The sequence below is a fragment of the Pipistrellus kuhlii genome, unplaced genomic scaffold (genome assembly GCF_014108245.1).
Source record: "Pipistrellus kuhlii isolate mPipKuh1 unplaced genomic scaffold, mPipKuh1.p scaffold_m20_p_4, whole genome shotgun sequence".
Taxonomy (NCBI): Eukaryota; Metazoa; Chordata; class Mammalia; order Chiroptera; family Vespertilionidae; genus Pipistrellus; species Pipistrellus kuhlii.
In genome coordinates, this window is record NW_023425540.1 from 63861629 (window position 1) to 64149986 (window position 288358).

Below are 288358 nucleotides of genomic sequence, written 5' to 3' on the forward strand. Positions count from 1 at the left end.
AGGATATGACATTAGGATGTGCTTGAATAGTAGTAAAGTTCTATAAAAATGTAGCATGAATAAAAATAACAGAATAAAATTTATTTTATGAAAAAAATATCTCAACCACAATTCCTCCTGAAACACACATTCATATCCCCCCCCCCCCTCTCTCTAATGCCCTCTATACAGAAGGATCCAGGCATATAATCATATAATTGACAATAATTGCTAGAAAAGTTTAGAGTGGATCTTATTAAATTGTTTTCTATGAACTTCTTTAAGTTGAATAAGTACAGCTGGTATACTAAAAGAAGAGTTAAGGACAGGGAATGAGAGGGAAGAGGAAAGAGGGGGAAAAAGGAAAGAAACAGGAAGGAAGGAAGGAAGGAAGGAAGGAAGGAAGGAAGGAAGGAAGGAAGGAAGGAAGGAAGGAAGGAAGGAAAGAAGGAAGGAAGGAAGGGAGGGAGGGAGGAAAGAAAGAAGTTAGGAGACTTAGAAAGGGATAAATTCCATAGTCTAATACAGTGATTTTCAATCTTTTTCTTCTCATAACACATAAACTGATTACTAAAAATCTGCAGCATGCCAATACATATATATTTTTCCCCAATCTGACAAAAAATAGCTATCCTTTTATTCATTCACACAGATAGCTATTATTGTGTTGGCTATTGACATTTTTTTTTTAATTTGACAATCTAAGGGAAAAGAGATTAGGTAGTGCATGTTTTAAAAATTCTTGTTGCACACCAGAGTACCTCTTGTGCACACCAATTGAAAATTGCTGGTCTGACACAAAAGTTGGAATCTAAAATTAAACAGGTAAGATTTTGCACACTTTAATATTCTGATATTTAACCTCATCATTATGTAAGAGGGGAACATAGTATGCAGTGTTTCCAATTTTATTTGAAATTGAAACTGCTGTAACATACTTTGAGAAATGCTTTTGTGGAGAGATTTGCTTAATCAGTTCTGGAAAGCAGCCAAGTCCTGGCCACAGTGGAGGTAGCATGTTCCTGAATGCACAGAGAACATCAATCAAAACAAGCAAGGAAAGAATAACAGTGACTAAGATTTGTTCAGTAATTCACAGGTTATAAAACATATCCACACAAATATCTCTGATTTTCAATCTACTTTTGCAAAATAAGCAGTATATCTACACTTGCAGATAAAGAAGCAAATGGTGGTGGAGTTTCAGTGTCTGAGATCACAGAGCTCCTGGCAAAATGTGAGTTTCAAACCAAAGGTGTCTAACATCAAACCCACTGAGTCTCCACCATAGCCTGCTGCTTTATTGTTTAGAAAGAACAAGAGAGACAGTGCAGCACTTTGTACCAGTTCTTTAAAACCTCACCATAAGGAATATATACTTTTCCTTCCCTTAGATCCTAAAAACCACATGGTTAGTGATTTTTAAAAAAATATATATTTTATTGATTTTTATACAGAGAGGAAGGGAGAGAGATAGAGAGTTAGAAACATCGATGAGAGAGAAACATCGACCAGCTGCCTCTTGCACACCCCCTACTGGGGATATGCCCGCAACCAAGGTACATGCCCTTGACCAGAATCGAACCCGGGACCCTTCAGTCCCCAAGCTGACGTTCTATCCATTGAGCCAAACCGGTCCCAGCCACATGGTTAGTGATTTTTAAAAGGAACACACTAGGGGCCTTTGAGCTATCTGGACAGCTGATACGACTGGCATTTAATGGAATGAGGGATATAAATGTCTGTGCTTTGCGGAAAAGGGCTGAGTCATTTTCCAGTGTCCTGCTAAACTATTGGTTTAGCGAGTGCTAAGCACACTGAAATCCAGTCTAACAGGACTTTATACATATATGAAAAAGTATGTAAAATAATTAAGTGAAAAAGACATTATCTTGTAGTTTATTAAAACTGAGCACTCTTTCCTCTCATTCATAGCATTTACAAATACTTGTTAGGTTGAAAGTAATTTCAATGAATTAGAACAGTATTGGAAAAGCATCAAAACAGCTTGCAAGTATGTAAAGAGATATTAGAGAAACATTTAACACAATTAGAACCAAATATTATTAAAGTAATGGATATATCAAGGTTTTGATCACTTTTTATTATTGACAAGTGCTTAAAAATATTCCTGTCACCATTCTGTAACATATATTAAAATTTTGAAATCTAATGATAATAAATCTTGCAGTGAAAAGTTACATACTAATGTAGCAGTTACTTTTCTATCTTATTTTGATACTATCCTTGAAGTCTCCTATATAAAAATTCTAAGAGCCTCTAGCATTAATGCTTCCTTTTTCTAGTCCCTACTGTCTTTCAAAGGATATTATTGCCAAGAACTTTTGAAGTACTAGAGATTGACAATATGTCTGAAGATATAGGGGTCTTTTAAGGTAAGGACAGATGGGTTTTATTTTGCCTCATTATTATGCAATCCTTTCAAAATATTTAGTTTAGGGGCAGCTAATTTTGTCTTAACCTAACTGTACCCTTTGGGGTTCCATGTATGACCAAGTATCAGGAGATCTGATTCTGGTCATTTCTTGATTCTGTGACTTCTTACTAATCATGTAATCTCTCTGAACTTTTCAATATCAGTGAGATGAAAAGGTTTGGTTTATGTGGCTTTTAAGGTCATTTCCAGTCCCGAATTCTAAGATTTTCTAAACTCTTGCTATACTAGTAATTAGTGTTTTCCATTAGAGTGCAAGCATCTGCCTATTTTGTGATATTGATTATTTTTATACATGAACTTTTAGAATAAAACCTGATCTTTGAATAGTATACCATTCACATGCACACTTCATTTCTTGGGGGGAAGTAGTCAATGCCCATTGTATGCTGTATGATAGATGCATTTTGCTTATTTTAACCTTCAGTCCACCAAAATACATCATTACCATATTTAGCATGACTTTTAAGTATATTTCAAAACATGTTAGAATGAAAACTTCCCAAAAACATAAACTCAAAAGGTTTTTTGTTTCCTTTTTTGTACTCTGCAAAGACAGCGGCTTTCTCTCCAGTTCTCCTCTCTTCTCTTCTGGGCCCTCTGCAGAATCATCCTCACATCCATAGTTTTAGCATGTACTTCAAAACACTCCAGCCTCTACCTATTAGCCAGTACCAAAGCAGCTTCCACATTTTTAGGTATTTGTTATAGGAACAGCCCTTTTTTTTTTTTTTTTTTTTTTCAGTACCAAAAGCTATCTTAGAATTACCATAGTAGCCAGTAATCACATTTCTGCAAATATACCCAAAGGAAATGAAATAAGGTTCTCAGAGATATGTGTACTTTCGTGGTCACTGAGCCATTATTCACAAAAGCAAAGCTATGGAAACAAACTAAGTGTCCCTCAATGAATGAATGGGTCAAAGAAGATATACAGTACAGTAGAATATTATTCAATCATGATAAAGACAGAAATCCTAGCATTTGCATTAATTTGGTTGACACCTGAGGGCATTATGCCAAGTGAAATAAGTCAAACTGAGAAAGACAAATGTAGAATCTAAAAAAGCTAAACTCAAAGAAACAAAGTGTGGTGGTTAGCAGGTGTGAGTGGGGGGAAGGTGTTGGTCAAAGTGTATAAACTTACAGTTATAAGATAAACAAGTTTTGGAGATCTAAAATACAGCATGGAGATTTTAACTAATAATACTGTATTATATACTTAGAAGTTGCTAAGAGAGTAGATTTTAAAAGTTCTAAAAACAACAGAAAGTAATTTTGTAATGAGATGAAGGTGTTAGCTAACTCAATGGTGGCAATCGTTTTACAATGTATGCATCTAAGCAACATGTTATATACCTTAAACTTACAAGGTGTTATATGTCAGTTATATCGCAATAAAGCTGGAAAAACAAATCTTAGTTAGGTTGGGCTTTCATAAAAAAAAAATACTATAGACTTGATGGTTTAAATAAGTAAGATTTGTTTTTTTCACAGTTTTCTGCAGGTTAGGGAATCTAAAATCAAGGTGTTGGCCCATTCAATTTCTGGCCAGGATTCTCTTCCTGTCTTGCAAATGGCTACCTTTTCACAAAGACCTTACTTGGCCTTTTCTTGGTGTATGCTCATGAAAAGATCTCTCTCTCTCTCTCTCTCTCTCTCTCTCTCTCTCTCTCTCTCTCTCTCTCTCTCTCTCTCCCTCCCTCCCTCCCTCCCTCCTCCTCCCCTCCTTTTCCCTCTCCCTCTCCCCCTTCCTTTTCCCCTTCTTATATGGCCACTAATGCTGTTATGAAGCCCACCTTCATGAGGCATCGGCATTTGGTAAGAAAGAGGGGCAAAAAGTGGAAGGAGCATGCTGTTTAAATAGAGTAGTAGTTTCATTATGAACCTCAATTATTGTATGTATCAAGGTCCAGTAGCTCAGATTGGCAGTGTGACTAAATCTTTATATTTTAGCATCACACATAATTCTCTTCACTATTTTCATAGTTTGGTCATCCCATCCCAATTTTCAGATGGGGAACTGAAAGTGCATACTCTATCTAGGCATATACAGTGGGTAACATTGGTAGCCACCTTGCACTTAGCAGGGCATGGCTTTATATTTCTGAAGGTCTGAATTATAAGCAAAGGGAAGGGTATAAACTCTGCCAACTTCTCTTTCCTTTATGACTTTATTAAAGCAAATGTGGCTTCCTGAATAAGAACAGGGATCCCCAAGTATCTACTAAAATAATCAGACACATGAGTAATTGAATAGAACTTTCAGTTATCTTAGTGTACTGGGTTCTACTAAAACAGCAAGTTTTCCTTGGTTGCAGCTGAATCATCTTTCATGGAAAGAAGCTATTAGACTGTTAAACTATGTTTGTTTAATTCTCACCCAAGGGTTTTTTTTTTTTATTGACTTTTAGAGAGAGAAATATTGATGTGCAAGAGAAGCACCAATTGGTTGCCTCCACTATGCACCTCCTACAGGATGATGCTCAACTAACTGAGCCACCCAGCCATGGTCAATTGATTATGAGTCAAGAACACCTTTTTGGTCACATTAGTAGGAGTTCTTGAGTATTGCAAGTCTCAGGTTATCTCTTTATCTGGTCCATAGTTTGAAGCTCAGAGGTAGAATTAGATGACAGGCATAGGTTGCAGGTTTTCAGGATGAATGGAAACTCTTAAAAACTTATCTGAAAGAAAGTAATTATTTAAGTACCAGAGGCCCAATGCACAAAATTTGTGGAAGAGTAAGGCCTTCACAGCCATAGAAGCTGCCTTGATCCCGCAGCTGCAGCCTTGGCTTTGTCTGAAAGGTTGACTGGAAGGACATCTGGTCTAATTAGCATATTATGCTTTTATTATTATAGATTGCTTGCACATATGGCGCACTTTAGTAGCCCTGGGCTAGTGAGGTCTTTAGAGCTGGACCCCTGAGATGGGAATGGATGAGGGGGTTTGTGGTTCTTGGTATGTAAGGATAAGCTGCCAACTCTAAGGCTTGAATAAAGCTACATTTGTAAAGCAAAAACAATTACAAAATGTCTATCTATAAGTATGAGGGGGAAAATAATATATATAATCCAATCCAAAGGCAATCTGGTGGATGTCTATTGCTTTTATTTTCTCAGGGCCACATCTCTTTTGGAGGACAAGTAGGTCACAGGCGCAGGCAGCTCTTTCCAAGTTGAACCAGTCATTATGCTTTTCCACCACCAGTTATTGACCAAAGGAGAATCATTACTAATTTATATGGTGTCTTTCTTTATGTGAATTTGAAAATGATTTTGTTTCCTGAAGACACTTTACTTCCAGGTAGCAGAAAAATTATAATATACAGAGATTTTTGTTAAAATAACTCATTTTACTGCCACCTTCTGGAAAAGCAGGTAATTAAATTTGTTGACCCTTGAACAACTCTGGGGGTTTGGGGCACTGAGGCCCCTGGCAGTTATAAACCCACTTAAAACTTTTTGACTTGACAGAATTCTTTGATTCATCCAACCATGAATTGAAAACAGTATTTTCCATCTATGGATGGGAATATTCAGTGAGGAATTAAAAAAATACTGTTTTTGATCCATGGTTGATTAAATTTATAGATGTGAAACCCACAAATATGAAGGGCTTTAAATATGACCATAGGTGGACCTGCACAGTTCAAATCTATGTTGTTCAAGAGTCAACTGTATAAAATGTATGCATTTTCTGTAAGAATGGCACAGCTGAAATAGCAGCTTTGCAATGGACCCAGTCACAGTGATTGACTGAGGTGTATGGCCATGCCCTAAGTTAGACCTATCAAAGTTTCCTCCTGGGAGCTGGCTGTAATGATCTCTTTCTTTTCTAATTGCAAGATTTTGAAGATGTGAACTAGGGGCCAAGGTTAACCTTATGGAAAAACTGTGTAAGGTAAAGAAGCCAGTCCACCAAATGGTGATGGTATATAGAGACAGAAAGAAATAGTCCTAGAAATTCTGACTCCAATACTATTTGAAGATATTGCAATCCTAGCCTTCTATTGTTCAGCTGTGAGACAATTTCCTTTATTAATATAGGCAAAGTTTAGTTTCTGTCATATGGATAAAGGTTAAAAAAAAAAAAAAAACACCTCAAGTATATATTGACTTTGAAGGTCAGATAAAATAAATTGACTACAGTTGGAAAAGAGGGCAAGAGGGCAGTAATCTCACTTTATATTAGAGTCATGTGAAAAGTTATCTAATTGTTCCAGCTGAGAGTATTGCTAAAACTCATGGCATATCTATTTCATAGCGTAGATTTTTGCCTAGAGTCGTCATTTAAAAAGTAATTTTGAGGAGTCCCATATCCTTGTGCAGCATCCACATAAAATTCATAATAAATTAGGTTAATTTCTACTGTTAAAACTTTTATTTGTTGAATTAAGTTAATCTTAAAATACACAGAAATGGCAACACTTTATTGATTCATTTGTTTCCTTTCCAAGTATTTATTGAGCAGCTACCTTGCCATAAACACAGTTCTAATTACTCAGGATACTATAATGAGTATTTGTATTTAAACTTCTAGATCACTTTTTTGTTTTGTTTTTACCAATATGCATCTATCATAGGTAGCCATCATGCCAAAAGCAATTGCTACATAAAAAGGAGACATTCTCCAGACAAAATATATGAGTTAACATGGGATTCCAGCTCCCAATTGTGTTCCCTAGATGTGAAACATAATATAAAGTGATACAACTATTAATAGATGATCTTTAAGGCTTATTCTAGCTAAAATGAAATCTGAAGGTTTTTTTTTTAACTTACTGAACGTGGTCCATTTCCAGGAGTCTAGAAACTGGTTAAATTACAAATTGCAAACTCTATCCCAGACAAGCTGGATTACATACCCTAAGTGGTGCGGTCCAGCAATCTGTTTTAATAAGCTCTAATGTATACCAAAGTTTGAGAACCTCTGCCAGACCTACACAATATGTAAATAATCAGTGTATATGAGGATAAATTTTCTAATTTCCTCTTTGTTGCATTTCAACAACATTTTCTCTTTTAGGCTTTCATGTCCTTCTCTGCCATTCTCCACCCCCATCCTACAGTTAAAGCTATTTTGATCAGATAATGCTGTCATCCCCTCCCCTTTAAGTTTTCAAACAGATCTAATAACATCATTAACTTTTACAAACACAAATTAAGTTCACACAAAAGAAAAAGAAAGAAAACCAAGTCTCTGTTGAGAATGATACTATGCATGTCTACTTTTCTTGAGAACTGATGAGTGTTATTAGGGTGGTATATCAATAAGAGCCACTGCGAACAAAAATGGGACAAAATATTTTGGGAATACTGCTGAACTCTTTGTGAATTAAAAATCATGTCAGTGTCATAGCATTTCCTTGTGTAGGTTATTAGAGATCAATTGCAATATATATTACACACACACACACACACACACACACACACACACACAAGAATACTTTTAAATGCTTGTAACTAAAAAAAAGATATCAGATGATCTCCTATAATTATCCAAACTTTCCTATTGCAAAACTCAGAAAATGATGACTAAAGAAAGAATAAAATGCTAGGCACACAATCACTTCTATACGTAAGACCTTTCTTTTCTATTTAGAAATATTTGTTCTAAGTTAAGTGATATGGTTTGGATATGCATTCATTTGCAGCTATGTTTATGGGCAAATTCATCAGACAGTTTATTAGGTATCACTTTTATAAAACAAACATATATGCCTCCTTCCCTGTGGGATCCCTTAACATGACACGAGTGGTTCAAGGCCCACTCAGGGTCAGGTTTCTGGAGAAGGCCGCACACTAAAATGGAGACTGGAAAAGAGTTAATTTGGGAAAATGGGGGGCCAGGCAGGAGTCCACCTCTAGTGGGAAGACTACAACTAGGATCTGGTCCTGCTATCCCTTTTATTGAAGCTATGGGATACACCCATTACCCTTAAGCAGGTTTGGGAAACACCCATAGCCCTTAGGCAGGTAATAAGCAGATTATCATATCAGTAAGGATTTACATGATTACAAGATGGGGAAGTTGCCTCAGTTACTATTGTCTCAATTAGATAGGGAGTGGTTGGCTCTGAGGCTCTGACCTTTCAGAGCTTCAAGGTTGACTAGCCTTTTACATCTTTCTATTAATGAGACAATTATTGGTTTCCGGCAATTCCCCTCAATATTTTTAACTCTGTATATAAAATTTCCTCTTTTCTGAATATTTTACCCATGCTGCTTAATGCCTGGAAGATAGTGATAATACTGCTGCTGGGATCCTACTAGCTTTACAGTTTGCGTTTGGATGCCAATTTTAACTTTTCCTTTTCAGTTAATTCCATTCTGCATTTAGATATAGATATAGATAGATGATAGCCATTACTTAGGAGTAAATGGTAATGTGGGTGTGGATGGTATGTTTTAGAGAAATAAGTATAATTGGATTTTAAGCCAGAATAGTTTGGTTCATTAATAATAAATATTATAGGACAATAAACTTTTTTCAGTCTTTAGTGAATTCATAGTATCATGGAAATATTCTTATACTGTAAAATGGTTATTTTATCAGTGGGAAGGAAAACACCCATTTCCTCTTCTTCAATATTCTTCCCTGAAGTCATTCTATTTTGAGGTTTTGGAGTTTTCCTACTCACTTGCTTATTATTGAAAGTCAAATATTCAAATCTAGAGGAGCAGCACCTTCTCATCTCTCTCATATTATCTCCTATAATTTCTGACCATTCATCTTTATTCAGATGCAAAAAGTAAGAATATCATTAAAGATCAGGAATTTCCCGTGTGGGAGTTTGTAACCATGGTACAATTATTTCTACTGTTACATCTTTATCAAATGAAGAAGGACCTGCAGAGATAAAATAACTTAAAAATATTTTATCCCAACCTCAAAGAACTGAAGCATATTTTTCATTTAACACTTGTAATTACTTCTTCTCTTTTCTCCTCTCCAATTTGCTTACTGCACACTGGCTCTTTTATTCTTTCTTGATTGTAATTCCCTTCCAGCAGCCTCTGTTTTCCACCTTCTATTTCCACTGATTTTTTTTCAATGCTGTTATTCAACACCACTTCTAAGTTTCTATTTCTAATTTTGTTGTCTCCTTTTCTATTTCCTATTTCACATATGACTCCCAAAGATTGTGTCAAGATGAATAGTTCAGAACGAAGACAGTGACTGATTAGGAGGGGCTTAAGGAACTGAGAAGAGGAGAACAGTCAGGATTTTCTTCATGCAACAGAAGTGTGTTGGGTAGACCTGGCCTGTGAGAAGCAAGAAGCAGAAAGCCCTACTAAGACATGACCAGAATTCAAAACCTATTAAAATAACCATTTAGAGAAGTGTGCCCAGTCTGCCAGGTCAGTAGCTAATAACCCGTGGGTTTGCTACTAAGGAAATTAAAACTTAGGTAATGAAAATGGTAGCTACCTACTGAGAATGGAACTGAAGGCTTTCCATTAATTCCCCTCCCTGGGTCCTTTTGACAGAACCATCAGGAAGTTATTTCCTATTTATTTAATAGCAAGAGGTTTGAAATCGAGGGAGGGAAAGGAAAAGGGAAGAAAAGTCCCAGGCAAGCTCTTATTCAGCTCCTTCCAGAGGAGAACCAAACAGGGTACTTTTCTCCTCTGGCCAAAACATACCTCAGCATAGGTCATGAAAAGAGGAAGGACAGTTAAAAAAAAAACAAAAAAAAACAAAAAAAAAATAGAAAGAAAAAACAAAAACAAAAAAGGATCGCTGTCCCAGATAAGTACAGCCAAGATGACTCAGACTCAGAAATCCAGGGGATTTTTGGTGTGGGGACTTCAAATTAATAAACCCGCTGTTCGTCTTGCCCAATCCACAGGGTTGGGCAATCTCTTTCAAGAACCCTGCTGGACCTCATGATCCCAGGGGCTGAGCGGTGGCTCCTTATTTCTGCAGAAGCCAGAACACCTCTGTGGGATGCTGAGTCCCTCTGAGCATGACTGGAGGCCTTCGGGGCATACTTTGGTCCTGCATCAACACATAGGGTCGCTTTACTGACCCTGAATCCAACTCTTGACCCGAGGCATGCGACTTTCTGAATTGATCTGAAAGCCTGGTGGGTCTCCTGCTAGGGGTGGAGCAGAGGGAATCTAGTCTAGATGTGAGCAGACAGACAGACAGCAGGCTGCAGGGAGTAGGGCTTTTCAGGATCCAGACGAGGGGGTGGGCAAGGCAGGAACTTGTCTCCCGGCTCGCTGAGAGGCCCAGGGGTTCTGGGAGAGACCCCGGAGGGCAGCGCCGCCGCGGGGGCTGCAGCGGACAGGACAGCCGCGGGCGCCGCGGCCGGGGCATCCCCACGCGGGGCGGGGAGCGCGGGCGGCGGAGGGCGGAGGCGCAGGCGCGCTGCTCCCCGCCCGCAGCCCCGCGCCGAGCGCCGCGTCTCGGGGAGTTGATGGCAGCACCGTGGCGCGGCCACCGGGCTGAGCGCCGAGCGCAGCCTCCCGCCGCCGCCGCTCCGAGCGCGGCCAGGATGTGGGGGGACCGGGGCGGCAGCGCCAGGGACCGGGGCGCGCAGCAGCCTCCGCTCGCCCGCCTGCTCCGCTGAGCGGCCCCCGCGCGGCCCCGGAGAATGTCCTCCAAGCCCAAGGGGACCCCCTCCTCGTCCTCTCTCGCCGCCGAGGGGCCGCCGGCGGGCTCCAAGACCAAGGTGAAGGAACAGATCAAGATCATCGTGGAGGACCTGGAACTGGTCCTGGGCGACCTGAAGGACGTGGCCAAGGAACTCAAGGAGGTGAGAGGCGCCCGGGGTGGGGAGGAAGGGGGTTCGCTCCGCTTGGGGGGGTCCCCTTGGGGTGCCGGTCCGGTTTTCACTGGGGACCGCCCGCCCGGGTTTTTTAATTCCAAGGAAACTATTCGTGAGAAGCCTGCAAGACAGACTTTGTTTGCTTGCTCCGGCGACTTCTGGGAAGAGTTGCTGTACTTTTTTTGAAAAAAAAAAAAAAAATCAGGAGGAAATCAACTAGTGTTTTAATCGATGGACCTGGGATGGTGGGAGGGGTGCGCGCGCCTGTCTCCGTGTAATGTCGGGGGAGGGGGAGACGGGGGTGTGTCGACAGAGGGAGAAATGAGCAACCCGGCCCGGAGCGTGTGTGCGAGATGCTCCTCTCCTGCCCTCTTGCTCACTTGGGGTCCTTTGGCGAGTTGTCCCAGCCTGGCAGCCTCTCCAAACCGGGGATGAAGGGGGGCCGGGCTCCGGGCCCGGGGCCAGGCCGGGGAGGGCAGCCTGGGGGGAGCTGGGCTCCAGCTCTCCCCCCCCTGCCTGCTGAGCCGCGCTGGAAAGAAGGAACCCGGTGGCTGGCAGGAGAGCCCAGACTTGGGGGTGTGGAGGGGGTCTGGGACTTTCTCACTTTCGCAGTTTCGGAGAATGTCCCTCCTAGTAACTCCGGGCCTCTCCTCCACCCCCTTCCTTCTTTCTCCCACTTGGCATGGAACCTGGGGAGCTTGGCGCATCCGTGGTGTGTGTGTGTGTGTGTGTGTGTGTGTGGTGTGTGTGTGGTGTGTGTGTGTGTGTGTGTGTGTGTGAGGGTCTTGCCACTTGCTCTTGGGAACCATCCGGGACTGTTTGGTTCTTGCCCGCTGCTCCCATCTACTATTCCACTCCTGCCCTCCCACCTCCGGAGAGAAAGAAGCAGAAGCGGAGGCAGTATCTGGGCTGAGCTTCCTGGCTGAGGCTGCTGCTCCAGCCCGGGGCGCAGACTGGCTTCGGAGGGGTGGGTCTCAGGAGCCGGCTGGCAGCTGGTGGAGTCCAGAGCTGGTGGCAGAGCCCAAGCCCACTGTGCTGCTGCCTGCGAACGGGCGCCGGTGTGCTGCTGCTCCGTCTGGGAGTCTGCACCCCGCGGATGCTCCAGAGCTAAGGCTGTAACTTCTGAGGTGGTGGTGGTGGTGCAGGGGCGGGAAGGGAAAGGGTGGGGATTTTTAGTCTAGGTCCAAAATTGTAATCTTGCTTCTGAGACCCAGTGGGAGGAAACTGAAGGTTGTTTGGATGTCTGGCCTCTAGAGATTAACCTCCCCTGTCCAGCTTCCAACCCAAACGTGAGGAAAGAGTGCTCTCATCGCCCACCCCCACCCGCCCTTCCTCTCCCAGCCCCCCTTACCTCTATGACCAAATGCAAGTCTGTTAAAATGGCCCATTCATAGGCAGAGTTCTGTTTTGCCGCGGCACATGCCATTCCTGTAGGTGTTCCACAGACAGAACGTAATTCCTACTGCGGTCTTGGGAGTGGAGACTGATACAGCTGATAGATGTGAGGATAAAACTTGTTCATGTTTGCAGGGCTTCTCCAGGATCATTACTTCACAACTGGTTGACAGATGGCGAGTTGATGCATTGAAATTCAAGTCTAAAGATGCTGTTCATTTCTTTGTTATCCTTTCATTTGACATTTTTGGCAAGCTGTGTTTTCATCTGAAACATTATGGCGTTGTAAAAATGAACAAATTTGGGCATGTTCCCCTTGGCAGAATTGTGCTTTATAGTTGTTGAGGTTTCTAAGGGGGGAGGGGGGTGGCATGTGGGAAACCTACATCAGCACATAACATATTTACTGTCTTATGGAGGAGGTTGGGCTTAAGAGAAAGGTAGTCAATCAAATTCTGCATCTCCGGGCACATCCTTTCTTATGATGTGTCACTTCATTCCCTACTTGAGACAAAATAAATGACAAGATACTGCACATGGTCTTGGCGCTGTCTTGCCTCATTATTCTGTAAATATTGGGAGATCATGGAGAGCTATAGTGAAACTTTTAACCTCCCTAAGGCTCTTGGTTAGAATCACAAAGAACTAAATCAAGGAGTCGGTGAATATCTCTTCCTTTTATTCTTTCTGTGTTTTCATTTACTGGAGAATATTTAAGGGGGAAACAGGTAGTTTATAAAAGGAATGAAAAAGCACAGATAATGTGCAACCTAGAGATCAAATTTTGCTTGATGCTTTGGTAGTTTGATTGGCTGCCAGGGCCTGTTGGGGTAAAAGTCTCACCCCTGAGAGTGAAATTTATGAGTGATAAATGATGTGCAGTGATTGTTAATTATTTTTGTGAGGATGTCATCAGCCTAGGTCTGCAGATGGAATTGTATTATAGTATGGCTGAAACTGGAAACATTGGCTATTTATACAATATAATGATAGGTATTTTGAGAACAAAATATTTATAGAGCATATTTAACCTGTAACCTTTTGCAGTTGTCCAGCATTTATCTTTTAAAGATAACACGGCACATGTGACTGAAAATATCTTTGATGTAGTTTTTAACAGAGGAGTAACGAAAACTTTGTAAATTATAAAGTTTATTGGTCTCTATAGTTATGACTTATAAATATAAGTGTCACTATAAATTCATCAGTTGTTATTCTCAACATCCTGACAGTTTATCGTTGCCATTTATTAAATATAAACTCATATTTAGAATTCTAATTCCTTTATTGGCAAGGCTGTGCTTTTAGGCCTTGGTATATTTTGATACAAGTGAGCAGAGAACTCTTATTAAATTAAAACAGAAGTCAGAAATTAAAAAATTATTATGACTAGATCGCTATATCAATGAACATAAGATATTTGTTTTACTTTTCCGCTTTTTTATTCTATCTAAAATGTAACATATTTTTTAAATATTCTGCTTTCTATTTTTGCATACTAAACTCTTCAACAGTATTAGACTTTTGTTTCAGATTATTTTGAAATTGGTTTTCTTTTTTAGAAGTTTTCTGCACTTTATTTAACCTGAAAATTCAGCTATTATGGTTGATTTCAACATCATAGTAGCTTATTGCAATGCCAATAATCAGTAACAAAATTCCATTATTACTTTGGGTGTTTTTTATGACTGGTCATTTCAGAATTACTTAATCATTTATAATTAGATTATATATTGAAAGAAGAGGAACAGGATTTCTATAAAGTTTAAGATCAATTTTATTCTGTTCTCAGAATTTAGTGAAACCTCAAATAACTTGACTTTTCAGAAACAATAGGGTTGTATTGGTCTTTTGTACTACCGTGTTTCCCCGAAAATAAGACATCCTCCGAAAATAAGACCTACTTACAGGTTTCCTTCTGAGTGAAATATAAGGCATCCCTCGAAAATAAGCCTGCACCCCCTCCCAGGCTAAACATGAGAGATTTGGTCCACTGATTCTGAAAGAAATGGAGTCACATGAAATTTACCAGGAAATTCAGGAATTGGATTGTTATGATGATGTTCCAGAAGATGATGACATGATTGTCATTGAATAAATGAGTAAATTCTTGATACTGTAGGATTCACAATTTGTCTGGTTTGTGTTGACAACTAACGTACTACTGTACCATATATAGGTAATAAATTTCCTTTATTTTCATTTAACAATAAATGTGTACCATATTCTTCCTCATGGAAAGATAAGACATCCCCTGAAAATAAGACCTAGCGCATCTTTGGGAGCAAAAATTAATATAAGACACTGTCTTATTTTCCAGGAAACAGGGTATAATGGAAAGCCTTAATATAATTCAGGCTATTTATTCAGCAACTGCTATATGCTATATTATCTTTTAGTGTTACCAAGATGAATAAATTATAATTTCTAGTCTCAGTGTGCTCAAAAGATTAGTTTGTGATGCATTTATTATATCTTTAACATCAATAGCGTAAAAAGGCATTACTGCTTTTAGTGGCCACTCTCACCATGATCTAATAGGGGGAAGAAAGCAGAATTGAGAATAAGAGTGAGTATATGTAGATGAATAAACCATTACTTCCTATGTACTTAATAGTATGATAAGCCTTTGATGAAAAGAAGGTTTAATAAAAATGGTGAGATATGAATTTTAAGAAACTATTAATATTTATTCAGATTCCCATGATTAACACAAAAAGATCAATGCCATATACAAGAGATCCCAAGTGTTATAACTAAATACTGGATATTTTTATGAAGGATAAGTTCTTGGGGAAATGGAAGGTCAAAAAGAAAAATTTTGGATCTTCCTTCCTTTGAGATGTGGATAAGATTTGAAAAGAGAGAGAGGAGAAGGAATTTACAGGAAATAGAAATAGGATTGAATAGGGAGTTAATATAAGATTAATCCATGTTCCTTTTTTCTACACTGAAAAAAAAATAGTGGCAAAACTCTAGAGTTTTAGGGATAAAATTAACTATTGCTGGTTTTTAGATGTGGGATCATCCATTTTTAGAAATGTAGAAAACAGACCCATTGCTTTTTAAAAATAGTTCTCAAATAACCTGCATCTCTAGAAACCAATTTGGCCTGTTCTTTTATAAAGAACTCACTGGTGAACTGTTTTGCATCAAATGTTGGTGTTAATGTGGGATCACAGATCTCATTAGTTAGAGAGAAATTGAAATATGTAATAAACAGCCTTTGATTTGGAATCAAAATTCATTGCTGCTTTAGATGAATTCTATTTTAGTTTAAACTGATTATAACCTGGAAAATTTTTACAGTGTTTCAATTTATAATTTTAACTGACAAGGTTGCTCTGTGGGTTGAAGATATCTATAATAATAAAAGTGTAATATGCTAATTAGACCAGAGGTCCTTCTGGATGACCTTCCAGACAAAGCCAGGATTGCAAGGGCCAAGGCAGTCTGCCCTGGCTGTGAGGGAAGCCAGTGCCAGCAGCCAGGGGAATGAAGGCCTACTCTTGCAGGAATTTCACACATCGGGCCTCTAGTATATATATACACACACATGGCTAAACCTTGTGAGTAGACAGAAGTATCATGTAGGAACCGGAGAACCAGTTAAGATCAGTGCCCTGGGATCATTCATGGACTTCATGGGTGGAAAGGTATGTCTGCATTGTGGCTATGGATTGGAGAGCATCCATGATTTTTCATAAACAGAAGCAAATTAAACGTAAGTTTAATATTGAAAAGTTTTAAAACCCATAGGAAACAATAATATGCTAGAAAATAAAAAAAGGAAACTTTTTTCTTTAAAAAAGAAATTTAATTATTTATTTCATCAAGACTTTATTTATTTATTTAATTTTTCAGAGCAGTCCTAGGTTTGGAGCAAAATTGACATTTCACATGTATCCTCTATCCCCACTCATGTATAGCCTCTTTCATTATCAACATCTCCCACCAAGGGGTGCATTTGTTTATAGTTGATGAGCCTACATTGACATATTATTATCACCAAAGGCTGCAGTTTACTTTACGGTTCACCCTAGCTAGTCAGCATTCTGTGGGTGTGGACAAATGTATAATGACACGTTCCATCATTGCTGTGCTCCACCTATTCATCCCTCTCCCAACCTAACCCCCAAAGTGGTAATTTGTTTTAAGAACTTTTTTCCCCCTAATTTCAGAAGCAATACGGTATATCATAGAATTTTTATGGGGGGAGAGAATCTCAAAATTTTAAAGGTGAAATAAAAATTATCCTTAATGTTACACAGAAATAGATATGTTGAACACTTGACTGTATTTTCTTTGTGTTTTTTGTATGAATATTTTAACATAGATGAAATCATACAAAATTATGAAACTATACACAAGATTTCTCCTTTCTTGAATAGTATTATATCATAACCATTATGTAGATGTGCTATGTTACTTTATAGTCCCCATAATATTGGACATTCTATTTATTTCCAGTTTTTTATGGTTGTTAAATATCACACACACACACACACACACACACACACACACACACACACACAAACCCAAAACACTTTGGGCAATAAAAATGGCTAAGACAGATTTTACTTGATGTCTGATATTCTTCTAAATGCAATTTATTTATATTTAAATCTGGTAATCCTCAAAATAGACATATGAAAAGGTACTATTGGTATTTTGTTTTAGGAATCTATAAGGGAAGGGGAGTATGGGTGGGTGGGTGGGAAGAGATCAACTTGTATGCATATATTCCGAACCCCTGGACACAATCAGTAGTGATGAAGGCCTGGGGCAAGGTGCAGGTGAATTAGAGGGGTTAAATAGAGAAAAATAGGAGACATATGTAATACTTTCAACAACAGATTTTTTAAAAAAAGAAAGAAAATAGGCCAGAGATGTTAAGTCACATGCCCATGATCACATCATTGTAAGTAGAGAAGTGAGGTTTCAATGCCAGGCAATTTATTATGAGAGCCCAGGCATTTAATTACTACAGTGTTTATTATTAAGCTATTTTTGTTTTTGTTTTTTACATTTTATTAGAAGACAAAGGCATGAAAGTTTTAGTTTTCCATCCTTATTGCCAGTGTTTTCCAGGGAGTTTCACAAATATTTACTCCCAGTAAGAGTATATACAATATGTGGACATTGTTTCTTAAATTTCAAGAGAAGCTAATAAACTTTTTTAATTTAAATCTTGTTGTATAGCTTATTATTTCTTTGTGGAAATGGTTATTGTTTTTGTGGATTTCAGTCCATTTTAGGCACTAGTATTGAGGCAAAATTATTAGTGAGTTAATTAGACCTTGCAGTTTGCATCTTCCAAATAAATAGGTGATAACTTTTGACCTACTTAGTCTTAAACAAAAATACTACTGGAACAATTAGTTTTTTCATATTATGTCTGAGAAAAATAAAGGCACACCTAATGGATAGCTAGCATTGTACACAGTGTTTCAAGAGAATAAAGGAATTTGGGGAACTTTTCTTTCGTTATTATCAAATTGTTTTAGAAGGGAGGTGCTCTCTTTAAGTTTTCTGAGATGTTTAAGAATTCAACAGTTGTTTCACTTTCTCATATGACTGATAAATATAGAAGCTTGTCAAATTCTTTACCAAGTACAAAGTTACTGAGCTGGCTAATAGTGTCATAGGTATATTTATAATTAGATTTCTTATGTGATTTTGCTGTTTCTAAGCCACCCCTCCCTCATGTATTCTAAAATCCTGTTCTTTTTTTTCTAGTGTAATATGGATAGACATGGTTTTTATTATATTTAAAGTTAGTTCATTAATAAGAAATATTCAAAATTGAGGTTTCCCATAGGATCTAGGAAAACAAGTCACCAATATTCAGCTACAAGCAAGAACCAGAAAGTAGCATTAACTAAAATGAGAAAGTAGGTATATCTAAGTAATGTCCAAATTAAAGTGGCCTGTTAAATTATGAAAGACGTTGCCTTATATGGTATCGATAAAAGATTTTTGCCACCAGTCTGAAGCTAACAAGAAAACTCAACCTAGGGCATGATAAAAGGAGAACCTTCACTCAGGTAAGCAGTTTACAAACCTGTGAATTGCAGCACATGTCCAGAGGAAGCCAAAGGTGTGCTCTATCAGAAAAGAGGTGTTCATCTTTTATAGAGAAAATCCTTAGTCCCTGATTGGTCTGGATTTTTTTTTGTTGTTGTTTTATTTTGCAAACGAGGAATTAAAATTTGCACTGTCTGATTGGTCTAAATATCACTGTCCTGACTCATTGGAATGGCTAATTCTGATTGCTCATTATGGAGTGGCTCTGATTAGTCAGTAAAGATGCAAATGAAGAGGTAGTTACACAGTTCCTATTGGACAGGGAAAGTCTCCACCTATTGGTCAGAAGACAAGACCAGGCACTCCTCATTAAGGGTTGATGTATCGATAGATGCAGGAAAACTGCAGTTTGTAGCTTTTCCCTGAAATTCACACATGAGAGGCCTCTGTCAACAGTGGCTACTAGACTGGTTATGAATCTGGGCCCCCATTAACCTCAAGGAGTCCTTTGCAGATATATCCCTTCTTGAGGTTCATGATGGCATATGCTAGTTTTATTTTTGAAAATAAAAGGACATGAGGATTCTAAGGAATTAAGATTCCAGACTCTACTTAGATAAGAAATATGAACATTGTTAAGATAATTTATATTTATGATCATTGGTTTCCCTCCTCCTGCTTTGCAAATACTACTGCAGTTTGATGTTTGAGATAAGTTTACTTTTAGAATAATTAAAGTGAGTCAATTATATAGCTACGCCCATTGTGCTGTAATTACTATGGTGTTTGGTTCACTATAAAAAAAATTTTTAACTACAGATAAAATATGACATACTAGTCTAGAGAAAGCAAATTTGATGATTTTTTTTTTTTTTAAACAAGTTCTCTTCTCTGGTACTATAAGAAAACTAACAGACTGGTATTTATTTACCTCTTTCATAATATCAAATTTTATTCTAAGATTTCAAGCTGTATTCATGGGACAGAAAAATACCAGGTATATATATATATATATATATATATATATATATATATATATATATATGTGTGTGTGTGTGTGTGTGTGTGTGTGTGTGTGTGTGTGTGTGTGTATGTGTGTGTGTGTGTGAGAGAGAGAGAGAGAGAGAGAGAGAGAGAGAGAGAGAGAGAGAGAGAGAAATTAATTGTCTTCTAGCCACAGTGGTTCTTAATCTCTTCCCCTCCCAACCCCCTCACCCTCCCACTCCTTAACAGAGCCCTTTAACAGTTTATAAAATTGTAGGTATTTCTTCTGGAGCAAAAGCTCACACAAAAGTAAGTCTTTGCAGATATTCAGGACATCCAGGTGGAGTGGGTTAGAATGACTTCCAGCAGCCCGTGTAAAAATCTGAATACCATGTTTCCCCCAGTAAATCCTAAAGAGAGAGAGAAAGAAGTTTATGCCTGAGGAGTCTGGACCGAGGAGGCGCTGGCCATGTGGGAAAGCCATGCACTCACACTCAATTGTGCTCCTGCATGAAGGAGTTCCCATAGTCATCAGGTCAACCTACCGAAGTCAGGGCTCCAGGGACCCCAGGTTCCACTTTCCACCCAATTTTGGGCAGAACAGCAAAAGAGAGATAAAAAGAGGGAAACCAGGTTCAGAGTCACTCCAACAGTCTCCTGGGATGGGAGGGATTAGAATGACTATCCCCCAAGAGTCTATCTCCTGAGTCTTAAGATGGGCAGCCTCACTAATCACCTTTAACTGGCCAACAGGAGCCTAGTGGTTTTGCCTCCAGTGAAAGAGAGAGAGCAGAAAAGAGAGAGAGCGCCTGTTTTTGCCTGTTTTGCTAACCCAATACTCAGGTCTCCTACTGTTCCCTAGATCTAGGTGAATTTTTGTGGGACCTTCAAAGAAGAAACTGAAATGTGGTAGTTTGGTCTGAGTTTGTTGTCTGGAAAAAAAATCAAGGAATGAGTTCACGAACAAAAATATGGTTGTCACAAGCAAAGTTTATTGAGGGATAGAGGACTAGACTACTCCCTGCCGCAGGGGGGTATTGGTACCAAAGCAGGTACCACTTAATCTTCTTTGTCTAGAGGTAAGTATATGCTTTGCTGGCTTTTGATTTGTTCTTTCAAAGAATTCTGTGCAACATCCATTCATTTCAAGGCTCAAGTTCCCACCAACTAGAGGACCTGATTAGACTGCCTCTTTAGGTCCCAGGTGACAAACAGTGATATCACCTAGCCCTGGTCTAGTGTTTCCAGCCAGCCAGATTGCCTTGGCAACTCCCTCCAAGCTGGGTCTAGTTCTAGGTACTTCAGTTTGTCTCTGTGGTTCAATCAGTGGACTATGCTCTGCCCCTGTCTGCAATGCTCCACTTCACCCTCCCTCATGGTCCTATCCCTGACTGCCTAGTCCTCTTCCATATCCTCATCTCTTTACCATGTCCAAATCTATTCCCTCCCTCAAAACCTAATCTTTTTTAGTTTTTCCGAGGTCAGCTGATGATGTTCTCATCCTTCTCAACCTTGGAGTCATTATCAACTCCTCTTTCATGCATTATGCACAGTTTTCATCAGAAAGTTTGGTTGGCTGTACTGTATCTTCAAAATGTTTACCATAACTGATCATTTCTTATCTCCTCCACTGCTACCATCAGTAGCCAACATCCTCCCACTTGGATTCCTACGATAACCTCTTGTTCTCCTTCTTTCTTGCTTCCTTAAGCTTTATTTTTCATCTCAGGAATCAAGATAAAGCTATATCACATAACTCTGCTCACATCCTTGTAGCGGCTTCCCATTTCATTCAAAGTCAAAGTGCTAACAATGGTTATGAGGCCTCAAAACATTTTCCTTCCTACCCTGTTATCACTCACCCCTTCTTTCTTTCTACTTTATCTCCAGCCTGCACTAGGTTTTTCTGTCTCTTGAAAATTGTTCACCTTTCTTAACCAGTAGTCATTCTAAAATTTAATTTACTGGAAAATAACATATAAAAAGGGATATTGGCTACTGTTTAAATGAGTTTTAATCATTCCACGATGTCTGTAAGAAATATGTAAGCAGTTTGTTGCAAAGGTCCAATATTACATAAAATTCTCAATAACTAGGTAATAACACTATTTGGCTGCTTTTTCTTCTTTTTCTTTTATGCACTCCCTCTAGTGTTCAAAAGTATGAGGGCTTATAATTAGCTTATTCAGATACTAAAGAATAGATGTTAATGTAGAAATAGGACGTTCTTAACTTGATATTATTTTGTTTTCCTCAGGAGATTATATTGTCAAGTGGCTGAACTTTCCGTATATCATAAGAAAAATACATTCTCTTCTTATCTGTGGGATATGATCTTGCCTTTTTAAATGTATATTTTCAATCTGTTCACTTCAATCAGGAAGAATATTGGATATCTTGGACTTTTTTTTTTTAAGACTAAATCATATTGCAGATTTTTCTCTTAAATTTTATAACTGTAGTCTAGGTTTTAGTTGGGCAATTTGGATATGAACAGAAAGCTTCTCACATACTAAATGCTAAGTGAAAAATAAACCCACACCTATATTGACTAAAGGAATGACTTTGAAAATAGAAATTAAAATATTTAATTTATATCACTTTGCTTTAACATATCAGAACAGTATTTAATTACATCGGTTTCAAACTACCTTAAGAAATAACCAAGATATTTCTAGGAATAACAAATACTAGTATATAAGAGAGGGAAACATTATATGAGAGAAAAACATCGATCAGTTGACTCACAGCCTAGGTATGTGTCCTCACCAGGAATCGAACCTACAGCTCTTTGGTGCATGAGATGGCACTTCTACCAATCGAGCCATGTGGCCATGGCAATGCCATAAAAATTTTAAGCCACTTTAAAGCCTGATGTTTCAGTTGCTTATTATCAGATGAAGTAAAAAAAATAATAATAAAATAAAAGAAAAAGAAAAAAAGAATAAATTGTCTTCAATGACTTTCAAAGGCATTGTTTTCTAAACTCTACTTTCTGGAAGTACTTTGATATTATAATGATTAATGCATTTTTAAAATGGAATTCAGAATTCAGCATTCACCCTGTGCATTTTTTAGGGAGATTTATATTTAATACTTAAACCTTATTTATAACAGGCTATATTGTATGTCCTTGGGGAAACTTACATTTTAAAAAAATACAGAATGCTATGGCACAGCATGGCTGTTTGAGGTTGCTTCATTAATCACAGATAGTATGTACCAAAATGCTTGAGAGTTTAACATCTGCTTTCTGAAGTTCCTAATACTCATACATAAAATGTTTAATGAATTCCATTATTCAACAACAGACTCTTAGGTTACCTTAGTACTGATAAAGAATGCCAAGTTGGCCAATAACATGAATAGGCTTTTTTTTTTTTTTTTTTTTTTTTTTTTTGTGCTGGAGAAACAGTTATCAAGAAACTACCCAGATTCCTATTTATAATGCTTTTCTTTTTGTCACTCCACTAAAAGTGGTTGTATCTTATATATTGATAATTTTGTATTACCTAATATGGTGAATCTCTATTGTGTAAAATAGCTCCTTTTTAGAATTGAAATGTTTCTAACCATATTATGTTTTTATTGGTTTCTATCCTTGATTCTTCAGAAAAATTGATGCAGAAAAGGGATTCCAAGAATTCTTTGTAATTAAATAATGGAATTTCAAGAAAAAGGAATTTAATGAAACAATGCTAACACCTTAACAATGTTTCAGAGAGAAAAGGGCTATCACTGAATGAAAAATGTAATAATAAGTTTCCCATCTTCTCACTTTAAGAGAGGACACTATTTTTACAATATTTAGTGACTCTGAAGGTAGGCTGTTATTTACTAAGCTGATAGAAGAAGATGATTGCCTTAAATTGTGAGGAAAGTTAAACCAATTAAGAGTCTTTCAATCAGAAGCTTTAATCTATGCAATCATAACATAAAATTATCTTATTTCACTCTTCACTATATTAACAGTAAATGTATGAGGACTGATTAAATTCATATCTCAGAAGTTCTTCTCAAACCCACATTCTGTTGTACTCCTCAAGTTGGCATTGACTAAAGTACTATTTGACCATAAAGTACTCTTTGACCATAAAGTATTATTGGGATTATTTAGTTCCCTTTGATATTTGTTAATTTTCAAGTAAAACAGATACATTGCCAGCATCTTAAAATATATTCTTACAGAGTATAGGAGAGGTATTTAGGATACATGTATGTATTATAAAATACATGTTTGACATTTTTTTAAGGTAGAGAGCTAAAAAGAATGATGGATTATATTAATATATTTCTTATACATCATTGAAAGCATATTATCGATAATATTATCAGTACAGGAGGATAGTTTTGCAGTAGCTAGCTAGAAGCAAAAATTTAAAAGAAAATATTTTTGGCCAAAACCGGTTTGACTCAGTGGATACAGCATCGGCCTATAGACTGAAGGGTCCTGGGTTCGATTCCTGTCAAGGGCATGTACCTTGGTTGTGGGCACATTCCCAGTGGGGGGGTGTGCAGGAGGCAGCTGATGAATGTTTCTCTTTCATCAATGTTTCTGGATCTCATCTCTCTCCCTTCCTTTCTGTAAAAAACTCAATAAAATATATAAAAATAAATAAACAAACAAATAAATAAATAAATAGAAAATACTTTTGTAAATTTAAGGAAAAGTTCTTAAAAACGTTGCTTTAAGGTACAGTATTATAAAAAAAAAATTGCTTGGCCGGTGTAGCTCAGTGGTTGAGCATCAATGATTTCCAGGCTTGATACCCAGGAGAGGGTGTGCAGGAGGCAGCAGTTCAGTTATTCTCTCTCATTGTTGATGTTTCTCCCTCTCTCCCACTCTCCTTTCCTCTCTCTTAAATCAATAAAAATATAGAAAACATAATTTGATTAGTAGTAAAGAAAAATTTAATTGTACTATATTTATGGAATTAAGTGAAATTTGTTTCAATTTACCTAGTATTTTTAATAATATAATATTATTATATTATTTACCTAGTATTATTTTCCCTAATACATTTTGAAATTATTATACTCAAAAAGGTTTCCAATGCTAAAGAGAACCAAGAAATACCCAAATTTGATTTAGTATCCAGTTTGTCGTTTTAACAGAATTAACTAATGGTTCTTTTTTAATACTATGACTACTGTAACATTTTTTTCAGGAAACTTTTTTTTAATGGGCATATTCCCCCATGGGCTTGTTCTTCCTTACAGTCAGGGTGAATGCTCCATGATATAAGGGCCTTGCATGTCTTTTACATTACCAAGTTAGTTCAGAGCTGTGCCTATTAGGTAAGTAGCCAGCAAAGTATATTTAATGAAGACCTAGAAAAGGAAAATTTAACATTTGTTTCTTGATAAATATACTTAGCTGATAAAGAATAAATAAGGACCTAACTGGTTTGGCTCAGTGAGAGCATCAGCTTTGCGGACTAAAGGGTCCCAGGTTCAATTCTGGTCAAGGGCATGTGCCATCGTTTTCATGGCTAGGGTTCAGGACCTGAAGGAGAGGCAAACACACAAATGAAAATGCTCTACAAGAAATATGAATTTAGAAGGCATTGAGGGCCAGGTGGAGGAACCTCTTTCTTGAAGAGACACACCATCTTCTGGCAGGGTCCCCTATTCATTTACTTGAATACACATTTTCCCTTTAGCATTGCATACAGGCATATCAAAGGTAAAGTTTGGTAAACAGTAAAAGGATTATCAGGTTAGGGAATTGACTTGAACCATTGAGGCCACAGCAGGGCAATATTATGCTGATTTTCAGCTCTGCTGAATATCAAAGTTCATTGGCCTTTCAATGATTCTTTTTGCATTAAAGAATCTTTTGCCTCTGGCAGGCAGGCATATCCCCAGTAAAGGGTGTGCAGGAGGCAGATGACTGATGTTTCTTGATGTTTCTAACTCTCCATCCCTCTCCCTTCCTTTCTGTAAAAAATCAATAAAATATATTTTTTAAAAAAAAGATGAATAAGGAATTTTCAGTATTAGAACATCTATAATTTGTTTATATGAAGTCTCTATTTCAAAATTCAACTATTGTAACGGCTAAGGTGGGTTAGATTATACTGTAGTAATAAATAACCCTGAAATTTCAGTTATTTAACCCAACAAAGATTTTTCTTTCAGCATACTACACTCTACCATGCAAGTTGGAAGAAGCTCTGCTTCGAAGAGTTAGTTGCTCAGGATCCTAGGCCCCTTTGATACTGCTTTCTGAACACCTGATTTCTGGCAGGGGGTGGGTGGAGAAGGTGGGAAGAATACACTAATTCACACCTATACTTCTGTCTTTTTTTTTTTTTCCCCCCCAATATATTTTATTGATTTTTTTACAGAGAGGAAAGGGGAGAGCTAGAGAGCTAGAAATGTCGATGAGAGAGAAACATCAACCAGCTGCCTCTTGCACACCCCCTACTGGGGATGTGCCCGCAACCAATGTACATGCCCTTGACCGGAATCCAACCTGGGACCTTTCAGTCCGCAGACCGACGCTCTCCCGCTAAGCCAAACCAGCTTCGGCTACTTCTGTCTTTTAAGAGTGTGCAAATGCCACAGATTCGTTGTGCATGCAGAACTGTCTCTCTAACCAAAATGTGAGTGAAATGAATCCTTCTTAGAAGCCTGTGTAGCCCAGTATTGTCTTGACCACAACTTTACTCTTTCCAGAGTCTTATTTTTTCTGAGTAAGCGATATGGTATATTTGTTTAGTTGAATATGTCTCTCTCTCTCTCTCTCTCTCTCTCTCTCTCTCTTCCTCTCCCTCTCCTTCTCCCTCTCCCTCTCCCTCTCCCTCTCCTTCTCCCTCTCCCTCTCCCTCTCTCATAAATACAGAGGATTTGCCAAACTTAATAAATTTATTATTTCCCAAACTTACTGGAATAAGTATTCTGATTTTTGAAGACCATCTGTCAGAATCAGTATTTTAGAGAATATTCTTCTGGGTCAAATCAGAATGTGCCCTAAAAAGAAGAGACTCACATTAAGTAGAATCTTTAGCCTGTAATAAACTCATTGCTAAGTAGAATAATAATAATATAATAATAATAATAATATAATAATAATAATAATAATAATATAATAATAATATAATTTGTTTATCCTGAACACAAATTTCTGACCACCTCAGATATCAGGCCCATAGCAAAGGACTTGAAATTAAGAGAGAAACGAAATGTCTATATCTGACAAATGAATCTTAATTAATTTGTGAAAAGATTATGCACTAAAGCAAGTTGCTTATTTGATTCAATTCCAACTTGATCTTAGTTTGCACAAAATATTAACCATCTTAGCTTTCAGTCTATAGATTCCAAATTAGAATGGGTGGCAGATTTTCCCCCCCATTTCTAGTGATTTTCATACTGGCAGTAGTGTGAAATAAAATCATATAGCCCAACAGTAAGGACAAATCCAGAATGATTCAGGAAATACTTTGATTTTAAAAAGTGAAGCAAATGCATAAAACATTTTAAATTATTGTCAATTCAAGTATTGAAATTGAAAAAAAATGTTTCATTTCTTACATCTATAAGCTGCAGAAAAATGGGACTTTTATATACATTCTCTCTTCTCTCTACATAAATTAGAAGACAATGTTATAATTCTGTGTTGAATTTGTAGAATAAAATATGTCATATAAATTTTTATTCTTCATTCTCTCTCATAAGATGGTGAAATCATTATGAAGTATAAAGCCAAGTCTTTTAAGTAGTTGTTTGAAATTGCATGAATACATATATATTTTCTATAACTATATAATTCTTTGATTTAAAATGAGAGAAGGGATGTATATATATTTTTTCTTCCCTTAACATCAGGAAAAATAATTTTATACTAATTAAAATATAGTCGTTCCTCAGGTTATGTCAAAAATACATTCCTATGGCACAGTGTACATGATTTTCACCATAACTTGGAGCACCTACTCACTCACATGGAGCACATACACAGCAGTAATGAAGTAAAACAGTAAAAAAAATTTAAGAGAAAGATAACAATTCCTGACTTTTACTTGTGGTAAATAAATAATAAAAAATAAAAACATAAAGCACATATGTACATATTTCGGAATGATGGAACTTTTTTATTTTTTATAAATAAAAGGGAGATGGCGATATAACCACAAAATTATGTAATTTGAGTCTGACATAACCCAAGGACTGCCTGTAATATAATTGATAGTGTGACTTGAGTACAATATTTTCATATATATACTAGAGGCCGTGTGCATGAAATTCGTGAATGGAGGTGGGGTTCCTCAGCCTGGCCTGCACCCTTTCCAATCTGGGACTGTTCAGGGGATGTCTGAATGCTGGTTTAGGCCCAATTCCACAGGAGGGATGTCTAAACAGGTAGTCATACATCTATCTCAGAATCTGGGGTGACTGGCTCCTAACCACTTGCCTGCCTGCCTGTCTAATCACCCCTAACCCCTCTACCTGCCTGTCTGATTGCCCCTAACTGCCTCTGCTTGTCTGATCGCCCCTAACTGCCCTCCTCTGCCAGCCTGATCTTGCCCCTAACTACACTCCCCTGCCAGCCTGGTCGCTCCCAACTGCCCTCCCTGCTGGCCTGATCACCCCTAACTGCCTCTGCCTTGGCCCTCACCACCATGGCTTTGCCTGGAAGGAAGTTGAATGTCTAAAAGATGGCTGGTCAACCCCATCTAATTAGCATATTACCCTTTAAGTAGTATAGATAGATTATATAGGACAGGATTGAATGATGGGATGAAAAGTCTTTTTCAACAGGAGATTCTCTTGGCAGACAAAAACACATAATCCCTATATTTGGACTGATAGCCAGCCATATGCACTATACTGCCAAACTGGTCATTTAGAAATTGAATCACTTTCTTACACATTACACCAAACCTCTCCTCAGCCTCACCTTAGGTTCTGCCTTTTCAGTTCACCCAGAGTAGGTTCTGATTGGTCAGTTTCTATGCTAGTCAGCATCAAAAGCCCCACCTCCTAGGCAGCCATTGGTTCCTTGCAATGTACCCAGATTTAGTTATAATTTGTTGGTTTCTATGCCAGTCAGTGTCAAAAGCTCTGCCTTCTATGCAGCCATTGGCTTCTCGCAATTCACCTAGATTTGGTTCTGTGTGGTTGGCTTCTATGCCAGTTAGTATCTCCAGGCTTATCTTCAGGCCTGATCATAGAGGCAGGGCTGATCAGCAGCCACCCCAGGGAGAGAGAGGCTTGGCTGCTAGCAAGGCCCAGAGAGAGAAAGCTACTACTACTGTTGATCAGCCCTGTCTCTCTCTCAGCCTGGCGTTGAGTCGAGCCTTCGGTCATTTTGGATGTTACAACCCTGGCTCTTTATATATAGTTAATTTATCATAGTAATTTAAATGAACAATTATGCATTTCCACTAACTAATTTAGAGTAACAAAGACATATCCACTGTTACATTTTAGGATAAGTCTAAACCAGTTTAGAAGAGTAGATTTAAAAGCATTTTTCCTACATCTTATATTATAATGGAGTTGTTGTTTTTTTAAACTATTTGATAACATTTGTTTTTAAATTATTTTCTATATTTCCAGAAAAAGTATTAAGATAAATACTGATTATTCTGAGATTGAAACATTTTATTAGTGAAAAATTATGAAAGGACAATGCATATATAATTAGGTATACTTTTCATCATATGTTTTCTGGAGATACATTTGGGCTAATGGCAAATGCCAACATTAAGAAGATTATATATGTGCTTATAACACCTGCTGTTTGTACCTGGTATGAATTTTCGGAAGTTCTCTTAAATGAAAACAATGATGTATCATGCAAATTAGAGACCAACTACAGTGAAATTGTCCATCATGACTTAGTAGTGAGTCTTTGGCTGATGTTGATAAAAATTATCTCTAGATTTATTTTTTAACGCTTATCAACTGTCACATTGAGAATAGCATGAGAAGTTATATGAAAAGAGTCAAAAATGACTAGGACCTGTGATTAATTTTTTTGAAATCTGATAGCCCAAAAATGCATTAGAAATACTATACCATAATCATTTCATCTCCTTGTATATTCTGTATTAACTTAGACACAAGACCTAAGGTCATTCACTCTCTCTTCTTTATTTTTATTAATTTTCTTTTAACAACTGTCGAACAGTTTAAAGGAATGATTAACTTCCAAGATCATAAAGCACTGATCAGAAAATCCATTAGAAGCATCTGATTAATCAAAGAATTGAAATAACATAATTATCAGTACAAATAGTATTGCAAAATATGGACATGTTGTTAATAAATTATAATGCTCAATATCTTAATATCATTTTCTTCATATATGGAAAACACATGGTATTCCGTTTACTGAGGTTTTTTTGAGAGCTATTATTAGTTTTGTTTTCTTGTTTGTTTGATTTTTAATTAAAACAAAAAAGCTTTATCTATTGTGGTATAGACTGCTTCATACCTAAACTGTTACACCTTGTCTTGTTTTATCAAAGTCTTGTCTTATTTGATATAAATTGCTATTATTTTTTTAAATTTAAGCATTTCATTTTGAGAAAGTTATAAATTTGCATGCAGAGTAAGAAATTATACAGAGAGATCACATGTACTTTAATGCAGTTTGTTCCTTTGGAAAAAATATAGTGCAATATCAAACCAGGACATTGATATGTCAAGATACAGAATAGTTCTATCACCACAAGCATCTCTCATGCTGTCTTTTTATAGCCTCACCCAATTCCTTCTGTCCCCACCTCATCTCCTGCCAATCACTAATCTCTTTTCCATTTCTACAATTTTTCATTTGTATTATAATATAAAAGGAGTCAAACAATAAGCAATCCAATTGAAAAATGAACAAAATATTTGAACAGGCATTTCACCAAAAATGATATACACTTAGAAAAAGATCATATGAAAAAGATGCTCAACATCATTAACCACCAGGGAAATGTAGTTTCCTGTTGGGATTACCTTTTTTTTAGTTATCATAATTATCTGGAGATTGATCCAGGTTTTTATGTGTATTATTTGTCTCTTTTTATTGTTGATTAATATTTCATGCTGTAGGTGAACCATACCTTGTTTAACCACTTACCCATTGAAGGACATCTGGGATCTTTCCAGTTTGGAGCTGTTATAAAAAAATGTTATAAACATTTATGTACAAGGTTTTGTGTGAACATAAATTTTTATTACTCCAGGATAAATGCCCAAGAGTGCAATTGCCAGATTATGTGGCAGTTCCATTCCTAGTTTTATAAGCACTATCAAATGGTGTGCCAGAGTTGTTTTGTCATTTTTTGGTCTACCAGTAATGTGTGAATGGTCCCGTTTCTTAGTTTCTCTGCATCCCAACCAGCATTTGATGTTGTCACAACTTTCTGATATGTATGGAGTGATGTTTTATTGTGGTTTTATTTACTTTGCATTTCCCTGATGGCTAATGATGTTTAGCATCTTTTCATTTGCTCTTTTTGCTAAGTATACATAATCTTTGGTGAAACATTAGTTCATATCTTTTGGCCATTTTCAACTGGCTTACTTTATTTTTTCCTGATGAAATTTGAGATTCTTCCAATATTCTACATACTTTCGTGACATATATGCTTGCCAGTATATTCTCCTGGTCTGTAACTTCTCTTCACTTTCTTCACAGGGCCCTTCTTAGAGCAAAGGTTTTAAAATTTGATGAAGTTCAAATTATCTTTTTTTTTTTAATTTTTTTAATTTTAGGGTTCATGCTATTGGTGTCAAGTGTAAAAACTCTTTACCTACTCCTAAATCCTGAAGGTTTTATCTTATTTTTAAAAAATAAAATTTTATGTTTTACATTTAACTCTGTGATCCATCTTGAATTAACGTTTGTACAATATAAGGTCTGAGACTCAAGATAAGATTCATTGTTTTGCTTATGGATGTACACTTGCCCCAACATCGTTTATTGAAAAGGTTTTAGCTTTTACACCTTTGTAAAAAATCAGTTGGACATATTTATGTGGGACTATTTCTAGATTCACTTCTTTTGTACATATTCTTTCAAGGAAACTTAAAACATTTTTAAATTGATTTTCAGAGGGAAAAGAAGGGAAAGGGAGAGAGAGAACATGGATATGATGAAAGCAAAATATCCTTCTGCATGCCCCCTTTCAGGAATTGAGCCCACAATCTAGGCATGTGCTCTGCTCAGAAATCGAACCAGCAACCTTTTGGTGCATGGGATGATGCTCAGCCAGCTGAGCCATACTGGCTAGCAAGGGGGCATTTTTTATAAACAATATCTGCCTTATGTTTTTAAGGACTTTTATATTTAAGATGATATTTTCTTGTTGGCTCAGGTCTCATTTACAGAAAGGAATGGAACTATCCAAGTCAGAAAGTGTACAGAGAATGTGACCCATTAGTTCATAAAAGAAGAAAAATAAATGGCTAGTCTAAATATGAAAAATCACTGTGGAGGAGATGGGGGGTCAAAGCACTTTCAAAACAAAATGAATGTGTGAAATGGAGCACTCTTTCTGGAGGTCAGCTTGTCAATATATTTATCAGAAGCCATGCACTCTTTATCCCAGTCATTCTACTTTAAGGGTTCTGGGTAAATAGTTCTTTTACTCTAAGGAAATAACACAGAGGCACAGAAAATTTTTAATAAAAGAATCTGCACCAAAATATGCACATCAGTTTTCTGTTATACACTTTCTTTGTTTATTCTTAATTTTCTGTATAATTCTGTTCTTGTTTACTTTTTATGTTTAACAAGCAAAAGTTTCACTTCCCTAATTTGCGAAGAACTCCAGTCAATGTTATTTTCAAAAGTATATGTAAATTGGAATATTTAGTCCACTTCAAACCCATACAGTAGTCAGCTAAGGTTTAGTCTTATTGTCTTTGTTACTCTTTAGGCAGAAAATCCCTTTAATTCCCGTGTATGTGTGTGTGTGTGTGTGTGTGTGTGTGTGTGTGTGTCTGTGAATGGTAGAAAACAGAAACCATGATAGAAAGACAGCTGATAAGTCAAGATGTGTGCTTAAAATGCAAGGCCACCTGGTGTGGGAATGCAGTGGTCTGGGTTTAGATTCCAGCTCTTTTACAAACCCATTAATTCCTTTGGAAGGCAGTGTTCTTATTTAAAGTATAAGATGTTGCCACTTTTGTTGGTCAAAACAGTTTTATATTGGCAATCTTTCATTCGATGCAATAAAATGAGTAATGGATTCCACCCCCCCCCCCCAGCAACAATAATATATGTCTATTGTAGAGTTAATGCTGATTTAAACATATATAATATGTTTATTATATATAAATATATTTAAACATGTATAATATGTTTATTATATATGTTTAAATATATATAATTAATTAATATATATATATATTTTTTAATTCGAAAGATCTAGTTTTATGGGGCAAAGGAGCTTCTCTGGCCATTCAAGCATCTTCTCATATTAACTAGTGAAATGACTAGATTAGATGTTAGATATTTTCCTGGCTCAATATCCCATGTTATGTTGAAGCACAAAAATAAGATATTAGGAGGTCACTGGATTTAAAAAAGTTCATTGCTATACACTCAATTAATCTTCATTAAAGACTTCAAATTCTATCAAGAATTCTACAAAATTTAAGAATAAATTTAAAAATATCAGTATTGAGCATTTATGTAAATGTCAAAAAGTCTAAAAAGAATTTCAGACTCTAGGGACTGAAGTAGTTCATGGTTTTTGAAATGAGGGAAAAGGAGAAAAAAGACAGTTGTAGGAAACGATTTACTTAAAATAGTGTAAATTATAAGGATCTAAAAGTTTTTTAAATTATACTATTTAATTAATTTACATTTTCTAGGAAGTGACATAATTTGACATAAAATGATCTCATTTTAAGGATAGGAAAAAATAGTTTTCTGATAGACTATGAGTGCCATAACAGAAATAATAATAGATGCAGAATCATTGCAAGGTGAATCTGAAATATACTTGGTATGCTGCTAAAGTATGGTGAAAGAAGAGGGAATGGACATTCAGATGGTCTCATGAGCTGAGAACATTACTGTCACCCAAGTAAGTCTCACATTTCTTTGGGAAAAAAAAAAAATCTGTTTTGTTAAAATAATCCATCTGTTGGAGAGAGTGATATTTGGCAGAGGTTCAGGCCACTCCCTCTCTGCTTCCCTGCGCCCTAGCCTTGGTGCTGATTCTGATGGAGTAAACAAACAACCATGTTGCATCATCTCAACTTGGAACTCTGTTACTGGCAACACACCAGCATCAGTACAAGTGCATTGGAGTCTCACAGTATATCATCTCCTTGTGGAAACAAGCAAAAAGGGATGATAAGAATTTCTTTGAATTCCTCCCAGTCATTTCTTATACATGGTGTTGATAAGGTTCTGAAGAAATCCCAGGGATATAGCTAATCTTGAGACTGCCTGCTTTGAAGTAGCCTGCCAAGTACTAGGTTAACATTTCAGAAGGAATCTCTTGCTCTAGTCCTTGAGAAATACTTCCAGTTGCAAAAGAGAGAAGCAAGTCACTCTTCATAGGATTGACATAGGCAATGACATTTGGTTCGAAAAGGGCAGGGTCTTGGGAAGAAAATGATGGTGTGGTCAGTAAGGAAGAGCTCTTACAGGAACTCAGAAAATGACACCGGACTAGGTTCCTTGCTGTACAGCCCTGCAGGCCCCATCAACCACAGGAAGCACCTCTGAAGCCAAGACAGTGAAGAGGATGGCAATGCCTATAGAATTTTCATGCTGCTTCTTAGGCATATCAGATATAAGTTCCAGAGAGCAACACATTCTGGGATCACACGTGCTCTCACGTTAAAGCTTTCAGGGCCCATAGTCACAATTCTGAAAGCAAAGAAATTATCTGTATTTTCAAGGATTTGATCCCATTAACTCATAGGAACAGGGGGAAGTAGTTGATGATAGAAGGCAGGTGCACCTGTGCCTATTATTGGACTCTTTTATAGCAGCAGCTCCAGATTCTCAGGAATCCTAGCGTTATTTTTAGGTATAATTCTCTCTGTACACTTGGGATTTAATCTGGAGAATCAAGCTGTTTTCAACGGTTTTAAGGATAATGCGAAACAGAATTTCACCTGTTAATGTAATCCTCTTTCTCCCCTTCTGCTCTTTCTTCTCCCTTTCCAGACACTTCTCTGGCTACTGAAAAAGAGTTACAACACAAAGTATTTGAATGGGAAACTAAAGTCTAAAACATACTGATGAGGTTTTTAATAAACACATTCTAATCATTTGGTTATTAAAATGTTTCTGAGCAAATGGAATAGAAACAATGCAAACCATAGATAAGAACTCCAACAGGAAGTTCCTATTTTAAACATGTCTGATATTGCTTCTGCCTCCTGCTTGGGTAGGTGACAAATCACAGATTTCCCAAATGGGCTCCTTTGCATCCCACTTACTGATGGAGAGGGCTTGAGGCACTGAGGCTGAAATTTCAAAACATGGCTCTCAAAATTTGTTTGGAGATTATCCATCATAAGAATTATCAGAATATCCATTACTGGAGGGTGAAAGTTATATACATTTGGCAGTTGTGTACATGTCAATTATTTTAATAAAGAAAATGGTATGGGGTTTTCTAGTTGTTGTTTTTTGTTTTGTTTTTTTTTTAACAAGATATTGTTAGAGTAAAGGTTTAAACACTTTGAAACCTGCTATCTTTTCTCTTTAACAACATAAAAATTGTCTCTGAACTATTTGTCATATGTACTTTAAACTGATAAAATGTCTATTTTTTAAACTTACTACTTCTTTTTGAAATTTGTGTGTGTGTGTGTTTGTGTGTGTATGTGTGTGTGTGTGTATTAGAGGCCAGGTGTACGAAATCAATACAAGTTTGTATGTATGTCCGTCCCTCAGCCCAGCCTTCATACACTCCAATCTGGGACTCCTTGAGGGATGTCTGGCAATTGGACATCCCTCTCACAATCTAAGACTGCTGGCTCCCAACTGCTCTTCTGCCTGCCTGCCTGGTTGCCCCTAACTGCTTCTGTCTTCCAGCCTGATCACTCCCTAACCACCCCCCTGCCAGCCTGATTGATGCCTAACTGCTCCCCTGCTGGCCCGATTGCCTCTAACTGCTCTACCCTGCCGGCCCAGTCACCCAAACTGCCTTCCCTTGCTGACCTGGTTGTCCCCAACTGCCCTCCCCTGCAGGCCTGGTTCCCCCAAATGCCCTCCCCTCCAAGCCTGATCACCCCAAACTGCCATCCCTTACAGGCCTGGTCCCTCACAACTGCCCTCCCTTGCCAGCCATCTGTGGCAGCCATCTTTGATCACATGGGGGTCACCATCTTGTGTGCTGGAGTGATGGTCAATTTGCATATTACATTTTTATTAAATGTGATACATAAAATACATATTTTCTTTTTTCTGCATAAAACATATACTATTTTATAACTTTTCCTTATAAACTCTTATGACAAGGAATAAAATCTTCTTTGCCTTGAGAACTTGAAAATACTGCTTTCTCCAAAGCGATACTATAAAATCTGATGAAGAGCCCAGCCAGTGTGGCTCAGTGATTGAGCGTTAACCTATGAACCAGGAGGTCACAGTTCTACTCCCAGTCAGGGCACATGCCTGGGTTGCGAACTCAATCCCCAATGTGGGGTGTGGAGGAGGCAGGTGATCAATGATTCTCTGTCATTATTTATGTTCCCACCTCTCTCCTTTTCCCTTCTCTGAAAGCAATACAAAATATTTTTTAAAATGATGAAGAAACCGAGAAACATATATACTGTACAGAGGCTGGAGGGTATTTTCATATGAATTCCTTTGAATCACCACCTCTGTGTCCTTGTTTCAATTTGAAATTTTGATAAAAATTAGCTTTTAGACTTTAATTACAACTCCTTTTATCTTTATTCCATATAATAAGAAAAGGACAAATACAGTCTTATTTTAGAAAAAAAAATCTCTGCATATGAAAATTAAAGCACATTACATATATTTTATTAGATATTTCTAAAAAATTTAAAAATTTCCATCAGATATATAATCTGATGTTTAATGACTGCATATGTGGTATAAACTGACCTGGTTGTATCAGCACTATGTTTCAGTTACAAATGATAGAGCATCTTATTAAAGGAGGCTTTAACTTACAGTGGTGATTTTTCTTATGTAACATGTTCAAAGGTAGTCAATACAATTCTCACAGTAGATTCTCAGTATCATAAGCACTCCTGCATCTTCTGTATTTCTATTTCTCTGTGTTGTGCAGCATTTTCCTTATGGTGGCAAGATGGATGCTGCTCCTCCAATGTCACATCAGTCTCCAGGCAGAAAGAAGTGGGAGATAAAAGGCTAAGGAGCACTATGAAGGACTTGCCAGCTGCTAATTTCTTTAATAAAGTTTTCCCGCCAAAACCGGTTTAGCTCAGTGGATAGAGCATCAGCTTGTGGACTGAAAGGTCCCAGGTTCGATTCTGGTCAAGGGCATGGACATTGGTTGCAGGTACATCCCCAGTGCGGGTTGTAGAGGCAGCTGATGGATGTTTCTCTCTCATCAGTGTTTCTGGCTATCTGTCCCTCTCTCTTTTTCTCTATGAAAAATCAATAAAATATATTTTAAAAAAAAGTTTTCCCATATGTTTCCATCTCATTAAGATCAGCAAAGAGGCTGGAATGGGGAGCATTTTAGCTTTCTGGCCTCAATAGAAGACAAGGAACCTTTCATTGGCTTTGGGGGAGTAATTCAGGATTTGATATTTCATTTATTTGAACTTTTTGTGAGTGGTCATATCAGATTGAAGAAATACAAAGGAGAAATTCTTGATTTTTAACTCTAGCCAGGTAGCTACTCCATTTTCAATCTGATCATTGAATGACTTGTCTCAAAGGGTAAGCCTATTTTTACTTTTGAAACTATGGCCAGAAACCCTGAAGACACCAGATACAAAAAGACACCCTCTTCCTGTAGTATATCATAAATGCGCTTCTCTGAGACATATACCCTACATTTATAACCTTAAATATAAATATTTATAATCTCTAAGGCCTTTTTGTGTTGTATACACCTAATCTGCGAAAGCTAAAATGGACATTAAAATATTTCTATCAATATTTTGGTCACTGTTATTGTCTTGTTTTGCTTTATTTGACATATTTTAATTGAAATTGCCTTTTTTTCTTTGTAGCAACTATAAGCTCAAGTTTGTTTTAAGACATAACTTGAACTTTGAAGTTAGAGAGTTCTAGATTCCAATAATTTAAGATGTCTGACTTTAGTCTATTTGCTGAATGAGGAGCGTTGAGCTTTTGCTTTGTTTCTTCCTTTGTAAATGAGGACATGCCACCTCATGAATTATGGTTTTGCTTCTGTGAGAGAAACGTGAAGTGCCTAGTATAGAGCCTGTGTACAGCAAGGACTCCTTTCCTTTCCTTTTCTTTCTCTTTGCCCCAATCTTTTACCTGTTTCCAGCTCTTTCATAACTTTCATTTGGAGTTGGGAAGGTGAGTCATGGTGGGGAAAGGGAAGAGGCACAACATTTCACAGTGTCCCAACGTCATTCTGGGTATTACATATGGCAGTTTGAGCTTGGACATTTTAAGGGAAGCAGCCATTGCCAGTGACTCGGTTGGAGTGTCGTCCAGTGCATTGGGAGGTTGTGGGTCCGATTCCAGGTCAGGACACATACCTGGGATGAGGGTTGGATCCCCAGTTGGGGCACATACAGGAGGCAACCTATTTATGTTTCTCTCTCACATTTATTTTTTTTTTTCTCTCATCCTTCCTCTCTAAAATGAGTAAGCATATCCTTGGTTGAAGATTTTTTTTTAAAGAATAAATATAAACTGATTCTATTTTTTGGAGACTTTTAGAACTGTGTCCTGTTAGGTTTGTACACAGAAACCATTGGGCACAAGCAATGCATTCATAACAGTGGCGGGTGCTGCTGGTTGCCTACCCACAGAAGATTCCCTCTCCCTCCCTTCCTGTCAGAGTCCCATTTGCTTAAAGCACTCCTGTGCTCATTAAATACCTTCCCTTTTCAACTTCTCTTACTAAAGATGTGATGCAGTCAGCCCTGTAATATCTAAATATGTCACTGGTAGCACTTGCTTTTAGGAAAGCTTTTAAAACGGGCAGACGTAGCTGCACCTACTGTTTCTCCTTTTCCTTCCTTTCCTCTCCTCCCTGCTGTCTGGCATAGGGATAGACTGCCCAGAGACACTGCTGCCCTTCTGAGACCATGAGGATGAAACCCACACACTGAGATAGGTGGCATCTGTCCTTGATGAGTCAGCCCCAGACTGCCCTCAAACTCAGACTTTCTATTATATATTGTAAATCCCTGTGTGCTGTGAGAGTGTTATTTGGTGTGTTTTTTAATGTGCAGTTGAACACAATGTTTAACTGCTTATAATAACTTAAAGGAGAATGTGTGGAGAGTAATGACAATTTGCTCTCTTCAATTGCAGTCTGCTGCAATATGATAAAATCAGCTTCCTTCAGTCGCTTTAGAAATTACAGTAGAAAGGAAAGGCTTTAGAATAATGATATTATCCAACTCCATGTCATTAAATTCTTATATTTGTAGGCTCGGGCTTGTTTAAAATCTGCAGAATGGACTTATAGTATAAAACTTGTCTTTACTTAATGGTGCCTTATGTGGGTAGCATCCCTCTGCAAACACTTTACTTTTGTACTTTGGCTGTTTTTCTCATATACAGGAATCATCTTCAGTTTTAAAACATTAGTTTAGGGACAAGGCTGTTATATGATTATGAACTGATTTATTAATATGTGAATTTGTTAAATATATAAATGCTGCATATGAATAAGTTAAACCATAATGTCTTGAGAGGGACTAGACTTATCGTCTGAATTTAAATACTACAATGTGCTCTGCTTTATAACCTGTAATTGCAGTTGTGTTGGATGATGATGATACTTGGCTTAGTCAAATAAAATTTGTGACGTTGAGAATACATACTGATGGGCCTTGCTTTCTCTAAAAGAGGCTGTTGATTTTGAGTCTGTAGCCCTTTTTATGTTTATGTTAGTCATGAATCTAATAGTGATTTTCTAATTAGCTGGCAAAATGCAGTAGCTCAGTAAATTCTTGTCTTTTATGTTCACGTGTTTTGTGTTTCTAGTATTCATCTTGTAAATACTTTCACTCACATGGTTTATGAGAGCACAGGCCCGATGGTGTAACCATACATCTGCCAGCCAGATTTTCCCCTCGGCTTCCGCTGAGTTCTCTGCATCCATCTGTAGGGCTGTTTACAACCATATGCTTTTGGCACCACGTGAGACTAAAAGGACTGGCGGAGACTACCAGAAGATGGATGGCAAATCATCTGGGCCACTGAAATTTTTCTGTCTGGTGCAGTCACAGGCAGTAAAGCGTGCTGGTTGCCCAGGCTCTGCTTTCCTCAGAATGGGGATAGGGAACAATGGCTTTGGAATCACCTCCTTCAGGTCTTCTCTACCTATAGACAGGTTTTTTTTGCCATTCGTCATAGTTAAATGTAGTTGTCTCTAGATATGACTTTGGTGAAAAGAGGAGGCTTTCAATTTCAGCCTATTGATGGCCCTTGAATTTTTGCCAGAGATTTGCCCTATGGTATTTGAGCCAGAGAAAGAGGAAATTCATGTGAACTGAAGTTGTCAGGTAAGTATCAAGATGGGTAGCTCAGTTTTCATTTTACTTGTTCAATAAGGAACCTTTACTAACAGTGAGTGAATAACCTTCAAATTTGGAGTTTTGTATGAACATTGAGTAATATTTAATTCATAATGGCATGTCAGGACTTTTTTTTTTTTATAAGAATATCATAGCAGCTTGACATATTGGGCTCCTGGCATGATAGGAAGATGGGTTTTCTATTCATTATACTGCCTTCTACATGTCCATGTTTGGACCAGTGCATCAATACGGTTTTTACTAGCCAAAAAGAAAGTTTCAAAATGAGCCGATCCAGGAAGGGTTAAAATATTATTAGGGCAGAATGGCCAAAACTGGGTACATACACGTTTTATTCTAGCTGGGTTTGTTATTTAAATTGTTGTGTCATTAACTCACTCTGATTCTGTGTTTGTTTCTCAGCTGTTAAAGTAAGAGAATGGTTTATGTCTGCCTCCAAAGAGATGGCATTATGAGCAAAGTATTCATGATTGGCAGAACACTTTGTGTTCTCGGAGAGCCACTTAAATTTTAAATGATAGCATTCAGTGTGCTACATGGGAGCTTACTAATGTATGTTAGAATACAGTTCATAATGGAAAAGTGAGGAATGGATGGGTCTTGACAGTTGGAACTGCTCCTCAGTTGAAATTGCTAGGATGAAAAATTACTCTCTGGCATGCTTATCATTGTGCAACAGAGCCTGTTATCTTTGAGGAATTATTCTGCACTTTTTATCATTTGTAGGAAAGCATCATGTGTCATGAAATGCCATCTGTATCCATATATTGAATGTTAGATATGTTATGATGCTGCTAATTTTTTAACTCTCAGAAGTAGTCTTATACCTGGCAGATGTGGACAAAAAAAGGGGTCACCTACTAAACCTGACAGCTTCAGGGGAGGCCCACATGGCGGCCTCACAAACCCAGAGACCACAGTCGTCACTCAGGGCGGCCTGAACATAAAACTGCATCTTGGTGGGTAATCATGTCCGAGGCCTGCAGCTTCCTTGACAAAGGTCAGTCTTTACCTTTGAAAATGTCTACTGTCTTTGTGCATCTAACATAACTTACCTTTGAAACTTCAGAGTGATTTTCTTTTCCAAATCCCTCCAGAAATTACTGTGGGCACCAGGACAGTAGACGATAGAACTCCTCGATTGTCATCCTGTTCCCTGAATACCATCTCTTTGTGCTGTAAATCTTAACTGTCCTGTGCCCACCAAGGTAAACAAGTACATGTCTCTCCACTTTGCATTTTATCCAGTCTCAGAAATTTCCCTGTTTTGCTGTTTTTCCTGTCTCGTAACCTATCACCAGGGAATTTCATGTAACCCTCCTTATAGCTCCTTATTTGATGCTAATGTACAAACGAAACTGCAAAACTGCCATTCTTCAGAGCATTTTCTCAATTTGTTGAGATTTTGCTTCCTGGCCATTGTCATCATTTTGGCATAAATAAACTTTTGTATGACTTTCTTATGCTAGAGCTCCTTTTGTCAACCCAGATGAAGAAGACAGGATGCCTTGGGAGTTGATGAGGGGGGTGATTCAACAGCCACTTAGATAAATGAATTCTACTTAGCATGGTGCCCAGATTGCAATACCTAGAAGTTCCTGTGTGTCTTAAGGCCTGCGATTTTGATAGAGATTCAATACAAAGCTAGTGTGTCACGTATATGTGTGACGCAGAGAGGACAGTGAATGAGGAGGCCCAGACTGCGGTCCTGGCTCTGCCATATACGAGCCACGTGCCTTTAGTTATATCACCTGTGAAGTGTGTGGGTTGCTTCTTCTATCGTTGTTTGGAAGCACCACTATCATGTGGATGAGAGTGCAGGGCGATATTATGTGATAGGGTCTTAGTCAGCTTCACAGTTTCAGAAATCTGATTTATTGACATATTGATTATGAACCTGCCTCTTAGAAACCGGCATACAAGCTCCCAGAAACCAATGAATAAAATCAGGAAGCCAATATATTAATGTATAATGAGCAATAGGACTACCAAAGGGGCCATCATCTTTTGGCGAGCTGACTCTCAAAGCTGATTCTCTCTCCTAAGGCAAACTACTTGGGAGATCTGAATATAATTACAAGCCAGTGCAGGTTGCATGAAATCAGTTTAGAATCTAAGGTAACTTAATTCATGCAAATAGGTTTTACTTGTCCTTGGGATCAGAGAGAACACATCATTGGGTTAAAGCATTCCCTTCCTTGGACTGAGAATGTTCGTTTTTCTACATTTTTCTAAACTTGGGTTGCTCACTCTCCTTTGAGTTATACATTATTATTGATTTTAGTCACACTGTAGCCAGTTTTATTAGTATGGGAGCCATTTCTGGCTTTTCAAAATGACTAAACTTATCTCTCTCTGACTTATTAGGTAGTGGTTTTATAATTTAATTTACAGAGGAACATCTTATCTCTTATTTCTAAGTTCTTGGAATTTCTCACCATAGCTCTTAGGGTCATTCATTATTATTTTTAAAATATATATTTAATTATTTCAGAGATGAAGGGAGAGGGAGAGAGAGATAGAAACACCAGTGATGAGAGAGAACTATTGATTGGCTGCCTGCTGCATGCCCCCCACTGGGAATTGAGCCTGCAACACAGACATGTGCCATGACCTCCTGGCTCATAGGTCTATGTTCAACCATTGAGTCAGGCCAGCCGAGCTCATTCATAATTTAGAGAACTCAGATCTACCCTGTTTCCCCCAAAATAAGACAGTGTCTTATATTAATTTTTGCTCCCAAAGATGCATTAGGTCTTATTTTCAGGGGATGTCTTATTTTTCCATGAAGAAGAATACAGTACACATTTATTGTTAAATGAAAATAAAGGAAATTTATTACCTGTATACAGGTAGTACGGTAGTTGTCAACACAAACCAGCAAACTGTGAATCCTACAGTATCAAGAATTTACTCATTTATTCAATGACAATCATGTCATCATCTTCTGGAACATCATCATAACAATCCAATTCCTGAATTTCCTGGTGAATTTCTTGTGACTCCATTTTTCTCAGAATCAGTGGACCAAATCTCTCATGTTTAGCCTAGGGGGGCCTTATTTTCGGGAGATGCCTTATATTTCACTCAGAAGGAAACCTGTAAGTAGGTCTTATTTTCGGAGGATGTCTTATTTTCGGGGAAACACGGTAGCACATTTTCTACTCACTTAATGTATTTATTTGGGGACTTTTTGGTGTATTAGGAGCAGTTTGATTTTTCTGATTTCACTTTCATCCTATTGGGGGGTGGATCAAATTTCTTTGAAACGTTAGGCAGAAGAGGAGAAATAGCATCATCTTTTTTACATAGTTTAGTGTCAAGTAACAAGGCACACACACCCACCCAAAAATCTAGCACTGCTCCAGAAGTGTCATTTCTGTCAATGTAGGTTATCTTAGAACTAGAGATCCAGTGCACAATATTAGTGCACTGGTGCGGGGGAGTTCCCTCAGCCCGGCCTGCCCCCATTCGCAGTCTGGGAGCTCTGGTTGGGGCGGGGAGGATGTTCAACTGACAATGGCTTAGGAACGTTAAAGAAGTAGTGGATTTAAGCTGTCAGACAGACATCTTTAGCACTGCTGAAGAAGCTCTCCCTGGCGGGAGTGCACTGACCACCAGGGAGCAGCTCCTGCATTGAGCATCTGTTCCCTGGTGGTCAGTGCTCATCATAGAAACCAGTCATTCTGCTGTTCAGTCATTTTGCATATTACCCTTTTATTATATGGGATAATGAGGAAACTTGCTTCTTTATAGGTCTTTTAGGGAAATTACAGCCATTTTTTTTTTTTTTTTTTTTTTTTTTTTTTTAAAGAAAATTCTGGTGAAGAAAAATGGATGACAGGTGCTGGGCATGGCACCTTCTTTGGAAATTTCTTGGGTTAAACAACATCAAGGATACTCTCCCTATTGATGACTGTTTCTTGTTTTAATATTTATCAAGTCACTGATTTAAAAACCTAGATTAATAGTGTCTTGGTCAGTTTTTTGCATAATCTACACATGTGTGCAATGAATGCAGCATGCTTCTCATAGTAGATTTTAAGCAAATATGTCATAGGAAATTCACCATGGAAAGAGAAATACAGTGTGCCTTGTGTGAATGGGGGTTTTTGCAAAGATCCCACATTCATTGCCTTTATAGCTTTTATATAGTCTGAGATTATTTTGGTTTTATTCAGTCAGGAGGTATTTCTGTACATATTATGTTGATAAAATTTCTTTTTTCAAGGAGCTTTTGTTCAAGAGAGCCTGACCTAAAACACCTCTCAAATTTAAGTTGATGGTGTTTTTCTCCTTATTGAAGATTATCCAGCAAGTGATTTTCACTCTTCTGATAGGTTTCTTTTATTAGTACAGTTGCTTTCCTATATTGATCCTACATTACAGTTCAAGTCTGAGAATTTTTATCTTTGAAAGAAGCATATAGTCATCTCTTGGTAGTATCTCCAGGAGGGAAGTACATATACCAGTACATTGGCAATTATAAGGTATTTTCATTGCATTTCCAAACCATCTGATCACAACATTACTGTCTACAGAACAGAAATTCAGCTGAGCAAAGTAATGGCCTGCTTTTCTTTTTACGTATTTTTTTTCTTTCAAAATGTGGTTATTTCAGGCACTGATCAAAAAAGTAAAAAAGGAAATTGGCAAAATCTATTTAAATACTGTTTGGTTCGTTGCCATGGATTGTTGATATTCCATAGAAGTTGGACATGGCCAGGGAAGCTGGTGGCTTCAGAACCTGCTGCTCCATTTCCCAATTTAGCAATCTCCATATGGCTCAGATGGCGCCAACCAGCCGGCTGTGACAGGCAGGACCACTGAGTGGCCTATGGCATTTTAAATATCCTGCTGGGTCTGTATCATAACCAAGAACAATTTCTATTGTTAGCACCTTCTGTGAGAATTCCTCTCGAGATAAAAGCAGCCCAAAGAGAAAGCTTCCTTGGGGTTTCCCTGAGTCACAGAGAAAAACTGATGGAAAAAAATCTTTGGCAGCAGATGCTTTTACTGTGCTCTGCTGGAAAAGTCTGGGTGAAAACTATTACAGCAGAGAACACACTGAGGCTGGTTTGTGGGACTTATTAATCTTTAATTTATTTTATTAGCATTGCACAATCAATGCATGATCTGTTCATTGGCCTTTTAGAGGAATTGGAACATTACGGTTGAAGCAGAAACCTGCTCTGACATCCACCATGGTGTCAGTCTCCTGCTTCCTGCTCTCTCAAACACTCTTAAGATGTAAGATGGAAAAACATTGGTTTGTATCCTTTTAGACATCTTATAAATGCTTTTTTCATGTATTAGTGGATGCCCATAGAAAATAGATATGCAATAGTTTTCTTGGTTTATATGTAAAACTTAAATGGAGAGAAAAAAGACTTTGCTGTTGATGAAAAATAGCCTGGGAAATCTTCAGGGTTTTTAAAAAAATAGTAATTTCATATATTGTCTTTCTTTTAAAAAGTAGCTACAATTTTTTAAAATATATATATATATTTATGATTTTTAACAGAGAGAAAGGGAGAGAGATAAAGAGCCAGAAACGTCGATGAGAGAGAAACATCGACCAGCTGCCTCTTGCACACCCCCTACCAGGGATGTGCCCACAACCAATGCACATGCCCTTGACCGGAATCAAACCTGGGACCTTTCAATCCACAGACCAATGCTCTACCACTGAGCCAAACCGGCTTGGGCTTAAAAGTAGCTACAATTTTGAGAGATTGCTTTCTTTTAGAGAAGTCCTCCAGAATATGCATGGTTAATAATACTTTGTAGAGAACAGAAGAGTATTCCTAGGTGAAACGTATCTCTCAGTCATTCTTTATTTCCAAAGAGAAGGGCCCGAGGGAAGTAGTGCCTGAGCTGTCTTCTGGGAGGGTCTGGCATCCTCACTATCATCACTCTCTGTCCCAACCATCATGACTTTCTGCTTAACCTTCCAAGGTGTGACCTCTATGAGATCCACCAGACTTACTTAGCTCTGCAGTTCTGGGGTTCTCTTAATTAGCTTGCAACTGGAAGAGGGTGTCTTGGTCAGACAATGCTGTGTATTAATACAGTGAAGGAGGAGGGGCCATATTGAGCTGTAGAATCTGGAGTCAAATTACCTGGGTTGGACTCTTTCTTGTCTGCTCTTGGTTGTGTATGACCCATATGCGATATTAAAAAGCCTAGCTGTCTTTCTTTATATTAACTCTAGCAGAAGTTAATTCTGATTATTTCATTTATAAACTTAAATCACTTAGGAAATGATTTGCATTTTTTCACCTAAACATTCCCTTACACCAGCTGTAAAATAACAGCTGTTTGCTTTCTTTTGGTTTTGGTCTAATTTATTTTAAAGAGGAAAATGTGCCAGGTATTTCGCGGGGCCGTTAAGATTGAGAAGAATTGGATTCAGTGAAGCAAGAGGATATACTGACTGAGAGAGTAATACCCAGGAAAGTTTGTCTGAGGAACTGATATAGAAGCTGTTTTACAGATGGACTACTAGTAGCTGGGGCAAAACTTTTAAGGTTTTTTTGTTTTGTTTTTTAATTGATTTTTTTTTTTTTTTTGAGACAGAGGAAGTGAGTGAGAGAGGGAGGGGGGAAGAAACATTGATGTGAGAGAGAAACATTGATCAGTTACCTCCCATACTTACCCAGATGGAAGATCAAACAGCAACCTAGGTATGTGCCTGACTAGGATTCCAACCTGCAGCCTTTTGGTGTACAGAATGAAGCTCCAGTCTTCTGAGTCACTCACCAGGGCAAAACATTAAGTTTTGAGATAGGAAGAGCTTTGCACAGTTGAAGGACCAGGAAAAACATTACCTGCAGCAAAATAGTGATCTTGGGAAAGGATTATGTAAAATGGAGCCAGAGATGTTATAAAAGACTCTAAGGAGGCAGGAGCAATCTGGTAGTACTCACTATTGTATCTCCAGACTCCATTCTGCCAAATGAGTGAATGAATCAACAAACAAATGTATAATGAAGTAACCTACAAGAAATGGAGCTGCCAGTAGATTAGGAAGGATCTCCAGAGAGTTTAGTGTCATAGAAAGCAAAAGGAGAACATTTTTTAAAAATAGATAGGGGTATTCATTGCTGCTGAGAAGTGAAATAAGGTGCAGAGGAAAATACCCCAATGGTTTCAGGGCAGTGTGGTCACTAGTCACCGCAACAAGAGCACATTCATTGGGAAGTGGAATTGGTAGTCAGAATTGAGTAGGTTGTTTTGGACAGTAGTGGAGAACTTGGACACAGGATGTAATTCTTATTTAGAAGCTGCAGAGTCTTTTAAGAAAGATATGAGATACTAGAGTCTTTGAATGTTAAAGGGTATAGTCCAATGGCAAAAAAGAACACAGATGTAAGAGAGGGTGGCATATTAGGGGATTTAGCATGCTGAGAATTACTGGAAAATAAGACATTTTATATATATTTTTTAAACCCTTGATTATCTCATTTTCAGCCTTCCCTTTTTATATTGAAGAGACCACATCATTTTAGTTCTATGGGTACATTCCTAAGTGAATACCTCCTATTGTTCCCTGAATCTTTTCTAAGTAATCCTAAACACCATTATTATGAAAAAGCAGCTCCTCAGGTGATGGAGATTTGTCTGCAGGTGGCTTATTAGGACCTGTCTCTGTAAACACTTCTAAGGGAATAAGAGAAGCAGGATTAGGCGGGAGGAGGTGGGGAGAGTTGAATTGTGCTGTAGTTGCAACAGTGGGCTCAGCCAGTTCCAGCGAAGGCTCGGAAGTTGATATGTCTGATCTGAAGCAAAAGCCTTTGTACTCTGTACCAACCTGACATTAGGTACAGGGTGCCCCCAAGAGGGTGTGGTACTTTGGATGAGACAGCTCACTTGAGCTCAGGACTATTCCTGGAAGAGACTCTGCAATAACCTGGCATCTGGGAGTATTAGGCAATACTCCTGGCATCTGGGAGTATTAGGACTCTCTTCCAAAGGGGGGATGTAGGCAGCATCCAGGATTAAATTTATATTTATAATGAGGGGAAGGAGGAAAAAATGCAATGAATAAGAAATGAGTTTAAGGACAGAGGAAACAGGAGTGATAGGTCATTAAATGAATCTTCATTTTCTGTCTTCTAAGTATGTTAAGGTCTTCTCTAAAACATCTTGACGGAAATCATTCACTTGTCTTTGAATAATCAGAGAGAACATACATTTAGTGCAGCTTTCATCCTACAGATTTCTGGATTTATTATTGTTGTTATTGCTATTTAGCTCTAATGGAATATGTTTCTTTGTTTCTAATACATGTGCAACTGACCGGAATCACAGATTACCGTCTGCCTATCATTGTGGGACTAGTTTTTGTGGTACAATTGAGCCTGTTATTTGCTCTTTGACTTAATTTAGAATCATAGAGCATGAGCTCCATAGTGACTTCAATAATTTTCTTTTAAGTTATTCATTTATTTTTTTCTCAAAGCTTATATATTTCTAGAAAATAATGCATCTTATCATTACATTTATTTATGGTTTTGATCTAATTATTAATTCTATATTCTTGTCATAAAATACTAGAATTATTTAAGTGTAATTGCCTCTAGACTTGATATAGTTCAATGGAATAATTGTTAGAATATATAGTAGTAAGTACATTACTTAACAAAAAATGTTATTACAAACATGCTTTTATTAATAAGGTAAATGCTATTTTGATTTGCATATATGAATTTTGCCATCCCACAAATAAGTACAATATATTTCTTTGTATTTGGGAATATTATAGCTAAACACCATTTAACATTAATGTCAATGAATTTGGTTCTCTTTGTACTGTTTAACTTCTTATAAGTTTAATTTGTAGAATATTTATTGAACATAAAGTTCATTAATTGATATTTTGTAATTCAATATCTTTTTTTCAATTGAAATTTGTTTGATTTTTTTTCCTGAGGGCTTCATAATTCATTGCAGTTATTATACCCTACAGTCAGTGCTTTATCATGATTGAATTTATTTGCATTTAAAAATTAATGTAACCTATATTTCCTGGTGGAAATCACCCTCAGTGAACAGTTTCAGAGTGAGTGTGTATTATTTATGTATTCATTTATTCTTTTTAACTCAATTTGTGCCAAGCAAGATTTGAGGAAATAATAAAAACACTTCATTTTATAGGAGTGTACTAAAGAAGAAATAGATAATTAAAGCCAAGGGAAATATAAAGAAGTAATAACTGAAAACTAAAGAAAAGAGTATTATTAATATGTAGACATAAGGGTCAAAGAGGTTTCTAAACCTGAGCTTCTAGCTTGGCTCTGAGTTTCCCAGCAGCAAAACAGAAAGAGAAAAATGCTCAGTTATAGAGCATTCACTGTTAGAGAAAGTCAAAGCACTGTGTTCCCCTTACAGATGAGGAAACTGCAACAGGCACTTATATAACCTGCCCAGTTTCACATAACTAGTTTGAATTAGGATTACAGCACAGTTAGCTGACTTCTGTGTCCAAATTATTTATCCTTCTCGATGAAACAGTTTTCAATATCTGCCCCACAAAAATCACTACAGAAAACACAGTATCAGAATCCAGTTTGTTGTAGCTGAATTACTGTTCTGAAAAGGGATCTTAGTATATTTAATGATAATTAATAATGTGTTTTTGTTTATAGTTGCAGCTTAGTAAAGATATAACATTTCAATTGTACAAGCTATAAAATTAAACAAGGGCAAACAAATTTCGATGCTTTAGAAGAGCCATATCACATTTTATATCCAAACTGTGAGGATGAATATTTGAAAAGGCTGATGGTTAACTATTTTGACTTAAAAAATGGCAATTTGGGGGAAGGGGGTAGTGAGGGCCTGGGCACATGGGTTAGGGGAGGGGAGGGGAGTCCTGGGGGGGTAGGGGAAGGAGACATATATAGTACTATTTATTATATTTTAAACAATAAAAAATGACAATTCCATATGGTTTAACCTAATATTAAAAATAATACCTGAAAAATGTGATGATATAGAAATTCATTTGTCAGCAGCATCTTGTGGAGATTTCCTGTAATAAGTCCTCTAATTCTGCCTCATCAGTCAATAAGTCTTGAAATTATTTGGTTTTACTGCCTGCAGAAGGCAACTTGTCATGACAAATAACTCTTTCCTCTAAGACTGTGTCCTCATTTCTAATACAGACTTCTTGATATAAGAAAGTAAATGTATTACACATTCTTTGTATACTAAAATGTGATATATAAATGTGAAAGATCTCCATTATATATTTAAATATACTAACTCAGGTTGACTACAAACTCACCATACTGGTCTCCTTTTGCAAGCTTAATGAATCAAGCTAACAACTTGGCACTATTGTATCTCCTTGTTTCTTCCTGTTCACCCGTATATATCCAGTCTTAAACCAAATAAATTAAATACAAAATGTAACTCCACCATTTTCCACCCTTTTTATTCCCCCTTTTAATGTGTGCTCTCTTGTTGTAATTCAGAAATCTTTTTTATGCTAGCTTATTATATTCTTTCTGGAACATGGCTGATTATAAATAAATACATTTATTAAGTAGATGTTTTACATCAAACTGTTCAGTTCCACAGACCACTATGAATATGCAATTGTGACCTAATTCAAGAACACATTATTTTTCTTTAGCAGCAACATCAATATTGCATTATTTTTAGTAACTACTGGTTGGGAAATTCTGTTGTGAGGGCTGTTATCTTGCCAAATCTGCACCCACAAATAATTAATGTAGACAAAATGGACACACAGCAAGCAGTTATAGAACATGTCAGTGCTTAGAAGTCATTAGCACACTTTGAAAAATAAGCCCTGACGAGGACTCACTGTGCAGCTCAAATGGTCAAGTTGGCACAGTAGATGTTGAACATAATGTTCATTTATTTTTTTTTTAATGAGACAATAGATGAATTATTAGGTAATGATAAGCTTTGCTCCATGTTTAAAAAAAAAATCAAGTTTTTAAAAAGAAGAAACATTTTTGGATAAGCATTTCCCCATGTGATGACATAACAGACTAGAGGCCTGGTACACAAAATTTGTGCATGGTGGTGTGTGTCCCTCGGCCAGCCTGCACCCTCTCCAACCTGGGATCCTACCGGATTGGGCCTAAATGGGCAGTTGGACATCTCTCTCATAATCAGGACTGCTGGCTCCCAATTGCTTGCCTGTTTGCCTTCCTGATTGCCCCTAACCACTTCTGCCTGCCAGATTGATCACTCCCTAACCACTTCCCTGCCAGCCTGATTGATGCCTAACTGTTCCCCTGCCAGCCTGATTGCCTCTACTTGCTCTCCCTTGCAGGCCTGTCCCTCCCAACTGTCCTCCCCTGCTGGCCATCTTATGGCAGACATCTTGTATCCACATGGGGGCAACCATCTTGTGTGTTGGAATTACAGTCAATTTGCATTTTACTCTTTTATGATATAGGATAGAAGCCTGGTGCAGGGGTGGGGGCTGGCTGGTTTGCCCTGAAGGGTGTCCCTGATCAGGGTGGGGGTTCCCTTGGGGCATTAAGTGGCCTTGGTGAGTGGCCTGTGGTGGTTTGTAGGCTAGCCATACCTCTGGCAACCCACTTGGAGGCCCTGGTATCTGGGATTTATTTATCTTCTATAACTGAAACTTTGTAGCCTTGAGCCGAGGTCAGGACTGCCAGGAAGCTTGGCTTCTTTCATTGCTGGGGGCAACCCAAGCCTCCTGCTTGCTCTGTGGCCGCAGCCATCTTGGTTGGGCTAATTTGCATACTTGCTCCTGATTGGCTGGTGGGTGTGGCTTATGGGTGTAACAGAGATATGGTCAATTTGCATGTTTCTATTTTATTAGTGTAGATTAAGCTAAATCTGAAGAGGAATCTGACTTAATGCATTCTTGGCAGGTAAAGGGGCTAAAGGACAGTCAGATCCACTGTCTCAGACCTAATCTTTCCATTCTGAAAGAGAAAGGTACGAGTTGTGAATAAATGATATGTAATTCCCAGAGACTTTGTGGGCCTGGATAATGAAGGTCTCATCCTATGGTCAACCTCTTATTGCTAATGTGAGGCTTGAAAACTTCCCCCTTTGTACACCAGGTCCCAGTCAGAACTGCCTTTTCCATGGAAAATGTAGACCAGGCCACCTCTGCCCCTTGTTATTATTCCTGATTCCACTTACCGTACACAATTACTTTCAGATTTGTATGTCTTCCGAAAGCATTTATCTTATTTAATTATAATTATGTACCATGTATTTCCCATTTTGAACTTTGCAGTACATTCTGGGCCTTATATGTTTTTCCTTAGGTGAAAAATTCAGGAGCTACCATGAGTTATTCCAGCCCTCCTTCACATATTCATCTCAGAATGTACTTACTGAGTACCCTGTGTGTCCAGCCCAAGGTTGGGCACATCTCAGGAACTATAGCGACTACTACCTGTACCAATTCTGCTCTCCACCAGAGATTGATAGTCATAGAATAATATAGGATGTAAGTGCAATAGTTGCTTAAATCACATCCTTAAAATTTGGAACAAATCTGATTTTAATAAAATCGCAGCAAAGTAACAGATGAAATAATATGTATTAATTATTTTCTAAGGGTTTTTAAGAATTTCCAGACTATATTATGTTTTAAGTAACATCATAGGAGCAGGATTATCTCAACTATTTCAGATGAGCTATTGAAGAGTCAATAATGTGTTATCTGATTAGTCAATATCAGAATAATTTTATCATATTGGAGCACTACTCAGATAGTATTGTCCTCTAGATTGTATATAGTAAATGTATTGTAGAGCCCTAGGATCATGGGAATAGAATTGGAAGAAATTTTAGTAATCATACAAAAGGTAAGCAAATTTAAAAAATTATTGATTATATTAAAGGATGCCAATATCAGATTGTGAGTTAATGATTGAGGTGTATTGGCCATCTAATTTACCTATGGCTAAAACATTGCCTTTTCTGATCAGCTAATTTGTGTTTCCTGTAACTCTGTAGAAGTCTTCACCTTGATAGATAATGGTTCCCAGGTGAAAGTCTATATAGTTTAGGAAGATGCAGTAAGTCACCCCCCTCGCCCAGTTCTCTTGACCAAAGCTCCTAATTTCAGGAAAGCTAGTTAAGCTTTGATCTGGCCATTTTTACTTCTGCCTTAGATCTTTGCTTTTGTTCAGAGCTCCCTGCTGGACTTTGTGATTTTAACAAGAGCTGGGTACCTGTAGTTCACATTATCATTAGCACATAGCTTTTGCTACACTTCTAAATCTTCATTTCAGTGAAGCTAATTCTGATTTTTTTTGGGGGGGTAGGGCTAGGGGTGGGGAGGGTGGAGAGCAGAGTGAACAACAGTGAAGAATTGGTACCTTTACGACAAAGGGAAGCTATAGTAGTTAAAGGACATTTCAGGAGAGGGTGAACAGCAGTGGAAACAGTACTTTATTGTGGTTAAGAATAGGAAGTTGGGCTCAGAGTGAAAGTAATCCTTGCCACATACTAGCTCTGTGTCTTAGGTTAGCTGGTTAGCCTTTCTGAGCCTCCATTTCATCATCATTAAGCAGGAATGGTGCCTACTTCACAGAGTTTGTAAAGTTCATAAAGCCTAAGAGAAAGCATTAAATCAACGCTGGTATTGAAAGTAGCAAACCTGTTTTAGGAAGAAAATGAGGAATTGAGGAGTTATCAATTACAATATTTAGTTCAATGCATTATAATAAGCAGACAAACATGATGGGAGATTCTGTAGTTCTTGCCTTAAACTTCTGAGAAGGTTTTCTTCAACGTTTCATGTAACATCTCCAGTTGTGTTTCCTTAAAGCAGGGATTAGCAGCCCATTTTTTTGTAAAGGGCCAAAGGGCCGGATAGTAACTGTTTTATTTAGCCTCTGTGGGTTGAGAGCCAAAATCAAGACTATAATGCCTATATAACAAATACATTTCCACAAAATTTTATTGATGAAATTCAAAGTATAATAATTGAGTACACATTTTTGTAATACAAGTCTACTGGTAAGAAAAATTGAATTATTTTTTTTGAGTGGGAGAATAACATTTTCCTTAATCGTGGTTCAAAGTTACTCTTCCCTGTTATCAAATTGATTACTAACATTTGTCTGTAAAATCCACTCTTATCTTATGGGCTGTACAAAAACAGGTGGCCTTCTAAATTTGGCTCATAGACTTTTTAGGTTGCTGGCCCAGGTCTTAAAGGATTAAGGAAGAAAAAGAGCCTTGAGAGATTCTGATCAAATTAACATGTTTGTAAGTACTGTTTGAGTAGCCGCCAGCTAATTTTGACTCACCAAGTGAAAACTATAGCTGTAATGGTATTTGAACATATTTAGATGTAGAGTGCAACTGGAAACAAAATCTTGGGACTATGCCATGGTTTCTGAGCATCCTTTCTCTTTTTACATTGCCTGGACTTTCTGCTAAGAGATTAGACAGAGTTGTCTTATCTTCTTATGTGCATGTTCTCAGATGTTGGGGCCAGTGTCGCAGAAGGGAGAAGACGCACATCAAAGGCGGTGATGAGGGATGCTTGTTTCACTCCCTCTGTTAGAAGAACACAGGAGCCTGGGAGTGAAAACACAGAGTGGAAATTACCTTTTCCCTTTATTTATGCCCAATGTGGAAACATGATGAAGAAGTGAATGGAAATCCATAGATATTCCACAGAACCCTTTCTTAAATGATGGAAAGAAAATCCAAGTTAAGTTACTTAGTTAATACTATTTTAGATAATATTCAGTTAGGAAAAGTATACAGAAACCTTTATAGCGATAGGTGCCTAGCTCCACCTGCCACACCATAGTGAGCATCCTGCATGCCTGGGACTGGTAGCATGAGTATCTCGACCTGCTGCAGCTTTGGGGAATTCTAGACTTTAGGTATAATGGAAAGGGAATTTAAATATGACTCTATTAGGGGTAAAAACAATCTTTTTGTACTGCCAGCATTATGGATTATGGATTGCCAAGAGTAAATGGGTGAGGAGAGCCACTTGGAGTGGTAGAGTTGATCTGTCCTAAAATCTTCATTTGAATGCAATTGAATGATGATTGCTAGGCACATTATTTTGTAAGAATCAAAATGTCAACCATCTGTGGAAACTCTGCCATATTCTGGTGATAAAGTAGAAAGAGGAAAAAGCCTAGAGTTTCAGGGAGCCCATGGAAAAGAGAACATGGAAAAATTATGGTACCTCAGAGGAAGTACAAAAAATCCTTAAATCAGTTAGGAGTTTGGGTTTACTGAAAGCATCTGAGTTTCCATATGAGCCTTAGGGATCCATGGCAAAAATCCCATTCACTGCAGAGATCCAATGCAGAGGGGATGGGGGGTAGGGAGGGAGGAAGGAGTTCAAAGAGGATGTGTAGGGATGCCAGGTCCAGAGGTGACATACCAGTTCATTCCAAGAAGGGTGTGGCACCGGGTTCTTTGCTCAAAAATTTGAGTGGCAGGAAAGCATTGGAGACAAGCTGGGGCAGCTGTGTGGAGACTGATGACATGTCTTCCCTCTGACCTCCACATGCTGGGTGACAGTGCACATACTCATGAGCACTACAGGAAATGGAAACTGCATAGTTAGGGTTTCCAAAATATCCTGAATACTTCTGATGTTCTTCAGAGGTCAGCTAAAACTATGAGGCCTTATAGAAAGAAGTTAAGGTTAACCCTGTAACTGATTTATCTGGATGATAATATAGCTTGAATAGAAAATCATATTTTCACAATTTTGTTAAACAACTTTTTTTTTTATTATTTAAATGTTCTCTCCTCCCTGAAATGCAGACATAATCCAGCAGACACTAGTTCTTAATGTATCAATATATTAGAGCAGTGCACTCCATTGATGAGAAACCAATGTTCACTATAATTACTTTTCTCATTACAACATTTATTGAGAGTCTATTAAATGACAGATGCCGTGTTATAATTATATAGGTGAATTTGATAAGCATTCTGGACAAAAGAGTTTTAACAATTATGTTAGCTATGCCTTTATGGTCACTACTAAAGAAGAAAGACATAAAATTGTTGCAAAAAAGAGGTCGTAACTAGCTTAAAATTTCTGACAGTGTTTACTTTTAACAATGGCTTATTGCCAACCCAAATCATCTCTAAGGTTACCTGTGCACTGAAATAATATACAGTGAGATTTTATCAGATGCAGTCTTTTTATTAACAAAAGTATCTGTCCCTAAAAGAAAAATCTAAATTGTCTAAAATTGCAAGCACAATAAATATCCTTCTGGATTATGCAGCAAACTCTGGCAACCTTTATCCATTTGAGTTAAGCACAGCAATTCCTGCTGGGAATTCCCTATTACAAAGTGCATTGGCTTTTATGGTTTGAAAACTACTCCTATTCAAATCAGCTTCAGGAGGGTGAAATAGGACAGAGAAAACTTCTTAAACATCCTCTTAAAAATGATGGGGAGGAAAGGATAAACTTGAGTAAATGTGAGTTTCAAGATTTAAGAATAGGGTATTTTTTTTAACCCTTTTGTATTGTTTTGCCCTAAAATAGAATAATTGCCAATGGAGATAATTACCATGGAGATACATCTTTTAAGAACATATAACTAAATAAAGTCACCCAATTATAGTACTAGAAAATATTGAACACCATATTATAGATGTTATTTTTATATATTAACCTTTTTAAATTAAAATGATACCAATTGTGTACTGGGATGAAATGAGGAAATATATATATTGTGAATATTTGAATATTTGTTTCTCTTTTAATGAAGCGTACATTGCTTAAAATATTTTTTTTTTGGCAAACTAACAGACACTGACCATTTGGGGACTGTAGTTCTCAAGCAAAACGTGTTATCCCTGTATGTAAGCCTCACACACACATGCATGGTGGGAAAAACTGTGTTTACAGTTGTGACTATAAGAACAGTTTGTTCTTGTAGTATTATTTACTTATTATTGTATAATTTGTTTATATTATGTAAACCTACATTTGCTCACCCTGTGTTTTACTTAAATAGTGCATGTAAAGCAATTAGCAAAATGCCTGCCCCAGAGTAAGCCCTCAGTATTTGTGAATGATAATTCTCTGCTTGCCTGTTTTCCTTTTCCTTTGACTTTTCTTCTTTCTACCTTTTGTCCTTCCTGCACTTCCTTTCACTGTGTCTCACTGTGCTTACTGTTTTCTAGTTCCCTCTGTTTCTTAATTCCTTTCTCCTTCTTTTACTCCTCTTTTATCTTTTCTTACCATTTTCTGAATTAATGAAAAAAGAGGTTAAATGTGAAAGGAAAAACATTGGATTGTTGTTAAAATAACACCATGATAGCAAAATAAGGTACTGTCGCAAGGTCGAGTGGCATTTTTGTTTTGGATGAGGGGAGATGTAGGACAGTGGTCAGCAAACTGCGGCTCAGGAGCTGTGGTTTCCTGCTCTGTTGACTAATGAGTTTGCCAGCCACTGGTGTGGGAGATTATGGGAAGTAGGTATGGTAAAGGGATATTAGGGTGGAGTTTGGTAGGAGGCAAAAAAGAGCAACTTTCATGGAAAAGGACTTTGAATAATGAGAAAGAGTCTCCATGGAAACATTTCTGATGGAAGTTCCTGTTTTCTGATTGAAACCAGAGAGCTTCATGCAGTGGAAGGCGTTAGCAAACATTCTGTAGGAGGCTTTTAGTAGAGCACACTGGAATCTTGGAATGTTACCTACATCATTCCATACAGGACATAGCTTAGTGCAACAGAAACTAGAAACAGAAATAGACATACAGCAGCAGAAAAATTATCCTGTGAAATAAAGAGCTAATATGCAAATGGTTGTCACACCCTCACAGGCCATAAAGGCTCAGACTCTCAACACTGGGAAGAAAGGAATGGGGGACCAGCCAGGCACAAATGAGCTCATACAGGAGAAATGGGGACCAGTCAGGCACAAAAAAACTCATGAGAGAGGAATGGGGATGAGCCAGGAGGCAGCCTGGGAGAGGGACAAGCCGCTCGCCCTATGGTCCCAGGCACTAGCAGCTGTGCCTGCACTTGCCCACCCTGTGCTCCTGGACACCTGCAGCTGCAGCCCTGGTGAAGCGGCCTGCCCATAATCCCCTACAGCTTCAGCTAGCCTGGGAAAAACTGGCCTGGGTCCTTGGTGCCTGTGGCTGGCCAGAGGGAGGGAAGTCCAGGTCCTGGGTACTTGTGACTGACTGGAGGAGAGAATTTTGGGTCCTGGGTATGGGGCAAGGCAGAGGTGGTTAAAGGCAATCAGGCCAGCAGGGGAGCAGTTATGGGCAATCAGGCAGGCAGGCAGAGGTGGTTAGGGGTTATCAGGCAGGCAGGCAGAGGAGTTAGAGTTGATCAGGCAGACAGGCAGATGAGTGGTTAGGAGCCAGCAATCCTGGATTGTGAGAGACAGTCAGACATCCTCCATGAGGTCTCAGATTGGAAAGGGTGCAGACCAGGCTGAGGGAACCCCTCCCATGCACAAATTCCATGCACTGATTCTCTAGTTGAAATATAAAACATGCACTGACAGCCTCCTCCTTCTATCACATTCAACATTCTCCTTGCTCAGCTCAATATTCTCTGCAGTCCAATTACAATAGCTAGAATAGCGAGGAGGTTATTTTATTTTCCTGTTTAAAGGAAGGAAAACAATCAGGTCAGAACTTTACTTTCCATCCTTAGTGGTGGTAGTTTGATGGTAAAGTGTAGGTTGCCATATATATTTACAGTTTTACCATGGAGATAGTTGTTCAGAAGGAGTGGTTCAGACCTTTAAGAGAATAATTCTTGGGGGTTTCTTGGCTTCTTTCTTGTGCAAGGCCTTAGGGAATTTGTGTCATTGGGACCACCCAATGGGTTGTAACGAGTGAGATAAATGTCCAGAATAATGAGTAGAAGTCTACCGTGTTTCCCCGAAAATAAGACATCCTCTGAAAATAAGACCTAATTACAGGTTTCCTTCTGAGTAAAATATAAGGCATCCCCCCAAAAATAAGCCTCCCCCCCCCCCAGACTAAACATGATAGTTTTGGTCCACTGATTCTGAAAGAAATGGAGTCACAAGAAATTCACCAGGAAATTCAGGAATTGGATTGTTATGATGATGTTCCAGAAGATGATGACATGATTGTCATTGAATAAATGAGTAAATTCTTGATACTGTAGGATTCACAGTTTGTCTGGTTTGTGTTGACAACTACTGTACTATTGTACCATATACAGGTAATAAATTTCCTTTATTTTCATTTAACAATAAATGTGTACCGTATTCTTCTTCATGGAAAAATAAGACATCCCCTGAAAATAGGACCTAGCGCATCTTTGGGAGCAAAAATTAATATAAGACACTCTTATTTTCAGGGAAACAGGGTAGAAGAACATGCCTGGTGTTGAGCTTTCCATAACTAATACCAGTTACTCCCAAATATAGTAAATGGATCAGTGGACACATACTTTCTAGCACAGGGGTGGGGAAACTTTTTTCTGTCAAGGGACATCTGGATAGTTATAACATCATTCAAGGGCCATATAAAATTATCAGATCAAAAATTAGCCTGCTATATTTGGTCAAACATTTAATTAACTCACCCCTAATTCCCTGGTAGCTCCAGACCAAATGATTTCACAGATGTTATACATCCCATGGGCTGGACGCTTCCTACCCCTGCTAGCAGGTCTTTCCTATAAGGAAAATACAAAATACATATGGGAAAGATGCTTCAGTTTTTATATTTTCCTTTATAAATTAATTTGACTTTTTAAATTTCTGCCTTCTTGTTTATATCAGTCTTTATTTAGGCAGCTTGTGACATACTGCCACTGTTGAAATAATGCTTCAGAACTCTAAATTGTCAATCATTTGGTAGAGGAGAACCCAAAGGAAAACAAAAAAGGAGCAGTAACTCTTAAGCATAATGATAAATTACAAATATGTAATGTATGCATACATATTTAAATATGCAACTATGCTGAAAAACATAATTAATTTATTTAAGTGACTCTGCTGAGCCATTGTACAGTTAGTTGACAAGACAGTGATAAAAGAGTTGTTAACTAGCTTCTAATGAGTTGAAGACATCTACAGTCACTTGTTAATAGTGAATTAATTGGACAGTTCATTATTAAAAAAAAAATCCATTAGATGTTTCCCTTTTGTGTATGCTTGGGTACTCCTTTCTCATATTTTTAAAAATAAGCATGGATTTAATTTTATATCAACAGAGAAGTTGAGAATAAAATTTATATGGTGATTATATAACACTAGAGGCCTGGTGCACGAAATTCATGCACGGGAGCAAGGTGTCCCTCAGCCCAGCCTGTACCCCTCGAGAGATGTCCAACTGCTTATTTAGGCCCAGTCCCACCGGTATTGGGCCTAAATGAGCAGTCAGACATCCCTCTCACAATCTAGGACTGCTGGTTCCCAACTGCTCACCTGCCTGCCTTCCTGATTGCCCCTAACCACTTCTGCTGGCCAACCTGATCACCCCCTAACCACTCCCTTGCTAGCCTGATTGATTCCTAACTGCTCACCTGCCATCCTATTTGCCCCTAACTGCCCTCCACTGCAGGCCTGGTCACCCCTAACTGCCCTCCTCTGCAGGCTTGATCACCCCAACTGCCCTCCCTTGCTGGCCTGATCACCCACAACTACCCTCCCTTATAGGCCTGGTCTCTCCCAACTACCCCCCCCCCCCTTGCTGGCCATCTTGTGGTGGCCATCTTGTGTCCACATGGGGGCAGCCACCTTGTGTGTTGGAGTAATGGTCAATCTGCATATTACTCTTTTATTAGATAGGATAGAAGCCTGGTGCATGGATGGGCACTAGCTGGCTTGCCCTGAAGGGTGAACCAGATCAGGGTGGGCATTCCCTTGGGGCATGGGGTGGCCTGGGAGAGGAGCCTGTGGTGGTTTGCAGGGAGGCCATGCCTTTTGGCAACCCACATGGAGGCCCTGGAGTCTGGGGTTTATTTATCCTCTAAAACTGAAACTTTGTAGCCTGGAGTTGAGGCCTGGGCCAGCCATGGTGTGCGGAAAGCTTGACTGCCTCCATTGCTGGGGGCAATCCTAGCCTCCTGCTCTTTTCAGCTCTGTGGCTGCTGCCATTTCTGTTTGGATTTATGTAACTTCTATCATTGAAACTTTGTAGCCCTGAGTGGAGACCTAGGCTAACAAGGGCAGGCGGAAAGCTAGGCTTAATCCATTGCCGGGAAAACCCAAGCCTCCCTCCCGCTCTCTGTGGCCATAGCCATCTTGGTTGGGTTTACTTGCATATCTGCTCCTGTTTGGCTTGTGGGCATGGCTTGTGGACATGGCTTATTGGTGTAGTAGAGTTATGGTTATTTTGCATATTATTCTTTTATTATATAGGATGGCCTCCAAGTTACTAAATAATGTTGATTGGGATTCTGAGATGGTATTTTACCAAATCCCTTAATTCTGGGCAAGATTACATATGATTCTCACTATGTTCATCCAGATATGCCACTTTAGGTAAAAATAAATGTTGTTTGGAAATACTCTTATTACTTATATATTATTTCTTTGGAAAAATCTATCTACAGTTTTTTAGAAGCACATTTCTGGCTCCTTTATAGATATAATAAAAAGATTAGGAATTTGTCAAATCTCATGTCAGATTTGATAGGAATGCTAATAGTTCTAGTTCTCTCCAGTATTGACAGTTTTTATTATATATCTATATCCTGTAAGTCTTTGTGATTCAGTATAGATTGGTTAAAAACCTTATAATATGCAATATTGTATGCAAGAAATTTATAAGATATTTTATATATTCAATTTTATCTTTCAAGACTGTTGTTTTATTTTATAAGGACATGTATGCTTTTAGAACTAAGCTCTTTTTTTTATAAGCTCTTTTTTTTTATAAGAAACTGGTTTGGCTCAGTGGATAGAGCATTGGCCTGTGGACTGAAGGGTCCCAGGTTCAATTCCAGTCAAGGGCAAGTACCTTGGTTGCAGCTGATTGATGTTTCTAACTATCTATCCCTTTCTCTTCCTCTCTGTAAAATTTCAATAAAATATATTTTTTTAAAAAAGAATTAACTTTAATTTGTAAATAATTTTTAGGGGGAAAAAATCTAGATACTAGAGAAATGACAAAAAATAAATAAAAAACCCACATCAGAGCCCATTTTCCAGGAAAATAAGAGGTTATTATTAACATGTTATTCCATAAAACTTTCTATATAAAGGTAAAGGTATAGAATGAGCGGGTTGAGGTAATGTCTCCCTATACTTTCAGTATTTCCAGGTCATTCTGACTCAGAGCAGTGTCCCTTGAATCACCAGCAGATTGTTGCTATCCCCGTTGCTGTTTCATTTCTCCTTTATCTCTGGCTATCGACCTCAGAGGCCTAAAGAGAAGACAGTAGAGGAGTTTACCCAAGGGTTTACCACTCCTGTCAATTTGGAGTAATCTCTGGGCAGAAACCTTTACATATTTTCCCATTATCCATCTGAATTCAACTTTAATGCATCAAATTTAGTAATTTAAAAAATAACCTAATCATCCACAACCCTATTAAATTTGCTTTTATTTTCAACATAATTTTATTTACCAAATACTTATTGAATGCCTGTTATGTGCTAGACATTGTTATACAGTTTATATGTCAGTAAATGAAGGAGGCAAAGATTCTTTCTCTAGTGGAGCTTAAATTTTAAAAGAAGAAATGGACAGTAAACCATAGACATAATAAATTAGGAAGTTACATAACTTCTTGGAAAGTGGCAAATTCTGTGGAAAAAGAAAAAGTAGACTAGTGTAAGGCAGATCTGGAAAGCCAGGATGGAGGTAGAATGGGTTGCAATTTTGAGTAGGATGGTTTTGTGAAGGTATCATTTGAGCAAAGATTTCAAAGGGTGAAGGATTTGGCTGTATGACTATCTATGGGGAAAAAATTTTAGCTGGTAAAATCAACCAGGACAAAGTTTTCAAGATAGGACCATGCCTGGTATACTCAAGGGAGCATTTGTAGCTGGAACAGAGGGAAGCAAGGAAAGGCACTAGAGGATGAAGTCAAAAGACAATGAGAGCCTGGTGACTGAGTGTTGTAATCCTTGTAACAAATTTTGCTTTTCTCCAGAGTGAAAGAGTGGACCATTGTGGACTGTTTAGCAGAGGAGCAAATGATCTGAATTACATTTTCAAAGCATCATTCGTGTGTGTGTGTGTGTGTGAAGAAGAGTCTGTAGGATGGCATGGACAGAAAGAGAGAAAATTAGGAGGCTATCCAATAGTCCAGGTGACAGATGATCGTTTGAAGGGTTAGTCTGGAAAGGTATCCATGGAGATAGTAAGAAGTCACTGGATGATGGATATGTTTTGAAAATATAACTCACAAGGTTTTCTGACAGATTGGATGTGGGTTATAACAGCAGGAGAGAAGTTAAGGATGAATTTGGTTATTGTGACCTTCTTATTTGGAGTTTTCTCTGCTGAGATGAGGAGGGCTCTGGTGGGATGGAGTGGGGAGATATCAGGAGTTCAGTTTCTGACAGAAGGAGCTTGAGTTGCTTTTTAGAAATCCAGATAGAAATGTTCAATAAGCAGTTGGGTAAACTATTTAAGAGTTTGCAAGAGATCCAAACTGAAGAAATAAATGTGGGTGTTATTGGTGAACAGGTATTATTTAAACCCGGGAAATCATTAGGTAAGTGGGATAGAAAAGAGGATCAAGGGCTGAGTCAGAGGCATTCGGCAGTGGGAGAATGAGTGCCTGCCCCACACACATGTCTGTTGCTCCCATATTTCTGACTGTCTTTTTAAAAATCTTATATTTCACTCAGTTTAACTTACCCATTAAACTCAAATAGTTCTTCATTTTGAGTATATACATATTAGACATATAAATGTCCTATTCAAAGCACCCAATAGAGATGGTTAAGGTAGGCTCAAGTCCAACTGTTGTTGGCTATACTTCATTTAAAATATTGTGTTGTATCTTTTTTATATATAACATTTTATAGATGGTGTTATGTATCTGACCCTCTGTACTTAAAATTGTTTCTCAGATTTTTCTTTTCTCCCTACACTCATACAAGTGGTTTCATTATTTTTTCAGTGTATTTCTAAAGATTATCTCAAAATAGATATTTTTGAAGTGAAATAAGTGCATGCTTGTTGCCTTTATCTATTCAAATGTGAGTTTCAACTTGTCATGTTAGAAAGAAGAAAAACATAAATATTTAAGTCATATGAGTGTATATAGTATGAAAAATACTTGCATGAAAATTTTTATTTTAAAATGAAACAAAAATTTTATCAGAACTCTGTAAGGCATAATTATTTTTAAAAATATGTATTATGGAGAATAACAGATCTGCATCTAAATAATACAACAAATTGGATTATAATGAATTAAAAATGATTATCTGTATTCAATTTATCTTGTATTCATTTTACTTGTGTGTTTTGTGTGTGTATATATAGTATATCATTGTATATACATATATTAATAAGGTACACATATAAAATCTCTATAAGGGTATCAGTCTGTTGCTTTGTTCCTCTTCTCAAATTTAAAATGTCATAGCAGATATCTGCAGTAAGGTTTGCTTATTGAGTATCATCATGAAGAAAAAGCAATGTTTTATAAGATGGTTTTTTAAAGCTTTCTGTTTTGAAAGAACTTCAGTCACAGATAATTTGCACAACTTGTGCTCAGAATTCTTGTGGATCCAGATTCCCCAGCTGTTAACATTTTACAACACTTACTTTATTATTCTCTTCTTCTCACTCTGTAATATTTTTATGAAATCATTGAAACTAATTTGCATACATGGTACTCCTTTTTTCTAAATACTTTGTATATATTTCCTATAAAACAGGGTCATTTACTTATATAACTGTAATACAGTTATCAGGATCAAGAATTAACACACATGCAGAGCTATTATGTAGTTCTATAGACCTTTGTGAAATTTCACCATTGTCCCATGTGTAGTCATTAATCATAGGCCACTTACTTTTATTAAGTAGTCTACCTTATTGATAAAATACCACCTCAATCATTGCTGGTGTTTAGTTATAGAGTGGTGATAGTTGACATAAGCAAATGACCATGTGTTTGTGACCTTCCTGTGATAAGGAGAGTTATAACTGCTTAAATCTCCTTAGTCACCTATTGGCATAAATGTCAATGGTGCATTGTTCTCAAAATACTGGTTGTGCTCACCTGTTTTCTAGTGCCATATTATTGCACATATTATGTACTATTAAACACTGTTCTTTAAAAAGTTACTTTGTTTTTTTCAGTTAAATATCTGACACTATCTCATTCAAAGGATTCTACAAATAACATGTCCCCAATGTCCTCTCTTTTTTAAAACATGCCTGGAATAAGTATACATAACCAATGTTCAGATTAAATAAAACACGCATGAATAAATGGAGAGAAACATATTCTTGTAGAAAGGATGGCAATTTTGATGAGTGGGAAGAGGCATTGTATATGTTCCCATTTTAGTGGATCTCCCTCTGTCTTTATTGGTCACTAGCTATTGTCTGCTTCCTATCAATCAAGATATTCCCATCTTTTAAGTTTTATTTAGATTATTGGCTTTCAAGATGTGTTCCTTAGCATCATCTTGTGCTTTAAGGGGGAATTATTATTTAATTCAAATTTAACTTTAAAAAACAATGATTTAATAACCCTAAAATAATACACAGGTATTAAATAACAAATTTGAATACACTGAAGATCACCAGTATATTTAATCTATTTTACTAAATTGATTCTTTTTTTAAAATTTTTAAAATATATTTTATTGATTTTTTGACAAAGAGGAAGAGAGAGGGATAGAGAGTTAGAAACATCAATGAGAGAGAATCATCGATCAGCTGCCTCTTACACACCCCCTACTGGGGATGTGCCCGCAACCAAGGTACATGCCCTTGACCGGAATTGAACCCAGGACCTTTCAGTCCACATGCCAACGCTCTATCCACTGAGCCAAACCGGTTTTGGCTAAATTGATTCTTAAAATGATTTTTTTCCTACCATCTCTGGGTATATATTTGGCAATTCTAGAAAATGTGTTATTGACTAGACAGTTTAGAACATTAATTTTCTTAACAAATATTTAAAAATTTTTAACATCATGTCTAATTAATATGGTATACATGTTACATAACAAGTAAAACTCAGTGGATGCTTTAGCAAGTATTAGGTATATAAATATTACCCACCCTATCATAAAAATGCCATTTCCCATAATATTAATGTTTTTGGTCAAATTGAAAAGTCTCATCCACCTACATTGAGTGTTGTTAAGCAAAATGAGCTGAATTTGGCCAAGCAAGATCACATTTAAGTTTCCTAATGGCTCTTTATAGTTACTTGCAAGTGATTGCAGTTCAAGAACTGGCAATGGAATTGAAATAAAATGTGGAGTCAGCCTGAAATAAAGTATTTTTGAACTTTTAAATGATTTTTTAACCATAAAGTTACCAATATATCCTGGATTTTAAAAAATATATTTATATTTTTATTATTGATTTCAGAGAGGAAAGGAAAGGTAGAGATGAGAGAATCATTGATCAGCTGTCGCCTGCACAGCCCACACTGGGGATTGAGCCTGTAACCGGGGCATGTGCCCTGACCAGGAATCAACCACTGAGCCATGCCAGTGGGGCTACATCTTGGTTTTTTAATGAAAATGATATTTTTAATATATCATAATTAAAATAGACTTCAAAGCCTACCTTCTGCTAAATAAAGCAGATATACGTAGACTGAGCTGTCTGTTCATTGACTTTATCAACATGGAATATTTAATACTTAAGAAATGCAAGTAAGTTATTAATATTTAATTTCCAATTTGAATAAAAGTTCTACTACTCCTCTTTCAAGCTACCAGATTAGTTTCATTGGTTAATATTCTGAGATTTTAAGAGGAGTTTTTGAGAAACAGCAATATCAGCTATATTTTTTGTGTGAAATATAGCTCTGTAATCAAAATGAAATCCATAAGTAATTCATCTTTGGAAGCAGCAGTCACCTATCACACTCAATTGTAAAATTTTGTGTTGTTAAATCTGTTTCAATTCTGTTTATGGGGTATACATATTACAATTTTGAACTTATACACATTAATATATACTATTAAAATGCCACTTCTAGTGGAGACTTCCTGGGTTGAATAAAGGTTTCCACTGCTGAAAGTTTGATAACTGGTGGTTTGAATTCCTCAGAGAAAAAGAGATCTCTAGGGTGTTTTTGAAAACCGAACAGATCTTCAATATTGCATTAATGTGTTGCAAGTGCAGATAAAAAAGAAAGTTGTCCTTGCTTTCCAGACTTGTCTAAATACTCCAAAAAAATCTACTTCCTCTGAGATCTCAATCTTCTGAATGACCTCACTGTTCTCTTTTTTCCCGGTGGTTCCAGTGCGTTGGGAGCAGGTTGAGGTTGTACATCCTGCTCAGGGCCACTGCTGGGAGAAATTGTGTTGTGAGTCTGTTCCTTAGAGGAAGATTGTGAAAAAATGGGTGAAGGGAAATAGAAAGAAAGGAAATTGGTCTGGAGGGTAATGGCTACATCAGGAGCAGATGATTCCCAGGGCAGAAAAGGCAATTTGCTTTTTGTTTTTTATTTATGTACCTGGGCTCCTGAGCAAACAGGAAAGAGCAGCGCAGCGTGGCTTTTAGCATTTTGTGAAATTTCTGGCAGGCAGCTTTGAGGCTATTTCTACACTGTGAAGAGAACTGATGCAAGTTCTCATGAATATTTACTATCGGGGGGAAAAAAGATTTAAAAATTATGATGATAAAGCAAAGCGGCTATATTTGTTTTAACAGTATTTTTTCTGGCAGTTTCAAAATATTCTAAATCAGGATAATATATTTAAAATAATAATAACAAAAAAAACATGAAACAATAACCATATGCCACTTTAAAATAGGTTTTATTCTGAAATTTAAAGGAGTAATACTAAATAGTATTGTGAATAACCACTTAGGAGTAGTATGTATTAAATTCCCCCCCCCCCCCCCCAGCAAAGATTTAGCTATGTTTGTTGGAAAAAAGTGTGTAGAAGAGCATAATGAGGCATGAGGTTCTTGTATTATTCATTGATTAGTGAGTGTTTAAATGATCACTTTAGTATACTGCAATTTGGTGACTACTATTTAATAATAATTAATATATCAGTCTGAAAGTAGAAAAAACATCTCGAGTTTTTTATTTTTGCTATTTCTTATAAAGGTTATTGTGAAAGATATACAACTATTAGACTTTATTTAAAATGTTTTGGTTTTATAGTGAGTGGTTAATATGTATAGTGGGAAATATGACTGTGAGTCATTTTATAGTTTTTTATTCTTTTTATTTTAGGTTCTTTGTTTTTCCAAAATATTTTTTGGTTGAAATTTATGAATATCATTCCTACAGCAGAAATACCCTGGCATCTACTGAGGCTCCCGCCTGTGTAGAGCTGGCCATCTTGTTTCCTTTGATACCAGTTTCAGTTTTGGTGAACCTAAGGGTTTCATAATGTGATGGTTCATTGGACAGAGAAGACAGTAATGAAAGTGCTGTTTTCTAGAATGAGCTGAACACATTCCCAATCTGTATTTTTTGTTATTTGAGAACATACATCTTTAGGTCAGGACAGGCATTCTCAGCAGGACCATGCCATAGGCCCTTATGGAGCTTCTCTACCTGCACATACACATTAGCCAAGTTGATCTTTCTTGAATAAATTTGTGAAAATACCTCTTTCTTAATGTGCTTTAAAGGCTTAGGCTTGACTTAACTGGAAAATTCAGGCATTGTAGAGGATAACAACCAGCTTTCTGTCTCAGTCCTGTAAGACTCTGTGTGACCTGGCCCAGCCTCTCTACCAGGTGTACTGTGCATCAGGGCCCCATGGACAGCCAATGTTCTGATCACATGGGCCTATTTTCTGCTCCTTGAAAATGCCATTCCCCTTCCTGCCTTGGACCGTCTGTATCATTCACTCTCTTCCTCTCTCCTTTGGTCTTCCATAACCAACTCTCTTTGATCCTTTAGAACTCAGATTAAAGAAGTTAGCCTTCTACTGATCCCAGCGTACATGAACACCCCATTTGTTGTTGCTTTTTTGCTTTTTAAATAGTATATATTTCTTTGTAGCATTTATCATATTACATATATATAAATAAGTTATTAATTTCATGAATGGTGTTTAATCATCAGCCACCCCAGATAGAATGTATAGAACAGAGTCATGAACATAGAGGAAATGCATTAAATATTATTTAAACAAGTGTAGTCAGATATATATTTATAAATACATAGTTATTAATTTGCATATATTTTAAGGGATTATCTTGAGATCTTATAATTGATTTCTTCAGTATTTGAGGCAGGGCAGAGGTAGCACTGTCTAGCAAAAAATAACTGTTTTTTGGCAATCTGAATGATTTTCCCTACTCTGCATCATTTACACTGCTCAACAAAACACAGTGTTTTGTTCAGCTGTGTAACCCAAAACACACTTTAGACTGTGCATTCTACTTTCAAGAACTAGTGGAAAATAATTAAATAGTATCTTCTGTCACAGCAGGTATGGGGATTTAAAATGACTCTTTCATCTTAAAGAATTTTCTGTTTCTTAGAATTCAGGTGTTGAGATACCCTCATATCCACACCATTTTTTATAACAAACATGAGGCTTTGGTAATAATCATAGATCTAGAGATAGAAGTGTTCCTGCTGAGATAATTGAGGTCCCGTGACTTTCAGGACCCAGATGGGCTGTTTTGGAAATAGATGTGTTCAGCTGAAAGGCATTTCCCCCAGGAGTTCTTGGCCTCTCATGTTCTCTTGATTTTTCTCTAATTCAATAGACAGCCTGATTTTCCCCTTCGTTATTTTTTTATATATGCTCTTCAGTCTTCATTGAAACCAAAGATTGAAAATAGCAATATGTCTTTTTTGGGCCCCCCTTTTAAAATCAAATCATTGGTATTTCTTCCCTCTAAACAGTATCGCAAGGAACCTCTAAAGAGGATACCTCTTTATTAGTTAAAACTATTTTTTGTGTGTGTCTGTGTGTGTATGTGTGTTATATGTCTTAGTGAGGACTGTAATTCAATGTTAAAGCAACCTTTGGGCCTTGTTTTAGCCATGACCTTGTTGTAATCCTTGAGCCAGCTTGTTGCAAGGTTTTAAGTGCTGACAGTTATGCTGGAGTAGCTTTTTTATAAGGAATGTTTTCTTCAAAATAAATGTACTCTTTCCTGCTTTACTCCTAAGTAGTCTGGCCTTCTCGTTACATCTTGATTGATATTTTTTAATACTTTTAATAAACCTGTTTTAGAATAATATTAGATTTATAGAAAATTTGCAGAGGTAGTACAGAGAGTTTCCTTATACTCATCACTTAGTTTCCCCTGCTTTTAATATCTTTCATTACCATGATACATTTGTCAAAATTAGGAAATAAACATGGGTTGTTCATATTTTAAAATGTCTACTATGTGGTAATTTATCTATGCCAATCTATATTCTTTCAAGTGATATGTACTTGGATATTGTAGATAAATAAGAAAAACTGATGTGAATGAAATATGGTGTTGGTGAAAATAGAATGCAATAGTGGTTGCTAGTACTTTATTTCTATATTATTTCTTAGAATGGAATAGTGATTGCTAGTATTTTATGTCTATATTTTAAATAGATCATTTATATATAACACACATCACATTGGCTTTAGTATGCCTCAATAACATTTTTACTGCCTTTCATTTCTGAATATTTAACTAAAAAGAGCCATGTGTAATTGAAAGGACATCAAGTTCAGAGTGAGAATTTTTTTCTAATCTTGGGCTATTAATTTTGTGATCTTTGACATTTTACTCACTTTCTGTGATCTTAGTCTCCTCATCTGTGAAATGAAGAGTTGAGACAGGATCTCCAGGGAGTGTGCTGGCTTTGCACATGGATGATGTTGCAATTATTTCTTTCATGGTCATGTGCAGTCTCTTCTCAGTGTCTGTCAGGCTGTGGAATGGTCCAGGCCAAATCATGAGTTTCTATAACAATCCTTGGACCTCCCAGATCATTGTGGGAGCAGAGGTCAAGACCAGAAGTGACACACTCAAATGCCTGAATTTATCTGGCAGGTACAGATTGAGTAAAAAAGGAAGTAGGGTCCCTAATGATCTGGAGAACGCATACCCTTTGCTACACAGCTCCCAAGCAAGGACCATACCCCGGAGGAATGCCAGATCTTCTGACTTTTCAAAGGAAATTCCATAAACAGCATTTTATTTCAACACCTACAATTTTTAAATATTAGCAATTAGTTCAATTTAAAGTAAACAACTCTGTGGGCTAAATTAAATATTCAGTATAATTGGAACTTATCTGTTAGAAGCTGGTTTGTGATTTATGTTCTATTTTAGTGACTGTCAAACATGTTTGCCCATTACAACAGTAATAAATGCCTTTTCCATCACCACCTAGTATACACGTGTGTGAGTGTGTGAAAAAAAGAATCACTATCTAAATTTCTTTGTACTAACCTTAGTATCTCGTGCAAGGAAATATTTTAAATACATATTTGTCGAGTCTTTAAAATATAACTTTGTATTCTTGGTATTGAAAAAAATGGCATATGTTGGTAATGAATTGGGAGCCAAGGCAGGTCATGGTTAAAGTAGCTAAGAGGGGCATTGCCTAAGAGAAATTGATGTTGATATTGAACTAAAATAAATGCAGGCATGTTGAGAAAGGTATTAGCCACATGAGATGGGTTCCTTGGCTCACATCAGGGAAGATACTAGTGTATTTTATGACTTGGTCGAACAGGTTCTCTTGTTGTGCTAGTATCATCTCTTAGGTATTTAATAAATATTCGCATTTGATTGGATGAATGAGTATGGCCAAGAGCTCAACGCAGGTATCCAGAACATCTCATGGATTTACCCACTTATGTGGGACCAGAGAACGTTCTTGCCAGGGGATCCATAAACAAAAGTGAGTCTTAGGCATCCTCTCAGATTCCATGACATTTAGAGACTAAAAGCAGCTATGCAGTAGGTAGCACATGAACTTCTGAAATTTATACCAAATTAAAATCCAATTTGTGTTTTTCAGAAGCCTCCAGTGGCTCCTTTCATTGACATGGCTGGAAATGTTTTCAGTGGGGACCGATGAGAAACACTACTTGTCTCAGCCTCATTATATTGCCTCAAGTGACTGCACTGGGGACTGGAGGCTTTGCTCTTTCTATTGATAGTCACCAGGCATAGCATTAGTGTGACCTATAAAATTCAGAGGAATTATTCATAGAACCAAAAACAATTAGGCATATGTATTTTTTTAGGCAATGGTGTTTACATTGGTAATGTGGCTCAAGTCAGATGGAAAATGTAAGCATGTGGTGAAACAATATTTTTTCCCATTCAGAATCAATGTCTCTTATATAACATAAGATAAACTTGAAAATAAATATATTTTATGATTGCATGTGAGTTATTCCCATCATGTTCTACAAAATAGAGGCAGGGCTGTTGGATTTTTAAAATATATTTTTATTGATTTCAGAGAGGAATGGAGATGGAGAGAGAAACAGAAACATCAATGATGAGAGAATTATCAGCAATAGGCTACCCCCACCCTCACACCCCCACCAGGAATGAAACTGTGACAAACACACATATATCCCAGCTGCTCGATCACTGACTGACACACACTGGTCAGGCATAGATATAGGAATTTTTGTTTATCATTTCTTTTTTCTTCTTCTTTTTTTTAGTTAGAAATACTTTGGGCAAATTCTTGTCATTAAAATTAATATATATATTTTTTTAAATATATTTTTTATTGATTTTTTTACAGAGAGGAAGGGAGAGAGAGAGCTAGAAACATCGATGAGAGAGAAACACCAACCAACTGCCTCTTGCACACTCCCCACTGGGGATGTGCCCGCAACCAAGGTACATGCCCTTGACCGGAATCAAACCTGGGACCTTTCAGTCCGCAGACTGACGCTCTACCACTGAGCCTAACCGGTTTCGGCAAAATTAATATTCTTATACGTACACACAAAAAATCATGTTTCTTGATCTTGGGCCATTCTTGGGAAAATAAACTGAGCAAATTTCTTCTGCAACTTTCCAAGCTTAGACAAATTGTATTTTATATTAATATAAATTTTGCAGAAAACTCTTCAGGAAATTATCATTGTGACTATAGTTTTTATTTCCATAGCATATCATGCTCTGGGGAGTTTTTAGGACTCATTTCCTATTGCTTTTTAGAGCCCTCGATTGCATGTTGATGATGAAAGATTAAAATTCCAATGAGGAGTTCTGAGTTCTGAGCATGTCTCCTCAACTAACGAGCTTCATGATGTTGACTATTTCCAACCTTCTAGGATGGCGCAGTTCAGAGAAGGGAACAGATAACTCTGTACTCATCTACTTCTCTCATTTTATAGATAACCCAGAGATTTTAACTGGTTTGTCCAAGACAACTTTGTGATTTCCCTAAAAATACAATCCAGTTTTAGTGCTATTTCCACAACCCTCAGGTACCACAAAGAAAGGAAATAACAGATTGATAAGTGGCAAGTCATTTTCTTCCCTTCCGTGGAAAATAAAACATAATGTGAGGAACATACACAGATTACGATTCTTGCAAGATACATAGCTTTTTATTGAGCCATAGTCTGAGAACATTAAAAAGTGGCAGTGATGACCAACATATAGTGTCTATTTCCTAAAAATTGATCTTATCACACTCATTTAATGTTTTGGTAGAATTGCTAAGTGGTAAATTAGATACTCCTTCCTCTGTATCATAATGTGATTTTCATAAGGCACATTGCAGTGTCTCAGGATGTCTTTGTTATACAGGAGGAACCATCACCAACATAAGAAAAACCAATGCTTTGAATTATAGCTCACACTTTATAAAACACAATCATTCTGAATAATAATGCATGCAGGGTGTACTTTATATCCCCATGACTATTCTGTACCCACTAATTTGTATCTTTTAAAAAAAATTATTGTTGAAAGTACAGCACAGCATAGGAAACATAGTTAATAATATTACATTAACTATACATGGTGTTAGATAGTATGAGGTTTATCGGAATGATCACTTTGTAAATTATATAAATGTCCAACCACTGGGTTATGCACCTGAAATTACATTGTACCTCAACTCTAATTGAAAAGTAAATTATATATATATATATTATAATCTGAAAATACATGCAGGCATCTTCTTGGTTTTGTTGTAAAGGTGCTTTTTCTTTTTGCTCTTGTTATTAGTCACTTGGGTGCTTGTGGGTTTTGTTTTTTTTAAGATGAATATTATACTCCACTGTCTTTACAAGGTATTTGTAAGATCAACAGATCATCATTATGTTTTTGCTTCACATTCCTTTAGAAAGATTTTAAGACCACACACACAGCAGCAGGTGAATGTGGTTTTATGAAATGGAAACCTCTTATGTTTCAAGGCAATCAGTAACCACTTAATAACACAGATATAACAATTGTCCTTCATTCCTGCAGAGCTTCTGATTAATGTGTTATTTTTCTTAATTCTCTAAACCACATTCAATGAGCATGGTTTAATAATACCCTCAGTGACATTATATTATAACTTGGTATAATAATTATGAATAAAACAATCACACTCAAATCACATCAATTAAAAGTAGTCTTTCAGTAAATGTGATAGAATTGTTTAGCAAGTCACACAGTATAAATTCAATCAATATTCTGCTTTTCTACTTATTGAGTCTAACAAGCAATATTCTCTCTAGTAACATTCCAATAAGTTGCCTCTATTGCTTTGTCTCATTTAAACATTTTTTCCTTAAATTGGTTAAATTTTTAGAAGGAATACTAACTGAATCTGCAGATGACACATACATGAGAGGATAGAAAACATATTGAAGTTTAGAATCTCATTTTCAAATTAAGTTTGTTTAATGCTGTTTTTGGAAGGGACCAGGTGTGTAGGCAGAACTAGCAGATATGATTTTGTTGGTTCTCATTGTAAACTCCCATTTTGGGAGGCTTTATGCAAATAATCTCTATTCATTCTTTCCAAAGAGCGTTTATACATGTTTATTTGTAGCAAATTTAGAATTCTTAAGATCTTGGTAATATGACACTGTGGAGAGAAATTATATCCAAATTTAATAGAGAGGGATTTTAAATATTTAATTAATATTTTAAAATTTTAGTTATACAAATATAGAATGGGAAATATTTTTAAACCAAATTGAGTATTAGAGAACTGTATTGGCTCATTAATACTCAGTGAAGCCATGATCCAGTGGAATAGCAATATAGGACTTCAGGCACAAGGAGAAGTGATCATAGAATTCAGATTACCATTTGGCTCCAATCTGGGAGGTAATTCTGTTTCCTTAATGGGGGCAAGACTGGGTGGATAGGGATAGAAGAACTAGCATTTATGAGAAAGTACTGTTTGGTCCTGTGTTAGTTGTTTTACATATACTATCTCGTGTAAGCCCCACAGCAGACTAGATTTCGGCCTCCCCACCTCACTGCATCCAGAAAAACTTTACCGCTACCTATGTAATATGATAGTAACTTGAAGAATTGTGGGGGTTAGGTTGGGATTAGAGGGAAGGAATCTCATAGACACCTGTAATATTTTCCTCAGGAATTTCGTAAAGATTGTGAAACTAACACAAGGAAAGTAGCCAGATGCAGGAGAAACCAGGTGAGGCATGTTTTTTCTGACTTTAGAGTTTTGCTAATAGAAACTCACCACAGTGACACTGTAGGATGAAGCCAGATTCTTGCTAAGTCACTGCCTTTAAAAAGTGTATTTTTATTGATTTCAAAGAGGAAGGGAGAGATATAAACATCAATGATGAGAGAGAATCATTGGTCTGCTGCCTCCTGCACACCCCAAACTGGGAAATTAGCCCCCAGATGGGGAGCCACATTGCTAGGCATCACTGCCTTTTTATTATGTTAGTTTATATAATATCACCAGTTTTGGAGTTTTTATGCTAATAAACTCTGTTGATTCTTTCAAGGCAATCTTTGCAAATGTATAGCATTTATTGATAGATTGGTTGATAGTAAATTCAACATTTACAAGGTGATCCTCTTATTCATGGGGAAGTACTTAGCCTCCTTGCTCCAAAGAATTTCTCTGCTTCAGATTTCCCATATTCTGATGAGCCTTTTGATGTCAAAGGTGTCATATAAGATTTATTTGAAAAGAGTTGTTCACTGTTAAAAATAAGTCCATTTGGGGATACACCATATTGGGCCTTTATTAGTTCCAGCTGCCATAACAAAGTAATACAGACTGGGTGGCCTGGTTTCCATAGTTCTCCAGGCTGAGAAGTTCAAGATCAAGATGTTGGCAGATTTGGATCTTGGTGAGGACCCTTTTCCTGGCTTTCAACAGCCACAGTTTTGCTGTGCTGTCCTTGTCCTCCTGTGACAAAGATAAAGAACTCTGTTCTCTTTTCCTCTTCTTAGAAGGACACTGATCACATCATGATTTTATCTAAAATTACTTGCTTCTCAAAAGCTCCATTTCCAAATACTGTCACATTGGGTGTTAAGACTTCAACAAATGAATTATGTGGGGACAAATCTCCAGCACACAAACACTCATAATAGGACCTTCCTAATAAAATGAGTAACTTTCTGGTTTCTCCAAATTATATATGTAATTGCTGGATAATTGTTTAAAATTTGAATTTCTCAGTCATTTTTCCCCCTACATAGGACACCATGTTAAAATTGTTAGCTCTTGTTTCCATGACCAGGAATTATATGTCATCCAAGTAGTAATTTTTGAGTATAATCATCAAAATTTTCATTAATACCATTGTAAGACTCAAGAGTATTCTTAAATGGAAAATTCACCATTGAAATAGCATAAAATAGAACTGTGTCCTAGATCCCTCCTTTTCTGTCTCCTCCCATAGCATACAGAAAAGCATGTATTGGGAAGACCAAACATACTTGAGTAACATAACCCACCTGGAGTCCATATAGTTCCACGTTCAGCTATGTATATGTATATATCTACTTAATATATACATTTTTTATACTTTATTCTGCTTACAGGATTTTTTATTTGATTGTATCTGTGCTTTTTTTGCAAATTGTTTCACATTATCATTTCTAATAGAGTTAAATGAACATGCACTGAAATGGTAACTGCAGTCACCATACGTTATGCTACAAAGAACAAATATCTATTCAAGATAGTGATTTTATTTCCTTTGGATGTGTATGTACTCAGACGTCGAATTGTTGGATCAAATAGTAGTTTTGTTTTTAATTTTTGAGGACCCTACTCTTCACTAAGGCTGTACCAAGTTACATTTTCACAAACAGTGCACAAGGGTTCCCTTTTCTTTACATCCTTGCCACTTGTTATTTTTTGACTTTTTAAAAAAAACTTTTTGAAAAAATAAAAAATAAATAAATAAATAAAAATAAAAAAAACTTTTTGATAAGTATATGAAATTCTTTAACAAGTGATACTAAATGTCGTATTTTTCTTACAAATACCCCCCCCTCCCCCGCCAGCCTTGCTCACCCCCATCTGCCCCCACCCCGCTGGCCTGCTAACCCCTGCCTGCCTTCCCACCCTGCCCGGGCTCTGTGGTCAGTGATGTACCCAGGGAGGCCCTGGCACTCATCTGGGGCTCTGGGATCCAGAGCAGAGCAGAGGCAGGCGCTTCCCACCTGGCCTGGGCTCCACCACTAATCCCTGCCCACACAGAGGCCCTGCCTTCTCTGAAATCAATGCTGCACAGAGGTAGGCCCTGCCCACCGGACGGGGCCCTGCCTGCCTTGGAGGCTTGCCTAGGCTTTCCCAGCAAAGGCTTTGTCTAGAAGGAGGTCCGGAAGGTCATCTGTAAGGTCTCGCAGTCTAATTAGCATACTATCCTTTTATTAGTATAGATGTATAAAATTGTATTAGCTTGTTTTAGTAATCCACAATGGAAAGTTCCAGATGCACGCAATGTTATAAAGGGTTGTCACAATTTGAGGGGAGCTAGTGTACTGATGAGCCATTTCTATGTGTGTATTTTGTACTAGTGCAGAAATCCTAGCTCAGCTTTTCAGTTTCTTCATGTGTGATATATTAAACATTAACTGGGGGGAAAGGTCATTTAAGGAAATATTAAAGCTATCTATGACCTTGAAAAATAAAGTGGCAAATGGGTGTAATTATACATGCCATTGAGATGAAATGACATTTTGAGGTTCTGTGTTCTTTATGTGGGTAAACTAGCCCCATTAGACTAGTTAATCTGATTAATCTGTCCCCAAATTGGAAAAATATGTCCAAACAATTATTTCCTAATAGAACTTTTTTTTTTTTTTTTTTTTTTGCTATGTGTAATTAGATTCCTAGTTCATCAAAATATGATCTGGAAAGATCCTAGGTGTTTGAAATAAGCAGAACTCTTGACTCCCTTCTCTATCATTTCCTATATGTGAGTTCTCTGGCAAATCCTAGCTGAACACATTAAGTAAACATAAAATAATATTCACCACTGCAGGATTTGTGGGATGGAAGAAAGGAGAAGTATTTCCTGTGAGATAGCTTTATTAATTCTAAAGTGTATTACAATCCTTAGCAGTTATCTTCTCAAAACCAAGTACCTCTGAAATATTGTTCTATTTCATTCTTTAGAGTACTGGGCTTATTTTAAGTACAATTAGCTGTACAGTTGCATTACACATGGATTTTTTTCACAGTCTTTTGACATTCCAATTCATTCCGAATAGTTTTGCCCCCTGAATTTTGACGGAGTTGACTTATCCTTTCACTCACGGATCATGGCATCTACTGTGTTAAATGTATGTGCACGGCATGCTTGACAGGTGTGTGCCTTTCCGCCTGCCCTTTCCTGTGGATGATGCCTAAACTGTAGCTTGACTGACATGTGCTTTTGTATCCTGTTGAGGTTTACATATTTTCCTTTGGTGTTTATTTTCACCAAGCAGTGTAGGGTTTCTTGGCCTCACAGCTACTTAGTACAGTGCTTTTGCTGAGGTATGCTGTTGGCTGGTGGAAGGGTTTTTGATCACTGCCTTCAGAAAATGGTCATCTATATTATAAAAAGCCAGTGACCGTAATGCGGTAACGGCCAAATGACTGGTCACCAGGTGCATTGAGGTCACCAGGTGCATTGATGAGTCTTGCAGCACTGCAGGTCTAGACCCAGTGTGATTGCCCACACAATATCTACATATAAAAAATAAAGTAAGAAATGAAAACACCTGTTTTCAAATGGGTTACATTTTAAACAGTTTATAGATGTATATTCTATGCAATTAAAGTTTCAAAATGGCATTTACTTTATAGTAAGATTTTCTTCTCTATTTCCCTGACTCTACCTTCTCTTCCTGGGAAGCTATAATTGTTAGCAGTTTTTTGTTTTTTTTAAAGTAGCTTCCCCTACATATTCTAGAAGCAACTCTCTATGGATTCAATCAAAAAAAGCACTTTTACCCTAACTTGGCTAGTTTCAGTCTGATCTTTGATATATGTTACTCTTAAATTAGTAAAAATGTGATTTTCTTATATGCGGCACAAGGTTCTATCAATTGTTTTTTTGTGTGATTTTTTTCCCCCTGTTCCTAACACATATTCAGCTCCTGCATAATTTCTAAGTAAACAGCTTTTCAACAGTTTGTATTTGGTCTTTCATGCTTATCAGATCAGTGTGAGTTATGCTTCCTTGCTTCTCATATTTTACAAATTGATGTAGAAGTCTAAATCTATTGTCCTAAGCTGGATAACTCATATATCCCATTTAAGCCTGTAATGGTACTCCTGTGTCTACCGATTTGCAGTATTGGATTTTAACTCAAAATACTCAGTCTGTGTTTCTGGATTTCTTATTTTCTAAATACAATCTACTTAGCTAAGGCCCTGTTATGGACTTTACATTGTATAACACCACCAAAATTCCTATTTTGAAGCCCTAACCCCCAATGTGACAGGGTTTTGAGAGGCGAGGCCTTTGAAATGTAATGAAGTCATGAGGGCTGGGTTCTCACAATGAGGTTAGTGCCTTTATCAGAAGGAACCAGAGAGCTTGGTTTTTGTTTTTTTTTCTCCTGGTCTCTTCCATGTGAGGATATAATGCAAAGGTAACCTACCTGGCCATTTGAAAACCAGGAAGGTTTTCACCAGACACACAAGCTACTGGAACCTTGATCATGGACTTCTCATGCTCCAGAACTGTGAGAAATGAGTGTGTGTGTGTGTGTGTGTGTGTGTGTGTGTGTGTGTTGTTGTTGTTGTTGTTGTTGTCATCCAATCTATGGAATTTTGTTACAGAAGCCCAAACTGACTAAGTCAGATTCTGACAACCTGTTTATCTCTCATAGGACCTCTTACCTGATGGACGAGACCTTGCCTTGGTTTTTCCTTTAACTTTTGTGTCACTGTGCTTTTCCTGTCACATTTGTCTGGAATAGATAGAGTTCACAGAGCCCTATCAGTGGGAGGTTATCATTTAGACCATTCACTATCTTTTAGGAGAGAGTCATTGTGTAATAAATGATCTGTTACTTTGTCCTGGCCTGATCTTGTCCAGGTGAATTCCCTGTTCACTCATCTCTACTCAGTTTCAACAGGTCTATTTTAGGTGAGTCTGCCTAATATACATATGATAGTCTTGGGAGTTTAACATGGTTGCAAAGTATATTTCTTGTATGTATGACACAGCTTTACTTCAAATGAGTACACTGGGACCCTGCATTGTTTCTGTGGATAATGCATGAAAAAAATCTGCAGGACAAGTGATTGTAAGGTTTATGTTGTGAGGTAATTGCTTCTTTCTATATCAGACATCTTTTAGGATGCCTGGAGAATCCAGAAACATGATGCAGATGCAGCCAGGCAGTGTGCAGCAATAGCAGAGACTACAAATACCAATATATGAACCTAAGAAGCTAACTCTCAAAAACATATGTCTCTTGGTCATACCCAAGGAGATTCTGGATCAATAGGGCTGGGATAGAGCCCAAATAATCTATACCTTTAACAGCTCCTTATATGATAACTAGCAGGGAATTATTGTCCCAAAGAGCAAGTGATGAACTTTCTGTCATTGGTTATCATTGAGGATTTTTATGGAAAAATCTTTCTTGAAAGAAAGCAATGTAAAATCACCTAGGGGGAAAAATGACTCTTTAATGTTCTGTATAAAAAGAATATAAAGGACCAACTCCTATTCCTCCATTATCTACCACTTCATCAGGGGTACCAATTCTAAATAGAAAGTACTGTTGAATATTTGTTGATTTGTTTGTTGTTTGTGCTCTATAGAATGGCATATAGGCTATGGCATCTTCATTTTTTATAGAGAATAGAGTAATATAAAAGTGAGAATTACTTGCTCTTCAATAATAATAGATTCTACAACACCACAAACATTTTAAAAAGTGATGCTGATGCTTACTTGGCACACAGGTTTTAGATGTTAACTATGTGATATATAGGGTTAACTTATATCCCACATAGCCATCTGAGTAGAAGTTTTGTGAATTGAATTGAACCAATTTTAAGAAAAGTGTGAAATGTTTTTTTTTTTAGTGCTGTCATCACAGATTCCTGATAAACATGAGAACAGTATGACCAAACCCTCTGAAAGCTTTGATATTAGGTCCCCTCTCTGATACTTCAATTTGTGCATTTTTTATTTCTCACTTCAGGTCATATGAGATTCATTCATTTCACACAAATTTTGACAACCCCATTGTAGACATCTCTATCTTTACTATTCTGCTTTCAGTGGTTACTTATTTTTATAAAGGTTTTTATAAAGGTTCACAAATATTTGTTAGATATGCTAAGTAAGTTTTTCTGTTGTATATTCATAGAACACTATTTATTTATTTACTTACTTTAATACTCACCTGAGGATATATTTGTTTATTTTTAATTGATGTGTATTGTTTTACTTTAACAGTGATGAGGTTTTTGTTTTAGCACTGACTCTTTTGACTTGGAAACAAAGAAATGAGGGTGAGAAGTTGGCTATCACATGGAGAAAGCATGGACATGTGTTGCATATTATATTCATTTAAAAATTATTTACTATCTTAGAAGAGATGATAAAATAAAACTTATGGTTCCTGAACTCAGGAAGTATATAAGTTAGAAAAGAGGACAAGTGTACTACAGCACAACAAGAAAACGGCTGGGATATTAAAGTCTAAAAGAGCTGACAAGAACAGAATACTACCCCTGAAAGAGTGACAGAAAAGTGCCTGAGTATGATCAGGGAATGATTCATAAAAGAGATGACAACAAAGCTGCTTTTTGCAGTGTGAACAGGCATTTGCTAGATGGAAGGTAGAAAAGATAAATGTCAAGAGAGTGTTTAGAAACAAGGGACCTGGTTGGGAGCATCTGCGTAAAGGTTTTAAGGAAGAATTGGAGATAGACTTAAGGATACATTATGACTTACAAGAAAATGAATAGAAACTCTGGTTAAAAGGAAAAATAAATGGTAGAAGTTATTGGATCATGACAGCTTAAAATTCCATAATAGGAACTTTAGATATTTCGGTTTGGATATAAGGGTTATTAGGGCCTGAAGGTATGACCAAGATTTGTTTTTTCTGTTATTGTTTCTTGCATTCGCTCCATTTCCAGGTTAAAAGCCTTGCATCTTTCACTGTCAAATCTGGAAGATGGAAATGTCTCTTTGGTAAATGTCATAGAAGAGAAATAAAAGTATTTTCCCAGAATCTCATCTGAAGTGTTAAAAATGGAAAAGAAGTGAGCTTACCAAGGGAAAATTGGGGAATTTTTGGTGTATGAAAGGGAGCACAGAGGTTGAAAAGGCAATCACCAGATGTCCTGCATAGGTAGATATATTGTGTCATATGTAGGGATTGAGCATGCTTAAGTCGTCTTCAGTAGAAACATGGCCTGATATCAGGAGAAATGGGAAAGCATAACATTCAAATAACCTATGACCTGGACATCATGCTGCTAGGTGTTTTACCAGGGTGAGCTCTTGATCATGTACAGTAGAAGACATACACAATAATATTTATAGAGGTACTATGCACAGTAGCAAGTTTGAAAAACATCTAAATGCCAGTCATGCTCAGAGTGGAGGAATAATTTGTTGTATATTCAAAAACTAATAGTACAGGCAAAATGAATAAACTACTGATAGCAATATCCAATGTCATAGATACATCTTAGTAATAAATGGCTAAATGAAAAAAAAAAAGGATTCACAAAGATTGTAAACCTGATAGTACTTTGTAAATTTAAAAACAAATAACTTTTAAAAATAAGCATATATCTTTCTTAAAGTATAATGTGAATACAAAAGGTATGAGATAGAAAAGAAACAAACAAGTGAATAGTAATATAAATGTCTATGTTACATATTTTAAGAAGGTAAAGATTATAAGACAATAGAGTACATTGTTGTGGAAGGTTTGGATGTTATTTTATGTATGGTGATCATTGAAGTCTCTTACAAGATAACATTCAAGCAGTGAATGGAAGGACATGAAGGAGCTAGCCACGTGGATGACAAGGTGAGAAATTTGTTTGGAGTATAGGAAATAGCCTTTGCAAATGCAATGGTAAATGCAGTGGGAGTGTGGTTGGTGTGTTTCAGGAGGTCCAGTGAAGCTAGTATGGCTGAAGTGGAATGGGAACAAGAAAAAATGAGAACAACAGAAAGGTTCAGATCATGTAGGACAATCAAAGCTATTGGCTATATACCTCCATGAGATAGGAATTAACCACCATGAGGTAGGAATTCACTGGAAGGATTTGAGGGAAGGAATAATATTTATACATACATATATATATATATATATATATATATATATACACACACACACACACACACACACACACACACACACACACATTTTTTTTAAAAGTACTATGGCTCTTTTGTGGAGAAATAGGATATTTGGAAATAGGAAATCAGAGATAGAGTTTGAAGGCTATGAGGTCATTCAAGAGATGGATTATTATATCTTAGGAAAGGATGACTATTCTGGTTACCTATAAATTTGGAGCAAATGATCCCAAACTTTGTGGCTTAAAGAACAAATACTTTATTGCATATCACATTTTTTGTTGGTCAAGGATTCAGACAGGACTCTCAGCTGTACAGTTCTGCTTCATAAGGAAGGAACAATGGTCAGGCACAATAATGTTCATAGTAGCACTATTCACTGTAGCAAATTGAAAGTATTCAGCTGATAAATTATTTGGAGGATCCAAGATAGCTTCACATACATGCTTCATGCCTTGAAAAAGACATAAAGAAGACTGGGCTTAGTTGAATCCCTCTCCCTCCATATAGTCTCAGGGCCTCTGCACACGGTCTTTCCAGTGTGCTATTCAGACTTCTTACATAAAAGTTTACAACTCCAGGAACAAGAGTCCCAAGACACCAAAAGTGGTAGCTGCCAGTGTCTTAAGCCCTGGGTCTAGAAAGTGGCATACCATCACTTCTGTCATTCTATTTGTCAAAGCCGACACAGAGTCCACCCAAATTCCAGAGTAGGGGACTTAAACTTTACCTCTTTATGGGAGGTCTCTCAAAGAATTTGTGAACAGATATAGCCTGCCATAGACCAAGAAGTAGAGATTATGAGAAATAGTTCAATTCCACATAATTTTTAATGTTTAGCTTATAGGTTTGGCTAATGGATTAGAAATGCATTTGAGTAGAAAAGAATCAGTGATGGACCCATGATTTTTATCTAGATAGTTGAAGAATGGTGTTGCCTTTTACCAGGGAAGGGAAAATTGTGAGAAGAAAAATTAGAAGTTTCATTTTGTACATGTAAGTTTGAATTGTCTGTTTGACACCCAATTGGACATACCAAGTAGACAGTCAGATATATGACTCTGGAGTTCAGGAAGGAGATCTGAGTAGAGACTATATGCATAGGGGCTGTATTTAAATTAATGGGACTGGACGAGTTTCATTTGGGAAGAAGTGTAGTTGGAGAAGAAATCTAATTAATGAGCCTAGCAGTTATAGAAATGGGGAGAAACATGCAAAGCAGCCAAGAAAGGATAGGTTGTGAAGTAGGACCAAGGGAAAATGATACCTAAGAAACCTAGAACATCTAGTAGAGGGAGTAGGGAATGATCAGATTGATTAGACATGGCTGATTACATAGATGTAGACTGAAATTTGATTATTATTTTGACTACTTTTATAGGAGCTATTTTGTTTGCGTCATAGGAACAAAAACTTAAGGGAGTGGCTGCAAAAACATAAAACACTGATTTTGTCCCACATTAAGAAAACCAACCAAACAAAAAACATGAGTAGAATAAGTAGAGAAAGCTAGCATGGAAATATTCATAACACATTATTTAGTATGCCTCTTATCTGCTAACGTGAAATGCCTCAATTTTCAGTCTTGGCCTATATGTCTGAACAGAGGCATATGGGGGGCCCTGGGCTTTTGTATCAAATTAAGGGGAATTGCTAAAGCTAATGTCTGTGACTTTAAGTCTTTGATAAAGAATCCTGATTAATATTGCTTCTGTCTCTCTGTCACACTGTTACCTATCCAGGTTCCATCACTTTCAATTTAAATGCTTGTTTGGAAGTGTATTGTTACTATTATGTCAAAATGACAAGAGGAATAAATTCCAATTTCAACCTGTGAGGGAAATAATCACATTTTAAAGCCTTTGGGCTTATACTTCCCAGCTTGCCATAGTTCACTACATTATCTGTTGTCTTATTAATGTTTCCTGCCTTATCTCTAAAGACATTTGTGCTTGAGCTATTGATTTTATCATGGCAAGACTGCAACTTTGTCTTGGACTAATTTAGTAAAATTTTAGAGGAGCACAGTGAGCCTGGAGGACATTGACCCCACAAATAGGATACTGGAGTTCCAGACCTAGAACTCACTGGAGTGGAGAATTCCCTGCTACTCACTGGATGATATTGATGACAGTGATGTTACTGGTAGTAATATCATTTGCACACCATGCCTGTGAAAAAAGAGATGATTTGCTATATTAGTATATTAAACATAATATCTCATAGACTCTATAGATTGAGATAGGTCTTATTTTTTTTAAAAAAATATATTTTATTGATTTTGTATAGAGAGGAAGGGAGAGAGATACAGAGCTAGAAACATCGATGAGAGAGAGTCATCAATCAGCTGCCTCTTGCACCCCCCCCACTGGGGACATGTCCGCAACCAAGGTACATGCCCTTGACCGGAATCGAACCCAGGACCCTTCAATCCCCAAGCAGACGCTCTATCCGTTGAGCCAATCCGGTTTCGGCGAGATAGGTCTTATTATTTTTGCCATTTTACAGGTGAGGAATCTAGGCTTAATGGGTTGAGTAATGTATCTGGTGTCACACATGCTCTGTGCCATCAAGTAGGGAAATCCTGAAACGTCCTAAGATCAGGATTCAGTCCATCCTGCAATCTCTCTAATTCGGTTAAGATCCCAGTATTCTTTGGAGAAGAACCCAACACAGGCTTCTCTCCATTGCTGTCTACTCAGCAGTGCTTCAGTTGTCACCAGGCACTGCATTTGCTGACAGAATACTTTTCTGGGCAACTGCTTATATTCATACAAAAATTAAGAGAATTTCTAGAGGACGTGGATTTGAGAGAAGTTTGTTTTGTTGTTTTGGGGTTTGTTGTTGTTGTTGTTGTTAGTTTGTTTTGTTATTCCTCTTTTCTAATTCTAGTCCTCTCAGTTTCAACAAAGAAAAGTTCCAACTCCTCTCCGCTACTGAGTATTCAAACTGTCTCCTTTCTGAGAACTTGGATAGGACTATTCCTCACGGAAACCAGTAGTTTTGAGTTAAATTAGATCTTTCAAAAACACAATTATTTTCTGTGTATAAAACAAATCAAAACAAAACAAAACAATAGAAATTTCAAATGGCAATCCTTGAATTTCTCAAGTAGTAGTTTTCTGAAAGGGACAGTCTCAAATGTTAATGATGCTGTTGTGACAAAAGAAATTGTTAGCTTTATCAATTCTCAGATTTTTAATTATCCTCAGTTCTTTCATGAAGATATTGCATGCATCTTTTCAAATTAAACACTTTGATATTTATAATACTTTAATTTGAATATAAATGAGGAATACCAATATTTTACAGTTCTTTATAAATGAAGAATTTAGCACTGTTAGTTAGAAGAATGTGAAACCACTTCACTTGAGAACATTTATTGAGCACCTGTAATATGCCAATTGCTATTTTAGATGCTATGAGTAAAAGCTTTCTAACTTCTTATTCTCTTTGAACCCAGTAGCATTATGGAATTAGGAATATGGTGAGACTATAAGCATGAATTGGTACTCTGTAGGTAATAAACTTGTTCACAAAGCACTTTTAAAAAGTATACCGAGACATCGATATAATTTGCTATTTTGTGTTTGTGCAAAACTAAGCTAGGTTTGCTATTCAAAATGTCAGCAATAATGGAGAAATGATTTTTTTTTCCAGTAAATAATTCCATGCCAATAGAATATATAGACTGGAAATAGTAAACCCATTTTGAACCTTACTTCTTATCATTAAAAAATCAATTTTAGAATGATTGTAGCTCCAATAGTGAAAGATAAAACACTAGAGTATTTACTTTAAAAATAGAATACTTTTATGACCTGGTAATAGGTAAGATAATTTTTATAAATATGCAAATTGCTCTAACTGTAATGGAAAAATATCAATAGATTGAGCTAAATGAAAATAAACTGCTGTTTATAAAGAAAACATCATAAAAAGATTAAAAAAGCAAAACATGAACAGGAAGAATTTTAATATGTATATTTGAGAAAGGACTTGTTTTCAGAATATTCAACTAATTCCAACAAATCAATAATAATAATAATAATAATAAAGTAAAGACTACCCTGTACAAAAATGCACGAATGACTTGAATGGCTATTTTACAAAAGAGTGTATATAAATGACAAAACAAACAAATAAACAAAAACACACATACACAAAACAACAACAACAAAAACATTAAAGGCTACTCAGTTTAATTAATCAAAGAGAAATGCAAATTAAACTGACTATTTTTAAGCATTCACCAGAAAGGTTAAATGATAAAAGTAAAGACTATGGGATATTGATAAAGATGTAGAACAACTAGAACTCTCTTATAGTTTTGGGAGAAATAAGAATGATAGACATAAAACTATGTCTAGAGTCTACTAAAGTTGAACATAATACATACATTAAAATTCAGAAATTACACTTGTACATATATACCAAAGGAATATATGCTCACATATTTATTGTAAGACATGTAAAAGAATGTTCATAGAAGGATATTTAAAATAGCCCTAAAGTAAAAGTAACTCAATTTTACATTAATAGTAGAGTGGATATTCCTATGATTGAATGCTATATTTCAAAGAGAATAAAGGTATTGATAACAGTATAGATAAATCGTATGAATTTATATAAACATTTTATTCAGTATTTTGAGCAAAAGAAGCCAGAGACAGATAGTTCCAGCCAAAGTGGCTCAGTTGGTTGAATATAGTCTCATACACTGAAAGCTTCACAACAATGTTTTTCTCTCTAAGCATGTCCTTGGATGAAAATTAATAAAGAAAAACTTAAAAAGAAGCCAAGTACAAAATATTATTTTATTTATAAAATTAATCTGGGATCGGAAGAATCATGGTTATTTTTCTGTGGAGGTAATATCTGAGAGAAAAGTAAGAAGAGCTGTGGAGTGCTGTTCAGAGTCTATTATTTGAATTAAATACTTTGGGTAGTCTTCTATGTGCATGGTACACTACAATGAAATGTGCTTATAAAGATTAGAAATATAAAGGAAGGAAGAAGTATTTGCAGATAACATATTGCCCAGAATTAACTTCTTTAAAACAAAAAAGCTCAACTTTTTTAAAAAGTGGTGTTTTTTTTTTTCAATTACAGTTTACATACAATGATATTAAAACGTCTTTCTAATAGTAACAAAATGGCCACTTCCTTACACTGCTCTTCATCAGTGATTATTCTAAGTTGAGCAATAATTTGTTAATCATATTTGTTTGTATTTTGGGCTGAAAAAAAATCATAAAACTATTATTAAATTTGAAGAATAGTGTTTGTATGAGCTGAGACATTGATCTTTTCTTCCATCAAACTTGAACTGATGGATTTCTATCTGACAGCTCTTGGATTGGACCATACACCATTGCCCCCTGGTGCTGAGGCCTTTGGGCTGGCAGTGGAGCAACACTGTTAGCTCCCCTGGGTGTTCTCTTGACCACTGCAGATCTTGGAACTTTTTGTCTTCCATAATTACCTTAGCCAATTCCTTATAATCCATCTAGTTCTCTCTGTACATAAATCCTAAATGCTCTTTCTCTGACAATTACAGGCATCATTTGAAAAAGATTTTTGTGTGTGTGTGTGTGTTGTGTGTGTGTGTGTGTGTGTGTGTGTGTGTGTTTATGCTCACTGATTTTTTTTTTTTTTTTTACAAAGTATGGGTGAATTCCAGGAAATGATTCAACAAGAGTGCATAATTGCATATTCTTATGTGTTTACACTACTATGATTCACATATAACTAACATACAGCAATTTGTGCAGACAAAAGCAGTATGTGTTTCAAGGATATGCTTTGAAATTTTCACAAAGAAATCTAAACCGATAGATTTTTGTATTTTTATCTCAAATGTCCTTGTTTAAAGCCCTGAAGTTTCCATACTGAGGAGTTACTAGCATATGAAATCTCAGCTAGCAAAAGCTTTAAACTCTAAAAAATGTAGAAGCTCAAGAGAGACTGTTTTATAGAGGTTGGAGGATGACCTTGGCCCATTCATCCTCTCCATGGGCAGTAACTTGATTGGCACATCAATTTAGCTTTGAGGAAATAAAATAGAAGACAGGAAATAAAATAGAAGCAAAGAAATAATACCAATGCTTTCTTCAAGATAATTTTTAGTTGTGTGTATTTCTTGTTTTCTGAAACACTGACATCTTCCTCATATTTTCGGGAAACACCATTTCACGATCATTGCTTCCTGGAATTTTTTGTTGTTGTTAATTATCACAAGAGGATCCTTTTTCCATGGCCTTTTTTTTTTTTTTTTTTTTTTTTTTTTTTTTTTAAGAGAGGGAGAGGAAGGGAGGGGAGAGAGGGAGAGAAAGATCAAACATCCACGTGAGAGAGATGTATCAATTGGTTGCCTTGTGCATGTGCCCAGACCAGAGCTGCGGATCGGGATCGAACCTGCAACCCAGCTACATGCCTTTGACTGGAAATCAAACCTGAGACCACTCAATGCTCAGGCCAATGCTCCAACCAGGGCTGCTTCCTGGAACTTTTACAATCTATTTAACACAAGTTAGTGCAACATGGAAGAACAAACATAAAAAAGAACACTCACTTTTTCACAAAGTGAACACTGAGTTCAAACCACTGTATTTTGTATCATTCCTTAGCACACCTCCAGATTACTTAAGCTTTCATCATCATATGACTCAAATATACATGTCAAGCCTGATCTGGTTGTCAAAATCATCTGTTGACCTCTGTCCCTTTGAATACAGAGAGATTGCCAAATCTTTGTTATTTTATTATTATTATTATTATTATTATTATCATCATTATTATTATTATTTTGCCTTCTACCTCTTTAAATTAAGAGAAATGGCTTCAGTTTTCTTGGGAAAGAGACTGTTTACTGAACTTCTATCCTGTAGATTAAGTTCTAGTTTCTAAAATAATTTCTTGTTCTAGTTCTACTATCATAATTTGGCTTCCTAAATGTGCATGCATTTTATCAAAATTAATAAAAAGATGAGATATTGGGAAAGGATTATTTTTATAGTTTAATGACTACATTTTAAATTGTAGGTGTCCCTTGAATTTGAGGATGTTATATATCAATAAATAACTTAATGGTTTGATGTCCTGACCTCCTTCTCCATCTGCAGATAGTCATGTACAATGAGTATTAAGTAATTGGTTGGACACAAGGTGAGGCAAATCCTGCTAAAAAATGGCTGGAATACAGCTGTGAAGAGAACATGTAAATATAAAAATAATTATGGGTATACTTTGACTTTCTAGGCACTTATATTTTCAATTCTCATAGCAACCTTAAAAGCTATGTGCAATTATCATCCACATTTTACAGGTGGGAAACTGAAACATATATGAAAGGTAAATAATCAAGAGAAGAATGGACTTATTTTGGCTTCAGGAATATGTTATGTAGAAGGTTGGAGTGATTTGAGACTTTGTAGAATATCTGTGGATGTGTTTGGTGGTGGGTAACTTTGCAGTGTGGGCCATAGGTTTGAGGAGAGGTGGGAAGAGAGTTATAAGAGAGGAAACCAAGTGAACAAAGTGTGTTGGAGGAGTATTTTCATCAGTCAAATAAATTGAATGGAAGCAAGTGCTTTATATAGATCAATTAAAATAAATAGGTAAAGATTTACTTGTGAGGCAATAGGGAATAATAGGGATTATAGTATTGTGTATTTTCTGCCAAAGATAATTCACATTTATTAAAAACAAAAAAGAAATGCATCTAAAACAATAATCAATACTATGTTCTTCAAAATTTGTTGGAGAAATATAGTTGAAAACACAGATAAGGAAATGTGGAAGGTTTAAAAAATTACAATCTGGAGACTTTAGATAAACAGTTATGAATTTTTAGCATTACTTTCTGAATGAATTTCCTAATTCTTTTATAATGCCAATATTTGATATAGGAATATGAAGTTCAGACTGGTTAGTTCCATATACTCTGTCAATAAAAAAAAATTTTGACTGAGGAGTATGAGAAGTATCAGATGCCTTAAATCTAGTTGTAAATTGATATTTGTAATGCTAGGCAACCTGCCAAATATATTATGATTGATTGCTGCATAACATCATCCTAAAACTTGGTGGCTTAGCAATAATTACCTATTTTCTCTTATGGTTTCTATGGGTCTCAACTGGAAGACATGAATGTTGGAGGTCAGAATTACCTATAGTCTCATTCACTCACAGATTTGGTTGGTGGGGGGCAGCCATAAGAGTTTGGTTGGTGTGCCAACACGGGGCCTCTTCATATAGCCTGCATTCCTCACAACACGGCTGGGTTCCAAGAGCAAGTGTCTCAAATTAGAGGGTGAGCCAATCGGAGGTCATTCTGCTTTTTATCACCCAGCTTCAGATGTCAGGAAGCACTCCTTCCTTTACATGTTATTGATCAAGGAAGTTACAAGGGGCCACCAAGGTTAATAGGGTGGGGAACATAGATTTCTGTGGAGCATTGCCATTACATGTTAATAGACATGTGCAAGAATGGGTGCATTCTGTGTGTGTGTATGTGTGTGTGTGTTACTATATTATCATTCTTTAAAAATACAATCTGCCATTCCATCTGAGGGTTCTGAAAATTGCTACGGCCTGGCGACCAGGCAGAAAGCAGAGAGTCACATTTGTCTCAGGGAGCTCCTGGAGTTATTTTGTTAAGCATGGCAGGTGTTAGGCCATCTCACAAGGGGGGACTTTATTTTGTTTCTTTTAGCTGTGCATTTTTTGTAAGTATTTCCACTGGAGAAACTGGAAATTTTATTCCTGGAACATGACTGAAATCATCTAAAAATAAAACAGTTGTGTCAAAGATGAACTAACTGTCCAGAGTGGCATTACAATTGTTTGTAAATCTCATGAGATTTGGGCATGTTGAGCTGCCAAGGCTAAAATTAGTTGCCTGGCACAAATACAACTCTGGAGGTTGGTAGATGCTTTAGAATGATGTTATTTGTTGTTCAAATGAAAACTACCTCGTAAGTGCTGGGTGCTGACTGTTGCCCAGTGTCAGGGAGGGTCCTTAGACTCACCAACAGCAGCGGCTGTAATTGTTTAGGCATTTGACCCAAGATTTGTACCAAATAGTGCAGGGATCTGTTGGGAGATTCAAAGATTGTCCTGATTTTCTTTACTGGTTCAATTCCATACATGTTAAATATCTGCTGTGGGTTAAGCACTGTGCTATGATGAACATTCAGAGATGAGCATGGCCCCTTCTGTTCAGTAATGTATCTACCAAGAGGAAAAGACATGCAAATAAACCATTTCATGGGCAGGTGGGAGGTGCCCTGCTGAACAATAAATGAAAGGGGAGTCTTCAAGGCTGAGGGGAAAACATGGGGAAAAAATAGAAACTCAATGCCACCGGGGACTAATGTAAATTATAGAATAAAGTGGGCTGTGATAGGAGTTGAGGTTTTCGAGGGAAGTATTGTAGCATCCAGGACATAGAGAGTTTATTATTGAGCGACGTTACCTAAACCAGATAGATACAAGGCCTTCCCTTCCTTGAGTTCTGATTAGACTCTGGGTAAGCGATTTTTATAGGAGGGTGTCTAAATTATAAAATTTAAGGACCAGAAATAATCTTAGAGGTCATGAAGTAGCTATATAATTCTAGTTAATTGTAGGATAATAAATTGGCCCATGAAAGTGAAAGGATATCACAGATGATTAATAGAGGGAAAAGTTAATTGCTAACATTTTTCTTACTCTTATTCTTAAATTTTAAAAAGTATTTTATGACTGTTATTTGGAATTAGTTATACTACATTTATATTGCTTTTCTGTTCTATATGCAGTATCTAATTTGATGCTCAAGCAATTTATTTTCCATAGGCACAGGGTAGATTATCTGTATTTTAAAATGAAGTAAAGTGTATTTTGGATGAGTTGTGAATATTACATAATCAAAATCTATCAATTTGCACAACCAAAAGTAAGTAATTCTGACTTGTGACTTTAAATCACATGTTTAAAATTAAGGTCTTCCAAAATAGTACACATCTCTGTTTATTAAGAGCCTTCTATTTGGGAGGTCCTCTGGAAGCTCCTTGCATGCTTATCTTATTTAACCTTCCCTGTGATCCCCTGATATGGGTGGTGTGGTGTGCAGAAAGTAGGGCAAAGAGACACAAGGCCATTTCCACTGTGATCAGAGCAGAATGGGGCTCAAAGATATCCTATGAGAATCCAAGCCCCTGGCCTTTCTTCCTCATTAGATTGGCCCAGCTGTTGTTCTGTCTCTCAAAAGTATTCTCAAAAATAAAATAGCAGTGCATTTGCCCATTCCCCATCGGAAATGACAAGTTCAATTGTTCAAACAGTTTAAAAATCAATGGACTTGAAATGTTGAATAAGAACAAGACAGATATGTCAATTTCTCTGCTGTGCTTGATGGATATATATTTTCTTATTGAAGTGGGCCTAATGTTTTACTATTTAAATTTTAAGTCAATAGACATGCAGCACACATCACTGCATTGTAGTGTAAGAAAATTTTGCTGACTTAAGAGGATGAAAGGCAGGGTTTTCTTTTTGTTTAAAAAGAAAGCTTACTTTTTGTTTGACTTCTTTAATATTTCCATTCCATTAAGAATTTCAGCTGCCAAAACCTGATTGGCTCAGTGGATAGAGCATCGGCCGGCGGACTGAAAGGTCCCAGGTTTGATTCCAGTCAAGGGCATGTACCTTGGTTGTGGGCACATCCTCAGTGGGAGGTTTGCAAGAGGCAGCTGATCGATGATTCTCTTTCATCAATGTTTCTAACTCTCTATCCCTCTCTCTTTCTCTCTGTAAAAAAATCAATAAAATATTTTTAAAAAAAGAATTTCAGTTATATTACTCAACACTTCAAGATAGTGTTTCAAGTTAAGCATATAGATTTCAGGTCCTTGTTACCTTTACTTTTAGTTTTGAGATCTTTCAATTCCCTGTCATCTTGGAGTTCACACTTAGATAGGGAAAATATAAAAATATTTTATATTGATGTGTGCAAAATTATCTTAATATTGAAGAACATTATGCAGAGCACGTATATGAATTCATAGACTGTAAAATATTTCCATCTCCAAAAAAATACTTTGGTTCAATACATAATTCATAAATAAGTCTATATAGGGAGTGAAAAGCATTGGGTTTTCTTTGTTTCAAAAGTGATATGAAGAAATTTTCTGAAGTAGTATTTGTAAGTTAATATGCCTACGTTTAGTTGTTTTCTAAATTTTTTTTTTTAATTGATTGCAGAAAGGAAGGGAGAGAGAGATAGAAACATCAATGATGCAACCTGGGCATATGCCCTTGTCTGAAATCGAACCCTCGACCCATCAGTCCCTAGGCTGATGCTCTATCCACTGATCAAAACTGGCTAGGAGGATAGCTTTTTATTGTGAATTCTAGTAATTCATCATTAAATTATAGTATTGTACAAATTCTGACAATGAACTCTTAACCTGGGATTCAGATACTCATTGTTCTCCCTTATTTATTCTTTTTGAATAATAGAACAGAACAGCTCTGGCTGGGTGGCTTGTTTGGAAGTTATTCTCATATAACAAAAGGTTGTGTGGATTCTGTTTCCAGTCATGAAACATACCTAGGTTGTGGATTCCATCCCCAGTCAGGGTATGTATGGGAGACAACTGATCAATGTTCTTTCTCTCTCCTGTGTGTGTGTGTGTGTGTGTGTGTGTGTGTGTGTGTGTGTTTCTCCCGCTCTCACTAAAAATCAATAAACATATCCTTAGGTAAAGATAAATAATAATAATAATAATAATAATAATAATAATAGTACAATCAAGTCTTTCATCTCTCAGTATTTAACATAAGATCCTTAAGTTATTCATACTAAATACTAGTTCTAATAATGTTATTTTCTAGACAAAAACATTTCAGTGAACTTCCTGGATTATAATCTTATCTCTACCACTTCCTAGCAATGTGACTTTAAATTACTTAGCCTCTCTGGGCTTTCATTTTATCTTCTGTGAAATAAGGATAATAATAAAATCTGTTTTATAGGGTCATTATAAAGATTCACTGAGTAAGTTTTTGTTTTGATAAAGGATAAAAATTAAGTTCATTAGCCTTATTTTTAAGGCTCTTTACTATTTAATTTAATAACACTTTCCAAAATCTATATTCTGCTTTTAGAAAAAATGTAGACTCCAATTAACTTCTGAATATGCCTAACTTTTAGTGTTCCTTATTGCCTCCCACTTTCACACCCTGCAGTTCCCACTCCATTTAACTAGAACACGTCTACCTATGTTCTCCTTACCAGAATCCACTAATATTTGATGTCACCTAACCCAGCCCAAGGATAGTATCCATACATTTTCAAAGTATAGGAATGTCCAACACAATACAAACTCTATTGCCACTTCCCACAGGCTTAATCTGAGGCTAGAGTTTAAGGCAGTGATCCTTAGACTAACTAGCTAAAAGGCCACAAGTCAAAAGGGATTGGGTTCTGAATTTTCCTTCCAAGAAGGTAACTTAGAACTGAAAATGGTTTTCCCTAATATGTATGATAGTAATTACCTTCCTTATCTACTCAAAGCATTTCTATGATTCATAGACTCATATCTGATTTCTTACATGGTATCTTTCACTACTATTTTTAAATACTTTATTGAGATCTGATTGACATACAAAAAGCTGTTCCATATTAAATGTATACAACTTGACAAGTTTAAAGATCTGTATATATTTGTGCATAATCTATATCATTAGCATATCCATCGCCACCAAAAGTTTCCTCATGCTCTCTTTATTATTATTTTATTATTAAGAATGCTTAATATATCTACCCTTTAACTCATTGTTAAAATACTTGAGGCCTGGTGCACGAAAATTCTTGCTGTCAGTGGTGGTGGGGGTGATCCCTCAGCTGGGCCTGTGTCCTCTCACAGTCCGGAGGTCCTCAGGGGATGTCCTACTGGAGACGACCAGGGCCAGCCAATCAGGGATGGCACTGCCGCCCCATCACCCTGCCACTATGCTGCCTCACCTCCCTCTGCAGTAGGTGAAGACAGGGGATCAGGGGACTGCACTGCTCCCAGCACCCTGATGTTGCTGCCCAGCCTCCCTCTGTGGGAGGTGACTGGACAGGCCAATCAGGGGATGGTGCTGCCCCCTATCATTACACCTCCACCACCACTGGTTGCCACCCCCCATCACCATTCCCTCCCTCTGCCTGTTGGCACATGCCTTGGCTGGCGTGGTGCTGCCTGTTTGCCGCCCCACACCCCTGTGACCGACTGGTTGTTCTGCCACTTGGTCGATTTGCATATTACACTTTTATTATATAGGATGCTGGTACTCCCATGATCATTTCAGCTAGTGTTTTTGTTCCATATCTAAAACATGTTTTCTAGAAAACACTTGGCTGTAAGAATGTTTCCATCTCAACAGAAAATAAACAAATATAAGTGACAGTATCAAATACTCTATTACCTTAACAGGACCTCATTTTTCAATCTCTCCCCAACTTGATTCTTTAAGTACCTGCTGAGACTTTTGATTCTTTCCTTTTCACTCTTCTTCTATCTCTGAATGCCCCTGGCAATTTGTGCCTATTCTTGCTGCACCATCCAGTTCTCTGGTGTTCTCAAGTTATTTGTACACTTGCCTTGTCTTACTGAGACATAGTGAGAACTTTGAAAGGGTTTGCCTCATCCAGTTTTGGTCTTCCTGTGTTTCAAAATATTTTGTCAGTAGGAATTTTTTTCATAAATATTTTATTTTATACTTATTCTAATTATTGCTAATACTTTGTGCTCTTTCTACAATGACTGATTTAATCTTAATGACTTAGAGGATGTTACTGTTTTCAAAATAGCTAAAACTTTTGAAGTGTAGCTAATACATCTAGAATTCTTAGCATCTGAAATTGAGATTTGAACTGTTATTGGGGGACTTTGAAGACAGACATGTCCAGTTTCATATCATTATATGGCTTCTTCCAAATGTGTGGCCTCCCCAAGTTCTAGTTTCTGTGATTGTAAAATAGAGAAGGAAAAAATGTAAAATGGTTTGGTGAAGGTAGAATGAAACCTTGACTATGAATTCAAGAGCCTAGCTCATAATAAGCATTCAATAAAGTATCAGAATTATTACTATAAGTAAAACTAAGAATATGTATAAAATCTAAGACTATTTAAAACTATTCCAATACCAATTCAATGATAGTATTGTACGTTTTTATAGTCAGTCCTTGATTAGCAGAGAATATGTATGTGTTTTTATATATTCCTCTTCTTTCACCTGTCATACTCATTGTATTTAAAAGAAAATATAAATGTTTTTATAAATTAAGGTAGCCCCAGAATGATCTTTAAGAAACTGAAAATATGCCTCAGTGTCACAGTGTCCTTAGAACTCTCTATGCATTATAATTTATCTATACATTATAAAGAGTGAAAATGAATTTTATTTGGTTAATTTGATAAGTATCTGGAGACAGATTAATGAAAAAAGGAAATGTGTAATACACACACATTCAGAGGAAGATTATTCAGTCTTAAAAAAAGAACTCCTGTCATTTGTGATAACATGGATGAACCGGATGGTACTGTGGTTAGAGAAATAAGCCACAGAAAGAGACAGAGAAACACTATCAGGTATTATATGTGGGATCTAAAAGAATTTTCAGAATCACAGGTACAGAGAGTTGCCTGGTGGCTGGCAGGGGCAGGATGTGGAGGAAACAGAGACAAGCTGATAAAAGGAACAGACTGAGGAACACAGAGGGAAAATGGAGGTGGGGGAGGGGGAAAAGAGATTAACTGAGGTACTTATATGCATAAATACATAGCCCATGAACACAGAGGACAGTGAGGTGAAGGCCTGGGAGGGACAGGGCTGGGGAGGAGGGGTCAATGGGGGCAAAAAGGATATCTGCAATACTTTCAACAATAAAAGTAATTTTTTTAAAAAGATACAAACTTTCAGTTATAGGGTGAAGAAGTTCTCAGGATCGAATCTAATGTATAAAATGGTGACTAATTTTGTTAACACTTATTATATAATTGGTATTTGTAAAGAGAGAACTTAAATGTGCTCTCTCTCTCCCTTTCTCTCTCTCTCTCTCTCTCTCTCTCTCTCTCTCTCTCTCTCTCTCTCTCACACACACACACACACACACACACACACACACACACGAAGGTAAATGTGTGAGATGACAGTTGTTAATGAGCTCATTAGTATATGTATATCAAATTATCATGTTTTCATTATGTATATGTATATCAAATTATCATGTTTTTTACTTTAAGTATTAAAACTTTATCAATTATACCTAAATCAACATGAAAAAAATATACATTTCTTTAAAAGGAAGATTCCCTTTCTTTTGTTTCCCTTACCTGAGGCGATATATTAGGGAAAATATTGCTATGAGAAATGTCTGAGATTTTACTGCCTAGATTTTTCTTCTAGGATTTTTATAGTTTTGAGGCTAACATGTAATAATTTAATAATTTTGCGTTTATTCTTGTGAATGTTGTCAGAAGGTGGTCTAGTTTCATTTTTTGCAAGTATTTGTCCAATTTTCCCAACACTATTTATTGAATAGGCTATCTTTGCCACATTGTACAATATGTTTTGCCTCCTTTATCAAATATTAACTAACTATAATGTTCTGGGTTGTTTTCTGGGCTTTCTATTCTGTTCCATTGATCTATATGTCTGTATTTACACCAGAATCATGCTGTTTTGATGACTATGGCCTTGTAGTGTAGTTTGATATCAGGTAACCTGAGTCTTCTCACTTTGTTCTTCTTTCTCCAAATTGCCGTGGCTATTTGGGATCTCTTTGTCGTTTCCTGTAAATTTTTGGAATATTTATTTTAGTTCTGTGAAATACGCCATTGGAATCCTGATAGGAATTGCGTTAAATCTATAGATTGCTTTGGGTGGTATGGAAGGAAACTTGACTTGGAATGGTAAACACACAATACAATATAGAGATGATGTGTTATAGAATTGTATACACACACACACATATATATACACACACACACACACATATATATGTGTGTGTGTGTGTGTGTATATATATATATATATACACACACACACACACACATATATGTGTGTGTGTGTATATATATATGTGTGTGTGTGTGTGTGTATATATATATATATATATATATATATATATATATATATGAGGGGGGGTGTCCCTCAGCCCAGCCTGCACCCTCTTCAATCTGGAACCCCACAAGGGATGTCTGACCGACTGCCTGTTTAGGCCGGATTCCATTGGGATCGGGCCTAAACAGACAGTCGAACATCCCTCTCACAATCCAGGACTGCTGGCTCCCAACCACTTGCCTACCTGCCTGTCAAATTTCCCCTAACTGTTTCTGCCTGCCAGCCTTATCACCCTTATAACCATTCCTCTGCAAGCCTGATCAATGACTAACTGCTCCCCTGCCAGCCCAATTGCCCCTAACTGCCCTCCTCTGCCAGCTCGGTCGCCCCTAACTGCCCTCCCCTACTGGCCATCTTATGGTGGCCATCTTGTGATGGCCACTTGTGTCCACATGGGGGCAGCCATCTTTGACCACATGGGGTGGCCACCTTGTATGTTGGAGTGATGGTCAATTTGCATATTACCTCTTTATTATATATATCTGCAACATTCCCCAATAAATTCAATTTAACAAAATGGAGGATTTTTTTCATTGATTTAATAAGCTAGCTGTATTTTTTTCTTATTATATCCTAGAGGACTGATGCATGAAATTCATGCACTTGGAGGGATCCCTCAGCCAGGTCTGTGCTCTCTCATAGTCCAGGAGCCCTCAAGGATGTCCAACTGATGGCTTAGGCCTTAGCGTTGACAGGAGAGGAGAGGCTCCTGCCAGTGCCGCTGTGCTTGCCAGCCATGAACCCAGCTTCTGGCTGAGCAGCACTCCTCCTGTGGGAGTGCACTGACCACCAGGGGCCAGCTCCTGCACCATTCAGTCTATTTGCATATTACCCTTTTATCATATTACCCTTTTATCTTATATTTTATATAACCTCTTATAACTTTTATCATGTTTAATTTTTTCATTTATAACATAAAAGTCATGAACCACCATCTGATGGTTTTATTAAAAAATAGGTTAAGGGGGTGGTAACCATACCACCTCCTTAACCTATTTATTGTTGTCTTTCAGTATTTAGCCAAACAAACATTGAAAGCTGTGTTAAATAGTTTTCAAAATGTAGGAAATAATTTGAGGACCTAATTGGAAAGAAAGAGCCTTTTATCCTATCAGATTTGAGTGAGAAATGTTAACCATTAGTACATTCTCTTTTATAACTGCCTCATTATACTTGTAAATGGCGGTGCTTCCTTCAATTGCTTCAAGAAGGTATTTGAATCAGTAAAATGCCACCATGATTTATAACAACTTCCTTCATGTATCCAATTGTGAAATGTATATCTTGGTTTATCACTTTTTAAAGATAGAGTATCTCTTTTCACCTTAAAATGAGGAGTGAAAAGTACTTCTGTTTGTTTTTTTCACATACTATGCCCCACATGCAGTGGTATAATGTGAAATGTGATCATTTTTATCTCGTTAGCACTGAAAGGAAGGAGCTAAAAACAAATTGTTCTCATTGTTTTCACTCTGGAGATGACTATTTCGCTTCGGGATTTTCCTCATCCTACATAGGAATTTTAGTTTGGGACATTCAGCTGTTTGTGAGAGCTGTGCTAGGGTTCTGATGCTCTGGTAAGGACCCTGACTCTGCCTCACAGTCTGCTGTCACCTTCATGGTCAGTCTTTCTTTCAAAGTCACTTCACATAAGTAGCAATTTCCTACAGGTGCTTTCCCATTTTCCAACTCATATCAAGGGAGATTGTCTCTGTCTTTTTTAAATCATGCCCAAAAGCATTTTAAATTTTTTTTTTATTGTTTAAAGTATTAGATATAGTAGTATATATAGTACATATATATCCTTCCCCCCCCCCCCCCATTGACCTTCCCCCAGTCTACCCTAAGCCCTGTCACATGCCTTCATCTCCCTGTCCCCTGGGCTGGGCAGGGGTGCAGAGGATGGGCTGAGACCCGCCCCTGTGCCTACTGCAGCCTTTAGGCCCAGAGTTCCTTTCAAGGTGCAGGAACTTGTGCACTGGGGCCCTCGTGCTTTAAATAAAAATGCTGTACTTAATATGCTAGATGGGGTTCTTTGGTTTTTTTTAATTAGTTCTCTGGCCCACTTTTGTAACTGTATTTCTGCCTTTAAGCCCTTCCTACTGAGGAAGATTGAAGCCAGTACTAATATTCAGAATTTAGGCTAATTACATTACTATTCAATACAGAAGGTAGAAGTGAAAAGCAGTTAATGCAAAGCTATTCAGCTAATGTGAAAAACAAAGCAAAACAAACAAACAAACAAGCAAAAAAATGTAGACATGCATTTAAGGTGAAATTGTTTACTGCTTAATGGGCCAAATTTTAGGCACTTTAGTATTCAGAACAACTAGAATACTAATTAATGATATATTATTCTGAATAAAAGTATTTTCATCTATTAATTATAGGATTATTTCTATAAGGCCAAATTTTACTAACCTTTTTTTAATTATAAAATTGCATTTCTTTATAAAGTATATTATGATCATTATTAAGCCTTTCTAAACCTCTAGATGCTATTTCATCTCTTAATTCTTGCCATGATCCTTAGTTCTATGGTATGTTTGACCCATAGAAAACAAAATGGGTCATATTTCTGATGGATTTTTGGAAAGAGAACAGATCTTCCTTCCCATTATACTTCTTCTGTAATTATAAAGGTATGTAAAAAATAGAATCTCTCCTGCAGAACTCAGTATGCTGTGAAGAAAATTAATCCTTGAAACATCTTTTTTTATTTATTTATTTTTTAAAATATATTTTATTGATTTTTTTACAGAGAGGAAGAGAGAGGAATAGAGAGTTAGAAACATCAATGAGAGAGAATCCTCGATCAGCTGCCTCTTACATACCCCCTACTGGGGATGTGCCTGCAACCAAGGTACATGCCCTTGACCAGAATCGAACCTGGGACTTTCCAGTCTGCAGGCCCACGCTCTATCCACTGAGCCAAACCGGTTTCAGCCAATCCTTGAAACATCTTATAGTTAAAAGAGAGGTGACTAATAATCCTAGGAATTCCATAAATTCTAAAAATTATTTGCTTCTCTTCCATGAGAAAGAATATTCTTTGAGTTATACCAATTTGGGCTTCTTTTTTCAAATTATTTGTGGATCTTTGGCAGATTATTCTCTAAACAGATATAGTAGTAATGATGAGCCAATTATTCAAGCTTTAGACAATGAAAAGTTTCAAGTTTAAAATACAGAAATACATCTATGAAAATGTGTTCAAAGCCAAGTATATCTTATACTGTTATTCCATTTTTCCTCCTAGGTAAAATCTGAGTTACTCTAATATTTTTTAAAAAAATGCTTTATTTATAATAAGATATATTTGAGTAATGTGGATGTATATATTATTTTTGCAATTAAGATCGAAATAGTAAAAAAAAAAAATCATATTTATTATCTAGAAATCTCTACTCTATTGTCTTTCCCATTTTCCCATTTTCCTAGAGAATAGTTTAAACTTCAAAAAGCTAGTAGTTTGGATTCTGTTACCACTGTTACCTCAGTCCAAGAATTATATTTTTGCATTGAACTTAGATTTCTAAATGAGCAGCTGGTTTTTTTGGTTCTGAGGCCCATCCTTTTCTTTGCACAAATTCTAAAAATGAGGACATTTATCTTCAGGCAGTTCTGCTACATTCCAATCCCAGATGTGTGTGGCGCGTATCACAGGCTCATGTTAGCCCTTTGAACAACTATGCTTCAAAGGCAAATACAAAAGCAGTTTCTAACCATGTAATGGACAGATTTGGAGCGTGGTGGGGGGAGAGACGGAGGTTTTCACCATAGTTGTCCTTCTGTTTATCAGTTCTAGTTGAATAACTTCCCTTGCACTACAAAAGTTCAAAATTCAACAGCCTCAAAGTATTCTATTTTAAAGCTGTACTCTCCCTTTATTTAAACCATGAATGTCTGATGTGTCGATATGAATTTTTTAGCTATAAACTATTGTTTATACTTTAGAACTAACAAAACGTTAATACATATTTACTATTGGATTTTATTCTTTATATAAACAAGCTATTTTGCGTCCTAAAATGCTAATAGCTGCAGTTCTTTTTATTGAATTACTTGGTGAAGTGTGTATCTAATATTCTAAAAAATCTTGGAGTCCTTTCCAGTTTGAGTATTAGTGCAGATATTTGTTGAAATTGAGCGCTCAGGTATTAGGATCATATTTTGATCCTGAAAACTCGCATTTTTGTTTTACTGCAGAGATAGATTAGTTAAGAAGTCACTCTAACTCTACTATTTTCTGAAACAAATTTTTAATGGATAAACATGTGAGCATTGGGTGTACTTTGTGAAGATTATGGGTAAAACATCCAGTTAGCAGTTCAGCAAAAAATAAAAAGCATATACCGTAAGTCTGTTGTTTACACATGAATTTATACATGAAGCTTGGATATATGCATGTTGCCCCAGTATAAATAGAGTGAAGCAAAACTAGTAATTTTAAAACAAAGATCACATTTTGTTGTTTAACTGCTTGTGTCTTAAATATCATGGAATGCTTACTTTTAGTATTTTCTAAATGAGAAATACTACATTTTATGGTCAGATTTTATAATTGTTTGGTAGCACATGCGTTGAAATTAGTTCAAAATTCGAAGTGTAAATTTCTCCTTTTCTATTTTCTTTCTTTCTTGGAGTATAAATTTTTAATCTTAAATTGTCTTATGAAAGGTCAGACTTTGTATTTTTTCCAAGAATCCTGTAAGCATATTACTAAAATTTATGATTTAAATATCCCAAACATGTTTCCAAATAATTTACAAGCCCTAGCTGGTTAGGCTCAGTGGACAGAGCATTGGCCTGTGGACAGAAAGGTCCTGGGTTTGATTCTGGCCACGGGCATGTACCTTGGCTGCAGGCTCCTCCCCGCCCAGGCTCTGGTCTGGCTGCATGAAGGAGGCATCCAATCTATGTGTTTCTCTCACATCAGTGTTTCTCTCTGTCTTTCCTTCTCTCTTTCACTCTCCCTAAATGAATAAATAAATTAATTAATTAAATAAATAAATAAAAAATAAAAATAAAACTCAATGAAAAAATATCCTCAGGTGAGGATTAGTAATTTATAGGAAAGCTATTTAGATAATCTATTTTACCTTTCATTTGGGACAAAATAACTAAAGTATAACTCAAAATTTGAGTGTTTGATTTCATTCATATGATTGTTTTATAGGTCCAGTCCATTATATAATGAAATCTAGTTTTTAAAATGTATTGATGTGGTAGGCTTTTCTGGGGTTCTTTGTGTACTCAGCATAATAGTATGCTGATACTTGATAAACACTTTTCTTTAAAACCGTAAGACATCATTTAGTTTACCGTCCCTGAAAATTACACTAACCCTACAATTTATTTCTTTATACCCTGACACGTGATTCATTTAAGAAATCTGGACTGAGTCTGATAGCCAGCCCTCTGCTGCTTAGCCTGAGAGCTGTGCTTTAATTAAGTTTTTTTTTTCTTTAGCCAATAAAGAAATCTCCTTTGATTCTCAGATAGTGGTGTTATAAAGATGAATAAGAGGTTATCACTTCCCTGAAGAAACGTTAAGTGCAGCCAGTTGGATACTGATTAGAATTTGAATGGAGCTTTCCTTAGCAAAGCCCTTTCTCACCTGTGGATTCAATTGATGAATATTTGTAACTTGTGGGGTTCTGGGTGTATGTTTGATTCCTAAGTAAATCTGATGGCTTAATATAGAGACATGTTTTTCTCCAGAATTAGATTGTGACCCTGTGCATGTGACATGTTTTAGAGATGTATGTTGCTGACCACAGGGAAACATGATAATGTAGCAAGCTCAAGGTAAAACCCAGGATTCCTCAAAAACCTATTCAAAATCTGTGCTTATATCAGGGGCTTTTTTTTCTTCCTCTTCTTCTTTTGCATCTCATAGTTGTCAGGACAACTATGGGATTATCCCAACTGGGTGGGATTATCAAAACAGATTGTGGGCATTGATTAATTCTGCAAAGGCCAAAATATGAATGTGCATTTGTCAAGAGTTCAGGTTTGGTACTCTCTCCTCTATGAGATTCAGGTCATCTTCTGTCTTTTCCCCCATGGCTGCTTCCAAGTATAAAGTTTAGACATTTTCCTTCTGACATTCAGGGCAGGAATACTCTGGATACTTGAAACAGGGGTTAATGATTTGCTTCAAACATTTCCCAGCTAATTTTCAAACCCTTTCCACTTTGGGTTTAGCCGCGTCTGAGACTGTGTGTGATACACATGAGGGGAATGAAGGAAGGAGTTGTTCAGCTTGTTCTTGGCAGAGAAGTCCTGTTGCTGAATAAGATCACAAGTTTTGGCTGGAGTGGCTTGGTAATAGCTTTTTCCACTGTGCAAAGCCAGGCAATCTCTGCCAAACAGCAGAACAGAATCTATACTGTCAAAATGGAAAGAAAAAAAAAAAGTGGCGGCAATTACGAAGCTGGGGGGTTCTGGAGGCACACTTAGAATCTGGCATTTTCACTCCGCTGTGAGGAGGGAAGTGTAGCCACCAGCTAGAGCAGTGTGATCTGCTGCTGTGCTGCCTGGAGACCATGTGACACTGAGAGTGAGGACAGTGTATAGGTGCTGGGTTCAGAATCCTTTATTGTGGGTCCGATGAGAATCTCTACAGTGAAGGTTTTGACATGCATTGTTACTGCACTGCTCTTCAGTTTAGTAACCGGAATGATAGCAAACACTTAAGTGCTTTAAAGCGTGTTAAATCTTTCCCATGTATTAGCTCATTTAATTCTCACGTTAGCCCTGTGAAGTTAGTATGATTTTTTTTTTTTTAAACCTCCCTTTCAGAGACAAGGAAAGAGAGGCAATAGGGAAGTAAATACCTTGTTGTGTGTCACAAAGCCAGCACTTCTGCTCCTTTCTCAGTGTCTTGGCATGAAGAATAATATAGTAATGTTAACAGAAAAATCTTTATTTCCTTTCTTAAATCCTTATGGCTCTTTTTTAATGGCTTTTTGGGCAAATATTTTTTTAGGGGGAGGAAAGAACAGAGGTATGCATATTTCACCAGAAGTATTAATACAGATAACATAATTTTTTTTTTTTACCATTTCTTTGCTTTTCCATTCTAACAGTATAACTTTATGAATCTCAGATTTTTTGCCAATACCGCTAAGAGTATTTAATGTAGATCTAATGTGAAATGTGGTTGGGTACTTTGATTGCTCACCTTATTTTTTGCCTGTTCACTTTGTTAAGTGTTTGAACCATAAAATTTTTAATACTGGATAACAATTAAATAGTGCCTGCATAATGCTATTCATTGGAACATTTTTAAAATCATGGTTTTGCATTCAGACTTTACCATTCATTATTAATGAAAATGTTTCCCATGATGCACATGTCTGTAATAAAAGCGTGGGCAGGGATTCTTGGTGTTTTATTCCCTAAAACTAGAAGAGCTCCTGGCATGTAATTGGTGCTCAGTGAGTATTTGATGAATGAGCATTCATTATGACTGGGTGCATAATGAAATTAAACACCTTGAGCTTATTTATATGTACAATTTTGCTTTTCCTCTACTAAATAATCAGGGTTATTGTTGATGGAGAAAATTAGGAACAGCATGGGAAGCCATGGGAGCAGAGGAAATTGTACCCTTCCTCAGCCCCTGCTCAGGCTGGCACTTTTGGAGCTCCTTGAAGATGTCTTTCTCAGTCATCTGAGTATTCTTAGTACTGACAGCATAGTGATATAACCGTGAGGGAATGGTTGTGAAAACTAAATGACTTAAACTCCTGTCTTTTTATTAATACCTAGTTTTTAAAAATCTCGGTCATTGCAGAGTCTGGGGAAAATGTCACCAAAGGCTTAAGGCAAGAGTGAGGGGTTGCACATTTGGGGAGCAACCATCTAGCATCTCTGAATTGGATGCAGCAACCTCGACCCCATTGGGCTCAGAGGTTCTGTACTCACTGCCCTCTGGCACTTAGAGTTCTGACAGTATCAGTACCAAGAGATCACTTAGGCTCTGCTGTAACCAATTCTGCTGCTCAGTTAGGGCTAGTCTTTGGTTCACAAGACCTAGGGTATGTTTCTCTGAGGTTGGCTCAGCCCATTAGCACCTCATACAATAAGCTTAGGTTTCCTGAGGCCAGGCATCCCTTTATATATTTGAAGATACCTCTCTCATTTCAAGAGGCTATTCTACACCACCACTTTACTGAGGGCATTTCTATCCACTTTTGTGACATGGTTGACTGCTCTTCCCTTCCGGACTATTGTCCCTAAAGCCGGTGTGCTCATTTGTCTGTTAATGATCACTGGGCAGCAATACTGAAACAGTATTGATTAATGAGTAAGTGTTAATGTCAGGAAAGTTTCCAGTGATTTGCTTTAGCATTCTTTTCTCAGAAAGAACAGGTTCTCAGAGAAATTCTTGAAGACTTGGTTGATTGACTGATTTGTACTTCAGTTCTTAAGTTTTCATTCACAGTTTGTAGTTCTCAACATGCCTGCCCCCGACGTACGTGGTTCATATATTAACTCCTCTTCCACTCATGTGTTCCTCTCCATCAGCAGCCTATTCCGTCATACTGACTAATGTCCCACCCCCATTCGTAAGTTCCTGTACCTGTCTAGTTCAGTGTGTTTTGGAAAGTCTAAAGCAAATACAGCATTTTTAAAAGTTCTCTAATTTTTTTAACAGAAGCTCCATAACCTACTCCCACCTCCCCACATGATGAAACAGGGACACAGGCAGACAGTGACAACAGGACACCAGGAAATGCCAAGAAGGTCAGCCCCATCTTAACATGATGTTTGCAGGACTGTGGGCATCACACATCAGCATTTCTAAGAACCATGGGAGTCCAGTATATCATTTGTTGCTCAAAATACATACACAATTTTCTATTAACAATTAGAACTCTTTGAGTATTAAAGTTATTAAATAATGACCACAAGTAACATGATTAACAGTCAATCACACCATATAATTTGTGATCACATATAACTTGTCATATTTTCAGTCTGTCTTTTTCATAGAGGAAAATATGTTTAATAACCTCAATGAAATTCAGCAATGTTTTCTTTGTTTCTAAGACTCAAAAAATATTTTAAGAAGCATATATGGTGTTTTTTCAAATGGCAGGATTTTACTTCCAAGGTGCCAGTATTAATGAATTCATGAATATACATGTTTTCTATGAATAAAACCAGTTTACATTTTGATAATTTCTCTTTATTTATATTGACTATAAGAAACTAATAAATTTGGCCATTAAAAAACAATAAAAATGCATAAAATATGTTTGTTTAAAGTTAAATATTGAGTTAATGATCAGTTTTTCTTAAATACTGCTTTGTGGTACATAGAACTCATTCATAATTCAGGATAGTCTTGGCTACAACATATGTGACCATAAGAAGGATCATCACCTTTAATAGCTGGGAATTCCTAGTGAAGTGAAAACATGTACAGTCAAGGTCAACAGTGTTCTTTTGTTGCAATTTTCTATTTCCCACCATGAAAGGCTGCCAATAAGTGTTCACTGGTCCCAGTATTTTTCCATATATGAAAGAACGTAGCTTTGTTTCTCATTAAGCACTTATGCTTCTGGAGCTGTAATTTAATTTCAACACTTCTATAGATATAGGACTCTAGAAATTAGTTGTTTTAAACATGGATACTACATTTTCCACATCTAGGTGAAATCTGTACAATACCATGATAAGTAAACTATTTAATCTGAAGAGTGAATTTATTATACCTAAAAAATTATGTCTGGATAATGTCAAATATTGGAATATAGTGACACGTTTACAAGTGCTATTTTTCTTTATTTAGTTGTATCTTTATGTCCTGCCTCTGGAGATATTCTGTTTAAAATGAATTCTGCTAAATGGTATTATTCTTTGCAGTAGAGATAAACTTTCAATATTATCATACAGTGAATTCAATAATGTAATTAGTAAACAATTTCAAGTTAAGGAATTGTAGCAATTATACTGTTTTTTAATAGTTTGTTAGGAGCTATGAATTAAATCTTCATTTTAATACGACCTAATTGTAACTCAAGAAGAGAATGTTATTTGGAATTTAGCTACATTTATCCTCTATTTATATATTTATTGTCTAAAGTTTTACATTTGTCTCCTTTTCCCCTTGACCCCTGTCCCTCACCACCCTAGCCATTCCCACCCAGGCAAGCCCTTTCCACTCCAGTGTCTGTGTCCATTGGTTATGCTAATATGCATGCATACAAGTTCTTTGGCTGCTCTCTAACACCCCTCCCCTGCCATTTGTCTCTGGATCTATTCTTATTCATCAAATGATGTTGATCATTATATCCCACATATGAGTGAGATCATGTGATATTTATCTTTCTCCAAGTGGCTCATTTCACTTAGCATAATGCTCTCCAGTTCCATCCATGATTCTTAATAAAATTCTATTTTAACAGTAAATAAAATAGAAGCTAGAGCATTATGTAAATGGAAAAATATACTGAGAGGAAAGTAAGGATAAGTTGTTGACTAAGTCAGCATCAAGAGGTTAAAAAATCTCTATATTCATAGGTAAGGCCCATGAATAAATACATAGAATTATTTTCTAAATTTTCCTTTCTTTTTATATTGTGTGTATTGACCATGAAGCAAGCTATGATGTATCCAATATAAATTATGTGGTGAAGATCATGTGAGACCAGAAACTAATATTTCTCAGATTCAAATCCTAGCTCACATATTAATTTGCTTGTTATTATTTTGCAAGTCCCTATTCGATCTGAGATCCTAAGACCTTTAGCCGACTTAATTCCAGAGAATGCAGGACCTAATTTCCATGTATTCTGTTTGATATGACTTTTACAGAAAAGGCAGAGCCCTGTAGCCTTAGCATTTCCCCTGGAAAAAAATCTTGATAGTCTACAAACAGACAGTATCTTTCCTCCAGTTAAGTATTCTGCACCCTTCAGATTTCTGGTCTATTCATTAGACAATGACTGAAACTCTCAAACTCATTTATAATTTTTTCTAGAAAAAAAATTTAGGTCTAATATTTAACTGTTTCAACTGAGTTTGGTTGATTTAAAAAGGTGAATTCACTGTTTAAATAGTAATTAAATTAACCAGTAAAAATAGTATCAGATCTTCAATGTCTTTTTACAACATTTAATATTACTATTGAGTTTAACCATATTGCTAGTTCCTAAGGACAGAAAAAAATTCATAGGGCAATTGAATAGCAGTTTTCATTCAGAATGGTTTGTTATTATACTAGCATAATGACGAAAATTACAAATTGAAATGAAAAGGAGAAAAGAACATTCGGGGGACTTAAGAATCTCAGCAACAGGAACATTTCTCCTAAGTGTCCAATTTAGAATATAATAAAGCAGTCCTTTGATATCTTTATCATTTTTGTCAAACTGAAAAAGGACACTTTGAATCACTTTAGTAGATTACTTCATTCATTCACTCAACATCTGTTGACCATGCACTTTGTACTAGCACTCTGCTAGAAATAAGGAATGTAAAAATTAGTAAGTCACAGCTCTTCCCCTAATATGTTCAGCATCTATTAGAAGATGACGAAAATAAACAAGACTGGGTAGTTCGAGGTAAATCACACAAGATGCAAAATAATAAGTTTAGTTTATGAAATCACGATGAATAGTGACATAGAGAGAAGCTAAAATTAATGTGGCTCAGAAACTGAAATAAGTATTGATTAATAGTCATCAGAATTTTGAAGAAGGAATATACAACAAGTTGCAAAGCCATGGCAAAGTCTGCTGTTTTAGTTAGTGAAATAAAATGAAAATATGAGAAATATATATATCAGAACTTTGCAAGATTGTATAATGCCACAATAAAACAGTGACGGAAATTTATCTCAGATGTATTTATCATAAAGCATAATGTCGGATATGATAACAGGGAAGACTTATGGAGCATAGCAACAGCAAGCCAGTGGTTGCAACGGTGAAACAGGAAGATCAGTTTCATGGCTTGTTATGTTGTGATTCTACACAGATGTATGCAGTGGTCGATAACCTGCAAGAAGGTGTGCTTAGGAGATGGCCTTCCTTGATTTTGTTGTTCAATCAAAACATGGTACAAATTGTTTTAGAGAATTATTGTTTACATCCAACCTCAATCAGCTAGCAACTAGTTTTATGGTTTAAGTCAATGAACAGACTATACTAGTAATGATGTAGGTAAAAAAATGCCAGGCAGCACTACATTTTGGTTATTGTGAGAGTGTTATCTGTCAAGGTGCATAAAACAGCAAAATTTGCATTTTCCCTCTACTTCACTGGCCACTCCTCCTTAGTGCTTTTTGCTTAATCCCCTTGATTTCTCAACCTATAAATGTTTCTGGGTGCTTTCTCTCTCTCTCTCTCTGTCTGTCTCTCTCTCTTCTTTTCTCCCCATTCCTGCCTCATTCCCTTACCCCCTCAGCCTCTCCACTTTCTCTACCTCATTCCCCATTTGTGCTGATCTTATCTAGTTCTGTAGCTTTATATACCATGAATATGTGAGTTACTCACAAATTTAACTCTCCCTGACTTCTCCATGAATCCAGTCATTGTCTTCATTGGATATGTAATATGCATCTCAAACTAATTATGTCAAAATTAGGAATATATACCCGGGTCCACAACTCTCTTTCTTGTTTAGTTTCTTCAATGTCACTCCATCATCTAACCAGTTTTCTGGGACAACACTTGGTATCATTCTTGCTTCCTTCCTTTTACTCATTCCTCATGTTCAATCCTTCAAAAATTTTTGTTAAACATCCATCCAGAAGGTATCCTGAATCCTTTTTTTTTTTCTTCTGACTTGACTGCACCTGCTTTAGCTATCCTCATTGTATCATTAGACTGTGTTTACACAAATTCCTGAATAGATGCTGCTTCCTCCCTTGGCCCCCTGTAGTCCATTTTACTACTCAGAGCAGCAAAAGCAGGATTTTTTAAAATATAAAAGAACCAGCATCATCACACTTGGAAAACTTTTATGACTCTTCATTGCCTCTAGAGCTCCTTCTGCCTCCTTACCTTGGCTAGCTACCTTCTGATCAATCGCTGTGAACTCTTCTAACCCCAGAACTTAACTCCTATCAGTCTTGGGCCCCAGCTTCCCACTCTGCTTCTGGGCCTTTGCACTTAGTATACACAGGGCTGGATCCTTCTATTATTAAGTCTCAGTTCATATACTACCTTTTCAGAAGTGAAGTGCTTTTGCTCACACCTAGCCTGAGACTTAGTTGTCTGCATGTGTCTCTTTCACTCCCACTCACACACTTCATCTCTTGATGGACCACTGTCTCTCAGGGACTTATCTGTAGTTTTCTTCAGGACACATGCGACTCTGTGATACCTTAAGTGTTTGTTTTCTTCCTTCTTGATCGTGTTTCCTCCATGTCAAATACAAGTTCCTTCAGGATATGGGCCTCATCTCTCCTTTTCATTACCAAGCCTTCAGCATCTAGAAAAGTAACAGCACAGTAAGTATGTTTAGAGTGAAGGCAAAAGACTCTACAGGTCAATTTGTCCTTTTTCTATCTTCAGATACTCTAAGGAGATTATCAAAGGATAAAGAAGCTACAGATATCTGAAGAAAGGTCTTATTCACTGCTTTGGTATTGTTTAGAGAGAACAAAGCATGGAAAGTGCACATTTTTTAGAAGTTGAAATTCCATATGTTAGCAACTGTTTGCAGGATGTAAATCTAGTGCTTTTTTTTTTTTTGCCTTGTTTCTTTTTTTGCTTTTTAAAAGGCTATATGTCAAAATAGAATTTGATTTTCAGATCCTTAATGCACTTTGAAAAGTTTGCAGCAGGGAGAAAACAATACAAAAATGTGCACTGTTCACTTACAAACACATTTTATATCTTGGGATTAGGAATCAATGTATGAATAATTCTTCCATGGAAAAATGAAGGATAATATGAAATAGTGCTTTGACTGCAGATATATTTTATTATTTTCAGCTGTTTACAGAATATACTACCATTTGAAAATGTGCTGTCACTGGAGTTATTTTAGGATAGAGAAGAAGAAAAAGTTCCAGTCATCACACTTCTTAGTAAAGAGAAAAACAGACATATATTAGTGGAGAGGTTTTATAATCGCAAAAGTATTATATCAAGAGTTAACATAAAGAGACTATGGTGAACAGATCACATCTACCATTCCTAGATTTTCCTTCGTAGTTTTAATAATTATCTACTTTCTAATTTATTCCTGAGGATTCTGCATATGCGCGTGATATGATTGTTGGCACATGCTGGGCAGTGCTGTGATTATTGGAATATGGATTTGGATTTAGAATGCCTGAATTTGAAACACAGCTTTAAACCTCTTATTAAGTGTATACCCTGTGCACATTACTCTTCTTTTGCAAAATGACAATTAATAATAAATACTTGCCTTTAGGGGTTATTTTGAGCATTGAATGAGATAATCTATGTAGAACTCTTAATGTCTGGAGCATGATAAATGCCAAGTAATGTTAGTGAACATTACTTTAATATTATCTTTACACTTACCCATGTGATTATATCTTATTAACTGTCCTCTTGCCCATGACAGGCCTCAGAAATTGTATTAAAAGAAGGTTTCATCAGAAGATTAAGACATAACTGCATTAATTTGTTAAACACCTCTAGAGCAGTGTTTTCCAGTGCAGGTAAATAGTTGTTATATAGGAGAAAAGCCAATTCTTGTTCTCCTTCTTCTTCAACAGAAACATTGTTTTAATATTTTGAGAAAAACTACATTAAAAAGAGTTTTAGTCAGATGCCTATACATCAGAACTTTCCAGAGCCTTTAAAACATTAATGTAGAACTACATTTAATTTATCTGTAGGCTTTAAATCTTAAAAGTGTATATTTAAATGTTTGTGTAATTAAAAGGTTTCAAAATGTTAATATGCACCATGGTCTTTCAGGAAGAACATAAATTGTGCAATACTTTCCACAGTTGGGATTTGTGTTTTCCATAGAGGGTCTATTTTCTCAGTTCACAGGTAGTGAAAGGATGATTGTTAAGAAAGACAATGTTCTTATGTTTAGGTTAGGGATCCTTTCTTATAGTCAGATTTGGACATATGAAGAATCTTATCATAAACTTGAAAAACCTTGTTTAGTGCTAAATTTATAGAAATTGGATAAGGACATTTAAGATGGAACTGAAAGTAGGTTATAATTTCACCTTCTTCATTTTGCTCATCCTTGAAAGAAGCTTATTCTTGTGGCTTAAAGTTAATCAAGTAGTACAATTAAAGAAAATTAGTCTGTGTATAGAACAAACTGGTAATGCTTCTACTTTTCTTGCCTGAGAATATTTCCTACTTCTGTCAGGTGTTTCTTCTAGTAAAAGAGGTTGCAAAACATAGAGGTGCAAAATAAACACTGGAACTAGGTTGCCTGGTTTGGAAATCTGTACTTACTAGCTGTGTGACACTGGCCAAATTACTCAACCTATCTGGGCCCCAGTTATCTCATCTGAAATTGGAGGTAATAAATAAATACTAGGATTTGGATTTGATAGGATTGTTATGAAGATTAAATGAGTTGTTACTTTTGGATAAGAACAATTCCTGGCATATAATATACAATTTATATTTGTTAAATAAATAAATTGAGCTGGAGAAGCTATCATTGCCTTTTCTCTTTATTTTCTATTACTTTTCTCCTGCTATGTGGCTAGTCTCAGGTTCAGAGGATGTAATAACAAAAAGAGTAAGTGTTCATTGGTTGATAGAAATCTAATTCTACTACTTGTCTCTGAATGCAGTGGTGTTCTGTCTTGAAACAAAGAGTTAGTAAAGATTCTTTCTCAGCCAGTTTCTGTGGGATAAATGACCAGGCAAGAAAATTGGTATTTCTGCCCTCCATATAAAGCCATCTGGTGTTTCTGCTTGATTGTGTATTGTATTAAGCAAGAATAAGTGATACATCTATTAGTGGGGAAATAGACTCAGAAATCTTCTAAACTCTTATTTTAATAGTACCACTAATCTCTTAATTATTTCTACGATGATTTGGTCTACTATTATAATAGTTAATATCATCTAACTCTCAATCAAAATGTATAAAGGATTGTCATTACCCCCAATCTATAGTGAAAAAACAACAAGGAAATTAGTGACTTCCTAATTTAGGATTAGTTCTGGTTACTGGGAAACTGGTTTACAAAACCAAGGAACCCAACTCTAGCATCAGTACTCTTAACAATTCTACTTCCTACCTCTCTTCACCAAGAGACTTCAAAATAATAATAATGGAGCACCTGAAAAGTCTAAATTTATGGCTTGGTATCTCAGTGCCAATTTCCCCAAGTCTAAGCACTGAAGACATACATATACATACACACATAGTCATACACATATGTATATGCATGCATAATGCTACTGTAGACATTATAATCTATAATGCAGTATATACCCACATAACTGGATTATAATTATAATTGGTCCATAACAGCATCTTTCATAATAGTAAGAAATTAGAAACAATCCCAAATGTCCATCAGATAATATTTAGATAAATAAAATGTGAAATTTCTATGTAATAGAATATTATTAGGCAATAAAAAGTAACCAACTACTGACACATGCTACAGCATGCATGAACCTCAAACATATTATGCTAAGTAAAAAAACAAACAAATAAAAGACCACATGATATATGATCCTACTTATATGAAATGTTCATATGAAATGTTCATTAAAAGCAAATATACAGATTAAAAAAAAGTGGATTATTGGTGACCTGGAACTAGGGATTGTAATAGGGATTGATTGCAAATGAGCATGAAAGGTTTTTTTGTTTGCTTGTTTGTTTGTTTTTTGTGGTGATGGAAATGTCCTAAACCTGGATTTTGGCAACAGTTGCACAAATCTGTAAATTTACTAAAAATTATGTACTTAAACAGAATTGTGCACTTAAATGGGCAAATTTCATCATATGCAAATTTTACCTCAATAAATCTGTTAAAAAGCAAACAGACTGGATCGTAGTCCAGAGATTTAGTATCCTGGACCATTGTTTAGTGACAAAGATAAAGCAGGCTAAAAATCAAATTCATAAACGTATAATCCATATTAAATTTTATATTTTTCTGCCCTCTCTTCATAATCAGAATAACAGATAAAAAGTTGCCCTAACTGGTTTGGCTCAGTGTATAGAGCATTGGCCCACAGAAAGGTCCTGGATTTGATTTCGATTAAGGGCACATACCTTGGTTGCAGGCATATCCCCAATGGGGGGTGTGCAGAAGGCAGCTGATCAATGTTTCTCTCTTATTGATGTTTCTAATTCTCTATCCCTTTCTCTTCCTCTCTGTAAAAAACAAATAAAACAAACAAACAAATAACTATATATTTTTAAAAAAATAAAAAATCAGTTATACCTAGCGTGAAAAATAAATTGGCAATAAAATAGGCAGTTTTACTTATTTAGAATTTTGTACTGATATAATTTCACTTTGATATGATAAGCTGAGCATATGACTTTGGAAATACATTTATTTTCTCTACTTCATTTAAAGTTTGTCCCTAGATGAAGATGTTTAAATGAAAGTTGTATCATGGTATTAGATTTATATATGGAAGAATATCTGCAAAATGTAGTAGAAACTCACTACAGGTATTCTGGATATGTAATTATTATATCCCTTTATAACCAATAACCCAACTTCATTATGTTCTGTTCTTTAATTTTCCCTTATTTCTACTTTGGATGATATGCAGGGAATTCATTTATCACTTTTCCCATTTTAAAGATTAGGTAATAGAGGCATACAAAGATGAAGCTAAATCATGTAATTTTTTAAGTGGCTGAGGTGAGCTTACTACTCAGTTTTCCTGAATACTAGCCATATGTAACCCATAAGCCATTCTATTGTAATACTCTCTACTCATTGAAATAATAGATAACTAATAAGTGCTGACTGATTAAGTCTGTAGAGGCTTGATACATATACCTTGGTTCATAAGCAGTTTTGTTACTATCATAAGATTCTCTTAACATCATGTACTAAGTTGCACCTGCAGGTACCGATGTACTGTAATAGTCTTTATTGTGCATTATCAAGCCTCTTACATTGGACAGATGGAGAAAAGTATGATTCCATATGCATCATACCTATTTAAAAATAATGTTCCTGAATGCATCATTTTTCATTTCTAGACTTCAAGCTTTGTAAAAAAAAAAATAAAAATAAAAAATAGGGAAGTATAATAGGCTATTTAACTGTTTGCTGGCTTGCCATACATCCAAAGAAGAGAAGTACACTATTGCTTTCACAAAAGAGGGAATTGGCTCTGATGTACCTCCAAGTTATTCTTCTCTGGGAATATTCTGAATGGCACATTTCCTGATGCCTAAAAGCCTTAGATCCCAGTCCATTTCTTACGGACTCAACAACTTACTGTTCAAGCCACACTTGCCCAAAACTCACAGATCCATTCCCTCCCCCCCCCTTTTTTTTTTTAGCACCTTTCTTAAAGAAATAAAAGAACCGTTTGTGTGTTTTTCTGTTTGTTCTGTTTGATACATTATCTCTTGACCCATTCTTAGTACAGTTAGTGCTAAATTACATAGACTTCCCTTCTGTTGTCCTGGTTCAGCTGTGTATATTTCTTCTTTTAACAGCAACATGGATCCTATAATCATTTCTTCAACATTCCTGTTATCTTGTGAGTTTATGTTCTTTACTCATGAAGATGGATTGTTCCCTGGAAGGCTGAGCATCAAGCCTGAAAATGATGTTTTTTTATATGCAGTTGTCCTGTTTTCACTTCATGGTTGTTTTTTTCCATTCAGAAATGGACGCGCTGACAGCAAGGGAACAAAGATAGGTATCTTTTTCAGAAAGCAGTGTGCATGGGAACTATGTAAACATTTTTCTGGTTACGTTTATTTTGTTTCTAAGACAGTCATTTTTTTTGGATATAAGTGAGACTGAGTGGGGTAGACTTAATGTAAAGCACATGTATTGGCCAGTTTGCAGACACTTGTTAGAGCTCTCCACACATATGGTGCATAATGGATTCTGTTTCTGTTATGTGTTTTTGGCAGAGCCCACCACTGCACTTCTTAAAGTCTAGGAAACATGTAAGTTTATTGGAACTCTTTCTTCTCCTATGCTGTAAAGGGGAAAGGATTTAAAATGTGGGCAAGAGAGATTAGATTTCTCCAGGATAAAGCAGATTTTATCTTTTGTTGTATGAAATTTCATCTCTGTCTTTCCCATCCAACAGTAAACATCTTAAAGTCAGGAACCTCTGATTTTCATTGTTGAATTCCCCCAACTTGCTTATAATACAGGCTCTTTTTCTTCTTTTGTTTTTCACAGAGACTATATTCAACTTTTAACATGCATGCTTGATAGCTGAAAGTGCATATATCTAAAATGCAAATTTAACATGCAGAAAAGTATTTCTGGATGTCTCTTGACCAATAAGAGGATCTTAGAATGTTTTAATTCTGCTCACTACCGTACTGTTCAGTATTTTAGACTTATCTTGGTTTATATGCCTAAAGTAGTTAGGTACTGTTATACTTATTGTGTTATACTAGTAGTGCATATTTAGATTTCTTGCTATATTTCTCAGTTTATTTGCTCGCCATTGCTTCACACTCCTTTCTGACATAGTTTACATATTCCTAAATTATATCCTTTGTTTATTTAGCGACAAAGAGGCAGTAGAAGTCTCTTCAATTTTTCTTTGTAAAAGATTTATCCTTCATTTTAGATAATGAATTATTGGCCATAGTATTTCAGGCAAACAGTTACATCCACTCATCCTTTTAATAACATTAACCCATTGTCTTCTGGTTTCTTCTGTAGCAGTTGAGAAGTTTGACATCAGCTGTCAGCCTAACTTTCATTCTTTCACATTTAATGTCTTTTCTTTCTGTTTGCTTTCAAGGTCTTCTATATGCTTTAGTCATTGGCCATTTCATTATGATGACCTCGAACATGGATTTTTAAAAATCACTCTCATGTCTTATTTTTTTCCCTTTTATAAGAGGATTCATGTTTTCCCATCAATTCCAACAAATTTCTAGCCATTCTTTCTTTACTAGCCTACTGCCATTTTCCTTAATTTCATTCTCTTTCTCTGACTCTTTCTACTGAGAGCTTTTATTAAATGTTGTTCCTTCTTATTATATAATTTATATATCTTAACCACTTTAATATTTCAAAATTTTTATATTACTCGGCTCTATTTCCTCAGCTGTTTTTTAGTTCACTGTTTTCCTCTTTAACTGCATCTAATTTGATGTTTAACCTGATTATAAGTTTATTTGCACTTATACACAGTATCTTGTTCTATTTTTTAATGTATTCCATGAGTCACTTTAAAAATACTTATGTCACAGTTTAACCTACTTTTATTATCTTAAGTGCTTGGATTTTTATTTGCATTGTTTATTCTTCATGCTAAGTCTCAATCATAGTGGGTTATTTCCTTATATATTTTGTCACTTTTTAATTAAAGGTCATCTAAATCTTTAAATCTCTTAAGACCAAACTTGCCTCTACTTCTGCCAGGTACTATCACTAGCTCATTACTAGACAGACCTTTATGATTTCTATTCCTGGGGGTGCCACAATGTTCAGATTCTATAAATTTCAATTCCAAACTCAGGCAAAGTTTTTAAAAAGTTACTGGGGGGAAAGAATTTTATTTTTCCTGCATCCACAGTACAGAAAAATGCCTGTGTCTTATAATATATAATACACTTCTTACCTACTCCTTCACAAAGCTTACAGCTCCTCCAGGATTCTAATGGATGCAGGTGATACTATCTCATTGTCTGTGGTCTACTCGAGTGTCAAGTCCTAAACAATCGCCTTCCTCCCCAGCACAAAGTTTGCCTTTGCACCACCTCATGGGCTTACATTTCTATTTCTAGTACCTGGGCAGTCCCTTTCCTGTTTTTATCAAATCTAAAAATACATTTTAGAGAAGTCTCAGGTTTTCTATTCCATCTAGTCTGGTATATTGTGAGGAACAGTGTCCCATATTCCTTAGTTGCTTAGCTATATTTTATATAATATAAGCATTCAGGACTTACCAACTGATAAGCTGATTTTTAATGTTAGGAGTTGACTCTTATCATAAAGAAGCCAGTGACAATAGAATAAACTGATAGTAAAGATTTATTTAAAACATTAAACTTCAGAAGGAATTTACTGGACTCAAAATAGAGGCAACCTCATCTTTATAAAAGCTGATATTTTAAAGGTGATTCTACCAAGAGTCTTGATTATATATGCACATACATAATATAGACCTTAAGTTCTTGTTTTCTACTGAGCTTCAAAAGAAAGAGATAGGAAGAGAAGTAGTTTACCATTTAAGTATTGCTTTTCTCATAATTTTTTTCCTTAATAAAGGAATCCACTTCCTCTATCTTTATGCTTTTCTATTTTTCTGCTTTCAGTTCACTCTCTCCCACAAACTTTTAAAAAAGACCTCTCTTACAGAGAACTCTGATTTGACAGTGCTGTTGTGAGTTTGCTCTTAAAATGCATGCAGAGTAATGCATAAAGGTAAAAAAAAGTATTAATACTGTAATAATATGCCATCCTCCTTCTTAGTTATTTTAAGTAGTTTCGTCAATTCTTGAATTTCTCCTTCATTGTTGGCAGGCATCATACTAATCTTTAAAAAATTATCTATAGAAATGGCACCAAAGACATGTTATTTCACTAAGATCAGTCATGAAGTTGTAATATTGTGACATTTTAAAACAACTGTATGTATAAGCTAAGCAGTTAATTTGGTAATATTTAAGGATAATTTATGACACATATAGGCTAGAAGAATTTCAATCATTATCATCTATAATTTAATAGTACTGTAAACTAGGCACATTCCTGAGATTTTGCCATTTATTTATTCATTGAATTTTAACAAGTCTATGAAATTCTGTGATAATTCTGTCAAAGGAAAGGCACTCTGAAAGGTCCTGGTTCTTCTCAGAGTTATGTAGGTAGGAGATAATGAAGCTGAGATTTACAACCAGGTTCTTTGCAGTCTGGTTTTGCAATTTAGCTGTGAAATGCTTTTCTACACTGTCTTACTTCACATATACACACAGCAGCACACACATACAGCTTATTATGTGCTAATTACCTCTAAAATATCTCTTCTTCTATATGTCTACATAGCTCTCTATTTATCTGGTTAGGAAGAAAAGGGGCAAATATTTTTATTATTCTGTTTATAAATCCTGACCCCAAAATAAAAAGTTATCCAATTAATGATAAATACTCCAATCCCAATGAAAGATGTTATTTTAGAGGAATAGAGACACATGTTTCATTGAATTAAAGCCAAGATTTTTTATATGCAGCTAACTTTAAGGAATTCTGAAATCATTTTTGTTATGGAAAAGCAACAGATTTTATTTCTTCAGTATCTAGTGACCTAACTCAGCATCTGTGCCTTACACAAACTCAGAACAATCAAATGAATGACATTTATCATCAGCAAGTGACATTGTTTTGTGCTTAGCCATTTGATACATCATATTTATCTATTGACCAATAGAGACCCAGCACATGAATTTCATGCACAGGTATGGTCCCTAGGCCTGGCCTGCGATCAGGGCCCCTTCCCTGGCTGCCTGCAGCTGGCCCCATCCCCCCACTGCCACCCACCCCTGGTTTTCCATTTGCCCTGGGGCAATGGAGCCTGCCAGCAGGGGGGAGAGACCAAGTGTTTGGCCATTTCCACCCACTCACTGGCCCTATTCCTGCTGCCAGTTACCCTCTGTGTATAGAGTGACTGGCAGGGTGGGGGCCTTGGCTTGGCACAGCCCACGTCCCCTGTCACCCACCTCCAGTTCCCCATTTGCCATTAGGTGATGGGAGCCTGCTGGCTGGGGAAAGAGACTGAGAGGTGGTCAGTGCACCTCATAGTGACTGGTTGAGCGGCTGTTCTGGTCATTCCACCCTTAGGGTCAATTTGCATATCACCCTTTTATTATATAGGATATGAGATATTTAATTATTATTTTTGATCCAGTTAATCTATTTTTTATCATTTTAATATTATTTTAGTCTGTTAGTTGTTACTGCTTTTTAACTCAAATTTTAGAAACAAATAAAACTGAAAATAAAGTTCTGATGAATAGGAATAACATTTTGCTTCCTTTTGTAATATATCAGTGTATATATTACATTCTGTTTTCTTCTGTAGTTTGACAGATTAAGCTCAGTAAAAAATTCTATAAAATTGCTTTCTATATGTCCAAAATCCAAAGACCCAAAATGATAGTAGCTTTTCTGATTCCCCTACTTCTTCACCTTAAAATAGCATTACTGTTATTTAAAGTCAACTTTACTGACTTCAAATCAATGACATATAAATATTGCAAGGATTTTTGCATTTATGGCATTAATGCAAACATATTTGATACCAGATGGAAAGAGAAACGCAACACAGGCACACACAAAGGCTTTGTGAAGGCAGTTATTCTAGAGCTGCATAATAGCTTGGTCATCCACCAACAGCAGTTTAGAAGGCGGTAGAGTATCAGAAAAGACTGCGCTTTATTTATGCACTATCTAACTATGTACACATGGAGAGAGAACTGGAATTACATTTAGAATGGTTGCATGTGTCTGTGAATGGAGCACAAGGATGTGGGCCAAATGTAGAACATGAATTTTATTGCTGTTTTCTTCAGAGGACATTTGGCCAACCCTTTCATCCTTATTGAAAAGTAGTCATATAGTACTGTCAGATGACCTCACCACTCTCAAAACAAAGCAACTAAGGCAAAGAAGAACAAAGCCCAAGTCTTCTCCCCTGGCCCTCTGAGCCTCACCAGCACTACCACTGTTGGGCTTTGACCTGAAGATTGGGCTTGCGTATAGGGTGGGCAGTTTTCACTCTGCCATTCTGGAAATTGGCAGTCTATGAATTGGCTGTCAGTTGCTTGGCTGACTTCCTGCAGGAACTAGAGGCAGTAAGTGAGAGAAATATCCATTGCCTAATTTTTTTTTTTTTTTTTTTAAGAGGCCATTGTAAGACCAATGCCCTGGCAACTGGAGGAACAGAGTAAAGGTAGAGCTAGGGAAGGAGGAAAGAGGTCGTATCAAATAAGTAAACAAGGACAAATGGTGAAGGAGAAGAACCAAATTTCCACCTAGTGGAAAATTATGCTGATGCTGAGTAGGTTCTGACCTGTCTTCTCTGTATGCAGAAATATTTATGCATCCTCCTCACTTCATTCAACCATCAAATGCTTACTGAGAACTATGTGCCATGTAGTGTGTATCAGCTGAAGACTCAGCCATTGTACCCAAGACTTACAATCTCTCATCTGATGGAGCTAACCGATTAATGACTGCAACAAACAAAAGCCATAGTTATAATGCAGTTAGATAAGTGACAACAGAAATAATGTGAGTACTATGTAGTTTCTTAAAAATGCCTGGGGAAGGGAAGAAATGTTTTTCCTTGTCTTTTTTTTTTTTTTTTTTTTTTTTTTTTTTTTTAACAATTTCTCCAGACTTTCTAAGATAAAAGAGAACCCTATTTTCAGGGAATATTTTCATAGTTTCACACTGCCCTTTATCCCACCTGAAATGAGGAATAATCTCCTACAGGAGAACACCATCTATGACAATAGAGAGGAAGTTTAACACCATCCAGGCTTATCGACATCCATCCATCTGCTCTTGACTCTGTAGGAACACCTGGGTTTTTCTTCTGTTCTTGTTGACTTTCATTCCTTCAGACAAAAACAGCAAATATAAGTAAATGTCCTTGTTGTCTCTGAAAAATGTGCCAGGAACAAATCATCCACATGCAGCTTCACTCTCCATCACTGAACCAAGGAGAGCATTAACTTGAATCCGTAGGCATTTTCAATCCTAAGCTCAAGGCTGACAGCCTTTTTATATTGATCATATTTATCTGGTTGTCCCAGAACCTCAGACCCAATATGTTAAATGATGAATCATCTGTTCTCTACTGTTCTTGGCTCCATCCTTCAACTCCATTCCTCTTTAGATTGCCCACTCCTATACTCCAATCAGAAATGCCAATACCTTCCTTATTCTTTCTCTCCACCTCACCTTTCACATCTAATCAGTCACCAGTTCCTACTTGTTCTACCTTCCAAAATCTCTCTACTATTTATCTCTTCCTTTGTTCTTTAGTCCCTTCAGGTTGTTGTCATTTCTTACCTGAACAGTTGGAACAGCATCCTTGCTATTCAGTCTCAGCCCCATCAGTCACCAAATTATTCTTTAGATCTGAAAATTTGAACCTGTCATTTCCCTGTTAAAAATCTTCAACAGTGGCCTGTTTCCCATAACACTGTTTTTTAAACATGTGGGGTTTTGTTTTGTTTTTTTGTCAACAGAATATTCTTTTAATTATATTTTATGTAATATCTCAATTGCATGGAGTTGATTAGATGTGAAGTTCAATGAATGGGATGGGACAAAAGAAAGCCCTAATCTCAGAGACTCTTCCCAGTATGCCTCGCTAAGTGACCTAAGGTACCTCAGTGTATTTCCAGAGCAGAACAGAAAGCAGCTTGAAAATCATCTATCTATAGAAAAAAATTATAAGTTCCCTTGGGTTACCTACAAACCCTTAATTATCTACCTGTCTAGACTCATTTCCCACACTGTGCATCTTTACATGTAATTCTGCAACCACATTGAATTGTGGCTACTTCACAGACATGCTGAGTTCTAACATGACTCTCTGTCCCTAGACACTAATTCCTCTGTCTAAATTGTGACCCTCTTTGCCTGGATCGGTTTGACTCAGTGGATAGAGCGTCGGCCTGTGGTCTGAAAAGTCCCGGGTTCAATTCTGGTCAAGAGCATGTACCTTGGTTGCGGGCACATCCCCAGTGGGGGGTGTGCAAGAGGCAGCTGGTTGGTGTTTCTCTCTCATCGACGTTTCTAATTCTCTGTCCTTCTCAATTCCTCTCTGTGTAAAATCAATAAAATATATTTTAAAAATAAATAAATAAATAAATTGTGACCCTCTGACAAGAACTCCAAGAAACTGACTAGTCATCATCTGGCTCAATGAAGTGTCATGTTCTTTGTCACACTCCCACGTCTCACCTCTAGGCACACTAAACCTTTCCCTTTCTATGTGTTCCCACTGTGTTTTACCTTCATCTCTGTAGCATATTGCTTTGACAGCTGTTTCACTAAAATATCGAGGTTCGTGACTAGGTTTTCATTGTTGATTTATCACAACCTAGCATAGTCTTTCAGCCTCTAGTGGGTCATTAGTAAATATTTGTGACATGAATCAATACTGTAACTTGCTTCTTGAGTTATTATAACTAGAGTTAAATTAATTTAAAAAATAAACATACTATTAAAATAAAGCTATATTCTTTCATTTTTAAAACTTAATTAGAATTCAAGTATGTTTGTTGGTAATAAAGTGGTTGAACAAAATAAGACATATATAGGTAAACACAAAATAAGAACTTAAATTGTCATTTTAAATCTAATTAGGATCCATATTTTATATATGAAACTTTCTCTTTTGGCTTCTTTAGCTTATTAGTAGTAAATTCAAGGCATTTGAAGAGTTTGCCCAGTCTCCAGCTGGTGCAGAGTTTCTCTTCTCTATGTGATTTCACTGTGAACACAAGTCATTTAGATGCAATGATGTTGGGAAATGGAAGCATGGTTAAAAAAGATTCTCTGTTTTGGTCAAAATACTATAAATATTTAATAAAGTGAGTTATAAAGTATACATTTAGTGACTAATCTTTTTTAACATAAAAATTTATTTTGAACATTTTTATTGAGAACTTGATGAATATTACAGAATATGTCCCCAAGTGTAAAGTGGACCAGTTACCCCTTCCTGTAAGCTCAGAAGTGCCCTACCTCTTTTTTCAGAGAGGGCTTCAGAAAACCTGTATGAAGTGGTGGGTGAGGCAGTAACCTTGGAGCTAAACCATTTTAGCTGAGGCTCTAGAAATCCTTGGTTAGAACTTAGAGACCTGGGTTTCAAAATTGGACATTCTCTTATTAGCTACGTGAGTATTTGTGCCAATTATCTAACTTCTCTCATCTTCAATTCTATTTTTGGGGAACAGGAATGATAATAATGTCCTCCTAATTAGGACTCATTGAAACAATGTACTTAGTTCAAGTCCAGACACTTGAGTAAGCATTCAATAAATGGCTATTGTTTTTATTTGACTCCAATATAAGGAATATCAATCCCTTGGAAAGTGCTGATATTTATAGCAGAGCTGATGAGGAAAAAAGTCAAAAGGAAATACCTAAGTATGTTAAGAACAAGAAATTTGGAAAATGTCAAACATATTGTAATGAATGATGTTTAATTTTGCCCACATTTGTAGTAAGGTGCCTGATGGGATTAAAGATATATTGGGTAGACATATGGAGCAGGTTAATGCACACAAGGAGTGCAGTGTTTTCCAGAATATTTTAGAGGTAGCCATTGTATTTACACCTGTGTAACAGAAAATTGAATTACATATTTTCATTTACTCTTACCTCTTATGTCAAAATATTTCATAAATTTTTTGAGCTGAGAATTAGGCCTACCTCATTTTTTATGATGCATAGTCATATTCTTCATTTGACTTGGCATTTGGAAAGGCATTTTAGTTCCTGTATTTCTCAGATAGAACATTGTCATTGAAGGTATTTCATGTAGTAAAATAATGTTGCTGGTTTATATCCTTCAGTTGGTTTATATTGTGAGTTCACAAACCATAGGGGAATTTAAATAACTTGAAATGAGGCCTTGATAGAAAACCTTCTTATATGACTTTCATTTATAGCAAAGATTCATCTCAACCACCACCTATTCATCTAAAGCTGGCTGTTGATTAAAACCAAGTATTTATCCCTGTGGCTTTCTTCTGACTACGCCTGGCCAGCATTTGCATGTCTCATCATCTCTGGAGCATGCGGGCTATTTTCAATGTCTCCAACACTGGTACCTTTTCTGTTCTCTTTAAAATTGCAGATTACTTGGCTCTGTTTATAGCCTATTATGAAAACAACACATGGATCCTTTTTTTTCTTTTTCTGAAGGAAAGATTAATGGAAATTGAATAAATACTTACATATGAAAATTGAGATGAAATTAAAACATAAATACAAGAAGAATGAATTAGCAACGAGAAGACCAAGAAAAACTAACAACAAAAATGTAGATATCAGAAGTGGGCATTGAATGTTGTTTTGCTCTGTTGTCAGGGAATGTGGATTGAAGAAGTTGTAGTGAGAAAAAGACAATGATTATTCTGGGTTTCTACCTGGAGAACATATATTGGAACTGTGGAAAATGTCCTTTTGGGTAGGTTTCTAGGTAGTGGACCACTTATGATGCTGTACTTTGAGTAGCATAACTTGTTATTTACTACTATTTATTATTTTCTTTCAAAGAGTAGGTACAAAAGAGGGGAGAAGGATAATTTTACAGTGGAGAAAAATCACAAATGCTAACTGAAGCCATGTCATGCAGCTTAAGATTAACAGTGACAGTCATATTGATAGCGAATCCCCTGTATGTGATGTGGTAACAATGGCACTTTACTCCTGTAGTCTTTTTCTCCAAAACACATCTCCTCAGTCTAACCATGAGGAAAATATCAGACAAACCCCAGTTAAGTGACATTCCACAAAATACCTGACTAGTAATCCTCAGAACTGTCAAAGTAAAATAAATATATATGTACACAAAAAACAGGGCAAGTCTAACAACCAAGTCAGTCAAAGGAGACACGATGCTTATATATAATGTGATATCTTAGATGGGACCCTGCAATAGAAAAGAGACATTAGGGAAGACTCTGGAACTTTCAGGAAAACATAAGCTTTAGTGAACAACAATATATTAATATTGGTTCATTAATCATGACAAATGTGCTATACTAATTTAGTATTCTAAGAATAGGTAAAACTGAATGTGGTGTATATAATAATTCTCTTTACTGTTTTTATGAAAATTCAGTAAATCTAAAAATGTTTTTTAAAGAAGGTTTATTTAAGCCCTGGCCATTATGGCTCATTTGTTTAAATATAGACCCATGCATCAAAAGATTGCTGGTTCGATTCCATTCTGGACATATGTCCAGATTGTGGGCTTGATCCCCAGTAGGGGATACAGAGGAGACAGCCGATCAATGCCAGTGTTTCTCTCTCAACTCAATTAAAACATATTTTTTAAAATGTTATTTAAAATAAAACTGCAAATCTAACAATGTGGAAATATCCTATATCCTCATATTCAGCCAAAGGAGCTAGGTACAAGAGTGCATCTTGGATATGATTCCATTTTTATAAAATTCAAGAATAGGTAAAACTGAGTCATGCTATTGAAAAGTAAGGAAAATGGTTTCACTTGGGGGATGGAAATGACCAGATGGGACACAAAGGATCACTGGATGCTGGTGATATTCAGAGTCATGAGCTTGTGAGTTGGTCTCATAGGTGTGTTCAGCTTGAGAAAACTCATTGAGCCATACTCAGGATTCTTATATTTGTCTGTATATATGTTTACTTCAATAAGAAACACACACACACTGTGGGATTATTTGATTTTGCTTGGTGCATTGGATGACATAGATAATAAATGCTTATTTTTTAAACACTAAAGTGTATTTTATGGGAAATGATTTGAAGTAACATGAAAAGTAAGGAACAGTACATTATTAATTAATAACGGTAACGCATATGTTTTATATTATGAAATTCCAAAGTGACACCAGGATGGGTTAGGTATCTTTCCTGTGATCAGACACTTTTACTCCTATACTTCGTCATTTTATTGTAATTATAATCTTTAAATGATTATCTTTTGTAAAATATATATATTTTTTAATTTCAGAAAAAAGGGAGAGGGAGAGAAAGCGATAGAAACATCAGTGATGAGAGAGAATCATTGATTGGCTGCCTCCTGCATGCCCTACCCTGGGGATAGAGCCTGCAACCCGGGCATGTGCCCTAACTGGGAATCGAACCATGATCTCCTGTTCACAGGTTAACATTCAACCACTGAGACACTGTGGCCAGGCTAAAGCCTATCTTCTTCAAAAGAATAAGATCATGAAGCAGAGACATTTTATTATTCATCTTTTCTAGCCAGTGAATAGCATATGTTCTGACAGGTTATATGTGATCAGTAATTATGATTGGTAAAAATGATGCAAAGAATGAATACATGCATACTTTAATAAGAATATACTGAGTATCATTTACTGTCTGAGATGTGTTCACATATTATGTTTGACAATTCTCCCTCCTCATTCCTTTTATCTTTCTGATAATTCCTAGAAGGATATGCCTAGTTGATTGCACAAATTCTTACATCTTTTCCCCCTACTTTCCATTTCAGTCATTTTGTCCAACTTTCTTGAATTTTATATTCCAACCCTTTCACTAGAGTTTTAAATATGGTAATAAAATGTATATTATATGAGAACCATTTTTATTTTGATTATATATTTTATAAGATAATATTCCTTTCTAGTGGATATAGCATGTTCTCTCTACCTCTGAAGGTATTCTTAATAGTATTTGAGATTAACCTTTTCTCTCCATTATATTTCTTTTAAATTCTTTCTCCCTGTTTTTTCTTCCTAGGCCAGTGGGGGAAAAATATTAAGATTTTTCTTTAGTGCTAGGATTTTCCTGAAAATTTTTTGGAGTAACTGTTATGGCTCAAAAATATATTTTGTACAGGGTGTTGGTGGGGTGGGGGGACTAATTTTGTCTTCTAGTAAACCCATTGTCTAGTCTCCATGCAAAGGAACAGAGTTGAATAGAGGCAGGAGGAGAACATTTCAGACACAGGGGCCAGCTTATACTACTTACAGAGAGAAGGAAGAAGTAACATGACATACTCTGGGAAGTGGTTAGGTATACTAGTTGCAATGCAGAATGCAAGTGTAGGAGTGATAAAATATGAGGTTCAAAAGATAAAAAGAGACAGATCATGGAGGATGTTTTGAATTTATTTGGATTAGATTTAACTGAAGGTCTGATTCTTAAAGTAACAGGAGTTAAAGTGAGTTAGAAGTCTACTTTTTTCTCATATAAAGAAAGTAACAGTGTATTGTCAATGTGTAGCTTCCACATTCTGGTCTGGCCATGGGCTCAGCATTCCAACCAGCAGAAAGGAGGAAAAGGCAGTAGCTCACAAAACTCCTCCCTTAAGGATACTTTCTAGGAGTTGTACCCAATACATGCCTTGCATTGTTAATCATTACCTGGGAATATTTTTACAATTGATTTTTAGTCTGAGTGGAAGTGGGGAAGAGGAGGAGGAGGAGGGAGAGAGAGACAAAGAGAATGAGGAAGAGGAAGAGAAAGGGAGAGGAGAGGAGAGGAGAGGAGAGGAACATCAATGTGTGGGAGAGACATGTCGATTGGCCTCCTGTATTTGTCCCAAACAGGGCCAGGGTGCAAACCTGCAACCCAAGTATGTGCCCTTGACTAGAAATATGATAGAACCCATGTACTGACACTCTGAGCCACATTGACCAGAGCCCCTATAATCTACAAATCAGATAAATGGTTTATGGGTTGGTCCATTAAAATTTCATAATGTCAAACATAATTCAGTAAAATCATGCCCTATGATAATGCAAATTTGGATACTAGTGACTGAAGATTGGTTTTCATTCTCAACCCAACCTGCACTTTAAAAGAAAGTGGTAAAACCAGGAGGATGGATATGGAAGGAAGTGAGAGACCCTTCTTGGGGAGCCAGGCAAGTTGAGGTAAGTCTTCCTATGTTTAGTATTTGTCCTTCCCATCTCCTTGGGTAGAGAGGGGTGATCAGACAGGTGCCACCTAATCAGGCAATTCCTGAATTATTATAATTATCCAGGAAATCCCAACTTCTCTTAAAACTCAGCATTTTTCCCCTTCTGCAATTGAAGACATTGTGGACAGCTGCCACCAGGTGGAGCTAGATTCCAGTTGGGACTTGATAGATTGGGATTATACTTTCAGACCCATAGAATTCCAAACCTGCTAGCTGTTTAGACTTACCTGGTTCTTTTTATTATCCTTGCAATATCATTATCACCTTTTCCATGAGTCAGTCTTTTGGACCTTACTTGCCATATTATGACATGAATTTTCTCGTACTTTAATTTCTGCTGACTAAAAATCTGCAATTATACTCTCACTCAGCATCATGGCGGAAGTCCACTGAGTAGAGTTGAATTGTGTTGCTAATTCAAGGTGATATATTTGCTGGTCTTATGCCATATTTTTGTGCTTAATGTTTCATTATTAAACTACTTGGGAATTTATTTTATTCAGTCTATCTACATTTATCATATGTCTGTGAACAAAACACATCTCAGTGTTTTTTATAAAAATATTTGATTGAGGTTAATACTAAAATAACTCAATATTTTTATTCCTGAGGGTTTATGATGGGAAATGTCTGCATATACCTTTTGGTAGCCAAATGATTTTTTAACAAAAGAGCCTAGACTATTTGAATGAAGGTTACACATTGTTATTATATATGGAAGTGCCCCTCTCTTACTGGTGAAAATGAGTCCTTTTGTGGTGTCAAGAGAAAAGAATTTCAAACAGCACAGGCAATAAGAAATTTATATGCAATGGCAAGGTTTTATTTGGGGTCAGGGTAATTAACACACCCTGGGGACTGGGAAGTAGAGGGCGGGGTAGGCTCTAGAAGCAGCTGCCATGAGACTCCTGTTAACCCTCCATATATTTTCTAGGTTCCTGATAAAGAACACAGTGCCATTCAAACCATCCAACCCAACTTTCTGAATGTTCCTGGGCCTGAGTCCCAACCAACCCTTTTCCTGGATGTACTGAGGTTCTACACCCTCTATCCAATCTGATTACCTTTCTAGTTTTCCCCACGCTAGGCTATGCCCCTCTATGTTGTCACCCTGGCTCTCACTGGTTCATGCCCAAAAGTTCTGTGATGTCATCTGGTTTGTCCTATACAGGTGCCTAGCAGAGGAATTTCCCCTTCCCCTCCCTCTGGGAATTTGGTACCAGGCCAGAAGCAACCTCGGAGAGATTTTCATGTCCACTCTGAGGATTACGTCTCCCAGGTGTCAGCTCCCTGTAGTTTGTGAGTGAGTCTGCTTATGCTAATTTCCCAGCAAACTGGATGGAATGCTGTCCTGATACCTGCTTCAGCTTTCCAGGTTATTAAGCTTATTATTTGATTCCCTTTTGCTTCCTTCCTTATATTAATAACTAGTTATCTATGCAAATAGCTACACCATCACAAAAATCAAACTTACACATGCGTTTTCATTTGTTAAGTGTATAGGAGGGGTCAGTTGCTATATTGCTCACAGAGCTGTAAGGGTGAATTAGAAATGGCCTATAGATTATGGTATTTGAGGGAGACAAATGGTTAGCATTCCTCTTGGCAACTCAGGCTTTAAACCAATTGAGCAATTAAACTTCAGCGTAAACAGCTTGAAGCTAAAATATCACCTAAGTTACTGATGAAAGCCAGTTTGGAGAAAGACATTAAGATGTAGTGTTCTACCCCAGTCAGTTTATAGGGACTGTGGGATTGTCCATATACCTTCCCAACTCCATTTTCTATGGCATCACCTTGGTAGAAGTATTTACACCAGGGAAATTGGCAAGTGGCATATGTCAGGGCCTTTTTCTCCCCTGGAGAGCCAGTAATTAAACAATTAACAGTGTACCACTGTCTGAAGGCATGAATTATTCCAAGTACTTAATCCCAGGGTTACCCACTGAGCCCCACACAATGGAAGCAGGGGCTGCTCCCCTGCACCTGGGGCTGAACAGATGTGTGCTCTGCATACCGCTTACTCACAAGAGGAAGGAAAAGGAAGAGCTTTTCTCCTTTATATTCCAACTGGAGGCCCAGTGCATGAAATTTGTGCACAGATAGGGTCCCTAGGCCTGGCCGCCGAACAGGGCAATCGGGGCCCCTGCTGGCACCCGCCTTGCAGGACTGGTGCCTCCCACTTGCTGGCCCCGCCTCCCCCCACTGCCTTCAGTCATTTTCCTTTGAGGGGCAACTGGTGGGGCAATAAGGGGCTCCTGCAGGCATCTGCCTTGGCTGGCCTGGGACCTGTAGGCTGGAGGCAACTCCTGCATTGAGCATCTGCCTCCTGGTGGTCAGTGTGTGTCATAGCGACTGGTCATTCTGCTGTTTGGTCAATTTGCATATTAGGCTTTTATTATATAGAACTCCCTGAGGCAGAACTGAGGACATGAAGAACTAGCATTTGACGGGACCGAAAACATTAGATGTTTGCCCCTAACCCTTTGTTTTTGTACTTCTATCTATGGGACTTAACCATTAAGAATAAACTATTAAGGGGTCTGAATGTTCCTTATGGGGAGGAAGTTTTCATTTCATTAGGACAATCCTCTTTCTACTTTTATAAGGCTGCTATATCAGTACCAACATTTGTATCTTTCATAACCTCCTGGAAATAATGATCTCAATTATCTTTTGTGACCAGAAAGCTCTACCTAGTAGACACATACCAGAAAATGAAATATTAGTGATTTAAATTTTATTGATCTATATACAGCTTTAACTATAGAATTTTCTTGCATAGTTTTCCCTGCAACATTAAAACTACATTGTCTAATAAAAACTTTGTAATTTGATAAAAATAAGATACTCCAAGTAATACATAAGCATATGGAACTCCAATATGTGGATATAAAATTCATAAAGACTCCAACAGTAAAATGCCAAATTAGATGCCCCATCTTTACTTATAAATATACTCTTATTTTCCAATTATTAGAGGACAAAATTGTTTGATATTTGATCCTCTTTTAATCCAGGCATATAGACCACAATCAAATTTCTTACTCTTATGTATCTAAAAGTTCAAAAACATTCTAGTTCTTTCCAATTTCTTACTCTGCTCTCTCTGGTTAGATTCAAGAGCATAGACTCTCTCTCTCTCTTTCTCTCTCTCTCTCTCTCTCTCTCTCTCTCTCTCTCTCTCTCTCTCTCTCTCTGGAGAGGGAATAGTTCCTTTAGAGTCTCAAAAATTAGTTTAGTTTACTTTTAAAATTCCAAAGAATAAATAGGACACATATGATTATCATAAAAACTGGCCCCACAAAAGGGACATTCAAAAGTGACCCCATTTGATTCTAGAGCTTAAGTAATTAATGTTTGTCAAAGACCATGTTTCTTTTCCTTTTATTTCTTTTTTTTACTACAGTGTCAAAGAGATTTTTAGATTATTGAGAATTTCTGCTAGTTGTCTCTCCATTTGAAGGAAATGCTCTGATAATATTTTAATAATACATTTTTCTTCAGAATGTGTAGAGCTGCCCCCAAATAGTGATCTAATACTTTCATCACAATTTTTCCTGTCATCTTTTTGGCTGGTGAATTTTGATGTTTGTTCTATTCCTTGAGCATTTGGGTCTAAAAGAGACACAGTGAGAGCAGAAGAAAGCATAATTTCAGTCACATAGGTTTGGGAAAGGACCATTGGACCTATCTTTTGGTGTTAAAGAGATGACATTTATAACCAGGTCACCCACTTTCAGGCTGGTCAGTAGCACGACCTTCAGCTCAGAGTTGTAGCTCTTTTTACTGCATGCATCTGCCACGCATATTCTCAAGTCAAGTTGCTCTGACTCCTATCTTGGAATACTTCCTCAGCAATCTTGAGTGTGGAGCTCAGTAACAGATGAGTGCTTCATTACTAAGGAATCCTAAAATTCTGAAACTAGAATAAGGACAATATAAATACATTTGCCACGATAGGCAAAATAAGCATTTTACAGTAAACATACCAGCTTTTTATCTTCTGGACCCCAAACGTATATGTTGCAGTTATTTTTAAATTTGAAATCGTATTTCTTATGGACAGTTTTTGCTGTTATCAACACATTTTAAATAATATGCTAGTGGCAGCATATTCTGTAACGAATTTCTTTTCATTGACAGACATCGTTGCAAAGGAAGCTTCCCATAGTGCTCATTCTGTATGTTCGTTTTCTTATCAGAGAATCTGCTTTTTGATGACTTCACATGCTACACAACTAAAATGTTTAAAACTTCTACATGCTAAAGCAAGCTAATACATGCTTCAGGCTTTGCACTGATAAAACATTTTATATCTGAATGTTTTTAAGCATATAGAAAAGTACAGAAAATAGTAAGCACATAGGACCAATGGTCAAGATTTCATAAATATTCTTGTTTGCCTAGGAACTTCTTTTTCCTATTTAATCCAGACAGATATAGCAAAATCCTCCGAGTCTCTTGTCCCCAACCTAGTCTCCTCCTCCTTAACGGTGTTGCTAGACCTCATCCTCTCTTTGTGTGCTTTTGAACTTTTACTTCATAGGTGCTTATGACAATACTAGAGGTCCAATGCACGGATTCATGCACATTGAAAGGAAATTATTTAGAAGGTTGCTGGCAGGGTGGGACTGGGCCAGATGGGCCGGACACACCCTGGAGCCAACCTTCTGTGTCCCTCCCCTGATTGCCACACCTGGGGTGGTGCCAGAGCTCAAAGGGTGTCTGCAAAGTGAATCAATTCCCTCCAGCAGATGGGGCCCCTCGGCCTGGCCTGCGGGGATCGGGCCAAAACCAGCAGTCCAACATCCGCCGAGGGTTCTGGAGTGTGAGAGGGCACTCTGCAAAGTTGTTGTCTCTTGGCAGCTCCTGTGTTGAGTGTCTGCCCCCTGGTAGTCAGTGCACATCATACCTACCGGCCAGTTGGCCAGTCGCTTGCCATATGTGTGTGTGTATATATATATATATGTCAGTGTGTGTTTTTAGAACTTGCATAAATGGCATAATTTATAAATTTATTTTACATATGATACGATTTTATTGTGGAATGGTTATGAAATATCACAAGCAAAAAAAAATGGATTTGAAATCATTTTTCATGTTGGATATAATCCCTTGCTGTTAAGTATATTGTTAAATAAGTTTTGTTGCTTTTCTTTTTTATGTGTATACGTGTTTGTTTTTAAAGAAGTATTCAAGAGATTCTGTGATCTGTGTGTTCTTAGACACTTGGAAATTTCTGTCTGCTGTCTCTGTGCTTGGAGGATGATTTTTTAAATGCTCTGGTATGTGTTTCTCCTTCAGAATGTATACACTTGACCCTGGAATGTTGATTACATTTTGTCACTTCAGCTTTCCTGTCATTTTGGGGGTTGGTGAATTTTTACGTTTCCTATTTTCTTGGGGTATTTTAAACTTTAAAATTGTTGTATCTGTTGTCTTCATACTTGCACAGCAGCGTGGCTGGGAATCCTTAGCCACTCTCTTTCCATCAGAGCTTTGGTACATTGCTGTCCCAGTTTCTCTCTCTGAAGATTCTCTGGGAAAGTGCCTCCAGCCTGATTTCCTCCTGGGAAGTTTGTGTGTGTGTGTGTGTGTGTGTGTGTGTGTGTGTGTGTGTGTGTTTTGTTTTTTAGCTGTGGCCTGTCCATAGTCCATGCAAAAGGTCCAGAGAGGCCTGTGCAGTGCCTAGACAGCTTTATTTTGCCACTGGCTTCTGCCACCTGCCCCCCTGGTAGATTTTGTTTTATCCTGAAAAGAAATTGATTCCTTCCTAGAACTTAACCTGCACCTTGTGCCTGGAAGCCTACCCTTGAAATGCTGGATATTGGCAGTTGTGCACCAACAGATTTTACTCGACTATACTATGAATTAATTTTAAATGGCCCAAAACAGTTATTTCCTCCCTTCAGAGAAATTCGTCTTTTCAATACATTAATTTTCCTGTTGCATACTAATGGAGTCTATTTATCAGAAAAACCAATATTTCTTAGGATGTATATCAATATGGTATTTCCTCTGTATCCATTATTTCCTCTCTAATGTCTGCAGTCAATACTAGCACTCCAACCTGCCCTCCACTGGCCGCGAAGTGGGGCAAAGCAGCCGTGTCCACAGGAGTCTGTATTTCCCATCCAGATCAGACGACAGTACCCAAGTTCCAGGGATTCCCCAACCATCAGTCCAGGACTTGTAGTAGCTTCCTGTCCTGATCTTTCTTTCTGTGCACAGACCAGATCACTGGTACAGTTATTCTTAGACCCAGGGATTAGCCAAAGGTTGACTGTGAGCAGAGACAGTCCACAGAGCTTGGAAAGATGTGCTGGGGAATCTACATATGTACATGTGAGGCCCGTCAGGGTGAAGGAAGTCCAGGGTGGGAAACGGGTGGTGGGCCTGGAGCATGTCCTCCTTCACTGCCAGCTCCTGACATGGAATGCTGAGTTGTCCAAAAATTCTGAGTTTAAACCTGGCCTTTCAGGTCTTTTTATCAAAGTGTATCTTTTAAGGTAGAAGGATAGAAAATGTAAACAGTTTAACTATTTTAATAGCTTGAAGTTATGATTATTTAATATTTCAATATATGGTATTTTATCCTTACAGACAGGCCATCACTCTATCTTAATCATTTGGTTTCAGTCATGTCTACTCTCTGTCTTCCTGTTTGTGTTTTATCAGCTTAGTAATGATTGTATTTTAGAACTCATTTGTTTCTTTGATTCTTTAATTCCTCTTACACACACACACACACACACACACACACACACACGTATATATAATAATAATAATAATAATAATAGTAATTATTATTATTATTATTATTATTATTAAGTATTTCTATAGTACAAAACACTCAGGGAAAATTTTCTTCTATTTCTTCCAGACTGAGTTCTTCACCTATCGTTTCTTATCATTTCCCCCTTTGCCACAATAGTGCTCATAGTCACCATGCCATGTTGCTTAACTTGAACAGCTCTGCTTGGAACTGCTCTTGGGCCTCAAGCAGTATGGTGACTTTTCCTTATCACGTTCCCATCATGTCTAAGTCTGACTTATCTTCCCAGGCAAGCTGCAATATGAGGGTGAGCCCATTTCATGTTCTAGCCACAGTCTTACAGCTCGAAGGCCTGGGAGTGACGGGGAAGGGGTATGGATGGAGAGAAATGGTGACGTTACCTTCTCCGATTGTGGAACAGGTCAATGTTGTATTCCAGTTAAGTCTGCTGTTGCACTCAGGGGTTTACCATGAGCTTATGGGGAATTGTGTTTCTGTGTTGTATTATTCCTACAGGTGAGCGAGGCCCCAGAGCAGCTGCCTCCGTCACTCAGCCCTCACTTACTTTACGTAGTGCCGGACGTTCTCTGAGGCAGTCCTGCATGTTTTTTCCTATTTGACATACATGTGGTGAAAATGTGAGGACTTTCATTACTTTCCTAGAGCCATGCTGAGGCATGAAGGCCAGTGTAAAGATTTGTATTAAGTTGAGTTAAAACCCTATCTCTGGGATGGGCAAAGAAGTGAAAGGGAATTAAGAAGTTATAAAATAAGCCACCGGGATGTAATTAATGTGCAACACAAGAAATATAGTCATTATTGTAATAACTATGTACAGTGACAGATGGTAACTAGACTTATTGTGGTGATCTCTTTGTAAGGCGTATCAATGTTGAATCACTTTGTTGTATACCTGAAATGAATATAATGCATCCAGAGACGTGCAAGCATGGGACAGAGTGCAGAATCTCAGAGGGAAAGCAGGGGAGGGTGGGTGGGTGGAGGTAATCAAGACCTTGTATGCATGTATGCATAACCTATGGACACAGACAATAGGGTGCTGAAGGCTTGGGGCGGGGTGGGGGCAGGGAGAGTGGACTGAAGGGGGTCAATGGGGTGGGGGTGAGGGAAAGGGGGATGTAAGTAATGCTTTCAACATTAAAAATTATTTAAATTTAAAAAACATGAAGAAAAAAATAATTTTCAAAAAAATATTAAATTCCCAAGAACAACAACTCTTTTTCTTTGGCTAAGAGTATTTCAAATTTAAGACAATAGATAACACTACTTTGGTTTCTGTTACTAAATGTTTTTGCTATTTGTTATTTGTTGCTGAGGAAGGAGATTCTACTGTATTGAACTTACTATGACCTCACTCTTTATAAATAAAAGTAATGTAGACATTCTGCTAAAAAACTTTTAACAGTTGAAAAGTTGATATTTCATTCTTATTCAGTGCACACTTCCTACTGCTTTTGCTCTTCTTACCCAGAAACGTCTCTTTTGTCATAGTTTCCTAGAGAGACTATTTCTCATCATTCTGTCTTAAGTAAGTAGATGTTCTTTAGCTCATGTCAAAACACTTGACATTAAGGAAAATGAGATTACATATAAGAATTTAATTAGAAGATTATGTATTATCATTTTCAGTATTAAAATTTTATCCTACCTAAAATTTTTTTTGCCTTTCATATATATATTTCATATATATTTTAGAAAATTGCTTTATTAATCTACTGGTTTGAACTGTCAGCAATCAGCACTTTTTGCTAAATAATTCTTTAATAGTAGCTTATATTATAATAGAAAGTTCCTTAGTAACATTTTGACACCCTTGTGTTACTGCCTATTCTGAGGTGGGCTGTAAATCATTTCTGTTTATGAATAATAAATATTGAAGTTGTAAAATTGATTTACTTTTTAAAATAAATATATTTATGGATATGTCTGTTAATGTAGTGAATATATCAAGAAGTAGACAATTCCTTACCTGCCATAACATGTTCATGCCATAGGCCTGGAAAGAGACTATATGTACATATCTTCCTACATGTGATGAGGCCATAAAAGGTTGGGAAAAATGTTTTAAAAGACAAAACGTCTCTCCAGCGAGTAGGATGCCTTTTGTTAATTATTTGCTACAGAAAAGCTAATTCAGGTACTTTAATTTTGAGAAAGGTTTGTCAAAAAATTTTTTTTTCAAATGTGCAAAAAAGAGACTCACTTTGATGTATTTATATAATGACATTGCAGCTATTAAGCCAGGGGTCTCACATGGGGGTAACGTCTGCATACAGATTTGGCTTGGCCTGCATTATCATTTTTTTTTAATGCACCAGTGCTTGAAAAAAAAATCTATATATGTTGCATGAAAATCAATCTTCTGAGCTTCTTTTGGAATCTTTTGAAAAGGACAAATGAGACCCTATTTCTATGTTCCCTTTAGACAATCACGTCCTCTACTATTCACCATATTTCCCTTTATTTCAGTGTACAAATATACCTCCCCTCATTAAGTTTAATGACAGGAGTATATTTAAAAATGCCATATGTCAAAACCAGTTTGGCTCAGTGGATAGAGCATCATCCTGCAGACTGAAGGGTCCCAGATTCGATTCCTGTCGAGGGCATATACCTTGCGGGCATATCCCCAGTGGGGGTGTGCAGGAGGCAGCTGATCAGTGATTCTCTCTCATCCATGTCTCTAACTCTCTATTCCTCTCTCCTCCTCTCTGTAAAAAAATCAATGAAAATATATTTTAAAAAATAAATAAAAATGCCATAATACTTTGTAAACATCTATAGTTCTTTGTAAATTGTATGAATGGCTTATTATCATAAATTACTCATAATTTTCTAATTATTGGTTTATACATAAGAAAATTGTGTGTTTTAAAACCCATATACATAATTCTCCCCATTTAAATTTTGAAATTTTAAAACATTTTATTTACACTATCTCAAAGTTTCTTATTATATGGCATATTTTTAAAAATTCCTTTCTTAATGATATTAAATTAAATAGCACAATTATTTTACCTTTTTGTTAGATTAGTCCTCAGGAACAGAGGAATACATATTTTTAAAAATATGGAATTTATATTAACAATATAACAAGTATGCTAATTAACTTTCCAAGCAATAGTATAGTAGAAATATATAATTTTGGCCACTAGAGGGTTTTGATGTGTACACACACACACACACACACACACACACACACTAATAAAAGCCTAGGAGGTTATCCTTGCGCCCTTACATCATCACAAGATGGCTGGCAGAGAAGGGCAGTTGGAGGTGACCAGGCCCTCAGGGATCAATCAGGCCAACAGGAGAGCTGTTAGGGGCAATCAGGTAGGCAGGCAGGTGAGCTGTTAAGAGCCAGCTGTCCTGGATATGAGAGTGATGTCAGACTGCCAGTTTAGGCCCGATCCTGCAGGGACTATGCTTAAACCAGCAGTCTGACATCCCCCAAGGGGTCTCAGATTGGAGAGGGTGCAGGATGGGCTGAGGGACTTCCCTCGAGTGCACATTATAAAATGAACCAGTGCCTGAAAAAAAAAAAAAAAATATATATATATATATATATATATATATATATATATATAGACACATAAAAATCAATCTTCCTAGCTTCTTTTAAAATCTATATATTACAAGTGAAAGTATAATTATGAAGGTTAATGATGAAGTTTGTATAGCTACCAAAGATTATCTATATAGTTACAAACTTTTGAGTGTCATTATAATGTATGCAAGAATCTTATCCTGACTATAAGCAAAATAATATTTGACATTGTATGTGGGGTAGGCAATGATTCACATTTTAAAAAGTGAAAAATAGTCAATTAGGCAAATTCACAGGTGGGATAAGTTTCACAATTTTCATATGTTCATTGCCTTAATATTTTAAAAGTGTTAGAAAAATACTCCACATTTTGTTTATTCTAAACCATTTATAGAACATATATATTTATAGTACTTTTGCCAACAGTTTTATTTGAAGTAAACAATGGGACTTCATTTTGCTATGAATACTCTATTTCTGTAAAGAAATAAAATCATGTTGAAGTCTTCCAGGGATTTTTTTTCCCCCCAGCAGAATGAGAGCTATGAAAGATCAATTTTCAAAGTTCTAGCAGATTTAAATTGCTGTTGGCTGCCTGTGGTGAAACTTTTCACTGCTTTTCAAATTATGTGTAATTTATTTATATGAAATATCTCTGGAGCCATATGACAATGAAGACAGATGCTTGGGAAGACAATTCTAAAAATATTCCAGATTTTAAATCCCTTCTTTCATCTCCTACATTGTGGTTCATTAAATCACACATGAAGGTGTTCTACCCTAAAATGCAGCCCCCGTACTCCATTGTGAGCGCTAGAACTCAGGCACCAAGAGGCATGTCATGCTGCTTGCATCCATTTATTAGCCCAAGGATAATGTCCCCATCTGTATTCATGCTAAGCACACTCCCATCATAATTGAGTTAGACTAGGTGTTTTTCTAACTGGGAAAGATATTTAAAGGTGGGCTTTAGAGATTTCCAGATGTTTTTACTAATGCAAAAATAATGTGCTATAACCTAACCATTTGTGCAATTTTTCAGCTAGATTTCCCTAGCTTTCTTATGGAAATTATAATTTTTTAACAACTTGCTTTATGACAATGGTTTCCACTTCCTCAAGATTTTGTAAAGAAAAGTGGTTGCTCAAATCACTTTTCTGTTTGAACTTTGAGTGTTACTTGTAGATAAAGGCCAAACTCATGGTATTTAGCATGTTATTGGAGACCTTTAGGCATTATAGCACTTCTTCACCTGCATCTCTTTCTATTTCTGTCTTTACTCATCTTTCCTAGCTTGCCCTTTCGTTTCTTAAACATTCCCCTAGATGTGCATGTATGCATGCACACACACTCAAAGGCATACGCACACACACACACACACACACACACACACACACACAAACACACCACATCCCTTACAGTCTACCATATTAGATTTCTTTCTACTAGGGAAATCTCAATTCATTTTTCTAATCTTCTTTTCTTTACTCTGCATTCTCATATGTCTGTAGTTCCTTTCCACTATTTTCTACCTGATCCTTCAAAGTTCATATTAAATACGAGAGGCTCAGTGCACGAATTCATGCATGGATGGGGTTCCTCATCCTGGCCAGCAATTGGGGCCAGTCAGCTGTGGGTAGGGACTGTGGGAGATTGGCTGGCTGCCCCATTTGGGAAGTTGGCCAGAGACAAGAGGCTGACTGTGGGAACACACTGATCACCACAGGGCAGCTCCTGCATTGTCTTCCTCCTGGTGGTCAGTGCATGTCATAGCTACCAGCTGGTCATCTGGTTGTCTGGTCCTAATGGACACTTAAGCTTTTATGTATATAGATTTCCTGTTTCCAAGATTTTGCTGGAATTTTTTCTTCCTCCCTGATAGAGTTAATTGTTCCTGCCTGTCTATTCCAAAATATTTTATACCTACTCATACTGTAGCACTTATAGTAGATACCACAGACAGATTCTTATTTTTTCAAGTTCTGTATTTTTAAAAAATTAAAGAACTAATGCCAATAAGGAAAGACCTAGTTTGACATCACACAACTAGTGACAGTCAAAATTAAAATTATATCCAAATGTCCTACATACTAATTCCAGTGTTATCAATATCAGTATTTCTTATAATATCACTTTGAATTTTTGATAAAGGCTATTATCTCTCCACTAGAGGCTAAATGCACAAAATTCATGCAATAGTAGGCCTTTCTTCCCCCAGTTGCCAGCACCAGCTTCCCTCTGGCACCCAGGACCCAGGCTTCCCTTGCAACCCCTGCTTCGTATGGAAGTTCATTCAGAAGGATATCCAGTCTAATTAGCATATTATGCTTTTATCATTATAAATTATGTGCCCAAGATATCAAGGAAAGTAGCAATAAGAATTTTTTGATACTTTTGGCAGGTAGTTTAATATTCTTAATAAATTCTAAGATAACTTGACAATTAATAGTCTAATACACTAAATTCTTTTTCCTTCACATTATTCACTAAACATTTAGCTCTGTATCTGAGATGTACAAAGTAGAGACATACATCAGTCATTTTAATATATATATTTCTTTAGTGATATTGTAAAATGCTTTATAATCTTGCAAGTCTATTTTATTGTATGATTTTAATGTCCTCCAACAGTTAGTAGTGAAAGTATCTTATACCTTTTCAGTATATGTGCTGCTGAAGCGAGCACTTTATACTTTTAAGATATGTGTATATGTATAGATTGAAAGACAGAAAGAAATTAGAAATTTCATGAACATAGCTTATTTATAGCCCAAATTCATCTCCTCAAAAGTTTATAAACTTGCACCAAACTATATATGATAGGTATGAGAGTGGCTCAAGATCCTTCTAGTGTGGCAAGCAGGACTCAGATCCCAGGAGCATTGTGTCCTTACCACACTTCGGGTTTAATCATATTTTTATGTATAAAGGTATATATTTATATTTAAAGAAAGCTCTGTCTGACTGTAATGCAGAGACTGAATTAAATGGAAGAAAGAGCGAACTGGGTGGAGAGGAGTTTTATTCTTGTATGCTTACTCATGACGTTTAGGGAATATTTTTGTTGAGCTAGTTAAACATCAATAGGGAATATAATACATAACCTGAGGTTTATTTCATTTGTACTTTTACAAATGTAAAAAGGTACAGAGATTGTGAGCTATAAGCTGGTGTCAAAGTTTACAGTCCAATGATCAGGAGTTACAGCTTCCTCCTGAACATCACTAACATAATGGAATCATTTTAAAGTGTAGACTCACATAATGCAAGTAGATGAGCCTTTTACATCTATTAAGCTTTTAAAGCAAGTCATGATGAAGGATGTTTCCTTTTCCATACTTTATAGGCAGCCTCAGTGGAAGCATGTTTCCTGTTAAAATAACAAGACACCTTATGAAAATAGAAATTAAAGTTAGCTCTGCTATTCCCACCATTAGAATCTATGGGTAATGTTTCACACAGGGGAAAGAGAAATAGCAAGTATCTCACTCACTAAAACTTGATAGACAAGTAAATGTGGAAATCATTATGTTTAGTACATTTTAACTATATGAAGCAAAACTGCTTTCTAGCACTTTTCCCCTTATTACTTAATTGTTTTGTTTCTTTATTCTGAACAATAAGCACATGGGTATGTGACAAATAGAAATTGTGTATACTAATTTGAAGAATTTTTGCTTCCTTTAAAAATGCTTACAGGTCTATGAGGAAATGTTATGGCATTGTGCTAGAGTTTAAGAAAAAAATTAAACATCTTAGTTTAGTGAATTGTAGACTTAAAATGTTTGGGACATTTAGTATTTCAAGGCACATAAACTGTTGAAACGTGTGTAATTTTCCAAGGCTGCTGGGGTCCAATAATATTTTGACAAATCATATCCATAGTTGAATTTTATATTTAGAGCTGTGCTATCTATATACTATCCATGCTATTGTTACAGAGGACTGGAAAAAAACAAAGTCATGCTTAGAGAAAGGGAGTTACATTTTATTAAGCACAGGGCCAGAGAAAAATGTGCCTTTCAAATTCTGGGTCTCCCTCCAGCCCCCCCCCCCCCCCCCCCCCCGCCCAAACACACACACACACACACACCATGGAGGAAACCTTTCTTATTTATACTTTTCCTAGCTCCTTTGTCTCCCAAATTTGGAATGAGACTTCCGGGCCTTCTGGAAAAGAAGGCCTATGTGCTGGGAAGGGGCCATGAGACCATATATCACGGCCTGGTCTGGTATCAGCACTGACAGCTCTCTCTGGAGCATAGTCCACGGCCTCTCTGGAATGGTTGTAGTCTTATTTTCCTTATTTTTTAAGCAAGCAAACATTTATAGAAGCCAAAATAGCAGGGTTAAAATTTCAAACAGCAGTTTTTATATATTATAAGATGAATGCTTCATTATGGCTATAAATAATTAGACTTAAAAAGAAATGAACCTTACAAAACATGTCTGTCTATCTATAGCTGTGACAGTGTCACAAATTTTAACCTTTTTGGGACAAATCTTTAAAATTATACTTTAAGGTTTCTAAAGTATAGAAACCCTCCCCCCATAGCCTGCCCTTTATGTCTTTTCAACTATCCTAAATTATGTGCTCAAGCACTTTAAAAAAAGCATACAACTTCAATCAATATTACTTGACTCAGTTATAAAAGATGAAGAGTTAGTCTCTTATATTTTGCCCATATGTTGAAAAGAAACATTAATAACCAGCATCTCAGTAGTACAAGAGCAATGAAACAATGTTTAATAAATATAGAGAGAAGTAAGTTTAAGCCTATGTTCCTAAGCTTGAACTTCTCCAAAGGAAATTCGATTCAAATGGATCCTTTTCTTGCAGACCATTATTATCATCATCCACCCTGCAATAGTTCACTTCTTCATATCACTAATGTGTGACAACTTTTCAGTTATATGACCTGTTGACTTTCAGTGCATTATTATTTTTTCTTAGAGCCTCTGATTTACTGTTTTAGTTCAGAATAATTGCTTTTTAGGGACTGTAGTGTAGTTTCATCCTTAAATTCTTTTCTTTGTTTTCAGACATCTGTGTTAGTCATGATATTTCTTAGACCCTGTGTGTTCTTCCTTTCTTGGATTTTATTAAAATCTGTACTACAGTATATTCTTAATTTTTGAAGACCAGAAGCAAAGCAAGTCTTTTCATTAACATCAAAAAATATTTTACTTTTTCATTACAATTGGTTGTTCATTTAGGAAAGTAGAGAAAATAGTGGCTGAAATCATTTTGCACCAGAACTTTGAAGTTACTGTTAAAATATCTTTCATCCTGAAGAAAGTATGATGATTATTTGATTTCCATTTCTTTCCTAGTTTCCCATGGTTGCTTGGTACATGATTGCTTTTGTTTTCTTTTTCATTCATCCAGGTTGGTACTCAAGTGACTCTTTCTGTCTGAAGCTATGGAATTTTTCTTTTATTATTTCTTTATCTTGCCATCCCACATTATTATTTTCTTTGTCTGGAGCCCTTTATTTAGTCATTAAAACTCCAGAATTGATTTTTCTGCTCTCCATAACTTTTAACTTGTTCTTAAATTTTCCTTTAATTCTTCAAATTAATGATTAGAACTATTTTTGAGATTTTATATTTTATGCTTTCTTTTAATCTTTTTAAATTTACTATTTATATTTTATATTTCAAATAGTTTTCTTAATTTGTCTTCTTTTTTATAACTGTGTGTTATCTTATACCTCATTACATTCTCAAACATCTCTAAATAAATTAGAGTTACTATAAAGGTCAGTAAATATGGCATCTTCATTAATGATCTGTTAATACATATTGGTCCTTTTATACTTACAGATTATTTAAAAAAAAAAAAAAAAGCCAAAACTGGTTTGGCTCAGTGAATAGAACGTCAGCCTGCAGACTAAAAGGTCCCAGGTTTGATTCCAGTCAAGGGCATGTACCTTGGTTGCAGGCACAGTGCAGGAGGCAGCTGATCGATGTTTCTCTCTCATCTATGTTTCTGATTCTCTATCCCTCTCTCTTCCTCTCTATAAAAAATCAATAAAATATATTAAAAACAAAACAACCAACTAATTGCCAAAGCAGAGCTAATCAAATTCTGGAATAATTTAAATGCTTTCACTTATTAAACTGTTTTTAACATAAATATAATTCAGTGTTATTCTACCACTCATAAAATAATTACAGGAGTTACTCATACATATTAATTCCATGCAGTATGTAACAAATACTGTGGTATAGTAATGGAACACAAAAGCTGTGAGCTATGTGGTGAACTACTCCACTTTAATCCTTTCATTATATCAGTGGCTTAGATATAGATAAATAGATGGATAGATAGATATACAGCTGCATGGATAAATACAGGTTTTTACAATGTGATATAATGTTAAAAATGAAAATGTGGATTATGAATGTGAGGGAAATTGTCTTCTTGTCCCCCTGTTGGAATAACCACAGATGATTTCACTACTTCCTGCTTCTTGTCTCTCAGCAGGGATCTGACTGATCTGCCAGTAACTATCCTGTGTGTTTCTGTTGGGCAAACCTCTTGGGTCAGCCAGCATTTGTGTTCAGCCACTGAGCATGGTCTAATAGGTATAGATGAGGAGTGTTTTTACCCCGCCCTTCCTCTTGACTTCCATTCATTTCTCTTTCCAGTGTTTTGTTGCTCTTGCTACAAATTAAAAAATATGTTTGTTTTCATAAATCAATGTTAAAGACCTTAGAAGAATTCATAAATTTCTTTATACAGATTTAAGCTGGAGTTAAATTCTTCCTTTTATTTCATTAAGTTTGTAAGTGAAAATCAGTGGTGGAGAATTATTACTGAGAAGGCCCAAGAGAAAGATTCACTGAGTTGAAAGAAGATTTTCCTTTTTCAAATATATCATCTATATTATGTGGCATTTAATTAAGCAAGATAAGCAGGGTTTCTCTGGAGCCATATAGATAAATATTTAAAGATAAATATACACTTAAACTATCTTAATTTGGAGCATGACTGGAAGGTCTCTTATTGCCAAGCTGTGGAGGTAGGATTTGGTAAGAGTCAGATGACATAAAAAGAAAGTGCACCATCTCACCAACTCTATTTTTGCCTTCCATTTCCACTACCTAACCCATTCCACTGTGGTTCTGGACCAAGCGGGATTGGTGAGGTTGAAGACTTTGACAATCCCACCAAGCTGAGAATGCTGGGGAGGAATGGAAGCAGAGCAAGAAAGAGACTTTTTTTCTCAGAGTCTACATTTTCCCAGTTCCATCACTCAGCACATGCTTATTGAATGTCTACCATGTGCAGTCACTACACTCTCTGCCAGAGACGCAAGGTGGAAATACATGCTTACATGCTCTGAACACACATAAATAGGCAGTTCTAACATATTAAGACAATTATAATAATAAAAGGACAAAAACCCAGTGAGAGCATAGGAGCTCCTAATTTTTTTCTAATTTAAAGTAAATTTGACTTCCTTAAATTCTATTCAGATGATAACACTATAGTGGCTTTACGTTTAATCTTTGTAGTTTAATATTTATAACAATAATATAAAGTGAAATTTGTATTCCCACAAATAATTAAATTTATATGATCACTTAATTTCTTTCAAATCTGATTCACTTTTATGAAAATATTTAGGGATATTCTCCCAGATGTGAAAACATTGAGCTCATTTGACTACTAAATCACACTTACCATTATTTTCATTTGTTCCACAATCTGACCAAAACTTGCTTGTATCAATATGTGAAGCTAAGAGAAACCTCCCGAAATCATCAAACACAACACACTTATTTAAATACCTCTGTTTCATTCCCATTAGCAAAGTCCTGCATAGACCTGGGTAGTCACAGTTACTTGGACAGATAACTGAATTTCAAGTTGGAAATATAAATGTATCCTTTGCATGTGCTATTTTTAGGTGTGGATGTTCTTAAACTTATGATTGATGTCATGCTGTCTTCTCACCTCCAAATATCTGCAATCTGCCCCTCTAGTCCTACTTTCATTTTGTTTTTACTTTAATTTCATCACGCCTGTGGTTATGATTCCTTTTGTTGCAATATGATACTTGGAAATAGTTTAAGCAAAACATAGAAGTGTAATAATAAGTATGCAGTATATTTCTGGTGTGGTTAACGTATTCATCTCTCACTTGGCTGCAGTTAGGGTCTAACTTGATTAAACAAACTGCAGCACCCTTCAGTATGTTCTCCACATGGCAGCTGCAAGAACCACTTCTTTTATTTTTCTTTCTAACTTTAACACACATTCAACATGTACTCCATCTTAAAATTATAAAATATTTCACACATGACAGAAAATAAATAAATAAATGTAACAAATAGAACCCAGACTTAACAAACATCAACACTTTATATCAAGTTATAAAATAAATAAAATATTGCAGCTGTTTAGCTGATCCTTCCCAGCATCCATTCCTCTTCCTTCTTGCCTAAAATTGGAGCATATTGTTTATTTTCACATTGTATAAACTAAACTAGTGGTGCCTCTGTAATGAACACTGTACATACTGAAGATGTTTTGTTTTTTTAACTTTTTTTATTCAGCATCATCAAGTTTTTTTATATTCCTGCTAACACCTATGGCTCAAGTTACTTCACTAGAACTACTTTATGTTTACTTTCTCAACCACTTACTAATAGAGTTTTTATGTTGTTTCTAATTCTTTGCTATGGCAAAACAAACAAACACCTGCAAGGAATATCCTTGTGTTTTCTCAATGCTTGTACATCTGTTCACAAGTTCCAGTTTTCTATCCCACACATGAGTGAAATATTATGGATCTTAGCTTTTTCTGAGTGATTTATTTCACATAGTATAATATTCTCAAGGTCCAGCCATGTTGTTGCAAATAGCTCTATTTCATCATTTATTTTGGCTAAAGAAGCATTCTGTTGTATATATATACCACATCTTTATCCAGACCTCTATTACAGGTCACTTTTGTTGTTTCCAGGTCTTGGCCAGCGTGAATAATGCTTCAGTGAACAGAGGGGTGCACATATCTTTGCAAATTTATGATTTCAAGGTTTTTGACCTATACCCAGGAGAGGGATTTCTGGGTTGTATGTAATTATATCTCAGTGTTTTTGAGGAATCACCAGACTGTTTTCCATAGTGGTTGTATCAGTCTACATTCCCACCAACACTCCAACCTCTCCAATACTTGTTATTGCTTGTCTTGTTCATAATGGTTCATTGCTTGCTCATCTGGTAGAGTTTCTTTAGAGCAGTCTAGGATCTATTCCAGAAGATCTATACCATAGGGTGTGTACCTTATCCAAATTATCAGACGTTGTCAAAAGTTTTCTCAACTGTCTGAATTTACATTTACCCTGGTAATGTTCAAAGTTTCCATTTATCCGCATCATCTCCAACAATTGGAATTAGCAGACATATTTTTATTGAGTGTAGAATGTTATCTAATTTTACTTCAGTTTGTATCACCTTGATTGCTAAGATTGAGTGTATTTTCACGGTTATAGGAAAATTGATGTTCATCTTAGCGAAATTCTTTCTTTATAATGCTTTTTTTCCATGTGTATGTGTGCATATGTTCGTGTGTGTGTGTGTGTATACATGAGCTTTTGATTATGTTTCATTTGTTGTTTCTCCTAAATCAGTATTGATATAAACTGTTTTGATTAAGAAAGATTTAGGTTAAGGTGTGTTTTTGTTGTTGTTGTTGTTGTTGTTGTTAAATATTACTGTAGCTACATCAGATTTCACTTGGTTACTTGTTTACTATAACTTATTTTTATCACTAAATTCAATCTTTCTGTCTCTTTTAATAAATTGTTTTAATCTATTCTTGTTATGATTACTAATATATTTGGAGTTATTTTTCTACTATCTGTGCAATCTTTTTCTGTTTGCTATTCTTTTTTTCTCTATTGTCTGTCTATTTTAGCTTTGCCAAGTTTTTTACACACTCTTTAATCAGTATATTATTTTGGAATTTATACGTTTGTCTACTATTTTCTATAGTTTTCCTAAAGTTTTTCACATGCATAAAGGCTAAAGTTAATCATTACCAGGAACAAACTGATTTCTTGTGCACTCAACAAAAAATGCTTCAGTTCTGACTATTCTCCAGTGTGACATGTATTTTCCTACTATTTTAATTTCACATTTTTCTAACCCTCTTTCAAATTAGTCATTAGTATATTATTGTCTTCTAGTCTGTGTATATTTTGATTTAATTATTTAAAATTTTCTTTGTTTACCTACCTATGATTCTTGTATTTCAGTTTCTTCTTCTGGCTTTTTACACTTTTCTGAATTGTCACTTACAAGTATCTTCAAGACTGAGCTATAAGAGGTATATTCTCTTTGTCTTTATTGTCTGCCAATGTCTATTTCACTTGGACCTTTATAGAAGAGTTATACTCTATTATGATTGCAATTACTTTTTTTTCAGTATGAAACACATTTCTAAATTTTATTCAGGCTTCTATTGCTTGTGTGAAAACCTGTCAGCCTAACTTTTGTTACTGTGTAAATATTTAGTGTTCCTTTTTTATTGTTTGTAAAACTTTTATCATTACTCCCAGTGTTTTATATTTTCACTATCGTATGTCTGGATGTGGGTTTGTTTATATTTTTGTGTTCTTTAATTAAATGATGCTTCAATTTTGAAAAATGTCACTTCATAGTCTCTTTGGATACTGCTTCTCTCACGTCTGGAACTATTTTTAAAAATATGTGGTACTTTAACCACAAAATAACAAGGACTCTCACAGCCTCGGTACTGCCTGACTCTCTAACCTCATTCTCCCTGGGCTCTTCAGCCAAGAGCCTTCTTTGAAGGACCTTTAACAGGCTCTGCCCTGAGTGGACTGCTAAAATAACTTCTCTTCTGCCAGCTAACTGCAATTCATCCCTGAGGAGTGCTTCGCCAGATTTTTTGATGGGGCCTTTCTGTGCTCCCCTTATAGTACCTGCTATTTTTCCCTTGGAGCACTTGGGCCAGTTGCACTTTTACAGTTATTTGAGTATCTAATGAATGCATATCATGCTCTCTGACTAGATTTCTTGCTTTATAGGAGTGGTACTTTGTTTTTATTCTGGGCTCTCTGACTAGATTTCTTGCTTTATAGGGGTGGTACTTCGTTTGTTTTTTATTCTGTTGGCATTCTGTAGGCACTCAGGAAATAACAATGCTGAGATTCAAATTATCCAGGAACTATCAAACCATCAGGGATCCAAAGCAGTACTTACTCATCTCCAAACATCAGCTCCAGCTCCCCTATAGCAAACCAGCTGTCTCTCCTTTGCTGCAGACATTTAATACAATAAAAGGCTTAGTGTATATAACCTCTCTAAATTAAATAGTACACAGCACCCATGAGCTAAAACTGTGCCACATTCTTTAAGTGGCCTCCCACTTTAATTTCTATACTCTCTAGGCTGGAACTAACTCCGTTGAATACTTTATGGCTAAACCCTCCCCACCTTTTTAAATTCTGGAATAACTGAGCACTTTTTAAAAGTAATAACACCTTTAAAAATCAAAAAGGTGATAATTTGTTTTGTTCACACTTGAATTAAATAAATAACCCTCGCCCAGCCAGAGTATCTCGTTGGTTGAGAGTTATCCCATGCATCTAAAGGTTGCCGGTTCAATTCCTGGTTGGGCCACAGGTTGGGGATTCAATCCCCTGTTGGAACACATGTTTCTCTTTCTCTTTCTCTCCTTCCTTCCCTTCCTCCCTTCTTCTGCCAAGCATGTTCTCAGTGAGGTTTAAAAAATAAAAAAAGAGAATAACCTTCAAGGCATTTACTTAAGTATTTGTTGAACCCCAGTTGAGTGCCATTCATTACATTAGGCCTTTAGGATGCAATAATGCAAACAAACAAGGTCCCTGATGTCAATGAGAATATAGTCTAGAGAGGAAACATTATTCCAATACTCGTACTACTATAAACCTACAATAAAAAAAATATGTGAATGCTTAGAATCAAAGAAATATAATTACCTGTGAATATTTAATAAATTCACTTGACCCAGAAGGGAAATTTAGTAGGATCCGGGAAGGTTTACTTCATGAGTGATTACTAAACTAAGCTTTTTAAAATGAGTAGGAATTAATAAGATGAAGAGGAGAGGTCAACATTTCAGAAGAAAAATTAGTATCTGCAAATGTCCTGTGGCAGGAAGCAGCCTGGCAGCTATGAGAGTCTAAAAGAAGACCAGAGAGGTTAGAGAACAGAAAGGAAAAGGGAAACATCAGAGTTAAGGATATGGAGTTATTTAGGAGTGAAAGACAGGGATGTTGCTGGCTTATATGGGCTAAATAGGCCCAATGGTTATATTTTTAGAAATTTTGTGAGCCGTCTATTAAGTGATCATTGTTGAAAACAAAGGTAGGTATATAAACTTGTTAAATAAATTACATTGAAAATAAAGGTTTTCTGATTATGCTTTTTTAAATTTATCTTTACTGTTGAAAATATTACAGTTGTCAGTCCTCATGACCTCTTTCACCAGCTCCCACTCCCTCCTCAGGCCTTCACCACACTATTTATAATTATTCTTAATCATTTATAATTATTTCACTACATTTTACTAGTATTGGTACTCCTGAGCTTATTTATATCTATTCTGTTGGCATTGTGGAAACACTTCATAATGATGTGTTACTGAACATTTCTTTCCAACCTCACAGTCAGTGAAATTGACCCTCCTGGATGTTACGTTCTGAAAACTGGCAAACTGTTCAAATCAGGATCCCCTTGGGCCCCCAAGAAACATTGTTAAGCACCAGCACAGCCCTGAATAAGACTATACAGGACCTCAGAGACCATGTTAAAAATTGATCTTTATCACAGGAGAAGTGAACAGGCATTGAATGGTTCTGAGCAGGGCGGGGCAAGAGCACACACATCTATTTTTAAAAGATCACCGAGACTAGAGAAATGAAAGAGGAAGCAAGGTGACTCTGGGTGGCCTGGATGGTAGATAATGGTGCCTCAGACTAGGACCAAAGGAATGAAAATACAAGTGAATGGATTTAAGATATATTGAAGAGTTGAAATAGAAGGCTGAGATCGGGTGGTATTAGCATGAACCAGACATGAGGAAGAAGTAAAATCTCTATATTCTCCCTAATTTCTAGTTGGTTGTGATGTTTTCATTTTGAGCCCAATCCTGCCACCATGTGTCAAAGAGCCACCTTCACAGTTGAATAAACTTAAGCCTGATTAAGAGAAAAGGAAAAAACAAACAAGCCTACAAATACAAATATATGAATTGTACAAAAGTAAATTATTTGCCATGTAATTCACAACTTGTCCATTTTCATATACTGGTATGCGTAATAGTACAGTCCTGAGAAAGGCCTGCAAGTTCTCTGACTATGAGGAGTGGGAATGACTGAGGGCCCAGGTGCCATTCTCTGAAGTCCAGCATTTGAGTCAAGGTCATCCGCACACAAACTGCCTCCAAGCAGTGACTGAACAGGACAGAGACCCTAAGGCAAGCCTCTCTTGGGAGATGCTATATTCCTTTGATGGACAGCTTTAACTCCTCGACTCCCCAATGCCCTTAGAAAATCTTTCCTTAAAACTATCTAACATGCTTCCACCCAGTTTTCCTGTCTTCAGAATTCTTCTCCTTTTCTTGGGGTAGGCCTGATGGTTCTGACAAACTTATTTGATCCCCTGACTCTGCCTGTGTCTGTGGCATGTTTTGCGTGGTGGTTGTGACTTGGGTCTCTCCCTAATTGATAGCAGGCATCCGGAATTCTGTGTCCAAAAGAATTTTCTGTCTCCTTCCCCTACCCTGTCCTAGAGGATTTCATTGTCTGTGTCTTAGCGCTTAGAGGGGTTTTGCCATTTCTCTACTTAAAGCTTTAGTTTTGTAAAGAAAGGGGCCTGGGATATGGTTGGAGTTTGAGCCTATTTGCCTTGGAGGGACTCTTTCCAGTGTTTCCCCTGCCCTCAGTTTCCCAGGTGAGAGGCACATGAAAAAGGGCAAGTTGCCTTGTCTGGCATGATAGCACATGCTCTGCACATGACAGCACATGCTCTGCCTTTGGTCATCCGTTAACATTATAGCTGTTATTTTAGTCACTTTGATGGAGGCTGCCTCTTTTCCTGTGATTTTCCGAAGGTGAAACAATCTTTGTGTCCTATCTATCCAAAGAGAGCTTGAAACTCCTTTAGTTCTGTTCATTCGGTTATTTTGTGATCCTAGCTCTCTGATGGTCCAGTCAAGTTACGATTTTGAAAATGGTCTGGCTTCTTCTCATTTTTAGCATGAGATTAATGTTCTCCCATAGATGTCTATATGCCAAGCAAATCTCATTTTTTTGTCTTTAAAAACCAGGATTGTTTCTGCATCAGGATTTTATCTCTGGTGGGTATAGCAGTTAGCAATAAAATGTATACACAAGTAGTGTATTATATTCTAAGCATGTGAAATCATGATGTTATCAGTTGCCACTCTCATGGCAGCTGTTCTGTAAATTCATTGAATGAGAACATTATGCGGTAATGGAATACACAATTCAACATTAGCCAAGGCTCCCATCGTGGATCGCAGCTAGCCAAGAAGACATTGTTTCTAGGATATTTCGCTTTTGGGGTCATTTTTCAACACAAGTTCCCTTGTCCTTTCCAACCAGGTGGTTGACCAGATTGATACCCTGACCTCGGACCTACAGCTGGAGGATGAGATGACTGACAGCTCCAAAACGGACACCCTGAATAGCAGCTCCAGCAGCACGACAGCCTCCAGCATAGAGAAGATCAAAGAGCAGGCCAACGCCCCTCTCATCAAACCCCCAGCACACCCCTCCGCTATCCTCACGGTCCTGAGAAAGCCAAACCCTCCACCGCCTCCACCGCGGCTGACACCCGTGAAGAGCGAAGACCCCCAAAGGGTGGCGCCGCCCGCTGTCAATCCTGTCAAGACCAACGGCACCCTCCTGCGGAATGGTGGCTTGCCAGGAGCACCGAACAAAATCCCCAATGGAGACATCTGCTGCACACCCGGCAGCAACTCGGACAAGGCGTCCGTGCAGCCTCTGATGCATAGACCTGAAAAAGACAGGTGTCCCCAGGCAGGGCCTCCTCGGGAAAGGGTCCGGTTTAATGAGAAAGTGCAGTACCATGGCTACTGTCCTGACTGCGAGACCCGGTACAACATGAAACACCGGGAGGTCCATTTGCACAGTGAGCCCGTCCAGCCGCCGGGAAAGCTTCCTCACCCAGGCCCTGCCCGCCCTCCTCCGCCGCATCTCCCTCCATTTCCACTTGAAAATGGAGGGTCGGGAATAAGCCACAGTAACAGCTTCCCCCCTCTCAGACCTGCAACTGTGCCTCCTCCCACTGCACCAAAACCACAGAAGACGATCTTGAGGAAGTCAACCACTACAACAGTGTGATGTATGCCATTTAAAAACACTTTTTATTTTATTTTAATTTTTTTTTATATTATAAACATAATAAGTAATGAGCACTTTCTACTCAAGCAATAAAAAAGCCCAAATATAGTAATCCTGCATTCAGCAAAGTGGCATAAAAATCACCTGGTAAGTATGCAGTACATTGTTATATCCTGGGTATACACAGTTTAAAAAGTTGCATTATCGGAAACCACAGAACAATGAAAAAGCTGAATATATATATTTTTTCACTTAACCTGTAACAGTGGCTTGTAGTTTCAAGTCATTTGATTTACTATAAGAGGTGGGATTAGATTTATTTTATTCATGTGTAACTTATCTATATTAATAATATATCATACTATTGATTTCGACCTAATGCTTTTTAATAAGAAATTTTAATACTGAAGGACCATTTCATTATTTTTTTCTAAAGATGTTTGTTACTAGTTTTGCATTATTAAATTCTGAGGACAGTGCCAAAAAAGTTTATTTTCTATTCTAAACAACTAGAATTAACTATATGTTCAACTATATAGGTAATGAAATATTTGTTGTGTGGAAAATAGCATGCCAATAGAGAGTAGATAATAGCAAAACCAAATGTTCCTCAGAATAATAATAAAACAGTGGTGCAGTTAATCCCAAGTTAATACTCATCAAAGTGGGTAGTTTGGATGGAGAAAATCACAGTGAATTGTGTGAAATTTTTTCTAAATTAAATATCATAATCAAGTCATAAATATAATTTTATACATTTTTATAGTATATATATTTTGGACCATCTATTGAATGCCTCCTACACTGCCAACCCCTTCCACCCTTCTCACACCCACGTTTTTCCAGGACACAATTTAATCCAGTACATGTTGTATCAGCAAGTTCTCTGCCTCCCTGAGATAATTCCATTGATAGATAAATTATAGGGAAAAATAAAGATGCTTCTAGAACAGGATGTTTTTAGCTTTTACCTTAAGCTGATTGCCCGGAGAGTTGAAATATATCAGAGGTCTTTGTTATTCAATAAAAGGAAGAGAAAAATTCCTTTGCTTCTAATAGCCATTGAAGGTGTGTTTTTGTTTTAACTTAATCTAATTTACCAGTTTAGGTCACTTGTCACCCATGGACCAAGTTTATTTCCCTATTATCATGGTTTGAACTTAATTGATATTTGGCCCTAGAACTAAAAGTGAGTTTATTTCCCCTAAAATCATGATGGCAGGTGCATACCTGAATAATGTTTGTCCATTAAGTGACAAGAGTAGAGTCATCTTTAGTGAAAATTTATTTATGGCACAACTTAATGAAGAGTACTGTCTTTTTTTTTTTTTTTTTTTTACTAGTTCACTTTCGAACTTTAAACTTTAATTTTTGTTGCTACAGAGAAATCATATTCAGTTATATTTCCTTGTTGCCCTTTTCAAATTATATCATGGTAATTTAGAATACTATTTTTAGATAGATTTCTATTAAAAGATGATATAATATTTTAGGCAGAATGACTCAAAGATTTATTGTTTAAAGAAACAATCGAATGAAAACAAAGAGGATACTCAGAATGATTTTCATTCTGTGTTTGTGGACATGAAGGTAATGTAAATAGAATAAATCTAATTTTTCAGAAAATTACAAAACTTAAGACCAATAATCAAGAAAGGCCATAATCAAAATTTATTAATTTTATGATCAATATGTTTAATAAATATGAGTCAGGTAAACAAATAATTGATCTATTGAATAGCAAAATAATTTATTCTTAACTTTTTAATGCACCCATTTAGCTTGATAGAAATATACCCAAGGTTTTATTATCTTTCTATATTTAAATATTGTAATATTTTCAAATGTTCATCCAGTGTTAGACCTTTTGGTATGATAGTCTTAGAAGACATCTTTCTTCCACAACCTATTACTGAGACCCAATAATCCTATCTAATGATTAGGTATGCAAATTGACCATCACTCCAACACACAAGATGGCTGGCCCCATGTGGACACAAGATGGCCACCACAAGATGGCCAGCAGGGGAGGGCAGTTGGGAGGGATCAGGGCTGCAAGAGAGGGCAGCTGTGTTCAGGGTTGGACATAAAACTGTAGTTAACCATAACTTTAAACCACTTAATCCATACAAAGGACTATGGACTAACCTCCATAGTCCTTTGAAAGGGATGTTTCTGCAAAATATAAAGTGATAATACTGCCTATGAAAATATCAATTCTTAATGAAAGGCATAATATGTATACTTTAAAATGTAGTATTCATTAATTAAATTGGGATACGAAAGTTTTTGTTTGTTAAACAAAGATTATCTCACTTCTATGATGGGAGATTGTTGTGTTCCAGCTGATGAAAGGTAAAAAGAAAATAAAAATTGACCAAAGTTCTCTTTCATGTCCTGGTAGTTATAGCAGTTATAAAAAAAGAAACAAAACTGATATTTTTAGTTCACCCTTAAGCTAAATATAAAATAACTGCTCAAAAATGCAAGGCATACAAAAAAGGAAAAATTTCCCATTCTTTCAATGTTATATAATTATATTCATACCTCCCCCTCATTAGTTTAATAATATTCTAGAAAAAATGAGTCTATTAACTGAAATGGTTTCATTAACATAATTTTTTGTCTTTAAATTATGCCTGCATATAATAACTTAATGCACATGTGTCAAACACAAGGCCCGCGGGCCAAATCCGTCCCACCAGGCCTTGCAATGTGGCCCGCACAGCACTGTCATCACTGCACTCCGCTGTGTTTCCATCACAATGACAGTTTATGACTGTTCAGTAAACCATTCGGCCTGCGATTTAGGCTGGATTTTAGATTTTGGCCCCTTCTCTGATTGAGTTCGACACCCCTAACTTAATGAATAAAGAAATAAGGCCCTGCATTATATAGCTTTTTTTCTAATAAATCAGTAGTTAAATTGCTTATGGCAAAACCAAGAGCAGCAGCTACACAGTCTCTGAAACTATGCAAGACCTCTAAGCTAGAGGTTCTAATTTTAGCTCTTTGTGGATCCTCTATGAAGAAGAGCAGGAGTGGTTCCACTTGGAATTGCACCGGGAATGGTGTAGTCAAGTCATAAATCACTGCCTTAATTGAATTGTTTTCCAGGGAGTACATGCAAAAAATGCAATGTCAAGTCTTGTAATTGTCCTGATTCAATTTCTTTCTCTCGACTTTGTTAGTTGTACATCTTACTATAACATGCACTCAAATTTGTAGCAAAAGATTGCATTGTAATGTACTTCAGTGATTTCTAAATGAGGGGATGATTTATGAGCAATAAAAATTCATATGACATAATTGGGCAAAATATACAGATTCTGATGATTAATAGACACTATCAGAAAATCACACAATGTTTTTTGGTTCAATTTGACACTGTATTTCAATTTTTAGACTAAACATTTTGGAGTGTTAGAATCATTCTCACGTTTTCTAATTGTGAAGTAATGACAGATGTGATGCTACTGTGAGGGCATGCAGCAGTGTTGAACATAAAACTATAGTTAACTATATCTTTGTGGAACCACAATTATGTAGGCTGTCATTTTATTGGATACTAGGGGCCTGGTGCATGAAATTCGTGCACTGGGGGCGGGGGTGTCTTTCAGCCCATCCTGTCCCCTTTCACATACTGGGAGCTTTTAGGGGGTGTCCTACTGATGGCTTAGGCTCAATCCCCTTGGGAGCAGACCTAAGCTGATTTTAAAATGTAAGTAAATCAGCAAAGGGTATAGATTTGGTTGAAGGCTAAGGTAAAATAAGGATGACATATTGCTTATAATTTATAAGTTCTAGAGTTATAAAAAACTAGAGGCCCGGTGCACAAAATTCGTGCATGGGGGAGGGGGGTTGTCCCTCAGCCCAGCCTACACACTCTTCAATCTGGGACTCCTCGTAGATCGAACTTAAACAGGCAGGCAGACATTCCTTACAATCCAGGACTACAGGCTCCCAACTGCTCACCTGCCTGCCTTCCTGATTGCCCCTAACCACTTCTGCCTGCCAGCCTGATCACCCCCTAACCACTCCCCTGCCAATCTGAATGATGCCTGACTGCTTCCCTGCCAGCCTGATTGCCCCTAACCACCCTCCCCTGCAGGCCTGGTCACCCCTAACTGCCCTCCCCTGCAGGCTTGATCGCCCACAACTGTGCTCCCTTGCAGGCCTGGTCCAGCCCTACTGCCCTCCCCTGCTGGCCATCTTGTGACAGCCATCTTGTGTACACATGGAGGTAGCCATCTTTTGTGGGAGTGATGGTCAATTTGCATATTACTCTTTTATTAGATAGAATAGAGGCCTGGAGCATGGGTGGGGGCCAGCTGGTTTGCCCTGAAAGGTGTCCTGGTTCAGGGAGAGGTTCCTTTGGGGCATGGGGCAGCTTGGGCAAGGGACTGCTGGTGGTTTGCAGGCCAGCCATGCCTCCCAGCAACCCAAGCAGAAACCCTTTTATGTGGGATTTATCTTCTACAATTGAAACTTTGTAGCCTTGAGCAGAGGCCAGGGCTTGCCAGGAAGCTTGGCTTCCTCCATTGCTGGGGATACTCAAGCCTCCTGCTTGTTCTGTGGCTGCAGCCATCTTGGTTGGGTTAATTTGCATACTGGCTTCTGGGCGTGTCTTATGGGCATAGGGGAAGGTACGGTCAATTTGCATGTTTCTCTTTTATTAGTGTAGCTAGGTAAGCTAATAGTAACTGCTTTATAAAATTTTACATACATTAGAGTTTCATATTAATGTATAAAATAGTTATTATCCTTATTTATAAGTGAAGAAATTTAGGGTCTCAGTTTCAGTATTTTTTTAAAATCAACCTTTTAAAGTGATTTGGATAGTATTTTAGTGACAGCCTGACTTCCCATAATTTTTCCCCATAACATCACCATTTAATTGTGTTCTTCATAGCACTGAACTTTGCAAAAATTTTCCTTTATTCTTAACAGTTATTTTGACGCTTGAAAGGGGTTAGTTAATGTTGTTTTGACATTCTTAATATGTTTGATCTTTGCAGAATATGAAAGTGATCTCAGGCAATTTAGCTACCACATAAAATGAATGAGTTGCTGAATAATGAAAGCCTCATTTTTCTCCCGTATTGTAAGCGGCTTCACCTTTCAGTTTTTTTCCAGTGAGTTCAAAGACTGTTGATTATGTTGGTTTCTTTCCCTAAGAAGTTCTGATTTCATCGTTTTAATGCTATTTGACCCTGAATATGTCACTTCCATTACTGGTATTTCATTTTTGAATTTCATCTACTTAACCTTGACCCCTACAGCTCTAAGAAAAGCAATAGATCCACTAAAAAGCAGTGCATGAGAGATGTAGCTAATAAAATAATTTCCATTCTTTTGTTACTAGACTATAGATATCATTTTCCATGATTTGATAATGTAGTTGTCAACTTTCCTAATCATGATAGGGGATTTTGACCCAACTAAATAAAACAGTGTGTGCCCTCAAATGGGTTAGGGCTGATGTTGATAAGACTAACCCTTCTCAAGCGCTGATTTAAAAAAAAAAAAAAAAAAGCAAACATATTTTATTGATTTTTTAGAGAGAGGAAGAAAGAGGGATAGAGAGTCAGAAGCATCAATGTGAGAGAAACATCGATCAGCTGCCTCTTGCACACCCCCTACTGGGGATGTGCCCACAACCGAGGTACATGCCCGTGAATGGAATCAAACCTGGGACCTTTCGGTCCACAAACTGATGCTCTATCCACTGAGCCAAACCGGTTTTGGCTCAAGCGCTGATTTTATGCCAGACACTCTTCTACATGTTTGTATGTATTATTTTTTCTCATAACATTATTTTTCCCTTATAAGAACCCAATGTCTTAGACACTATTATTACTATTTACATTTTGCAAATGAGGATACTATCGCATGGGAGACCTGCTGCCCAAGGTTGTATAGGCAGAAAGTAGTCAAGCCAGAGGAGGGGGGCAGTCAGGAAGCCTCCACAGCCCAAGTTCCTCACTGTTCAGAAATGCCTACAGCTAAGCCCCTGCGTTGTATAGGGGTCATCTTAGAGCTGAAAGCCATTTCATTGAAACCTGCCAGAAGAAGTTGTTGGAAGATATAAAATAAGAGGAAGATAAGTGTATTACTGTTAAGATAAATTAGTCCGTGTAGGCTGAGGTAGCAAGCAGCCCCAGTATCTCAGCCATCGAGTTATATCCTGCTCCTTCTGAGTTTATCCTGAGTCCAGGAGACTCTTCAGGCGAGTCTCCCAGGCAGTTGAAATTCAGCCACACAGGCTGCATTGATTGTGTGGAACCACCCTCTGGCCCAGTGTCCTCTTCCAGGACCACCAGAACAGAGAGAGGGATGACTAGAAACTCTTTCCTGTAATTTTTTAACCTCAGGCCCTTTATGTGTCATGGGCCAAAACTAGTCATGTGGCCCTGCCTATAGTCCCCATATGCCCAGTAGGAAAAGGAGATCCATATGCAAGTAAACAGTCCTATCACCACTATCCGCAAAGGGGTAATTTTTTGGTGTGTGTATAATATGACTATATTAGAGACTATTATATATCTCATTTTCTTCCTTCTCCCATTTACTGCTTTCACTTAATCTCACCATAAATTAGAGATAGAGAGGAAAGGAGTGAATTTGACAACAGCCCTCCTAACAAGGTAGAGGGAATTGACAGCATTTACTAAGAAGATGGATGAGTTTTATGACAGCCTTTTCCTATCCTATTCGCATTCTGCCCAAAAATACACACCAACTACATTATGTAGTTCAATATTTTAGAATCGCATACTAAATTTTCATTAGTTAAATTTCTAAATAAAGAATGATAGATAAACCTAATTTGAAGACATGTACTTATTGGCCCAGCATAGTCAAAGAAATATGGAAATCTACAATATTACAGAAATTTAGGCCCTTGATAATGTAAATTATGATGTGTAATTATAATATTAATTTAGAGGACAGCATAGTAAGATAAAAGCATACATTTACAACCAGAGTCCTGGATTTGTGTCTCAATTTTCCCAACTTCTAAGTCACCTTGGTCAAATTGCTTAATGAGTTCTGAGGCTTGCTTTAAAGGAGCAATAATGGTGCCATTCTTTCCTAGCTAATAGGGCTCTTGAGTCATTAATTATTCTCCTCCCCTTATATATTCTGAGCTCACCGAATCCTCCTTTACATGTAAGGGGCAAGGAAAGTAACAGCACATCCCCAAATGTATGTTTAAACCATCAGGACTATAAGCTTCAGCTATTTTATAGGCAGCCATGCCAAAGGTAACATGGATAGGCAACTTCAGGATTCAACAATCTACAGCCTTCAGAGCTACTGAATAAGCAGAATCACCACATTATAGTACCTCATGCTTTGCATATATCAGAAACACCTTCAAAACTGTTCCTTATAGCATACTCTTTTTTAAGTTGTTGATAGCATCACAGATGTCTCCCATTTTCCCCCCTTTACTCCTCCTCCTCCCAACCCCTACCCATCCCTCAGGTCTCAAACCCCCCTTCACTGCCATTGCCTGTGTCCTGGGCTAGGTATATAAATTCTTTGGTTTATCTCTTCTCTTTCCCCCAATCCCTATACCAATGTATGTTAGTCTGTTCCATGCCTCCGAACTTCGAGTCTCTTATTATTTTGTTGGTCTCTTATGCTAAGTGAAATAAGCCAATCTGAGAAAAACAAATATTACATGATCTCACTTATTTGTGGAGTCTAATGAATAAAATTAATCAATCCTCTTGGTTGTAGTTAAGTATACTGAGTATGGCAACATATCTAATTACTATTTATGTTTTGTTTTATATGCAGTTATATTATTTGTTTAGGTTGAAAGCTCTTCTGCTGATACAGAATGGGTTACACATACTCAGTCATATCCTGCTTCAATTAGTTGTTAAACATCAACTCCTTTTCAGCACGTCCCTCTGTGGTCACAAGAATAAAAATGATGTGCATTCCCCTTACTTAATTTTGTCTTGGCCCTGTACTTGTTATCCAAATTGCCTGGTTTTACACATCTTATCTCTACTATAGTTAATTTGATACACTTTGATGGTTAAGTGTATCAAATTAACTATAGTTAATTTCCACTATGACCCAATTCCCTAACACTTTTCTCTGTGTTTTTCCTCTCAGAGTAACACCTTCCAGCATGTTGTTATAAAGCCTTAGTGGTTTAATGAATGTGTAGATACTTTACAAACTGTAAAACCTCAAGCAAATGCAAATCATTGTAATCAGTTTGTGATACTTCTTGCCAAATTACCCATCTTCCTTGTTAATCTGGTGGGTTGCTTTGTATTTGCCTAGATTATCATTAATGATATTTTATTCATCTCATTGATAAAGTAATTAGTTTACTTAAATTTTTATAGTTATTATTATCAAATAAGCCTACTGACTTTTTTTTTCTTTTTACAATTTAGCCAGTTGATATATAGAATTCTCTTTTTTATTTATTAAATTTTGTGAATTAGCTAGTCAGACAATGAACATGATAGAAATCTGAAGTGACTACAATAATAAGTATAGGTTGAGGGTAGCTTAGTTTTAATTATTTATGATAATATTTAATTGTATATGAGTAAATCCACTTAGAATATAATGTCAGACTAATTAAATTCTAATAGTGTTAGGATTTTATAAATAGTCTAAAATACTTGCTCAAGTAAGAATTTAAATCACTAAGCTTTTGTTTAAACAAGGGAATGTTTGTTTATGGTGAAATTATCATTAATTGATGAAATGGATTTAATTAATATTTTCAGAGCATTTCACCCAAAGCAGCAGAATATACATTCTTTTCATGTGCATATTAAACATTTTCTAGGATAGACCACATGTTAGGACACAAAACAAGTCTCAATAAATTTAAGAAGACAGACGTCATATCAAGCATCTTCTCTATCCATAATGGAAAGAAACTACAAATTAATCACAAGAGAAAGACATGGAAGCTAAATAATATGTTAATAAACAATGAACAATGAATGGGTTAACAATGATATCAAGAAAGAAATCAAAAGATGTCTTGAAACAAATGAAAATAAGAACACAACAATGCAAAATCTATGAGACACAATGAAAAGCAGTCCTAAGAGGGAAATTCGTAGCATTACAGGCCTAACTCAAATAACAAGAAAAATCTTCAATAAGCAATCTAACTTTATATTTAAAGGCATAGAAAAGAACAACAAAGCCCAAAGTAAATAGAAGGAAGGAATTAATAAAGATCAGAGCAAAAATAAATGAAATAGACTCTAAAAAAATACAAAAGATTAATGAGACCAAGAACTGGTTCTTTGAGAAAATAAACAAGATTGACAAATCTCTATCCTGACTTATCAGGAAAATAAAGAAAGAGGATCCAAGTAAATAAAATCAGAAATTAAAGAGAAGTAATGATGATCTGACTCCATAGAAATATCAGGGATTATAAGAAAATATAACAAATAACTACATGCCAACAAATGGGACACCTGGATGAAATGGATAAATTTTTAGAAACAAATAATTTTCATAAGCCGACTCAGTAAAAATCAGAAGAGGATAAAGGGTTAATAAACGGTGATAGAAGGAGACTAGACTTGGGGGTGGTGAACATACAATGCAACATACAAATGATGTATTACAGAATTGTACACCTAAAACCTATATAATGTTATTAACCAAAATCACCCCTATACATTCAATAAAAACTTTATTTAGTGATATTATAAATTCTGACAAAGCATTAACTATTGTTTAGCTTTAAACAAAGTCTGATGTATTTGAATACATGTTATAGTGAGGTATAATACCTTTCTGAAGGACTAAGAGCTAAAGTTATTTGATCACAGTGATTTATGGCTTAAGTGTAAGTATATAAATATCTCTAATAATAGTCCACAATGCTCATCTCAAACTATTCAGGACAAAAAAGACTATTTAAATTTATTTCACTGTCTTTTTAAAACTTCAGACTAGTATCAAATAACTATGGTATTTTGCTTGATATTTGAAATACAGTACTGATACTGATACTTTTTAAAATAGATTACTTTTTTTCTGATAGGACTCACTATCAGTATTACAGAGAATTAATATTAAAAGCAGCTCTTGCAAATGACTCCCAATAAAGCTTCTCAACACCAAACCCCAATTTTCAATTTTATCTTCTGCATCTCCCTTTATCCTTTTACCCAAGTAATTTTAATTTTTGCCAACTCTCTTTTTTTTTTTTTTTTTTTTTTTAGAATATTATTCCCAATGATACCCTCCCCAGAGAGGCTTTTATCTCCTCAGTTTTCATGTTACATTTGCCACCTGCCTGGTCAGTGGACCTCTTACCTGCTGATATTCAATATAGCAATTTTCTTTTCATCATTTCATCTCGATCCAGAAATGTCAAAAGCCCAGGATTATCCACTATTTAAAAATTTTCACTCTAGGCTTAGCAGTGCTAACCAGCAACCCTTTTAAGGCTCCTTTAATAACTTCCCAATCTAGAGAACCCAACTCTGATAAGAAGGCACCAGCCGAGTAGGCTAAATTACTGACTCTCTGATATGCCCTACTCATTGCCAATTTCTATGCATTTTCTTGGACATGTTACAGCTTTATAAATGTTGCTCTGAGATTTTCAGCATTTATCCAAAGCCTTTGCTAATCAATCAATCAATCAATCACTCAATAAAAATAGAAGAAACTACAGTGGTAGAATGGGTATATCACATAAAAATTCAAAAAACAAGCATAAAAATGTATATGAGCAAAAGTATTCAACTAATAAAGTAAATGTAACTTTAAGGGTGTATCTTTTCTTAAATTATAACAATATTATGTAAAAGCAGTTATTTACCATATTTATTTCCACCAGCAAATCAAAAGGTGTTAGAGTAGAAGACACTGATGATTTAATCTAGTCCTTTCATTTAATAGGTTAGCAAATTGACCTCCTATTAGAACAGATAAACTCATGTAAATTCATGCACAGAAATGTAAGTTTCCTTACTTGATATATAGTTTATTCCTATTAACATAAAACAAGCAGTTCCCATAGTAGATAGATTGCTAATATTGGTGTGTGAGAATGAGAGTTTTGGCAAAGAAGAAGAAACAAGCAAGAAAATTTGAACTAATGGTGTTAAGTACTGTCACATATCCAGAAAGTGCTAGACAAAAAGGAGGAAGGCAATGGAATAAAATGAAAGTTACACCCTTAATATGTGAAGGCCTACTTGTACTTTCTACCACAGGCTAAGATTTTCTATAATACAACTTTTACTTTACTTTTTTTGGTTTTAATTTGAAGATAACACCCTAGTTTATAGAGAAAAGCCACTTTTTCCTCCTGGCTTCAAGGATATAGCTGATTAGAGGAGTTTCTGAGAGACAGGTCTGCCTGTCAATGTTGCCTTGAGGATGAGACTTTTAGTTAGGCTTATATTTTGTCCTTTGATTGCATGCATTTAAGATCCATCTCATCCAATACCTTCTCCAAATCACTACCATGATGTTGAGTCAAGAATGTTTACTTCCTACTTGGCAGGGAACACTGTCAAATTCAAGGGTAAAATAAAAGAGGTAAATACAATTTTCATCTGGAATCATAGAGATAGTATTCCTCTGAAACTACCCTAAATCTGCCTCCATTTACAGAAATAAATATACTAAAATTACACGAGTTTTCTTCCCATTGAGAAATCCTAGTTATTTTTCCATGGTTATGTTCAACATTTATATCAAATTTATTTCCTAAGGTCTCACATTGTTTGATTTCCTGTAGAGTGCCTATCCTGTGAACTAAGTACAGGGCATTCTATTGTGTTTGATAAAAGCACTTTGATAGAGATGAGACAGCAGCATCTCAATATGTAGTTGTTGACTGAATTCACAGAATGAACAGCCAGGTGCAAAGTGTTTCTTGATTACTATTTCCTACTTTCATAGCTTTTTCTATTGCTCTCATTTAATGTATTGTTCGTTGCATGTTTGAGGAGATTGCAGTGAGACTTGAAAAGACAATTTTTATATCTTTGGTTCAGTATGTGTGAATTTTCTCACTGATCATTTAAAAATGTGGTATTTGCTTAGCTTTGGTTATACAGGGTAGTCCTCATAAATTTCCTAATCCATGAAATGAGGGAAGGTACTCTGAATTTCTTATAAACTGCAAGCTGATATAGCTAACTGCTGATTTTTTCATGCACACTAATCTCTTAAGGGACAGAGAAGTGAAACTGGATTTCGCAGAATGCATTGTAAGTCCTTGCTGAACGTCTCCATAGGTTCTTGGAAACTAGGACTTGAAGCAAAATGACATATAATGAAACCAATGTTATGTTAGGCTAATTGGCATAAACAAAAGTTAAGTTCCTATGGCATATTTCTGGTCACAAAAGCATCACCAAACCTATAAATAAAGACCCAAGACCCTTCTAATATTAAACATTGAAATGAAAGTGAGCTATCTATACATTTCAGAAAGATGAATAAAAGCAAGTACGATCATACTTTCCAACCCACTTAATTCTAGTTCACAGTCCCGAGTGGCCAGATCCTATCTTGGAAGCTCAGGGAGCAAGGTGGAAACCCACTCTCAACAGAATTCCCTCTCATGGCAAGCCATGCTCACATCCAAGCCCACACTCACTCAGCCTGGGACCATGTCGGCATGCCCAATCACCTCACTTGCACCTCTCTGGGATGCAGTGGAAAACCAGAGTACCCCGCTGATATGGGGAAACCATGTAAACTCCACACACATAGTGGCCCTAGCAGGAAACAATCATTTTCCCTTATCTTTATAACAAAAGGACATTGAACAAATCATAGTTATTCAAGGACCTGCTCTACTACCTTAAGGTATCTGTGGATCTTTTCTATAAGGTGTTAGATATTGATGATGCATGTGGGCTTATATAAGCCATGACAAAATGGTGTTTTATGTTTTCAATGGCAAAATTCAAATGAAGCTGACGTGGGAACACAGGTTTCTACCTTCCTTCCTGGACTTTATAGGAAAACAGCATCTTAAAAACTGGGGAGGGGAAGCAAGCACCCATGTATGTTGTGGCAAAGGGTAAAACACACTTGTAGCTCTCTGAGAAGCAGAATTTCCACCTGATCTTGGATCTCAGAAATGGGCAGTGATGGAGTTTCCATCAGTGTGGGAAACCGACTCCATTGCTGCAGGTTCTCTTTCCCCCCTTTTCCTGGCCTAGGGTTGTGTTGCAAATCTGAAAGAGCATTAAGTTCCTATGTGGAGGGGGAAAAAGAGTGGTGCTCATGGTCCTAAAGAAAACGTGATCTCATTTTCCAAATGGAAAGACGAAGTAATCTGAGAATGTATGTTCTAAAACTTCGAGCATTTTATGGTATAGAAACCAGAATGCCATGGCTGGAGAGTGTTTTTGAGCTCATGAGCCTATTCTTTTGCTTTTCTAATATTTCAGTGTGGATCTGGAAGTTATCTAAACATCAGCATCATCTGGGATGTTTTACACCCTGAACCAATTAAATCAAAATACCTCTATGGAGGGCCCAAATATCAGTATGTTTTAAAGTTATCCAGGCAATTCTAGGATGTCAGCAAGAATGACAGATGTTATATTTCATTTTAATTATAGTACTTCAGAGTCTGTTTACATCTTCCTTTTCCAGTATAAGCAAGATATAGGCAAGTACTTTGAAATCTATATTTTGAGGAGTTTGTGTGGAGCATTTTGGTTAATGCAGCATTAAAAAAGTAATTCCTGAGATGGAGATCCATTTAAAGTAACTTTAAAGTGGGGATTATGTGTCGTCTATGTATGTATTACCACTCAAAGTTTCTGTGATTCACTGAGTCAATGTTTATTTCAAAAAGTGAAAAGTAAGCACTGGCTGGTTTTCCTCAATGGTTAGACCATCAGCCCACATATTGAGGGTTGCCAGTTAAATTCTGGTTAAGGGCAAGTACTTCGGTTGCAGGCTGGATATTCACCCTGGTGGGAGCATGTGCAACAGGCAACCCATTGATGTGTCTCTCACACATCGATGTTTCTCTAGCTCTCTCTCTCCCCCTCGCTCCCACTCTCTCTAAAAAAAGCAATGGAAAAAAATATCCTCCAGTGAGGATTAACAACAACAAAGAAAGGTAAAATATGATATTAAATTGTGACAAAGACCAAAAGTTGAATTGTATGCATTTTAAGAATATTGCTTATCAGTAATGTACTTAGTTATCCATAATTCTAAACCAATTATGAATATAGAATGTGACTCTAATTACATGACAATAATTCATTATTAGACTGCAGTTATCCACATTTGCTGATAGTGCGTTTAAATTAAAGTATCAAATATAATATTCTGACATTGTCAGCAATCTTATAGTCTTCATAGCCTCTTTTAAATTCTATTTTCTACAAGTCATGTTAATTAATTATAATAAACTCATATTTACCTGGTATTTTCTACATGCTTTAAACAAACTTTGTGTCTTTTATTTTATTTTTTATTTTTTTATTTTTTAAATATATTTTACAGAGAAGAGGAAGGGAGAGAGATAGAGAGTTAGAAACATCGATGAGAGAGAAACATCTACCAGCTGCCTCTTGCACACCCACTACTGGGGATGTGCCCGCAACCAATTTACATGCCCTTGACCGGAATTGAACCGGGACCTTTCAGTCCGCAGACCGAGGAGCTACCACTGAGCCAATCCGGTTTCGGCTGTGTCTTTTATTTTTATGAAAAGGAAGTAGAAGTCAATTTTTATTGTTTAGAAAAATGATATTCTTTATAACCTCTCCAAGATTATATTCTTTATTAGTTATTTTTATTTTTTATAATTGGTTTGTATAGGCACACCAGCTTAAACAAACTTAAAATGTTTCTTTAATTTTTGTTTTCATGCTCTTTGGCTAAGGAAATCCAAAGTCATTTTGACATTCAGGACATAAGCTAACAATAAAAACATGTACTCATTAAAAGTATTGTTTACATCTTCCTTTTCCAGTATAAGCAAGATACAAATTCTATGTTAAATATTAAAATAGAAATAATTATAAATAATTTATGGTGCACTTTTCTGATTTTTTAGTCATTATACTGAAAAATAAATATTGCTGGTTAAAAAACTTGAACTCGAGCCTGTCATAAAATGATGTGGATAGAAAAAGTTGTAACATATCTCAATCTAAAAAAAAAAAATCAAGTATTCAAATGGAGAAGATCCTCATATGTCATTGATCTTTTATTATTCCCTTTTCGCAGTTTGTAGCAAAGTTCAGAGAAATTTAATCTAATTAAAATGGATGTAAAAGTGATTCCAAACAGTCTTAGGAATAATCTCACTAAGGAATAAAAAGAGAAGAATCCATTTTCATATTCATGAAAATTAAACTGAGAGTGACTTGCAATTTTTTATTGTCTTACTCAGAGAATTATTTGGATGAAATTCTTTGTTTTAACTCTCGAGGACATTGAGATTGAAATGGATTTTGATATTTTGCATGTGATGTTGCTTTGAACATGTCCTTTCTTTTTTTTTTTTTTTTTTTTTTTTTTTTTTTTTTTTTTTTTTTTAAATATATTTTATTGATTTTGTACAGAGAGGAAGGGAGAGATAGAGAGTTAGAAACATCGATGAGAGAGAGTCATCGATCAGCTGCCTCTTGCACACCCCCTACCGGGGATATGCCCGCAACCAAGGTACATGCCCTTGACCGGAATCGAACCCGGGACCTTTCAGTCCCCAAGCCGACGCTCTATCCATTGAGCCAAACCGGTCCCGGCTGAACATGTCCTTTCAATGCCTCCTGATGTGATGGCAATTCTTGCTTTTTATGATTTTTATCAGCTCCCGAAGAGAAAATTTGCAGTTTGGCCTTGGGAGCATGCTATTTGCCCTCTCTGCTTGGAATCTGGTGTGGATGGCACTGGGTTAGGCTGGAGACCTTAGCATCTCTGGCCAGGATGCAGCTGTCAGAACCCCATCACTGTTATTGGTGCTAATGTGCTGACCATTCAGGCCGGCTCAGCAGATGCTGGAAATAGAATTTGCAGTTAGATTTCTTGAGTCTGTTATTTAAAAAAAAAAAAAAAAAGAAGAAAGAAAAACACCCACAAGTTGTTTAATTGCTGTGTCATACCACTATGCCTGATCTTTGAAAAGAGGCATTTGGGATTTTCAGGGAACAGTATTTAGAGGATGGTTGCTTTGAAAGGGAGATGGAACATTTTTCTAAGCAACTATTTACTGACATTTATAAATATTATATGTAGTGTTGGGTATTTTACACATGCTATTGTATTCAATCCTTATACCTACGCTTGTGAAAAAACAAATAGCACTAGATGGGTTAAACCGGTGAGGATGATTTTATTCAAGACCATACGATAGGCGTAATGACTGTTATAAGAAGAGAAAAAGACTGAACTGGATTCATTTGAAACAAAAGGCAGCAGCATTGTTAGCCCTGCCGTGATCCGGTGGAAAGTACCTCCCTGGAACTGGCCAGCTGTGTTTGCTGATTGGTGCTTATGGAAATTAGGTTCCTGCCCTCCCTCAGAGATGGGGAGAAGGGGCAGCGGTGCTGTCTTTCCTGGTGATGGCCTCCTTTGGAAAGGACCGCTCTAAGTGGAGAAAGACAATCCTGGGTTATGAAAGTGGAGAAACTGAGAGATTTATATCTCAAAGCACAGAGAGAAAAAAATGTATAACTGAGAGTTTCTTTAAGTAAATTCCTAAGAAAAGGGAGAATTCTGTCTCCAGTTCAGTGGAGCTTGAGAGGAATGTTAAAGTTCTCGCGATCATCTTTAAGGTAAATGTCATCCCCCTTGTTACCAAGAGACCACAGCTTGGAGAGGTTAAGTTTACCTGCCCTGGGTCTCCCGGCTGTTAAGTGACAGTATTGTGACTTGACCGTAACTCTGGGCTTTTCCTAAACCTGGGACCGTCCCAATAAGCTTCAGCTTTGTGAAATTCCCAGGCTGCAAGAGAACTTTGGCTGCATAGAAGATGATTCAGTTCTTAATTATTTTCCTAAGGCTTTTATTACAGAACAGAAAGAGTTTGTCCACGGGGGGATAACAAAGCCCAACCTAGACACCAAAATTTGAGATGGAGAAATATTCACTATTTTATTATGAAGATGCCACCCAAGAGAATGGGAAGCTAATGTTCCAAAACCCTAACTTTCCTAACGGCACTTAGGTTACAGGTTACATAGCATAAAATCACACCCCTATGTGTTAGGGTTCAGAGAAGTGCTGGGAGCTGATTGGTCAGAGCTGAAGTAAGGACGAAGAATCATTTCTTCAGATTTTTGAAGACAGCTCTGATATCTCTTTCAGCATCCCTCTGTCCAGTCTCATAGGAAAGTAGCTGGAGGTTGGTCCACATTAGGGCTCAGGACCTAAAACATAATTTAGGTCAAGATGGTATCTTTAACCTGACAGAGGTCCTGACCTTGTGACCTTCAGTCAGGTCCCAGCTACTGTCTTCTGCTGGCATGGGGTTGCTGATTATGGAGAAGAAGGGAGGACTAGGTCGCTGAGTAAGGGGCGGGGGGAGGGGAGAGAGAGAGAAGGGTGGGGAGAAAGGAGAGAGATTTCTAAAGTTAGAGTTAGCATTTAAAAAACTAAATTTAACCAAATTCATAAGGATTCCAGCTCCTTTAGGGAAAGGATTATAAAGATTATCTCTAAAAGAGCTTTGTTCACATAAAACTATGGTATGCTACATGTTCTATAGAGTTTTGTTCACATAAAACTATTGTATGCTACATGTTCTGTAGTTTTTGACAATATTTCACCAAAAAAAATGCAACTTTTGTACAAGAGCCATCTAATCTGCCTGCTTGTTAATGTTTCTTTTTTCTAATAATGGCTTCTTACAAGCTGCAAATGATTCTCTTAGGATTTGTGAAACAGCTTTATGAACTTTTTACATTTCCATCTTAAATGAAAACCATTTGTTTGTAGCACATATGAGTTAAGGAACCATTGTTGTTAAGAGGAAGGAGAAAAGGAAGTTAAAGAAAATAACTATTAATAATGGGAGTTTCACTAGAATCTTAAGAGAAACAAAGTATGGAAAAGTTGTCCTGGGCCCTGAAGGATAAGGGGTCATTCTGCTGCACATCAGCATTAAGCTCTGACTGGCAGGTTAACTTGCTACTGGGGTCCAGCCAATTGGGACTGAGCAAGATGGGCCAGGCATACCCTGGAGCTCTCTCGTGGTTCCTCCCTGGCTGGCTAACCTATGTCCCTTCCTGGTCTTGATAGTGCACTGGTGGGATCCCTTGGTGGTCATAGCACATCATAGCAAGTGGTTGAGTGGCCTTAGCATGTCATAAGCATATTTATGCTTTGATTGGTTGAATGGATGACCAGACACTTAGCATATTAGGATTTTATTATATATGATTTATTATGTAGAAGGGCTGTCCTGGTGTAACATCTCAGTGTATAATTAAATATACTAGAGGCCTGGTGCACGAAATTTGTGCATGAGGTGGGTGTCCCTCAGCCCAGCTTGCACCGTCTCCAATCTGGGATCCTCAAGGAATGTTCCAGGACTTCTGGCTCCCAACTGCTCGCCTGCCTGCCTTCCTGATTGCCCAACCACTTCTGCCTGCCAGCCTAATCAACCCCTAACCACTCCCCTGCCAACCTGAATGATGCCTAATTGCTCCCCTGCCAGCCTGATTGCCTCTAACCACCCTCCCCTGCTGAGCATCTTGTGGTGGCCATCTTGTGTCCACATAGGGGCAGGATCTTTGACCACATGGGGGAAGCTATCTTGATCTTATGTGTTGGAGTGATGGTCAATCTGCATATTACTATTTTATTAGGTAGGATAGAGGCCTGGTGCATGGGTGGGGGCCAGCTGGTTTGCCCTGAAGGGTGTCCTGGATCAGGGTGGGGGCTCCAATGGGGCATGGGAAGGCCTGGGCGAGGGGCCTGTGGTGGTTTGCAGGCCGGTCACACCCCCTGGTGACCAATCGGAGGCCCTGGTATCTGGGATTTATTTATCCTTACAACTGAAACTTTGTAGCCTGGAGCAGAGCCAAGCCTCCTGCTTGCTCCATGGCTGCAGACATTACTGTTTGGATTGTTTACCTTCTATAATTGAAACTTTGTACCTTGAGTGGAGGCCTAGGCCGGCCAGGGTGTGTGGAAAGCATTACTGTTTGGATTGTTTACCTTCTATAATTGAAACTTTGTACCTTGAGTGGAGGCCTAGGCTGGCCAGGGTGTGTGCGCTCCATTGCCAGGGGCAACCCTAACCTGTTCTCTCCAGCTCCTTGGCTGCTGCCATTTTTCTTGGGATTTATCTTCTATAATCAAAACGTTGCATCCTTGAGTGGAGGCCTAGGCCAGCCAGGGTGTGTGGAAAGCTTGGCTCCCATTGCCAGGGAAACCCAAGCCTCTCAACTGCTCTCTGTGGTTGCAGCCATCTTGGTTGGGGTTAATTTGCATACTCGCTCTGATTGGCTGGTAGGCATGGCTGGTGGGTATGGCTTGGTCAGAGTGATGGTTAATTAGCATATTACTATTTTATTAGGTAGAGTATGTATTTCATCATTACCAAGTATGTATCAAGATCCTACCACTCACCAGACACTGCTCTAAGTTTTGGGGAAACTGCAGTGGACTACTAGATGAGTTCCAGCCCCGATGCAGTTTGTGTTCCGGTGGGAGGGGAGGAAGAAAAATCAACAGATACATGCATACTACAAGTACCAACAAATATATGTATAAGTATCAGTAAATCTTTTTTAAAAAAATAAGTAAAAACTGACAGAGGAACAGATCATCCTTTTACCTTATAGAAGATTATTAGAGCAGACCACTGAGAAGACATTTGATCAGGGGAGGAAATAAGGAAAGGGAACAAGGCCAGGCACTGTCTGGGGAAGAGTATTTCAAGCAAAAAAACTAATGTGTAAAGCCCTGAAGCAGGGCCAGCTTGGGCTGTTAGGTAAAAAAGGAGGCCAGATGGTTAAGCAGAGTGAGGAAGAAGGAGTGAGCAGGAGTTGTGGTCAGGACAAGATCATGGCTATTTGATTAATTTCACTCTTGTCTTTCAGGACTGTGATCTCCTCAAGGGTTGCACATTTGAGCTTTGTGTTTTGTATTCCCAAAACAATGCACAATCTGGCACATACCAGGTCTTCAGTAAATATTTGTTGAATTAATAAATAAATAAAAAGCATGATTGAGATGCAGGGGTTAATGCCCCTCAGATGTTTGGTCAGTCACAGCAGAATGAACAAAATGGACCAGAATGTTCAGGGCCCTTCAGCATTTGATGTGGCTGAAAGGGTAGGAGGTATTGCAAGAAGCAAGAGAGAGACGTGAGTTTGTGCCAGGCCCTGGAGAGCTCTTGGCACCATCAGGAAGAGCTAGGATTTTATTCAGTAGACAAGTGCAATGTTGTTGGCATAATATAATGGGATCAAACTTTCATTTGGGGGATTAGTCTGCTTGTAATGTGAGAGATGAAATAAAGGATATACTTGGAAAGAAGGGTCATTGCACATCATAGGGAGTGGTTGAAAGGCCTTAGCATATCATTAGCATATTGTGCTTTGATTGGTTGAATGGATCTAAAAAAGGAATATTAACTTTGTAGAATCTACAGGATTTCAAATATATTTATGGCATCCAGTTTCCTGTGTATGGACCTAATGACAGGCCATAAGAGCAGGGAGATCATTTTCTTTGAATTGGGACAATATTATCATTTATTGTCTGAATTGTTTTTTTATATGTCTGTATGATGATATTTAAACAAGTAGGAAAAGGGCTGTGTACTATATCACTGTTATCAATTTCCTTTGGTGTGATGACTTGCATATGTAATTCATTAAATATTTGCTTAGAATTTAAAAAAATCAACACATTTTTATTAGATGCACTTTATAAGCTCGGGGAAAAGGGAAAAAAATCAGGACTGTGTGATTGAAGTGGTATATAATTTCCTCTCAGTTTTCATTGGGAGTAAACAAATGATTACAGTGAAAAGTATTAGCACAGAAAAATGAAAGGAGTTAGCTGTTATCTTTGCCATATTGTCCATGTGAAAAGATGATATAAACATCCCTAAGTTCATTCAAAGCGAATCTTGAAGGGAAAAAAAAGAATTAATTATCATAAAAATTGAAACCCTGATGTAGTATTCTCAGTTGTTGATGGGATGAAAAAGGGCCAAATATTTTATTTTCCTAAAGAGGGTGATTTTCATCAGCATCCTCTATTAAAACATCACTTGATTCCCTAGACTAATCTAATATCATAATAAGCATTTAGTTCCAATTATTCTGTCTGGTTTTTAAATAAGTCCCTTCTACTCATGCCTAATATCTCCCTTCTGGAAAATTTGTCTTGATGTCTAGGTCATTTCTCCAAAATTTCACATCGCTATGAAATAAAAACAAGGAGCCATGAAATTTAAATGTCCAATATTATGCTTTCTTTAGCATCACCATGTAACTAATGAGTAGATATAACATCTCTTATACCTAAAAGCACTGTATTATTTTGTCTTTCATCACACAATTAGGCAGAATATACCATACCCTGAAAGTGTATTATATATACACAATTCTGGGCATTTGCCTGAAGCTTCCACTGGTTCTAGCAACCTCACAGCTTTTCAACACACACGAATACAAGAAATGTAAAGCCTGACCTAACTTGTATCAGGCACTGGGGAAACAAAACCAAATTATGACATGGCTTCTGCCCTTTAGAGGTTCTTTATAGAATATATTGTTTTACTATTTAACAATCATGTACTTATATTTCAAACTTGGTTGAGCATCATCCCATGTGCTAAGAGGTCACTGGTTTGATTCCTGGTTAGAACACATGCCTGGGATGCAGCTCCATGCCTAGTAGGAGGGTGTGCAGGAAGCAGCTGAGAGTCTATGTTTCTGACTCTCCCTCTTCCTCTCTCTCTCTCTTAATTCAATAAAAGCATATTTAAAATTTATCAAAATAGTCAATATTTTTTAAAACTAGGCATACAGACAGCCAGTTAAGAATTTACAGCAGTTGAAAGCTTATCCTCCGGTAAAGGGTAAACAAAATAACCTTACATTTGTAACATTTTTAGTATCAGTTTGTTTTATATCATCATTGATTCTCTACAAATAAATATAGGTTTCAATATAGAATTCTTCATCACTTTGTGCGGGATATTACTTAATGCCTGATAGAGCTCTGAGGGGAAATGTTCCTTTTAAAATCTTTCCCCTTTGAACAGACTTGTGCCTTGATGGCAGAAAGTTAAATTTAATAACTTTTATAATAAAAAAATATCTTGAGACACTCGCTGCCACAAACTCCAGCCCCAGCCTCACCTCAAGCCTGCTGGGAGCCCCCCCTCATACTCTCATGCACCCTCACCAGCACCTAGGTGGCCTGTGCCTTCCCTCCTTTCTGTGGAATTCTCAGGCTGTAGTAATCATTCTCCCACTGGACTATGAGCTCCTTTGCTGCAGGAATTGTTTGTACTCTTCTCCATACTCTAGGCCCTAAGAAAAATATAGGCAACATTGGTGTTTAATTTTGAATGAAAGAGTGAATGGATACTATAGTCAGAAGACAACAGAATGCCTGTCATCGAGGGGAGGGGTGAGCCTTAAATCAGAGACTCTGAGACCCGAGACCTGTGGATGGTTTCTAATAATCCAGCATTTTGGAATGTTCGGGGACAGAGAAGAGGATCATTATCCTAAACACGTGTCTTTGTAGTTGGCACTAAATTGGTTCATTTAATGTAATTAAAAGCATGTTCAGCAGGTCAGCATTGAATATAGTGAATAAGAGAATGTCATGGGCTGCCTGTGATCATAATAGTTCTGATAATGCTTTGAAAAAAAATATATATATGTATACGAAGGAAAGTTGATTTGTAAATAATTCTTTTTCGCTAAACAGAAGAAAATCTGAACAAGGAATTGGAATTGACTCCTTCAGATTCCAAGCGTGGTAGTCATTATCTGTGGGTGTCACAAAGTCACAACTGCGCTTCCCTCCTGTGTGCCTGCGGCAGCGCAGCTGGAAGTGAACAGAAGGCTTGGCTGTTGAAAGGTCATCTGCAAGGGCGGGGGCACGGGAACGTCTGCACAGCTTTCCTCAGTACTCTGCAGTTTGTTGATTTTTTAAAAAGTTATCTAAGAATGATAAAAGTAAACAAGTTGCAAGCTGCTCAAAACCAGAATCCTGTCGTTCTCCCCTGAGTCTGAGCAAACACAAATGGCATCCCCATGGGCTAAGGCAGCTGCCATTGTCATAACTTACTGTTCCGTTTCTTTATGTTTTAAGAGTTCATTTTTAGTATATTTCATAGTTCAAAGTTTAATGTGCTTTAATAGTGAACAATGGCTTGGGCAGGGTAGAAAATAAAGGAGCACTTGCTATTGGTTTTAGTCATTTGGGATGTAGGCTAATGGAGAGGTTCTATCTGTTGCCTCTTCTGACGGACTTGCTCATTCGTCATGGGTGAGAAACATTCTGTGACAAGTTCCTATGCAACAGGGATGAGCCCAGGGCTGTGCACCCCCAGCGGCTCTCTATGGGAATCTCCATGGTAACCTCCCTGGCCCTTCTAGCCACCTGTGCAGGAGCTTTGTTACCTAGTATGTAAGGAGAGCAGCAAAATGCCTTTGCCACTTTTCCTATTGGTCCTCCAAGTAAATTATCTTCAAACCACTAAAATCCCTCTGTAGCGCAGAACACCACTGAAGCTTCTCTTAAACTAAACCACCAAATTGTCTTTATTGCTGAATTATCGATGTCCTGGTCTGGAAATTATTCCCTTTTTTGGTTTCTAAGACTTCACTCATAATTCCTTCCATTATTTTCCTCCTTTCTTACCTGAGTTCCTGGTTTTCTTACCAGCTGCATCTGCACTCCCCAGGTTTAGTGCTTGCCTCCCTTTGCTTTACATATTGTATACGTTACCTGGCTAATCCCGTTCATTTATAAGCTGAGGGTTCCCAAATTGCTGTACTCAGAGGAATAATCTCTTAAAAGTTCCAAATGTGTGTTCACATTCCTATTATCTATAGACACGGTTGTAACATAAACCCAAAATGTCCAAGACAGTGCAGTCTCCTCTCCAAAACCTCTGCTATGATTTTTTCTTTGAAACCTCACACCCACCCCACTCTGCAGGTACCCCTTAGAGTAAGGCCTGAGAATACCACTTACACACTTTGAATAATTCCTTTATATGTAACATGAAAATATTTGCCTGCAGCATTGCTGTGAAGATATATAGATTTCACAGCTGCTGCTTGTATAAAATAACTGTTATATATTTTATCTATTTAAACAAAAGATTTCAGGAGTCAATTCATGTTAAAATATGGAGACCCAGAAAAGAATAAGTTGACTAGAGGAGTCTTCCATAACTTTATTTTCAAAAATCATTAAGGAAACTTTAAATACATTATATGAAGGAAGTATCTTAAAGATTAGAAAAAATGGGTAATAATAGTACAGAAAAAAATAGTCTAAATGTCAAAAACACAAGTTTGATTGAGTAAACTATGGAATGTCTATTTAATGTCATATTAGGCATTATTAAAAGTGGTGGGTCAGTGCTTATAATTAAATATTATCACAAAGAAATTATAATATAAAATTACCTATATTATATGGTTAAATTATGCAGTAAAGAGCATTGCATTTAAATATATTTTAAAATATTTATTATAACTATACATGGAAGCTGAGCTAACTTTTTAAATATTGTTTATTGTCATTTACTTTTATAATTTAGGAAATCAAATCAAGCTGGTAGAGCAGCAGTGTCTGATCTAAAGAAAAAAACAAGAGTAAATATTTAAACAATATTTTGACATAACAATAAAAACCTGTTTTTCCCATCAAAATGTCTTTTTTTGCACAGGAGCCTGAAAGGATTTTGCATTTCTAAAAAAAAAAAATGAGACACAAAAAAATAGCAAATGATTTTCCTTTCCTCATTGTCCAGCGAGGAGGCAGTTTTTAAGTTAAAATTTAATGAAACAATTAGGAAGTGATCTTAAGGAGATATTTTTCCATTGGTGGCAAATAATATTAAGTTCCCATAGGATCTCTTATTTAAGCAATAAATAAAAGGGGATACTTTGAAATCAACTATGACCTTGAGCTTTGCTGGCCTTGTTTTCTCTTGGGAACTCATGTTGACAGGTTTAAGAAGAGCATTTATTCAGACTCTACAGGAAAACGCTTTATCTGTCTGTCAAACTGAATGGTGTGTTTTTCCACATCTGGGCAGCAGTAACCTGCAGTCCAGGTGCTCGAATGTCTTATTTTTAACACGGTTTTCTCTGTTTCTTCTCACTATATTCCTGTAGGAACCATATATTACTATTAAATCCTTTGTTGGTGAATACCTTTGAAGCATGCATCTATTATTTCAGAATATGATTGCAAAGCTATAAGCATTTTCAGAATGAATAACTGACACTTAATTTTTGGTGCTTATATAGCAAAGAAAGCCTTACATAGCATATGTTCAGTACTCCACTATGCTTTTCCTCTATGTCCTCTAAGCCATTTCATTCTACGGATACTGCAGGAGCCTGTTCTCTTCTATTGCTGAAATCAGTGGGACTCCAATAGCATATGTTGCTCATGCTTAAATCCTTTTGAATGCTGAAGTGCTACAATGTAAAACATCCTTTAAACTTCTTAGAAGTTAGAGAGATCCATCCAGGATGGAGATATTTGAATTGGTGGACCCTTTATTTTTTATAGCTCCAGAAAGCCAAGGTAATTGTGAACATGGATGGTTTCTGAATTTGGACATTTCTGGATTTGCATTCAGATTCTGATAATCTCCAGCTATGTGACCACAGGTACATTTGTAAATCTCTCTGAGCCCTTGTTTCCTCATATACCAACATGGAAGAATAGCACTTATTTCTTGACATAATTTTGAGAATTAAAGTGAAGTGGACATATGGAAGTATCTAGCACTGTTCATATAACCTTTTAAGAGTCCCATATCTGTTTATTGTCTGTCTCTCATCCACAAAAGTATAAGCTTCATGAGAGCAAGTATCTTTTGTGTTCACACATGGATGCTTGACTGAATAAATTAATGAATAAAAAGACTTAGCAGAATGGGTCATGTCCTCAAGAAGCATAAATAAAAATAAAAATAAGTGGATGTAAGTAGTAGCAAGCAGTATAGTTAGATATAATTTTGATAGGCTGCCCTCATGGAAGAAATTAGCAAAATAATTTGAATAGAAAATTCAAATTTCTATGTAAAATGCTCTGCCAAAGAAGCACAATACTTTAGTAGGATGTTTATATAAAACATGCTTTCTTTATTAGATATCTTTATAAAATTTGTAATGCTGAAAGATGAATATTTAGCTCATCTCCCAAAGTTACATGTGTCTAAATATATATCATCAAGGCTTATGTTGCTATCAAAAGGCAAGGCTGGCCCAGCGGTGTGGCTCAATTGGTTGAGCTTTGTCCCTTATGTCAGGAGGTCACCAGTTCATTTCATGGTCAGGCCACATGCCTGGGTTCTGGTTCCAGGAGGGAGTCATTTGATGATTCTCATCATTGATGTTTCTATCTCTCTTTCCCTCTCTCTTCCTCTCTCTGAAATCAATAAAAACATATTTTAAATATTTTTTTAATTTAAAGGCAAAGTTGAAACTGCAGATCATGAGCCCTATACAGTTATAGAAGAAAATGAGTTACATTTCTTTGTCCAACACAACTCTGAGAGCAAGATATATATATATTTAAAAAAATGTAGTTGTCATGTCTGAGCTGTATATATAAAAATCAATTTCTTAGAACAGTAAATTGAAACACAAAATTGGGACTAAAAGCAAGTAACAACTGAAAACCTATTGAGATTGTCTCACCAAATTGGCATATTTTATATTGTACAGATGACATCAACCCATAAGTTTAAGCTTGTCAATGGAATACTTTCTAAGACATATATTCTGTATTCTGTTTTTGCCATAGTTGTTTCTTTGTCTCTCTTTTCATGAAAAAAATATTATAAGTTGATAATTTAATAACATATTTAACATATGTTTGAAGATAACATGGACGTTTCATGATTTCAATTTTCTAGATATCTTGCAATTTCTATCAGTTTTGAGGAAGCAGTATTCTGCAGGGATTTTTCAGTAAACCTCATATAAATTCTCATAAAAACAAAAAGATATTTTAAAATTTGCCCTAGCAGGTTTGGCTCAGTGGAGAGAAGATCGGCCTGGGACTGAAGGGTCTTGGGTTTGATTCAGGTCAAGGGCACATGCCTGGGTTGCAGACACAATCCCCAGGAGGGGGCATGTAATAGCAGCTGATCAATGATTCTCTCTCATTTATGTTTCTCTCTCTCCTCCTTTCCCCTCTGAAAGCAATAAAAATATATTCTAAAATAAAATCTATGTAGCAAGTAAATAAAATTGGAAATGGGAGAATCTTTATTAACTAAATTGTTTTATGGTAAAATACTTACATGCTCAATCAAATGGCCATAGGATTCTAGAATAATACTCAGTATTTGAAGTTTTGGTTTATTGAATGATAGCCTTATGACTAGTGTCTATTAATCTCAAAATAATGGCTATGTCATTGAATACTTTGGGGACATAGATCATTTTTTTTAAATTGAATATGCTGTGTCCATTGATCATGAGTAGAAACTGTCCCCTGATATATTCTCTTGTGAGAAGAAAAAGAGTGGTCATTCTGGGTATATTATGTAGTCAGATGCTTTCTGTCGTTTCACCACTGTGAAGTTACAATTTTTCTCCTTGGAATTAATAACACTTCAGATTTACCTGATTTGCTATTTATGGCTTTTGCATTTTGTTCCCTGATTAAAAAGACCACTTTCATTTGAGGATTATAAGTAAGTTAAGAAGAGACAGTCTTCTGGTACTTTTTATGCTCATATTATTACATTAAATTTTTTTTTTATTGTAAAAGACCCAACTTTTCCTCCTAATTCCACATGTGAACAGCAAAATACTGTCTCTTCTGCCCCAGCCTCAGGGGGCCTCTGAGGGCGGTGAGGCGGCTCCTGCACGGTGCCCTGGAGGAGGCTGTTCCAGGCCATCTGTTTGCCATCCTCACGGGGAAAAGCAGGGAGTGCTGGAACCAGGTGTTGTGCGGTTTAATAGCTCAGGCCTGACTTCTGCCTTTAAGACTTTTTAAGGCCACCTGTGTTTTGTGTTGTCGGTGCTGCTGTGAAGTCCGACCGCAGCCCTCCGCCCACCAAGAGAAGGCGCTCAGAGCAGGATGAGAGGGGCTTTCCCGACCGCCAGTTCCGGATGCCCTTTGCCCTCGGGTTTTCTGTGGCATAGCTACGCTCTGGGCGATGACGATGCTCTTGCTGCCTTTGATCTTGACCCATATCAGCTCTGACTCCTTCACCTGGCGGCGTCCTGGCGCTCTGTGGGCTGGGAAGCTGAGGCTGGCGAGTGTGTGGCCAGCATGTGCAGAGGCCATGGCTGCGCTGCTCCCTGGGCTGTGCCCTGCGGGGGCACTGGCACCACGTGGGTCCTGCTTGCATTAGTTTTCATTGGTAGCTGGTGCTGGCCCAGGGGTGCCTGTTGCAGGATGCTGGCTGTCTGGACAGGGGTGGGCAGCGCCATCTGAGTCCAGGTTGGCCTAGATCGTCGCAGGAATAGGTTCCACTTGCACTTGTCGGTGATCTTCATTCTCCTGGCTCTGCCTTAGCAGGGGCCAGCGCAGCCCAGTGAGACCAGTCCCACCACACTGGTGACAGACGCTGCTGGATCTGGTGGACGACGCGACTGAACCAACTGCACGACAGGCAGCTGGGAGGTTGAGGTCAGGGTTGGTGACAGTGTGGGTGATGGGCTTGATCTTCCGGGGCAGCTCCCTTCTCCCCACAGCGACTAAGAGGTGCACTCAGCAACCCCCTCTCTGCCATGACAGCCAGTGGGCGTGCGGCACCAGGCTCGGGCTCCGGGGAACCTGCAAACCTTCCCTGGGCAGGCGCTCAGGGGCCTGGGCACCACTGCAGTGATGAGAGGCTGGACACCTGAGAGTCTCAGGTGGGTTTTAAAGCTAGGCACGCCCCAGGCCATCTTTTCCTGAAAGCCTGCTCTGTTCATTTGCTTTCTGAGGCAGCGTCTGTTCTCCAGAATGAGCCTTGGCCCGGTTCTTCCTGGGAACATGGTACTTTGATGAAATAACGATTCAGAAAGAGATTGTGGTGAATTGAATCCCACAGCCCTAGTCCACAGTCCTGTACTGCGGATAATTTTTAGTGATATGAGTATAAATTCCACATAGGGTGAGCTGTTTATCAGGAGCCATAATAATTGCTTGTAGGATTAGGTGTATATAAGAATAAGGTGGCTTTGAGTCATCCTTTGGTCTGTGTCCATCTGAAGTTTCCTTTTCATTTTCTGACTGCGAGTTGTCAATCATTAAATTAAAGTCAGGTGCTATCGCTTGGCCTATTTTGTAGTGAAGATCCTGCTCCCCAGGCTGGATGGGCGGGATTTGCAAGCACGATGGTTTCCGTGGGGGAGGGCAGGGGCTGATGAGGTGGGCCATGGTGTCTGGAATGCTGATGGTCAGGGGCGAGATGTGGGCCTGCACGGGATTCGGGCACCTTCTGCTTCTCCTTCTTCTCCATGGATGGCAGTGACCTTTTCTTGATGTTTGTGCTCCCATGCCTCTGTGACATGCCGTTTTGGAACTCGCCTTTCTTGCCAAGGCAGTGCAGGTAGAAGTTGTTGCTGGCTACCTGGTCGGCCGGGCTGCAGGAGGGGAGGGCTGGGGGGTCCCTGCCAGAGCCACTGCCCAGGAGCATGGAAATCTCCAGGTGGCACCAAGAGATGAAGCTGGAGTGGGCCAGCCTGTCCAAGCCTTGCAAAGAGTTGCAGTCAATGGTCCGCGAGCACTACTTCATCAGGTACTGGAACGCCCTGGCCCCCGCTGCCTGGGGCCTGCATGGGTCAGCGCCTCCAAGGAGCTGAGGCCCAGCCAGGCTGCTGGCCATGAGCAATAGTGGCGGCCACATTTTAAGACTGACTGTCATTCTGTTACTTTCAATAATTTATAGTTAGCTCTGTTCATTCTTTTCTAAAAGTAGTTGTTCTTCTATTCCATTATATTGCTTTTTGGTTGCTTTGCATCATTTCCATATAGTGTTCAGTACAGAAATATGTTGGTGAACGTGGTTTCCTCCTGGCCCAGGCAACCACAACTATGCTTGGTGCTGGCATTAGTGAAGCATATGCAGTCCGCTCCATGCCCTGGTCCCATTCTAGTTAGGTGTGATTTGAACCTAGGAATAGCTCTCCTCTGAAGTTATAATTGATTTTCTGTAATGCAACCTCCAGGCTCTGAGGCAAATAAAAATTTGGAGCCACAAGAGGCATTCAGTAATACTGTTTGGGGAGACTTCTTGAGCCAACTGAGTCTGTAACCTCCCAATTTTGTTGACTGTTTTTCCTTAACTCCTTACTACTTATCTGTGAATGATTTCTTTCAAATGAAACAGTGGATTAGTGGTTTGAAACCTTCATTGTGTATTAGAGTCATCTGGTATTTAAATATATATATATATATATATATATATATATATATATATATATATATATGTGTGTGTGTGTGTGTGTGTGTGTGTGTGTGTGTGTGTCTGTGTGTCTGTCTAGGTCTGAGTGCCAGATATTTGGTTTCAATCACTACCAGTCTACCAGTGGACTCTGGTAGTGATATTTTTCAAAAGCTCCTGGGGCTGCTTAATTTGTAGCGGGAGTTGAAAGTCAATGTAATAGAGAATAAATCATGAGGAATACCCATATTCAGCAGTGATGGTAAGAGAATACTGGCTTAACACTACTACAGTTCAGGATAAGTGAAAGTAAATTATTTCCATTTCATTTGGAATCACAGGAAAAATTATTTTGAGTAAACTATTGTTCAGTGTAGCTATTGAATACACACACATTTCTTCTGAGGAATAAAAGTAATATTTCCTTTGAAATTTGGTTGAAAACTTAAAATCTTACCTTTACAGCCAACTGGATTTGAAGTAATTTACTCTATCAGTAATTTAGTACTCTTCATTGGCTCTTGAAGAGAAAGCTTGATTTCATATTTACTTGAAATTTGCAATCATTATGAAGAAAAAGAGTTCAAGGTTAACTATATATTGAAAATCACAAGTTTTGTTGTTGTTGTTTTTTTTATCCAAAACACATAACAGTTTTATGCTCAGAGACTGGCCATATGTGTGGCTCTAGGGAAATGGCTATAGTTTAAATTCACCACTTAACCTACTGTGTTACTTGGAAGGCTAACTTAGGCATGCTCTATGCATTCAAGTTTTTTTTTTTTTTTAATTAATCTAATTGGTAAATTAAGTATTCCAGCTTTTTCTTGGTTGAGAACCAATGTCACTTAGTAGACCAGAGCAAAATATAATACCCTGTTTCCCCAAAAATAAAACAGTGTCTTATATTAATTTTTGCTCCCAAAGATGCGCTAGGTCTTATTTTCAGGGGATGTCTTATTTTTCCATGAAGAAGAATACATTTATTGTTAAAGGAAAATAAAGGAAATTTATTACCTGTATATGATACAGTAATACGGTAGTTGTCAACACAAACCAGACAAACTGTGAATCCTACAGTATCAAGAATTTACTCATTTATTCAGTGACAATCATGTCATCATCTTCTGGAACATCATCATAACAATATAATTGCTGGATTTCCTGGTGAATTTCTTGTGACTCCATTTCTTTCAGAATCAGTGGACCAAATCTCTCATTTTTAGCCTAGGGGGGCCCTATTTTCAGGGGGATGCCTTATATTTCACTCAGAAGGAAACCTGTAAGTAGGTCTTATTTTCGGAGGATGTCTTATTTTCGGGGAAACACGGTAACTGAAAATTTAGTCAGGTTCTATCGCATATGGATAGCTTTATCTCAGCAAATACTCCAGTCCTGATAGACCTGATCAGATGAGGGATTCTCAAAACGTTGGAAAACAGGGAGAGGAGAAGTATCACGTGTTATCTACAAAAGCTGCCCTACTGGCCACTCATACCCACAATAGATGCCTGTAGATACACAATCTGATATTAAATTGATAGGTATTGGCCAAGAAATAGAGCAACAGATACAGACAGAATCAGGTGCTTCTTGGAATCCAGGAATTTATTCTGTTTTACAAAAAGGAAGGAAATAAGGGGGAAAGGGAGAAGCGAAAGATGGAAGGAATCATTCAGTTTATCAAACATTCCTATGTGTTATTTGTAATTCATGTTGCTCCCTGGATAATTAATATTTATAAAAGTATATATAATATATATATATATATTCAATTTTAAGAAATGAAAAAATCTATACTATTTACCATATTCTAAGAATTACTTTTTTAGAAATATAAAAAATTTAATTAAATTTAAAAAATTCTCATCAGTTGCCATTATATGTTTTCAGTATTTTATCCAATAATTCAAAAATGTGAATGATCACCACACTATCAAATTTCTATGTGGGATAAACTTGGTTAGTATGTTATCAGCTGAGTAAGCTTTTAGGATAGAGGGAATCATCAAATGCCAATCAATAATGTTTGCACTAGGAAAGCAGCATGTTTAAATAGAAAAAATACGTTGTTTCTTTCACATTTTTTTATCAATCATGTAAGTTTCATATGTTCAGACTTGAGTGAAGCTGACACTTCTAAAACAGCCAAGATTGCATAATATTAGCTTCCTTGGGCCAAATACTGGTAATTCTCTCCCAAGAAGATATTTGTCTTAGTTTTAAAAACTAATGCTGAACTATCAGATATTTCCCTTACAGCATTTTTCCTTCCATGTAAAAATCATTCTTTTGTGCATTCATCCATTGTCCTAACATTTTATGTGTGTCTGTATATACATAAATTGTGGTAGTGAGCTAAAAACTGTCAATGTGGTGAATGCAGAATAGTGAGAGAAGTAAAGACACATTTAATTCAAAACTTCAATAATGCTACGAGAGAAGAATGTAAGTTAGTATGGAAATTCGGAAGACATCAAAGGTAGTAACCTAAAAGTTTATATGAGGAAGTGTTATTTGAGCTCAGATAAACAGGCATTTACTTAAAAGTTAGCATGTCACAGAGATAAATGGGATGTGATAAATGTTTGAGGTAGAAGGGAACATGCATGAGGCTGGTGGGCCCAGAGCAAGGAAAGAAGTACTAACGACTATGAAAGAATGTGCAGTAATATGGAAATGACAAAATGAAAACTTACTTTTATTAAAGGGAAATGGCCGGACTGGTTTGGCTCTGTGGATAGAGCGTCAACTTGGGGACTGAAGGGCCCGGGTTCAATTCCGGTCAGGGGCATGTACCTTGGTTGCCGGCATATCCCCAGTAGGGGGTGTGCAAGAGGCAGCTGATCGATGACTCTCTCTCATTGATGTTTCTAGCTCTCTCTCTCCCTTCCTCTCTGTACAAAAATCAATAAAATATTAAAAAAAAAAAAAAAAGATAAAGGGAAATGGCCGAAACTGGTTTGGCTCAGTGGATAGAGCATTGGCCTGCGGACTGAAAGGTCCCAGTTTGATTCTGGTCAAGAGCATGTACATTGGTTGCAGGCACATCCCTGGCGAAGGGTGTGCAGCAGGCAGCTGGTCGATGTTTCTGTCTCATCAATGTTCTTAGCTCTCTATCCCTTTCCCTTCCTCTCTGTAAAAAATTAATATAAATATATATTTAAAAAATAAAAAATGAAGGGAAATGATAGAAATAGAACCAGAGTGTCATTTTGTTGTCAGCATTGCATAAATTTTATTTTTATAATTTTCAGCTTAAATAATTTTTATTTATTCTTATTTTTATAACTCATATTTCTGTTGTGTGTGCCAAGAGGCAGTAGTATGCCAAAACCTAAGCCACATGGGTCAAATAATAAGACTTAACTATAGATAGATGTAACAATTTTTTTCTTTGAAAACATTTAGGATCCATTTTTCTATGCATTATAGCTAAATCATTGTTAAACAAATTTTCACAGAAAATATTAGAAAATTACTAAATATTAAATTTGAAATTTTATATGATTGTCATAAAGAATTTATATTGTTGTAATATAAAGAATTCTATTTTACCATTAAAACATGCTTTATTTTTACATATTACACAAATCATCTTGTTTCTAGTAACTGGAAAACAAGTGTTTTAAGAGTTTGTATTAGTTTGTGATTTAGTTTTGAAAATCTCTTTCTGCACTCCCTCATCATAATGCTAAAACTGAAAACACTCCCTGTTGATATGAATCTTATATAATTTATAGTCTCCAGGATAAACAATCTTTTTCAAACAATTATGAAACCAAAGTTTGGGAAACTTTTTTTTTTTTAATCCTCACTCCAGGATATATTTTAATTGATTTTAGGGGAGAGAACAAGGGAGAGGGAGGGATAGAGACAGACATCAGTGTGAGAGAGAACATCCATCAGTTGCATCCTGAAAACACCCCAATCATGGGTCAACTAGATATGTGCCCTAACCAGGAATCCAACTCCTAGCCTTCCAGTGTATGGGAGGACTGAGCCGCATCAGCCAGGGCAAAAAACCAATGTTTGGAATTACAGAGTTTGCAAGGCAAAATCCTGAGGCTTTTTTAAAAATTACATTTATATTTCCCTATACAGCATATTGAATGGTGTAACCTCCTACTAAGGTATTTTTTGTTTTCAACTCTAGGTCTGGAAAGTATCATGGAGGATTAATAAACACATATTCACTGGACACTTACTTTTAAATCATCATGGTGTTAAATGGTGGAAAAGAATTATCATGTATCATGATTTCTCCCCTCAATTAATTTACAATCTAACTAGGAAAGTACACTTAAAGATTTTAGGATTATAGATAATTAAAAGCCAACTGAAATATGAGTGAAGTCCTGGGGTACAGAGTTGAGAATCAGCAGGGAGGGTGTGGGCCTGTGACCACTACCCTGACTAAAGGAAGATGTATATTGAAAAGCCATATGAAATAAGTTGGTCAGAGAAGGGTCAGATTATAAGAAAGCGATGATGCTACTCGAGACCTACAGAATGTGGTGGTAGGCAGATCAGAGATTTTTAGACAAGGCTGACTGACAGGCAAGTGAGGTAGGAAGAGAATCAGTTTCAGAAATGAAAGGCATAGTATATGCCAGGGCTGACAAGTATATATACATGGCAGTGGTAGCTCATTATCTACTATAGCAGCTAAGAAATACATTCGCAGCTGAGCTTTGAAAGGATGATTTTTGTAGTATTCTTTAATTTAGGGTCTAACATTGGACTGAGTTTAAATTCTGGCTCCAGCACTTTTATTTAACGGAAGTGATAGAAGGGAATCAGAGAGTGGGAAAGAGAAAAAGTTCATTATCTGTAATAACCTTGAGTTTGAATATTATGGGTGATTGGAATCACATGATTTGATAACTAAATTTTGCTCCAACTTAGTAACATGGAAAAATGACTTCCATGTGCACTTCATCCATAAAAGATGTAGAACTAGTTTTTAAGGTTTCTTCTAGTTCTTATTTTTGAGGTTTGTTGATGATGAGAACTCATAGGAGTGCTTATCTCCTAGGCCTAAAATATTCCATTCTCAGAGTACCTAGGAAGGATTGATAAATGTTGGAAGCATTATAATGACAGTGTCATTCTTGCAATCTAATGGAAGTAGGAAGCCACAAACTAATCAGTATGCTTGCATCAAAGGTATAAGAACTATTATTAAATGGGTGATTTATGGAATTTAAAAAAAAATAGAATAGGAAGCAGGGATCACTACAGCCTAGAAAAAGCTAAAAAAAAAAAAATCATGTGTCTTTCAGCTCTTTTCTTTGGCTCTGTCAGGGGAATACAGACTCAGGCATTTTTACAGTTTCTCCAAATTCTTTGAAGAAAAGGTATAGAATGGTTACATGGACTACTAGGTGGATCAGAAACTGATTGAAATTGCTTGAAGTTTCAAATATTTGATATGGAAAAGGGAGAATTATTGATTCGAAGAGCTCTATGGGATGGAATTCAAAGTGGAAATTGAAAGCCAAATGGTAGGAAAATTGCTGAACTTAAGACTTGAGATATGTTTAACAGAATTGTCTAACAATGATGTAGGTAACTTTAGAGGGTTGTGGGTTCTCAGTACTGATTGTGTTAAAAGAAAACGGATGCCCAGTGTCAGGGAACTGTAGAGAGTGTGGCATGGGTACTTACTGGTTTTGTCTGCAAGGCATGCTTTCCCCCAGGAACTTGCATAGCAATAATGCTTTGCTATGAGGAATTAACCCGCCTCCATTGGAGAAGGTCTAAGAGTGACTTTTTTAAAAAATATATTTTATTGATTTTTTTTTTGCCCCCCTCTTTCCCTCCCATACATGCCCTCCCTCCCCAGAGTTTTATGTCCATTGGTTAATGAATATTCTTTTCTCTCTTGGCCAAGATGGCAACTTGATGCAAGTCAGTCAGAATCTCTCTAGAATTTGATCTGTCAAGGTGGGCGTGTATTCATCCTTTAGGACAAACACAATAGAAAAATCCCATTAGTTCCCACAGCTGGATATTCAGAATTGCTCTAGTTTCTGTCCTTCCCAGGAAGTGGCTTTTCAGTATCTCACTTTTCTAATTAACTCATAATATTACAAATCTATGAAGATTTGCTTTCTGTTGTTTACAACCACAATATCCTGGTTAATACATATGTCAATATGCACATTGGTGATTGAACTAAACCTGCCTTAAAACATCTTTAAGTACAGGAAGCCTATACTTCTCTGATTTAAAATATATATATATATATATATATATATATATATATATATATATATAGGAAAATAATTATTTTATAATATATTATATATATATATATATATATATATATATATATATATATATATATATATATATAAAATAGGAAAAATGTTAGAAAAGTAGGGGAATTAGAAACAAAAATTGATAGGTTGAAAAATCCTAGTTGTATTTTCTTACGCTTGTGAATTTTTATGAAATTAGCTGCAATTACATATTTATTTAAAACTTTCTCTGTGGTCAAAGTGTCCTACAATTGTCCTGGATTAGATCTGTGACATACTTATCTGTAAATGATCGAAGGAACTAGCAAAGTAATTTCATGAAATCTGACATTATATCTGTCACTGTCAGCTTCAACAGATGAGCGGTCACATTTAAACTGCAGGCCAGGGAGACCCTGTCACTCATTCTCCTCTGGAACTAAGAGTGAAGAATTCCCTGACTGGAAGCTCTTGCTGTTAGATCCACAAGATGTTGTCTTCATGTATTTAAATATGTCATCTGGATGGTTATTGGACATATGCAAATGTCCAGATAAGAAATCTGAAACAATTCCCTCAGGTTTGGTTCTTTGTGAAGAAAATGTTCTCTGTATGTTCTTTCTGGACTCTGCTTGGCTAAACCACACTCCATGACTGACCATGGATGTTTTAAACCCTCAATTACCTGACCTCACACATTTGTATCTTTCCTATTTTCTCAGAATCATCTTGGCTCCTGCCAATTCTGTCCTCATGCCTTCTCTATTTTGAGTCTGCCATTTCTTAGGAGTGTTGATTGGACAAGTTTCTGTCCTTTTTGATTTTTTTGTTTGTTTCTATACTACTTAGACTCTGTTTTATCATTGGCAAAATAAAGTTGTTTGGCTTGCTCTAAAGCCTTAACCAGTTAACTGCCACGATATTTTGAATTTAAAAAGGCCCTCCATTTGTGTCTATAATTGAATATGGTGTGCATATGGTTAAATGAGTTATGACAGATAGCAAAGCACTATCTTCAACAAATATCCATGCATTATTGAATTTTTATTAGTATTATCATTGGTTTTATTTTAAAACAGAAAAAAAAAATAGAATGAAATCTTCAGGTCTGGCCAGTGTGTTCAGTGGTTAGCATCAACCTATGAACAAGAGGTCATGGGTAGAGTTCAGTCAGGGCACATGCCTGGATTATGGACTTCATCCCCAGTAGGGGGCATGCAGGAAGCAGCCAATCAATGATTCTATCTTTCTCCCTCTCCTTTCCTCTCTGAAATCAATAATAAAAATAAATAATGCTAAGAAAAATTGTCATGATGGGGCTATCAAGGGATACTTTGTCTGTGTTGAGCTAATTTCCTGTTTTCTTATTTCCTACACGATCTATAATAATAAAATCATAACATGCTAATTAGACCAGACAACCTTCTGGATGAAGCCAGGACTGTCTGGGTCCCAGGTGCCTGCCGGTGGCCAGAGGGATACCCGGGTCCCAGGTGCCAGAGGGAAGACAGTGCTGGCAGCCGGGGGAAGGCCTACTTTTGCATGAATTTCATGCATCAGGCCTCTCGTTTACAATAAACCTCTCTCAACTAAATCATCCTAAGCATGTATCTTTCTCACAACTAGAACAGTTGAAGGCAAATTGTTAATACTAGGAATTAAGCCCAGCTGGTGTGGCTCAGTGATTGAGCATTGGCCCATGAACTAAGGAGGTCACCGTTCAATTCCTGGTCAGGGTATATGCATGAGGCAGCTAATAGATGATTCTGATCACTGATGTTTCTATCTCTCACACTCCCTTCCTCTCTCTGAAATCAATAAAAAATGTATTTTTAAAAATGAAGTTTTAAAAAATACCAGGAATTAATCATCTGTTTTTTTTGTGTGAAATCAGTAGAATTTCAATTTGGTCTTAGTTCATTATAATTAAACAATGTATTGGTTAGAAAAAGGAGGCCATGGGTGAAACTTGGACCCACCAGCTCTTTTCTTTTGCTGTGTGTATGGTACAAAGAAGTAATATGATTGGAATGAATAACTGAATCCTTTTAATTTATGTTGTGGATTTTAACATATGCATTATTATGAAAACTCCATTGACATGAGTATTCTTAAAATATAAGGTTATGATATTTTTCTCATTTAAGATTAAATAGTGAAGTAATAATTATAGAATACCAGGAAAAGTAAGGTCATAAGCTCAGATAGTTGGTGGTATCTAATTGCATATAAGTCTCTTACAGTTTTTATTTTGAGAAAATTTAATAAATTATATACATGACATGAAAATGATATTTCTAGCCTCTGGATTTCAATAGGAAAAAAAACCCTATAATTTTCATCATACTCAATCTGTGAAGCTTTGACAATAGTATTAGAATAAAAATTTATCATTAACTAAGATTTGCTAGATAAGTGGAAGGAATGTAATTACATACTAACTTAGAACTATATTTTAATATTGCTACTTTGATTATAACTTCATTGTTAACTCCATTAATATTATTGTAATGTAGTTAATGCATAATTATAATGCATACTGTTTGTAATTATGTATTGAGGCAAATAACTCTTATTTGGAATCAAATTTTATGCATACAAAATGGAAATGGTTTATATTCATTACAAAATGTGTTAAGTAAACTTTTGTACATTCTGAAATTATGGTATTTTATATGAATATTGGTTTTCATAGTAAGTGAAAATAATAAGAGTAAATAATTATCGAGGCTTACGATGCTGGCTTTGTGCCGCAGTATCGTGTTCAGTGCTCTTTGTTTTTATTATTGACCAGCTTTTATCTACTATCTTTTATAGAAATTATGAGTTATTTTTATCCTAAAGTAGAGCATGAAAAATGATACAGAAATGATAACTTTGTTTTTATTTAGTCTAAATAATACATTTTTATAGTGATATAACTTTGTGGGGCCAAAAAAAATATTAGTATTTTTCCTCCTACCTTCTAACTGGACCAATAATCAAATTAACAGGGACATTTTAACAGTAGAAAATCCATTTTAACACATGTGCATGGGGAATTTACCTACACATAAAAATTCCAAAGATCCTGAGGCCACATTGGGAATATAACACATTTTTGGACAAAGGGGGACAGGGTATTAGGTTTCTTAAGTGGGAATGGGCGATTTACAGGTTTTTGAGGGAGAGCAGAGCACACATGCCAGGAAGTCCCCCAACTCTGTAGTGCCTGCCTCAGTGCTCCTATTTCATCACTCGACTGAATCACCTGCCACAACCCTGACACTTGAAGCTGCATTTCTCCGGCTATTCTCTGGCTCACACCTGGTAGTGGTCAGGGTACCACAGTGTTTCTAAGTGGTTGCTGATACTGGCATCACTGGGAGATAGGTTTAAAATTCTTTTATTCTGCCATCCATAACCAGAAAACTGATTTCATGCTTATAATCTTTAAAGTATTACGGATATGTTTATGGTATGTGCAAAGATAGTTCAGTCAGTATCAGAAAGGATTAGTCCATATGTGTAATATTAATTTAGTCAGCAAACATGACTGGCATATTTAATCTGTACCATGAACTGTGCAAGGTACCAGGGCTGCAGAAATGAATTATTTATCTTCTGATTGAAGAGCTCACAAATCCAGTAATGAAGATAGACACGTAGATAATCAGACAAGATACAGTGTGTGTGAGTGTGTGTGTGTGTGTGTGTGTGTGTGTGTGTAATTTTAATAATACAAATACTCCAATAGAGTAATAAGAATTCAGAGGAGGGAGCAAATAAATTGTATATCATGGCAAAGAGAAGATGCTATCTGAACTTGCCTTAAAATATTAAAATATTAGGAATTAATGAGGCAGAGGTGGTCCGGAAGTTCTAGTTAGTGAGGAAACAGTATGTACAAGAAAGGAATGGAGTCCTGGCCTGTGTGGCTAAATGGGTTGAGCATCATCCCATGCACCAAAAGGTTACCTGTTCAGTTCACAGTCAGGGCACATGCCTGGGCTGCCGGTTTGGTCCCTGGTAGGGGTGTATATGGGAGGCAACAAAGTGATCTCTCTCTCTCTCTCTCTCTCTCTCTCTCTCTCTCTCTCTCTCAAATCACTACAAACATATTTTTATAAGAAAGGAATGAAGCCATACAATATTTTCTTTCCTTTGCGGACAGTGAGCAGCATTTTATTTTGGAAGATAGGGTACATGCAGGAGGGAGGAAGTGTGTTTGGCTAGCAAAAGTGAGAGTGTACTGTCACAGACTTGTGAGTTTTACTCATAGAAAAATAAATAGGGAAAATGGATGACATGGTTCTGAGATTCTAATGAACTAGGAAATGCAAGACTGACCTCATTCCTCATGCGAGGCTTTTGCAAACATAAGATGCTATTTTGCCGGTACTACAGTGTTTCAGTTTAACATATCTTGTCATCTCAGCTTGAACTCTGTCCCCTCAACCATAGCTACTTATAGTCCTATTATGTCTTAAAGCTATTGTAGCTTTGTTCTCAGATACCGCAATATGAAAAAAGTTCTATTCCATTATTTAATTAGCTTCTCAAATAAATTAAGCATATCCACTCAAGACCACAGTGGTAAGCAAAGTCTGAACTGAGGAAGGAATTGGTCAAACCTGTTCATGAATTATTCTGTTACTGTTAAGTTTGCCAAATATATATTCTTTACAAATATTGAGTTTAATAGAAGCCCTAAGTAATGTAATTGGCAACAACTCTTGCTGAAACTATTTCATTTTTTCCAAATAATTTTGAAAACATATTTTTCTTTGTAATTTTCTGCTCATAACACCTCAGGTGTATACGGTGAATGACATTTATGCTTTTCTCCATATCTGTTGAGTATTAAGCCAGGATTATGAGTTCTTGTGGCTTTCACTTCAGCTTCTTCAAATGTTCAATTACAGTCAGAGTAAGAAAATCACTATATTCAATTTATTCTATTGGAAAATAGAGTGAGAGAAGAAAATAGTTCCCAAAATATTATAAAGAAATCCTAGCATGAAGAAAATATGAGAGAGTAAAATATGTAATATTGATATTAAGAAAAGAACAAATAAATTACAATATGTAGCCCTGGTTCTTTAAAACATTTTCTAGAATAGCATAGTATGATTTTACTGTTCTGCAAAGATTCATCTATATTAACTGGAAACAAAGCTGTGGGAAAATTTAATGTAGTGAGATGAAGTAGAGAATACATATTGTATATTTCGTTTATATGACATTAAAATAAGACAAATCCATAGAGATTGAAAGTAAATTAGTGGTTTGGTAGGGCTAGAAAAGGGGGATGGGAGTGACTATTAAGAAGTATTTGGTCCTTTTTCAAGGTAGTAGCATGTTCTAAAGATAAACTGGTTATGTTGCATAACTTGGTGAATATACTAAAAACCACCAATTACACACTTCAGAATGGGAATTTTTGTGGTATGTAAATTATATCTTAATAAAGTTGTTGTTTTAATGTAGAATGGTCCCCTGACCAGTGTGGCTCAGTTGGTTGGAGTGTTGTCCCGTGCACCAAAGGGTCCCAGGTTTCATTCCCTGTCAGGGCACACACCTAGGTTGTGGGGCTGATCCTTGGTAGTAGCACAAAGAGGAGCCAACCAATTGATGTTTCTCTCTCACATCAATGTTTCTCTCTCCCTCCTTTCCTCTCTCTAGAATCGATTAGCATATCCTCAAGTGAAGATTAAAAAAATTTAGAGTGGCAAAATTGAATTACTCTTAAGTTGTGATTTTTTTTTAATGCAAAGAATATATGTAAACAGAATTCAGATGAGCCACAGTGAGAACCTGGTTTCAAGTCTGTATTTAAGAAGCAACATTTACTATTCCTTTCCTTTTGCTTTTCTTTGAATAAATTCTTTTTTAATTTTTATTTTTAATTAAATCTTTATTGTTGAAAGTATTATATATGTCTCCCTTTTCCCTCATTGACCCCTTCTAGCCCACCCTAACCCCCTACCCCAGGCCATGAGGCCTTTTAGATGATTAATTCTATTCAATGACATCATATGAAGTTTAAACTGTTTTTACCTCTGCCTTTGTGATTTGGCTGTAGTGAAACATTATCTATAAACTATGAGATGAAAACAATTTCTGGAAATTTAGGAAGGTAAGATTGCTGAATTTAGAGCTCAGATGACAAAACCCTAGTGAGGGAAGGTAAGTAATGCTGCATTTGCAACTCTTTTCCTGATATCACTCTTTCCCGGTGCAGGGATTTACACTATTTTGGTGATTATAAATAGCCGTGCTTAAAGAAATCAGCAGAGAATTTTGTGAGAGTTTACTCTTTGTGCTGGGCTTGAGAAATTGGTTGCATACTCCCATGATGCCATGAGGCATCACCATGTCAACTAAGTCTCCCAAGAATTTACAATTTGGACTGACAGCATTGCCATGGTAATAATAGGGGTATCATTGATGCTAAGGGTAGGAGATCCCAGCAGTCTAACATAAATAAGTAATTGCTAGGTTTTAAACCTTTTAAATTATTTGCTATTAATTTTTGTTATGTTTATATGAAAATGCTGTTATGTACTACTCACCAGCCATTCCCAAAATTGAGCAAATGTGAGCTCATTAAATTGGAGAATGGCACAAAGACATTCTTATTTTATTGATGGTTGTCACATTACATTTAAAACGTTTATTTTCTCGTAGTACTGCAACCTCTGGAATAAAGCAATCACTGACATTCTGTCTTCATAGAGTCACCGTTTAGGAGGAAATAAAATTTACATGTTTTGCAATGACGTGTAAATTAAACATTCTGCCTGTCAGAATTTACTATTAACCAGATTTATATTAAACCTTTTTTTTTTTACTTACTAGTATATAAAAAGGCACCAGATAGTAATTTATAACAACATCTTCAAAAAGGGGGGTTGTCACATAGCAATATCTTCAAAGTTCATTCATTTAATCAAATAATTAATTTAGCATCTACCTACTGTGTGCCCTTCTCTAGAATTGAGCTTATAGTTTTGTGGGGAAAGAAGAGTTTTATGCTACATTGAGAATTGTTACAGTTACAAGGAAATCCGTGAAAAGGAAGTTCAGTGTAAGCTGATTAGTTTAAAGAAAAATATTAAAAAGAGGGAATTGGGCTGAGTAATAAAAATTGGTAGTGATAACCAAGGATTTTCAGAAGTCACATGGCACTGGTAGGAAGAGCTGAGATGTGAAAAACGCTGCCCCACTCTGTGGGCTTTGGCTGAGATTCTTGAAGGATATCTCAGCTGCTAAGATCCTCTTGAGAAGCCTGGGGCCTCAACCTCAAGTCAGGCTCCCCAGTCCAGAGCACCAGAGCTAGGAAGAGGTGCCCACATAACACCTGGCTGTGAAAATCAGTGCTGATTCTCTCTACCAGGGAGAAACAAGAGTCTGCTAGAGACACAGGCACCCTCTTAAAGGGCCAGTGCACATAGTCCTGTTCACAGCCTCTCTCCTCCCTGGGCTCCGGTGGAGAAAGGGCAGAGTGGACTGGAGACAAGTGAGACAGGCTGGGGTTTGTGGCTCCGGAGAGAAAGCTGTGGGGACAGGTAAGGGAAACCCTTTGCTGAGTCCTTCTACCACACCACAGACACCATCTTTCTTGGGTGGAATACACCCCTTATTATAGCATTATCCTGGAGGAATGAATGCATAGCCCCATCTCTGGACTCCCTGCTCGACCCTGCTGATTCAAAAGAATATATGCACCCCTATGTTTATTGCAGTGTTAGTTACATAACCAAGATTTGGAAGCAGCCCAAGTGCCGTCAATAGATGAGTGGATTAAAAAGTGGTGGTGTATTTACACAAAGGAATACTTCTCAGCCATGAAAAAGAAGGAAATCTTGTCTTTTGTGACATGGCTGACCTGGAGAGTATTATGCTGAGTTAAATAAGCCAGTCAGAGAAAGGCAAGTACCATATGGTTTCACTTATATGTGAAATCTAATGAATGAAATAAACTAACAAATAAAATAGAAACGAACACATAGATACAGAGAACAGACTTGCAGATGTCATAGGAGAAGGGGTAGGAGGGCAAGGTGAAAATGGTGAAAGGATTAAGCCAAACAAAACAAAATGAAACAGAAAACAAACAAACAAACACCTCATAGACAGACAACAGTTTGGTGACTATCATAGGGTCAGGAGTGCAGTGGGAGGTAGGAGAGAGTAAAGGGAGGATAAATGATTATAGAAGAAAACTTGAATTGGGGTGGTGAACACATGATATAATATACAGATGATGTATTATAGAATTGTATCCCTAAAACAATATAATTTTATTAGCTGTCACAATTAATTTTTAAAAATTAATTATAAAAGCCACAAAAGTGGTAGAAATAAAATACCTACTTTGTGTAACCCATACAGGGATAAAATATTTATAATGCACATATCATACAAAAGATTCATTCAGATTAAAGCTTCTATGTATCAAAGAATACAAAAAGAGATAACAGTAAAGTGGGACAAGGCTAAATAGACACTTCACAAGGAGGAAAACCAAACAGCTGAAAACATTTAAAACATTTTTTTAAAATATATTTTATTGTTTTTTTTTAGAGAGGAAGGGAGAGAGAGAGCTAGAAACGTCGATGAGAGAGAAACATCAACCAGCTGCCTCCTGCACACCCCCTACCGGGGATGTGCCTGCAACCAGTGTACATGCCCTTGACTGGAATCGAACCTGGGACCTTTCAGTCCATAGACCGACGCTCTACCACTGAGCCAAACCAGTTTTGGCCAGCTGAAAATATTTTTTTAAACACTCAAAGCAGAAAATGCAAATAAAATTACAATATGATACCAACACATATATATTAGAATAGTTTGGCTCAGTGGATAGAGCATTGGCTTGCAGACGGAAGGGTCCTGGGCTCGATTCCTGACAAGGGCACATTACCAGGTTAGAATAGAAGAAAATAAAGACAGGCAATGCCAAGCTTTTGAAAATATGTGATAGTGCCAGAATGCTCATACGCTGCTAGATTAAATACACATTTTTACAAACAATTTGTAAAAATTATTTGATTTATTAAAGCTGAACACATAAAAATCACCAGTTCCATTCTTAGATGTGTACCTAATATAGAGATAGGTTTACCAGTGTGCAGGCACTAGAGTGTTTATAGTACCATTGTGTTTAATGGCCACAAACTGCACATTGAACTCTTTTCTTAAAACATATTTTTATTGATTTCAGAGAGAGAGACAGGAGAGAGTGAGAGTAAGTGAGAGAGAGAGAGAGAGAGAGAGAGAGAGAGAGAGAGAGAGAGAGAGAGAGAGAGAGAGAAACATCAATGATGAGAGAGAACCATTGATCGGCTGCCTTTTGCATGCCCCCTATTGGGGAATGAGCCCCCAACCCGGTAATGTGCCCTTGTCAGGAATCGAGCCCAGGACCCTTCCGTCTGCAAGCCAATGCTCTATCCACTGAGCCAAACCAGCCAGGCCTGCACATTGAACTCTTAATGTTAGTGTCTTTCCATGACAGTGGTCCATAGCAATGAGAGTATCAAAAGCTGCATACAACAATTTGAACAAATCACACAGAAAGAATGGAAATTGAAAGAAGTTATAACACTACGCACTTATATAAATTCCTACATTTACATAAGGGAAGGTGAAAGGATTAGCTAAAGAGCATATATGCATAGCCCATGGGCACAGACAGCAGTGTGGTAACTGTCTTGGGGCTGAGTGGGGGTGGGCAAAGTGGAGAGAATGGGGAACATCTGCAATAGTGTCAATAATAAAAATAACTGAAAAAAAAGTACAAAATAGATCAAACTAATCTGTGGCATTAGAATCAGGAAAGGAGTTACCTTGAGTGTGAGAGATAGTAACAGAAAGGGAACACATAGGGGTTTTGGAAGTGCTGGTAATGATCTATTTCTGATCTCCGTGCTGGTTCCACAGTATGTGTATCTTGGGAAAAGCCATTGCACTGTAAACTGACGACAGATGAACATTAATGTACGCCAATTGTATCTCAATAAGGGGTAGAAGTTGGAAGTTTTTTAAAAAAAAAAAAGTTGGAGAGACTACTTCATTAAAATACTCCTCACAGACAAATAATTTTCAGATAAAAAGTCTTTAAAATTAAAATACAGTTGAAAAGACAGGACTTTAAATACTCTAAAAAAATTTCCTCAGAGTTAGATTTTTTTCACAGTTTATATACTGCAATCTGCTTAAGCTGATCTATTCTAAACAGCCTTTCACCGCTGTGACAGTCCAAAATTAACAACTCTTATTTATATGTGTAAGGTCCTTCCAGGGGACATTTGAATCATCAAATATAGACAAAGATGTCTTCAATTTCACTTAAGTCTATTTGTTTAAATATTTATTCTTTGAACATCAGTAGAGCCATGTATAATATTTAAGGAAAATTATGAATCAAAATATGTCAGATTCCATTGAAGTGAGGAAGTCATTCAAACTTCTAGCAAAAACGTGAGGAAGTGCAGGGTATGCAGTGTGTGTGCACACTTTTATCCAGTCAGAGTGTTTCTCAAAAATAGAGAAATAAACCGGGGCCTAGCATCCTGCAAAATAATGCAAATTTGGTTGGAGGATTTATTTTCTCACATGACGAAAGTTTGATTTATGTTTTGAAGGAAAAACTTGAAATGCCAGCCCCTGGCAGGACTTACTAAAAAGTATCTTGCCCTCACAGGTTTGGCTCAGTGGATAGAGTGTCGGCCTGCAGACTGAAGAGTCCCAGGTTCAATTCTGGTCAGGGGTATGCACCTTGGTTGTGGGCACATCCCCAGTAGATTGTGTGTAGGAGGCAGCTGATCAATGTTTCTCTCTCATCTATGTTTATGACTATCTCTCTCTCTTCTTCTCTGTAAAAAAAAAAAAAAATCAATAAAATATATGTTTTTAAAAAGTTATCTTATATTCTTGGTTTTATAGGGAATGATATATTGTAATTTTCACAGTAATTGACAATGACCCTTAAAAATGTTTAATTAACAGCTTTTAAACTACATTATATGTATTATTATTTTTCAATTGTCAACACTGAAAGGAAATTTAACATTTTCTCTGATAATCAAAGGATTTTTAATATTATATCTTACATATAGTAGGCAGGCCATTTCTGAATCTAGGTTTGAATAATCTTTTTGAACAATTCTTTTAAAATTAAGTTTTATATATTTGAATCCATGTATGATTTTAAATAATTATAAGGCACTATAAAATATTAAACATTTATAAAAATAACAATTCTCAACAGTTAAATGTGAAACAAATAAATCAAATTATCCTGTCATTTTAACACAACTATGTGCTAGTTTTTCCCTAGTAGAATATATCCTAAAGACAAAAATAACTGCAAAAAATGTCCTAAACCATTTTTAGCATTCATATTGATGGCATATTATTGGTATTGTTTATCTGAGACAGGTATATGCACTATGGCATTAAGCAAAAAAAACAAAGCATATGTAATATTCTAATTCCATCATCCTTAAGGGTCCTTGAAAATCAAGATTGTCCACGTATGAAAAAGGAGATACAGATATAAAAATAGAGGTTAGTTAAAAACCTTGTAGAGCTGAATTTGAATTGGAAGTATCAGTATAAACTGGTAATTTTTTCTTAAAACTAAACAAAACAAACCAGAGTTTTCCATTTAAAAGTCTAAACAATCCAGGGGCAATTAGCACACTGAGAGGCTGTTTTCTCCAAATATCAAACCTCTTCAGAAGAAACCTGAGCTTCCTGGGAAATGGCCAGTTCCAGATTGGAGGCAGAAAACATCTTGTACCAGATAGCAAGGAAGCTAATAAACACTATTAGGACTGTATCAAAAGGAATCACTAACTTGAAAAATCTCCAATTGGAAAATGATGGGAACATAAAGCATCGAAAAGGATAATGGTTGCAATGTATTGAAACACATGAAATATAATTAACTCTGAGTTCAGAATTGACACTACAAAAAATACTGCCACTATCTGAAAATAGTAGGAAACAAACTAATTTTGTGAAATGGTTGAATAATAAATGGAAGGAATCGAGCATTTAATGCCTTCCCAATATGAATTATACCCCTGTGGGATGAAAAATAGAAATATTTCAACTAAATAATGAAAAGGAATTATGGAATCATATTATCAATATATTGCAAACCCTAATGAACAGATAGATATAAGCATTAGTCATGGCTACTAACAGCACAAATTAAAAAGATATATGGACCCCTCCTTATATAAGGAAGAGATCATTTTAAGTTTCACAGTGCCAGTCTCCCAAACTCCTGAGTCTTAAATCCTGAATGGGTATCACATTATTAATTTACATTTTGTAATTTCATTTTTTAATTTTTCTAAAAATCTAGCAATTAATTATCTAATTACAGGTACTCTGAGTGAATAGATTGAGCTGAGAGTCAAATGAATCTCCTAGTTTTTTAACCATGCAATGTGGAACCTCTCTTCTGTCCAACATGGTAAAAGCCATCTTTCTTCATTTTGAATTTGTTATTTCTGTAATATAGTCTCTGAATTTGTTGCTTCTAAAACTGATCTTGTTCATTTTTAAATGTTAAGTAAATAAAATGCTTTTAAGGCGGGGGAGGGGGGAGAAGCTATTAAGTTCCTGGCCAATGTGGTTCAGTTGGGTGTCGTCCAGTGATTCCTGGTCATGCTCAGGTTGCTCCTTGACTCTCAATAAGGGAAGTTTAGGAGGCATATAAGAGAAATTCTGCAGTTTTTGTCTCTGTCTGGCATAATGTCCTTCAAGTTCATTCATACTGTCCCGAATGACAGGGATTTCTTCTTCTTAAAGACTGCATATGTATACATACAATATTAACCACATATGTATATATATCACATTTTCTTTATCCATAACAAACACTTGATTATTTCCATACCTTGGCTACTATGAACCATGCTTCTGTAAATATGGGAGTGCAGACTTTAAGATAATGATTTTTTTTTTTCCTTTGGAGATATACCCAGAAATGGGATTGTTGGATCATATGATAGTTCTAGTTTTAAATACTTGAGGAACCTCCATACTGTTTCCATAGTAGCTATATTAAAACTCTTTGTGGTACAAAATTTAAAATAAATAGATTTGTCACTTCTCGGAACTTTTTTAAAACTTGTCTAATAGCCTGGATGGTGTGGCTCGGTGGTTGAGTGTCAACCTGTGAATCAGGAGGTCACGGTCATGGTCAGGGCACATGCCAGGGTGCTGGCTTGATCCCCAGTAGGGAGTGTACAGGAGACAACTGATCGATGATTCTGTCTCATCATTGATGTTTCTATCTTCCTCTCCCTTCTTCTCTCTGAAGTCAATAAAACATATTTAAAAAAATCAAACTTGCCTAACAAACCCTATCTCTTGTTGAATACAATTAATATTTGACTAGAAACGTTGATGCACCAAAGGAAAAGAGTATTACAGCAAGAGTAGTCAGTGTTTAGCACTCCCACATAGCCTCGGCAATTTAAGTTCAGTGAAGTGAGACAATGTGAGAAAATAATGGATTTAGCAAAAAAGTAAAACATTTAAATCATGTGTGTCTGATTTAAGGTGTAATTTACTTGTGCTGCTTCTCCAGAAGAAAGGACATTACCTCTATCTGCCATGTGTTGTTGTTTTTTAAATTGATATCCCACCAAGTTACAACAAATCAAGTAAGTTGTTATTATATGCTATTACACTGACAAGAAATATGGGCATTGGAGACATTTTCTGAGCTAAAATCTATTAGATTTAAAGGGCAGTATCACTGCTCTAACATTCTTAGTAGCTTCCTTGGGAGTAAAGTTCAAAGAAGTATAATTCCCTGAGAGGAGGTCTTCTTCAGAATATGTTTGTGTCTGGCCTTACTTTTGCAAGTGACAGCCCTGACTCACTCCATCATAGCTGTTCTTAAATAAAAAAAAACTCAAACTATACTAGATGCTAATTACAGAGCATCATTGTGAAGTTATGTTTTATTACGTATAAAATTATTTAGTTTTATTGCTTATCAAAGGAAAAATAATACAAAGAAAGCCAACAAAAAAAGCAAAAACAACAGAAGTGTGTGTGTGTGTGTGTGTGTGTGTGTATTTCATTGATAAAAATCAAGTTTTGGTGGAAGCTGATAACTTCTGCCAGGATATGGTTTACAACAAAAGGACATATAAAAAGACAACCAGGAAATTGCAAAAATAAAGTATGTGATATGACATAGGGAAAAAAAGTCTTTCAGCATTATCTATGGATATGCAGTTTCTTCTGCTTTCCCCATCACAATTAAGAAACATTAATATTGAGTCACATTAAATTTACAATTCTACATTTCTGAAGTGAATAGATATGCAAATAGTTCACTTTATAAATGTTAAATGTAGCTAAAGAATTAACATAAATAAACCAGTATCCCATAAATAGTTTTCATTTACTAAACCAGGATGATCAAAATCAGAATAAACACAATGACCTATGTGAGGTAGACTTTTCAAATAATAAGTACCATGTAAAATCTCTCTTTGATGATCTTTTCCAAAACCAATGCTGAAATGATTTCTTAAGCCAAAGTAAATCTGACTGCTAACAGACAAAGCAAACCACCTATGATTTTTTTTATTGTTTTGAATTTCTATTCTAGCTTTTCTCTTTCTATGGAGCTGATAGAAAAAATCTTAAGTACAAATAAATAAAGCAGAGCAAATTGTAAGTTCCTACACACAAAAACACCCACTAGCATATGTTGACCCAGAAACTTCCTGTAGGAAGTACCTTTTAAGAGTATATCATTTTAATTCCTACATTTTCTTTTCTCTTTAAATATAATGAACAACAATAAAATAAAATAAAAATAGAAAGGGTAGCCCAGACCGGTTTGCTAAATGGTTAGAGCTAGGGGTTAGAGCCAAAGGGTTGCAGTTCAATTCCTGTTCAAGGTCACGTAGCTGGGATGCAGGTTCAATCCCTAGCCCTGGTCACATGTTATGTGCAGGAGCAACCAATGGTGTGTCTCTCTCACATAATCTCTCTCTCTCTCTCTCTCTCTCTCTCTCTCTCTCTCTCGTTCTCTTCCATGCTCTCTAAAAATCAATGGGAGAAAAAAAGAAAATAAAAGGAAAGTGTAGAAAACAAAATTAGGATTTAGGTCATTTAAGTGTTCTGACTGAGGCATTGCAGTAAATTTCCTATGAGAGAAAATTTGAAGAAATTATTAATAAAATTAGAAAGGTATTTTCAATTAGTAATAATTTGTACACATTAAATCCCACTTAGATTTTTCTAGAAAATAGACATGAAACATTAAAGCCTTTATTACCTGTAATTCCTAGGTGTAATAATTACAGTTTGTTTAGAAAGCAGTTTCAAAATTAGTCAGTAATTGGTTTTGGCTCTGAGAAAGAAACACATGAGGATATTTATTTTTCATCTTTAAAAAAGCATGGAACATTTTGCTTAAATTTCCCATTTCTGTTATGTTACTAAACCACTGATTATGGGCATGATGCCTCCAAACTTTTAAATACTAAGGGGACTTATTCATCAGACGGAGTGAAATACAATCTACCACATACCACATTGTTGAAATTTTAAATACCACATGCATATTCTGTTTACAAAGCTATGCCATAAGGGAAAGGCAATAATTAAATTGAACACATGGAAGAAATCATCACTTTAAATTTTAATATATAACCATATCTCTAAATTAAATTGGATATTAGATAAGTCCTTGAAAACCTGCATATTATTGTGTATTTTTTCAATTTCTTTCAAATATATGTATGTATATTTTCCTATGTTTGGAGATAAGAGTCTTTAAAAAGACAATCAAGTTAAAATGAGGTTTTTAGGGTGGACCCTAATCCAATACAACTAATATTCTTAGTAAGAAAAAGGAAAAATTTGAAGACAGGCATGTTCACAGGAGAAAAACATAATATGAAGATAAAAGCAAAGATTGGGTTGATGCTTCCTTAAGCGAGAGCCATCAAAGATTGCCAGTAGACTAGAAGCCAGGAGAGTCACGGAATAGGCGCTTTCTCAGGGGGGCAAAAGGAAACAGCCCCACCAGCACTCCACTTTTGGGCTGAGATCTAAGCCTCCAGAGCTGTGAGAAAAGAATTGTTTGTTTTACAAGCCACCCAGTTTGACGTACTTTTACAGGAGCCCTAGCAGGCTGACACACCATATTTTATCGAAGATTTCATAGTTTCACTTCAGGTCTCTTTTCTGTTCCAGCATTCCATATTTCACCGATTTATCATGTTTTTAGGCTGGCTTTGGCAGCGACGGTTTCACATACTTATTTTTTGATGACTGACAGTTCTGAGGAATATTGATCAGATATGTTGTAGAATGTTCCGCTGCTGACATTTGTCTGGTGTTTTTCACATGACTAGACTGTGGTTATGAGGTTTGGGGAGGAAGACAGCAGGAGAAAGTGCCATTTTCGTCAACATGATGTATCTCTGTTGATGTTGACCCCGAACACTTGGATAAAGATCTGTCAGGTGTCTCTGCTGGAACACCACTCCTTTTAACCCCCCTTCCTACTGTTCTCTTCCGAAAAAAGTCACTGTGCAGCTCTCACACTCCAGAAGTTGTAAGCAATGCTCCTGCTCCCAGTATTTACATAGGTTAGTATTTGGAATTATCCTCTTGGGAGAGTTGCCTCTTCTCCCCCACTTATTATTTATTCAAACATTTACTTATATCAGTACAGACTCATGGGCGTTTAATTTATACTTTGGGTTATAACCTATTGCTAGTTTACTTTGTGATCCAAACTGTTCACTGTTCTATCTTTGGCCACTGGAGTTATTTCATTTGGCTCCTATGTCCCCTTGACAGATTCTTATCAATGTGTGTGTGTGTGTGTGTGTGCTTCCTTACTTTCTGGTATGACAAGATGCTCCAAGATTATCTGTATATTTATTCCCTGTTCCAGTCTTACAATCAGTCATTTTCCAAGGATCCCTGGTTCCTTTTATCACAAACCAAGATCAAGGCACTATATGTGCTAATTACTAACTGAGACAGCATTGCTTTTATGCTACTTCAGATAAAAGCACAAAGAAATACAAGTGCCTGTGTTCATACATATATCTGTAATCATTTCTATCTGTAACCATCTGTTTGTATATATATACATATATACATATATTCATAGTATATTGGAAAACACACCTGAACCAAAAGTACCTTGAGAGCCAGATAGTGAGACACTTTTTGGTTTAGCCATGATTGAAGAAGTTACTGGATTCTGAATATTACACCATGGTGATATTTTGATAGTGTAGTTTACTTCTTTAGGAGTTAAAGTGACATGTCATTGGATTGGATTTGAGATGTATACAAAGAGCATTCGGGTACCCAGGACCTTCCGCTGATTCTAACTTTAATGACTCATCATTCCATTATTTGTCAAATTATAAGGGTAATCTCCTTTCTGTTGGCAATGTGAATTTATACATATGGATACTCACATTCTCTAGTCATAATGGTGGCAAGATTGAAGGAAAGTTGTTAGGAAATTGACCCATTCTAAGGTTAAGTAAAAATATCCTAGACACTTACAATTAAACTTGTAGCATTATCTTACCCCCATCAAGTAAAACAGAACCATTTTAAGACTTCTTTTTATTTTTAAGTTACTGTTTCAGCCCTGGCTGGTTAGAGCCGTGGTTGGCAAACTGTGGCTCGCGAGCCACATGGGGCTCTTTGGCCCCTTGAGTGTGGCTCTACCACAAATACTACGGCCTGGGCAAGTCTATTTTGAAGTGGCATTAGAAGAAGTTTAAGTTTAAAAAAAATTGACTCTCAAAAGAAATTTCAATCATTGTACTATTGATATCTAGTTCTGTTGACTAATGAGTTTGCCAATCACTAAATTAGAGCATCCTCCTGATAAGCCAAGGTTGTTGGTTTAATATCCTGCCAGGGCACATTCAAGAAGCAACCAATGAATGCATAAATATCTGGAACACAAATCATTGTTTCTCTCTCTCTCAAAAAATCAATTAACAATTGAAGTTTACATTCAATATTATTTTGTATTAGCTTCAGATGTACAGCATAATGGTTAGACAATCATATATTTTATAAAGAGTTCAAACTTAAATATAAGACTCAAAACCATAAATTTACAGAAGAAAACATAGGCAGTAAAACCTTTGAGAATTCTCATAGTTTTCTTTCTTTTTTATTTATTATTATTATTATTATTATTATTATTATTATTATTATTATTTTGATACATCTCCCTGGGCAAGAGAAACACAGGAAAAGTAATTAACAAATGGGACTACATCAAATTAAAAAGATTTACACAGCAAAGGAAACCATCAAAATAAAAAGACAACCTACTAAATGGGAGAAGATACTAGCCAATGATACATCTGAGGGGTTATTATACAAAATTTATTAAGAGACATTCTGTATTTTGCTTTTTACAAAGATTTTCCAGAAACACCACTTTACTATAATTGATGCAAGGTATTTTTTTCTGTCCCAGAGCTTACAGTATTCAGTCATGTATGCCTAAGAAAGCAAAGCATGTTAGAAGAAAAATAAATGTTAAGTGGAATATATTCTATCTTGCTTTATTTCTAATTCCTTTTGAGTAAAATGTTTTTAAAAAGGAAATGAAGAATGGAGATGACCTCTTGGCACTAAGCAGCTAGATATTTTTCCAAGACCAGTAGCTTCAGAGACCTTACTAGTAATAACACCAGAGAATCCCTGATTTCATTTCCTATCATTTGTTTAAAATCTAGAGGAAGAAAGGAATGGTATTTCATAAAGATGAGAGCATTTCATGGCTTGTCTTCAGAATTTAATTGTTGAATAACATCAGCTATTAGAAAGAGGAATATTGTTATCACTTGTTTCATGTAATAGATGAAGAACCTAAAAGGATTGTGGCTTGACAGAAATGTTTGAATGAGGAGGAGCAGTGTTAGCATTTTGATTTTGTTTTGATCCCACCATGAAAAAGTACTACTAATGCCATTCTCTAGCATGCCTCATTTGCAATGAAACTGAGTAGAACGTGCTTTTGCTCCTGCTAACATCAGGCTCAGTAGTTTTTAATGCACTTGCACAAAGGAGTTTTGCCAAAAGGAGGGATAAATATCACAGCCATTCATTTCACAGTGCTCTCCAATCTGGCTGCAATTGTTTTTCTAAGCAGCACATCAGTTAATTAAAAGCAAATTAAAAGGCAGGACAGGAAAAAGAGATATTTAGAAGAAAGGGTTTTCAAAACCATTTTTGGCTTTAGAGAAAACAATTTATGCGCATTAGCATGAGTAAAATTCCTGCTTGGCCCAAGGTAATGAAAACATTCTTAAAGCAAAGATTTTTTTTTTCATAAATAATTAAAAAAACATACATAAACAAAAGACAAAACTGTCCTCTGAACACTATTAGTGAGGCACAAGAGGAGGCAGGGTAAGTAAACATCCACATTTTGTGTAGCTGAGTCCCTCCACTTCCTCAGAGTATGAAGTAAATACCTTCACTGGGTGTGCTTTCCTGGGTTCACTGATCAAAGCACAAAGTATCCTGGTGACTGTTTTTCTAAGTTTGTTCCTTTAGCATTTACATTTGGTAATTTTTACACTGTTCACTGTATTGTCCAAAGTAATTAAATATTAGAAGGTATTTATAACTCATTGGTTGCAAAATCACCTATGCCAAAATTGTTTCCTAGGGGCCCAGTGCATGAAATTCATGTTCCTCAGCCCAACCTGCACCCTCTCCAATCTGGGAGCACCAAAGGGAGGGCCTACTGACGGCTTAGGCCTGTTCCCAACGGTTCTCTGCTCTCTGTGGACTCACCTGCTTGACACCACCACAGGCCTTGGTTTCTGCTCTCTGTGGGGCCTGCTTGCCCATCACTGCTATGGTGAGGGGCAAGCAGTCCCCTGCAGTCTGCTATCTGCTTTCTCACTGCAGGGGACATTCCCGCCCTCCCCTGGCTGCTTGTGCGCATGCCAGCTCAGAGCACTTGAGTCCCAGGGACGTTTCCATCCCGCCCCGGCTACTCCTTGCCTGTGTGCATAGGCCCAGAGTGGCCTGAGGGGGTGGGTGGTCATTCCAGGGCCCCAGCTGCTCCAGGCCTATGCACAGGCCTACAGGCTTAGAGCAACCTGGCTCCCTAGGACACCTGTCCCCCGGACACAGGCCACTTGGTGCTGGCATGCACACAAGCGGGCACTCCACACCCAGCTGCTCTGCACCTGCATATGCAAATTATCCCGCCATCTTTATTGAGTTAATTTGCAAACTCGCTCCTGATTGGATGGTGGGCCTCGCAGAGGTACGGTCAATTTACATATTTCTCTTTTATTAGCATAGATAACCACAGAATGAAGAGGGCAAGACAGTTATTTTCATTCTGGTTTTATTTCTTGGCAAACTACTACTGTGCCCTCCTTTGGTTGTGAGAGATGGGACAGAGAATTATGCTAGTTTCCCTGTCGATGTGCACCAAGTAGCCATAAAATCTGTTCTAAGAATTAGCTTTTCAGGCAGCTTGTTCAGCACTCTTGCGGAATGATCTACAAAAAAAAGGGGGGGAAAATGTTTTGTTCAATGTTTCTGTCTCTGAAAATAAACACTATAAACTCATTTTTACCTATGTTCTCATTTACTTTATCAATTTTGCAAAGTACACATTAACCTTTTTCCATTTTTTTAATGGTTGAGGAAACTGAGTATGAAAACCTATTTTGTCCACCCTGGCCTGGTGGCATAGTTGGTTGCAGTGTTGTACCATACACCAAAACAAATAAAACTTGCAGGTTTTATTTCCAATCCGGGCACATACCTAGAGTGCAGGTTTGATTCCCATTTCAGTGTACCTGGGAGGCAGCCAATCAATGTTTCTCTCTCTCTCTCTCTCTGCCCCCTCTCTCTAAAATCAATAAAAACATATTCCCAGGTGAGGATTAAAAACAAAACTCTCTTAGCCAGATCCTTATAAGTGTCGTGGAATGGAATTTAATTTTGAGTACCAGACTCCAAAATTATAATATCATACCAGGCACTGAATTAAGAATTTTGCAAGTATTTGCTAATTGATCAATCCACATTAAGAGTTTGGCATTAGCCAGAATCGGTTTGGCTCAGTGGATAGAGCATCAGCCTGCAGACTGAAAGGTCCCAGGTTCAATTCTGGTCAAGGGCATGTACCTTGGTTGCGGGCACATCCCCAGTGGGGAGTGTGCAAGAGGCAGCTAATCGATGATTCTCTCTCATCTGTGTTTCTGACTCTCTATCCCTCTCTCTAAAAATCAATAATATATATATATATATATATATATATATATATATATATATTTTTTTTTTTTTTTTTTTTTTTTTTTTTTTTTAAGAGCTTGGCATTAGCCAATACAAAGGAAGTACCACGAGACTGGAAACAATTTAGATGAATAAATGATTGAATGAATGAATGAATGAATGAAGCAGGTAAGCAAGCATCTGCTGCATGTATCCTGTAGAATGAATGTTTTTCAAGTGATTGGAATTTGTACTTAATCATAAGATTGGTGTCCATCCTGACTAATTTATTGGTTAATTTTGTGCCCCTAATAAAGAGTAGAAAAAGATTTCTAGAAAGTATTCTTCAAGGTAATATTTTCAACATGAAATCTAAAAAGGATGAAAAAGTATTTCTTTTTTTTAACATCATTTATTCCTTTCCTAAGGAAGACTTTAATTATGATATTTAATTGTAACATTTATAGAGCAATAATAAGATTTTTTTCAAACAGTTGACAAAATATCCCAAAACATGTTTGAGTTAGGATTCTAAGATGTGCTTTAAATAGTTTTTTTGTGTGTGTGTGTGACATACATGTTAAAGAAACTACAAATATATTGTTAATATATTTTAAATCATCACATCATAGTGACTTCACTGTTATATTGTTCAAAAAAACGTAACTGCTATTATTATTATGTCACCAAATTGATTTAAACTGAATTAAATCAATTGGCAAAAACTGAAAAGCACCCTTTTCCAAATTGCTGTGATTCTTCATGGACATATACTGTACACATGAAGGGAAAAACTGATACAGTTTAAGGTAATAGAATAGTCTTTTGCTTTGTGAATGCAGATGTCCCATGAACAAGAGAACGTCTATATCATTGTCTGTAACTAATTTTTTTAGTGAATTTCACCAAATTCATTTGTCATTTATTACCAGTGAAAATGGGTTGGTTCTTGCAATGTGGTGAGAAAGGAATGTCAAAGGGTACATGTCTGGAGCAAGTTTAAGCCTAGTGGCAACATTTATAGGGTTGAAGGGAAATAATATGCCCTCGAGGTTTACCCAGGCTTATGCTGTGCCCTCTTCCTAACCAATCGCCTTCTTGGACCTTCCAGGGTTCCAGGCCCTCATCCAATCTGATTACCTATTTCTCCAGATTTTCTCAAACTACACTCCACCCCTTTTTGTTGCCATTGTGGCTCCCACTGTGCATGCCCCAAAGTTCTGCTGTGTCATCTGGTTTCTTCTGTGCATGTGCCTAGCAAAGGAATTTCCCCCCTGCTTCTCTGGAAAATCCAGGTACCAGGCTGGCTGTTCCCCAGGGACATTCTTCCTGCCCACTCCAGGGTTGGTAGATGATTCCATTCTGAGGGCAGAGGATGTGGCTGGTCTCCTTGAAAGCCTGTGCACGCTGCAACTTCCTGGTGAAGCAGGCTAACATCCGAGCTAGCTCCCTAGTTTATGTCTGATTCCATTTGCTCCCTGCCTTTATTAATACTAATTAGCTACCTATGCTACTACGCTAACAAAGTATTTAGTTGGACTTTACAAACAAGGTCCTTACTTGGAAGGGTAATGTTTTCAGGACCAGATTACACAGTACATAAACAATTATTTTTCTGTGTTATAATGTCAAAATCTTAAGTGGACATGTTTAACTTACAAAAATTTGGCACTCCTTAAACTGATTTTTACGTTCCTCCTTACGCCTTATGTGCATTCTGTAGTTGCTATTGAATGAAAAACCAGACACAGTGGAGCAGAGTATCAGGCAAGCCTGGCTATTTGGTGGTTGTTTTGAATTTAAAAGGCTTGTAGGGGGACAGACTTGCAGGGCTTGTGACCATTGCAGCTGCACGGAGCCCTGTCTTCAGCAGCACCACCTTCTTACCCATAGATAGCTCCCCTACATTTGAGGTTAAATGATATGCAGTCACTGCCTTGATACTTTTATCTTTGAATTCGCATTTTATCAATGAAGTCCAATAGAATAATAGAGAACATATTGGAGGCTTGAAGCTTCTTTTCAGGCATGGTACCACATTCACCACCCACTTCCTCTCCCCTACCCAGAGATCTTTGCTGTCTTGTCTCAGTGGGGGACACAGTGCTGGCAGCCATGTGATGTGCTCTGAGTTGCAAGGCAAAGCTCCAGGATTTAAAGGGGTCTCCACTCAACCAGAAGGAGCATGACATTAAAGAGCAAATATAAAAACAGAGAGAGGGAGTAAGAAAAAACAAGGCTCTTTTCAAGCTTTTTGAGCAAGGGCCCTGCATTTCATTTTTCATTGAACTCTATAAATTTCATAGCTGTCCTTGGTAATTTGGAACTAATGTAATTGAATGTCATTGATGTGCTAGTTCAGATAAGGGCATTCTGAGGTGAGTGATCTTTCAAGGTGTCAGGAATTTATTTTAGAGAATGACCATCTGGCTTGAAAGACTTAAATATCATCTCTCTAAACTGCTGCTGTATCAGACTCATGTACATTTATTAATTATCTAGCCTCAATATGTCAAGCACTACCTACCCGTTCGGTTAGTATGTTTTCCTCCTGGATGTGTAGGTTGGTTTTACACACTGCTGCTGGGCTCAGGAAAGAGGGCAGCTGTAAGAGGATCTCACTTACATTTTGCGATATTTCATAGATAATTCATGAGAAGGAATTAGTTGAGTCAACTTGGAACACAATGTTAGAGCTAGCAATTTAATTTTACTCCTATTAAAATAATCATTTTCAAGGTGATTTTCTCAATATTCATAGTTTGTGAAGCATGAAATAAAATGACTTTCCCAAATAGCTAGATGTTTAATAGAATTTAAAGATTATAAGGAAGTGCATATCTTTCCGTAATTTAATTATATGCATTAAATTCTGTAAGAATCTATACAATAATTAAAATAATTAAACTTTGTATAACTTGGAACCAGTACTTGGGCTGAATATAAAGCATACTAAATGAGAAAGAGTAAATATACACAATGCTATTGAATATTAAAAATGACCTAGATGATTTTATTTGTGTATCTAGAATGCTTCATTTACATTCTTTTTCTAGATGATAACACATTGTCTATCTTTTAAATGTCATTTTCATCAGTGAAAACTCCTTGAAACTTTTTTTTTTTTTTTGGCATGTCTGGAGGAAACTCTGCCCAACTTCTTCCACTTAATGATTGTGTTCAATATTATATTTTAGAGGCCTGATGCATGAAAATTCATGCACTGGAGTGGTGGGAGGGGTCCCTCAGCCTAGCCTGCTCCCTCTCACAGTCTAGGAGTCCTCAGGGGCAGGACGCAATCTGGCAATCGGGAAGGCAACACCTTCATCACACCTCTGCTGCCGCCACTGCAGGTAGCTCAAGCCTCCCAGCTGGCCCTGGTTACATGAGCCTCAGGCGACCCTGGCGGCTGGGCAGCCACCATCCAAGGCTTGCCTGTGCCTCAGGCTGGCCCTGGGTGGCTAGGGGGCTAAGAGGACTGGGGGATTCCTGAGGCAGGCACGTGGTGCAACCAGGCCCTCCTGGGGGGTGAGCCCAGCCTTGTCACGCGCCTGCTGCCTCGGCAGGGCTGAGGGGACTGGGTGCCACCATCTTGTGGCTCTGGGCGCTGCTCCCTTTTGAGGATGTGGTAGTCAATTAGAATATCCCCTCCTTATTGGCTGTGGGTGCCACCATCTTTGAGGGTGGGGCAGTCAATTAGCATATTCCCTCCTATTGACTGTGGGTGCTGTCATCTTTGTGATGGCATGAGGGTCATTTAACATATGCCCTCTTTATTAGAGAGGATTCTTTCTAAAGCAGTGGTTCTAAGACTATTATTCAAAATCCTCTCATCTTCCTATTGCAGGAATATAATAACTAAGGCAGGAGTATCCGTGGCACCATTCAGAGGGTACTCTGGTGTTTGTTGCATCTTCAAACCCTATAAAAAGTTGGGGGAGATATACAGTCTTCCCCTGTACCTCCTTCTGACCACTTAGTCCTCTACACATGACAGAATAATACACAAATGAAAGAGAATCTCCATACGTATGACACTACTAATAGTCTTAGTAGTTTTAAGTTCAACTTGACAACCCATCTCACAGTAATATCCCCATAGACTGCATTTGACAATGATTTCATTAGAATAATGCAGTAAACAAAGCATACCTGTAGGACAGTTTCCATAAGTGTCAAGGATAAAGTCTTTCTCCAATCCTGCAAAGTGGCAGCTCGGGTGTGAGAGTTTAAGATCATGGGCAGATGAGGGGCCAACCCTGGCTAACACTTCACATGTCCCAAATAGGAAAGAACATGACCAGTTACCACCTTCAGAAATCCGAAAAGATATTTATAGTCATTCACAGTCTTGCTAGACCAGTTGCAGTTTATAAATCAGGATTTATTTTTATAAGCAAAGTTACATTCTACCAGTACCAGGTTCCCATAGAAACAGAGCTAGAAAGTTAACTTTGGTCATTTTTCTTTTCATGGGGAAGTGTTTTTGCTCTCCCTTTCTTCGTGTTAGAAAACACTAATATTTGGGAATTGGGTTTACTAAAGAGGTCTTATTCTAACACAATAAAATTCAAAATGACAGCTATATATCCAACTTTTAAAAAAAACTGAAAAAAGAATAACAATGTTTCTGATATGACTACTTAATATTGCACAGATGCCAAGTCTGCCTCATTTAATCTATAAATTCAATGCTAGTACATGGAATTATAAAATTTTGCTAAAAACAACCACTCTGAATCTAAAATTTATACCACAGAGCAAATGACTAGCATCCAAATTACAATCATCTATGTATGTGAATTATTACAAAAGAATAGTATATCAGCTTGGCTGGTGTTGCTTAGTGGTTGAGTGTCAATCTATGAACAAGGAGGTCAAGGTTTGATTCCCAGTTAGGGCACATGCCTAGGTTGTGGGCTTGATCCCCAGTGGGGGGCATGCAGAAAGCAGCTGATCGAAGATTCTCATCATTGATGTTTTTATCTCTCCTTCCCTTCCACACTGAAATAAATAAAAATATATTTTAAAAAAGAATAGCATGTCAAAGCATAGCAAAGTATAGATAATTTAATAAATGCTATTCAGATGATCCACAATCCATTTGGAAAAATAGATTCATAATTAATATTATAATAAATTTTAAATTCTAACTGGATTGACCACATTCTCTGTACATGGACAGAATAGTAAATATTTTAGTCTATGTGGGTCATACTATTTGTCCCAAATATTCATCTCATATACTCAATGAATGGTGTAAGTGTAGCAAAATTGGCTTGCAGGTAGTAGTGCAGTCTAATCGGTGCCAGAATTTCCTTACATGGAGAATGATAATATCTACTTCATACATTTATATAACATATAAAATGTGAAATATTTAGCTTTATATTTAGATGTAAATAGAAATATAACTTTTTATTTTTATATTTTCCATGCTTGGCATAATGCCTGGCTTATAGTAAGTACTCCATACATTTTCATTTAACCTAATTAAGTGGAAACTTGCTGCTATTAATTTAATGGAGGTAATAAGACAGATCTTTTTTCTTTTTCGTAACTATTTTGGTCTCTTCATACTTACAACTTCTTAAATGCAGCAGACATAAGACACATGATACACCATTTTATAGTTACAATATTTTAAATTATATATATATAATATATATAGCTAATATGCTAAGTGTCCCTCCCTCTGTCTGACCAGTCGCTATGACACGCACTGATCACCAGGGGGCAGACACTCAACGCAGGGGTTGCCGAGCTGCAGTGACTTGGCAGCAGCATTTCTCTGGTGATGCACTCCAAAACCCAAAAGGAGAGAGCCAGATTCCTCACGGTTCATGCGATTCTACCTGTGGCCATGGGTTATGTTGTTGCTGGGACACTGTAGGCCCCAATCTGGTTTACTGCACACTTGCATTTGAATTCCACTCCTGTACAACAGCAACTTTGAAGAGTGCCTTCTCCCACTTTGGGACCCCTCAGGGGATGCCAGAGAGCTGGTTTTGGCCTAATCTCCGCAGGCCAGGCCAAGGGACCCCCTCCTGCAGGAGGGACCCCCACTCAGTACACAGATGCCTTTGGAGCTCCAGTGCCACCCCAAGTACAGCCAGCCAGGGAGGAACTGCTGGAGGTTGGCTCCAAGGCGTGTCCAGTCTGTCTTGTCCAGTCCCGCCCCATTGATCACTTTCTAATTAATTTCCTTGCATGGGTTCACTAGTATATAAGTATTTGTCTGTTTTATAAAATATATAATGCATATATAAAACTTTATATATTCATACTTAATAAATATAGATTATAATGAAGAGAATTATAAAAATTATACTAAATTCCAAATAAATATAGAATTGTGAAATACTTCTGTTTGGACAAACTTTTAGTAATATTTTTAGCTTTTCCTTAGCTTTGCTTGCTGTCTTGACATTTTAAAATCATGCTGCCCTATCTGTGAAGAAATGTTCTTTGTCGCTTAAGATGCTACAGTAAACCCTCAATTTTGTAGACCTCAATTTAATGGACTTCAGATTTACAGACAAAATTTCTGGTCTATGGGTCACAAGTGAAAATTAATTTTAAGATAATTTTTAAAATATATTTATTGATTTTTTACAGAGAGGAAGAGAGAGGGATAGAAAGTTAGAAACATCGATGAGAGAGAATCATTGATCAACTGCCTCTTGCACACCTCCTACTGGGATGTGCCTGCAACCAAGGTACATACATGTCCTTGACCAAATCGAACCTGGGACCTTTCAGTCCGCAGGCCGACACTCTATCCACTGAGCCAAACCGGTTTAGGCAATTTTAAGATAATTTTAACAAAGATTTGCTTATAATTAAATTAACAGGGATTTTTTGGTATTAATTCACTCTTATTTTAACAAATTTTAGTGATTAGGCCATATGTTGGGAGGGGGGTAAAAACACTGTAGTAATTTTGTCTACAAAAATATTACATATTTACAATTATAGTCTATATATTTAAATCCAAGAGTCACCACTCATATATAATGTGTGGTGAATTATTAGCACATGACACACTGCATGGTGAATGGTAATTGGTTCTTTTGTGATGTAGCATTACTTTCTGCAACAGTTTTAACATGTGTACCACGTGTAATCCCGATGTTCTGATGTGAGCTAAGCCATGCCCCAGCTTGTGCATTTGGTGACTGGCGAAAGCATGCATTACTAGTCCTATTCAGGAAACATTTGAAATTATAATAATCTGTTATTGGAGAATTACACAGTTTTAAACAGTTGGAATTTCTCCATTGTTAGTGGGTGTGATGTTCTTATAATATCTTGTGAAAAAGAATTTTCTAAGACTCGACAATAGAATGAGTGATTTTTTTTTTTTTTTGATTTTTTTTTTTGCGTGGAGTTATACCTCTGCGTTTTCAAGGACCCATTTTCTTTAAACCAGTCCGGGAAAATGTGTACCTGGGGATTCAGCAGAGTTAAAAGCAAAGCCAGTGTCCAAAGTTTCCCTTCCATGGTGGAGCTCAGTCTTCTAGAGCATAAAGCCAATTGTAATACATTAGTCCATTGTTTGGGGTCCAAGTGGCCATGATCCACATGGATGAATGCAGGGAAGCATGCCCCCTGTGGCAAGAGAAACAAGATTGGGAACTCCCTTTGTTGAGGAGCTTACGTATCTCAGATTTTGAATTGTTGCAGATTGAATGGGCACTCCCATTCTGGCCAATGCCGTGTTCCCAGGTATCTACACTAATAAAAGAGAAATATGCAAATTGACTGTACCTCCACAGTACCCACCAGCAAATCAGGAGTGAGTATGCAAATTAACCCAGCAAAGATGGCTGGTTGATTTGCATATGCAGCCTTAGAACAAAGACTGAAGGCTCTGGCCCAAGCAAAGACTAAAGGCTAAAGACTGAAGACTAAAGACAACTGAAAACTAAAGACTGAAGAGTATTGGCTTCTTCGCTCAGGCTGCAGCGGAGAAGCCTAGCCTTGATGCTTGATGCTTGGCTTCTCTGCTGTGGCCAGAGTGAAGGCCTGGCTCCCAGATGCCAGAGGAAAACTGGTGCTGGCAGCCAGGAGACGGAAGGCCTATTGCACAAATCTTTTTGCAATGGGCTTCTAGTGACTAATAAACAAGATCTAAGTCATTTAGATCTTACTGGTCATGCATATATTCTTTCCTTTTCTAGTTCCTTCTCCCAGGATCTCTGGGAACAGACCTGGAGAGTGTTAAACTGCAATTTTCTAGCAAAGCTGTACAAATGGCATGCCTATATTATCTGGCCTTCCCTTTGCTCCTTTTCTGTCAATCCTAATATTTAAAAAGCCAGGGGCTACTTTGCCCTAAATGACCAGATGGCAGAACAGCAGTCTGCATGGGGCGACCAGGCCAGCATGGGGGCCAGTTGGGAGTGACTAGGTCATTGCAGGGGGGGGGGGGGAGGGCAGTAAGGGGTGACAAGGCTGGTGAGGGTGGGCATTCGGGGGAAACCAGGCCAGCAGGCAAGTGAGCTATTAGGAGCCAGCAGTCCCGATTGTGAGAGGGATGTCCAACTTCAACTTCCATTTTAGGCCCGATCCCCGGGATGGGGCCTAAACCAGCAGTGGAACATTCATCTCCTGAGTGGTCCCAGATTGGAGAGGGTGCTGGGCTGTGGGGATGTCCTCCTCTGCACAAATTTTGTGCTCTGGGCCTCAAGTTAATTAATAATTGGGTTAATTATGCCAAAACCAGTTTGGCTCAGTGGTAGAGCGTCGGTCTGCAGACTGAAAGGTCCCGGGTTCGATTCCGGTCAAGGGCATGTACATTGGTTGCGGGCCCATCCCCGGTAGGGGGTGTGCAAGAGGCAGCTGGTTGATGTTTCTCTCTCATCGACGTTTCTAGCTCTCTATCCCTCTCTCCTCCTCTCTGTAAAAAATCTATAAAAAATATATTTTAAAAAAGTAATAATTGGGTTAATTACACATAGAAAACTTTTTGTGAAATTAACTTTCCATACATACTTAGTTTTAATTGCACAGATGTATCTACATAAGTAAAAACAAATTAATATGTCAATTTTTTAACATGCATTCAGAAAACCTACTTTATTATAGAATGAAATTTTGGCTTTAAGAGACAACCCCTCACCCAAATTAGTCCATTATGTAGAGGTTTCACTGTACTTACAGCTCTAGGAGGCTGAAAGCCACATGACAGCTACATTGCTCTCATCGCCATGGCTATCACACAGGCACCAGGCTTCAGCCTCAGGCTGGGCCACACTGACCAGGTCATCACCTAGCAAGTACCCTTCTACCGCGACAACACCCAAAATGGCAGAAGAGCATTTGCCACAACTTCACAGACAAGGACAGCTACTGGGTGCTCAACCCTAACACCAAGGACATGTTGGAGAGTGGCAGCTTCAAGCACTGCGACCTCTCTACTTGCTTGGACTGCAGGCAGCCACCACAGCCCCTGCCTGCCTCCCTGCACAGCTTTTATGCAGGCTGTGCCTTGCCATTGTTCACCACTACGCTGTCTCAGGGGCTACTGCCCCAGGGTCTCTAGGTCCCTGTGATGTCTTCGGCCTGGTGCCCAAGCAGCCACTCAGACCAGAGCTAGGCTGTTAACATGAAAAAAAAAAAAAAAGTATCCCCTAACCTGAGGACAGAATTGAGAGCCACACAGAAGAGACCTTGGGCTTCCTGGTGCATCGGGCACATACCCAGTTCAGTGGGAGGAAGTGGGGCAAGGCAGCCTCAGCCCATGGACTTGGTCAAAGGACCCTTTATATGATGAAGGTCCAAAGGCCATCCCTTTCAGGGGTGCAACTTAGTGTCTACACCAGATTCTGGAATCTGAACTGTGGGAGAATCACTCTTACCTGTACTGTGAAAAACTGGAGTTTTTAATATGTGGGTTGGGCCTCTTGGGCCTTTGACTATGCTACTGCAAAAAAGGCTCCAATAGCACCTTCCTTTTTAAGGTGAAGAAGACAAGTTTAAAAAAAGAAAAGAAAAGAAAGATGCTACTTACTTAAATTAACTGACTTGACATTTAATGAGCCAAAGCCTAAAAATTATCTAGTATCATTCATATTTTGAATATCACATTTGTGTCTGGAAAATTTTACCAAAATTAAAGAATGACCCTTGTAGGGCTTGAAAACTTTGACCTATTCCATTCAAAAAGTGAAGAAAACTTTAATTAGTTTTAAACAAAGGCCTTTGCAATAGAATGAAGCAATTAACTACTGATCTGAAGAATGAGTCAGAGAGCATTCTGGGGAGCACTTCAATTCATTGTTGTGAACACAGGATCTTGGTGATTTATGTTTCATTATGGCAATGCTGAGTACATTTATTTAACTTTTATATGGATGACTGTGTATTACATTTCTCCATATTTGAGGCAAAAATACTAAAAATACATAATATTGGAAGTTCATGAATTTTTAAGTCAGCAAATTATACGTGAAAAATTATTTGAGGCTTTTCTCTAGTGAGAAAAAAGTATTTGGCCTGAGATTAGGGTGAATGTGATATCTGATACCATGTAGGAAGAGGCCCAGATATCTGTAAAAAAGCTTCGAAACTAAGTAAGACTTAAATGTATTCCATTAATATCCAATGTTGGCATTCAAACTGCCAATATAGACATCTCCTGGTTAGAAGATTTTATTCTTTGCTTTTAATGTTTGGTTGCTGAAGACTGTGAGGGAAATATGTGCTTCTATGAGATACCTAAAAATATTAGTGGGACAGGAAATTATTTATAAATAATTTTAGCTCTTATCTTCCATAGATGTAAAATGTATAAAATGTTTTTTTAATCAAGCAAGAATCTGTTAATAGTTGTTGTTTTTTTACATTAAATACTATAGGACAGGATTGTTAGGATGAAAGACTCATTTAACAATTGCCTCAAAAGGAATAAGAAAAATTTTGCCATGGTATTAGCAAAGTTAAGGAGAAAATTTACACTGTAAGAGGCAACACTTCCCCTGTAGAATACCTCTTGGCATTTCCTGAATGTGTGGGATTAGCAATCTAACTGAATCATATTTCAAGAGGTAACAGCAACAGATAAAATTTAAAGAGATTATTAAAATGACATTTTCAAGACTCTGAACAATTCTTGAACTCTTATTAAAACCACAAAGAGAGAACAATTCTTTATAAATTTCATAAAAGACTGAATGTGCAACTTGACATATGCTAGTGATGATCTGGTAATCTACAATTTGCCTAGTAGCTGCACAGTTTGTTTTTATTGTGTCATCTATGTGTATGTTTGAGTCTCTTTATTGACGAAAGCACACCATGCATTTGGAATTTACATACCCCCAAATGAAAGTGTTAAAGCAGGGGTTCTCAGATGGACTTCAAGGGATTGAAAATGCACTTACTGCCACTACTCTGTGTCTCTGACTTTTCTAATAATTTACTAATCAATGAATTATGGTACAAGGTTCATTTTAATAACTTTCTGGACCTACTTTAGTCATTTTATAAATATTATCTTTGACATCATAACTTAAGAGAAGACCATAGACACACTGCACATTAAGTGGTGCTAAGCATATTTGATGTTGGGTGGGCAGGGTGAGAATTATGGTTAGGTTTTTTCTTATTATTTTCCAAAAAATATTAATTAGGATATGGATGGGAATATGGATAGAATTTATTTTAAGGTGCTACTTATTGCAGGTATTCATGAAGGCAGACTAGTTCTTTGGCAGCTCTGCTTTATCAAGGAAAAGAATATCCTTTGGGCAGTTTGATAATACATTTAGACTCTATAGAATGTAATGAAAGATAACATTATGCAAGGTGGTTTTTAAATGCTTTTTTATGTTTTAAATGAAGTCTCTACAGTAAAAATGATTTACTATTTTAATAGTGATGTATATGTATATCAAAGGATATATCAAGATATAAATATCTCAAGATATTCTTAAAATTTCAGGCTCTATGTTATTTTTAAAAAGAGAGTTTTGTACATTTTACATCTATTTAAAATAAGAGCTAAAATTATTTATAAATAATTTCCTGTTCCACTAATCCATAGGTATCTCATAGAAGCCTTCAGTCTTTGAGAACTCAGTACATTTATGGGTGGACAAATTTATCTGAAGTTTTAAAAACTGTAAGAGATAGATTTTGAACATTAATTCTTATTGAATTATTAATTTTATTATTGACAGTATTACAGATGTCCTCCAATTCCCTCTCTCTCCCTTAGCTTCCTCCTCCCAGCCCCTGCCCCATCCAAAGTCTTCACCACACTGTTGTCTATGTCCATTGGTTAAAGAAGTATTTCTTACCCTTTGAATCAACATGGATAAACCTGGAGAATTTTATGCTGAGTGAAATAAGCCAGTCAGAAAAAGACAAATATCACATGATCTCACTTACATGTAGAATTTAATGAACATAAACTGATGAACAAAACAGAGGCATGGGTGCATAGAACAAACTGACATAGCTCAGTGGGATAAGGCAGATGGGAAGAGATTAATGAAAAAGATAGATCTTTTAATTAAAATATAAATATTTTATAATTTCATTTCTATATATGAAATTTAAGGTGAATACAGTATACGTTTCAATATGTTTAGACATTTAAAATAAAATTCTTGAGAATTCAAGTAATTTTAAATTAGGCATTAACAAATAATTGCCTCATTCTTAATACGTTTTATGTGTTTTTGTTAAACTGTACTTACTTTTTAAACTGATCTTTTGTCTTTTGTTTTATTTCTTCTGACAGCTCCTTCAAATTGGAAGGAAATCTTTATTTGGAGGCATGTCAGCTCATTTCTTCTCACTTCAGATTCATCATTATGACTTCTTGAGGCCAGATGTAATTTTGAAATAACCAAGAACTTGTCCATCTCAGAGCAACAAATTCCCTCAACTTCGGAGCACAAGTGATCACTGATTTGGTCTGCATAAAATCATCTGCCTCTAGTCTGACAGCCATGAGCAGAGCCCTAGGGGTGAAAAAAGCCACAGCCTTAAATATCTTCACTCAGAAATTACCAAGAAGATTTAAAAATATATATATAAGAAGGACTAAACAATTAAGCTAACAGAAAACAGAAACCAAACAAAACCCATCTTCCTTCACCATGAAAATAAATATTCCCAGATATGAAAATGTATATTCGGCAGTTAAGCTAGTAAATTATTATCAATTGATTTATCATTTGGGGAGATAAAATAGAGACAGGAAATATCTCTAGCCAGAATTACTCAGCATTTCAAAATAAATATGTAGACAAAAATAAACTGAACAAACAGAGGAGCATCGCGGCAATGAACAGTAGTATTAGGACAGAATGTTGCTGTTTGCAGAGAGGATGTTTGCCATCTTGTGTATACCCTTAAAGCCATAATGGAGTAACATCATTATTGTCAATTGCTTGAAATGTTTCTGCATTCAGTCCTTCACTCCATATTGTTTGAGAGAGGGGGGAAGTCAGTCTTACTGATTATTTCTCAATGCACTTCTAATATTTGCACTGTCACTTCCATTCAGGGTAATGATGTGTGCTGTTATTTGCACAGATGGTCCCATGAGTTTTGAGACCACAAGTAGTTTCTTGCAGGAGTCCAAAAAGAAAACACTTAAGAATTCTGCAGACATTAATTTCTCTTCTATAAAAATCAGTTGTCTAAAAAAATAAAAAGCTTTGTCTCAGATTAAAATAATAACTATAGAATAATAACAAAAAAGCATTAGTGTGGTCAAATGAATGAGAAAGGGATCAAAAATTTTTTAATGAAGATCATTTTATATCATTAACAGCCAAGAAGTCAAATACAGTGAACTGTACACTATAAACATTTGTGTTGAACATCTATTTGTTCTCTGAATTTAAAAAATCATTTGTAATTTGTATTTGACATATAACAGCAGTTTTTTATAGCCATTTATCTATGCTTCATGGGATAATGTACCAGACAAACAGCATTTTCAGTTTATTTTTCTAAATAAATGTGTTGTTTGTATTATTTGTAGTTGCTTATTTTATTTGGCTTTCATTACCTGGAAGATAAATTTCCTATGGTTCATTGGCAATTTTTTTTCCATATTAATTTAGAACTAATGGAAGAATGAAATATCAAATATTATTTTGGTATAAAATTGGGCTTTCTATTTCCTAAACTCTGAAAAAGAATTGGTATATTGTCACCTTGACTTTCTGGTCAAGGATTATTTTAATATTGTATTTATATTAGTTATATTATTTTTACTATATGCTGTAAAACAGAGAGTTTAGGTATTGGGTAAGGATTTTCTCTCCATTCTCTTGATGGAAATTTGTTTTAGAAGATGAAATTAGGTATATTTTTAGGCCATCAGACTTTGCAAGTCTTCAGCAGAGGTCTGCAGAGAACTTCCATCAGTTTATATAAAAATGACTAGGCATTCTTACTGGAGCAAAAATTAAAAGAAGGGCCTATTGAAAACCTCTAAAGTGCTTATCCTTACTTAAGGTTCACCAACTGGAGAGTGTTTGATCATTGCTATCCTCAGTAAGTAGTGTGCAGCTCAAACAAATTAAAAAAAATAATAAATTGAAGCATAATTAACATTTTTTTCCCAGCTTAAATGTACAATGCAATGATTCAGTATAGTCCAGTTTAACACCCATCACCACATACAGTTACAATTTATTTTTCTTGTGACGGGTACTTTCAAGAGCCATTCTTCTAGCTACTTTCAAATATACATAAATTATTATTTTTAAATGTTGGTTTTTTTTCGTTTTCAATTACAATTGACAGGCAATAGTATGTTAGCTTCATACCAGACAATATTCACATTTTGGAAGTGGCCTGAGGAGAGTCAAAGTGTCTGGAAAGGATGCGAGTCAGTCCTAAGATGTGTATTTCATGGGAAGCCTGCCCCTTAGGGGCAACTAGAATGATAAGCTAATATAGGCCTGGCTTTCCCGGGGTCCCTTGCCTCTTGCCTGGGCTCTGGTGGGGTTGGAATGGTAGCCTTTCCAGAACTCTCTGCCTTGGAGGTAGTACTTGGAGGTAGACCCAGGAAGCCTAAGCCCACTGGCCACCAGGGACAGGCAGTGTAGAGAGAGGGGTGCCCGGGCAGCAGCTGCAACATGGGGGCACCAGACAAGGTCTGAGCCCCTGCCTGGCACAGATAGGCGAAGTGGAACGAGGGCTTAGCTCAGCCATTGCCTTCCCGGTCTTCTTCCTGAGAGCTCACCACAGCCTCTAGCTCTAGGACAGCAAGATGGGCCTTTTTGGAGCAAGACTAGGGGAGCGCTGCCAGCCGAGGTCGGTCTGCACAGGGCCGTGGGCCCGGGGCTCGCGCGAGGTCACAGTCTCGCGAGACCAGGACGCAGCCTCCGGCCCCCGGAGCAGGTGTCCCCGGGGCCTCCCCTCAACGCCATCATCAGAGCAGCAGCAAACCCACCAAAAAGCACCACGGAGCACAGGCAGGTGTCCCCCTCCCGGACACACACTGGCGCTCCGGACCTCCGCAGAGGGTGAGTGTGTAGGGAGCGCCCGCCAGGGAAAAGCCAGGAGGAGGAAGGAAAGCCTCGCCTTTGCCAAAGCGGGTGCCCGCGGCCAGAGCACCAAGATGGCGCCCGCGGCGGGGAGGCCCCTGGCGAAGGGCCAGTAACTGGCTCCCGCAGGAAGCAGGACAACACAAGGCTGTGGTAAAAAACAAACAAAAAAAAAAACACAAAACAAAATAAAACAGAAAACAAGGTGCCTGTGAGCACGAGGGAGGCAGAGGGAGAGCCGAAGATGGGGCTCACCAGCCAGCAGCCCCCCAGTTGGGACTGAGCTTGCGGTCCGCCCCTCGGGCCTAGGCGTTCAGATTGGCTCATGGTCTCCGGCGCCTCCTCCCCATGAAGCCCGGGGGCCTGTGGATCCGCGTCCTCTGCGCGGGGACAGGTGAGTCCGTGCGGAGCGTCCTCGGTTCTGTATCCTCCGGCCGCCGACGTTGTTTTCCCAAAGCTTGGTGGTGTTTGGAGGCTCATCTCTCGGGTGCAAGGTGGGCTTCAGGGAAGACGCCCCAGGAAAAAGCTTAGGGTCCTGAGGCGGCTGCTGCTTGGGGTGTGTGTGTGTGTGTTTGAGGGGTGGGGGTTGGGGTGGTGGTACGGAGTTCTGGGGAGGCTGTGTTCCAGTCTCTCCTTCCCACATGGATGAGGTGGGCCTGAGTTGTCCAGGTTTTAGGTGTTATTTTCTAAGGAAGTTGAACCACATGTATGTAGCTGCGGATTCCGTGTGTTCTCGGGAGGACGTGAACCTAGGATTTTCCTGTGTCACCGTCTTGAATCAGAACCCCCAACAAAACAACCTCAAAAGCATCTTCTTTAAGAATTTTAAAAAAACAAAACAAAACACAAAACAAAACAGGTCATTAGGTTTATTCCCGAACTAGGATCCGAAACGAAGCACAAGTGATGTTATTCTGCACACTTACATTGATTTACTCTCTATAGTCTCTTTGTGGTACTTGTGTATCCTGTAACACAATGAAGAAAACTAAGTTTGTCCCGCATGATTCGAACCCCTGAAAATTAAGACATTGCACATGAAAATAATCCCACTAGGAATTAAATCGCCCGTTCCAGTGGCATGTATCGCACTGAGGTATGCCTGGATTCGGTCAAATTCTTTTCAAATCCGCGCTTATTGCTTAAAGCTGTGAATTGCTTGACCTAAAATAGGAAAGTCAAATTGTCCCCAACATATCTAACACTAAAATCCATAAAAAACAAATGAGACAGCCCTAGCCAGTTTGGCTCAGTAGATAGAGCTGAGGAAAGGGTCCCGGTTTGATTCTGGTCAAAGACACGTGCCTCAGTTACAGACTCCTCCCCATCCAGGGCCCTGGTCCTGCATGCAGGAGGCAAATTGATGCCACGTTGGTATTTCTCTGTCTTTCCCTCTCTCTTCCACTCTTCCTATAAATCAATGGTAAAACATCTTTTGGTGAGGATTTAAAAAATAAGTGGTAAAAATTACGGTTATTTTATGAATATGCTCAACAGTAAGGAGTGCTTTATCTGTTGCGGTCTATGGAGAGCCCTTAAAATAGGTTTTGCAAAAATGTAACATTAGCAGGTCTGTTCTTTAGCAGGATATCTCTAGTAATAATTTATAAAGTAAATTCTGGTGGGTGATATATAAGCATAACCAATGGATGCAAGACACTGTGGGGGGAGGTGGGAGGGTTGGGGAGGTTGGGGGAAGTTCAATGGGGAAAAAAAGGAGACATATGTACTACTATTTGTAATACTTTAATTAATTAAAAAAAACAAACTATCACAAACTGCAAAAAAAAAAAAAAAATCCTAGTGGGTGAAATGGTGGTGACATGTCTAAAATTTTCTTGAATTTGGTTTATTTAATCTCCTTACTTACATTTGCTTCCTAGGTTTTTTTACTTGTACATCATTTTATCTTCTTTTGTCTTCAAATTTTAAACATACCCTTTGCTATCTTCACAGTTCAGTATTTTACAAAATCTATTAACAATCTTCATTTCTCAATGAGGAGTATTACTTACAGATTTATCAAATTGAGAGTGCCAGTGTAGGTACAGGCATACGTCACTTTACTGTCCTTTGCTTGATTGCGCTTCACAGATGTTGCATGTTTAGAAATTGTAGACAAGACCCTCCACCATCACAAAGATTATGACTTGCTTTTTTGAGACCCCTCTTTATTGCAGTGGTTAGGAAACAAATCTGCAAGATTTCTGTAATCTTTACTTAATGGCATTTGTTTTTAGAATGCAGGTAGGTTACATTTACATGCAACTCCAACTATCGTTCTGCTGGCCCAAGTTCACTGAACTAATTAGGCTTGTCTTCACGGGGAAGATGATTTCTTTATTTACTGAGTGCTCACTCTGCAATATGAACTGTTTTAAGCACTTGGAAGGTGAGGAAAAAAAGACACAGATCTCATTTTTTATGGAGTTTAAAATCTAATTTGAGAGCAATACATTAAACATGTAATTTCACTAGTTAATGAAAATTACAACTGTGCTAATTTCTATGAAGAAAAGTATATGGTATGCTGTGACCGTATATTCAATGTATCCAACTCAGTGGGGGAAGTATTTTGAGCTGAGATCTGAAAGGTGATAAGTAGGTAAATGGGGCAAATCATGTACAAAGCATTGCAAACAGGGGGGGGAAAAATAGGGTGTCAGAAGACCCGAAAAGAAGGGTAGTTAGGTTTTAGCAAAGACAGTAAAAAAGATAGCACTGAAAAAATTGTGGAGGTGGAAGCCCATCTTACTTAATCTATACCTCAAAGCAGAAAACAATACAAACAGCTATGAAAACTGAAAATAGTGGGTTATATATGAAAACTGAAAATAGTAAGTATACAGAAATACCAGAAATAATAGCAAATCTATCTGGTATAAAAATGTAAGTGGATTTAATTCCTGAAAACACTAAGATCCTCCAACTTTTTCCCTCCCCAAAGCGTTTACATCTACACCCAAAGTAATGCAGACAATTACCCATAAAACAGTGGTTTAAAACATATCCGATTGAATGCAAACCAGAAAAGGGGAGTCTAATGAATATAAAATATTTCAGAATAATAAATTAAATTAAGAATGGCATGGGAGAATTTATTATTTATTTATGTATACTTTCTGAAGAAGGTATAAAATGCATTTGTAGGGATTGTGAATTCATAAAGACTTGAACAAGTACAGGTGGAATAACAAATATTTCAAAAATGTTGAAAACAATTTCTGTAAAGCTATGTTATACAGAAAAACCCAAATAATAAGAGCCTGTGCAGAGCTGGCATAGCAGCAACTCCTTAAAATCATCAGGGATCCAAGCTTCTTCCACTTCTCTGCTCTGAAATCCTTAGAATAGCATCTGTGTCTTTATGGTATAAAACACTGACTAGAATTCCAGACATCACATATATCCCAGGCAGCAGGACAAGGAGAGATCTCACTTCCTTCTTTTCCAGGAAACTTAGTGGAAAATGTTCACACAATATTTTGATATATTTGTCATTATTCAAACTGGCCACATTAGCGTAAGGAAAACTAGGAATGTGATTCCTTTGGCTGAGCACATTGCCACATTGAATAAATGTAATAGTCTAACACTACAGAGGCTGGTGAGAATGAATAATGGTATACATGACTATCTGGTTATGCCCCGCCCCCCCCTCCCCCAAGACTTTAAAACTGTAGCGCCAGTTTATCATGCCCTGGTTGGAGTATTAGGGATTTTAGACACTAAATTATATGCAAATCTAAGGGAATGAAATTTTCCACTTATATTTTCAAGAGCAGAATAACAGTGGAATTAAATGTATGTGAACATTTAATCTTTTATGGATTCTACTATACTCACATCTATTCCTTTTTATGAACAATATAGAGGCCTGATGCACAAAATTTGAGCAAGAGTAGGCCTTCCTTCCCCCTGACTGCCAGCTCTGGCTTCCCTCTGGCACCTGGGTTCCCTCGGAGCCCCCCTTTGTCTGGAAGGCCATCCAGAAGGACATCTGGAAGGATTTCTAGTCTAATTAGCATATTATGCTTTTATTATTATGGATACTCAAGACTGGTAATGATATAGAGAACATCTGTGTCTCCTGTTTTGAAACTCTCATCACACTGACTATAATTCTGACATACAAAGCACTGTTATTAAGTTTATTGGGGTGACATTGGTTAATAAAATTATATAGATTTGGGAGCAGGGCAGTAAGAAGCTAGGAAAATTCCATAGCAAGTGGAATGGGGAAACTGAGACAGCTACACAGATGGCTAAGAAATTTACAGCCAGCTAATAAATTGCAAGATCTTGTCTTCCCTCTCTTAAGACACTTTGGAGCAAATGGTTTACACATTCCTGACCATGCTGGGGAAAACTTTCCCATGATGTTCTTTTATAAAAGGAAAAATATATATATATTATTGATTATAGAGGAGGAGGAAGGGACACAGAAAGACAGGGAGACAAACATTGATTGGTTGTCTCCTTTGAAGGTGAAACTGACCAGAGAATTACCCTGATTTCTCCATATGCTCATTTTGGTATATCAGCATATCAAAGGACACACCTGGAAAGCAGATGGATATCCCAATAGAACCCTCCTCTAAAATTCCCACCTTTAGAAAATAGGAAAACTCTTAAGACAAAGGACCCCATGATCACTCTCCCTTGAGCTGCCAGCTCCTGCATTCTTTCCTCAGGGATGTATCTGTGCTTTCTTTCTCCTAAGCTTTAAAGGTTCCTACAAGACTTGCTACCAGGGGAGCAGTGGGCAGTGGCAATACTGTATAATTTGTTTCCTGAATCCACACAGGCCAGCATGGCTCACTTCTTCCTCTATGACTTCCTTTCCTATGTCTAGGCAGCCCAGCCTAGACTTAGCCTAGACTTATCTTCTGTTGTTGTCATTTCTTTTTTTTCTTTTTTTTTCTTTTAATATGTTTTATTGATTTTGTACAGAGAAGAAGGGAGAGAGATAGAGAGTTAGAAACATCGATGAGAGAGAATCATCGATCAGCTGCCTCTTGCACACCCCCTACTGGGGATATGCCCGCAACCAAGGTACATGCCCTTGACCGGAATCGAACCTGGGACCCTTCAGTCCCCAAGCCAACGCTCTATCCATTGAGCCAAACCGGTCTCGGCTGTTGCTGTCATTTCTTATCCTGAGTCCATGCAGCCTAGGCTCACTTCTGTTACTGTGACTTCCTTTCCTGTGTCCAGACAGCTAAACCAAACCTCACTCCTATTACAGTGATCTTGCCTCTTTTATCTTACACCCTTCCTTTCTTTCACTGTCCCCAGCTTTAATAAATATACTCTCAAAGTCACCTGGACTTGTATCATGATTCCAAACTGTGCCAGGATAGATCCTCATAGATCCTGGTCCCTTTATGGTCACAAGCTTCAAGTGTACAGTTCTATGAAACATCATGTTTATATTGTGATGTGTACCCACTAACCAAAGGAAAATCTCCTTATGTCACTAAAGACTAGACCCCCTGCCTTCCCTTCATACCCTCTAACTCATCTTTTCCTCTATTGTCTATTTCCACGAGTTTTTATTTGTTTTGTTTGATAATTTGTTGCTTTCAGTTTTATAATCCCACATGTAAGTGAAATCATGTGGTTCTTTTTCTGTCTTAGTTATTTTGCTTACTATGATATTCTTAAGATCCATCCATGTTGCAAATGGCAGTGTTTCATCTTTTGCTTTGGCTGAATAGTATTCCATTTATATTTGTACCACTTCTTTATCCAATCATTTATTGAGGGACAACTTAGTTGTTTTCCTTGTCTTGGCCACTGTGGATAATAGTGAACATAGGGGTGTACTCTACATTTTATAGATATAAGGCATTTTTACAGTACATTTTTACTGTATGGGCTTTCACACTTCATCATTATGATACTCATGTATTCATAAATACAATTTATCTGTAATTCACTTGCACACACTTTAGTAGGGTGTTTCAAATTATTTGTTTGCTTTTTGAGGAAATAAGTGGAATATTGGAGTTATCTAACATCTTTTTATTCAACAAATAATATGTTTAGGGGAACATTTTATGCTGCTTGTGTGAAAGCATCCCTTACATTTTATTTGTTTGTTTGTTTTGGCATAGCTACAGAAATGGTTGGTTGTTTTGTTTTTTGTTTTTGTTTTTGAGCATAGTGCAAAATCCAGGTATTCCAGAGGCTTTGTAAGAGAAACCAATACACATAAAATTAAAAAGTATGTATATAAGAAAGATTTATGGCTTTCCATAGAAAATGCATGTCCCCAGAATTATATGCACTTGCCTAACCACATGCAGACTTTCTTTAGTCTTGGGCCAGTTACAACTGAATAAAATAACAGCTAAAAGTATTCAAGAATAATTGAAATATAGAGGTGAAAAGTAGTACACATTATGGTGCAGTGTGATCCCCCAGTTAGAGGGTAGTTCACACTTTTTAAGACATTTTAATATTTTTTAATCATAAAATAAAGCTAATCCATAAATGACTAATTTAACCAAACACCACAATCAAATGAGCTTCCAAAAGCATGGGAACATATGCTCTCTGAGCTCCCTTTAATTTTTCTGGACAGTATCTAAGTATTTCAAAGAGTTTATTCTTTATTATATAATTGATGATTGAATCCACAATTTGATAACCTGATATAGTTTTCTGAATGATTTTTTATGTTTCTATATTGGCTGCAAATAAAATACAGAGTGTATTTTTTTTAAAAATATATTTTATTGATTTTGTACAGAGAGGAAAGGAGAGAGATAGAGAGTTAGAAATATCGATGAGGGAGAGTCATCGATCAGCTGCCTCTTGCACACCCCCTACTGGGGATATGCCCGCAACCAGGGTACATGCCCTTGACCGGAATTGAACCCGGGACCCTTCAGTCCCCAAGCCGACGCTCTATCCACTGAGCAAACCGGTTTCGGCACAGAGTGTATTTTTTATTAAATTTTTAAAATATGGATACTATTGCAGATGTCCTCCATTTCATCCCCATCTTGTCCACCTTCTCCCACCTTACATCCCCTTTCCTTGGCCTTTACAACACTGTTGTCCATGTCCATAAGGTATGCATATATGTTTTTTAGTTAACCCCATCCCTTCTTTTCTCAGTCACCCTATTCCCTTCCCCTCTGTTGCATATTATCTATGCTTCTAGTATCATTTTGTTTATCAGGGTTATTTTTGTTTATTAGATTCCAAATATTAGTAAGATTATATGGTATTTTTCTCTCTCTGACTGGCTTATTTCAATAAACATAATATTCTCCAGGTCCATCAATGCTGTTGCAAAGCATAAGAGTTCCTTCTTTTTAATAGCAATGTAGCATTCCATTGTGCAAATGTACCACAACTTTTTTTTTATCTACTTATCTGATTATGGGCACTAAGCTGTTTCCAGATCTTGGCTATTGTAAATATCACTGCTGTGAACATAGGAGTGCATGTATTTTTTTCAGTTGTTGTTTCGATCTGTTTAGGATATATTCCCAAAAATGGGACCGCTGGGTCATATAACAGTTCCATTTTTAAAATTTTGAGGAAACTCCATACTGTTTTTCACAGTGGCTACACCATTCTTCATCTCACCCATAGTACAGTAGGGTTCCTTTTTCTCCACATCCTGACCAGCACTTGTTGTTTGTTGATTTATTGATAATAGCCATTCTTACAGGTGTGAGGTGATATTTCATTGTAGTTTTAAATTGAATCTCTCTGATGATTAGTGATGTTGATCATTTTTTCATATGTCTTTTGGCCATCTGTATATCCTCTTTGAAGAAGTATGTATTCATGTCCTTTGCTCATTTTTTAATTGGATTTTTTGTCTTCCTGACAACTGAGTTGTATATGTTCTTTATATCGAATATATTTTTAAATGAAACATGAAAATGAGACTGCAAAATTGAATAACATTTAGTGCATTAGCAATAATGTTCTGAAAAATTAGCAATAAGGAAACATTTTACCATAATCCAAAGATATATTCCTTACATTTTGACACAAAATACTTAGAAATTGAGAGAAATGAGCTTAAGCTTGAACCAAGAAAGGTATATAGCACATATACTTTAAATTTCTTTTCACTTTATTTTAAAGTATATGTTTAGTTTATTATTATATTATAAAAATCATAAATGTAAGACAAAAGTTCCTATTCACTACCATTTATCCACCCCACTCCTTTTCCAAACTGAACCACCATAACTTTTGACATAGATACAAATACCAATAGAAAAACATAGTATTGCTGTGTATGTAAATATGTATGTGCTTTTTGTTAATGGAATTATCTATAATAATAAAAGTGTAATATGCTGATTAGACTGGATGTCCTTCTGGATGAAGCCGGGTCTGCAAGGGCTGAGGCAAGCTCTTGTGGCTACAACGGCCAAGCCCCTTGCACAAATTTCATGCATCAGGCCTCTAGTACTTTATATAAGGTGGTCTACCATCTAAATTGGTCCTACTCAAGAATAAATCTCAGAGATCTTTCCACATTTTTATCTGTATCTCCTGGTAATTCTCTCTAGAGTTTACTCATTTCCTAGTTATTGGATATTTAGGTTATTTACTTTTGCTCATACAATCAGTATTATGTCTAACACCGATATAATTGGTATATAAGGTGGAAATTAAGATCAGTTCTTTCTTAGGGCTCACATAGCAAATGTAATAGCATTTAGAAATGCTGTAGAATTTTAAATTTTATTATATGTATTTGTATACGTAGTGCGCCAAGTCCCTTTTTCATAACAGGAAATTGTACTCATTTAATAGGAAATAAAGCTAGACAGAGAATAAGAGCTAGGTTTTGGAGGTAATAGTAAATTTCACTGGACAAATGCCATTTGATTCAGTAATTATTTTCCAAAAGTATAGATGTAGTCATTAGTGTATGAAACTTGAGGATAGAATTAAATATATTTCAAAAAGTAAAACATGCTTCTCAATTATGCTTACAAATATTGGAAAAAACTCTTTGTTAAATGGCACTTACTATGTGGTTTCGGTTAATGTTGAGGCTTCTTTTGAAAGATGCTATTAAAATTCTCTTTTCTGGAGTGAAATCATGCTCTTGAGATAAAACAGTTGTCTGATTATAGTGTAAAATGTGAGATATGTTCTTTTTGTGACAATTTATGACCTTTTGCAGCCGTAAACTTACCTACCTTAGTAGTAATAATAATTTCAAGAGGAGAATATACATACTAATTAACGAAAAAAGGCAAATTTCTTCAACTAGGTTGCCTAGTCCTTCTTTTAAATTAAAATATATTAATTTAAATTTGAAATACTGGAAGATTTTACAAATATATGCTTTTAAAATAATAATCCTCTAAAATAATGACCACATATGTAGATATTAAAATTACAGTACCATAAACAGTTAACAGATGATTGAGAAATTAAAACCATCTAATTTTCTAAGATAAAAATACAGCCTACGCCTCCCTAAAAGAAAAAAGATAGTTCTAAACTACTCCTTTATTGCAGAATTTCATTTGAGATGAGCCTAAAGCCTGCTGAAGTGGAAATGACCTTTGCCAAATTTTCCCTTGCATATCTATTTTCTCCAACATGAGTGATATAAATTGGACAATCAAATGCTTTACTGAGTAGTACAATGCAGTTTTACTGAGAAAATTATACTAACTGGAGAAAATCAAAAGGCAAACAGAGGTCTGTAGGTTACTCTTAATCAAGATTTGAGAAGCAGCCTTTTTTTTGTGAGCAAACTATTTTAGATTAAATATTTCAAAGATGAAAATTTCTTTCAACATTACCTGCTAAGAATACAGGCGGTGATAACCTGAATATTAAATTACCAAAGGGTGCCTGAGGTATTCCTTCTCAGCCTCTTTTGCAGGCAGATTATAAAATTTCAACTTCCTTAAAAGTCTCCATATAAGACAAAATTTTCAGTCTATCAATACTTTTTTTCATAATTTTTATTTATTTTTTAAAAATGTTTTTTATTGATTTTTCACAGAGAGGAAGGGAGAAGGATAGAAAGTTAGAAACATCGATGAGAGAGAGACATTGACCAGCTGCCTCCTGCACACCTCCCACCGGGCATGTGCCCGCAACCAAGGTACATGCCCCTGACTTGGAATCGAACCTGGGACCCTTCAGTCCATAGGCCGAAGTTATATCCACTGAGACAAACTGGTTTCGGCTCCATAATTTTTATTTATTTATTTATTTATTTAAATATATTTTATTGATTTTTTACAGAGAGGAAGGGATAGAAATAAGAGAGCCAGAAACATCGATGAGAGAGAAACACCGACCAGCCGCCTCTTGCATACCCCCCACCGGGGATGTGCCCGCAACCAATGTACATGCCCTTGACCGGAATCAAACCTGGGACCCTTCAGTCTGCAGACCGACGCTCTACCACTGAGCCAAACCGGTTTCGGCTGGGCTCCATAATTTTTAAATTTAGGATAGATCCAATTTAATGTCTTGTTATTGACTAGTCTCCATTACTCATACAACAAATATTGAGTGGGTATTATGTTCCAAATTTGCATTGCTTAAGCAAAATTTTAACTTGAAGCTTTCTGAAAATTAGAACAAAACTAACAAATAATAGACCTCTGTAATATGTTAAAAATAGAAGACAGTTCAAAAAAATTAAAGCCAAAGGCTTAACAATGAAGTAGTGTGCATTTCAATGAAAGAACTTTGGTGAGTTAGAAAGCTAATGCAGTCTGTTTATTGTTTCTTATTTTTGCAAGACCAAATTTTTGAATTACTAGAAAATTGGGTGTGAAAGTTGGTTTTCTGTGGAAGTTACATTTGTGTAGCTTGGGAGTTTCCAAATCCTCTATATTTCTGTGTATATATGTATTTTTTCACCCTAAATGACCTCACTCTTGCCCTCTGCACATTGTGAGATGAACTAGCTCCTTCTAGAGTCTATATGGAGTGTCTGTTTCTCTGGTTCCCAGCTGCTCCACTTGCCCATTTCCATTGATCTTTTGGTTTTGCCTTTTGCCCATTGCACCAGATGTTCTCCTCCACAGTTTATCCCCAAGTGAACACCACCCCTACTTTTTATTTTTTTAAAATATATTTTATTGATTTTTTTGCAGAGAGGAAGGGAGAGGGTTAGAGAGTTAGAAACAGCGATGAGAGAGAAATATCCATAAGCTGCCTCCTGCAAACCCCCTACTGGAGATGTGACCAGAACCAAGTTACATGCCCTTGACCGGAATCAAACCTGGGACCCTACAGTCTGCAAACCGATGCTCTATCCACTGAGCCAAACCAGTTAGGGCAGCAAAGACTTTTTAAAGTCTAGCATATTTTACTGCAATTAAGGAGTAAGATTGGAAAATTATAGTCTAGTTCAAGTAACAGCACTCATTTTAATTATACATTAGGTAAAAACTTTTTAATTAATCTTTATTATTGAGATTATTATAGATGTCCCTCCTTTTCCCCCCTATAGCTCCCTTCCACTCGATTCCCACCCACCCCAGGCCCTTGCCACCTTATTGTTTATGTCCATAGTAATGCATACATGCATATAAGTTCTTTGTCTAATCTCTTCCCACACCCTCCACACCTCCTTCCCTCTGAGAATCATCAGTCTGTTCCATTTCTATGCCCCTGATTCTATTCCATTCATCAGTTTATTCTGTTCATCAGATTTTTTACCCATTAGATATTTAGAATAACTTGTTGATAGATATGTACTTGTCACTTCGTTGTTTATATTTTTTATCTTTACCTTTTTTTTCTTCATCCTCTTCTTAAAGAATACCCTAAAGCATTTCATATAATTCTGTTTTGGTGGTGATGAACTCCTTTAGCTTTTTCTTGTCTGTGAAGCTCTTTATATGACCTTCAATTCTAAATTATAGCTTTGCAAGGTAGAGTAATCTTAGTTGTAGGTTCTTGCATTCACCACTTTGAATATTTCTTGCCACTTCCTTCTGGCCTGCATAGTTTCTGTTGAGAAATCCGCTGACAGTCCTATGGGCACTCCCTTGTAGGCAACTTACTGATTTTCTCTTGCTGCTTTTAAGATTCTCTTTTTGTCTTTTGCCCTTGGCATTTTAATTATGATGTATGTTGGTGTGGCCCTCTGGTTTGGGGTTCTCTGTGCTTCCTGGACTTGTAAGTCTATTTCTTTCACCAGGTAGGGGAAGTTTTCTATCATTATTTCTTCAAATATAATAGGTTTTCAGTGTCTTGTTCTCTCTCCTCTGACACCTCTATAATTTGGAAGTTTGTATGCTTGAAGTTGTCCCAGAGGCTCCTTACACTATCTTTATATTTTTTTAATTTTTTTTCTTTTTGCTCTTCTAATTGGATGTTTGTTTTTTTCTTCTTCATATTTCAAATCATTAATTTGATTCTTGGAGTCTACTGTTGAATCCCTGTATATTATTTCTTTTATTTCAGTCAGTGTATGCTTAATTTATGACTGGTCCTTTCCATTTTTTTGGCCTTCTCACTAAGATCCTTCAAAGTCTTACTAAGTTCCTTGGAGGTTTTTAGAAGATTCTTTAATAACCTTATAACTGTGGTTTTGAATCTATATCCTGTAGTTTGTTTTCTTCCATTTTTTTTTCCATTTGTGACATGTTTGTCTCCGCATTTTTGGCTCCTTCCTGTGTTTGTTTTTATGTATTGGGTAGCTGCTAAGTCTCCTTGAGTTGATAGAGTGGCCTTGTGAAGTAGGTGTCCTATGAGCCCCAGTGGTTCAGCCTCCATAATCACCTGAAGTGGACACTCTTGGTGCACCTCTTTGTGGGCTGTGTGCACAGTTTTGTTGTAGTCGAGCCTTGATTGCTGTTAGTGTCACTGGGAGGAATTTACCTCCAGGCCAATTGGCAGTGGGGACCAGCTGTAATGTTGTGTAGGAGACTCCCTTGTGGAGCAGGACTTGCTTCAGTGGGACTTTGGTGCTCACTGAGTGTTGCTTTTGAATGTGAAGAGTTGTAATCTGTTAATGGTCTCACACTGACCACTCGGTACACTGGCTCTTGGGTCTCCAGGGAGATGCAAAGTCAGCCACTGCCTGGGGCCATCCTGCAGGATCTACAGAGAGATCTACATATTCCTTCTCTTTGTATAATGTTTGGAAGTGCTCAGACTAGAGCCCATGCAGGCTGGTGCTGATGTGGTTCTTGGGCCTTTATTGGTAGGTTTGGAGCTCTCTGACCCAGATGCAGCTATTTGACAGTTTTAGCCTGAGAAAGGACAGACTATTCATATGCAAAAGCTGCTGCTCACATCTTGGATGTGGTTGTAAAGTCGATGGGGTGGGATCTCAGGGAATCACTAGGATGGAGCAAATAGAAATGGCTGCCAGTCAGCCCTGCACCAGGGAGGTTCCATCACAGAAACAATGACCACTACAGAGCACCTCCATCTGGAGGAAAGCCACCTGCCAGTTTCTGCCCTCATGCCAGCTACTTCAGTTTCTCCTTATATGTGTCTGGATTCCCTAGAGCCTCACCTGGCACTGGAGCTTATAGGAAGTGGGAGCTTGTAAATTCACTTTGTGGTTCCAGTCTTATAAGAGGAGCAGCTGAGTCTCTAGCAACCTGTGTGTCTTCAGCCCCAATCACACTAGTTTTTGCAGTCTGTAGTTCTTACTGCCCATAGGGACTTTTATCCCCAGCTCTGGAACCCTGGGCTTGGAGTCTGATGTGGAGCTGGGATCCCTCGCTCCTCCAGACAGCCTCTGCAGAGGCGATCTCCCCGATTAAAAAAGCAGCACACCCAGGTGCCAGACCCCATTCTGCGCCTTCGTACCTCCTACTAGTCTCTATGTGATTATTTCTTTACCTCTCTAGTTTCTGCCCTCAGCCAGCTTTTCTATGTTCCTGGATGATAGGTGTTCTGTATTTTGGTTGTAATTTTGATGTGGCTGTTGGAGGCAAACAAGTACAGGCATTTACCTATGCCACCATCTTCACAGTACATTACATTAGGTAATATTAACCTAAAATTTTACATTTTGTATTGCACAACGGGGGATTTCTCTTTTATAACAGCTTCCCTTCTCCCTTCCTTATACAAATTATAGCCATCTCCTCAACTATTCCTGCTTAAAGACAATTATTTTCCTTTTTACCTTTTTCTACCTCCAATTACTCCTATTTTCTTACATAGAACAGTTTACTCTTAAGACCTGTTGCAAAGTCAGAAATATTCTTTGAGATATTTTCTTTAATAAGACTTATCTGTACTCATCTAATTTTTTTAACGAAAAGTTAGGAATTAATAGAGTTCTTGTATCTCAATGAACTTCTTAAGCTCTTGGTAGAATGGCAGTAGAAATATTTATGTTTTATATTTTCACACACAAAAACAACAACAAAAACAAAACTCTACAAGAGCTGTGTAACTGGGAGTGATTATTTTGTTGGTGGTATTTTGTTTTGTGTGTTTTGTTTTTCTCCAATCAGCATTCTCCTAAATAGCTTTTTATGAATAAGTTTAAGCCCCCTTGTATTAAGATGATTAACTTTGAGTTAGTATGAAGCTAGAGAAATTCCTTGACAAGTGGAATAAGTGAAACTGAGACAAAATAAAAAAGGTCAAAATTTTTTATCAATTCACAGCTAGCTAATTAATCACAAGGTTTTAGCTTCCCTAACCAAGAACATTTAGGAGCAAATGGTTTATACATTGCATACCTTCCTGAGGCAACCCTGCCTTAGTCTCAGTCCCTCTTCAGTAATGTTCAGCCTATATAATAAAAGGCTAATATACAAATCAACTGAATGACTCTCAATGAGAAGTTGCCCCCTGGTGGTCAGTGCATTCCCACAGCGGGAGCACTGCTTAGCCAGAAGCTGGGCTCATGGCTGGCAAGTGCAGCAGCAGTAGCGGGAGTCTTTCCTGCCTCCTAGGCAGTGCTAAGGATCCCTTGGGGGATATCCACCTGCCAGCTTAGGCCTGCCCCAGGGAGCAGGCCTAGGCTAGTAGGCAGACATCCTCTGAAAGATCGAGGACTGTGAGAGGGTGCAGGCTGGACTGAGGGATCCCCCACACACACTCCCAGTGCACAAATGTTGTGCGCTGTGCCTCTAGTTAAAAAGTAAAGGAACAGAGAATAACCCTGATTCCTCTATACACAGATTTTGATGAATCAACATATTGAAAGACACACCTGAAAAGCTAATGAAGGTTCTGGTAGGACTCTCTCCTGAGACCTCCTCTAAGATTCCAGGGATCAAAGAAAGATTAAAAAGTGTCAAAACAAAGAACCCATAGTGCGCTCCCATAAGAGCACACCCATGATGTATATCTCTGCTCTTTTTCTCCTAAACTGTAAGTGTCCCCACAAGACTTGCATCCAGGGGAGCAGTGGGCAGCAAGCAACAGCTCATGCTGTCTTGAACTTGTCTCCAAGGCCCCCTTTTCTCTGCCTTTTTATCTCTTGTTTTTTTCTTCCTTAAGTCCTTCCTTTGTTTCACTGTCCCTAGCTTTAATAAACATACACTCAAAATCACCTGCACTTGAGTTTTGAAGTCTTTCCTGTTTAAATTCAAGAACCAACACATGTCTTGGCCAGTGCTGCTTAGTACTTGGAGTGTGGGCCCATGCATAGAAGGATATCAGGTTTATGCCCAGTCAAGGGCACTTACCTGGATTGCAGATTTGATCCTGGCCAGATGGGGCATGTGTAGGAGGTAACCACTTGATGTGTCTCTTCCACATCAGTGGATGTGTCTCTGCTCTTCTTTCCCTCCTTTCCACTCTCTAAAAATTACCCTCGGTTGAAAGAAAAAAAAAGGAACCCACACATTATGCAGACCCGCTGCAACCCATCCAATAACCTCCAGGGTTTTTTGTTTGCTTGTTTTTCCCCCCTGTGGTTTGTTTGAAGAAAATAACAACTTAATGTATTTTGAGATGTGTTCTATTCTGTTCAGATTAATGGCTTAATTTACATTGGTTACTGAGAGTAACAAAGACACAATACGAAGTGTTTAAAGAATTCTATTAGTGGGGCAGAAAAAATACATTATGTTTAAGTACTTTAGAAGTATATAAATTATACAAGAAAAAATGTTGTAATTCCAGGAATCCATGCTACCATTTTTATAAAATTAATGAATTCAAGAAATGTTTAATCAGTGTCTACTAGGTCAAGGCACCATTCTAAGAATTGGGATAAAATAATGCACAGAAAACAACAGTGTTGGCATTCTAATGGAAATAGTAAGTGATAAGTAAATACAAATGCAACAACAAATATAGACTATGTCTGATGTTAGTAAGAAATCTGGAAAAAATACAGTGATGCAAGCTCAATAGGAATGACAGGGGTTGGGAAAGTCAGGGTTATAAAAATGCTATTTTATATAAAGAAATTAAACAAGGCTTGTTTGAAAAGGTTTCATTTGAACAGAGACCATGCCTTGTGTAATCTTTGAGAAGAGCATTTCAGGAAGGGAAAGAGCATGAGTGAAGGTCCCGATTTAGGAACATGCTTTGAGTGTCTGGGAAATGTCATTTCACTTAGAGTCAGTGAGAGAAGAATAGTAAAGATATAGTAGGAGTTTGTCACCTGTGGCTGGCGCACTGCTACATCCTGGCCTGCAGGGATCCAGGCCTAAACCAGCAGTCGGACATTCCTCAAGGGGTCCCAGATTGCGAGAGGGTGTAGGCCAGGCTGAGGGATCCCCCTGTGCACAAATCCATGCACCAAGCCTCTAGTATTTAAATAATTGGACCATTGTCAAGATGATAGATAAATGGAATAGGTAAATATATTTCCAACTTTAGTTATTTGAATGCTTGCATTCTTCAAACATTAAAATTTCATTCTGAAGAACATTACAGATCTTCTCACTTATGTAACAAATACATAGAGATATTATTAAAGGGTTAGGTTATAAGAGCAATACAAAAAGAATTACACCTTGTTTAATTTGGAGAAGGAACAGGTTAGGGACAAATTGACAATTTTCAAATGTGTGAATAGTCCTTACAAAAAAAGACTGTTGAGTAGTTTCCATGAGAACAAAATTTGCATAATTAAGCTTTATTAAGTAAACTTTTAAAAAGAAATGCTCCTGGTCATATGTACTATACTAAACCTTGGTTTATTGTTTTTTTCTTCAGTCTTGTATTGAATTTTTTTAGTGCAATTTTTCCCATCGAAAAGCAAGAAAGGCAATTGTAGACATTTACGTTCTGTTCTTGTTCAGAGTGATGATAATAATAATGAGCCATAGCAAAGAACAATAAAATCTGATAAAATAGAAGCAATATTGTGAAGAATGAGGGGCAACAGAACTCTCATACATTTTTGGTGGACATGTAAAATAATGCAAGAACTTTAAAACATTGAAGGTTCTTTCAAACTTAAATATGCATCTACTTTATGAACCAGAAATTTCAATCATAGATATTTATCCAAGAGAAATAAATGTATGTTTACAAAAAACCTTAAAATATATACATAGGAATATTCATAGCCAAAATCTAGAAACAATTCAAATGATCAACAGAAAAAGAAATAAACAAATTGATTATAGTGTAGTTGTGTGGTGTAGTTGTAGTTGTATCACAAAATACTTATGTCACAATGTTATTCTCCTATGATTTCATCTACAGCATTATAGCTGTATATGTATAGATCCTTTCCAATTTATGTTATTTTAATTTAGAGTGAGTTAAGAGTTAATTACTTTCATCTTTCATCCCCTTCCCCAATATATATATATATACTGTGTATATATATATATTCAGCATCATTTTTTGAATTTTTTTTCATCCATCATTGAATTACTTTGCTTCAACTGACTTTATATGTGTTTATTTTTGTACTCTTTTCTGTCCTATTAATCTATTTGCCTCTCTTTAGGCCAATGACTTATTGTCTTGATTATTATAGACTAGAGGCCCTGTGCATGAAAATTCATGCACTTGAGAGGGGTCCCTCAGCTCAGCCTTCCCCCTCTCACAGTCCCAGAGCCCTTAGGGGCAGGAGGCGACCCAGCAATTAGGGGAAGGTGATGCCCCCATCACACTTTTGCTGCTGCCACTGCCAGCAATGCAAGCCTTGGCCAGCCCTGGTTACCTGGGCCTCGGGCAGCCCTGGGTGCTTGGGCAGCTGCCATCTGAGGTTTGCCTGCACTTCTGGCCGGCCCTGGGCAGCTGGGAGGCTGAGGGGACTAGGGGAGTCTGGATGCAGGCATGAAGCGCACATGGGCCGGCCTGGGGGTGGGCCCGGCCATGCTGTGCATCTACTGCCCAGCTGGGCTGAGGGGACTGGGCACTGCCATCTTGTGGCTGTAGGCACCACCATCTTTGAGGGTGTGGTATTCAATTAGCATATTTCCTCCTTATTGGCTGTGGGTGCCACCATCTTTGTAAGGGCATGGTAGTTAATTAGCATATTCCCTCTTTTATTAGCTAGGATGTATACTAAGGTTTAAGTTTAAATAGTTAAATCCTCCAACTTTTTGCCACCCCCTAAAAAAATTTTTTTAGGTCATTAAAAACCTTTTATTTCTATTTCTATTTTAAAATGAGTTTGCCAATTTTTACAGTAGCCAACTGAAATATTGATTGGGTTTGTATGCATTTTAGGTCAACTTTTGGAATAATTTACATTTTAACAATATTAAGTATTCTAAGAAATGAAAAAGATATATCGCCCTCCACTCCATCCCCTTTGTCTTAGCAATGTTTTCAGTGCAAAGGTCTGCATTTTTGGATAAATTTTATCTAAATATATTACATTGAAACTATCACAAATGTAACTTTTACAATATCACTCTCCAGTTGTTATCTGCAATTATGTAGAATTACAGTTAATTTTTGTCTGTTGACTTTGTACCTGGAAACTTTTCTAGATTACTTATTAGTTGAGGTAGTTGCTTTGAAAATAGAACAATTATCTATACAAGCAATCATGTCATTTATAATTATGGAAATGGGGTCTTCAATGATTTTTATGCCTTTTGTTTATTTTTATCATCTTATTTCATTGCCTAGAACCTACATAACATATATGTGACATCTGTGTTACTGATTTTTAGCCCAGAAAGTGCAACATTTAACCATTAAATAGTCAAGTAATGTATTTATTGTACAAGTGTACTTAAGATGTCATGGCCAAAAAAGGCTTTCTTGCAATATGTTTACCATTAAAGATTTAAAAAGTAATGTGACCATTTTTAGAATTTATGAGCTTAAACAGATGTCTTACTTATGGTGTTAATACTAATAATTAACACGATATTTCTACATTTTAGTTTAACAACAAACCTTGAGCTCGTTATATTTTCATATTGATGCATTTTTGCTGAAAGTAAAGTTATTTCTGAAGTTGACACACAGAATTTGCAATTAGAGCATAACTATAAGCCATTTTATTGATTCATTATTTCTTACTAAGGATATTTATTTCAAATTTTATTTTATTTATAGTTTCTGTGTTTTAAGGCAGTAAAGTGGAGAATCCTATTTAGATTTCAGGTATAGAGCTATTTGTATACTCATTATTAAAAATAAGTTATTTTTTAAAATATTTACCAACTCTTCATTGTAATACTAAAAATATTTCTTGTCAGTTGGTATGGAATAACTAATACAAAAAGAAATTTCATGAAAAACTGAACTATAATTAGAAATTTGAAGATAGGGCAAAATATATTTTGCTTACTGTTTTTGAAAGACAAGTTGCTGGTGCATGTAAAACTATGTCTGAAAATTACTTTGAGACTGCATTGGAGAAATGCCTATAAGAAATTTAATGATTAATTGTGAAGATTTATATGTGCTATTCCATTTAATCATAAACTAAGAAAGAAATTAGAACAAGGAGGTCATAAGTCCAAAACTAAAGGAAGCTCTGTAGGCTTAAAGCCATTACTACAGAAAATAAATCCTGCCACACATCACAGGGAATGAACACCGTAAATTTCAAAGTTTGGAAAATGTTTCTTGTGGGAGAAAATCCCATTAAAGTCTATCTGAATTATTTCAAAGAAGGTCCATGGCAGTGTCAACTACCATTAACATGAAGGATACTTCCCAGCTTCTCATTTCATTATGTTTGTATCAAATTCTATGACTTTTGTTTGTAATCAATAACCAATTTCTTCTAAGAACACTAAAATGTTACAACCTGATTTGCTCACAGTAATAAAGATTTACTGAAATGTGAGTCATCCCTATTTAAATCAGCCTATTGAGTCACCAATTTTCAGAGTCCCTGATGGGCTTGATGTATTTATCACTGTTTTTTGGCTTATGGAGATTTGTATTCATTTCGTAACTTAAGCCAAACATTGATTTTAGTTTATTACAGGCCACAGTTTCTTCCATGAAATGTGTTCTTAGTAGGAGTCAGTATTAGTTTCACCAGTAGTCAACTGAATGAGAGACTCAATGGAGAGATGAAACAAAAATGGGATGAACAAATCTGAGTTTAGTTAATTTTCATGATTAACAACAAAAATCTTAGACTTTTAAATTTTATATTTTCCTTTGCATTTTTGAAAATATGTATAATAAAATAATTAACACATTAACATAAGTAATAATCCTTACCACTTTCTTAGCCACTGGCACATTAGCATTCTAATAATTATGAGTGTCAATAAAATTTCATTTCACCAAAAAGTGTCCACTAATAATTCTTCACAGAACTTTGCCTATTTTATTCAGTGCACATAGAGTTGGTATTTGTTTAAGAAAATACTATACTGCCGAAACCGGTTTGGCTCAGCGGTAGAGCATCGATCTGCGGACTTAAAGGTCCCAGGTTCAATTCCGGTCAAGGGCATATATCTTGGTTGCTGGCATATCCCCAATAGGGGGTGTGCAAGAGGCAGCTGGTCGATGTTTCTCTCTCATTGACGTTTCTAGCTCTCTATTTCTCTCCCTTCCTCTCTGTAAAAAAATCAATAAAATATATATTTTTAAAAATACTATGCTTATACCTGTCACATTTTTCTCAGAATCTATATATTTTCTAGAAGTCTGCTTTTGTATGTCACTAAATTGTGACTTAGAGCATTGAGGGCTTTCAGTATTGGAAAAGTTTAGAAGTTTTATTAACTGGTTTTAACTGCAGTTAGTTTTCACAAAGATTATTCTTTCTACTAAGGATTTTAGCCTCAAAAATCTACATGCTTTTTCAAAGAAAGCTGGCTCTTTTTTTCTAAACACTACTTCTGTGTGAGTCACTGCTTATTTTTCTTTTTGTTTTACTAGCGGTCAAACTAAAGCTAATCTGTCTAAAATTCTTCTTCAGTAAATATTTGAAAAGTTCTATTTTTCCATAGCTGTGTTTCCCAGAAATGCAACCTCAATATGTTCATGTCTACAATTTTATCATAAACTTATTGAGTGGCTTCTTAGTGTGTTATATTAAGTATAAGATATGTAGTGGTAAATGAGTTTATATAGTCTCAATCCTTGTGGAACCAAAATAAAAAATGCTAAGGAACTCAGTAATGAGGTTAGGAAAAAGTAGATTTACAGTTGTTTGTATGGAAAAAGACATGAATGTTATAGTTATTACAATAGCTTTATTAATTCAAAAGAATGCCACAGTGGCACAATGCACTGAGGTACAATCTCATAAGCGCTGAAATTACCAGCCTTCATTATGCATTCTTGTAATGTACTTTCTATATTCAAGTATACTCTGGACCAGAGTTCTTACCTATTTTTGCACATCCTTGTACATCTAACTCACTATATTTGTAGAAACTGGTATAAAGTACAAGTATAGTGTTCTATGGGTGCAAAATAGGACCTACCATTTAAGCATAACCAGTTCATTGCTACCAGAATCTTGATATTGGCAAGCTACCACCATATAAAAAAAGTAGAATTAGAAACTCAGACTTACCATTTTGTATTGTAAATGGCAAATGTATACTACAGGTATAGATACAATTCTGCAAATAAGTCTTAAGCTGTCCCTGTGTAGGAATGAGTCTATGCTGTTAAGAAAACTGATAGCAATTAATAGGATTGTACCTCAAAATAAAAAGATGAGATGGTGGTACTTAACAGTCCAAAGCAAGATAAGTGCAATTATTACAGTGAGTGGCAAGATTTGAGTGGCAGATAGACTTAGACTCACAGTGAGATATGGAATGATGAGAAGTACTGTGAATAGTCACTATGTGGTAAATAAAAAATCCCCTCAATTTTTGGTATCTTTAAAATAATTGTTTAAATAAAATTAATATATTTATGGGGCTTATGACATATAGTATAGAAAGTTTTATAATCCTATATAATAAAAAGGTATATGCAAATTAATTGTCATGCCCTCACACAAGATGGCCACCCCCATGTGGTCATAAAATGGCCAATAGGGGAGGGCATTTGTAGGTGATCAGGCTAGAAGGTGAGGGCAGTTGGGGCAACCAGGCCAGTAGGGGAGGGCAATTAGGGATGACCAAGCCAGCAAGGGAGAGCAGTTTGGGAGGACCAGGTTTGCAGGGGAGGGCAGTTGGGGGCAGCCAGGCCTGCAAGAGAGGTCAGTTGAAGGCAATTGGGCCATCAGGGAGAAGTTTGGTGTAGATCAAACTGGCAGGGGAGTGGTTAGGTGCAATCATGCAGGCAGGCAGGTTAGCTGTTGGGAGCCAGCAGTCCCGGATTGTGAGAAGGATCCCAGATTGGAGAGGGTGCAGGCTGGGCTGGGACAATCTCCCTCCCCACAGGGCACAAATTTCATGCACCTGGCCTTTAGTAGTAATATAGAGAAAAGTAATAAAAATATTATTACTTTTCTCTATATAAAAATATAGAGAAAAGTAATAATATAGAGAGTATAATAGGAGTATACTGTTAGTAATTTCTTACATCATACCTGAAGTGGCATATTATTACTTGACGATACTGTGGTAAGTTAATATGCATATTTCAGACTTTATAACTTTTATATAAACTTAAAAATGACTGTTAATAAAAGTATAGTAAAGAAAAATTGAATAATGAAAATATTTAGTAAAAAATAATTCAAGGAAAAAAATACATTTGAAACAAATGGAAAACTAATAGCCCAATGATATACTTAAAAACAACCATAAAATAGATTAATTATGAATGCTCTGAATTTTCCAAGTAAAAGCCAAATAATATTACAATAGACTAAAAAACTAAATCCAGCTGTATGTCATCTAGAGAAAATGTTTTTTAACTATAAAGTTATAGTTTAATAGTAATAAGATAAAAAATATATTTTACTACCAAAGAAATCCTCAGGACTAGGGATATTAACAGAGATGAGAAGGAGCATTTCATAAAGATAAAAGTGTTACTTCATCCTGAAAATATAACAATTCTAAGTCTTTATGTATATAATAACTCATAAACATATGAAGAAAAAACTGAAAAATAAAAATAAAATCTACAATTTTAGTTGAGATTTCTACAGAAAATTACTAATGATAAAAATGGTGAATAAAATATCTATCAGCAAGATATATTTGAAATTTATAGACTAAGTCACCCAACAATTTCCAGACAAAATTGAAATGTATAGACTGTTATAGTCAACATTAAAACAAATTAGTTAATCCATAACTAAAATAATAACTGAATAGTTGTTTTAGGGTACCTTTCATATGATTTCACATTCATTGGAGGCATATGGTGGAAATGACTCCTTAATGACTTTAAGACTTAAGACTTTAAAAGTACACACATAACTTATTAAAGCTGGTAGGATTTCCTGACTACAGTATTATTGACTGATTGTATTACCTAGAAATACTGTAGGACAATTTTACATTCTAGGAACTGAATAGTGTCACCTAGTGTCATTCCGGATGCTGCCATACTGATCATCACCTCTGCTGTACATGTTTCTCCCTACAAACTGTACAAGCCATAGAAATTTTATTAAGTTAAATTTTAGTATAATAAATGATTTTTCAGTGCATTTGGGAACCCTACAGTGGCAATTGATTAAATTTGTTGTTAAATCCTGTTACCTATAGCCTGCTTCTACCAGGTCTCATTCTCTTAAAGCACAGAACTGTGGCTTTATCTTTACAGAAGCTCATTCAATAGATCTTGGATGTCTTTCTCTGGTTTGTTTTGAAAGCCTCTGTAAAATGACTTAAGTTCATTATTTTTCCTTATCCGGAAGATGCACATTCTGTCAAGGGACTTACTTTTCCTGAGGTACTTAGCAACTACTGACAATCATTATTTTTTTTTCTGAACAGATAGAGATAAAAAGGGGGGGGGCATGAAAAATACGTTTTACAGATTTTTAAACTAAAGAAAAATGACATCTTTCTACCTTAACAATCAAAATCATCTTTTGCTTCTGAAAACACATTTCTCTCACTTGATGATCTAATCTGATCATGTAGTGAAGCTTGGTTTTTTTAACTGAGGGTCTTGGAAAACTTTACTGATAGTATTATTTGTACAGAATTTTGGGAAGGCTTGACTTTCTTGCATAATATAAGTATTCACAGCATAAATGCCTTTCTCTGGTCAGGGAATCTTTATTATTGGAGAAATATTTAACTTTAGGTAATGACTAAGTTTTAAAAAACTGTGACGATCAAAAATCCATTAGCAATCTTAGATCTACACCATTATGTAAGAGTACTTCAGAGAGAATTACTATTTGGATAACAAATAAAAAGTATGCAAACAGGAAAAAATAAACCATTCTACAAAAAAGCCATGTTGGGAGAGTATTCATGCATCATGACTTTATTAAAACCAGAACAATCCTATATCAGTGGTTTCATCCAAAAAGCTGCCATGAATCTATGACAGTTATGCCAATGAGAATATCATCTTCCAGTGGAGAGTTCATTTATTTAATTGAATGAAAAAGAAGACTTTCTAGCATTTTTATTTTATTCCTTGTGGTTTTATACTTTGAATAAAGCATTCTCTCATTTTTCATAGGAAAAAAAGACAATGTCTGCAATATAAAACAAATATTTCATTGATTTTATTTTAATTGCTAAGTATAGAAATATAAAGATGACATTAGAACCCACTTTGTTCTGCATAATCCTATATAATAAAAGGCTAATATGCAAATAGACTAAATGGCAAAACAACTGAACAACTGGTCACTATAATATGTGCTGACCACCAGGGTGTGTGTGTGAATCATGGCAGGAGTTGGCTGGGGTGAGATGGTGGAGCAGCTGAGCAGGGGCACCAGACCAAGGTGGGGCTCCTGTCGCTGTCATCAGGACAAGCCTCTGGTGGTTACTGAATATTCTTTACTCAGGAGCGCTGTTGTCCTGACCGGCACTTGCACCCACTGGGGGCACTGAGCCTCTAGTCATTAATAAATGTGTCCCACAAATGGGGTTGACAAATAGAATTTGATGTTCTGGCAAGGTAAGCAAGGTAAATGTTACAAATAAAGTTCAATTAATATCAGGGGGCCTGTAGAAGTCATTACTTATGTAAATGTCAAAGTAAGGCCACATTTTCCAGTTGTGACAGCGTTTTCAGACATTATTTTAACAGTGTAGCCCTCCAGGTATCCCCTTCTTCCTCCTGAACTTTCTTCTTCACTTTGGTCTTTATCTTTCTAAGAATTTGCCCATTTCACCTAGATTCTCCAGTTTCGTGGCATATAGTTATTCATAGTATTTTCATATAATCCTTTGTACTTCAACTTCTATCACTGTGAGAAAATAAATATCTTCTTTTTAAGCCACCAGTCTGTTGTATTTTCTTATGGCAATGGCAACCCCAGCAATCTAATAATGAGGCTTTTAAGGGGAACTAATACTTTGATTTCCAACCATTTTTAAATCACAGTAAACACATAAAAGAATAATATTTCTGTTGTATTCTAACACAAGTAGATGGAAATCTTAGAGCTAAATGGCTGCCTAAAGATTCTAATATTTCTGATCTCTGTGTGCCACACTAAGGTATAAGTTTATCAATATCTCACGCATATCTACAAGCCATTCGTGACACCTCATCTAGGAAGCTCTTTTCTGAAGGATAAGTTTCAGAAAGAAGTAAAATAATCTCATAAGGAATGTCTGAAATTCATAGAGGAAGGTTCTTTGTATAAACTGATGCTCCACACAGAATTTCAGGATGGCTGTTTTTAAAAACTTGTTAAACAGAAGGGACACTAATTTAACTGCTGACTTTTCTCAGTAAACCAAGCTGCGATCACCCTTATCACTTTTACCTTCCAGTTAACATTTTTCCTTCAGTTAACATTTTTCCTTCAGTTAACATTTTTCCTTTCAGTTAAATTCCATTAAATTGTAAGAATGTGACTATAGCTCTATTTTCTGCTTTGGGATTCTCATTAGAAATTACAAAGGTATTTTTCTTATTTTGATTCTAGATTTATATTTCATTTTATATTTTTCTTATCCTTATTATGCTTTGCAAGATAATGTATTGAGAGTATAAATAGATGGGGACACCTTAATCAGAAATCTGACTAGCCATTATTCAATTTTTAAATCCCTTTTTGTCTATAATATTAGTTTATGATGCACTACATGAGGATTTATATATTTAATACTTTAAAATGCATGCAAATATCCATACATGAAATACCACACTTGAAAATTTGACACTGCTGAAACAATTTAGTGACCATTTAGAAAATGTTATTTTTACTTTGCAAAGTAACTACTAAAGTTTAATTTTTTTTAGTAAAATTATGTTTTCAAAATGTTAGTCTAGTCCTGAGGTTTATTTTATTTTAAGCCTAGTTTAAGATTTCTCTAATAAGTTCACTCTAGAAGCATTGTAATATCATGTAGATGTGATTGAAGATTTTGCAGAATTGAGGGAGAAATTATCTAAACTAATAAAAGTGTAATATGCTGATTAGACCAGGAGACCTTTCTGACATCCTTCCAGACAAAGCCATGGAGGTAGGGCCAAGGCAGAAGAGGTTAGGGGCAATCAGGCTGGCAGGGCAGGGTAGTTGGGGGCGATCAGGCCAGTAGGGGAGGGCAATTGGGGTTGAGCAGGCTGGCGATGGGGGCAGTTGGGGGTGAGCAGGCCAGGGTGGAGGGGGAGTTAGGGGCAAGCAGTCCAGCAGGGGGAGTAGTTAGGGAAAGTAGGCTGGCGGGGGCGGGGGGGGGGGGGAAGAGGGGGCAGTGGGAAAAGCAGGCCAGCAGTGGGGGGCTGATGGAATGAGTAGGCAGGTGCAGGGGGCAAGCAGGTCAGCAGGGGAGATCAGGCTAGAAGGCAGAGCAGTTGGGGATGATTAGGCTGTCAGGCAGAGTGGTTATAGGTGATCTGACAGGCAGGTGAGCAGTTAGGGGCCAGTGGTCCTGGATTGTGAGAGGGATGTCCAACTGCTGGTTTAGGCCCAAGGGATATCAAATTAGAGAGGGTGCAGGCTGGGCCAAGGGACAGCCATGCACAAATTTCATGCAACAGGCCACTAGTATTATAATAACCTAAACATTGTATGGAACCTTTTACTTTCCCTAAATCATTTTTTGCATTTCCTTCTATTAGCTCTATTTTTGCCTAATGCCCAGCAAACTGTCCTTTCTTCTCTTTTTTCCAGAATGCCTTTCTCAACCCCTTTTCTATTATGTAGCTACTAGAAGTCAAGTGCATGAATTTGTGCACAGGTGGGGTCCAGCTGCCCTGCCCCAATCATATGACCACACAGAATTTCATTTTTCTTTTTTTCCTTCAGTTTGACTATGGTAATTCATTGATCCAGGCCTTTTTTGGCTCATACTTTAATTGCATACATTTAATTATTTTTATTTTAGAGATGATATTCAATATTATAATAGTTCCAGGTGTACAATATAGTGATTAAATAATTACATAACTTGCAAAGTGATCACCTCAAGTCTAGTACCCATTTGATACCCTATACCAGTGGTTGGCACACCCATTAGTCAACAGAGCCAAATACCAACAGTACAAGATTGAAATTTGAGAGCCAAATTTTTTAAACTTAAAGTTCTTCTAATGCCACTTCTTCAAAATGGCTCACCCAGCCCATGGTATTTTGTGGAAGAGCCATGCTCAAGGGGCCAAAGAGCCCCATGTGGCTCGTGAGCTGCAGTTTGCCGACCACTGCCTATGCAGCTATTAAAATATTATTGACTATATTCCCTATTCTATACTTTACATATGCATGACTTTTTATAATGGGCAAATTGTACTTCTTAATTCCTTCATCTTTTTCACCCATTCACCCAACCCCACTCCCACCAGGCAGCATGAATTTGTTTGCTGTATGTTTGAGTTTGTTTCTGTTTTGTTCGTTCACTTTTTTTTTTTTTTGGTTCCAAATATAATATATTTTTTTTTAGGTGGTCATATGGTGTTTGTCTTTCTCTGACTTATTTCATTTAGCATGACATCCTCTGGATACATCCATGTTTTCGCAAATGGATAGATTTCATTCTTTTTATATCCCAGTAATATTCCATGAATGTGTGTGCACCACATCTTCTTAATTCATCTGTCTATTAATGCACATGTAGTTTGCTTCCATATCTTGGTTGCTTCCATATCTTGGTTATTAAAAATAATGTTGCAGTGAACATAATGTATTCAAATTAGTGTTTTGGATTTCTTTCGATAAATTCCAAGAAGTAGAATTGCTGTGTCTTATGGAAGTTCTATTTTTATTTTTTTGAGAAACATCATGTTGTTTTCCATAGTAGCTGCAACAATTTACAATTTCACTAATGCATGAGAATGCCCTTTCTTTCATATCCTCGACAACACTTGTTTGGTTTATTGATAACAATTTTGACAAGTGTGAGGTGATATCTCACTGTGGTTTTAATTTACATTTCTCTAATAGTGATGTTGAGCATCTATTTGTATGTCTTTTGGCCATCTGTATGTCCTCTTTGGAGAAATGCCTATTCAGGTCCTCTGTCCATTTTAAATTGACTTGGTTGTATTTTTTTGTGTTAAGTTGTATGAGTTCTTTATATATTCTGTATATTAACCCCTTATCAGATGTACCATTGATGAATATCTTCCACCATTTTTGTTTTGCTGATGGCCTTTTTTCACTATACAAAAACTATTAAGTCTGATGTAATCCCATTTGTTTGTATTTTTCTTTTGTTACCCTTGTCTAAGGAGAAACACCCAAAAAATTATTACTAAGAGCGATGTCTGAATTAATTGCCTATATTTTGTCCCAGGAATTTTATGATTTTATGTCTTACATTTAAGTCTATAATTCATTTTGCATTTATTTTTGCACTGGAGGCCCAGTGCATGAATCAGGGTGGATGGGGCCGGGCCTTTTGGGAGGAGGAGAAGGAGGGAGATTGGCCAGACGACCCACCCGGATTAAAGCTGATCAGAGCTGGGTTGGTTGGGGGGGGGGAGCTGTGGGCCATTGTCTTGCAAGCCCCACCCCCAATTGGGGTGGGGGGACCAATTGGGAGTCAACAGCTGGGGAGAGGCCATGGGAGGTTGGCTGGCCAGCCCCACCCCCGATTGGTGTAGGGGAGGCGGTTGGGGGCAGAGCTGGCTGGTGGGAGGGGCCTCAGGCCTATTGGAACTGTGGGGGCCCATCAAGGGGCCAGTGGGAGGAGTGGCAAGCAGTTGGCTGCCTGGCCCTGCCCCTGGTCAGGATGGGGGTGGGGGGGGCGATATGGTGTGTGTCTGGGTGGGGGGAGGGGTGGCAGGAAGTTGGCCAGCCAGCCCTGCCCCTACTTGGGTAGGGGGGGTGATCAGGTTTGGGGCTGGCCAGAGGGAGGGTTGTAGGCAGATCTGAGTGGTGGGGACCTATCAGGGGTGGGGTTGGCCAGGGGGAGGGGATAAAGGAGGTTGGCTAGTGGCCCTGCTCCCTATTGGGCTAGGGGGATGGGCTACGGGCTGATTGGGGTGGGAGAGGCTGATCAGGGGGGTTAGCAAGGGATGACCAAATGACTAACCAGCAGGCTGCATGGGGTGACCAGGCTATCAGGGGGGTTAGGGAGAGATGACCAAACAACTGACAGCAGGCTGTGTGGAGGGACCAGGCCGGCAGGGGGGCATTGAGGGGCAACCATGTAAGCAGAGGGGTGCAGTGAGAGGTGGCCAGGCCAGTAGGGGTGCAGTTGGGGATGACCAGACCTGCAGAGGGGGCCAGTTGAGGGGCAACCAGGCCAGAGGGCAGGCAGTTGCAGGCCGGCAGGTGGTGGGCAGTGGGGGCGATCAGGCAGGCAGGTGAGCAGTTAGAAACCAGTGATCCTGGGTTGTAAGAGGGATGTCTGACTACTGGTTTAGGCCTGATCCCAGCAGATGGACATCCCCCGAGGATTCCCGGATTGGAGAGGGTGCAGGCTGGGCTAAAGGGACTCCTTCCCCCCATGCACAAATTTCATGAACTGGGCCTCCTACTATTATAATAAAGTGATCCAGTTCAAACCTTTGCATGATTCTGTGCAGTTTTCTGAATAACATTTATTGAAGAGACTATCTTTACTCCATTGTATATTCTTGCCTCCTTTGTAATAGATTACTAAAGGGCCGGTGCACGAAATTTATGCATGGGAGGGTGGGGGTAGGTGTCCCTCAGCCCAGTCTGCACCCTCTCCAATTTGGGACTCCTTGAGTGATGTCCAACTGCCCAGTGGGATCAGGCCTAAACGGGCAGTCGGGACATCTCTCTCACAATCCAGGACTGCTGGCTCCCAACCACTTGCCTGCCCATAAGCCTGATCAGAGGTGGTGGCGGGAGACTGATTGCCCCTAACCACTTCTGCCTGCCACCCTGATCACCCACTAACCACTCCTCTGACAGCCTGATCGACGCCTAACAGCTCCCCTGCTGCCCTGATTGCCCCTGTCTTCCTCTGCAGGCCTGGTTGTCCCCAACTGCCCTCCTTTGTATGGCCTGGTCTCCCTAACTGTCCTCCCCTGCAGACCTGGTCCTACCCAACTGACATCCCCTGCTGGCCTGATCATCCACAACTTCCCTTCCCCTGCAGGTCTGGTCCCCCACAATTGCCCTCCCCTGCAGCCATCTTGTAGTGGCCATCTTGTGTCAACATGACATCAGCTATCTTTGACCACATGAGGGCAGCCATCTTGTGGGTTGGAGTGATAGACAATTTGCATATTACTCTTTTATTAGATACGATTAGACTAAATAGGTGGGTTTATTTCTGGGCTCTCTGTTCTTTCCCATCTTTTACATAAAAAAAAGCTTACGCGACATTATAGCAGAATGAGCAGAATGACTGGTTGCTGAGATGCACACTGACCACCAGGGGCAGACACTCAATGCAGGAGCTGCCCCCTGGTGGTCAGTGTGCTCCCTCAGGGGGAGAGCTGCTTAAGCCAGAAGTGGGGCTCACTACTGGCGAGTGCAGAGGTGGTGGCTGGAGCCTCTCTTGCTTCTGTAGCAGCGCTGAGGCTTCTGGCTGTCGAGTTAAGCGCAGTGGTGGGAGCCTCTCCTGCCTCCACTGCAGGCAAGCAATAGATTACTATAGTCTTATAGTGTATTTTGGTATCACATAATGTTATACCTCAAACTTGTTCTTTTTTCTCAAGATTGCTTTGGCTATTTAGGGTCTTTTGTGATTCCCCATAAATTTTTGGATTATTTGTTCTAGCTCTGTGAAAAATGCCATTGGTATTTTTATAGGATTGCATTGAATCTATAGATTGCTTTGCGTAATATGTACATTTTAATGTTGTTAATTCTTTTTTTTTTAATACATTTTATTGATTTTTTTTACAGAGAGGAAGAGCGAGGGATAGAGAGTTAGAAACACTGATGAGAGAGAATCGACCCTGGACCTTTCAGTCCACAGGCCTACTCTCTATCCACTGAGCCAAACCGGTTTTGGCAAATGTTGTTAATTCTTCCTGTTATTCCTTTTATTTGTTTCTTGTTCAATTTCTTTAATATCTTATATTTTTCTTTGGTTAAATTTTTTCTAGGGATTTTTTGATGCAGTTATAAATAGGGTTTTTTTTCCCCTTAATTTCTCTTTATGATAATTTAGGTTTGGTGTATAAAAATGCAACTGATTTTTAAGTACTAATTTTGATCCCGCTACTTTACTGAATTAATTTATTAGTTTAAATAGTTTTTTGGTAGAATCTTTAGGGTTCTTTATATATATTGGGTCGGCAACTAGGTAATTGCGGATTTTTTAAAGAAAATCAAAGACAATTTTTTCATGGAACTAAATAACTTTATTCTGTAATGTATTGCCCATTTTGATCAATGACCTTTTGCCATCTTTCAGGCAGCATCATAATCCCACGTTCAAAAAACTTCTGTTTTTTATTAGTAAAAAACTGAATCAGGTACGATTTGACATCATCATCATTATTGAAATTTTTACCATTCAAGGAGTTTTGTAAAGATCGAAACAAAAAGTAATCAGATGGTGCAAGGTCAGGACTATATGGTGGATGTGGCAAAACATCCCAACCAAGCTCCATTAATTTTTGCCAAGTGACCAAAGATGTGTGTGGCCTTGCATTGTCATGATGGAATACAACACCTTTTCGATTTGTCAATTCGGGCCGCTTTTCTTCAACTGCATTGTTTAATTTCGTTAGTTGTTCAATGTAGACATCAGAATTGATCGTTTGGTTGGGTGGTAAGAGTTCAAAGTAGACAATTCCTTTGTAATCCCACCAAACTGATAACAAAACCTTCTTTTGATGAATATCAGCTTTTGATGTTGTTTGAGTTGGTTCACCTGGCCTGCTCCACGATCTTTTCCGCTTGATATTGTTGTAAACAACCCATTTTTCATCGCCAGTTATCAGTCGTTTTAAAAATGGATCATTTTCATTACGTTTCTTTAGCAAATCGCAGCTGCTAATGCGTTGCGTTAACTGTGATTCTTTCAGTTCGTGAGGAACCCATGTTTCGAGTTTTTGAACATAGCCAAGTTGTTTTAAGTGATTTTCAATGCATGTATGTGATACATGAAGCTTCTCTGCAATCTCACGTGTTGTACTGTGACAGTCCGAATTGATTATTGCTTTGATTAGGGTGTCATCAACTTCAACTGGACGACCAGAGCGTTTTTCATCTTTGAGTGAAAAATCACCAGAACGAAATTTGGCAAACCAATTTTGACACTGCCGTTCTTTTAAGGCTTCGTCACCATAAACAGCACATAACTTTTTATGAGCTTGCGATGCGTTTTTCCCTTTGCGGAAATAAAAAAGCAAAATATGACAAAAATGTTCCTTTTGATTTTCCATTTTTCAACGAACGCCCAACGAAAACTACAAAACAGATCAAAAAACTTTTTTTTACTGATTAACAGCTGAATAGCCAACTATCAAATAACAAAATGTGTTTTACATTTGTACTACGTCTGCAAACCTATAAATTCAACTGAAGCCATATATGTGTGAAACCCGCAATTACTTAGGTTCCGACCCAATAGTATCATGTCATCTGCAAATAATAACCATTTTACATCTCCTCAAAGATTAACTGCAAAGTTACATATTTAAATATTCATAATAATTTGGTATTACCAAAAGCAGCATAGCCACATGTGTTTAATGCTAAGATAGATGATTCACAGAACACACACCAACAACACAGAGACTCACATATGCCTATGAACTCACACACAGAAATATAGACACAAACATGTTCCACACTTTCTTTAAAATGTACTATATTTTATCAGCTCACTATTATCCTCCTATCATCATCACTTCCTTTTTAAAATATATATATATATATTTTATTGACTTTTTACAGAGAGGGAGAGAGAGGGATAAAGAGCTAGAAACATCGATGAGAGAGAATCATCAATCAGCTGCCTCCTGCACACCCCCTCTGGGGATGCGCCCGCAACCAAGGCACATGCCCCTGACTGGAATCAAACCTGGGACCCCTCAGTCGCAGCCTGACAGCCAAACCAGTTTCGGCCATCACTTCCTTTTTAACAACTCCCATAATTCTTTGCAATATTTTCCTCTTAGAGAAGGTTCACATTGCCCTGTGCTTGATTTCTCTCTATCCCTGGCCTGGGTCTTATAGGTTAACTGTGGCTACACCATGAATTGGAAAGCCATAAAGCCATTTTACCATGTCGCTGCAGCTTTCATGTCAGAGGCACAGTCCCTCCTCAGGCAGAATCATGAGGGTGGCCTGAGCCACTATTTGTGTGTGATATTTGTTCATTTTATTTCTGACATGTCAAAAAATAGTTTCAAGTCAAGGTTGTCTTTGTTTTGTGTATAAACATTTGCTTACTTTGATCCAAATATACAAGTCTATCTCCTCTCCTTGTACTTTAAGAAAACAATGTTATAGCCAACAACAATGGCATACACAAAATTCTAGCCATGTGTTATTACTTGAGCCAAAATATCCCAAAATAAAAGACATTACCAGAACTTGAGAGGAAGAGAAAAATGAAACTACAGTAATCAATGTGCACATTCACACAAGCATAGCATTCGTTTTCCCACAGCCTCTAGGAAACTGATGGGGGAAGAGAGCAAGCACTTCCAGATATAAAAAAAAAATATTAAATCAAACTGAATCAACTTCTCCACAAGTATGGAGATTTACATTGGACTTCATGCTGTTTTTCACTATGTCAAATATGAGTGTGGTTTTACTCATGTCATTCTTTCCATTTGTTATATGTAATTATACATGTCACATTCATTTTATAGAATTTCCTATAAATGTGTTGCTAGAAAGCCATCTCTCCCAAGGCACATATCCATTATTTATCTTCCAAACTGTTTAAGCAAGGAGCTATGGCAGAGGCTTTCTATAAATACACAAACAGAAAGTTATTGTTTAGGTGTACCAGGCATGCTGTGCTCTCTGACTTTACATAGTTGGGGGTACTACAGTTAGATAGTGGAACATTGCCAACTTCTAGTTCACCAAAACATTTTAAAGATAAAAAGTATTATTTATGGAGTAGCTATTGCCATCCACCAAAACCGGTTTGCTCAGTAGATAGAGCGTTGGCCTGAGGACTGAAAGGTCCCAGGTTTGATTCCAGTCAAGGGCGTGTACCTTGGTTGCAGGCACATCCCCAGTAGTGGGTGTGCAAGAGGCAGCTGATCGATGTTTCTCTCTCATGGATGTTTCTAACTCTATCCCTCTCTCTTCCTCTCTGTAAAAAATCAATAAAAATATATTTTAAAAAAATAAAAATAAATAAAAACTTGCCATCCATTTATAGCCAAACACTTAAAGTAATATGTGTGTTCCACAGAAGAATCATAATTAGGCAAAGTCCTGAAGTGGCATTTGATACTCATCTTGTCATTTAATTTTGAGCCAAATGATTACCTCTCAAATTAGTAATGATGAAAAGAAACCATATGTCTTTTTTTCATTATATCCATTAACAGTTGATTTTTACCAAGCTCATTTAAAATTGTTTCCTCCCTAAATTATGAGTTTAGTTGAAATTTCTAGGAACAATGTTGTTGAACACATATACCGTATTTTTCGGACCACAAGACGCACTTTTTTCCCCCCAGAAGTGGGGGGAAAAAGTCCCTGCGTCTTATGGTCCAAATATAGCCTACACATATACTTTAAAAAAAAAGTTTTTTTACTTGCCCGGCTCTGTGTGGTCTCTGTGTGCTTGCCCGGCTCTAAATGGTTCTAAATGCTGCTGTTTACTTTACAGGGTTGATTACATGTGTTTATGACTGTGATGTTGGGTTTTAATGCACATAAAATATTTTAGGACACTATTTGTTTCAGAATCTTTTTTTCTTCATTTCCCTTCTCTAAAAACTGGTGTGTCTTATGGTCCGGTGCGTCTTATGGTCCGAAAAATATGGTAATATTTGCTTGGGAACTGCATGTTTTGACATTTTCTTGTTGGAGATGGGTGTTGCTACGCTGAAATTCTTACCATAGGCAATAATTTCTAATATCTTAAGAAATATTATCAAACAATTTGTGGGACAGACTTTATTTCTACATGTGGCTCAGAAAGGCCATAATCTCTGACTGAGGCATCTCTGGCATATGGGCCTGTTCTGATATTAAAAGAAAAGACTGTTTTTATGGCTTTATTTTTGTAGACACATGTCATTTACATTCATGAATTCCTTTAAGCATACTTTTTCATAGAGAGCAGTATGTAGTTTTTAGTGTACCTTCAGGTTCCTAAAAAATTACCAATATTACAATTACAGTAAAATTGCACTGCAATGATGAGTAATTGCTTCTTTAAATACTATTTATAGAATTCAAGTTGATTTTATGAACAATATATAACATTGACATTTCATTTTAGAAATCTATATTGAATAAAGCCCATTTGCCAATATTAAGTTTCATTCATATAAATTTTCTTTGGAAGAAATAAAATTTTAAATTAAAAATAGTCCTGCACCCATAATTATAGGATAAAGCCAATTATTATGAACCAATTCTAAAAATATACATTAAAATAAAATTGTAGACCACGTATTGATTTCTGCCTTCTTTTTTTTTAATTTTTTTAATTAATTAATTTATTTATTTTTACATATTTTAATGATTTTTTTTGCCCCCCTCCCTCCCTCCCACATATCCCCTCCCTCCCCATAGTTTTATGTCCATTGGTTGTACTTATATGCATGTATACAAGTCCTTCGGTTGATCTATTATCTCCCCCAGATCCTCCTCCCCTCCCCGCTGTAATTTGACAATCTGCTTGTTGCTTTACTGTCTCTATATCTATCTTTTGGTTCATCAGTTTATAATGCTCTTTATTATCCACAAATGAGTGAGGTCATGTGGTGTTTCTCTTTCATTGATTGGCTTATTTCACTCAGCATGATGTTCTCCAATGGAATTGGAGAACATCATGATTTCTGCCTTCTTACTGTATCTGTTCTGGGCTTCATATCCAGAGTTATGTTTTTAAAATAGTGGTGGCAGAAAAAATAAGTTTTTACTTCAGTTAAAATATTACCTGTGGCCCATACAAAACAAGCACATTTTTGTTTCTCTGAATAGATTTTGACTAAAAAATAGCTGGCAGAGGTCAATGGGAGGGGGGAGGGGGGAGGATATATGTAATACTTTCAACAATAAGTATTATAATATATTTTACATGTTGATGCTCCTGCCATATTAAGAGTTAAATGTGAACATGTAAAATTTATATAGTATTTATGTATTATAACATATATTATGTATGTATATATATATATATTTTTTTCTATATAAAATTTACTTTTCTTGTCTTGATTGAAGCCCGCTATTCAGTGTACAGAAATTTAATCTGCTTTCATGAATGCATTCCATCTTCTTCATCAGCTTTGCCTAGTATCCCTAAGTTCAATGCTCTTTTGATCGGGCTTTTCTAGAGAGAGTAAACTTGGTTCCAGAATTCTTTTGGCGGCTGAGTGGGGTTAGGACTATAAAAATCCTCACTCTTAAACTCTGGTTTAGATGTTTGGTTTCAGAGGTCCTCATTGCCTCAAATTGAGTAATTTCAAAGTTCTTAATAAATGCATAGAGCAAGGTATTCTTATGTTTTGATATGAGATAGATTTGTATTAATTTCAAGTAATCTGTAATTTATTTTTGTTTTCCCTTTGGATCCATGAGTTATTTAGAAGAGTTTTGATTTCTAACTGGTTAATTTTCAAATAGTTACATATAGAAGCAAAAGCTAAGGGAGGTGTGGATGTTAATGTAGTGGAGACACACAGCAATCTGTTGTCCAGGTATTTCTATGTGAAAATAAGAGAACTTACTCTCTCCAAACCACATGATCTGGCAGTGGTTTTGCTCATCAGAGTTCTCTGATGCCCAGTACGATCTGGTGGTTTCTCAGAAGCCCCCAAAAGACTAAATGCAGGACATATAAAAATGTTTTAATTCTCTGACCTGCACAGGCTGGAAACTTGAAGGCAACCACAGAGTCTCTGGCTTTGCCCTAGAATCTGAGCCATATTTCTTATTCCTCCAGCTAAATAAACTAGAAAGCCTGACACATGTATCCTGCAGAATTAATGTCTTAAGATCTACATGTAGTATCTTCAGAATTCACTAGAAAGGTTATTTTAGTTGTATGGCACTGCAGCAAAGAACTAGGAGAGAAGGTCAACTGTACTTGCACACATGCTTAACTGAAGAACATAATCTAGTTGAGTGGTACATTAGTATATATTTTTTTCTAAAATAAATCCAATAGACAAAAACAAAATGGCATGTTAAAAGTTTACCATTGAAAAAAAATGTAGGATATAAAGACTTTTACTAACTTCAACAAAGCCAGTTATTTCTCCATCATTGAAACAGATTGATGTGTATGTGCTTTCATCACAAGTATGTTGAAGTCATTTGGCTACTATAATGGAATATGTATAATATACCTTTAGACAGGTATATTACATTACACCATTACATTAAATCCAATGAGATGCTCATGCTGAGGTGTACAATAGAATACACATTTGAAAAATCATAGCTTGCTGCCCTTCCCCCCTCCTGTAGCTCTCCACCGCTTGCTTGTAGCTCACTGCCCCACCTTCCTGCTGATCTGTGATCCAGTCATTTCGTGGTCAGTCACTACTCTTAAAGGCATAATGACCATTTGCATAGTACATCTTTATTATATAGGATTGGTTAACTTATCTAAGTAGTTTTGGTACTTGCTTAAGCCATCCAGGGAGCTTATGCTTACCATTTTAAGGAAACAGTTATTTCTAAACTTAAGCAAATGTAAGTTGTGATTCAGATTACTACCAGGTGTTGAGTACCACAAATATGTTATATATATATATATATATATATATATATATATATATACACACACACACGCATGCACTTATGCATATTGGGAATTTTAAAATTAAAAACCATAATTTAAAGTACTTTTCTAACTTTACAATGCATAATTCTCTTAGTTATAATCTTCTGGAAGGCATTGAACCTTAATTGTTGAGTGCCACTATAATCCATGCTAAATATGTCCTTTCTAAATGTGCTTATGCATTAAGTGGATTTGCTGTTATAATATAATGAGCTTCAGTGAAAACTCATGATTGAATATGAATGCTGAGAGTATAGTTGCAAAGCTCTTCTACACAATGATATCTGAAATAAAAAACAACAGGTAAAATGAGCAGGACAAATAATTCATATTTGTCAATAGCAAATTCATATTTGTCAATAACTATAAAGCTGAGTAATTAAAAGTTGAGGTTGCAAACAGGGAAACAAATTCTTATTGCTCTGCATACCGAAACCAGAATAAATGCAAATTACAAATCCTTGCAGTTCTGAAAGGTAAATATTTCATCATGTAATTTTATTGTTAAAGGGATCCGAGTAACCCAATATCCTCATTTTATGGGAAAACTGTGAGCCAGCAAGATTTATTGACTTGCACAAGGTCACAGAACCAGTTAGTGACAGACCAAAGTTTAAACCCACATTATTATAACTCCTGTTACATGGTCTTTCAGTTGTAACAAGCACAGAGTACTACAAAAGATTGACAAAATATTGTTTTAAGATAGTGCATAAAATTAAAGGCAAGGTGGTGGTGGTTGTTTTTTCTCTTCAATTTTGTCACTTAGTAACTCTCTGACTATGGTAGGTTTCATGATTTCTTAGCTTCTATTTTATATTCTATAATAAGGAGATGAATATATAGTTTAACTAGAAGGGACAAAATTTTATGAACCACTCATAGCCTTTTCAATCAAATGCTTTGAATAAGTCACTTAGAATTAAAAACTACTTTTATATATTATGGATTATATTCATATAATTGTAACAGAAATGAAAGATAGAATTGCATATGTTTAGTAAATTTGGCTGTGATCCCTGTCTTTCCTTTCACCTAGTGTACAGTTTGTCTTAAAGTTTCAACAAATCTATTTTCTTAATTCATATTAATGATATTCTAAACCATATATTGAGTCAACTCAATAGGCGTTTTAACTGACTCACCCATTTTTGGCTCCTTTCATCTCTTTTTAGTCTTCTTAATACTTTGTTGCCAGGCTTTGCTCCACTGTGAGTCCACCGTGCTTTTACTGGCGTTCAGTGTTTGCCATCCCATGCACCTTAGTGCTTTCTTTATACTTTACACCTAGTTTCCTAAACAGGTATCTTCCATTCCCTACAGGCTTATCTCCCAAATACAACAGGTACTTTTTTATTTCTTGGTCTTCTGGTATGTTCTCTAACTGCCTAGAATTCACCTTAACCAAGATTTCTTTAGTGTTTATTGTCTGGCATATGCTAATATGTGATTCTTTAATGTTTTTATTATTCTAGAGTTTCCACAAATTTGTGAGCTTTTTGAATGACACAGCAATCAAAAGGCAGCATAGAATTGGCCCTTAACCAGTGTTATTCAGTTGATTTATTGAAAATAAGATAGTAAATTTATGTATGAAACATCAAAACTATTACAGAGTATAAGTGTGGGATGTGAGAGCATATGCAATTTAACTTATTGGTTTAGCTTCTGTAAATTCAGAAGTCTTATTAATTTTCTTAAATTTGAAACCAATGTTTGAATTCTAAGTTATGCCCTTTATTTGTCAGGATATTGATAACTCCTATATTAGTCTGTTTGGAACATAGAATGACTAGAAACAAACTTGTAAAACTGTTACTAGTAGCCATTTAAAACTTTTAGCTTGCATGGTATGTGTGCCTGTGATATATTTATTTTCCTGAATGTTTTCCTTTTGATAAAGGATGAGGCTCTAATTTATGGATGCCACAGAAGCAAAACGGTCTTGAACTGGAGTCTAGTGATGTTAACATTGCTAACTGATTGTGTTAATATTTGTTTCCCCACAATACCAGTGTATACATTTTAAGGATGCAGTGTTTATATAAGCTAAAAAAGATGTGCAAATACTGTAAAGCATCAGTTCAAGGTTCTGCATTTATAGGATTGAGTTAGCTGTGTGTAGTTCAATGTAAGCTGCTTGTGTGACCTAGTTTCTCTGTATGCAAAAGAAGGGTGCAGTGAGTGTACCTTTGGGGAATGAGGTGCTATGTCTTTGGGGAGGAGGATTTTTGCAGTCCATATATATTAGTAGCACCCTGTTTAGGGCAGCTTCTTTCATGTGAGACAGAGGGGGAAACATTATACATTACATGTACTAATGCAATAACACTCTTCCTATATAATAAAGAGCTAATATGCAGATAGTTCTCATGCCCTCACAACATCCTAAAATTCTGGTAGGAGGTTTGTAAGAGGTGGGTAGGTTCACCCATTCCCACTCCCTCAGAAGAATATAGAGCTAAGAAGTTAGGAAACTAAATAGTTAGAAATGTGTTTGTATGTTAAACCTGTTTATTGCTAATGAAATTGTTTCTTTTTGTTATACAGAGTGAAAGACATTAGATTTATTATGAATTTAACCATACTGTATTGTATATTTCAAAGTTGCTAAGAGAGTAAATCCTAAAAGTTCTCTTCACAAACAAAAAATTGTAATAATGTATGGTTATGGATATTAACTAGGCTTATTTGAATTTCAAAAGACATGTATTTATTACATTCTGAAGTACCATGAATCCTCAAATCCTCAAATCAGAGGACACAACTATTAAATTTTAGCTTTTGTAGTCTAAAATTTAGTAGAGAGCTTACTTCTGGATCTCTCTTACCTTTATTTTGATAGATTCAATGAAATAAAGTTATTGCTCTTTGGAAGGTCTATGTCACAGAAATCTTGGAAGGGTGCTGCTTTTGTAAGACAGATTGACAACCACATTAAAAACAAATAGAAGCAAATCGCTTTATTTTTGTAATAGCACTTCTTGTGTCATGCAGTGGTCACCTTTCCTCTTACGCTTAGATAAAATGAACATCACTTTGTCTGTGGAATACCATGGTGACAAATGAGGTGTAATCTAGGTGCTCTGTATCCAAAGGAAGAGTGGGGAAGCAGTGAGTGGACCTTTGGGGAAGCAGGTGCCATGTCTTGTGAGTAGGAGAGGAGTTTAACAGTCCTTCTTGCTTAGAAACTGCAGCTGTGTGAATGCAGCAGGGTTGAGGGAGTAATAAATAATCCCAAGTGGGTGATTGCCCTAAAACTGTGGGATAACATTTAGCAATCTCATTTAAGTGACACTTATTTGTCAGGTGGGTGGCAATTTTGTTAAAGTTTATTGAGAACCATAGTGCAGAGTGCAAAGTGAAGTGACCCAGTTTTCCAGATCAACAAAAAGCCAGAACAAGTGACTTGAAATCTTCCTGTTCAACCTATGCATAAGCCTGTTTGTGTTAAACGTAAGGCAAAAAGAGGAGTGTTAGCACAGCATTTCAAAACACAGTAAGATTCAAACCACACAGATATAAACATAAATCCCAATTTATTATTTGCTCACTGTATGACACTGAGGAATTTCTTTTATGGAAATAATGGTATGAACCTCATGATATTGCCATAAGGATCACATGAAATATATCCAAAGTTTCTGGTACAATGTCTGATATGAAGTACATGCTTAGTACATGTTAGTTCCACTTTTTCTGACCCTTAGACTATAAAACCCTATGCTCTTGTTGTTTTCTCATTTTTGTTTTGATTCCAATCAAACCATTATGCATTCTTATTGCAGAATAGTTATAAACATAAATAAATAAAAATAATAAAGGGGGAAGTTATCCACTATAATTCCACTAGGTGGTAACCATAGTTAATATATGGTATGCCTTCCCTATACTAATCACACACGTATTTGTTAAAAATATAAGAATTTATTTATAGTGTGCATAAAACATTGATCATTGGTTTCAGGTAGCAGCTTCTTTATTCCTCCTAACTAACATTTTATCTAATGCTTTTTTCCATTATTAAACATTGCCCAAGTCAATTATTTCATTGGTGGTTACAAAAAATGATTTGAAAATTTCATCATTGAACATTTGCTAGTTGAAACATTTTGAGTATTTTTCAGTACTTTATAATAATTTTTTTTCTGTCCCTAAAAGTGTATGCTGAAAGGTTTGTTGAATTTGCCTTCCAAACTATCATCTTATTTTATAATGAAAGCTGATTTAAAAGCAGAGCTGAACCCTCACCAGTTTGTTTTGATGAATAGAGCATTGGCCTGCAGACTGAAGGGATCCAGGTTCAACTCCAGTCAAGGACATGTACCTTGGTTGTGGGCACATCTCCAGTAGGAGGTGTGCAGGAGGCTGCTGATTGATGTTTCTCTCCCATCGATGTTTTTAACTCTCTATCCCTCTCCCTTCCTCTCTGATGAAATCTGTAAAATATATATTTTTAAAAACAGGTCTGAACATACTCAAGTTATCTTTGAGGTGATTTGTTAAACAAAACATGTTTATACTATTTTAATAGCTGAATATAGTCTAAATTATTATTCCATACATAAAATGAGTCCAGGTTTATCAGGAAACTTATTGTGAACTCATTAACTTCCATGCAGAGAAAATACTTATCCTATCTAATAAAAGAGTAATATGCAAATTAACCATCACTCCAACACACAAGATGGCCACCCCATGTGGTTAAAGATGGCTGCCCCCATGTAGACATCACAAGATGGCTATCACAAGATGGCCTGCAGGGGAGGGCAGTTGGGAGGGACCAGGCCTGCAAGGGAGGGCAGTTGGGGAGGTCAGTTAGGGGTGATTGGGCCAGCAGGGGAGCAGTTAGGTGTTAATCATACTGGAGGGAGAATAGTTAAGGAGTGATCAGGCTGGCAGGCAGAAGTGATTAGGGGCAGTCAGGCAGGCAGGTAGGCAAGCAGTTAGGATCTAGCAGTCCTGGATTGTGAGAGGAGATCCATAGTGGAGAGGATGCAAACTGGGCTGAGAGACACCCTCCCCCCCCCCCCCCGTGCATGAATTTCTTGCACCAGGCCTCTAGTGGGGGAAAAAAAAAAAAAAAAAAAAAAATATATATATATATATATATATATATATATATGATATCATATATATATATCATATATATATCATATATATATATATATATATATATATATATATATAAAAGTATGTGCAAATTTGAAGCTTAGGTACCCATTATTAAATCAAGATAGTATTCTCAACATTTATTTAGGATGTTGTTGAATAAGATTTTTTTTTCACGGGAGAAATATTTTATCACTGAAATTGTTTAGAATTAATGGTCCATGGGGATAATTAAAATAGATCAAATTGTAGTCAATTTTATTATTATTCTTAATTTATTTACAGACAATGCATCTTATTATTTGGCTGCTCTGACCATGTTGTCTTTGCTATAGCATTGCTTTGGACACGAGGCAGTTTGTTAGCTAAAAGGCTGTAAGTTGACAGACTTCAGATCTGGCTGTGTATCTCTAGGAAATTGACCAATGATGTTGTGTCCCATCAGGTAAATATCAGGGTTTCAAACCTCCCATGCTGTATAATGAAATCCTAATATACAAATTGACTGAACAGCAGAACAACCAGTTGCCATGATGTGCACTGACCACCAGGGGACAGACTCTCAATGTAGGACCTTCACTCTATTGGTCAGTGCACTCCCTCTGTGGGAGTGCCACTCAGCCAGAAGCCGGGCTCATGGCTGGTGTGCATAGCAGCGGCAGGTGGACAAAGGATCTCCGACTGTGAAAAGGTGCAGGCAGGGCTGAGGTACACCCCTAGCCCCCAGTGCAGGAATGTCGTGCACCGGACCTCTAGTCTAAAATAAAGACAGAATCCACACTTTATAAAATTAAATCTCTAAAATCCATCTAGTTGGCATTTAAGTAAGAAACATCTAAATATATGTGGGTGCCTTCAGCAAAGCACTGATATGGGAAGCATAAGACCAGTTAAGTTCTAACTACTGCGCTGTCCCACAACCTTAAGTGATTCCCTTAACCTTTTATCTCATGTCAACTTCATTTTTATCTGTAAAATAAAGATTTTGACCAAATGATTCAAATGTTTCTTTTTTGTCTGAGTGTTAATCCTTATTTGTAACTTTTCAAAATATTAATCATACTGTTTATTGTGTATAGATATATTAATTTGCTTAGTAACTACAAAGATAATAAAGAATTGGACTTTTTGATAAGTATTTTTTATGCTTTGTAATAGGAGAAACTACATTTATTATGTATAGCTAAATCTTACTGGACACAATTTATGTGGAACAATATTGTTAGCATTTTTTACATCATTATTTGATATATTTTACATCATTATTGAGTCTTAGTATGCTATAGTATACCTTTTGGTATGCTATAACAACAATGCCATAGATTGGATAGCCTTACATTTTTATTTCTTACACTTCTGGAGGACTGGAAGTCCAAGATGAAGATGCCATCATTTCAGGTCTAGTGAGGTTCCACTTCATGGCTTTTAGTTGTCTTTCTCATGTGGCCAAGAGAGAAATCTTTTTCTCTTCTTGGAGGGCACTAATCCCATCATGGGGCTTCACCTTCTGACCTCTTTTAAATCCAGTCACCTCTTAAAGTTCCCATCTCCTAATAGCCTCCCATTGGGGGTTACAGTTTTAATAAGAGTGTTTGTGGGGCAAGTAACTAGTACTCTTTTTTCTAATGTTGTTTAGGCCTGATTTTTCTCAGGCTTTAGCCAAAAATTATTCATGGACCATCTTTATGATTTGACAACTGCTAGTCTTGCCAGAGATAAGCCTAGCCAATCCCCATTTCTAAGTCTTCTTCCACATTCTTGCTCTAGTCTTATTCACTGAAGTCCTATCTATCTTTAATCAACTCAGGTTTTCATACAAAAATGCCACTGACCTTACAGAGAAATTTTGGGTTTCTCTCTCCTTGGCTTATGGACAGTCAGTTTCACTGTTCACATGTGGACTTTTCCCCTGGTGTCTCTTCATCTATAAGAACAACGTTGGATTAGGGCCCCACACTTTGATCTTCATTTAACCTTAGTAACAGTCTTAAAGGCCTCTTTCCATCTAAAAACAGTAACATTTGGAGTTAGCACTTTAACTTCTGAGTTTAGAGGAGTACAATTCAATCCATAAGACTCTTTAAGCTATCTAATGCCTCATGGAACTTGTTTTATCTTTAACCCACATTTTTAGTTTTATTCATAATCAATCTTTCCCTAAACAACTCCCTGTTTCCTTCTGCCAGCCCTCCAGAAGTATAAGAAAGGAAGGTGCTAAACTTATGTGTTACTATCTCTGCCTGTATCTCTCTGGTCTTTATTTTTGTCTGTTTATTGTCTTTCTTTTCTTTTTTGTGTATGTGTGTTAATAAAAGATTTTTATTTGCTTCTAATATAAATCTTTAAAAATTTTTTCTTTATTGATTAAGGTATTACATATGTGTCCTTATCCTCCTTTTGCCCCCCACCCCCCATGCCCTCACTTCTCTGGTGTTTGTGTCCATTGGTTAGGCTTATATGCATGAATACAAGTCCTTTGGTTGATCTCTCTCCTTTACACCCCCTCCCCCCCAACCTTCCCTCTGAGGTTTGACAGTCTGATCAGTGCTTGTCTGTTTCTGGATCTGTTTTTTTTCTTTTCTTTTTTTCCATCAGTTTATGTTGTTCATTATATTCCACAAATTAGTGAGATAATGTGATATTTATCTTTCTCTAATTGGCTTATGTTGCTTAGCATAATGCTCTCCAGTTCCAATCATGCTGTTGCAAATGGTAAGAATTCCTTCTTTTTTACCTCAGTGTAGTATTCCATTGTGTAGATGTACCACAGATTTTTAATCCACTCATCTGCTGATGGCACTTACTAAGCTGTTTCCAAATCTTAGCTATGGTAAATTTTGCCACAATGAACATAGGGGTGCATATATCCTTTCTGATTGGTGTTTCGGTTTTCTTGGGATATATTCCTAGAAGTGGCATTGATGGGTCAAACGTGAGTTCTATTTTTAGTTTTTTGAGGAAACTCCATACTATTCTCCACAATGGTTGCACCAATCTGCATACTACTCACTAGCAGTGCACGAGGGTTCCTTTTTCTCCACATCCTCGACCAGCACTTGTCATTTGTTGATTTGTTAATGATTGCCATTCTGACAGGTGTGAGATGGTACTGCATTGTGGTTTTGATTTGCATCTCTCGGATAATTAGTGGCTTTGAGCATGTTTTCATGTCCTTTCATGTTTTCATGACCTTCTATCTTATTTTGAAAAGGTTCTATTTAGGTCTATTGCCCATTTTTTATTGGATCATTTATCTTTCTCTTATTAAGTTGTATAAATTCCCTATAGGTGTTGGAAATTAAACCTTTATCGGTGATAATATTGGCAAATATGTTCTCCATTCAGTGGACTTTCTTGTTGTTTTGTTGATGGTTTCTTTTGCTGCGCAAAAGCTTTTTCTTTTAATGTAGTCCCATTTGTTTATTTTCTCTTTAGTTTTCATTGCCCTGGGAGTATCGGTGAAGAAATTGCTTAGGCATATGTCTGAGATTTTGCTGCCTGTGGATTTCTCTAATATTTTTATGGTTTCCCGTCTTATGTTTAAGTCCTTTTTCCATTTTGAATTTAATTTTGTGTATGGTGTAAGTTGGTGGTCTAGCTGGAACTCCTAAAAACTGGGACTGTATAATTTTCAAGTCTAGAATTCTAGGACAGTGATTACATGTAGATGTACTAAGCTATCCATAAAAGCTTTTTTAATTAGTTACAATAATTTATATGAAGGTTTTATTTCCTATAAAGTATTTTTGAAAGATGGAACTTATCCTTGCATGTTTTTATCGCCGTGTTTCCCCAAAAATAAAACATCCTCCAAAAATAAGACCTACTTACAGGTTTCCTTCTGAGTGGAATATAAGGCATCCCCCCAAAAATAAGGCCCTCCCCCCAGGCTCTGTCTCAGAATGAAAATTAATTTACCGTAAACTGGTCACTAGGGCCGCCCCGACTGGCGTCTAGCGACCAGTGACATTACATGGAGTCCTGATGTTACTGCTGTGTGGAGGCGGAGTGGAGGTTGGAGTGAGCGGTGAGCACGGGGCGGGAGAGAGGAGGAGACATGAAGACATTTCTTCACGAAAGAAAAATAGATCAGATAATGATTCCCGCAGGAATGACGGCCTATCTCCAGACTCTTGATATTGCAATAAACAAGCCATTCAAAGACAATTTGGGCATGGAAATTAATGACTACATTGAAAATAGAATGGAAAGAAATCAGCGTGGAAACTTTGTGAAACCTAAACTGCAAGAAGTTGTGACTTGGGTGAAGAATTCATGGGAGAAAATCACTGAAGTTGCATTGCAAATGCACTGCAAGCAGGCTACCTTGACAAGAAGTACTCATTTAAAGACAGTGCTATTGCTAAACATGAGAGATTTGGTCCACTGATTCTGAAAGAAATGGAGTCATAAGAAATTCATCAGGAAATTCAGGAATTGGATTGTTATGATGATGTTCCAGAAGATGATGACATGATTGTCATTGAATAAATGAGTAAATTCTTGATACTGTAAGATTCACAGTTTGTCTGGTTTCTGTTGACAACTACCATACTACCGTACCGTATACAGGTAATAAGTTTTCTTTATTTTCATTTAACAATAAATGTGTACTGTATTCTTCTTCATGGAAAAATAAGACATCCCCTGAAAATAAGACCTAGCGCATCTTTGGGAGCAAAAATTAATATAAGACACTGTCTTATTTTTGGGGAAACAGGGTAGGTATTAGAAATTTAGATTGTGCCTCTTTTGCTTTCAAGATCATCTGTGAACAGGTGAACATACAATATATACTTCAGAATATTTGTGAAATTAAAGTGCTAGAAGCCTCTAAAATAGCAGTGTAGAAAAATTATAGCATCAAAGGGTACTGTAATAAATTGAAGTAAATTTGGCTGAAGCAGAGGTAAGTAGAAAATGTGTCTCCAACATGGCATGACCACTGAATGTTCCTGATGGCAAATGCCTTCAAGGATGCTATCAGGGTGATGATTGAAGTGAAAGTATGGAAGGGAAATAAAGGAGTCCTCTTTAGGAAGAAAGCAAAGATTGAATAATTATACTGGGGTTTTCTCAGCAGTTTCATTATCTCTGGAACACTTTTTCTAAATGGCTTGCTTGCCTCAATGTTTATTTTTGTTTTTGGACCTATCCTTTTTCTCTGCTGATTGTAGATTGGTTTCCTGGCCTATTCCATAATTTTCAATTTAATAGCATAAAGAATAATTCCTGATGCTTAGAAACAATTTTCTTTTTATGATTTCATGGCACAGTGATTTTTTAATAAATTATTAATTGGGATAATGTTACATATTTTATTAACAGCCCAATGGCTATCTTATTTCATTCAGATTAAAGGTTAGAGTCATAATGATGGTTTACAAAGCCCACCTCAGTGAGCTCCCTCATTTATCCTACCTCAGGTCATCTTGCTCTCTCTAGCACATAAACCTACTTTCTTTCTCTCCAAAGCACTTGTTACTTTCAAGTATATTATTTAGTACTAGAGGCCTGGTGCACAAAATTTGTGCACAGGGGAGGGGGAAGGGGTGTCCCTCAGCCCAGCCTGTACACTTTCCAAACTGGGACCCCTTGAGGGATGTCCAACTGCCTGTTTAGGCCTGTTTCACTGACATCCCTCTCACAATCCAGGACTACTGGCTCCCAACTGCTCGCCTGCCTGTCTTCCTGATTGACCCTAACTGCTTCTGCCTGCCAGCCTGATCACCCCCTAACCACCCTCCTGCCAGCCTGATTGATGTCTAACTGCTCCCCTGCCAGCCTGTTTGCTCCCAACTTCCCTCCTCTCCCAGCCTACTCACCCCTAACTGCCCTCCCCTGCAGGATTGATCGCCTCCTACTGCCCTCCCTTGCAGGCTTGGACCCTCTCAACTGCCCTCCCTTGCAGGCCTGATGCCTCCCAATTGCCCTCCCCTGCTGGCCATCTTGTGGTGGCTATCTTGTGTCTACCTGGGGGCAAGATCTTTGACCTTATGGGGGCAGCTATTGTGTGTTGGAGTGATGGTCAATCTGCATTATAACTCTTTTATTAAATAGGATAGAGGCATGGTGCCCGGGTGGGGCCAACTGGTTTGCCCTGAAGGGTGTTCTAGATCAAGGTGGGGGTCCCTTGGGGCTTGGGGAAGCCTGAGTGGGAGGCCTGTTGTGGTTTGCAGACCAGCCAGGCCCCCTGGCGACCCAAGCAGAGGCCCTGGTACCTGGAATTTATTTATCTTATACAATTGAAACTTGGTAGTCTGGAACTGAGCCAAGCCTCCTGCTCGCTCCGTAGCTGCCGTCATTTCTGTTTGCATTTGTTTACCTTATATAAATGAAAATTTGTAGCCTTGAGTGGAGGCCTAGGCCAGCTAGGGCAGGCGAAGGCTTGGCTTCTTCTGTTGCCTGGGAAACCCAAGTCTCCTTCCTGCTCTCTCTGGCTAAAGCCACCTTGGTTGGGTTTATTTGCATACTCGCTCTGATTAGCTGGAGGGCATGGCTTGTGAGTAGAGCGGAGTGATGGTTAATTTGCATATTACTCTTTTACTATGTAGTATGTCAGTTCATTTTGTGTGTTGTTTGATCTTTTCCATTAGAACACACATTCTACCATGACAGAGTTTTTTGTCTGTTTTGGGACCTAGAAGACACAATACTCAAATTATTGTTGAATGAAAAAATGTGATAAAAATTAAAAGATTGAATTGCTTTTTGGAAGCAAAATGAGATTCTAAATTTATCACAGAATATTGGTATAGAAATACAAAATCAGTAACATTATATTATCATTGGTTTTTTACTTTTCTATGATCATGTTGAAGAAAGTTGATTTTTTTTCTCCTTAGGCTATTCTTCATTTAAATAGGATAGTTCTTGTTGATATAAACAAACCATGATCACATTTAGTTATTAAATTTGCATTGGTAATAGTCTCTGTGTCTCTGTGGATTGCAAGTAGAATGGAGAATAAGATTGCAAGAGAAAATGTAAGGGGAAAAGGAGAAAGATCAGATGAATGCTCTTTGTTGTTCTCTATATTTTTAATCATGTCAACACTTTCCTCTCCATCTTTATAAGAGGTAATAGGGGCCCGGTACATGACACTGGAGTGGGGATCCCTCAGCCCAGCCTGCCCCATCTCATAGTTTGGGAGCCCTCAGGGTGGGAGGTGACCCGGAGATCAGGGAAATGTAAAGCCCCCATCACACTTTTGCTGCTGCCACTGCCAGCAGTGAAAGCCTCCCTGATTACCTGAGTCTCGGGTGGCCCTGGGTGGCTGTGTAACCGCCATCTGAAGCTTGCCTGCGCCTCAGGCTGGCCCTGGGCAGTTGGAGGGCTGAAGAGACTGGGGGATTCTAGAGGCAGGTCTTCAGAGCGCCTACAGCCCCTGCGAGGCTGAGGGGACTGGGCACTGCCATCTTGTGGCTGTAGGCACTGCCATATTTGAGGGTGTGGCAGTCAATTAGCATATTACCTTTTTATTGGCTATGGGCACTGCCATCTTTGTGATGGCATAAGGGTTAATTAGCATATTCCCTCTTTATTAGATAGGATGTTCATATTTCCCTACTGCAGAAGTGGGCTGTACTCTACTCTCCACAATACTAAGAGACATTTTCATCTACATGAGACACAAGATAAAAAAAGAGAAAAGAAAAAGAGAAGATGATTTGTAGAGGACATAGAATCTTTATTTTTTCTTTTATTATTATTATTTCTTTTTCTCTAGAAAATAAAACATTTATTATTTCTTTTTCTCTAGAAAATAAAACATTTATTTTATTCAGAAAATTATTTTCAAGGTATCTTTTCAATGGGTTGTGGTAATCTTTATCTACATGTAACATACATTTTAATAGAAACTGACTCTTTACAAAGCAGCAGGAAGGAAAAGACTTGATGCTTTCTCTGCAGGCTTGCTTCTTGTTACCGTAACAAGAGGATGAAGGACCAGATAACACAGCATGGAGCAGGGCATGCTTGGCAGCAACAACAGCTCAAAGACAAAAATATAAAACATCAATTATGTATTAAAGACGGCTGTTCAGTTAATGAGTACAGCAGATGCAGCTTTGTTTACACACAAGAAAATTTGGTCTCCCCACACTCTGTGCTCAACCTTGAAAACACAGGCTCATTAGTCAGGAAGAATCTGTTCTAATTATTTTTTAAATTAGAAATACCTTTGGGAGTGTGGTCCATTCCAGCTATATGATATCACCTTCCTCAAGAGGGATTTGTTGACACTGACTTTGGGAAGCCTCATAGCAGATTTGGTGCTACCTTGTTAAGCAGGATATTACTCAGAAAATCCTTTCCATAGTCATTGTAACATCAGCCAGACACAAATCTCAGATGAGTCTTCATTATGTACTATAGAGGGAGTCAGATGTGAGTGAAATAAATCAATTGAGCAAGTTGGCAATTGCTTTAACACATAAATTACTAATAGCATAATTAAATTTTTGTTGATTTTAAAAAGACATTCTCATATACCTTATTTTGGACAGTCTTTGAAAAAGCACTATGGTTAGCTATAACAGATGTGTATTTGTTTTTGATACTGATTGCTCCCAGTTTTACCTTACTTGTAACAAAAGTGAGATTTGGCTAGATTGACTGTCCTGAAACCAGCTGGAAGGGTTAATATTTTCTCCGGTGCAGTACAGATTACTTATCATGGCTCATAGCAAAACTCAGGATTATATCTTCCCTGGAAGATTGTTGAGTTAATGGCTCTGCTTAGAAGATGTCAAAATTAAGCGGGTAGAGCCCATTGACCATTCCTACTGAAGCAAAAGAATTTTATACTCCAAGTAGGCTACCCATATGTAAAATAACAAAATCTTTAAAGTTAAAAAGAATTTATGATAGATTAGAGGCCCACTGCACGGATTCATGCACCAACGGGGTCCCTTGGCCTGGCCTACAGGGATTAGGCTGAAACTGGCTCTCTGACTTCCCCTGAGAGTTTCCAGATTATGAAAGGGCACTATTAGGGCCGGGAAGGGACTGGGGGAGAGCTCCAGACCATGTCTGCTGGTCTTGCCTAGTCCTGATCAGCTGGACCCTGCAGCAAGCTAACCTACAGGACAGAGCGTGTGCCCCCTGGAGGTCAGTGCATGTCATAGCGACTGGTCGAAAGGTTGAACAAAGGACCAAATGAGCAGTCAAACACTTAATATATTAAGCTTTTATTCTAAAGGATAAGAATAACAATAGATAGCAACTTTAATAGAAGACAGAAGTCCTAACCTAGTATTCTCACATCTAAAACACATACATACTTAAGTAATGCCATATATCAGTATTAGGATAATCTTTAATATCACAAGACTACCCTCAGACTCAGTGATTTACTACACAGATATACAGGGTATACAAGCTCTTATGCTAATGGTTATAGTTTATTATAGTGAAAAGATAAAGTTGTAAACATGGCACAAAGGAGCATTGGGAGAGGTATTGGAGAAACCAGCTGTAGGCTACTAAAAGTTCCCTTTATCTGGAACCCTACAGGATGCATTAAATGCTCCCATCAATGATGTGTGCCAACATGTACAAAGTATTAGCAACCAGTGAAGATCACCTAAGCTTTGGTGCCCAAGGCTTTTCATTGGAGGTTATTCAGACAAGTATTACGTACAAAGCATTGCATTACACACACACACACACACACACACACACACACACACACACACACCAGAATACCAAAGAAAAATGGGTGCTTACCATAAACTACCCAACTGGCATAGCATAGCCCAAGGCTGAAGGCATACAAAAACACTCTGGCCAGGCAAAACCTTCCAAAGTAAGCAATCATGAGCAACGTAAGAGCCAGTTCTGAAAAAATGGCCTTTCTTGGGAATGTTCAGGGTTTAGGCAACTAAGGCCTGCTAGTTTAATAATGTCTTACATATTATTTTACCTCAATACACAAATCATTAAGTGAAGAAATATTCTTTGAGACCAGGTTCCTCTCAACCATTGTAAAGTCATTTAAATCCTCTTTACAGACTCTGATAAACTTAATGTATTGTAACTTTACAGTAATATATTTTCTTTGAAGGTAAACTGAATTTATTATATTATTCTGAAAATATACTTTTACCCTGACCTGTGTGGCACAGTTGGTTGAGTGACATTCCATGTACCAAGAGGTTGACAGTTGGATTCTATATGCCTGGGTTCTGGGCTCAATTCTCTAAAAATTAAATGGGGGGAAAATCCTTGCGTAAGGATTGACAAAAATAAAATAAATTCATTTTAAAAGCAAATTAAAGTTTTGTACCTTTACACAATCTATCATCTGTCTTTCATCTATTCTATACTAACTAAATTAGTATCTTTTTTAGCATCAAAGACACACAATTCAAGACTTCAGGGTTTTGGGTCCCCCTCTCCTCCCTTCTGCTGTCTTGTATTCCCATGGGAGCCATCTTGTCCTGAGGCTTGTGCCTGAAATACAACTTATTATACCTGACATAGTATTCAATATTTTATAAAGTACATCTAAAAATGAGATCCGTATGGCATAGTTTAGTGAAAGAAAACAGGGGGAATCATAGAGACTTGTGTGCTGCTCCTGGCTCTGTAACTGTCAGAAAGTTACATAATTTCTGAGTCTTGTTTTCCTCATCTGTATAATAAAACATTAGAAAACATTTTTTTAGAGTTAGAATGGTAAATTCAAAAGACATAATATATATAAATTATTTATATCAGTGTATAACCCATAGGGGCTACTCAGTAAAGATTAGCTCCCTTGGTTCTCTTGGAGGATCTATCTGTTCAGTAAGTGCAATTGCATTGTAGACATTTTGTGTTTTCAGAGTTCAAATAAGAACTCTTACTTAGTAGATGTAATTAGTAGAAGTTTTAATAGAAGATTGGAAGTTCTAACACTTGAAAAGTAAAATGTCTAGTGTACATTGACCCTTAAAGGTTCCTCTCCTGAATTTAATGATATTATAAGGAGCAAAAATACTATAGGTTAATGAAGACCACTAGCGGAGGTGGGATAGTTATGTCTAACTCTACCTAAATAGGTTTGGAGACTTTGTCTTGGTTCTTTGCCGAATTTAACATAATCCACTATAGATAAAATAGAAAAGAAATTAATTAAAAGGTATTGCAGAAGATAACAGCATTTTAGGAGCATTAAAGAGCCAAGCTTAGAAGCTGATAGTATTAGTTCACCAAATAAAAGCCTACTAGAGTCATAGCTTAGCATTTATAAAATTCTCAAAACACCCTTGCTGACTAAAACATGGCAAATATCCACTTGAAGAGTAATTTGTAGTGGAAGATCATATGGAGTTAGGACTGGGTTATAAATAAAAGATACTTTACTGAACCTATAGACTTGGAAGGTCCTATGGTACTTTGAACCGTCATAAGCTCACTGATGAGTTCATAGTCACAGTAAAGTAAATGAATCTACATTATATCATGTTGGCATTTTGGAGAGAGCAATAACTAACTCTTGACTTCATACTCTATGATGCCCAGATTTTATAACACATAAATAAATCAATCAGGGGAGGAAGTAAAGGAAAGAGGGAGCAAGAGAGAGGTTAACATTACCCATTTTATACATATAAAGCCAACTGGAGAACATGGTTTCAGATGTGCATTGACATCAGGCTTCCTAATGCTTGATCATCTAAGCATATCCAAATGATTGCATTACTAGCTCATTTCAGATTTCCTCTTCTGGAGCAAGCCACTTCTACTAAACACACTGAAGATAGAAAACTGGAAAGCACTTCTCAGTGGATAAGCAGAGATTGCATGGGGTTCTTAGTTACATTCATGGCATACTCCCCTCCTCCAAACTTGCCATCCTGGGGCAGAGTCTAGGAATAGGGCAGAGAGAGACTACAAGTAGTACTGTTATTCTAGAAGAAATCTCATGAAAGTACAATTCCAGGGCAATGGTGATCACACTGTAACAACTTTCATTCTACCTGGCATTCATTGCTTGAAGACGAATTGGAACTTTTATAAGCACTTGAATGTCACGTAGGCATTTGAACATCATAGCTATTATAGGTTTTCCTGTAATATTCTATGAGCTTAGCCATACATTAACAATATTTATAAGTAGGTGTTGTCCAGAGAGAATGTTCTCAGGTTATTTACTCTGCAGTATTTCTGGAAGTAAAAGGCTGAATAAATTTAGCTTCAAAAGAGAACAAAAATAAAAAAGTAACTCAGCAAACTTGGAGCCAGTTTTGCCACATCAGCATGCCAGGAAATTCTTTGAAGTTTTGACTCTCCTCAGCCCCTTGTAAGAGCTATTGCTTTTTCAGCTAATGCCTGGTAGTTGTCATGTACATACGTATTTTATACTTATACGGAGTATATGTCTTTTTCATCTATATATTAGGTGTACTGGTTAATAATGGTGGGTTTTGTAATAAAAGAAAACACGGTTATTTTAAGAGAAACATCAAAAGTGCTTTATTCAAAGTAATGTCCATTGCTAGCTACACATTTTCCCCATCTTTTAGGTAATTTGTGTATACTGTCCAAATAGAACTTTTCTTGTTTTGAGGCAAACCAGTCAGAGACCAAATTTTCCACTTCTTCATACATTTTGAAGTGCTGCTCAGAAAGTGTGTGTGCCATCGTTTGGACCAAGTGGTTATCTGAAGGAGAAGGTCTGGTGAATACAGCAGGTGGGTTAATACTTCCCAGGCAAGATCTTCTACGTGTCTATAACTGGTTTTGAAGTGTGTATAGTGTATATAGTGTATACATCTATAGTATTTGGATTGAATAAAAAAACATGTTATGAAAAACAAACATAAGTAAAAAGTTAAAGAACTTAGAGATGGGGGAAATTCTCGGGTCCAGGCAGAAATTTGATGTGGCTTAAGTGTTTCTGTACAAGGTTTCACAGTAATCTTACCTTGCTTTTGAGGACTAAAGAAGCCCTAGCTAACATTTAAGTTGTATGTGTTTGTAGACAGATCAGCTGCAGCAGAGGTAGTCTATCTAAGAGACAAGATAGATTTGACTTCTGTGGAATTACTGAACTAGAGCCAGAAACTTACACACAGTTATTGGCCAAAACAC

General features: G+C 37.0%; 1 protein-coding gene and 1 pseudogene across 6 annotated transcripts; one reads left to right on the forward strand and one right to left on the reverse strand.

Moving 5' to 3' along the window:
* Positions 1 to 10241: 10241 nt before the first annotated feature.
* On the forward strand, positions 10242 to 229584 carry PRR16 (proline rich 16). Of its 6 annotated transcripts, none has more exons than XR_004983028.2 (4): positions 10242 to 11204; positions 108940 to 109022; positions 157065 to 157977; positions 228680 to 229584. XR_004983028.2 is itself a non-coding variant. In XM_045571871.1 (4 exons), the coding sequence occupies exons 1-3, from the start codon at positions 11043 to 11045 to the stop codon at positions 157828 to 157830; spliced, it is 1011 nt and encodes a 336-aa protein (XP_045427827.1). In that variant the 5' UTR covers positions 10242 to 11042; the 3' UTR covers position 157831; positions 228680 to 229584. The 6 variants fall into 6 exon arrangements, 1 of the variants encoding a protein (XP_045427827.1); XR_006739810.1 differs by lacking the exon at positions 228680 to 229584 and adding an exon at positions 225094 to 225581; XM_045571871.1 differs by having other exon boundaries at positions 157065 to 157831.
* On the reverse strand, positions 185995 to 214542 carry LOC118703663 (annotated as a pseudogene).
* Positions 229585 to 288358: the final 58774 nt, after the last annotated feature.

What these genes read in the sequence shown, in the direction of transcription:
- PRR16 (XM_045571871.1), top strand. Translation starts at nt 11,043, where the DNA reads ATGTCCTCCAAGCCCAAGGGGACCCCCTCCTCGTCCTCTCTCGCCGCC. An exon ending in TGGCCAAGGAACTCAAGGAG is followed by an intron (nt 11,205 to 108,939) that starts GTGAGAGGCGCC and finishes TTTTTTTAACAG; the next exon opens with AAGCTCCATAACCTACTCCC. An exon ending in ACAGGACACCAGGAAATGCC is followed by an intron (nt 109,023 to 157,064) that starts AAGAAGGTCAGC and finishes TGTCCTTTCCAA; the next exon opens with CCAGGTGGTTGACCAGATTG.